Source organism: Rousettus aegyptiacus, unplaced genomic scaffold (assembly GCF_014176215.1).
Source record: "Rousettus aegyptiacus isolate mRouAeg1 unplaced genomic scaffold, mRouAeg1.p scaffold_m13_p_12, whole genome shotgun sequence".
NCBI classification, from domain to species: Eukaryota; Metazoa; Chordata; class Mammalia; order Chiroptera; family Pteropodidae; genus Rousettus; species Rousettus aegyptiacus.
In genome coordinates, this window is record NW_023416287.1 from 74231053 (window position 1) to 74459045 (window position 227993).

At 39.6% G+C, this 227993-nt stretch overlaps 4 protein-coding genes, 1 long non-coding RNA gene and 5 pseudogenes across 9 annotated transcripts; 5 read left to right on the top strand and 5 right to left on the bottom strand.

Annotated features, from left to right (window-relative positions):
* Positions 1 to 270: 270 nt before the first annotated feature.
* EPG5 (ectopic P-granules autophagy protein 5 homolog) lies at positions 271 to 89729 on the bottom strand. Of its 4 annotated transcripts, XR_004953713.1 has the most exons (45): positions 89582 to 89725; positions 79982 to 80926; positions 78447 to 78690; positions 77485 to 77621; positions 76358 to 76465; positions 75481 to 75554; positions 73479 to 73584; positions 71290 to 71404; positions 70712 to 70862; positions 67234 to 67389; positions 63860 to 64017; positions 62550 to 62704; positions 61899 to 62039; positions 60331 to 60495; positions 58590 to 58709; positions 57721 to 57980; positions 54284 to 54424; positions 51915 to 52059; positions 51486 to 51683; positions 50961 to 51071; positions 49628 to 49750; positions 48536 to 48702; positions 47526 to 47747; positions 45389 to 45512; positions 41795 to 41939; positions 38499 to 38670; positions 36117 to 36279; positions 32057 to 32199; positions 30712 to 30868; positions 28059 to 28253; positions 26828 to 27041; positions 24710 to 24858; positions 23976 to 24177; positions 23356 to 23428; positions 22040 to 22143; positions 19190 to 19365; positions 16892 to 17077; positions 16183 to 16392; positions 15401 to 15545; positions 11123 to 11365; positions 9732 to 9948; positions 8976 to 9191; positions 7239 to 7353; positions 4440 to 4762; positions 271 to 3007 (listed from the first exon to the last, which is right to left on the bottom strand). XR_004953713.1 is itself a non-coding variant. In XM_016147787.2 (44 exons), the coding sequence occupies exons 1-44, from the start codon at positions 89642 to 89644 to the stop codon at positions 4580 to 4582; spliced, it is 7737 nt and encodes a 2578-aa protein (XP_016003273.2). In that variant the 5' UTR covers positions 89645 to 89729; the 3' UTR covers positions 271 to 4579. The 4 variants fall into 4 exon arrangements, 2 of the variants coding, with proteins under 2 accessions (XP_016003273.2, XP_036085905.1); XM_016147787.2 differs by having other exon boundaries at positions 271 to 4762; positions 89582 to 89729; XM_036230012.1 differs by having other exon boundaries at positions 271 to 4762; positions 22040 to 22140.
* A 2337-nt stretch (positions 89730 to 92066) lies between these two features.
* On the top strand, positions 92067 to 92185 carry LOC118610557 (annotated as a pseudogene).
* Positions 92186 to 103727: 11542 nt separating this feature from the next.
* On the bottom strand, positions 103728 to 170735 carry PSTPIP2 (proline-serine-threonine phosphatase interacting protein 2). Its single transcript, XM_016147790.2, has 14 exons — positions 170591 to 170735; positions 136654 to 136754; positions 128514 to 128591; positions 125268 to 125302; positions 123034 to 123140; positions 118429 to 118491; positions 111301 to 111399; positions 110688 to 110733; positions 109755 to 109834; positions 108293 to 108391; positions 107433 to 107529; positions 107230 to 107311; positions 104825 to 104859; positions 103728 to 103785 (listed from the first exon to the last, which is right to left on the bottom strand). Exons 1-14 carry the CDS (start codon positions 170621 to 170623, stop codon positions 103736 to 103738), a joined length of 1005 nt encoding a protein of 334 aa, XP_016003276.1. The 5' UTR covers positions 170624 to 170735; the 3' UTR covers positions 103728 to 103735.
* On the top strand, positions 113073 to 113191 carry LOC118610395 (annotated as a pseudogene).
* On the top strand, positions 127844 to 128273 carry LOC107512337 (annotated as a pseudogene).
* On the bottom strand, positions 134777 to 134895 carry LOC118610289 (annotated as a pseudogene).
* A 4202-nt stretch (positions 170736 to 174937) lies between the features above and the next one.
* On the bottom strand, positions 174938 to 182842 carry ATP5F1A (ATP synthase F1 subunit alpha). The gene is made up of 12 exons (XM_016147789.2): positions 182675 to 182842; positions 181063 to 181141; positions 180192 to 180361; positions 178262 to 178435; positions 178010 to 178176; positions 177658 to 177806; positions 177209 to 177360; positions 176882 to 177106; positions 176285 to 176392; positions 176023 to 176167; positions 175282 to 175432; positions 174938 to 175160 (listed from the first exon to the last, which is right to left on the bottom strand). The coding sequence occupies exons 1-12, from the start codon at positions 182732 to 182734 to the stop codon at positions 175079 to 175081; spliced, it is 1662 nt and encodes a 553-aa protein (XP_016003275.1). The 5' UTR covers positions 182735 to 182842; the 3' UTR covers positions 174938 to 175078.
* Positions 182843 to 185163: 2321 nt separating this feature from the next.
* Positions 185164 to 199079, top strand: HAUS1 (HAUS augmin like complex subunit 1). Of its 2 annotated transcripts, XM_016147791.2 has the most exons (9): positions 185164 to 185272; positions 185734 to 185908; positions 193908 to 194043; positions 195157 to 195291; positions 196132 to 196255; positions 196653 to 196718; positions 197503 to 197574; positions 197809 to 197856; positions 198836 to 199079. In XM_016147791.2, the coding sequence occupies exons 1-9, from the start codon at positions 185228 to 185230 to the stop codon at positions 198884 to 198886; spliced, it is 852 nt and encodes a 283-aa protein (XP_016003277.1). In that variant the 5' UTR covers positions 185164 to 185227; the 3' UTR covers positions 198887 to 199079. The 2 variants fall into 2 exon arrangements, with proteins under 2 accessions (XP_016003277.1, XP_036085906.1); XM_036230013.1 differs by lacking the exons at positions 196653 to 196718; positions 197503 to 197574; positions 197809 to 197856; positions 198836 to 199079 and adding an exon at positions 196351 to 196641.
* A 262-nt stretch (positions 199080 to 199341) lies between these two features.
* LOC107512348 lies at positions 199342 to 200946 on the top strand (annotated as a pseudogene).
* A 951-nt stretch (positions 200947 to 201897) lies between these two features.
* On the bottom strand, positions 201898 to 213841 carry LOC118610038. The gene is made up of 3 exons (XR_004953716.1): positions 213438 to 213841; positions 212531 to 212643; positions 201898 to 202261 (listed from the first exon to the last, which is right to left on the bottom strand). It is a non-coding gene; the product is annotated as an uncharacterized LOC118610038 (long non-coding RNA).
* Between the last annotated feature and the right edge of the window lie 14152 nt (positions 213842 to 227993).

The window sequence follows — 227993 nt, forward strand, 5'->3', positions numbered from 1 at the left end:
CCCACATCCCTCCTACCAAAGGTCACGGTCACATTACTAACCCTCAGGGCTCTCCCGAGCTCTCTGGGATCACCAGGTGGCCTCCAGTCTTTGCTAACACTTAAACCCCAAGTTTTAAATTCTCTTTGAACTAGAGGCCTCACCCATTGTGGTGAAATGTCGCAGAATACATCCTACCCATTGTAAGCTTTCTAATTTCACATTTTTCTAATGCTGGATGAAAAGATCTTCCAACCAACTTGTCAAAAACGAGCCACGTCCACATGTAAATTAAATTTGAATCTAATTTATTTGCAATTTACTTAATTCTCGTTTCTTCCTTTTTCTCAAAATTATATAAAAATTTGTTTTTTGTACAAACATGTAAAATGGTGAACAGTAAATAAATGAACATTACATATTAATGACCAAAATAAGTTGTGGTTTTTAGAGGCCATACTACGCTATGTGGGAAGGAAAGAGCTGAACACACTTAAGTATTTGCGCCACATAAGTGATTTTAAGTCATGGAAAGAAAAATAAGTTCTACCCCTCAGTGCTCAATGAGATATTCTATCTGTACATTAAATAAATAACATTCCTTAGTGATTTCATTATCCCGAAAGAGGGTCAGGTTGTTTACTTTTTTTCAAGTTATTGTCATCAGAAATCGGAAACCTATTCAGACTGAAGGAAACTTCACTATAGCTTCTACAGGACATGATGCCTCTGCAATGTGTGAATTTCATCACGAACCAGAGCAAGGTCAGTAGTAGGGCCTGGCTGTAGGCCGAGAACTTCACCCAGCTTTACCTACATGAAACTGAAGCTTCCAGCAGAGTTCTTTTTTTTTAAGCAACACACTTATTTCCAACATTATACTCTCCTTTTTGCTTAGTAAGACAAAGTTAACAGAAAAAATTCAGCTACTACCTCAAAATAAGCTATAAAATTGATCCAAAATGAGGAGCAGGCAGTTTTAAAGAAGTGCAAAGCCTTACTGTCAGACCCACCACGCAGCTAGATGAGGAGACCTGTCCTCAGCAGCAACTGATGTTAAACCCAGGTCTGGAGTTTGCACACGCCGTTGAATATGCCAACCCCAGGGCACAGTGGCTGAGAGCCAGTGGCATCCGAGAGTCCAAGAAAGTGAACCTCACTGCTTAGCCTACAGTAGTGTGACCAACCCCCAGGGCAGGAACCAGGCTGGGGGCACAGAATGTAAGGAGAAGCATCTGCAGGTGAGTTACACCTTAAATTTGTGCCCTTGGTGCCTCATTTGTCCCACCTGAGTCCTGGCCTTGCTAACCCCAGGCACAGCCCTTTCAGAATAAGAGGGGCTACTTTGGGCACTTTTCCCAAAGTGCAGCCCAGTTAGACATAGTGGGGACAAAGACCAAACTAAAGGCACTGAAAAGGACTGAGGGGTGGGCGGGCAGGGTCAGCAGTGTGATGAGATCCCCAACTGAAGACAGGTCTGTCGGAAGGGTTGGAGTGCAGCCCAGTCTGGCCCACTCCAGCAGGACCAGGACCGATGTTTCCAGGAGGCCAGTTTGGGCTTAACATAAAGCAGAACTACAAACAGCCCACCGGTGGCCGCCTGGGCTGCCCACCAGGGGCAAGAGGAGGGTGGAGGGTTGGGGCTGGTGAGAGGAGGGACTAGGTGAGCTGACTTTAAAAGTCATGATTCCACAACATTTTCCTACTCCAGAAGAAACTGTTAATTTGGGGATTAAAAAAACTGTGTATCACCTTCATTCAAAAGGAAGAAAGGGCATGAACATTCCAACTTGTGCAATGTGGACAGTGATTTTGGTGACTGACTGAAACAGCATTGGCACTTGGCTAAAGGGAGGTTAGGCTGCTCTGGGGGGCATTTCATTTCTGGACTGGGCTTCCCCCACCTTAGAGAACTGAGAGTCAGGCACAACCTCAGAGAGGCAGACATGACTGGGCCAACGAACTGATCATCGGACTGTGAAATGAGCCATGCCCAGGGACTGGGGGCCACTGCATGCCCAGGAGCTTTGGGAACATGCAGGGCTGGGTCCTAGCTCCTGTCAGGCTGAGCAGATGTCCACAGCCCCTCCCTCCCTCAGCATTCTGTACCTCCCAGATCAGGGCAGTAGAGTTAGGACATTGCGGAGGATCAAGTGTGCCTCCCAGATCCTTCTTCTGGGTACTGCAAGGTAGAGAGAGATGAGTGGAGACAAAGAGGTGCTTTACGCTGAGGCTGGGAGGCTCACACACATCCCTATCTGAACCCATGCCACTGACAGATACGTGCAGGGGAGCGGTCTATGCTAGTTCACCTTCGACACTGCCTGGCACAGAGGTGGACTTGGTCTTGCTTGATCCAAGTATCCACCTGTAGCACTGGGGACCATCTCGGGAACCGGCCCTGTGCTCTCTGGAGGCTATTTTTGCCAGCAAAGGCAAGTCATTCCCGAAAGCCAATGGTCACCACTGATCTATTAATTCCCAGGAGGCTACAGCAGCATCGCCACCTTCAGAAGTATCTCCGTGTCTTTAAAGCATTTCTTAGCCCAGAGCCTCTCAGAGGAGCCTATGCAGTGAGCAAACCTACTGTTAAGCATGAAAGAGTTAAAAAGGAAGCACGCTGAACAACTATCTGTGATAATCAGGTTACATTGTCAAATAAAATAGAAGGCATCAGATATGTTTGCACTGACTTTAACTCCTGAAAAACTGTACAAGATAGTGTGTGATATCCCTAAAAATCGGAGTCTTACCAGCTACAAAGACTGATTTTATTTTTCCTAATTTTTACAGATCAAATACATTATATTATAAACTTTCAAAGATTAACAATCAATCATAATTTTCTTTAAAATGTACATACCGTCACTCAAAATTTTCACATTCTAGGATATCAATAATTACCTCTTCCTCAAAGAAAACAGCACAAAATATTTCTTGTCATAAAATCTTTGTTGCCAAACCAGCCTTTAAACTGTTCGTGGCTTCTAAAATTTTCTTATACACAGCGCAGGGAGGAAGACTGGTTCTGGAAACGGAGAGAGGCAAACACAAGGACAGCTGAGATGAGCCCGTCTGAGACGGACACTGTGTGGCCCAGGTCAGGGGCGATCTTTGTATAGATCATGTCTACGAGGCAGAACTATTCTATCCGACTAAAGTTCAAAATGAAGAACGGCTCCTACACACTTTCAAATGTTCGGGAAGCACTCTGCACGGATATCTGAAGAGCTTATCACTCTGTTAACCTGTATCTCTATCCCCTGCTAAAAGCTCTCAGTGACTGTCTAGACATTTTTAGGTAAATATCTTTGGGCTACAGATAACCCAAAAGCAAAAGACACATTACGCAAGCCAAGAGAATTATGAATATGACAACGGAAGTCAAATTGCTAATTCCTGGGGGAAATGACAAGGGCAAGAAGATGGCAACAGAATAAGGCAATGTTACCGACAGGCTTTGGTAATGAATGAACTATTAACAACAACAGAAGGCACATGGCTATTGAAAAAATGCAAATTTCAGTGAAGTCTCCTGACCTGACCTAGTTTCCAGCGACCAGTGTTTCAGCAGGTTTGCTAACTTAGTCTGAGTTTCAAAATGGAGTGAAGAAACAGCAGGGAACAGAGACCCAGGTTCTCTGTCTCTTGATCCCCACTCCCCGCCACCCCCCAACCCCCGCACGCCAGCCAGGACCTTCAGATATCTGACTGGGTGTCTATCAACAGTTGTAAACTTAGATGTCTACAGGGTCTGAGTAGTGATGTGAATAAGGGAACGGGCTGCGATAGGACAAAAGGGAATGCGCATCTACCTGACTGGAGAGAGTAAGCCCTGTTTCTACTTTCCACCCATGTGGACCAAGCAAAACACATCTGTGCACAGTATGCTCATCACAGACTGTCAGCACACCACCCCCGAGTTAGGTGGCTGGCTCCTGCGCCATGAGGACACACAGCTGCATCAAACAGACTTGTCACCATCTCTGCTGTCCACTATCTTCAGGATCAAGTGGTCACATTTTAGAAAGCGACTCACTTAATCTCAGCATTCTTACCTCTCTCCTGAGAGAAATAACACAGTACTTTTAAGCTGATGTATTTCCCCATATTTGACATACGCAGAAATTTTCAAAGCTTGTTTTTACTTTGAAGGAACACAAATGGGGTTCACATGTGAGGGTTCAACATGATTCTGAAAATAGTTAGATCTGGCAGGGGCGTTGTGACATTTAAACAAAACAGGAGAGGACAGCAGTGGAGATATACAGTGAACCCCAGCTGGGGACTTTGCGAGGTGACTGAGATATTCAGTAACTGAAAGTGGTTCTGTCTCCAAGTGGAACTTACTAAATTTCTGTTTTTGGAGTAATGTAAAAACTGAAAAGTCCCTGGAAAAGTTTTAAGAGCTAAACACACACACACACACACACACACGTGCACATGCACAACAGAATTACCTAATGTCTGCCTTGCATCTCAGTCAACTACTTCATTGGCCAAACTGAGCTCCACAGTGAAATTGAGTAAAGTTACTTGTGCAACAGCAAGGTTAATGTAAACATAAACAGCAACAGATTTTTCAAGAGTCTCATTGTTACTATCGTATGTTGTCCAAATAATGCACTTCTGGATAGAGACGGTTAACGAGAAGAGCCAGGAAGCTTTTTCCATCTTGGAGGCAATGGCCAGGATGCTGTATAAACTGAATGGCTTGTGATATCTGATCCTGGTACTCAGCATACTGCTTATTTGATGTCAAGGATTCAAGTGCATTCAGAGCCTAAAAAACAGGGAAGACAAAAGGGTTAACCACCTACCTAGATGCATATAATGTGATTCCAAGCAGGTATTGCACACCTACTGTTATTACCTGATAACAACTGTAAGCCTCTGGGGGAGCCTACGGAACTGGAATTAGAAGTCCCAAAGGCAGGCACCAATTAACCACAAGCAGAAGGAGACCAGCGACCCAGCTTCTGGGGCTTTGGCCACCTACATCCAGTCTTCCCTCTTCCTGGCCTGTGCTACTCTCCAACCCTTCCTCGCAGTGTCGCCGCTGCGGCCAGGCTGGCCTTACTGCCTTGTCCTCCTCCGCCACTGCCAGCCGTGGAGCCTTCCCCACCAGATCATCCGCTGCCTCTCTTCCTGGAGCCCCAACCGGAAATCTCAGGCACCAGCTGCCTGTGAGGCCTGTTTAATTTGTTGTTGGGTTTGTTTTTAGGTTACATAATAATGTAGTATTAAAATGTCTGAATGAATGAAATTCAAAAGAAACCAGTGGCTAAGTGCTGCTGAGGGTAAGCAATAAGATCAACCTGTCAGTCAACAAATGTAAAACAGAGATCAAGTCACTTCAGTTTCTGTCCCAGAGAAATGACAACGATGTTCCCATGCCTCTCTTCAGGAATAAACAAAGCATTTTTTAATTTCCTAATTTTAATTTTTCTCTCCGTCAAGCTAGGGGTAAAGAAAACAATCAAAAAAATCAAAAGAATGGTTGAGAGTGAGGAGTTATATTTTCCAACCATGTAAGTCCACCCACCGCCAGGTTTCTGAATGTGAACTGTGAAGTCTCTTGCTCCTTCTCCTGTCATTTATGGGGACCGCTGCACTAGAAAGTATAGATTACAAGATGGAATTTGGTTGGCTCAGTAAACAAGGAGGGAGAAGGTTTTTTTTTTAAAGATGATAAATGAAGTGGCAGCTTAGAAATAAATTACCAAGGAGTGGAAGACAGAAGTCTTAGGGTTGAAAATAAACAACTAAAGGGATTTTAGTACCGGGCTAACTGCTGTGTGAACGGAGTTCAGCCTAAGAATAGGAATCAATGGAGACAAGCACCTTTATGAACACAGTATCCATGTTCTCCCCTTTCTTATTTTTTTAATTTAACCCCCAAAATGGTCTACTGTGACAATTTGGCTAAGAGTAATAGTTTTATAAAAAGATGACTTTTTTCAAGTCTGAAAATCCTGATGACAAGTATATATAGGTACTTTATGTTTAAAGAAATACAGGCAGAGACACAAGGTGTGGGAGACCAGCAGGCCACAGCTAAAGCGAAAGCCCTGCCCCAGGGACTGGTAGTGACAGGAGAGACTTCTCAAGTCTGAAATGCTCCCTGCTGACTTTACAACCAGCCCTCGGGAGATTCGTCTGCCTACTTGCGACAGTTCATACACGACATAAGGGTTCAAAGAGCAGTTGTCTAGTTATCTGTAACAAGTATCGGCACTCTATTTATAAACAGAGATGCTGGTGAAGAACCTGCTGATTATATCACTTGATCTTCGCTCTTAATAACCAAGATACCCCCCCGTGGGTGGCTGGCAGAGACATTACAAAGCTGCAAAAGAAGAAGAGCTACGGGTCTAAGTGTTTACCATGTGCACAGGAGCAGCACTGCAGGGCGGCAAGAGCGTGACGCCCAGAGCCAGACTGGCTGAGCGAACCCCGCACCCCAGCCCCAGTGCTTACTAGCCGTATGATCTGGGACAAATCTGTCTCCATTTCCTCATCCATAAAATAAAGATAATAAAAGTTCCTATGTTTTAAGGTTGTTATAAGGATTAAATGAGTTAAAACTTTAAGCCATTAGCATCAATTGAGTTAAACTTAGAACAATGCCTGCCATGTAGTAAGCACTCAAAAATGTGGCCATCATTTTACATTTGGTACATCTTTGTCTGGCCAGTCTGATTATAAGTAAAAATAGTTAACAGGAATGGGACCACTACCATGTGGACTTCCACATTTTTAGAACAAACTATAATTTCTCACAGCTATCAGTTTGACCTCGGTAGGTTATTCCAACATCACCCAACAGTGGTCAGCCTCCAGATTCACAAAACAAGAACTATTTCCTTGGTTCTTAGTTAAAGCTCAGCTAACCTCCATCATTCTCAACCATGGCCACATCTTCCATGCCAGTCCCCCGTGGCCGGCATGTGGCAGGTCAGCGCATCGTCACGTTCATCAGAACCAAATTCTATTCCAGACTGGCTTGTCTATGGTCTTGCTTCTTCTACAGTGGTGTCATGCTGCCCTAGGCAAGCACCTTTACAAAACCTGGTTTAAAATCTGAGGCAGGCATGCACAGCACCCATTTTCCAGTGAGTAAAGCGCACCAAAGGACACACTGTACTACTGCAGATCACCAGTAGTCATGTGTGAAGACTCCAGCTGCCACCTCCCACCCCCTAGGGAGGGCCTGGTAGAAAACTTCTACCCCTTTATTGTAAAGCTTTTTTACTGACCTGCTGAGCTTTAGGGGTGAGAAATAATTCAGAGCCAGGCTTCAAACGAATCTGGTCCTCGGCAGGAACTTGAACTGAAAGGAAGGCAGCCATGCCTCGGGCAATGACTCGGAACCTTAGGTGTTAGGGAGAGATCAGAAGAAGTAAATGGCTATGATAAAGTAAGCATTTTAAAATAAATATCATATTTTCTATTAAAAAACAAAAAACTAATACATTTCCAGACCTGCTATTGTTTTTAAGCCTCTTCAGAAAAATCTTAAATATCATCAAGAAGGAGCCTTACTCTTCCCTTCCATTATTACCACCCAAACAATGTAAGTAAGCATAATTCAGACTCATGAAAGAGTGTGTTGGCAAAAATATATAATAACTCTCAGATATTGCTGGTGGGAATATAAAAAATGGTGCAGGTGCTGTGAAAAAGTCTGGCAGGTCCTGAGTAAGTTAAACATAGAGTAACGAATGATATGACCCAGCAATTCCACTTCTGGGCACATACCCTGAAGAACTGAAGGCAGGTGTTCCAACAAAAACTTGTGCACAAATTTCACAGCAGCACTATTCACGATAGCCAGAAGAGTTTAAAAACCCAAATGCTTATCAACTGATGAATGCATAAACAAAATGTGGTATATCCATACAATGGAATAATACTCAATTGTAAAAAGAAATGAAATATTGACACACACTAAAATATGGATAAGTCTTTAAATTTTATGCTAAGTGAGAGAAGCCAGACACAAGAGGCCACACATTATATGATTCCATTTCTACGAACTATTCAGAATAGGACATAAATAGTCAGAAAGTCAATTAGTGGTTGCCAGAGACCTGGGGGCGAGGAGAACAGGGAATGACCGCTTAATGGGTATAGGATTTGCTTTGAGGGGGATAAAAATCACCCTAGTGATGGTTGCAACAACATTATGAATGTACTAAATGCCACTGAATTAATTGTATGTTTTAAAATGGTTATCATGATAATATATTACATTATGTGTATTTTACCACAATTGAAGTAAATCAGAATCACATAGTCCTGATAAATTCTACCATGAACAAAGAAACATGATGTTAACTGGTTTGAATTAGGTGGCTCCCGAAGTTGCAACAAAACGAATGGGCTAGTCTACAAGAATGCTGCCATCAGAACGCTACAGAAACTCTTCAACTCTGGTAAAGGCTTCAGACAAACCCACGATGCAAATGAACATTATGAGAGAAAACAGGAGGCTAATGGCAAATTCTTTCACACCTTGGAATTTTTAGCAAGAAAACTTAGACTTGTTTCTCAGTGCTTATCCTTCTTATCAATTAACTCTAACTCATCTTGACTTCACGGTTCTAGTAGACTGAGTCCCACTCAGGACCTGACTGCCCTGACAAAGAGCATGCAATGAATAAGCTGACTGGGGTATCTCAACCTACCCTTGCAAACCATCACCGGCTCCAAGCCGAAAAGAAATAAGTAGTGTGGCCAGACTACAAATCAAAATACAACAAGAGATAATACTTTAAAAAAATTATTTGAGCATAAAAACAAAGTTGTTTTAAAATAAGAATAAAACACATTTTAAAAAAATATAAAGATGTAGTCAGGCTCTGGTTGTTTTTTCCCCTAATCTTTGGGGGAAATCCAGCCCCTAAGCCAAAAACCTACTAAAGTATCACAACCCCTAAGAAGGTGCAGACACTGAGGCCCATTTAGAAGAGCAGAGACAGATGCCTCCTTACCTGTTGGACAGGGGCGATTTCCGGCCAAACCCGATTGCCCCCAGAATCCCGGAGCTGAGCCTCTCCTCAGCCAGCAGGCTCTGCCTGCTCTGAAGCATGAGCAGAATTCGAATGACAGATTCCGTCAAGACCAAGTCATTCTGCTCCGTCTGGATCAGGGACAGCTGCAGGACTTGGTGCCACCACAAAAACAGCTTTGCCTCTTCCTGCACAGACCTGAGGGGAGGCCCCGGAGGAAAATAAAATTACAAGTGGGGTTTTTTTTATATTCCCATTTAACTGACAGTCCACACTTGAGTTGTAAGTCTAAGGGGTATTTAGTACTCTTAAAACTTAGGCTACCGGGTAATAGCTATTTATTAATAATATAAAACTTTATTATATTAATAATGTAGGGGGACTGTGACAGCTATCATTTATTGAACACTTACTACATGCCAAACGCTGTGTGCTAGCTTTACATTCTTTCACTTAATCCTCATAACAACACTATGAGGAAAATATTGTTACCGCTAATGAACTGATAAGGAACGTAAAGGCTGGTACTTCAAAATGTCCATTTTAGGAAATAAAAAATCCTGTTCAGAAAATTAGCCCATGCATGTAAACATCTTTCTAAAACAAGTGTCACTGTGCCTTACAACCTTGTCTGTTTTAACATGTCACTTGGTTCTTAAATGGGCTCTTACTTCAACCCCACATTCCAAGTTACCCAAACCCAGTGAGTCTGACACAGCAGCCAGACGGCCAGCGTACTTTGGATAGACCTGTTCCAACCACTTGCTTAAGATAAGCAGCACTTTCATTTCATTCCTTAGCGTCTGTTCGCTGTTTAAACACTGCAGCAAGTAGACATAAAGAGTCAAGTAACTGCCAAGGGACAGGCATTCCTGTAGAAATTCTTCCATGGTGAGCTCAGGAACTTGAAGGGACACCAGAATGGGGCCCCATCCTAAATGCTGATTGAGGGAGCCTAAAAAATAAAAAAATACCAAGAAGAGGCAGCAAGGTAAGGGCCAGATTCAAATTATTTAACTACTCTAATAAATGTCTTCACTTTAATAAGCTTGATGTCAAGAAAACATTGCCTGCATTAGCCCTGGAGCCACAAAAGCGGAACATGCCCCCCAGCTTAGGCTGGAAAGCCTTTATGCTAAATGCCTGTGTCCTGGCTCGCCACTATTGAGGGCTGAGAAATCAGAATTCAGTGCTGCATTTTTATAAATCACCTTTCTCATCATATTATGATCATTAAAACCACAGGTAGCACTGCCTGTAACAGTCATCTAAGAGTTTCAACTTTAATAACATTTTTAAGTATGTTATACTTATGCTGTTCCAGGGGACATTACCATTTCTCTAGCCATCATGTTTTTACTTATGCTTAGTTTGACTCATATCTCAAAAGAAATCCTTGAAAATGTTTCACAAATTGAAGATAATTTTGACTTTAGTAACACAAATGAATTTGGAGCAGGGGTGTTATCCTCATGGCTCTCAATCCTTTGGGGGCAGTGAGGGTGGGGTGACATGGTGACATGCATAGCACCTCCCATGTGGATTCGTGCGTTGTCAAGAAAGGGCAGAATCCAAGTGCCTCCTGGCATTCTCGCTAAGACCCTTTTCTCTCCTGCTGTGGGCGCTATGACGCACATCTACCTGTCGGAATTGAGAAGTGCTCTTTTGAGCAACAGTTCTCAACCAGACCAGGTTGTTTCCAGAATGTGAGAGTTTAGAGAGGGAGAACAAGAAAAATAAAAGGGAGATTGTGGGGGTATGTACGTATAGGGGGATCTCTGCGTTACAGTTTAAAAGATATGACAAAAAGTAACAAAAAGATTTCGATGAAAACCCATTTTAACAAATGAGAAACTAAAGAAAATTAATGTAGTGTATCATTATTATATAGATTCTGGCTTATAGCATTTGTTTTGAGAACTATGACGAGGCCTGTGACCTACATATGCAATTTACCTATCATAAAAGGGCATGCCTGATATTGCAAAATAAATTAGAAGTTCCCTCCCTTGAAACACGGTTGCAGCAACACACATGGGTCATAGGTTTTCATGCTGACTGCAGATCTTCACAAAATAGACAAAATACCTTCCCGAAACATGGAGAGCATGAGACGACCGTCCTCTCACCTTCTTTGAAGTAGGCAGTGATGCAGGCTTCTGTCGTCTCGGCCATGTGGCGGACGGAAGCCAGGCTCTGGCAGGCCGCTGTCAGAAGGGGCAGCACCATCAGCCCGTGCACGTTCTGCTCGATCCAGGTCCGGATGCTGCCCCGGAGGAACTCTGCCGTTGGAACTGTCGCGTTGTTCACCACCATCAGGACTTCCATAAAGAGGCTGCTGAGGGCCATGTGGCGGGTCTGGCTGTCTACGTCTGAGGGGGACACAGACACGCACTCGTGAAAGCCTCCGGAATGGCAATGCAAATGCGGTCAAGGGAGCAACAGGGCTTTAATCTTAGCTGCTCTCCAGGCAGATTTTACAATCCTGTGGCAGATCTCAAGGGACCAGGAGGAAGACTGGATGGTATTTAGCTTTTAAGGCTAGGATGTGGTACATGAGTACTTTGGTAAGAGCAAAGTAGGAATACTGCAAGCTCCCTGGCTGCAGCGGTGTGGCCAAGTGATACTTTAAAAAACAGATATATTAAGCTGGTGTAAAAGAGTGACTTATTTACCAGAACATGCTCAATTAGTTGTTATCTTCCAACCTTTGCTCATTTGGAAAGCCAAACACACAGATCTCAGCAGTCATTTGGTAAACTAGTTAGAAACAGCACCTCCACCCCATCATTGCCAAAGCCATCTATTCCAGAGGGATTTACACAGAATAGTTGTGGTTTAAAACAGAATATAAAAGTAAGGGGGAAAAAACCTTTTGAAAGGCTCCTAAGAGCAGCTCTTCTATTTTTTTGTTTTTTGTTTTTTCTAAATAAGAAAAATAGACAGACTGGTAATATAAATGGGTCTTTCTAAAAAATTAAGATGTCGAAAGAGGACAGTATACAGGAAAAAGAGTAAATTCATTTTATAAGAGAACTGCGAACGAATTGGTTACTAAAATATTGTCTTTACATTCGAAAATAGAAAACAATTTCACTGAGTGTGTGAAGAAACTATTCAACAGGTATAATTTTTACTAACTATTCCTAGCTCTCCTTGAGTTGGGTACATTTCTTTTAATGGAATAGAGTTGTGGCTTTCTCACACCGAGGCTTCTGTACAATGGGAATAGGGAGGTCTGACTCATTACACCCATCAGACCAAATTCGTCCACTTGCACAGGATTAAATAAACTCTCAATGTTACTATAAGATCTACTTATTATCAAAAAAGGACTTTAAAGATTTATCTCTGAATTTCAGCTGAATAGCAATTTTAATTTTATCTTTCAATATGACTTATAGGACCAAAACCCAACCGCAGTAAGCCTCCTAACTGATCTCAGCCTCTCCCCTTCCTAATCATCAACACGGTCAACGATGTTTTCTTAAAATTCAGACCTGATTCCATTGTTCTTCTGAATAAGATCTTTCTAGAACACTCTTCTCGCCCTTGCATCGTCAGCTATTATTCAAGCTTCATGGCCCAATCACATAATCAACTGTAAAACAGTTTCTCCAGTATTGCCTGCTAATTTCTTTTTTCTTTACACATTCAATCATTATTGTTACTTGCCTTTAGCGGATGTTAAACTTTAGGTGCGCTATCTCATTCCACACTTATATATGAAACAGGTACACCATTCTCCACATACTCATTACATCCAGCTGTGCTATTTAGACCTCCTACAGTCTTACTGATTTTCTGTCTACTCAATCTATCAATTACTGTGAGATGTGTCAAAATCTCTCACTGTGAGTGAATTTGACATTTCTCTTTCTAGTTCTGCCAATTTTCACTTTATGCATTAGCTATTGTGTTTTTAGGTACAAATAAGTTAACAATGATTATATCCTCCTTCCTGGTGAACTGAACCTTTTATCAATTTTCCAATGACTTTATTTCTATTAAGGCTTATTTCTGTTTTTTTAATTTTTCAATTACATTTGGCATACAATATTCAGTCTTGAGGTGGCCTCTTCTATATGTCCCCAGCTGGAGGATTTCTGTTCAGCTAGCCTTCAGGAAACTCACAGTGATGGTTGTAATTCTGATGTGGCTGTCAGGAGGCAAGCACAGTTCACCTACTCCACCATCCTGACCGGAAGGAAGCCTGCTTATTTCTTCTTTATTTTTTGTCATGCAACTTCAGGGCAGGGAAACACAACAGAGATCATTTGGCTCTGAAATTCTTCCTGCCTTATAATCCTATTTGTATAATATTAATATAGTTCTGCCAGCTTTCTATTTAAATATTTACCTGATATGTTTATCTTATGGAAAACTTTCTACATCCTGTATTTTAGATATACTTCTTTAAATCATTTATTAATCCAGTCTGACGATCTTTTAACCTGAACATTAGTCAATTTACAGTTACTGATATATTTGAATTTTATTATCTTATTTTGGTTATTTTTCTCACCTTCTCCATGCTTCTTTTCTTGCCATCTTTTGAACATGTTTTAGCCATTCTTTTTTATCTCCCTCTACTTGCTTAGAAATTATACATTTTATTTCTATGCTTCTGGTGAATTTTAGATTTTTTTTAACATTCACATTTCATAAAGGTGTAAACTTAATCAATTTCTTGACCCTCTCAAATAATAAAACTTTAGAATGCTTTTAACTCAACCTGTTTCCTAACATATATACTGCGGTCATATAATTTAATTTTAGCTTTTGCTTTTTAAACCCCTAAATGCATGATTATTATAGTTCTTTATAGGCAGTTTTTATTTATGTTTTATTACTTTTTCTGCTTATTATTCCTTCTTGCAATGGCTTATCCTGTGATCACTCTACTTCCACCTGAAGAACATGCTTTAGCATTTCCTCCAGGGACAACTACTGAGACAAAACACCCTCCATTTCAATAAAAATATCTTTACTTCCTCCTCATCCTTGAAAGATGGGTCTTCTTCATTTACAGCTCGAGGTCACCAGTCATTTCCTCTCAGCACTGTGATGTCACTGAGAAGCAGGCAGTCGGCATGCATGCTGTTCCCCTGTAGGCGATGTGTCTTTCCTTCATGGGTGCAGAAGTTCTTTCTTTGTCACCGGTGCTTCAGCAGCCTCACTGCAGTGTGATGGTGTGAATTTGTTTCAATTTATCCTGCCTCAGATTTGATGTGTTTACTGAATCTAAGGGTTGCTATATTCACCAGTCCTGGGAAGTTCTTGGCCTTGCTATCTCTTCAGCTAGCCTCTCCTCAAATCTGTACCTCCTCTCTTTCTGATGAGATTGATGGCTATATATATAGAAGATGGTTAAATCTTCTCAGTCTGTTCTCTGTCCCTTAACCCCACTTTTACATTCTTCCTGTCTGTTCTACATGCTGGATATTTCCTTCAAGTTTATTTTTCAGTTTACCTGTTTTCTCTTCAGGTGGGTTGAATCTGCTGTTAAACTTATCCATTAAATTTTTATTATAATTTTTATATTTTTCATTTCTAGAATATCTGATTCTCTCTCCAACTGCATATTTCTATAATAGTTTATTCCTTACTGATATTTTCAAACCTCTCTTATTTCATCAAATATATTAATTTTTGTTTACTGTGTTAATTATGCCAATATCTTAAGTCTTTATATGTCTAACTCTGCTGACTTGTTCTTTGCTGACTTGCTCATGGTTCCTTGTTTCCTTATGTATTTCAGGACTTTTTTTTTTTTTTTTTACTGTGAGTTCATATTCCTTGGAACTCTGAAGACTGAGCTGAAGATGGGTTTCTCCAAAAAGGATCTGTAGTTGTTTTCTGCCAGGCATGTGGTGGCATTGCCAACCCAGGACTAGTTTAACTAAATTCTCAGGTTGAGGGATTTTGGGGAACGATCTAGGTATTATGAATTCTTTCTTCAAACCCACACGAGGGTCGGCTTGTACTAACTAATTTCCAAAAGAGGTATCTTTTCCCCTACCACATAGACTTCGGATCCAACATCCAGGTCAAACAGATAAATGTCTTTGCTTTCCTCCCCTAGGGGCAGGTTTACTTCTAGCTCATCCTTACACAGAGGAGCCTATGGAGTTATATCCTGGAGTTATCAGTCATCTAAGCCCTTAGTCCAGTTAACCTAACACCAGCATCTGAGAACGTCAACCCTTCCTTGGTCTTAATGTTCACGCCTCCTCTCAGTGCTGAGATAACACAGTGCCCCTAGGGTCCAGTCATGCCTCTGATCACTGCTTCTCTAGAAAAAGGAATGACTGTGTCTCGACCATCTTCCTGATGTCACAGTGCCTTACAGACAGCAGAAGTTCAATGACTGCATAAAATACACAACCCCCCTGGTGGTCACTTACCGGGTGGGTTAAAGACAATGATATCATCTAAGAGCTTAGACATTTCCTGTTCTAGGACTGCTAAGGTGATTTTTCCATTTTGCTCCAGGGAGCTGAGGAATTGAACCATCTGATGAGTGAAGGCTCGGCATTTTGGAACTGCATCCTGACAATAAAAAAAAAAGATCATTCAAACAAATCCTTGCAAGCAGTGTTAACTGAGTGTTCCCTGCCAGCGAGGCACGGCCTCGCTACTTCGGCAGGGAGTGGAGAGGACAGAGCAGGAAGTTCCGGGAGAAAACTCTCCCTTTTCACTGCATTAATGACATTAACTACACACCAATTACTCAACAGAAACTTTCCCAAAAACTTTTATGTTCATTATCTAATTTAATCCTCACAGCACCACTTGAAGGCAAGGTATTATTTCCAATTCAGATGAGTAAACCAAGGTTGTAATGGCAGTGAGATGGGGAACTGAGTTTGTTAGAACTCAAACTCATGCTCATAACTTCCTAGCCATTCTGCTGCCAATGACATTCAGATCACATAGACAAACAGCCCACTGCCAGCCCATAATCCTTTTGGTCTCGTTAGCATGTGACACTGCAAGTAAATAAATGCTTGCCAGAGATAAATAAAACTAAAAGATCCGAGAGGCCAAAATATGAGTATACATGATAGATATCCTCCCACTTCCTCTGATGAGCTGTCACAGGGGTCAAGACTGTCCTCAGTGGTGCTTAAGCTATTACCAGTCCTGAAGAACACTCTCTGCCTTTGAAAGTACCCACTCAACTTACAAGATGTTTCTGGCTGTCAGTAGGAACAGAAAGGCCTGCAGTCACTTTCAGGAGCTTCACAATTAATTCAGCAGAAGATTCCTTTGCCAGGAGGATGGATGGCTGATAATGGCTGCTGAAATAACTTAGCACACTCTGATATGACACGATATCCACAAGATGCCATGAAAGTGAGCTTGCCTGTCCAAGAAGACTCAGTAGAGGCGAATCCTAAGATCGAAACACATATTCCTTTAGTTCCAGAGCTCCCATTTTTCCAGAAATACATGTCCCTAATTAGTCTAAGAAGTGACCACCAAGATGGCCTATGATAAGCATAGAACAGTTAAGATGTCAAATAAAAACCAACTCAAGTTAGGAGTACTAGTAAAAGTAATAACCAAAGTCTTGGCAAAAGCACATTAAGATTTGTAAGTATTCACAACCCCATTTTCAAAGGAACTCTCTGAGCTGGTGTTAGAACTAGCAATTAATGAGACGTAAAATAAAATTGATTTTTATATACTGACTCAGTGTAGTCCCCTTCATAATCTACAATTAAATTATGAACTATCCAAGAAAATCAGGCATCTCGTTAAGGGCACATCCTGTATACCTTGCACATGTTCACAATGATAAGATGCATCAGGGAAATAACAAAGGACAACCTCAAGGAAAGTGAGGATCTAGGGGACCTTGCCAAGTTTTATTACAGGCTCTCCAAACTTACTGTTTGGTCTACCAACTGATGTTCCTTTGCCAATAAAATCATCATGAAAAGGAGGCAGACAACCATGCTCCGGGTCTCTGGGTGGGGACTGGGACTCCAGGCATCAGAGAGCACACTGACCCAATTGATTTCGCAGAGGACAGACCCCAAAAATAAGAAGCAGCTCTTGGGGCTTCCTCGTTCCACCTAAAAGGAAACAAATTAAAACCAGTGTTTTGCTTTAAGCTACTTAGTATCTCGAAAATGTGTATAAATCAATGTTTACTAAATTATATTTTTTTAAATAACACTTTTTTCCCCAGATTACAAAAGTCACCCATAATCCTAGCCCCCAGAGATTTAGACTTAATATTCGTAATATCTTTCCTTCCACACTGAGTGTACGCGTAACATTTTCAAGCTTGTTTGGAGTTCACTGCTTATTCGATTAATTCTTAGCAGGAATGAGCTTTCTTAGCTCCAACCAGGGTGGCAAATCCCTGCCACAATCAGTCACTGGTGCTGAAGGGAGCACATTGCAGTCCTCAGACGTGCTGGGAGAGGACAAAGGTTGAGATCTGCTAGTCAGTAGTTCGCAAAGCCGAGTGTGCATCAGAACCATCAGGAGGACTTGCTAAAACACAGAGTGTGGGGCATGACCTCTAGAATTCTTCATTTTCTACAACCAGGGTGGGTGCATTTCTAACAAGCTCCCAGGTGGTATTGATGCTGCTGGTCCTGGAACCATATTTTGAGACCTACTGTATTAGTGTATAGACTTTTATACTGCCTTTTTAGTGTAATGTAACATTATGTTATGTTGTAAAAATATCTCCAGATCATTAGTCTTTATAATTTTTGTTAACTATATATTTAATTAAATCCAATTTTTAAATTATTAGGGACTGGGGATGGGGAAGCTATGGAAAATGTATTATAAAGTATGTAAGCAATGTCAGAGTAATCCCTTATAAACCTATTTCAAGTCTGTTTAAAATAAAACACGGCTAGCTATAAACTTTTCCTTTTAAAATGAAGATTAAAAGGGTCTACTCCACTTATAAAATCACCATTTAACAGCATTTAGTGATGATTCATATCCTCCTATTACTAACATATTTATACTGTGCTAACTACTTATCTTTTTCCCTTTTAGAGAATGATTCTTAATCCTCCCTTTATAATCTGTTTTCTAGCCTCACCCTCAATCCACTCAAAAAATACACCTTAGTATGCCAAGACACATAGAAGTGAAAGATGCCCAGCTTTTGGGCAGGTCAGAGTCATCCATCATTAGACTACAACTTCTAGAGACACAGAGTCTACAGCATCCCTTCATATAGCCATTCTACTATTTAATCTGTCATATAGCTAAGGCTGCTTTTTTCCTTAAATGCTATCTTACAGCACGATGGTGATGAACATCTACTTAGTGCCAGTCTCCTATGCTAAACCTAACTATGAAATCATTGTTAACCTTGTATTTCTCTAAGACAACTGTCCTCAGCCTTAGAGTCCCAGAGGTATGGTTGACAAGAGCAGCGCTGGGTGGAGTCTCCATTTAAAGCACTAAAAACTACAATGCCTTTTACTAGTTGTCATAAATAACTGTGGGTCTGTAGTAATTAAAGCACTTAAAGAGTCTCAATTTTAATGTGACATTAAAAGTAAACACAAATGAACTGATGACTATGAACAAATAAAATGAAACAATCATATAAAGCTAAGATAATAAAGGGGCTTTTTAAATAGAAACTTAAGAACAACGAAAACGCCTGACTGGTATGTGACACTTCTGTGCCTGTTTTCTGCAACTACTGCTTCTACTGCAAAGACTCTCACACACTTAGTGGTACTTTCCCAGGTCACTTTGGGTCTTTTATGATTATGATGCATCACTGGGTGTTACAATGCACTTATATCTTCTGTAACCCAATTACTCCCTTGCATAACTGCTTAAAGAAACTAATGGCTTGAGTACTAATTTACATTTTGCTTTCATAGAACATTTAACAATAAGTAGTTCTAAGGATGCTATCCAAGAAAAACATGCGTACACAGAAACACCAAGAAGCATGTGTCAAAGTCATGAAACCATGTATTCACATGACAACATTACTAAAGGGAATGACTGCTCTTATAGACAGAGTCTTTCTCTGGGTTTTCAAGTGGTCCTGCGACTTTACACAGGACCACACAGAACGTGGCACAGTTTGCTTGGGCACCCATAGCAACTGTGCCTAAAACTCACAGTGAACAGGGCACAGACTGTTCCCTAACAGCCCAATCCCTCCAGGCTGTGGGGAGTGAAAGACTTACTTTAAAGAAGGCCTCCATGAGCATCTGATCGGGGTGCAGGTCCCTCCATGGGAGTTTCTGGTAGGCACTATGAAAAGCATACAAAATGAACTCTGGCATTTTGGGTGCTGTGCATGCTTCGCAGTAATGCATCAGGTGTAAGCGAAGGGCACCTTCATCACCTGGCAACAGCTTACCTAAAATTGAAAAAGCAAATACAGCTCAAGACCTTTTAGTTAACCTTTAAAATAATAATAATAATAATAATAATAATAATAATAAAAAAATAAGGAAACACAAATTTGAACTAAAAGTCTAAAACCTAAGGTTCTCAATAATTACACGATTTCAAAGATTTTCACACGCCGGGGGTGAGGGGGTGGAGAACTGATGGCAGATTAATAATAAAGAATGGTTCTTACTTACCTGGGTAACTGGAACGAGTAGCTGGTGTATGGGAGATAGTTGGGGCAATTAGTTTTCCTTCAAAACTTCTAAATAGATGGCTTTTTAATTCAAATTGCTCTTCTACAACCCCAACCAATTCTAGGCATCCCTTTTGGCCGCAACCTGGATCACTCAGGATTATTCTCACAAGAATAAACTGCTTTAGTGCCTCAAAAACTAACGTCAACGTGAAGGGCATTTAGTCTGAAATGGTTTCAGCCTTTCGGGTTCTCTGCAAAGGACGGGAGCATAGTCAAAGAAGAGAGAACCACACACAGAAACAGAAACCTGATGGTGTTTCTCAGCATTCACTGTTCAAAAATGACCAGTGAGCATCAACACATGGTGCCAGTCGATTTACTATTTCTAACATTTCTGTGCCCTCGATTCCCAGTCCTTACTCTATGCTACAGCAGAAAACATTTAACGCGTATTTTTAATAATCTTTTGAAACAGGGGTGAAGGGCAGTATTTGTTTACATGTGGATAAAAGATAGTTTTGTTTAGGTAAGGATAGATAGGTAGAAGATGTCTAGGAGTAACCTCTTAGAATGAGACTAAGCTTCTAGTTCCAGCCAGACACAAAAAAGTTTTGTGACCTCAGATAAATTCATTTTTTCCCAGGTCCTCATTTTTTTCGTTATAAAAGGAGAGAGCTGGATCGATGATCTCACTAAAAGGCTACACTTTAATACTTCTTCATCCTGTTATGCATCGTTCTTCTGCTTCCTCTCTCTGATCTTAGCTACCAATTCCTGATGTTATCCGTGTATCCTCCGGTTCCTAAGCCACCTTCTTATTTTATATACACAGGTGAAAGCCTGTGAGAGTACTTGCCCTTTATACTTAGAAATTAAATATATACCCTATGTGACTATAATTTGATATCCCAATATTTTTCTCATTAATAAATATATTTTAGATGGTAAAAAGCAGCTAGTAGAATCTGCCTTTCAAAAAAAAAGAGAGAGTACTATTAGAATTTCATGTATTACTCATTGCACCAACATTTATCAAATAGACACTGAGACAATGGTACTGATAATGTATCAACGCGAGTTCATCGACTAACAAATATACCACTCTGCTGGGGGTGTAGATAATGGGGGGACTCTGCATGGAGAAAGGGACCGGGTATACAAACTCTGTATTTTCTGCTCAATTTTGTCTAAAATGGCTCTAAAAAAATTAATCGACTATGTGTATGCATGTGTGTATATGTATTTATATATATAAATATTGGATGGCATATTGCTAACTCTATGACTAAGTCCCACATAAACACATGGCAGCCATGGAGGTGTACCACTCAGTTCTCCCTTTTAACAGAACTTCCTGATCCAGCCATGGCACCTTCATGATCCACTGCAGCACCTAAGTCAAGGGCACACTCCTCCCAGGCAGCCTTCAGCCAATAACTGGGCATAGGCCTGTCCACTTCTGCCAAACGTGAGGCTCCTTAGTAAATCTTCACACTCGAACTCCCTACTGCGCTGGACAATACTTTCTCAGAGCTGTACGGCGGCTGAGGCTCTTCCTTCCCACTGCCCTTTCACAGGTGCCGCACCCGCACTGGGGTGTGAAGGCTTTCCTTGCCTACTGTTGTTCCTCTCCCTTTTATCGAACAGCACAGGCGACAGAAGATAAGCTCCTCTAAGGACAACACCCTCACTGAAAGGGCAGATTAGTGGGGAAAAGAAAGCTTCTCTACCTCAGCCCAGACTTGGAGTTGAGGAGGGAAAAAGTGATCATTGAGGCCTGTCTGCAAGTTGAGTATGGACTTCGATTTCATATGTGTGTGGTGTGAGAAACTCCAAACCAAGAAATTACATAGTTCCAATTGGCAACAACAAATGCAGAGTTTCTCTGGAGGCGCACACACTCATTCTAGTCTTTATGGAATTTCCCTAGATAACATTTCTCTAAATATGGGCTCAGAATACAAAATTATAAAAGACACAGGAAGCAAGCCTCTAAGTAAGAGTCTGAAGGAATCCCAAAGAGCAGCATAATAAATCACCCTCCAATGGAAACTTCAGATAATGGAATTATTACATATAGATTATAAAAAAAAGTAAGTGTGTTTAAATATTTTCAAGAAAATAAAGCACAAAAAGAGAAAATATGAAAAAGAAGTCAGTGTCACAGAAGAAAGAATGTGGTTCAACATGGGGGACAGACAATATTTAAAAGGGAAAGGCTGCATATTCTCCATAACTGATGGAACTCCGAGCTACCTCACCAACAAGATAAGAGGTTATGAGCTTTATGTTACATAATTATATGAGTGAGTTTTCTTTGGTCAAAGATGAATGCCTGCCAACTAAAATTAAACTAAATAAAATAAGAAAACAGAAGCAAAAAGAGTACCTGAATGACTTAGGGACAAAGTGAAAACCAACCAGAGACATAACATCTTCCTACCTTTAAAACTCTCGTGCAATGAGTCAATGCAATCAGTGAACAACTGCACAATGCTTGAGGCCACTACAGCGTCGCTCTCGAGCCAAGGGTAATGTCGTTGGCTGCTTTAAATAAATGAAAAAGCACTTAGAAATGAAAGGCCATGATTAAATTACTCTAGGTCTCAGAGTTTAGGGCTTGCCAGAGTCACAGAAAACCCTGTATTATATAGCTCTAAGACACGTTTAGACCACTTTGAAGCCTGGAAATTCTGGATGTGAATTACAGCTTGTAGTATCAACCATGTAGTTTTATTTACTTTCCTCCTCAACCTTTATTCCAACACAATTAAATTTCATAAGTATGTAACCTAAATGAACATCTTTTTACATTCGATTTATACCCTTGAACCCATCTCTTGGGCATCTTGGTTACATTTCAAATGCCTTAGAAATATACTGTTAGGTAGCTTCAATGGTAAGAACAGAGGGAGAGAAAGAAAGAAAAGGAAAAAGAAGAAAAGAGAAGGGAGGAAGGAAAGGAAGGAAGGAAGGAAGGAAGGCGGAAGGGAGGGAAGGAGAGGAAGGAAGGAAGAAAGGAGGAAAGGAGGAAATTTTCATGTAACAAAAAGATGCCAAAAAATAAATGGGTGAGAAATAACCAAAGAAAGAGACTCTTTATATTAAAATTTCAGTTTCTGAACCTAGTCCAGAAAGTTCAATATCAAAATAAATTCCATTAATTCTTTCTGGAAATAAACAGGCAGCTTGTATTATGGTCACCAGTCAAATTGTCATTACAAAATCCTGAAGCTTGCAGATTGTTTATGAATAGCCCTCTAGCAAAAGCAAAGATCCAGAACTTAAATGCTCATGAGATAATGCTTTCATTTAACTGTAAAGTTCATGTTAAAAGGGTAATTCCTACTCACTAATCTGGAAACCAACTTAGTTCCAAAAAATAACTGAGATACTGGACAAGATCAAGTTAAGTCTCATGTTTAGTGTTATAATATCCAGACCTAAGTAAAAAGAGCAGCTTCTGTTTCTCTGAAAATGAGTACCAAAACTCATTTGACTTTTTTATTGTAGAAAACTGGAAATGAGTGTCCAGTTTTGCTTCAAAATTAGTAACAATAGCTCTGATCAACCAGACTAACAATTCTACAAACAGAAAACATCTTCAGTTTTTTTCCACAAAGAAACATTTTCTAAATTTAAATAAGGCCCTGCACTTAAAAAAATTAAATCTGTGAATGCATCTCTTGTACCAAAATCCATCAGGATTTCTAAGTCTAAAGATTTCAAAAAATTTTGAATATCTGAAAAACGATTTACCTTTCATTGTCCTCTAAAACCAGGATCCATGGCTTAAAGAGCTGGATGATTACTGAATGCAGAGATCTCAGCACTAAAAGAAAGCAAAAATTTTAGAGACAATAAACAAGGGTATCCTTTGTAAATATCACCGGTAACATTATATAGAATATATACAGATAACACTATATACCTGTATACTCACAAATTATGTTGATATAAAAACAACATGTTTAATGTAAGTATGTCTGTGGTTTTCATTTAGTACAACGGCATTTCTTGAATTGTACATTTTTCATTATAAAATGTCATGGATAGTTTTATATGTACATTCTTTAAAGATAAATGTTTAAATATTCAAGACCCTTTCCTTAGTGGCATAAAATGAAGAAAGAGCTGGAGACTGAAACCTCTCTCTTTGTACCCCACCCTGCAAAGGAGGGGCAGAGACAAGCTGAAGCAAGAAGCATCCACTATCTAAAGGAACATAGGTATGACACATATACGGGTTCACACCTATGCCATGTAGTTCCCATTTCTTTTGCTTGACACTCAGATATATAGTTTCATCACAAAGATTTAAATCTTAATATGTCTATGCAAGTCTCTTCTAAGGGAAGGTTGGACTCAAGGCGTGTTACCTATTTTGCTGCTGGCAGATGGGTCTTGGGCCAAGCAGGCCATTTCTGAGTCGAGCAGCCTTTTGACGAGATAGCCCATGAATGTCTTCATATCATCCATGTAAGGACTCCATTTTGAGAATAAACCAAAACTTTTAAAGTCCAATGTGGATAACCGAAGCTTATTAAAAAAGGTTGAGAGCCATTGTATTGTCTCCATTACCTGGAAGAGAATGACTGGTTAACGAATGCTTCCTGAATGTCTACTTTCAGTAGGATGTCACTGTAGACCACAAGGGAGGGCTTCGGCTTTGAGTTGCAAAGGTATGCAGCACGTAAAAAGTAAGACAGCAAACTTCAAACTTTTCTTCTAATGCAGAGGAACCATTCTTTCAAATAGTTTTTCATGCGGACGTGTATCATATAAAATTGATGAAACTGAGAGCTCAGTATGACGCTGGCATGAAACTCTGCCTGAAGGAGTCAGTGGTGTGAGGTTAAGAAGCAGGTGCAGGTGGGTTAAGGTGGGGAGGGGTTACGACCGGGCTGCTCTCAAACAGATGGACTAGACTCAGACCGAGGTGGGAGATAAAGGTGATTCAAAGGGGGAAAAGCAAAAATAGGGCTCTTAAAGATAATGCACACACAAAAACCCTGCTTTTTAGATATTCACTTTAAATGTGTCCTAATTATCTAAACAGCAAAGGAAATGGAAAACAAATGCACAAAAACGTGAGACACCAAAAACTACACACCTGCTTGTCTGACAAGAGAACGTCTGGAGAGCTTTGAAGCACCGTGCTCTCTGCAGAAGCTGCTCCCTGCTGGCAGTTTGGGGCACAGCAGCCCAGGGCTCTCAGAGTGGCTTTCCAACACTCCGGGCTCAGCAGCTGCTCGGCAGAGCCTTACAGGGCAGGGACAGAGGACAGACAGCAAGTCAGCATCTTTCACAAACTAACTTCTTCAACTTGTATCAAAGAACACATGTATTTACAAAGGAATAAATATTAAATAAAAATCCAAAACAAATTTATAAAGACCTGTGGTAAAGAAGCCAAGGTAAAGAGAACCTATTCAGAGAACTATCCACCTGAGCACTTGACTTTCCTTGTCCCTGTTAACTCTGCTTGGAGTGAACACAGCTGGAGCTGTTTGAGCTAGAATCTGGAGAGACATCCCACCCCTCAAACCTTTACTGGGGAATGGTAAGGTGCCATTTTCCTGGCTGGATAATGTTAGAGAAACAATGGTGACAGGGCAAGGAAGACTAGCTGAAGATGTTACAGTAGCATGTAGGTCTCTTCAGAAGAAGTCATGCTTATCCTAAAACTGTACTCCTGCAATGGGAAAAACCTAAAGCAGCGCAGGGCAGCCCATAAAAGTAGACACTACCAGCCAGCACTCCGCTGCTTACAAACCTCACATCTCAGAGGACAGGAATTAACATCTCAGGTTCTTGCCACCCAGAAGTGGCATGAGGATCAGATACGATAACTGATGCTCACAGGAGCAGGTCTGAGGGGGAAAATGGTCAACTGCGCTATACTACATATGAGATGTCTAGGAAACAGGAAAGGGTCTGTGTCTAACTGCTACTGTGGTCTGAAGCCTAGGGCAGAGGCCTAGAATCAAGCTACAGGTGTGGGAGTCATGCACCCCTAGAAGATGGCAACAGGCTCACCTAGGGTGAATGAAGAGAGCAGACGAGTAAAGGAGAGGACCCTGGGAACTCCGACATGGTGGCCAGGGAGAGAAGGGAAACCAGGAGGCTGGAAGTCACGGGCTCTGACAGAGGTGGTGCTGTTAAATTCTTAAGCCTTTAACTGAATTACTTTTCCTGGGAAGTATAAATTTCCTGCTACATGCAAGTCAATAGTTGTCTACAGAAACAGTTAACGATATCTTTAAAAATTTTCAGGAAAAAAAATACTTGATCAAATTTAGAAAATTAGCTATGTAAATATGCATCAAAAAATGTACAAATAATTTCCTTATCACTATTCTCCGCCTACCCTGCAGCTTCTCTCTGTAGGAAACAATGAAAGTTTGAAGTGCTCTGAAAATGAGACCATACATTTTTGTATTCTTCAGGTAGTCCAATACATAACGGTTGTTAACTTATTCATTAAATAATTTCTATTAAGTAACACAAAGATTTAGCATAAAGCAAAAGTTAGTTTTCCACCACATCTATGAATAGTATGACGTTTGCATGAAAAAGAAAATATTATCTCATTTTTCAAATTTCAATAAAATCGCTGCCTCATGAAATTTCAAAAATAGAAAAGCCTACATCCTTTATTTCTCCTCTAATCTCTAACATGCCAATGGAAAATTATAGGAAGGGGACAGAAATGGTGGGCATGTGGAAAATTTAATGCTGCTCTTTCCCTTGGCAAATATAAATACAGTCTATCATCATATAGGGATAAAATCCACTTGCAAAAAATCGAAGGGAGGGACAAAAGTTAACCACTATTGGGAACTACAGAGAAACCAATTGGGACATGAAAAGCAACTTCCTTCTCTTACCAAATCCGTAGTGGGCAGAGTGAGCAGGCCCACGTCCACCCCATCACATCCCACACAGCTGCAAAACCAAGGCAGAGAGAAGGGTGCACAACTGTGGACTCCAGCACCAAAAACGAAGTGCTGCCTTGCCCAACGACGGCCCATTCTAACATTTAAGACAATAAATGACCATTTTTACAGGCAGCATCCTTTTGGGGATTGCTCATTGAGTACTTCAGGTAAAAATCTAAACTATTGCACACTTGCATTATTTGTACATTTTTGGATGACATCTGTAGAAATGATAAATGTAATATTAAAATTCATTGTGATCTAATCAGTCAAAATTAAAAGACACTTACTTTGCATCAGCAGCCTGAGAATGTCACTGTACTGGTCAGGGAACTGGTAGAGAAGAAGGTAAGTCCAGTGCTTACAGAAAATATTAAATGGCATCAAAATATCTTCCTCTGGTTCAAGGCCCCAGGCAGTAAGTGCCAAATGAATGGACTCCAGAAGCCTGGTACGGTCAGACAGAGGAGGTTTAGTGGCGTTTAACCATTGGTTAAGATCAAACTAGAAAGAAAAAGAAACAAGAAGCAGTTTTATTGACACTAGAAAATTAACTGAAGTAGAGCAAAGTCTGTGCAAATTTAGTTTAAAAGTCAACGATTACCTAGCCATTAGCTTTTCTTAGAGATTTAAACTAAAGTTTATAAACAAGTACCTAAAAGAATCTCGGCAGTTCAAGAATTGATGGGTGCCATTATGCCTCCATCTCTACTTCACTCTTAGACTGCATATGCAGGGTTTTCTCAGCTCCGTGTGCTTTTTTGTAATTTAAAAATCTTGTTGGTAAGTTTTCCCTACAAGACAAGGATCTGAACTTGGTGTGGCTTTCTTTCACTGGTCACAATGCCACAAACAAGCAGAACTGTCTCCACCTAATGGACATGTTTCTGTGTCTGCACCAGTCACCTATCTCAGGGTGCTGATATCACCTTCCAGAATCCCAAACTATGAGATGTGTTCTCCCCCATTACAGACTGAGGTCAGCCTCTAGGCCCTAAAAAAGTACCAGGTTTTATGAGTGATAGATGTCAGAGAAATACAATTGAAGGCAAAATAGCTAAGGCTCTAAAATTCTCACTTAGTGAAAAAAATCCATTGCCTTGGTCTGAGTTAACATTCTACTTGGAATGAGGACATAGGCAATTTGCTCAGATGTGGCTTTTTCCAAATATGAGAGACTTGACATAGCACAACTCATTTATCGAACACAATTTAGGCATAAATTCAGGATAAATTCAAAAGAAGAATGTACTAAATTATTACTATGAATGATTAAAAACTGTACTGAGTTTTAGAGGTTTTGGGAGCTAGGTCCTTTTTATGGTGGAATAAGACTGTCCCACACAACACAACTGACGCCCCCATTAGATAAAGCTGTGGGATCGGGCTACATAAAAGATAATGCAAAATGTGAGAAGGGCCTGTGACTTATGGTCTACGTGGAAACCAAACTCCAGAGCACCTTTCATTGCTAGAGTGGGAAGCAACAACAGTGTCTACATTTCAGTGATATCATCTCACCTTGGTTAGCAGCATGAAAATCACGTCACTGTTGTCCTCACTCAGGAACTTCACCACTTTCTCGTACAGTTGTATGAACTCTGTGGGAGCAGCGTTGGGAGTGAAGAAAGGAGACAAAAGAGAGCAGAGCCTTCTATTCTTCAGAATGGTCTCAAGCACTTTTTTGCATTCTGATTTAGTGCCACTGATGAACACCTTGAAATAACAAAAGGGGAAGATGCTACCAGATTCTCCACTCCCCGACCTGTATTTAAGCAACCAAGTTTTTAAGGTATAGTAGACAAGGCAAGTAGATTTCTTTTCTAAATGAAAATACAAAACATTCAAAAGAAATCTAAAACCAACATAGATAAACCTATTACTTCCAATGTAGGTGATATTAAGAATTATGGATAATCCATTAATTTGATTTGAACAGGCCATATAGAGCAAATTCTCAATTAACTATATTAGAAATAGTTAAAGATTAAAATATTGGAGTAATTTGAATCCAGAAATTTGCAAGTTACCTGCCATGATTATTAAGTACCCAAAGTGATTCTGCATTGTCAAGAAGACAAAACTTCTAGGTTATAAATTTTACTGAGATATGTTTTTAATACTTTTAAAAAGCTAACTTTTACAACTAATATGTAATCAGGGTAACTTCACATTGTTTTAACTTGGTTCTAATTTTTAAAAGTACTAGAATATAAGCAAATATTTAAATAATCTCAGGGTCAGGAAGCCTTTGATAAACTTGACCACAGGCAAAAATAATAAAAGAAGGGGATCAGGGGAGGGGGGAGGCAGGTGAGCCAAAGGGGGTCAAATATGTGGCGACAGAAAGAAGCCTAACTATGTGTGGTGAGCACATAGTGTAAACATATATATGCCTTACCTTTAAAGTGTACATCTGAAACTATTTCGTTAACCAGTGTCACCATAAAAATAAATTTGAAAAATAATAATAAAAGACTGACATATTTGAATTGATAAAACTTTTAACTTCCGTAAGGCAAAAAGTATCACAAATTAAAGGAAAATTACAAAGTAAAAAATTAACACATTCCAAATACCAAATTAGTAGTCTGAAGAGCTCTTTCAAAAGCAATAACACAAGAAACTCTCCAAAAAAAATTTGCAAAGGACAATAACCAGCAGATCACAAAAAAGATATAAATAGCCAAAACATGTGAAGTCATGCAACTTAACAAATATTTAAAGAAATATAATAATAAAATAAATAAAGTAATAATAATAAAGTATCACTTCCCCTATTAGATTAGCAAGACTGAAAAGGAACCAATCATCCCTACTGTAGGTTACGATACGGAGAATAATAAACTGAAACTCTGCAATGTCAAGGTAAATAGGTACAAACTTCCCAGGAGAGTGTGTGACAATATATATCAAAATGCTAGTCCCTTCGACATTGCAATCATACTTCTAAGAAATTATCCTAGAAAAAAAAGACCACCAAGTTCGCAAAGATACATAAAACTATCTCAGGCTCTGTAGCAAAACAAACTACTTACATATCCATTCAAAGGGCACTGTCCTAATACATTACAATATCTGTACCATGGAACACCACATATTAAATACCATGATATAGGTCTATAAGAATATGGAATAAAGTCTAAAAGATGTATTTGAATGAAAAAAAGCGGTACAAAATTATGTGCCCATTTGAATGTTTACCTATCTATCCATCTATTTACCTAGATGTAGGGATAATATATCATTTTCATATATACACACATTCGCTAATACACATACCTATGTGAGATAAACTATAATGAAATGTTAGCTCTGTAACCAGTATCTCCAGGTAGTTAGGATCCTGAGGAAGTTTTCTTCTTTATACTTTGAATACTCTCTGCATTGCTTATAATAAGAACACATCAGTTTTATTATCAGGAAAACACTACTTTAAAAAATCTATTTTAATATCTGGTCAGCATCAGCTCCTTAAAAATATCCAATAAATAAGTACTTAATCAATTGAATTTGGGTGAGAATACATAGTTTTTTCCAACAGGCGGCTGTCCTTTCTTTTATGACATATTTCATAAATCTGCATGGCTACATTGCCCTTGCTCTTGTTAAAAGCCATTATTTTAACAGTCGGTCAAATAAATAAATGGAGACTGAGAATAGCAACCAGGAGGCAGCAGCAGGAGGTGGAGCACTGAACATCGAGTCAGAAGACAGAGGCCCGGCCTCAGTTCCAGCGCTCACCAGCTGTATTCTTTCGGCAAGTCACTTAATCTTTTAGAGCCCAGTTTTCTCATCTTTAAGATGAGAAGGACATCAATCACAGAGAGTCACTGTGAGGACGAAATAAATAAAATAATGAATCGGAAAGCATTTCATAAACAATAAAGAGCTTCGGAGATGCTATTGGTAACACCAACAACGTATGATAGAATCTGATGTCTCCCCAGAGGCTTTGAAGCATGAATAATTTATTATGTCTTGTATGAGAAGCAAATTCTATACCAACAATCCTAATGACATCTTGAGAAGCCAACAATTCAAAGGGACTTACTTCTGACTTAGGTCAGACTCTGAACCTACAAGTCTGAAGTCCAACCCTGACTATATCTAATGAAGATACTGTAAGAACTCATTATGTTAGAAGAAGGCTAACAACACAGAATAACCTTACCTGTCCCAAAATCTCAATGCATGAAGTAAAGAACTGCCTTGTGGGAGGATGACGCTGGGTCTCATCCCTGACGTAATCCACAACAGTAAAGAAGAGGCTAATGCCAACCTTCTGAACCCCGGGGGTAGGCTGCAACTTGTAGGTATTCACTAAGGCCCTGAGGGAAAATGCAGGTTAAGACTATTGGTTTACAGTATGAGAATCCAGACCAACAAGTAGTTCTTTGATACTCTACATTTCTCAGGCAATATTTTTAAGAGTCCTCAGGGCCCCATACAAATGTCACTTTAGAAATATTTCATGGGTTATTTTCTGGCTTGACCCAACATCTTATTTTCAATATATAAAAATGACTTTGTGCCATCTGGGGTAAAAGTCAGCTGTATTTTAAGAGCTAATTAATATTCTTGCCCTTATCAAAATCTTTTACATTTCGTATGTAATTTACAATTTATTATTTAACTTCACGTCTTCCTTATATAATATATATTTTTTAAAAAGAATCTTGACTTTTCTAAAGTTTAAAATCAAAAACAGTGACTTAGGTTGAACATAAAGATTTTTGTATAGAATAAGATCATAAAGGAATCTCTTCTAATTTAGACACTTTTTTTTGAGTTCCTTTAAACGAAACATCAACCTCTTGTTCACCTTATCCTCTCCTCCTTTCCAGGCCCCCCCAGTTCAACCCATAGAAGGATTCATGTTCCCCTCCATGCCACCATCTTAATCTACCAGGGAATTAGTTGCTGGTACTAGAATGTGGAATCACCTTAACGTGAAAGGCAGAGTCAACCTCCCCTCCCACAAGTCATGCCCTGGTGGTTTTGGAAAGAAAGAGGATGGTTAGAGTAAGCTAAGAGCTCCAAGAGAAAATCACAGTGGCCAAATGCAAGTTGGCAACTATACCTGAGAGCCCTAATTATCATGAGCAAGTCCACTGCAAACTGTGCTCAATTATCTGAGTAAACAATGATGACTTCCTAAGTAAATGTGACTTTGAAATAAAACTTACGCATTAAATCTCTCCATGATTGAATTTCAATGTACTATATCATCTAGTAATTCAGGAACCTGCAAGCTTATTCTATAAAGGGCCAGATAATGAATATTTATGCTTTATGGGCCATAAATTATTACAACTACTCAATTCTGCCATTGCAGCATAAAAGCCATAGACATTAATAAATGGGCATGGCTGTGTTCCAATAAAACTTTATTTATAAAAATAGGTGGCAAGGCAGATTTGGCCCAAAGGCCAATTTTCCACTCTCTGTATTAATTTGATTAGTGGTTTTGGTATCAACAAAAGAATATTTTAAAGTATAATGTCCTCAAAACTTACGTAATCAAGTTTTCTGCGTGCACAGCGGCTTCCACAATGCTAAGCGGTGGTGGTTTAGAAGCTTCTGCTTGCAACTGCTTCACTTCTTTTCGTAAAACATGAAGCTGTTGGCTTATTGCTTCGTTCTTATGCATACCTTCAAACTAACACAAATTAAAGTGGTCAACACATTATTTTGTCCCTACATATTTCTAGAGCAGGTATTTTCTTATAATATATATATATGTATATATATATACACACTCCAGGCATATGATGAAAAGACTATTATTACATTAATATTATAATTCAAAACTCTCAGTCGAACCTGACAGAGATAGGAAAAATTGTCAAAAAGGATTCAGGAATCTCCGGTTTTTCCTAAAGAATCAAACTTGAATTAGTTTATCATTGGTTCAAAGTCTTTTGGAGGATATGCTCTGTCATTTATGTTTCAATGCCCCAGTCTTCATCAAAAATACACTCATCTTCCACCACTGAGGCCTTTTGTGAAGCACATCAAGCCCCTCTCTGTTGATCATCCTTCCTCAGAGCCTTCGCCCCTCTGTCCACCCAAACCAAAAGCACATATGATTTGACTCAAAACACTCGGGCTGTATATCTCATGTGTGCCCGGTATAAAAAAAAAAAAAAAAAAGGGTACAGATGATGTTAATAAAACATTTGAAATTTTGAAAGAAAGAAAAAGCACATACTTCTAAAGCAAACAGCAATATAAAATATGGGAAATGCCCAAGTCAGTTGCATGCCTAGGAAAAAAACCATTGATCAATTCAGTGGTGCCAGAAAGCTGGTCTTTGGAAAAAATTTTATTGGTTCTTAGTACAGATGTGAAAAATAAGGAGAATTTGCTGGGCTTTTCAAAAAACAAAAACTAAATTTATGTCAATTTAAAAGAGGCTATCCTTTATTTTTTTTTCCTACTTGAAAAGATTAATATTCCTTTCTTTAACCTATATAGCAGCTTTGTTTGTGTATTTTTAGTGTCCTTTTTTAGATGTGTTAGGAGCCAGAGAATATCCTAGTCCCAGGCTGCAACACAAAGACAGAACCTGTGTGGTGGATGTGAGAGACTGGAGGACAGAAGGCCAAGCTGTGGGGCTGAAGAGTACAGTATCTCCAGACTGGGGAGCAGGGGGCCCTGTCTTGGAGAGGACTTTAAGGCAGACTAGAGAACTCAGACCTATCCTGCAGGGATGGCAGAGAACGCTGAAAAACCAGAACATTTAGAAGGCAGGAGTTTTAAATCCCACATTTTCCTTAAATGGTTTTCCACAATCACATGGGTGAGCAGTAGAGTTTACATTTTCTTTTCTATGTACCTGCCAAACCCTAGTCTTCAGCCACCACTGCAAAGATCACAGCTAGCCTTCGTTTGTAAATAATGTAAACATTTAATTCACAAACATATTTAACAAAGGCTCTTATGTCCCTGCCAAGGTTATCATAAATTTCAAATCAAAAGCTCCTTAAGGGCAACCGTCCTATTTGTTTTGCTTTACACAGCACAGCTAACAGTACACTGAGCACCTACTTTTTACGATCATAATGATAACTTTCTTCTATAAAAGGCACCACTGTTGTGGTAAAAAAAAAAAAAAAAAACTTTAAAAAACTTATTTTAAAGAAAAAATAAGCCGTTAGTATGAATCAAAAGCCAGGAAAGTGACTCTCCGAAAATATATGTTAACAATAATTACTTTAATTTCTGCTATTGGAGATATGAAAAGTAAGAAAATTAAATTACTTCCATCAAACTACATCCTCCATCAATACAAATATTAAATCTCAAAATTTTCATGTGATGAATCAATATTTAATAGCCTAAAACGTGATTAGGAGTATGTGCAGTCAGCTATTTTGCCCAATATGTTACCAATTACAATGAGACTGGCTGGTCTGGAGAGGAACAGCCAAACAAAAGAAGAAAGAATCTGAGAAAAGGAAGTAAGACAGTGAGAATACAGGGAAGTGGAAACACAAAGGACAAGAGAGAAAGAACAGAGGTTCACTTGCCTGGAACATGTAAAGAGACAAGACTGAAACCACTTTGTAACTTGAACTTTAAAACTGTCACCCTACGTCGTAGAAACTACTAATGCTGAAGAATAAAAGAAAACCCACCAGTATAGGAAAGTTTAGATATTCTCACCAAAACAACCCCAAATTATCATTACTTCCTAGTCTACTTATTTTTGTTCTCACCACTGCTGAAAATGTTCTGTTCTTACTAGAACAGGGGGTGAGAGAGACTGAATAGACTAACAGCTCATAATTACAAGAAGTTGTAGACAATAGAACAAAGCAGCATGGGGAAGTCCCTCCACCTGAGTCACTTTAAGTAGACAAAGAAATTTTAAAAATTGGACACAGCACGTGCTTCCATGAGTTTTTTAAAATAATGTGAAGCCCTCAGTGGGTCTTTTCCATCTTTCGTTCTAGGAATGAACAAATTTTTCACATGACAATAAATCAATTCTGAGTCCAGCAAACATGCCCACAATACCAAAGTACAACACAAGGAACCCTATTATAAATCACCCCATTTCCTCAGAGATTATCACTGAATCATTAGAGGCTTCTATTAGGAGAGGCAACCACAGGAGAAGCATGTCTCAATTCTCATAAAACATGTTTGGCTTTTGTATACCCCAAACAAGCTATACATAGTTCAAACACTTGCACATGGCTGGAAATTTCCAGGGCTTTCCTGCCCAGAAAAATTCCAGTAAGCAATAAAATATTTTCATCATATAATCTGAAATTTTCATAAATGAGCCATTAAAATTATATTAAAATATACTTTTGCATTTTAATTTTAACATGTATATTTAAAATACAAAGTCATTTCCCATGAAGCTGATTTTAAAAATTTGATTCCGGATCAAATTTCCTAACTTTAGATGCAAATGAATATGTTATTTTATCAGAAATATAGTTTAAAGGTAATGAAAAATACAAATGTAAATGTTATTTTAGAGAAAGTCTCCCAAGGAGATTGATGGACAATACTTTAGAATTGTTAAAGTATAGATTGGCACAAAAAGAAGAGAAATGTTTGAAAGACAACCAAGAGTCAGTAAAATTAATTTTCCCCAACTTCTAAAAGTTAACAAAAAAGAGGATCTATTTTTGTGCAAATGTAGTGGGGAGCAGGTGGCGCCTATCTCTAAGCATTTCTCTCCCAGCTCAGGGAATCCTGAATTCACATGCAGAAAGAATGAGATGCCATGTGCTCTATAGGCAGACTGCCTGGGTCTTCCTGGTTTTGCCACTCATTGACTGTGTCACCTTGGCTATGTAACTTAACTTCTCTATGCCTCTAGTTCTTCACCTGAAAAATGCAGATAATAAAAATTCCCACCATACAGGGTTGTAGTGAGGATAAATTAAGTTCTGTAAAGTGTTCACAAGTGCCTGGCATAAAGGAAGTGCTATGGCACAGTGGCCAAGGCTAAACTTCCATTCTGAAGTCCTTACAAAGTCACGGATCCAACTTTATTTTTCCAACTCAAAAAAGTGACTCTAGAGACAGTTGAATATTTAATCCCATTGCTGCACATCTCTTCTTTTTCCTGTTGGCAGGCTCAACTCAACTGATCTGCTTTCTGCAGGTCCCTCCCACATATGTCTTCAGTGGCTCCCCACAGGCTGAGCATACGACCAAGCTTCCAAGTTATCATCCTTTCCAATGTGGATTCCTACTACCACTTCCAAAAACGACTTGAAAAAGACTGATCTAGCCACTGACCCCTAGATGAAGTCATGGTTACACCATTTCCACACTCCTTCTAACTGTATTCAAATTATCATTAATAAAATCTTTAAAGATCGGTTTAAGGCCCTCTTTCTAAGAATCTTTCTTTGAATTTCTATTCCATCAGCACTTATGGAAATATGTGATTAGCTCTGTGTGAGTCTTCACTCCCACCAAAAACTATTAAATGTTTTGGGACATGGATCATCTGCTATATACTTCTTTCAGTCTTTCTCAATGATATGCCAATTATTAGGGACTCAATTAAAATTCTGAATTATGAAGAAAGTTAAACAATCTTACCTGAACTGTTATAACTGCTGCTCCTTGGCATTTCTTACCACTACTGCCTCTACACTCCAGATGCAGTGTGGCCTGTTCTTCTCGGTTAACATACTGTTTGGGCATTGTGTCCAACAGCTCACTATCCAGGGCAACCTGCTGAGATTCCCGAAGAGCAGTGGTTCTGAAAAACATCATCAGGAGGTAAAACAGTCTTAGACAGGGTTTCATGATAAGTGAAAAAGGCTTCCAGTTAGCCCCGGCCTGCATTAGAGCACAGCAAGACAGACACAAGTATTCCACAGTAATAAGACCAAAGGTGTGTGTGCCAAGACTTACCCGAATCCTCTCCCTGGTAGTCAGGCTAACCAGAAAGTAAAGAAAAGAAAGAAAAGTGGGACTTTTTTAACAAGAAATAAAGCTCCATTTAGAATCTGAGTTATATCAACAGTGGTTTTTAAATGAATGGGACAATATCAAACTAAAAAGCTTCTTTCTGCACAGCAAAAGAAACCATCAACAAAACAAAGAGGCAACCAACCAAACAGGAGAAGATATTTGCAAACACCACTTCTGATAAGGGGCAAATATTGAAAATTATATATAAAGAATTCATACAACTCAACAACAACAAAAAACCAAATAATCCAATTAAAAAAGGACAGTGGACCTAACAGACACTTCTCCCAAGAAGACATACATATGGCCAACGGACAGATAAAAAGATGCTCAACTTCATTAGGTATTAGGGAAATGCAAATCAAAACCACAATGAGATACCACCTTACACCTGTAAGTATAGCTATGATCAACAAGACAAGTAATAACAAATGCTGGAGAGGATGCAAAGAAAAAGGGACCCTTACACACTGCTGCTGGGACTGCAAATTGGTGCAGCTACTATAGAAAACTATAGGTATATAGAAAACTGCAGCCACTATAGGTATGGAGGGTCCTACAAAAAGTAAGAATTACCACATGACTCCGCAATCCCTCTTCTGGCTATTGACCCCCCCCCCCAAATTTGAAAATATCAGTCTGTAAAGATATATGCACCCTGATGTTCACTGCAGCATTATTCACAGTGGCCAATACATGGAAACAACTGAAGTGCCCTTCGATAGCTGACTGAATAAAAAAACGTGGTTCATATATACAAGAGAATATTACTCAGCCATAAGAAGAGATGAAATACTGCCATTTGCAACAACATGGATCGATCCTGAGATAATCATGTTAAGCAAATAAGTCAGATGGGAAGGACTAAGAAGAGTAAGATTTCACTTATATGTGAAATATAAAACTAAAAGCAAACAAACAAAACCTCATAAATACAGACAACAGTTTAGTGGTTACCATAGGAAAAGGGTGTTAGCAGGGAGGTAGATAAGGGTAAAGAGGGTCAAATATATGGTGATAGAAGGAGATCTGACTTTAGGTGGTAAACACACAATGCAATATACAGATAATGTAGTACAGAATTGTACACTTGACATCTATATAATTTTATTAACCAATGTCACCCAAATAAAGTCAATAAAAAACTTTTTTATAACCTAAATAAATGGGTCCTTAAATATACAAGAACAAATGAGAATTAATTAACTATCCTAATTAAGTACCATTGATTTCTTAGGTATTAGCAACTCAAACTGAGTTGTTAAAAAATGGAGAAAGCTAATTGCTTACATGAGTATCAATACTGTTCTAATTGTAGTTATTATACTGACATATAGGTGAGCACGTGCATGTGTATGCATGTTTGTTGTGTGCATACACAACATATACATACGATAAATACCTAGACCAAAAGAGTCAAGGGAAAAAAAGCCAATAAGAAGCTGATTCCCACGAGACTTGCAAAGACAAGACTCTATTACTTTATAAAACAGACTTACTCCACACACGCTCCTTCTCACAAGACGGCGAGCTAGAATCAAAACCTTAAAACAGTTGATCATTCTGTATCTATCGCTCGTGAACTCAGAACATTAAATCACTTTCCTGCACTTGGATCAAGTGCCTGTGCCAATTTTTAAAAGAATATGGCAAGTTAGAGAACAAAGGCAGTGACAAAAGTAAGTAAACCTCATTTCACACTCTTTAAACACGACCCTCTATTTTCAGAAGTTCTCATGAGAAACACTTAGGGGGCACTCCTGACACTCACAAATGCCACCACAGGACACATGTAAAATTTATAGTCCATGAAAGTACCCCAAGATTTCGAAGTGAAACTAAAACACTTGTCACAACTTGGTTAACTAAACTGTCTGGGCCAGTCTCGTCAAATTGCTTTCCTGGTGAGAATGCTGATGCGGAAGACCTTCCAGGTACTAAATGACCCAGGCTTGTCAAGGGAGCAAGCACTGAAGCACGATCCTGGTGATCTTATGATCTTACCTGGCCTGTTGCAGCAACAGATTCAGGTCTGTGCGCACCAGCTGGGTGGTGTCCTTCTGACTCAGAAGCACAGCAGAGGAAATAATTGGCACAGGAGGCTTCACTGGGTGCAGAACGAGGGGAGGTTGGGGAGCCTCGTGCTTCCTCAAGTTACTTAAAACCCTCTCTTTAGCTGAAAGAAAATAAAGGCATATTTATTGAGTAATGGCTACCACTAGGGAGTAATGTACTACGTATGTGCAAAGCCCAGGCCTGTTACCTTCACAAAGAATGTTGCAGACCTACAGAATAGGCCTAAATGAATAAAATCATTACCCTTTATGACTTTAAGTTTTGAGGGAACACCCACAGGCCTAAAAATATTCTACCAGGAGCTGGGAGATCAGGAACATGAAGTAAGATTAAATAAAATTCCTACCCTCAAAAAGTCTTAATGGTAGTTAAAGAATTAAAGCTCACAATCTTAAATCACTACCTTAGATAGTCTTGTATGATGCACTAAGGTGTTTGGACTTATACTAGTACAAAGGGGATCTAGTGAACAGCTCTAAGCAAGCTTGAGAAAGATGGTAGCTATCTCCAGACAAGGGACTGGGGGATTATGGCAGGTAGCCCTGTTAAGGGTTTAATGCAATCACCCAGATAAACTTTATAGGAATAGGAAAACAAGGAATGAGCGTTATGGAATACAACTGAGTGAAAAATCTTAAATTAGGCCAAGGTTTAAACAGGAAGGCTGAGAGTAGTAGAGTTAAAATGAATAAAGACATGAGCACAAACTCCTATAGAACCTATGCTTATATAGTCATATAATCATTCATTCATTTATTCATTCATTTACTTATTAACTCAATAAATGATTTATGGAGTCCAAATAAAAAATCAGGTGTCATATAAGAAAAATAAAGGTAAATCTGTACCATCCAACTTTGCACTAGATTGCACATAGTCTAATACTGGTCAATCGAAGTTAAATGTTTATATTTCTATAGTTACTACAGAGCTGAACATACAACAGGTGTCCAATAAATTCCTGTCCTCCATCCCCTCTCTCTTTACTGCGCTATACACATACCACACAGCAGGGAGGGAATGAAGAACATGAAGAAAAGCTGCCACATACCTGATTCTTTTAGATAGTTAAGATAACAGGGGACAAGAGAGGTCAAGAAAATGTCAAGTCATAAGTCAAGTCAACAAGTACTTAAGGAACTATTTTGAATTTCTGCCTTCATTCCAGATGTAACATTCAATTTTCTATTCTTGTTAAGAAAAAGTAAAGAAGATTTACTAGCCATGACTTCATTTGGCATAAAAAGACTTGTATTGTTTGTACCTCAGATGGAATTTAACATTCCAGGCAAGTCAAGTACAGGATCGTCCCTTACAGCTGGGGTTTTTCCACTAGAACTACCACTCTTGGCACAGAGTGTTATAAAGTAGGGTATTTATCACTGAATAAGACTCCTGACTATGTTTGTGTTTCTTTAAAGCAACATTTTAGGTCGTGAGTCTAAAGGAAAAATGGAGGCTCTTTTTCAAACTCAATATCACTTTTCATCATGAAAGAAAAATCCAGGATAATATTTTAGATGTAAAATAAAAGACATAAAAATTTTAATTCAGAGCTTATTTAACTGTAATCACCCCTCTAGACCACAAATGACAATTATAAAGCTAACGAAACAAATTTAAGAAAAAGAAGTTGGTGTCATAAGTGTGCAATAATCTAAAATTTTCCTACAATCACAAGTTCCATCATTCGATGTCATCATCATCTAACCTGCTCATCTGAGAAAAACCTGAAACTTGATATTTAAAAACCTAGGTCTTAATTTCACTTAGAATTGCAACCTGTACTGATCGCCAGAAACAAGAGATAGGATAATAAGTGATGATGAGCAGGGTCTCTGGAGCCAAGTGGCTCTACCACTTACCGGCTATGTGACTTGGCCAAGTTACCTCACCACCTTATGCCTCAGGGGGAGGACTAAGTTAATACATACAAAGTGCTGGGACAGTGCCTGGAACAAACTAGAACCTCAAGCCTTTCTATATTGCTTAAATTTTTTTCAATGAGCACATATAACTTTTATAATTGAGGGGAAAAAAACTATATTATTTCAGAGGAAAAAGTGGAGAGCAAGATGTTGGAGGGGAAAAAAAAGCCTTGATGAGACTGTCTAGCATCTTCATTTTACAGATGAATGAACTAAAGCCGAGAAAAGCCCCTATTTTTCTCTGATCACACAGCTAACTAGTTGGTTAGTGGCAGTGCTGGAGTAAGAAGGTATTCTTGCCTTTCTCTGAATAAATTCAGTACTCTATTATACTACACATTATAAGTTCAACAATTATATTTACAATTTTATGTGTCCTATATTTTAATAATATATTCAGTAATATGAACTAGGAAGTGACCCCAAATACTGTTTTCTGTTATTTTTTTGTTGTAATATATGTCATCAACTTTCTAGGGTAAATGAATTTTTGTGGGCTGGCATAGAAAACTAACTGATAATTTATAAAACTGTTTCTCTAGAAAAATGCACTATGAGATCAACCAACCATACTTTGAGAATATGATCCATTTGTATGGCAAGAATTCCAGATACAGAGAAAAAGAGTTTATAAAAGAAACAAATGAACTTCTGAATTTTAAAACTGCAAATCCAAAATAATAAAATTTAAAGTTGCACTTTACACATTGCAAGTCAATTCAGATGTCTTTTTAAAGCCTCATGGAGAAAAAAAACTGTGAACATATTTAGTCCTTTCCACTCTCCTTTTCAGGTAGAACTGTGTGTCTCAGTTTGGGCCAGTGAGTTGTAACTTCAAAGCCTGTGAGTAGCTTCTTGAAAGAGTCCTTAAAAGAAGGAGATTCCCCTTCCCGCTGAATGAAACATAAATGTGACCACATAGGCTTAAGCAGCCATCTCGGACCAACAGTGGATGTCACATGTGAGAACAGTGGGGCAACAAGATAAAGAGGAGCAGGGGTCCTTGAAGGCTTGCAGGTAATGATGCTACTGCTCTGAAATGCCTGCCTCCAGACTCCTTTTATATGAGAAAATATAAATATCTTATGTAAGCCATTATTACTTATTATTACTTTGGAGATTTCTCTCACTCACAGCCTAACCTAACCCTAAGTGGTGGACAAGTTAACTATGAACTCCAAAAAAAGCAATTCATACTGAAAGAATACACTGTGTACAGCTTAACCCTCAATGGTTCTGATGCATTCATTCAATCAATCAATCAATCAAAGGGGCTGATGTTCATGTATGACTCACCCAATAAAGGATCAGTAAAGTCCAGATGCAATGACAAACTGCAGGGTGTGGAATGGGACTCGAGCTTGGCCTGCATCCACAGACCAATGGTCTCCTGAAACTCGTAATGTATGCGCTCCATGTTTAAATACTCCATCCACAGATCCTAGAATGAAACCACAGGACTTTTAACTTTCAGAGATGAATCATAATTCAAATATATAACTATATATTTAACTATACAGTGAACCAGTAAGTTTCAACACAAGGTGGTCCATTTCAAGTTCTCCAGCATGAATCATGTTTAAAATGCATACTCTAACAATCTTAGCAGGAGTCTCATGTGTACCATGACCAGAGAAAATAATTTTAGCAGCCCTGCTAAATGTATATTTATAAATATACACATACTACTGAGCTAAAAAATTTATAAGACATAGACAAATAACAAAAATTTTTTAGAGATAAAAAAATAACTAAAAATAACTGAAAATAATTGTATCTGGATTAGATCAAGCCCTAGGCTCCAAAACAATTTACAGAAAATAACAGGAGACAGAAAAACATATTAAACTATACCACAAAGATACAGTCAGCAAAATCTAGACTTTGGGGAAACTCTATGGACCAACTACCAGTTTCTTCAACAAATAAATTTCAAGGAAAAAAAAAGATAAGAGGAAGACCTATAGATTAAACAGATTTATAAGAGCTATCAACCAATCATGAAATGTGGATCCTGATTCAAACTGCAAAAATAAACAAAAATAAAACTTTTATGACAGTATGAGACAACTGGAAATTTGAAAAATGACCAGACGTTAGATATTAATAAACTATTGTTAAAGCTTTTCAGGTGTTAATGCTATTGGGTTATTACTTTTTTAACCCTCATCTTTTAAAAATCATATGTAGCAAATGCTTTCTAGGATTAGCTGCAAGATAACATGATGGAGGGCATGGATGGACTAGAGTTGAAACTAGACATATGATACATGCGGGGAGGGGGACAATGTCCATTATACCATTCTATTTTCTCTATGACTGAATTTTTTCATGGCAAAAGGTGAAATAAGTAAATTAAGTGAGAAAAAAACAGAATTTCCAGTATTTTCTGTCCATACTCCAGGGAGCTCTCCTGCATATTTTGACTATGTAGTTCACTTTGGTGATCTCTACATATCAGAATGGTGGACTGACTTGATTGAAAAAAATGTCAACTGTCAATGAACACTAAAAACTACTTCAAACAGTAACAGCAGAGGATCAAATATACACTATGGTTTTGTGCACCATGATTTTCTTTTTTTCTGATTTTAAGTGTTCTAAAGAATTCCTCTACACCAAAAAATGTCCCTGGCTTCTCAATTAGCACAATGCTATGAAGTCCTAAATCATTATTTCCAAACTAACCATGGCATAAGGCATTCCAAACTCAGAGGAGGGACTCCAAAGTCATCCTCACCACAAGCTTGAATCCTAGATACACCAAACTGTTCAAGGTGCTGTACCAGACACTCCTACTGTGTATTGACAGAGGCTAACAATTAGAGAAGAACAATGAGAATTAATGATGGGTAAGCAGAGATGTCTCAGAAATGACAAAAACATACCTTTGAGTTTGAATTACAGATCAAAAATAGGAGCTATAAAATCAAATGGCAAGCAAAGACTTAAAAAAAAGCAAGCGATTAATTCTATAGATGCTGAGGAGCCAAGAGAAACAACCAAGAAAGCAATGATTAATTTTTAAAACATTGACCAAGTACCTATTCTGTGCAAAACCTTGGGTAATGCTATGGTATGTGGAGTACAAAGAAGAGATGAGAATGGAAATGTATTCAAAGGATTTCAGAACACAGTGATCGCTTATTTATTTTGCCCATTTCTCTGGCCCTATACTCTCAGACTTCTCTGTGCTATTATTATTCCTCAGGTTTCCATCTTCTTAATCTAAATACTTCATTACCATTAAACCCTCACTTCCTGGACTGCCTCATTCCTGAATTCCAGACTTGTATATCCCCTTCCCACCTACTCTTTGATAGAGGGTTCTCTTTGAAGCCCCTTCACACTTCCTCTCCCAGTATTTCCTATCTCTGTAAACAGCCTCTCTAGCTGCCCGAGCTGGCAATTTGAGGATTCTTGTGTATCTAATCAATTCTATTGTGTATCTAAAAATCCTACTGATCCTGATTCTTCCTCAATATACTTTTAATTCAGCCATTTATTTACTCACACCTGCTACTTCAAAAGCTCTCCGAAAAGACTTCGAAATAAAATCCAAATTTTTTTTTAGAAACCTATATATGGCCCTTAGAGGTTTAACCTTTATCTACCTCTCTGGTTTCATGTGTCCTCCACAGCAGCTACACCCCAACACCATGCTCCCTCACCTGCCGTGTCTTGTACATACTGGTCTTCTTGCCGGTAACACCCTCTCTGCTACTTCCCATCACCATGCCTTTCCTTTCAACCTGACCAACGCCCATTTGTCCTTCATGGCTTAGCTCAAAGGTTGCCACTCCAGCCCCAGTATGAATCAAGTGTTGTTCCTCTATATTCCCACAGTCTACTCCTATAATCTATCAACAGATGTAATAATTGTGTAGCCCCCCATCTGATAGTAACCCTCTTGAAGGCAGGGACTTTGTCACATTCCTTTTGGTATTTTTGGCATATAATTAATATATGACAACTTAGAGACATTCAATAAACAGTCATGGAAGAAGAAAAGAAAAGAAGAGGACAGAGGAAGGAAAGACAGAAAGAAAACAGAAGAAAATCAAAGACACCTACTGGAGATGAAATACTACATATAATGTGGAAACGAGTAGGTTTAAAGATCCGAATTAAAGTCTCTCAAGTATGAGAGGTTCCTATGTCCCGCCTCCATGTTGGGGTCATGCCCAGTAGAGTTCAGGCCCTAGAAAAAGGAACGGGAATAGGAGAGAAGTGCATACACAACCACACACACACGCACGCACACGCACACACACACGCACACGCGCGCGCACACACACACACATACACGGCTACAGAAGCTTAGAGAAAATTTAGAAGTTTTGGTCTAAAAATGGACCACAGACATCTCTGCGTGCCAGGGAGAGAATAGCTTAGAGTACGTGAAGACTAGAATTGAATATCTCCAGAAGGGCAACTAAAACTGTGACATCTCAGTTTTTTGCAAGTAACCTCCAAAGCCAAACAAAGGTGAGCTCCTTATCTACTCCAGGCAATTAACTTTCTATACAACACACATATGCTAATAAATTCTTACACCATACTTTTTTATGGGAGTAGAGGTGACTGCTTAGAAGCGTTCAGCTTCTAACAAAATAAGAAAGAATATAAACAGAGGAAGACTGTTTAAGAGGTTGTAGAGAGCCCTAAAACTGAGTTTCAAGCCTTCGGGTGAGGCCACAGTGGTGCTGGAGATTCAAAAGGGACCATCCCTTCAATACGATCACTTATGTACTGACAAAATCCACAAAAGCAATGACCATCCGAGCGAGACCATTTCCATATTGGTAAGTGGTTTTACCATTAGATTATGAATGTGATCAATTCGAATTACGGTCAGATAAGCTAAAAGAGACATCGCCATAGTTTCACCTGCTGATTCTGCATCACTTTGGCTAGCCTGTGAATGTCATAATGCTTTGGTAGAGAAGGGATATAGGTATCTCCTTTTTGAAAATTCTCATCTTCTAGCCATAATATATATACATTGAAGAGCCTAAAAGAAAAAAGAAAAAAAAACAGAATTGTATAAAACAAAAAGATATGCAGGCAAATGAAGATTCTTATATCTCTAGGAACACTGGCGATACCACATGAAAATATAAGAGGTACATAATACAGAAAATGTTTCCAACAGCCACCACCCTCCTGAGAAGCTCATGGGCCAGCAGGAGAGAAAGACAGGTCACAAATAATTAAGATATGATTCAAATATTGCTAGAACAAAAGGTGTGAAGAAAGGGCTCTGTGAACTCTATTATTAAAGCAGGATTCAATGAAGTAAACAGAGGGGAAGGCAATTTTAACACAGACCTAGGAAATGAATTTAGAGCTGTTCTTTCCTGAGCAATCCAGTCACAGTGAGCCTTAGGGCTTTGAAAAGTTTAAGTAACATTCAAATACGCATATTTTCTATTTTTTTAAAGAAAACATTAAAAGCCATTTCAACTAATGCAGTAGAAGAACCTGCCAGCTTTAGGCTCAATGACAGATCTCCTGCCTCAAGGAGTCAGGAATAGAACTCACACAGCAGGTGTGCACCCTGTTCCCTTTAAAAAGCAACAGAACAAAACTAGGCTAAAAAAAAAAATCTCAATTTTCCAGTAAAAACTTTAAAAATTTTTGTATGATGTTTTTGTTTTTATAGAACACACAGTCCAGTAGACCAAAATCACTGGTATTTTAAGCAGCTGTTTGCAGCACTAGGTAGTAGAGGTACGAGGTACCAGCACACGAATGACTGGGTGAGGGACCGGGTGGAGGCAGTGTGGTTCGGCAGTGTGGTTTGGCAGTGTGGTTCGGCCTCCTTTACCTCTGGGGTGTAGGAAAGGAGACAGGGACAGGGCTGTGAGGCTCTAAAAGGGAAGAAGCTGGTTCCAATCTCTCTTCCAGCTTCTGATTTGGTTAGATGGCTACTTTGCCAAGATGCCAGAGGAAGGGGGATTTAAGACAGGCAGAAAGGAACCTTTCTTGGCTGATCTAAATGTTCAAAGATAAAGCCTTCCCACTGATTAAGCCTGGTTAAAAATAAGTTTTCCTTCAAACAAGCAAAGCAAGGGGAGAAATCATCCTAGCGGTTGAAAGACAGCCCTATAGGCTCGGAGGTCAAACCTGAAGCCTCAGTGCTGGCTCAAACCACCGGGTGTCATCACCAAGACATTTTGTATTCGATGTTAATTATAAAGAGCCAATTTTATTAAGTCTTAATTTACGAGCCTAATATCTGGTTTACAGCAAGCTTATAAATGAAAGGCCAAAGAATAGTGTGAAAGGGCCTCAAACTTACTTCAGAGTTCTCAGTCTTTTGGAGATGCCAATATTGTGCCTGATTTTAGAAACAGTTTTGAGAAATTACTAAATCCTACCCTACCCCAGGAGGATCCTGGAATCCCCTAGAGTCTATAAACCCCCACTTAAAGGACTGTGCCTTAGTCATTTACTCCCTGTAGAGAAATATTTTAGCAGGCTTTGCTAGTTTATAATTCAGCAGTCCCAACCTTTGTGACACCAGGGACCAGCGCTCCTATGAGAAACTGATGCCTAATGATCTGAGTTGGAGCTGAGGTGGTGATGCTAGCACTGGGGAGCAGCTGCAAATACAGATGAAGCTTCGCTCACTTGCCTGCCACTCACCTCCTGCCGTAAGGCCCGGTTCCTAATAGGCCACAGACCAGTACTGGTCCATGGTTGGGGACCCCCAGTTTACATGCTATAACCAATTGTTTGGGTTTGTTTCTGTTTTTACATAAAAGAGGGCATTAGTCCTCTGGTTTAAGATCTTTCATTCAGATTCTAGGTACTCGACAGAGGTATATCCAAACTGCTGATTCATTTCTCAAAAGGAACATAAAAGAGAAATATTATAAGATGTAAACATATAGTCAGAACTGCCTTTCATAGTCAATGTAATAAGAGAATAACACCTAGCAGTTTCTAACACAAATAATTGCTCCAGCACAGTCCCTGTGCTGCAAATAGCAACGTAAATGGGTAAATAACCATGTGTCACCTCACAAGCTCCATGTGCAGTTCTGGTGAAGTCAGATAACCAGAAGTGCCAGCCTGGCTCCCTGGTGACCCTTCACTGCCCTCTGCTGGGACACGGAGGGCCTTGCTGGCAGCGTGGTGGAAGTCAGCCACCTCAGTCAGGCGTCTCTTTAGTTCTTTCAACAAATTGATATGAGCAGGGCTTTGGAAAAACCTTCTTCCAATACAACCATCTATGGGCAACCTTTAAAAATACAAGCACAGATCACGACAAAATCAACACAAGATGTTCTTCCTACATGGCACAAAATCACAATTAACAAGTCAATTTATTATCGCTGCGTATGTACCTCATTAAATTCATATTATATCTACTTTAAAGGTTCTTATGAGGCTCCAACAAGATAGTATATATGAAAGCAGTCTTTAAAAAATGCTATGAAAATTCAAGCTATCACCAATAGATTAAAGACAGTCTCTGTTCTTCAACAATCTGCAATCTGGTAGAAAACAGAAGCGACAAAGGTTAACATCTATATGTTTTAAGGGAGTGAGGGTGAGCGGAAATTGAGCTGGAGCTAGAGATCAACAGCGGGTAACAATGGACAGTTCTAGCTGGCCAGAGTCTCTTCATATCCATGGAAAAACACTGGGTGCTTCCAGGCACAGCCCAAGGACTGCCAGACACAGCGTGGCCTTTCTCTGCACCTGCACTACCCATCACTAGGCCCCTCACACGAGTCCCATGACAGTCACACAAGCAGCCTGTTTGGGGCAGTTTCTCTCCCTTTGCACCTCCAGAGGTTCTGTGCTAAACCTTGCCAAGTTCCAGGGTGTTATCTTCACCACACTGGGTATGGGAGTAGCCACAAGATACTGTGAACTCAAAAACAGTCTAGGCTAATAAATGCGAAACAAGGAGGAAGACTCCTAGCCAGAGGATGATTCTAACTCACCCACCACAGACAAAGAACACAGAGCAGCAGAGCAGTGCAATGGAGTCACAGAAAGTTAATCCACTGGGTACCATACCCATATTGTGGTCCTGGCCGGTGCAGATACAGGAGGAAAAATTTCTGCCAAATGAGTGGCAGAAGAGGGTGATCAGAAGGTGTGACGAGAGCCTGGTGAGCCCAACGATAAATCAGCAGCCTCTGGAGAGATGGGACGATGGGGAGCTTCAGCTGGGCCTGGGCTTTCTACAAAAGAGAGGCTTGAGCAACCATGAAGTGAACACAATTACAAACAGTCTGCTCTTTCTAAATGATCCAAATGAGATGCTGAACACTTTTCAATTCAGTAAAAAAGAAAAAAAAAAAGTCCTGTAAGACTTACTTCACCAACCCGCTAGCTAACACTTTAACCTCCTTTGTAGCAAGACATATGGGGTAGCGTTTCTTCTGTTAAAACATTTCACAGTCTGCAGAATTGGAATGGGCCTTGTGTCAACTGTTCGAATCTCATGTCCATGCCTTAATATGCCTTTACATTTCTTTGTATGTAAACACTACGATGCGAGAAAGTAGGATAATATAAAAACTAGAAGTAAATTTTACTGTCAAATTTAACCAATCTTGAAAATCTAGATGTTTAAAAGGAATTTCAACAATGATAAATCCCTCAACCAGCTCTGAAACCCAAAGTAAAGTCTACACAATGAGATCCTAAAAGAGATCTTTCATTCTAAAGCTTTATTCCAGGCTTTCTCACACCTTAGTAACGTAAAGGTCAGCTAGAGAGTTTTCAAAAATAAATTTATGGTCCCACTCCAGACTCAGAAATGCAGAATCTCAGAAGCTGGGGTCCAAGTATATGATTTTTAACAAGCTCTCCAGGCGATTCTGATGCACATGAAACACACTGGAAATAGCCTTAAAACAATGGCAACCCCCCACACACATGCACATAGCCATCAATGATTAGGTTGTAACTCTCGGTGTTAAATAAACTTTGGAAAGGAAGTATATACTCCAATCACACAGTTTTCAGTGCTGGTTTGGTTACTGAGCTTTCCAAATATTCATAACAAAAGAAAACACAGGAGTTCAAAAGCTACAGGTGAACCTATCAGCATCAAAGTATAAACCACCTCTTCCCTCTCAAATGTAGAACTACTATTTGTACCTTCAGAGCTTGGTCAGGGGTAAAAGAAGAGTTTATAACCAGTTCCCCTTCAACAACTCTTCGGAGCTGAGAGTCTTCTTCAAAGATAGATTCCATGTTCAAGACTGTCCATGCAAACCAGACCTACAATGACACCAGGCAAAGGTGAGGAGAATGAGCAGTTTGCTAAAACAGACAAAATACATCCTGATAGGCCATGAACTAACATCTTTTCTATTACAGATCTCAATCAACAAATATTTATAGTTTCTAAAATTAATAGTTTTTACACCTATCTATATTCTTATCGCAGATATAAATTCAGATAAAATAGATGATTGAAAACTGTTAAATTCCTTTGGAAAGGATACTTTAGTAAGAGAGGATGTTTGTTCACTCAACAATATTTAGTGGGAAATTTCTATATGCACGAGAAACAGGAAAGAGGACCAGACATGAGCTCTGCTTTAAGTTTTTCGTCTATTAGAGGAGACAAGACTAATATATAAGTAACCAAATGTGAAGTGAGAAGTGATGACTAATGAATCAGGGGTGAAGTGCTATGGAAAGCCAGAGGAGGGAGGGCAGGATCAGAGAAGGTAGGTATATCAGAAAGCTCTACATAGAGGTTGTAGGGGAAGGTATGCCTGGTAAGAAAATCACGTAGGCAGTAGATGTGTGCAGCAACATCAAGAAGCAGGCTTCGTCTGGATGACAACACGTATAAGCATGAAATGAGACTGTGACAGGGGTTTCAAGGATGTTACTACTGGTTTAAGTAACAAAACAGGGACATAATTCAACACAACTGAAAGGTGGTAATAATGATGAAAATAATGTTGATGATAATAATGACAATAGTAACAGCCAACACCCAGTGAGCCCTGACTATGTGCTAAGCACTGTTCTAAAGCTTTACGTGTCAGTGTAATCATTATTCCCTTTTGACAGCTAAAGAAACAAAGAACAGAGAAGTAAGTAAGCTGCCCAAGGCACAGTGCTAGAAAATTGCAGAACCAAGATTGAACCCTGGTCCCTCTGGCTCCAGCATCTACTCTTAACCACTCTGCCATGGGGCTGGGCAGGCTGTGCAGTCAGGCGAACTGGGTCTGATCACATCTGATCCCGAGCCAGCCACTAACCCCATTAAACCTCAGTTAGCCCCGCTGAGAAATAGGAATAATAACAGTACAATCTCAGCAGAGGCCTACTGTGAGGATGAAATGAAAAAGTATTCCACACAGTAAGAGCTACAAAAATGCTAGTTATTTAAGGCTATTAATAATGTACTAGTAAGGATGATAATAATATTAAAGTTCATAAAATAACAAATGGCCCTAAGGGAGTGTCCTACCTGTGTGGACGTGGCCAAGCCCTCCACGAAAGAAGGCGTGATGTTGCCTGCCACGATCCAGCTCACCAGGGAAGAGAGCAGACTCCGGTCACAGTGGTAACCCAAAGCATTCTACACCAGGGGAGGGTGTGGAGCAGAGAGAAGAGGCTTTAAAAAAACTCATCAATGACCTTTTCAAGAATATCAGCAATTATCCTACTATAATAGAAGATTATGGTAAGACGCGGATTTCAATAATTAGTCCACCAGCAGTGAAGTCCAGGCAGTGTATCACAGCCAAATGTAATGAGCACCTCCTCCTGGGTGGAGGCAGAGGTGGGGGAATCCTTTCTTCTGGCTCTATGGGGATCTGCACTAGTGAACTATGGTTACTGAAATAAGACACCATTAAGGCATAGCTTAAAAAAAACAAAAACAGCATACTCAGTTGCCACAGAGTAGTACTGAGAACTGCATGTGGGGGAACCTTTTTAGGAGGCTACTATCTAGCCAATGACTACGAGAGAAATTCTCTAACACGTTTACCTTATGTTGCTGGTAGAGTAATTTCTGCACACAGTCCTCCTGCATCAGCTGAAAAGCTGTTTTACATAAGTGGTCCATGAGGTAGAGGATGGGTTGTTCTCGGTACCAAAGATGTTGGCTTATTAATGCCTGAACCCAGAACTCCAATACAGCAACAGGGCCCACTTCGTTGGGCTGAGTGCTTACAGATATGTGGGCCTATGGACAAAGGACTCAGGTGAGGTGAAAGGTAATAATCAGCCTTCCATTTTTGAAACACTAACAAAATAATACCTACCTGCACTGCAAAACCCAAATCTGCTGACTTTCTTTGTCAAAAGCACTGTGCCAAGTGCTCTGAAACGACCCACACACAGATGTGCTAGTACTGGGGATGTTTGATTGGGAAGGTGGGCGAAAGTGTATTTAGGGGCTTACTGGGGACCTGACCTGAATCATACTGTTGAGAAGCTTCACGTTGTCCCCATGGCTGGCTCCAGTCAGGTGCTGTGCCACCTTGTGGGTGACCTGCTGCGTGACACCCTGAGGGACGCCACTGTCCAAGTGCAGGAACAGGAGGAGGTGTGACAAAAACCTGCCGAGCACACAGAACGACACACTTTACCTTCTAGTCAAAGTCAGTAGAATTTCAAAAGGCTGCTTGCCAGAAAACAGAAAAATATTAAAGTGATCCCATTTTTAGACCAAAGATCTCTTTAGGGCTTCTGATAAATCTTCAAGAATTTCAGAAGAATAAAGTTTTCCACTTTTACGTGGGTTAAAAGGAATTCTAAACAGACCCAAGACACATAAACACATGTGAGTTAAAGGGCATCAGAGAAAAAACACCAAAAAGTGCCCTAGTATCCCCTCTTCGCTCCCTACTAATGTGTAGAGAAATATTTATAAAATATTCCGCAATCTTTTCTGGGGTGTGAACTCCACACACGGCGGCATGTAAGGCACCACAGGCGACAGCACCACAACGAAGTCATGGCTGTGCCTTCAGCTCCTAGGTGCGCCAGGCTCCCTCCTCTCTCAGGGCCTTTGCTTCTGCTGGCTTTTCGGTCTAAAACACTCCCACACCTAATCTGGCAAAGTCCTTCTCATCCCTCGCATCTCTTTTACAAAGTCTCTTCCTCAGGGAATACTTCCTTTCCCTTCCTGCTGTCTAAAATACAGCTGACCCATTATTAACCTCTCCCACAGCTCTCTGTTATTTTCCTTCATAGTCCTTAAAACTGGTACCTGCATCCTAAGGGTACAATAAGTTCCTATGTGTCTGAGGACAATGCCCACCCAGGCTACTTTGCTCACCGCTGTACAGACAGTGGCAGCACACAGTGGGAATCAGTAAGCAGTTGTTACTGATGAATGACGGCACTTTTCACTTCACAGGAGACACAGCACAGGCCAAAACCCACTCTGGTATAAAGGAATAGCTGACTTCAGGAAGGGTACCAGTAGAGTACCATAAGAATTCAGAGGACAGAGCCAGTGCAGGAGGTAGGGGAGAGACGGAGGAAGAAGCATTTGAAATAGAAACTAGAGAGACTCACAGTATTCAAAATTTAGCAATTAAAGTAAAAAAAGTACTTAGACAGTTCAATCTATTTTAAAATCTTTTAAAAATCATGAAAATCTAAAGAGAATTTATTTAAATTGTTCCAGGCATTATTATACTCTATATATTACTTTATCCTCTTACTCAGTATGAGAGGTACTATCTCCCTGTTTGAGAGATGGTATTATCCATTATATGAATGAAGAAACAGAGGCTCTGAAAAGTTAAAGAACTCACCTCTTTTTATACATTAGTGAAGGGATGGAGTGAGGACACAAACTCACACCTGACTGCCCTGAAAGCCATGTGCTGCCCAGAACACGAGTGTCTCCAGACCTGCTCGGACCTACTAGAGTGCTGGTCCTACGCCCTATCCCATTTCTACTGAAGCAGAATCTCTAGGCAAGGAGCCTGGGAATCCATATTTAATAAGCTCTCCAAGGAGATTCTCATCATCAGGCAAGTTGGAGAGACACGGTTTGAAATGACACACCACATATCGCACCCTCTGTCACATTCCCCTTGTCTCCCCCTGGATATACAACCTGCCCCCCACCACAAGACACAGGGCTCCTCCACATCAGGCCTCCCCTCCCCTCATCACTTCATGCGGCTCCCGTCAGATGCTCTCCCCCCTGCTCCCTGCATCGGTAGCTCTCGTCCCACCTCTATGCCTTCACTCATGCTCTTCCCCATCCTGGCCCCCTCCTCTCAACTCCCTGCTGCTGATGAAAAAGCATACACTTTTACCAAGTAATACAAATGCAATCTATATACAATAGCATGGTGTGGCCAATATTTTACTTCATAACTTTATAATTACCTCGAGTCTTACTTTCTCAATAAGATTATAAATGCCTCATGTGATAAACACCTTCCTATGTAACTTACCTGTTTGTAATACTGCAGTATGCACACTGCAGGCAATTAAAAGCAATGTGTTTTGCTATTGTTACAATGGCAAAGTCATTTGCTGCTCAATGTCAGAAGCACTATTCCCAGAGTTTCATGGAAACAACTGCTCTTTCAAATACAAATAAGCTATAAGCAATCCAAAATTAAATGGGGAAGAGAAGTATCTTCATGATAATAAAGCTGGCATCATTATTAGTATCACTTTCATTAATCTGCACTCTAAACTGGGCAGGATATTTTCTGCCTCGTAAAAAATATACTATTGAAATCTCATTTCCTAGTGTACTTATGAAACCAAAAGACGTAGTCATTTGTACTCAATGAGCTATTTTCTACTTACTGCTCATTCTTCAGTAGGTAATATTGGCAGGGATAGAACAAAGGCAGAATCTTATCTAGGACATGGACCACTGTTCTCAAATGCCTCGACTGGACCAGAACTCCCAACAGTGGGATGCCTTCTGCACAGAACTTCTCAATGCTATGGAAAAAGAAAAAGGCAATAAGTACACAAGACAGCCAATTTATAAAACAGCGTTCTTCCAATGAGCCATTGGCCTACGTGCTACCAGGCTTATCTTAGGTCTCCAACACATTTTTGTTTACCTAACCTTTACACAGAAATATTAGATCAGAACTTGGAAGTACAAAGGAACTTAAAAGTTCACTAATATTTTCATTTTATAGATGAGAAAAGTGAAGTGTTGTGCCCAAATTTACATAATTTCCTAGTGCAGGGTCAAAATGAGAATCCAAGTTTGTAAATTTCCAGTCCAGAGCATTTCCTGCTACCCCATTTTGTTTGGTGCAGCATTTTGAATGGTGCTTCTTCTAAAAGTCAAGGGGCTCTTATTGTCTGCTAATCCTACAAGGTATTACAGAAAAGAGAATATTCAATAGGGAGGTCAATCTGACAGTATAAACTGACAAAAAGTCTTTTAAAACCAATGTCGCATAAAAATTTACTTTTTTTTTTACTCAAGAGAATCTATTCTCAAGAAATAATCTCAAATATATTTAAAAATATGACAGATGACCTATGTAAAAATGCACTTTTCAGAATTATTGATAATTGCAAACTCAAAGACAGAAATGACTTATGGAAATTTTGAGAAAATCCATTCAATGGGAATATTATTGCATGATTTTAAAATGATGGCCAAGGACAACATGGAAAAATACTTTTGCTACAACAATACTGGGGGAAAAAACCATAAAAATTTATACTTCTGACTACACCTACTAGTAAAGAAGAGTTAGATAGTGAGGAAAACACACAGGGATGATGTCACACCAAAACGCTCATTGTACTGCAGCAGCATATGCGAGTGGCTTTTCCTCCATTTTCCTAATTCTATAATTTGGTGATACTGCTTTAATTCTAGGGGGAAAAAAATCATTTTAAAAAATAAAAGTAACAGTGCAAATATTATGCCATAAGGAAAATGTTTACAATATTAAAAGTAAAAAACAGAAAATATATAAAATTATATATACATTATTAACTCAAAAGATCAAAGGGAAAATATTACATAAAAATAACCAAAACAAAAAACCAAAAATAATGTTATAGAAGGGTAGAAAGATTCTAGGTAATTTTTTGACTACTGTACTCTGAACTATCTGTAATGTTATATTCTTGTACAACTTATGTCCTTATATACTCTACCCCAAACCCCAAGTCCATTCACAAAATTGCCTTAAGTTAGTTCTAGGGTATATACTCATCCCAGATGACTACAGGGGAGTTTTACACTAAAGCTCAGCCCTGAAGAGAAACCCTTATCCTCACCCTCACTCCTGTTCAGGATTCAGTAATTAGCACTAAACAAGTCTAATCTTTAGAAAGGACCTGTAGCACTATCAGTGAATAAAAAGCTAGTCTCAAAATAGATAAATTAGAGAGACCATGAAACAAGTTCAAAACAGTACATTCAAAGAATCCACATGCTAGACACTGTTCTAAGCATGTTTAATGTATTATAACTCACTAAAACTTCATAAAATCCAATACTATTATTTCCATTTTAAAGACAAGTATCCTGTGATACAGGAAACTATGAATGACACTAGAGCTACTGAAAACAAAAGACAGCACCTTCTAAGGGCCTATATATATAACATCTTTCTCCTTCCTGGTAGATCAATTCTATCCTTTCATCTGGCCTTCGAATTTGCCCAAAACTTGGCCCTACTGACCTACCTGATCACCTCTATTCATCATGAATCACAGGCTTTATTCGGTCAGGAGTGTTTCTTTATCACTTCCCCACCTCTTCTCCTACCCCCTAGACACCTGGTACTCCTTCCCACATTCATTAAATCAAATAACCACTAAGTACAAGTTCTGGAGGTACAAAGATGAATGAGACAATGTTCCTACCCTGAAGGAACACGCAGTCCACAAGAAGAAGAGATAAACTATTATACCACAGTACAGTAAGTGTGCTGCTCAGAATGGACATGTGCTGCAGGGTGGGAGGGGATGGCCCTTGGACTGAATCTGCAACACTATGAGCACTGACCACCTGGAGAAGGTGAGCGTCACTACTTTGCTGCTTTGCCTAGGACACCTTCTCTAATTAAGACTCCTCTCCAAAGCTTAGCTCCTCCATGAAGGTAATCTGCTCTAATGATTCTCCTTCCTTTAAATTCTTCCTGCTCATACTGAGTGGTTCTCAATCTAGGCGGTACATTAGAATAATCTGGAAAACTGCCCTCCAGACCAATTAGATCAGGGTTCTCACCCTATTCCCTGAAATGGCATTTTCAGAATCACTGCAAAAGTGATTAAGAACAGCAGGGTTGAGAAGCACTGCTCTATACACATCATCCACATCTTTAGTACTGCCAATTGTTTTAGTCTACCATCGCCACTAAACTTTCAATAACCTGAGGGCAGCTACCTAACAATTCTGTATCTCTCCTACTTCATAGCACAAGGCTGAACACTAAACCCTGAAAGGACAACTGGCATCCCACTGAAAATACACCTAATGTGGAACAAGATATTGAAGCCGGGATGCTAAAAATGTGTTTAAAATGTGTTACAGTGAGTCTAAAACACAAGAATCAGAAAGTATAGAGGTTTTTAGAAAATGGATAGGCTACAAAAAATTAACATATCATAGGAAAATAATCCTAAAGAAAAGGATGTTTAAGCACCTAAGAATGCATTCAGTCAGTTACTTACTGTACCAGATACAGTCTTCGCCACTAGAGATAAAATGGTAACACAAGACAAACACAGTTCCTTAGTCCTAACCTCAGAGAAGATCCCTGATAATATAAAGCAGACAACAAAAATATCCTGTGATCAATGCTCCAGTGGAAGAAGTACTGACAGCTATGGGCTTATCCCAGAGAGGCATGTGACCTCATCTGGCATTTAATTCCCCTGGTGAGGTTTAGCCCCTTACCTGAGGAACTGGAGTTGGGCTGCCATCACTTTAAAATTCATACAGGTGACCAATTATTTGATCATTACTCTGAGGAAGAGAATACATCTACTGCTGATATGCACATTCCACTCTGGGTGACACAGATAACTCGCTTCATTATGTAACAAGGGGATTTTCTAGTACAAATCTGTCTTATCTGAATTTGTGCACCATTTCCCCTTGATAAGCTACTGAATATTCAAGGCTTATGGTTTGGCCCTGATTATTCCTAAATAGGTTTGATGGAGGCCTCCGACATTGGGGTATGAAAGATGAGATTCTAGAATAACTGGCTACAAGAATCAGCAACCCTAGAGGTTCAGCTCAAACAATGTACCTGTGGCCCACAGCTGTCATAGCTAAGGCCAAATAACAGCCAATGGGCATGCCCGCCTTGACAGCTTTTAAGAGAGGATGAAACGTGGGTGACTCTGTCATGTCAGGCACAGTTCTGGAGAAGGGAACAGTTGGACAACTCTGCTGCATTCCACAATCGTTTTTGTGTAGTTTTAACCTCAAGATCAAGTTCCAGGCCCATTGGTTAAATGAGGTCTCAGGTGTCTCTCCATACCGAACAATACTGGCCAAATACGAAACCTAAAACAGTTATTTATTTTAAACCACATTAGTTGCATACACATTAAATCAGCAGACTTACCCACCCACCTTCTTTTGTGATCAACAATGCCCTCAAAAGAGAAAACATATCACTTACTGGCACTCAGTGTTCACAACATTAAATTAAAGCAACTTCTCTCACTCATAGTGACCACTTCTGCTTAGCTGCTAGCGCATCTGAGTCAGCTCAAGCAAAAAAGTAATAATATAAAAGTTGCTACACAACGGTATGCTGGTAAATAAGTTTAATAACCAGTTGGGGGCAAAAACAATCCCACCATGGTCAATTTCAACCTACTAAGAGGTAAACAACCTGGCCTGCAAAGTTCCTAAAATTTTCAGTCAGTTCGCCTGGGCCAGGATAAGCTCCAGCACATTACTCTAGCTCAACTCAAATCCCACAATATTAAAATGGCAATATGTAAGCTACTTCTTAAAGAAAAATCTTTATCCTACCATAGAACTGAATTTCAGTATCTTAAATTGCCAGAAATATTATTAAGAAACCTAACAGTAAATACTGTAACTTCATCCACCCAGGCCACTTATAATAAAGATTCATGTTCAAAATACATGAGGAGGAAATACCTGCTTCATACTTTCAGAAAGAAGCCCAGCATATGGCTTCTGTGTGAGGTATTTCTGGTATGCTTCAAGAATCATTAAAGCCACTTCAGCATGGACTGCCTGATCCAGATGAAGCGTACCCTATCAAAAAGAAAAATAATCACAAATATGACATCTTCATTTTTTTAAATATACTTCTGAACCAAAAGTCTAAAAAAAAAGGATCTTGGATACAAAAGCTAAATTTTCCAAAAATCACATCCCATAATAATGAAGTTATAAAATGACAAGAATAAAAACTGAAATCTTAAAGAACCATTACACTGCACCTAGATAGGTTTGAACCTGAGTCATCCCAGACCCCAGCCATAAAAGGTATCTTTGAATGAAAGCCCCTCCCCCATCCTAGAATCTCTATAGACTTTGGGTTATAAGTTTAAGGACAATGCCACAAGTCAAGAGAATGTTGAATAATTATTAAACAGGGAGATACTTATTAAGTCTATATTCTCTTTTCTTGTTCTATCATCAGTGAAAATATAAAAAAAAATACTCAATGACACAAGTAAAATATTCTTTCAGGACCTTGAAGGTGCCTATCAATTTTCCCATCCAGTCTTCCCCTGCAGCCTGAAGAAATACATCCCTTAACTCTCTCACAGAAGACTTTTATAACTCTAATAAAGGAGCAAGGAGACACTCGCATCCAGCTCTCTGTGAGAGAGGGGACTGGGGGTTTCATTCACAAGTCAGAATGTAGAGGTGGTCAAAAGCCCCTTGCACCATTCACCCACCAGCATGTGAGTGAGAGAAGACCCAGATGAACCCACGGACAATCCCATGTGGTTGGGGACATCCTGAGGGAAAGGCTCCCTGGCTTCAGTTTCCACAACAGTATAACAGAGGTCATGGCCATGAAACCACATTCAATGGCTGAGAGGACTTAGTGACTTGCTCAGAACAAAAACTGGCAGACACCTGGAGAAGTCTGAGTTCTCTCCCATTTTCCCTTTAAAATGTTTAAATATTTTGACCAAAGAGCTAACTACTAAAGTCTAGGGTAAAGAGGCAGGAAAGGTCTAACAGTCAAAATCACTTGACTGGGTATCTCTGGAGACATATGATAGGTAGCAAGCCCTTCATAATAATAAACTATTATTAATGAAAACTACCACCACTGAGTACTTAAGATGTGCCAAGAACTGTTTTATAAGTCCTAACCTGTTAAATCTTTACAACAACCCTGTAAAGCAAGCTCATTAATATCGATGCTTAGAGATGAGCAGCTGAGGCCCAGAGAGGTCAGGAAACTTGCTCAGGGTCACACAGCCAGGAGGTGGCAGAGATGGGATCAGAACCCAGGCAGACTGGCACAGAGCTCAGGCTCTTAACTAATGCACACTGTTTTGAAAGGCAAATCAAGTAGTGACATGCAAGACAAAAAAATGCAGTAGGAAAAAGGACCAGAAGCAGGAAAGGCAATTAGGAGGAATTGTAGTAAGTAACCAGAGAAAAATCGATATAAATAGTCCTTAAAAAGGGGGAAGAATTTTCAATGTGCATCAACAATTTACCTTCATTTAGAGGATGCTCACTTTGCAAAACAGAATTAAAGAGAAGATCCTAAACTCTGACAGAGCTAAAAAAAAATTTGCAGACCGTGCCAATGATACTCGGAAATGTTTACATTTTGAGAAAACATTTCTTTGAAACTGATGCATGTAGAACCTCCCAGTCTCCACAGAATGGTTTTAACACATACCTGTTCACCAAATCCCCAATTCAGTCCTTCTAGAATAACACAAGCCAATTTGTTCTTCACCATTGTCAGGTTATAATTCAATAACCAATCCCGAATCACAGCTATCTCAGAGGCAGAAGGTCTCCAAAGATACAAAGGCAGTTCTTTAAACAAATACAAAGAGACCTGATTAAAAAGAAAAAGATAATAATTAAAATCAAAACTTAGGGACAATTCTATATTACTACAATACTACATTATTAAACTGCCTGCAAAACTTTTTCTCCAAAAGAAAAGAGGGGTTTTATTTCATTTTTAGACAAATGAAATGCACAATCAAATCAAATGAATTTTAAACTAATGATACACCAAAAGCACATTTTTCAATACTTTATAAAAGCCAATCTTTTTTTAATATGTAAACTGGTATACTTTTCTGCTTAGGAAAACCACCATACTAAGACCCAAATTTAAAGTCATGATAAGTCATGATAAAAGAGTTATCACTTTAAATAATTATTTCTTCTCTGGCATTTAACATGATATTTATATTAGCTTCAAAACAATCCAGGGAGAGGAAAAGAGTGGGTAGATATGAAGATGAAATAAGATCAATCAAAAGCTGGTCATTGTTGAAACTGGATATTGGATACACAGCAATTCATTATATTATTTTCTACTTTCATATATCTCTGAAATATTATAATAAAAAGTTTTAAAATCTTGTTTACAAAAATTCTATAGTACCACTTTTTAAATACCATATCCATGTGTGCAAATTAAGATAAATCTGGGTTTCCTTAATACAGTTAGCTTTAAGGGAAACTGATCAGAAGAGCAATTCATTTATAATCTCCAGAAAGTGCTATCTAATAGAAATATAATGCAGGCCACAAATGTAACTTTAAATTTTCTAATAGTCACATTTTTCAAAAGTCAAAAGAAACAAGTAACATTAATAATATATTTTATTTAATCCAATATGTCCAAAATATTATTTCAACATGGCTGCATACATCAGTGAATATACTAAAAACCACTGGCTTGTACACTACAAATAGATGCATTGCATGGCATATGAATTGTATCTCAATAAAGCTGTTGGCAAAAACTACATAAAGATTACAAAAGTAATTGTGGCAAACACAGAAATAAACTATATGTGTCTTGCTCAACTTAAATTACTGCTTTTAATTTTCCTTTTGTGTGATTTAAACAGAGCCTTGCTTCAATCAGAGTTGTTTCTTCCAAGTATAAAATAATAAGAATTACAAAAGCCAAACAAAATTAGAAATAGAAACTGTTAATAAACCACAGGCTTTAATTATTTAAAGTAAAAACCTATTATTGAAGGATGTAGAAAGGTCACTTTGAGATTTAAAAAAAAACGTAACTTTTTATAAGCAGCAGCTAATCCCAAGCAGGCATGGTGAATGGCACAGAGCCTGGGAAACCAATGTTATCTTCATCTTGTTGTGCTCGTGACTAAGTCATTCCCAACAACCTTACTATTTTTCCCATTGCTCCATTACTCCAAGATTTAAAAAAAAAAAAAACTGAAAACAAATAAACGAAATCAGTGCTCTTACCATTCCAACCTGGTCGATGGTGTCCTGAACTCTATCCAAAAGGACAGAAATTATCTCAGGGTGGACAGCTGTGATGGTCCCTAAAAGCTCTCGACCAACCTTTGAAAAAGTCTCTCTGGTGGACAGAGTGACATAAGATACCTAAAAGTGGGAGGCAGTGAAAATGGCACTTTTAATATCAATTATCAGTCGAAATTCATTTCCATAACTATTTAGGACATTTTCAGGTAAAGTAGAATCTCACATTGAGTCTCAGTTTACTCCATGTTCAAAAAGATGTAAGAACTTCAGAGAACAAAGCGTCTACCCTGAAGCTGGAAGGCAGGATGGAGAGGACGGGACCTACTATGAAACAATGACTTCAAGTGCTGGATTCAGAAAGTATATTCCAAAGCCGCAATAAAATAGTCCCTTCGATGTTAAAACTTTTCTAAATCTGAGAAATAGGAGGGGAGAATGCAATGGGCATGATTCGTTTTTTCAATATTCTTTATAGCAAAATGATGTTCTTTTGATTCTCTAGCTCCTTCCATAAATGCAGAAAGTACACAGGAGTCACATTTTTTTTAAAAGCAATCCCAAAAGAATCAATGGGTGGATAATCCAAAAGAAAATATTTTTTAGCTGCCTTTTACAACTTAATGTTCTAACCTCATATATCTCCAGAACAATAATTTTTATAAAGTCTTCATCCACATTGGTTCTTCTGGCCTGAGCCATCTGAGCAAATGTAGTCAGAAGGCAAATCTCTTCCGAGCTATTCATGGAAGAAAGACACTTTGCAAAGTTCACGAAATGTTCTGGGTCTGCAAGTTCGTAACAAGAAAATTAAAATGGTGAAAGAATAAATACATATCACTTTAATTACTCTTCCAGAGAGAGAGAAGATATGAAATTAAAAGACATTTAGAAATACTTTAAAGATACAAAAGCTCTGTCTTGGAGTTACTCAGTGTTCCGGGGTCCTTCCACTGTACACAGGAGATATACATGTTATTACATTCCTTTCCTGCTTTAAATAAAAGGCAACAAGAAGGAGGCTGGGCCAGATAAAATTCCAACTATAAATAGAACGTAGCCTCAGAGGTGACATTCAACATCTCCAAGCCTGAGTTTCCTCATCTGTCTCAAAAAGTTATTTAAGAATAAATGACATGGCACTGGTGAAGTGCTCTGTCAATTGCAAAGCAGTACTACTGTCACTAGGCAAGACATCAAAGGCACACTTGAAGCTATTTGGTAATTGTCAGGCAAATGAACAACAAACCAACTAATAAAAACTGCTAAGACTGGCAAACCAGTCAGTACAAACATAGCATTCCAAACAAAAGACATTTGACAATAAATGAAAATTTGGGGCAGGAAATTAACTACAACCATGACTGAAATATTGATGAATGTGACTATATATGTTTTGCCTATTTCTGAGGATACTATGTAAGCAATATTACATATTGTCACTAGGGGGCATAACTGGCAAATGGCTTTGCAATAAGTAATAGAAAACAAAACGCTGCAAAGGCAAGTAGTATAAAGGGAGGAAAGAGTCTGTTTAGAAAATACATTTCCCTGATGTAAATGTTCACAGTAAGAAGGCAACTAACTAGCCAACAATTCTTTTCATATGTTTATGCATTTGAGAAATCGAAGGTACTACATCAGATTTTCTGTATTTTCAAATTCCACGGGGCATTTACCAAGCCAGTTTTCATTTCCCATGCCCAGATTGGGTTTGTGATAGGAATTACTACCCAGAGAACTTCTGAAATAATGAAAATTGGAATTATCATTCTAACAAGTCAAAAACCACAAAGCGGTCTCTTGAATTTCAAAATTATCACATGACTACATTGTAGCTCATTCTCTCTTAGCACTTCTAAAGGTAAAGAGAAGAAAGCAATGAAGAGAAAAGGCCCACAGGTAAGAGCAGGTGGACGTTGCACATTTCGGCAAGGCCGTACCTTGGAGCTGCTGCTTGCAGTCAGCGGGCGGGAGGGCAGCGCAGAGCGTCCCCAGGTCCCCACTCTCCGCCTGGTGCATGAGGTAGAAGAGCTTCCAGAGCATTTGCACCGACAGCGTCCCGAAGGGCATTTCCGACATAAACAGCCAAATGCCGAGTCTGCGTGTTAAAAAGAGCAGGAATGATTTTATGTATCAGTCAACTTCACCACACTGAGAAAGCAGGTGAAGCTTTCGCTCTGACAGAAAAACAACAAAATTCTGAAAGCACACAACAGCAAATTTTCTAACATGCTTCCTTCCATCATAAACACCTCGGGGATGATAACAGTAACAGGAATACTCAAAAGGCAGTCTGTGCCAAGTACTGTTCTGATCACTGCAATATATATATATTATATATATATATAAATAATTTCATTCCATCTTCACGAAAATCAAGCCAAGTGCTATTATTGATATTATCCCCAATTCACACATGAGGCTACTAAAGCACAGAGAGGGCAGTAGTAAGTAGAGCTGGGTTTTGAATCAAAAATCCTTTCAAGACCTGAGTGACAGAGAGGCTGCACAGACGCAGATGCGCGTGCCTGAGCACACATATAGGTACATGTGTAGCGGGTGAAAGAGGATTCAAAAACCCTCCAATGACTCTGCTCTTAAGCCTGTAACCGCACATAGACTTCATTTCTTAATACAGCTTTTTCTTTTATTCAAACAGGTTTTGTCTAGTATGACATTGTGACTCACTTGCTTTTTCTGCCCTTATTCTTCTACCTTTGTACGCCTACTCTCTTAATCATTACACCTTAGAACATAAGGTTCCTGCCAGTGTTAAATCTTTTAAGAATAAAGCCTCGGGTCTATGATCACAAGGATAATAAGTTTCGGTTATACTACAGATAACATCCTGGCTTCAGGTGTGTTTCAGCCCCAGGCCCATCAAGACAGAATAGCCCCATGTGACATGGGGCCAGACAGAATGACACCACAGCTGATTCTAGAACAGGAGAGACACTAGATCAAATACCCAACCCCCATCCAATCAGTTGCACCCATGACCCCCACTCCTTTAGTTTCCATGACTAAGGGTTTCCCCTATATAATCTGTCCCTTCAAGATACTCTAAGAGAGCTAGGTTTTTGAGAGCATAGCTCATCTGGTTTCCAGGACTTGTAACTCTAAAATAAATCCTTACTTTATTTGCTGCAAAATCTACACATATCTCATTGACTCAAACACGTGCAGGCAGACGGAACCCTTTGCTCTAGTAAGACGTCCTAGATTCAAAGGCTTCCACAATATAGCACAGTCCCATGTTTCCAACCAGAGCCCTCTCTGCATTCAGAATTAGACCATTCCTAGAGAAGAAGCCTGGGGAGAAACTGCTTCCTCCAAGCCACCAGCTCTTCCACTGTGAAGCCCTCCCCTCAGCACTACGACAGAATTCCATCCATACTTGACCTTGGCAGTATCATTCCCTTAATCAGTCATTATCAACATAACAGCAAGCAGCAGAAAAATCACCTGATTCCAAAAGCCTGCCTACAGAGATCCTGATTTTGTAGGTCACAGCTGGGACCCAAGAATTTGTACTTTTTACAGTCACCCCAGGTGATTCAGACTCAAGTGATCCTTAAACCACAGTAAGAAACACTTCAAGTTGCTGTAATTTATGTATACATATTGGCCACAACAATTTGAGAACAGAAACCAAGTTTTATTTATCTTTGTATAAAGCGGTATGGAAACTAAGTCTTATATTTTAATTACAGTACCTAAACCAGTATTGCAAAAACAACACTCAATAAATATTTATTAAAATGTTACGCTATGTAAATTTTATCTAAAAAAAATCTAATTAAAATAGAGAGGCATGCAATATTGTTGCTACAGTTTAGGCAAAACTATAAATTGACCAATTAAAAATAAACAAAGCTTATTAAGAGAAAAAGACAGAGGTTAAATAGTGCATGCCTAACTCACTTCTAAGGGCCACTACTAGTAGCCCAAACCACCACTAGTGGCCTAAGCCACCACTGGTCTAGCTTCTGAAAAGCAACAGCTAGACTCCTAAGCAAAAACTGAAGAAACTTCTGTAAGTTTAGGTAGGCCAGGCTTCCATCTTACTAAGTAATTATCTTAACATCTTACATGGCACCCAACACTTTGGTATAATGGATCTCAAAACAATTAGGAGACATAGTAGAAGTCTTAACATAATGTCACAACAGAGTATATATATCAGGCTACGAAATTCCCTATACGGCAGACATGCAGTAAGTCTAGTTGAGGTTTTTGCTGTCTCTCTTTCAGTGTTGGTTTGTTTTCTTTTAGGTTGGGAGATAGCTACTGTCAAAAATTTCCATTAGAGTGCCAAATAAATTTAAATTTCATGGCCTTAAATATCTGATTCTTATATAATTTGTTCCCTAAAATAAATTATATTCAAAAATAATAGTTCTCAATATTTTAAAGTTTAAAACAATTATCACCTTTGTGAACTACATATATAATATTACAAGATGGTTCATGGCTCAGAATATAAAAGCTGGTAACTGTGTGAGAGCTTTCCCTCTCAGTTAAGCAAGCACAAGAACCAGTGACAGGAGATCAGAGATGGAAGACCCTTCCCCAGCGGCAGGCCCAAAATAATAGCGAATGGCAGACTAGGACTCAAAACCACTACACAGCACACAATTAAAACATGGGATGAGGTTAAGAGGGAGTGTAGAAAGCTCAGAAGAGGGGAAAGGTGTGGAAGGGCTGGCAGTTCCTAAGTGGAGCTGAGCGGGGTTGGACACAGGCCCTTACACCCTAGCGGAGAGCACAATGCTGCGGCAGAACCCACTCCCACGCTTGGACCGAAGCTCAGAGTGCAGGGTGCACTACCGTGCCCTGGTCTCTGCCTCGAATGTAACCTAGGCTGTAAGCAGCAGCAAAGACAGTGGTCAGAAGGCAGCATTTTTACACAGCCAGGACAGGGGACCTGGACCCATGACCGTCCTGGACCATAAAACTCTCAGAGTAGGACAACTTGAGTAACCAAGTCAGCTGATCATTTGTGCCGTGCACTGAGCACTTACTTCTCTGCTTCACTGTAGGCAGCAGGGATGGGTGTGAAATATAGTCCCTCCCCTGCTCAAGGCTACCCCAAAAGTCTAGGGGTGGTAAAACTGAGAGATCAGAATCCAGTTATCTTAAGACAGAAAGAAACCTGAAAGAGTATTTCAGTCAACACTACAGATAAGGAAACTAACAAGAAATAGATAAAATACACTAAGACATTATTACAAGAAATCTACTAAAGTGAACACTTTCACGTCAGTCCTTCTCATGAGCCAGAGAGCCATGTCTCAACTATTATTATTCTTACCTTTTGGCTTTCAACACATGCAGGACAGCTCTCAAAAACAGCTCATCAAATTCAACCTGTAATTTCTCCATGGAGTAGGGCTCCAGGGCCAATCCCAAGCCTCGGTTGTGGCTCACATACTGCGCCCAATGGTCACTCACATAACCAAGTGTCATCCTGAGCACGAGGAAAGGCAATACAACACCGTTCGTTAATGTGCTCAACTGGCAGCTTTGTATTATGTTTAAGTTATATTAATTATATTATATTTATGTTAAACTATATATAATAAATTATTATAATAATAAATATTATAATGAACTTATATTATTGTAACTTATATTAATTTATTGAGTATCTACTATCTTTTAGGTTCTGAAGGGAATTCAATTGAAGGGAAATCCTAACCCCTGGAGCTAGCCTGCATTTAGTGGAAGGCTAACAGACATAAAATAGATAGTCTGTCACATGGTTATACGTGACATTGAGAAAAGTAAGTAGGAGAAGGGAATAAAGTCTCTCTGGAGGTGGTGGGAAGGGAGGTGGCTGGGAGGGGGAAAGTCCTCACTGACGAGGGACATGTGCATAAAGACCAGAAGATGTCACGGGGACATCTACGGAGAGAGCATACTGGTAGAAGAAACCACCAGTGTGAAGGCTCTGAGTGTTTGGTATGTTGGAGAAACAGCAAGGCAGCTCACATGCTAAAGCAAAATGAGTGAGAGGGATAATGACTGGAGAGGAAATCAGAAAAGTGACAGGAAACCAGACCATAAAGGGCCACTGTGAAGACTTTTGCTTTTACTCTCAATGAGACTAGGAGCAGTGGAGTGTTGAGCAGAGTGACATGAGCTGACTCACTATTTACAGGGAGTACTGGCTGTTGTTAGAATAAGCGGGGGCAGGATGAAGGGAGGAACAAGGGCAAAAGCAGGAAGAAAAATGAGGAGGTTACTGTGATACTCAGGGAGAAAAATCTAAGAATGAACTAGGATGGTAGCAGTGAAGGTGGTGAGAAACAAGATTCTGCAAAGAGGACGTTTCACTGACTCAAACAAATGCACGTCTTTCACACTTTAATCTCTGCAACTGAAATATTTGTTAAAATTTATGGCATGCCACAATTTGGCAGCATTTTATCTTCTTAGTGACACACAGAATACATCTTCAGAATTGGTGTCATTTTAAATTTGATAAAAGATGGTGTTTTAAGGTAGATATGATAAAATTGGCTGTTATGGGGCATAAAAGAGAAAAGTAAAAGATGACGCCAGGTGTTTTGACCCAAGCAACCAGTGTTGCCATTTAGTAAAATTGGGAAGACAGTGGAAGGAACAGTTTAAGAGGAGGCAAGAGTAAGTTTACTTAGAAAATATTAAATTTTGATGTTCATGAGTCATCCAAGTAGAGGTGCTGAGTTGGCATATATATATATATATATATATATATAGCGTATATACACACACACACACACACACACATACATACACACACAAGCTTATGAGAGAGGTATGGGCTGGAATTATAACAATGAGAATTATAACAGTATTTAGGTGATATTTAAAGACATGAGAATGGATGAGATCCCAAGAAGCAATTTTGTTCAGATAAAGAGAAGAGGTCCAGGCAATGAGCCCTGAGGCCCTTCAACGATAAGAAGTTTGAGGTAAACATGAAATAACCAAGAAAGCAGAAAATGAATAGCCAATGAAAGAGAGGAGAAACCAGGAGACTGTGGTATCCTGGAAACCAAACAAAGAAAATGTTTTAAGGAGAAAGTTACCAACTGTGAAAAAGGTTGCTCTGTGAACTATGTGAAAAATGAAAAGCAGGATGAAGACATAGAATTAGCCATTGGGTTAGTAACACCAAGTTCATTAGTGACTTTCATTTTTCAGAGCTGTTTGGAAAGTGTTGGGAGAAAAGCCTGATTGCAGAGAGTTCCAGTGAGAATAAAGGAAAAAAGCTGGAGCCAACAGATGACCTGAGAAGAGGAAGTTTATGGAAAATTATTCTACAACTGAAAAGTAAGAAAAGAATCTGTGATAAATACAAAGAAAAATAAGCAGATGGGAAATAAAGAATAATCATAATATGCTACAATAATCAGCTACATTTACATAGAAATAACAATGTAAAGAGTGTATATCAATCTTAAAACAATAATAATAAAAATGTCTTTCCTACAAAGTTATTGAGAGAACAAAATTAGAAGGCATAGTCCTGGCACATGGTAAGCACTCAAACCTAAATCATGTGAGCCCAAGGATGAATTTTACCTTATTTATCAAGCAGAATCAGAAAATGAACATTATGATTTCTGATAATAAGTAGACAGGCTTTTAGCTTTTAAGAAATTACTCCCTGAGTCACCCGCCCTCCCTCCTCCCACCATCTCATTTTCATTGCTCCTAATGAAGGCTTTCTCTAGACCTTGAAAGTGACCCCCAGCCTTTCAGGATATCCTATCATCATTTACTTGGCTTTGCAAAGCTGATAGATAAAAATCTAAAATAAATTAAAATTAATTTTGTCTTGGAAACAAAAATGGGGAGAAGTTTTACAGTTTTTTGGAGAATTTTTTTTTTTTTTTTTTTTTTGAGGAAAGGGAGGTTGGAAGAAATGTCAGCATATTGATATGCTGTAGAGAATGACCCAGTAAGATAGAAAACTTAATGCCTCAAAGAGGATATAAAATTAACTCAATAAAAAGCTGTACATATTCTCAAATTTATATTTAATAATAATAGCATAAATCCAATTGCACTCAAATTAAGTGCTAATGTATTCCCAGTTCCAATGTAAGGGTCACTGATGAAATCTTTGCAACTTTCTTTAAATGTAATTTAGCATAATTTAGAATAAGAATAGAGAAAAAAAAACAGGGAAAGAATGATGCAAAAGAGCTATTGCTGATTTTCCATGGCTAAGAGACAATCCCAGGCAAAAGCTAGGAGGTAGGAGAAAAGAGGAAGCAAGGGAAGGGGAAAACCTGCATGTTCCTTGACCAAGTTCAGTTTCTCTGGCCAAGTTCAACCCAGCAGCTGATCTGAGGATCTAAACTCCAAGACAAGGGCCCCCAACCCCTACGCTATGACCGGTACCAGGCTGTGGAACCAGTCCATGAAACCAGGCCACAAAGCAAAGCCAGCGAGCAAGGCTTTATCTGTTTGCAGCCGCTTGCCAGTACTAATCACCGCCTCAGCTCCACCTCAGATCATCAGACAGTACATTCTCATAGGAGCAACAGTCCCTGGTGCCAAAAAAGGTTGGGGACCACTGATCTAACAAACCAGTTAAATTTGAGATAATTAACTAAATAGTCTAACTGGAAGCATTTAGAGAAGTCACATCTGATAGATGGTGGGGGGAAAAAATTCTCATTTTTATGATAAATAAGACCTGAGGTGTACACTACAACATCGGTAACCCCAAATACATTGTATCTGTCTAACCACAGTGAAAGCACATAGAAACGATGTATCAACAGCAGTATTACCTGATCATATAACCAATCCGCTTCACGAACTGCCTATAGCGCGCTCTGTTAAAGGTTTCTAACCCCACAGCCAGAAGTTCCACTAATGAGTTAGCAAAGGCAAAAATTTTCATCATCTCTTGAGGTCTTGTTGTTTCAGGTAAATAATCACCTAGAAGTTAAAAAACAGAGAGGAGAAAAAAAAAATTATCATTCCCAAGGAAAAACAATGAAGGATATAGATAGATACCTCAATGAGGAAACAAAGCCAAGATGAAGAATTACGCATCCCCATTGCTCTGGTTCCCATGTCAGTGTGAATTGAACAACTTGAGACAAAGTACAAATTTAAGTTTATTCAAGCTGGGAAATGTGCTAGCTAATCACTTCTTTTGTACTTAAGCACTAAGTAGGAAATTACAAGCACGAGAAAGGAAGGAAGCCCCACCAGGATGTGATACAATCATCTCTGTAGAGTATGGCCAGGCACAGGGGAACCTGATTTAGGAGCCTGCATAAGATATAAGACTTGATGCTGAGTTCCTGTGTTTGAGTTGCAACCACCACAGTTTCACATATGAAAAAAGAAGTAAGTTTACCTTTTGCCTTAAACCCAAGAAGATGCTGAAAGAGTTCATGAAATGGAAACTGTGATAAAAGGATAACCAAGTCATCTTCATTAAGGAGAATCCAACTGGTTTCAGGGTCTTCATCCTAAAGGAAAAGATGTATAATCACATGAGCTGATTTGACCAGATCATACTATGGTCTACAGTTATAGGGACTAAACTGTCATAGCTTTCAATGGTCCATGTGTGGTATTCTCACAAGTCTTCATGGACTTCTCCGAGGCGAAGATTTACTGCAGTTTCATAGATAGGCTATAAATCCCCTGAAATTGTGAATACAATTTTATGTGTATCTGGGTCATATCCATTCTTCAGTGAGTGAAACTGTTCTTATTAAATTTCCATGCTGAAGATTTGTTTAAAATGCTGTAGAGTGGGGACCTTACTATAAAGCACCACGTACCAGAATCCAAACTATTTCAGCTACAAGTCTCTTGCCCCAAAATCAAGTTCTACTGTTGTACTCAACTGACTTATTAAGAAGCAATTACCATTTGCTTTGGGTGATTGAAGTTCTGTTATCAATCACTGCAGCGAAAAATAAAAGCAGGATAAAAACAGCGGTGGTCATACATAAGGATTACATTCGGGAAATCTTCGAGGGGGTTTTGTTTGATACAGAACACTGAAGGCTCCTTAGCAACCAAGCTGACTTGAATCCTAAGATACCCTGCATTCAAAAGGGATTGCAGTAAAAAGATCCAGAGATCCTGAAGAATTTATCACCTCGATTTCGACAAGGGACTGATGTAATTCATTCACAATTTCCTAAGCCATTCACTTTTACCCTCTATGTGTCCTAAATGGCTAACAAACAAAAGCCTCAGAAAGTCTTAGAGCAGTAGTTCTCAACTCTGGCAGAATATTAGTTCTCCAGAGAGGCTTTTAAACATTTGGATGTCTGGGTGTAGGCCTGGGCGAGCGTTTTAAGTTGCTCAGGATGGTTCTAATATACAGCTAGTGTCAAGAAACCCGACATGGGTAGTCCAGAGCACCTCCTTCAGTACAGCCTTTTCTGAGCCAACAGCACTCCCAATATTTTCATCTACTCGCCAAGTTCTTGAGTTCCCAGTATTCAGTGAGTGCTAACCAGAAGCTAGGCACCACTGCAGAGTCCTTCATCATTATCTGTCTCTGGGATTAAATGCAGAAAGCTTACCAGAAAAAAAAGACTTCTCTGTCAATAAAGACCACTGTTGAAAAATAAATAAGCCTGCCCCACTGCAATCTTTAATAGACAAATTTGTACCAACTCCTGAGAAGTTCTCTCCAAAATGTTCAGAATCTAAGAAAGATGTCTGCATATCAACATCATTTACCACCACCTCGCCACCTCCTGCCAAGTCCCAGAAAGAGTAAAATGGGTGTGAATGGCTCCCCACCACTCCTCAGTGACATTTCAGAAATTACACAGACATGATCCTCACGGCTGTCATGGCTATCTTTCTGTCCTTTCTGCAAACTTTAAACTCCTTTTAAAGAGGAGTTTTAGTAAGTCCAGTCCCTGGCCATCTTGAACAAGCATATCAAATCAGGAGCTGGACCATAAAAAAATAAAACAGTAGGGCTGATAACTACCTGGAGGAAAATCTTACAAATACACTAATCATGTGTGCAGTAGGAAGAACAAGTGTTAATTTGAGAACTTAGATTTTTACCATTAAATTCTCACCAAAAATAGAGATCTACCTTCTACCTTCCATATGAGAAGATCTGAATAAGAAGTTTATAAGAGTTAAGGCAGAGCCTTGGTAAGCTCCAGCTCTTTATTATACAGACTCAGATAATCTGTATATGAGGTCTCAAGCTCAGAAAACTGTAACTACAAAAAAGACAAACCTAATACAAAGTTTACATAATATGTCGATATTTCCAGGTTCCAAATTCTCTCAGCTCAACAGGGTGACAACACAGCACACTGGCTCAGAGCAAAAGCTCCAGAGGATCCACCATTTAATGACTATACGATTTGGAATGAACTCCTTCACCTCCCTGGAAACTGTTCCTTATCCGTAAAATGAGATCACAACAGTATTTGCCTCATCGGGTCATTGAGGGAATTAAATAAGATAATATGTGGAAAGTGCTTAGAACAATACTCAGCAAATAAAAAGAACTCAAAAGTGATTAATCAAAATAATGCAGACGTGACAAGTTACCTCTTCTCCTCCCTCATCCACTAGTGTCCATGACCCAGATGCAGGCCCCGAGGAGGACGACTTCCACTCACTGGGCTTCATGTGGCACAGGAACTCTGCTCGATTTCTAAAAGATAAGCGAAATCGCTCCAATCATAAACATAGAAAGCCCACACAAGTGCATTATGGATCACTCACCCACCCACCCTGAAGAGTAAGACACCAACCTCATCTTCAAATGGTTTAAATTGGTAAACAAGAAATAAGAACTGACTAAAACCCAAGGAGACCAAAATGTCACTAATTTTGTTATAGAGACCATGACCATTTTGAATTAGTAATGGTGAGGAACTGCAGAAAAGCGGTTATACAAGCGCCGCTCCTACACATAGTGGGACCTCAGCACGTATGGACTGCCATAGTACCTTAATTCTAACTAGACTTACAGAGTGCTGCCAGGTAGATGACTTTGAAAAACACGCTTTTATTGAATAAAAAAGAATAATGTGCAAGTAATGCAGAAGTTTGTTGAAGGCAAAAAAGTACATCTAACTGCAAAAACTTTTTCTTGAATCGTATCTATCCACGTAGGAGCAGCCCCCTGGAGTGAGAGAGGAATTCCCGCCAGCCAGGCTTTCTCAAGGTGTTAGCTGAACCTGACGAGTAAGTGCAACGAGAAGTTTCTTCTCTCAGGCCAAAATGCGGTTCTCAGTCCTCTGTTCCTTCTTCTTTGGCCTGACCCTGAAAAGTCATCCCTTTAACCAGGAACTTTCTTCCGTGACTTCCAGCTCTGCCACTCCAGTGCTGCTTTTCAACTAGAAGACCTCCAATCCCGAAGTTCCCAATGTATCTACTGGTATATGCCACTTCTATGTGTCCAACTGTATGGCTCAAGAACTTCAAATCTGCCTCCTTATAAAACAGTTCTTTTCTGTCTATTAAGGCTGCCAATATCTTCTCAGTTACTTGGACTCAGAAGTCTATAAAGTTAAGTCTGAACTACTACTCTCCCGCATTTTCTTTATTTAGTCAAACTACTTAATCCTTTCCTGTGAAGATAACCTTTAGGTTCCCCTCTTTCTCTTTCTCACTACCATTACCCCCACTCAGGCTTGAAGGCAGACAGGCTTTCCAGCACTTGAGAGCCAGTGGTAGTAACACTGTTCAACATCACCTAAACACAGACTCTGCCTTCTTCCCCAGTTTAGGCTGTACCCTCTTGACGACCGGCTGGGTTCCAGAGCCACGAGAGCCACATGTCTATAATTAAAATTCAATTAAGCAGAAGCATAATTCTGCCTCCAGTTGAGCCTAAACTTCCTTAAAAACAACTTTACCCTCATTCAAAAATCCTCAATTGCTACAAAGCCCAGACCATATAAGATCTAGACACCTGTATTTTAATGCCAAGGCCTTCTGTAATCAAACTCAATTACTTATTCATCAACTACTTTATTTCCATCTCCCACACACCCCTTCACTCCAGCCAAGCTGACCTACCTGTCCTCCACAGGGCAATCCTTCCCTGTACTTTGGGCCACTGCTCAGTGTTCTCTCTACCTACAGTAGCCTCTACACCTTCTTACTGAAATTCATTCCTTTCTTCTACCCCAGCTCAACCACTTGGAACCCTCTCTGACTACCCCATTCTACTCTTTTTATTCTCCTCAATACATCAAAAATAGCTTCACAATTTAGCACTTAAATCTCTGGGGTCTTTTTTCATCTGCTACTAAATCTCTTTTTTCTAAGGAACAGATAATCTTTTTCATCTCCCCACAGTAACTTTCAAAATGACATATATGAGAGGAGGCAAAACCACTAAAAGCAGGACCCAAAAAGGTTAATCGTTTATATGTAAGCAGCTAACAGGGCCACTTTGGGACAAAGGGTATCAAAGCTGAAGAAAATCTGCAATGTTCTAGAATGCTGACACTGCCATGAGCAGTTCAGGCAATTTAGGAAGCCGATCCTTTGATAGAAGCATTTCAATTTCTATTTCAAAAAGCTCTTCCACACTTACTTGACAGGAGACATTAGCAGGGCAAGGGACTGCATAAAATGAAAGACCCCTGATGGATTATTCAACACTTTGATCTGAAATCAGAAAGAGAAAATGCATACTGTAGAACAGCAACAACTCAAGTATCCGTCATCTTAGTTCACCAGCATTCTGACAAAAGGAGCTAAGAAAACAAAGATGGAGCTGGCACCTAATCCATAAGAGTACAGCGCGTGGGTTACCGAGCAGTACTGACTCAGCCTTACTCAAAGAGCTAAACAGTTTACACAACAATATGGGACAAAAGACAATAGTACTGTTTTTATGCAAAAATACTGAAGAAAACCTAATGTGGAGAAGGTGAACTTGGCATACAAATGGCTTCTACCCATCTGAGTGGTTGCAATGAATAACAAAACAACCCAGAGGCAAGCAGCAGAGAATCTATAAACCAACACAAAAGTTGACTATGAAAGTTGATCACATAGACCAGAATCTCTGCCAGCACTGAAGAACTTTGAGATGCTGGTGGTCTCTATTTTACCTGTACCAGCTGTGGTGTGAAGTGGATTAATTTAAGGAACTTGTGTTGAATATTACAGAAAAAAGTCCTAGCGAGCCTACCTGCACAAAAATTTTACAGAATACTACTGAACCTACCAAGCCAGACTCAACTGAACTTCTGCAATTCTATCTTAATTTCAGCAACTATAGGTAGCCCAGGAAATTTCAGCACAAAAATTCCTAAAAATACATACTGGATATATTTTAAGAATTGTTTTTTTTTAATATCAATATTTAAAGTAGCCTTTTTTTATTTTAAAGCAATTTCTTCAAGAAGAAAAGTGTTTAACAAAATCTCTCATCTCCCTCAGAACCAGAAGGCTCTTTGTCATACCTGGATGAAAGGAACAGCCCATTTACTAACACCAGCCGGGCATCTAAGAATATGGTTCAGAAGGAAGAGGTGATCTCCAGGACAGCCAGCTCTTTGTAACACTGATACCTGAACAACAAAGGACACATAGTTTCACTATTTAAAAAGAAGAATGTATGTCCAGGTCTAGTGGTATCACTTATCTGATATTTAAATACATGTGATCTTTCAAAAAAGTAACCAAACCAAATAGTATACAATATACTACTGACTGTTGAGTTTCTGCCAAAGAAGCACACAGAGGCCTACGAAGCTATGAGTATTAGGATAAAAATATCTTAAGTAGTTTCTCTACTAACCCAGTTTTCACATTGGGCAAATTACAGATCACTAACGTTCCTGTTTATCATATATGAATAGACAGAAGTAGTTTAATCTAATCTCAGTTTGTAATACTTTCTCAAATCCAAATAAGTGTGCTTCGAATATCACCCCCAACAACAACAAAAAAAAAAGTAGAAAAGATAGATAGATAGGTAGGTAGGTAGGTAGACAGACAGACAGACAGACAGATAGACAGACGGATGGATGGATGGATGGATGATAAAAAGAAAAAGAAAAAAAGGCATCTCATATTTAAGAACTCTAGTATGAACCTAAAATAGCACCCACAGCAGCCCCATGGAGAAACATAATAACAAATAACACACCTAATACATTTCCTATGCTTTTCTGTTATCTTTTTTTTCCCCTTAAAAAATTATTTTAATAGTATGACTAAGTGCAACATTAAACATAAGATAAAAAAAGAAATGATATTATGGAAAATGTTTAGATCGGACCTATATTTCTAAATATGCATCTAGTCTTAAATTTAGCTTGCTTCCCACATTTCCATTTCTTCCTAATTTGAAGCCAGAGATCATTTAACATAAAGTTTATCAAAGAGAAAAGCACTTTGTTTAATAATGCAGTAGTTAAGTAGAACTTATTTCCATGTGCCATGACCAAAGACAATGTAACTAATTAACACATTAAATAAATTAGATGAAGAAACTGTTGAAGAAAAATTATAATGAAAGAAGAAATTATTCTTAAATTATCAGGGAAATAAAAAAAAGACTACTATGTCTATTTCTGTTTCTTACCAATGTCTGCAGCCAGAGAAGAATATCATCATGGAACTGAGTATCTTCATTAAGTCTCCTAGTGAACATGAATAAGACACTAATACACTCCTTTAGTTGACACAGGTCAGAGGTAATGCTTTCTGCCTGTTTAGAAGCTATAAATTAAAGAGAGAATTAAATGAATCCCACATAAATGGTGCTTTGTGGGGAAAATATTTATTTTCTCCACTTTAAAAAAAACTTCAAAATATTTACTTTAGATAAAAATCCAAGAAAAGTTGCATCAAAATATTTGAACTTCTACTAAATATGTACACCAAAAAAGTATATATTTTACTTTGTGAAGTATTTCAAAGCAAAAGAAATTAACATCATCATTTTTTTATTTAAAAATCAGCAGATGTCTGGCCTAGGCCCAGCTCTTTAGTTATAAAAACAATGGGGAGAGTATTTCTTACTTTAAACAACCCTAGTATATCACCCAGAAATAATGATTCAATAAGCATAATTAATATTTTACACATGATACAATAAAACTTACTTTCTTAAAACCCAAAGTAAGATAAAAATTCAGAACATTATAGATCTTCTGATGAAAATTAAATACAATAAAAACAGCCCAACGAACTGGAAAAGCAAAAATAAAGTGCAAGAGACAGGATGAAAAAGTATTCCGATTATTAGTTTTACAGTCAAAAACTATTTGGACTTGATCTTGGAACAAGCATATAAATTAGGACAATGAGGAATGTTAATAATAAAGACCAAGATTTTTGGCTTCCTGGAGAAGCAGACATTGACAGCCGTGGGGCAGGGAGATCTGGCACTGCTCCCTTGAAATGTTGTTAAGGCATCTTAAACAGCAAGCACAAATGGCACCTGGTAATACCAATAAGTGCACAATCGCTTCAACCAGATCATACCCTCCTCCAATTATTTTTGCATTTCAGACAAGAGTGAGACTTTCATTACTTACACACCTCGGCCTTGCTGATGAATTGCTAAAGATCTCAGAACAGCCGAACTATTGAGCAATGCGTAGATGTAAGACTCCACTTGCAACCTCGAGAGCACAGAAGTGTAAGAGTGCAGGGCCAGGGTCTGGTGGAGGTGCTCGGATTTGGCATCGAACAGCTTCTTTAGCTCCCCCAGTGCATTCTCATTCATCTCTACTCTTTGGTAGCGATGATAGCCTGAAACTTTCACTTGATCTGCACAGATACCCTAGTAGCGGACAAAAGGGTAAACTATGAAACCATTACTCTTCGCACTTTAGATGACCAGGCAGCAGGTATGCGATGCATAAGCTTTAGTACCATCTTCAAAGTGCTTATGAATCACGATGAGGGGACAATACTACCACACAGAGAATAAAGCAAATACATAATTAGATGTCAAAGACTATTATGCCAATCTCTAATGCATCACAAGTTCAGAGACAAGAAACCCTAAGTAGTAGGTGGGGAAAGGTACAAGAAAATAATAAAGTTTGTCCCTACAACTCTCATGACTGATGATCATACCTTCTATTTACAAACCCACTGAGATCAATGTGATATCCCCTTAAATTTAAGGGATCCAAATTATCTCTGCACCTACCCTCATCGTTCTTTGTGATTCTGCTCAAAAAATAAGAAATCTCTCTCCAGTACTAACACTGCCAGTTGTGTTCTTGATTCTAGCCTTTTTCAGTATCTGAGTGTTTCCCTCTCCAGACTCCTTCCTATCTACAGAGATACACAGGTCTCCCAATGAACGAGGATTAGAGACAGGGGGAAATCGCATGTCTCTCCCCGATACCTTCTCCAGCTCCCCTTCAATGCCAAGCTTGTCAAGAGTGGTCTTCTCTTCCCTGCCATCCCTCAAGCCACTATGAAATGGCTTTCTTGACAGCCACCTTGGTCTCCACAGGATCGCATCTAATTGCCTTCCCTGTTTCCCCATCTCCTATTGACCTTAATCATGGATCATCTTGTCCTGCCACTCTCTACCCACTGGATGTTCCTGCCATGATGCCCATGGTCACAAACTAAAATGGCCAAGGGCTGAACCTGAACTACAGACAAGACTTGCTTGGCCTCTAGAGAGTGTGTGTGTGTGTGTGTGTGTGTGTGTGTGTGTGTGTGTGTGTGTAATTAGTTGCCAACAAATACAGACCAAGATCTTCACATTAAAATCCAATTTTCTTTCTGTCTTCTGTTGGAAAATCCTAAAATGTGGCAAAGCTGGACCAACACAACCTCACAGCAATAATCAGCTAGGACTTGAGAGCAGCTGCCCCTGCTGGCCCAGGCAAAGGCTTACCCTGTGACCACCACCCCATGCAGCCTGCTTCACCTCTCCAGTTACCTGTGTGGCCCCTGCAGGCCCTGCACTGCATGATTCCGACACCATAATATTCTGAACTATGACGGGGTCAGGATGCATATAAGGAGCAGGCTCTAGACTTAGACATCATCATAGAGCAGCAGCACCCCAGGCTCCTGAAAGCGTTACAGAACACAAGTCAAAATACCTGTACGGACAACTGTTCCTCCTTAAAGTGCCATAGTCGACTTTTGGCATTTTGGCAATCCGACGTCAGAGCAAGTAGCTCAGCTTCAGCCAGAAGAAGCTGCTTCCTACATCGTGAATAGTTCAACAGCAACTCATAAAATTCATGCCTGTCCTGATGAGCCATGTTGTCAAATTCTTCTAAATATGACTCAACATTTTCCAGCCATGAACCAGGCTCAAAGATTTTTAGCTGTTCTTTAGTAAATGGTACTAGTTCTGGTTGAGATGGGAGCTCCGGGTAGAGTCGCTCATTACGAAGGAAGGGTTTCACTGTCACCAAAGCTGGCACTTCTCCAGCAATTTCAGCTGGCAACTGGGGATACAGTTTTTTCACTCTAGGTGGCTGAAAAATGTCTGTGGCTTCACAAGAATTCTGCAAGCCAACATTTTGTAGCACCTCTGAAGAAAGACCCACGGCTTGTTTGTCTTCTTTGCTATGCTGAGTTTCTCTGACATGTAAATTTTCAATTTCCTGCTGAGTATAAGAAAAACTAGATTGCAGTGTGCTTTCAGAAGGTCCGCATTGTCTCAATTTACTTTCCTCCACTTCTGTAAAGTTCTTGGGGGTTTCTACTGTGGTTCCAACATTGTCTCCAGAGTCAACCTTCGGCTTGATTGCATCACCCCCAACACAGGCTCCAACCTCCTCCCCTTCCTTCTGGGTTTCTGTGTTACATGTCAGGGACCCTTCATTATTTATAGTTAAGGAGGTGAGTAGTACATCAAACATTTCACTCTCGTTTTGTCCACTGCCATCATTCTGCAGTTGGGAATCAGTTAACACCTTCGGATGGTCTCCTCTGAATTCACAAGCTAGAGAAGGGATTTCCAGCTCTCTGGAGGTTTCTGGAAGGGAGACTTCATCAGACTCTTCCCTCTGAAGAGTTTCATATTTCTTCTTTTCCTAAAAACAAGATTTACACTGTGAAATAACTCACAACAACCAATGCTTTCAGTATGAGAAAATTAGGAAAGGCTAATGGTTACTGCAGTGAGAGGCATGCTTTGGCTAGGATCGAATTTTAGTGAGCTGAACAATTATGAAATGAAATTAAGAAAGCAATTTCATTTAGAATAGCACAAAAATAAAAAAAGAATACTTAGAGATAAGTTTAACAAAAGAAATGTAAAACTTGTATTCTGAAGATTACAAAATATGATTAAAAGAAATTAAAGACAGTAAATGAAAAGACATCCTATGTTCACGGATCAGATCTCAATACTGTTAAGATGGCAACACTCCTCAAATTGATGTACGAATTCAACGCAATCTCTACCAAAATCCTAGGCGCCATTTTTGCAGAAACTTACAAGTTGATAAGGAAACACAAGGGATCAGAATAGATAAAATAGTCTTGAAAAAGAATAAAGTTGGAGAGCTACTACAACAGTACTACTGCAGTAATAAAGACTGTGTAGTTATAGTATATAACTAGACAAACAGATCAATGGAACACAACTGAGAATCCAGAAATAAACCTTTCAAAGTGAATTGATTTTCAACGAAGGTGCCAAACCAATTCAAAGGGAGAAAAAATAGTCTTCAAAAAATGGTGCTGAAAAACTGGATATCCAAAGAATGGAAATGATCCCCTACCTGATATCATATACTAAAATTAACTCAAAAAAAAGATCATATATCTGATGTAAGAGATAAAATATTAACTCTTAAAACAAAGAAGTCGGTCTTCCTGACCTTAGGTTAGACAAAGCCTTCTTAAGACAGGACAAAAAGCACAAGTGACAAAAGAAAAAATATACATATACATATATACATGCACTTAACATCAAAAAAACAAAGAATTTTGTGCTAAAAGTGAACCCATGAATAAACTGAAAAGACAGCTCCACAGAATGAGAGAAATTATTTGTAAGTCAAGCCTTTCGAAAAAGGAACTATTTAAAAAAGGAAACAACTATAATTGGGACACTTTTGCTAAGACACATCACAAAACCAAGACTTAAAAACTGACCTAATTGCAGTTTCAACCTCTCCAAATAGTGGAATTTTAAACCAATCAGTCTGAAATTTCTCCATCAATACCGAGATGATCTGCCTGACAGAACCCTAAGCTTCCCCTAAGGGAAGGTATCTTGGCCTAAAATAATCCACTCTTAATTTCTTAGTCGCGCCCTCTTTCTGGCTATAAAACCTTCCATTTTGTATAACTACCTAGGAGGACCCTTCTAGTTGCCAGATGAGATGCCACCAATTCATAAATTGCTTAATAAAGCATATTAGATCTTCAAATTTACAGAGTTGAATTTGGTCTTTACTAGAATTCTTCTAACTGAATAATAAAGAGGTAAGTCAATTTAAAAACAGGCAAAGAAACTGAACTGACATTTCTCCAAAGGTATAACTGTCATATAATAAGACGCTCAACATTATTAGCCATTAGAGAAGTGGTGGCAAGGATGTAGAGAAATAAGAACCCTCGTACACTGTTACTGGGAATGTAACATGATGCAGCCACCATAGAAACAGCTTGACAATTCCTAACTGGGGTGATGGCTGCACAACCCCACAACCTTACTAAAAACCATTAAATTATACACTTTAAACAAGAGAGTCGTATAGTGTGTGAATTGTATCTCAATACAGCTGTTAAAAACAAAAACAAGAGATTTTAAAAATTTAGTTGAGAATTAAAGAAAAGTAAGGAAGCAGAAACTGGAATGTGGAATAGACAGGGAATAGTTTTAGTTCTCTTTTCTTAATTCTAAGAGACTTCTGAGGGTGCTACATGTTAACTAGAAGTCAGGGAGCTGGAAGCACATGATGGGCCACATGATCCTGGCCATAGCAGTCACACCTCCAACCCACAGGCCAATCCGGGCGTCCTCCTCAGCTTGTCCCTCAGGCAGTTTTTAAACTTCCGTGACTCATCTCACCCCACCCCTCCCCCACCTCACCACTTCCACTGCCCTCACTGTAAGACTGCCCTTGCAATTTCAAATTCTCCCTCTCTGCTAAACAAAATGAAGTCACCCTCCAGCTGCTACTCCCAAACCTGCATGCCCCCTTCCAGCAGGTCTACCTTCCTTGGAATAATCATAACCATAATAAAGCAAAATAACGTGGTTAGATAATCAATTAAAGAAAATTTTAAACCTTGCTAGACCCTCCTGGGAAGAATACATAAGCCTTTGGCTTTTATTTCCCCTGGGGTCAGTACTCAGTGCTTCCCTGGGTTTCAAAAGTGGAACCAAAAGAAACTCTATGGATGCAATGAAGGAAGTTAGGTCCAAAAAGGAATTAACCTAGAGTCACCCCAGGAAGGAAGGACGGGAGCGGGGAGAAGCTGGTGACTTGATTCCCGGACTGGACTAGCCAGATCAAGGAAGGCCAGAGGGAGGGAAAGATGGAAGAATGGCAGGACTCACAACTTTTTAGGCAGGTGGCAAAGGCCTGACCCTGCCCTCTCCTCCAGATCCCTGGATAGGAGCAGGACTTCTGGGGTATACATATGGAGGAAGAGAGGGTGTGCTGTAATCATCACCAATTTCATGGTCTCATGAGCACTGGAGACTTCCTGTGGTTCACTTCACTACTCCAAAGTACAGAATAGGGGAGCATGTCCTGAATGTCTCCAAGCCTTGAGCCTCACCCTACCACCAATTCACCCCAAACACCATTTTAAGACTGGTCTCTCTAAAACACTGCTCTGAATACCACAAAAACAGTCATGGCTCTCCACAATGAAAGACTGACTCTTAACCCAGGCATCAGTGCCTCTGTTAGCTCGTCATGATCAAGCCCCAAGACAAAATCTTCAATGACCACACCAACCCTTCTTCCGCATATGCTTTACTCTGAACTCCAGCAACATATACTTGTCATCCGGCCCTAGTCACGTGCTACCACATATGGTTATTGATCTTTATGTACTGTTTCCACCAACAGACCACAAGTATCTAGAGGCCAGGTATCTTATGCCTCTTTGGATCTAATCGGCCTCAGATTTTTGACAGTGTTCAATAAATGTTTGAGACGACAGTGATGACCTATAATTCTTTCACAAGAACTGAGTACCAACTGCATGTTGAGCTCTGTCCTAGGGACTGGAATCCTAAAATGAAGAAACTATTGAATTATCCAACAAATATTTATACTTGCCATACACTCTGGCACATTTAAAAGTTTATTTTTGTGTCTCTCTGAAAGCAGAGGGAATATCCAAAGAATTCAGAGGAAACTGAACTTTGGTGCCAAAATCTAAATCTATTCTTATACTTAAAATACAAAATCTCATTCAAAAATAAAAAAGCCAACTTTCAATCATTTTGCCTACTTGAATTGGAGATAAAGATATAGAACACATTGTATAATAATCACTACAGATCGCAAAATAAAACAGAACTCCACGTGTATCTAGTCATATGTAAAAATTAGTACTTACAAATTACTTAAAGCAAAAGACATGTTTCTTACAACTAAAAATGACCAGATTAAGATGAAATCTATGTGTTTTTATTCTTGATTGCCACATAAGTTATAAACACGTTGAGAGCCAATTTTAAAATAATAATTCCAAAGGAGAAAACATCACCAAGTAATTATACAGAAATGGAAGAGTTGTTAATAAATGTAGAAAACATACTTAACTATTCATTATAATAAATATGTCCTGAGGTTTTGGGGTATGTGTGAGGGAAAAAAAAAAAAAACAAAAACGAATACACAACAGTTACCACGAGTTAGCTCCAGGAGCTGGAATTGAGAACATTTCATGTCTGGGCTGCAGATTTCTCAGTGTGTGTATACACACATACATACGCATTGTTTTTAAAGCACTGACCACTTCTGTTATCACAAAAAAAGAAAAAATTAGGTGTTTTATTTAAGTTCTGGGAAACAAATGAGAAGTTTCTATTCAACACTGTATTTCTTGACACTGTATTAAGAAAAGATTACAACTCTTCCTTCCTTAAAAATAACGACTAGCTGCTTCTTTAAGAATGATGAAGGTCTAATTTTATAAACTTCTTAGAATACTTTCACAGAATTATTTTAAGTTTCTAGAAATTTACATATCTTCTTCCAGATACAGCGAGGGAAATATCCTTACAAATGGAGATAACTCTTACAAATATAAATGCCTTTTTATAAAGAGTTCTACTTGGTTTTCCAAGCTTATCCCATGCCAGGTGTTTTTTAAAATTAACCGGCCTAAAATAATCATTCAATGGAGCATATTTTGGGGTGGCAAACTCTGCTCCCTTTCAAATGTCTAATAGACATTTATTTCAAAATTAGCATATCCAAAACTGAACTCCTGACCTGCCTCCCAAAACCCGATCCACACACTGCCTTCTCCACCTCAGAGTCACCTTTGACTGCCTTCTCTCACAGGCCACACCTAAGTCATCAGCAGTTCCTGGCTCTACCTTCAGAAACTCCCACACTTCAAATCCTTCTCATCACCTTTGCTCCTACAACTCTGGTCCAAGCCACTGTGGACCAAAAATGGAGTTCTATGGAAAGTAACCTCATAAAGTGATCTGATCATAAATGCCTATGGTGGGTAGTCACACCGCAGGCATTTAACTTTTTAGTAAAAAGTTTCTTTGCCTTAAGCAATCCTTGTCCATTGTTTCTGTCATGTAATTAACACACATTTGAAATAAGAGTAGCCACCATCAAGAGAGCACATAACCTTGTTTACTATCCTGTAATCCAATCTCCACCTTGCTTTTTTCCCCCACCTCCATGTAATCTTCCTTGCATTCCCTCCCTAATTTCAAATGCATAAAAACTGCTGCAAAAAAAAAAAAAATGTTATTCTCTAGAGCATATGTCATCATTTGGCTCAAATAAATTCATAAAAACTCTCTACAGGTCCGGACGTTTCCATATCAACATTACCATCACCTCTTGCCTAGATTACATCAATAGTCTCTTAGCCGATCTCTCTGCTTTACTCTTGCCCCCTCAGTCTATTCTCAACAAAGTATGCATGGTGATCCTTTAAAGCATAACTCAGATCCTATCATTATAGTGATCCTTGAAAGCATAACTCAGATCATATTACTCCTCTGCTCAAAACCCCGAGGTGATTCCATATTTCACTCAGATTAAAAGTCCTTACAATGGCCTACAAGGCCCTGCATGGCCTCTCCTGTGTTACCTTTCTGACTTGATCCCACCTACACCCCCCCTACTCACTCCGCCCTAAACACAATGCCCTCTGGTAGCTCCAGGGACAAGCACGCTACTGCCGTAGGGCATTTGCCCCCTGTTCCCTCAGCCTGGAACACTTCTCCCCCAATGCATGGCTAACTCTCTTACTTCTTTCATGTCTTTACATAAACTTCACCTTCACTACCTTGACCACCTACTTAAAATTGCAACCCGTCCTACTATCATTACCAGTACTCCCCAACTCCTTACCTTGTTCTTTTTCTTTTTTCCATAGCCTTATCACCTTCTGACATGATAAATTATTTTTATACGGGTTTTTGTTTGTCTTCTCACTCTAGAATGCTCCACTGAGGCCACGTTCTTTGTTTTTACCTCTATTACTATGTAAGTGCCTAGAAACACCTTATGTTCCTTCAAAAAATGAATGCATCTTAGGAGGGACAAAAGTAGCTAAATAATAATATACAGCATCCCCCAACTTCGCTCTTATAATCACTCATAGGGACTAAGGTAGAAATCACATAGGCTGAGGAACAACATGGGATGCGGGTTGAAGGACCTTTCTGTTATCGGCTTCCTGGGCCATGTGCTCTCACTGTTAATAAGTTGTTGGCATTCAGAATTTAATGTTAACTATAAAAACACTTTCCATTTTTATAAAATACACCTCCAACAGAGTAAGTCCAATCTAATATCTGTTCTTAATCCATAATCTACCAGGATCAGTCAAGTCAGGTTCTTCTGAGTTGGAGAATATTTCAGCAGAAGATGATATTAAAAGAATGAAAATGTTCTTAGGACTACCTCTTGGGTATCAAGTGATAACCACAACTTAACAATGTGAGGTCATCTACCGGATGATTAACTACAAAGAATGTAGGTCAGCTGCTGGACAAAATCCAGAAGCTGCTCAAACTATCGAAAGGCAATAGCCATGACACTACTTACTTCCTGAACTGAAACTTGGAACTAATTTATGGCTCTGTAAATAGCTGTCAAATTATATTACAGATGGTAAAGGTTTCATTGATGTGAGACTTTATAATCAATGCCAAACCATAGCCAGAACAAAGAAATGTATTTCTCTGCTCTAAAAGAATTAATTTTTCTAGATCGACAAGTATGAGGGCCTTGCTGGTATTGTGGACTTTTCCCATGCTTTCTCATACTACTCAAGAGGAAATTTACCAGATTAAATTCTTCTAAGTGACAAAGCTTGGCAATATTCTTCAATACTGATAATTATTCCTTCATTCAACAAATATCAAGTGCCTGTAAGGGCTGTGAAAGGTCCTGGGAATAAGAAAGCTCCCTCCCTAATTGTGTTCACATTTTAAGGGAGAAGAGAGATGTTCACAAAGAAACTACAAGTTAGTTGAGTGACACAAAGAAGTGCAGAGTGCTTTTGGTGGATTGGTGGGTGTGGGAGCAGGCCTGAGGCTGAGGAGAAAGAAGCCCTGGATCCATGCTAGGGACTTTTATAAATTCCAGCCTCCAGGCAATGGGAAACTTTTGAAAGGTTTTAAGGAGAGTAATCGGTTTTTTGTTTTTAAAAATATCAAACCAGCCTTATTTTAAAAATGGCAAAAAGAATGAATTTGGAGGGGCCAATATATCAAGAAATCTTCCTTGGAAGATGATGATGGTGGTAGTTAGGATGGAGACAAATGAGTAGAATCAAGAGAATATTTATGAAATACAACTGGCAAGATTTACCGATTAGATTTGGAGAGTGAGAAAAAGGAAGTCAAGGACTTATGATTTGACCAAATAACTCTAGAATAAAGACCTCTTCATAAATTTTAACAGTTAAAAAATAAATTTATATATGCTTGTATAGGAAAGTTGCCTGAAATGTGTCAATATAATGAGCAATTAATTGGTGTTTCCTGATGGATTTAAAAGTTAAAAGTTTTAAATTTGTATTTTAGAAACGCTGTTCCAAACAAAATAACTTGAGAGAATCCTCTTGACTGTTCTTAAGTATTTACAATGTTCTATCAATAGATACATATAGATATATGAAACAATTATTAGGCAATTGGATTGAGAATTCAGATTTTTTTACCTTAACTTCTCTCACTAATTGCTTAACTTTTAGGCTAATCACTTAACTTCTCTAGGCTTTAGTTCCATCATTCATTAACTAGAGATTAAGAATTAAGATTCTGCTCTCTACAGACTGATGTTTATATATTAGGCACCACTGTATTCAGGGACCTTATGCATGGCTGACTAATGGCTTTTTCCTTCCTCCTCTGTCTAGATAGTTCTTTACCAGCCCAATACAATGCAAAAGTATCTTTCTTAAAAATGTTTCTGAAATTAGGTAGCAAAATGACTTTCTCCCCAAAGAGTAACTACCCACAGACCTAGGTACACTAATGTGTATAACTCCATTAGAGTTTTTTTTAACAGGCATCATAATGAAAGGGATTCACATACGTTATTTATGGCTTATTAAATACAGTACCTTTGAAGACTAGTCTCCTGTTCCCAAGAGAAAATCAGATTTAGGTCTCATTTTAAGTTACACCTGCTCTGGAACATCATTCACTTAGAGAAATGGAAATTTCCTTACTTGTAATGCTATTCTCATAATTTCCTTAATGTAAATTCAGTTTCGGGTAAGCCAAAATTATCTAGGTCCATCCATCCAGGAGTAGCATTGAATCAGTTCATTGTAAAATAAACGTCATTTACAATGTATACAGGAAAATAAAAACCCAGACTGTACCTAAAAACAAAACAAATCAATCTAAAAACATACCAATACCACATATCAGTCAGCCTAATCCAGGAAACTCATAAAATTCAAATCCGCCCCTACTGTGAGTCTCGCCCTGGTTTAATTTTGGACGTCCGCGTCCCTATGATAAACAATCAGAATAATGAGAAATAAATAGCACCACCGCTACTATCACCTTGAATTTTAAAAGTGAAGAGACACATCCCTACTATCTACTTTCTGTCTGTCGCTATCCATAAAGTTCTGCCAAAGGATACATTCTCTGCGTGAAGGAGATGTTCCTTCCTTCCTTATGCATGAGAGGGACTTGAAAATGTTAGCGAGTTATAAAGAAGAGACCATCGAAAATGAGGCTGGGAAGAAAAAAAAAAAAAAAAGCTGCTTCACGGCAGGAATTCAGACCCAAGTGAGGAAAGTCAAGAAGGGAGAAGCCCAGCGACGTCAAAAATAAGGGGGAAAATTGGGATCCTGACAAAGTCTGGCAGGGAAATGTGAAGGAGGGAAAAGGCTAGAGTCAATAGGTGGTGGGATCAAATATGGGGAAGCAGGACAGAGGACGCGGAGGGCTCAGGGGTTGGGGCCCAAGAGAGGAAAAGGGAGACAGAGCCTCTGCATCAGCCGGGGCCTCGGAGGAAAGGAGGACAAGGGGAGCGAGGTAGCCTCACCTTGGTTTTAGTCCGGCTGGCCTTGGCCTTGGCCCGGCGTGTAGGTCTCACCGCCTCAGCCATAGACCCCACGGCGTTACGGTCGCCGTTTGTTTTTGTCAAAACCCTGCGTTTCCGACAACCTGCCCAGTTCCACCCTCTGGACTGTCACATGATCGATTCTCTACCACTCCCGGAGAAGGGGCGGCAACTCGGAGCCTCTACGGGCTGCAGCGTAGGACAAACCACGCCAAGAAACCTTTTCACTGGAGGATAGTGGCCCCGCCTCCTTCCGTTCAGGCCCCGCCCCCTGGCATGGGCAAGACGGCCTCTTGGCTCCGCAGCGTGGGGTTGGTTATATTAGGACGGGACAGCGACTCTCCGGACTGACAGGTGGTATCTATCAGTCGCCCTGGCCCTGCTGAGCCTCACTCAGTTTGGACCCGGAGTGCGTTTGTACACCTCACCCACGCTGGCATAAAAAAATCGGGTAGGAGAGGAGCTTGTCAATCTTGTTTCGACTTTTAGATTACCAGATCCAGTTAGCCTAAATCTCTGCTTCGCGCTTAAGGAAAGAACCTTGACGTTCATCGAGATGTCACTTCAGATTCCTCTTTTGTGAGAGGAGTAACGATGCTTGCTTTTTCGGTTGTAATGAAGATTAAATGGACTAATCGTTAATGGTAGCGGCAGGTATGTTAAAAATGGTAGTTATTATCATTACAGTATGAATTCTCAGGAGACATCTTTCCCAAAGAAGGCAGAGAAAAAAAGCAATAAAACAAGACCTATAAAAATATTCTTAGTACAGATTTCACACTCTTTCATTTAAAAAATTCCAGGTATGAAAAACGTAGTCCCATGTCCCTTCCCCGATTTCTTTTTTCCAAATTTCTTTTTTCCAAAATTTATTTTTTCCAAAGCCCTTAATACCTCTTAAAATACTATATAATTTGCTTTTACGTTTATGTCAATCTGGCTAGAATATAAACTCCTGAAAGGCAGAATTTGTTTTGTTCCGTAAGGCAACCTAAGGACCTGGCCAGTACATAGTATGTGCTCAATAAACATGCGATGAATCAAATGAATTATTGTGACTTGTTGTATCTGGTGGATGGGTAAGACAGTTGATGGAGTGTATGGGAGGACAAAGAAAAAAAAAAACTATGTATCCACTGGTAGCATACCCTAGTATGAAAAATCCAGGAATATGGCGTGAGAAATGAATACGACATAAGAGATGCAGCCTGCATAGTGTCTTGTTGAAGAGCTAATTAAACATATAAAATACAGTTTTATGTATTTTGATCTCAAACCCTCAACAACAACAAAATTATCAAGCTACTCACAATATACATGTTCTTTGTATACCCTGCGGGGGAGATGTATAAATGTGTATAATGTACATAAAATTATTATGGGCAGGACTTAACCAATATAAACAAAATCTTTATACCACCATTACTAGCCATAACTTTAGTATTTCTCCCCATCCGAAAAACTCTCTCTGGCCTCTACCGATTCAAATCCCTTTTGACCTTCAAAGTTCTCAAAGTGCCAGTCACTACTTAGCAGAAGAGAACACGCCCTACCTTCACTTCCCATGCTTTACAACTTAGTTGGAAAGCAAACAATGCACAGATAAATTGTAATAAGTATATCAAAGCCTATGGGGAAGAACTTTATAAACTGAGTTTATTAGACAATAGAATAGTGTAAATAGTTGGGTTTATTGGTCAGGTCAGGCAATAGAAGAAATCAAAATATAAATACTGAAGTTTTAAAATTTTAAAGGAATTTGTCATGTATGGGACCATATATGACAAAGTTTGGTCTATTGAATTTGAGTTGGCCAAATGTGAAAGTTTCCCCTTGAAAGTGTTTGATTTAAATGTATTAGATTTATAAAAAGAATGTTGAGATTTATAAAGATAAAGATAACTTGAAGACTTAAAAACTAAATTTTAAAATGTGTATGACTTGAATTAATTGAAGATTAATTTTCAATAATTGAAAGAATTTAAAAAACAAAATAATGACAAATGTCTTTTCTATACATAAATCCTTTCTGCAGTAACTCAAAAAATTCATGTCAGCAGCAAGCAGGGTTAATTACTGGCCTAATTAGCAGTGAGGGATTTGCTAGTATTGATCCCTGGGTGGTTCTAATCACCACTTTCTGAGCTCTTATTATCAATCAGAATCTGTTCTGAGTATTTTTCATATAATAATTCATTTTGATTCTCATAACAACCCTACAAAGTCAATAATTTTATTGTTCTTATTTTATAGGCAAGGACTAAAGCTCAGAAAGGTTGAATTATTTGCCTAAGGCCAAACAGCTAGTGAATGGTAGAGCTAGGGTTTGAACCAATGCAGTTATATAATATAAATGGACTTTTAAAATGGAAGTTAGGCCTAGTCTGTTCATGTTTAGCATACTCTGTACTTACACACTAGGGCCAAGTTGAACATCAGAAACATTTTATTTAAAAGATATTGGATTGTCTATTGCCATCCCACCCTGAACATGCATAATCGCCTCTGATCTCAGAAACTGAGTAGGGTTGGGCCGGGTTAGTACTTGGATGGGAGACTACCTAGGAATACCAGGTGCTGTAGGCATTAAAAAAAAAAAAAAAAGATTGAATTATTCATAATAGTCATAATGTTGGGTATTGGCTTTATTTTTCCCCTTCAAAAACTTCTATAATAGTTTTAAATTATAATATTCTTAAATGTGTGTGTAAATAACATCAAAGTGTATATAATAAAAAGTTAACACTCTTCTCCCTAGAGTTAACCATTATTAACAATGCAGTGTACGTCCTTTCAGACGTTTTCTATCCATATACAAATGTCACACTCTGAAATATTCAGTGTCCGTGTATGTATTACTTGTGATCTTTTCATAAATCTTGGAGATATTGCCTTGAAGAACAGATAGCTCTACATCATTTTTTCTTAATTAATTAAATATTTCATAACTTTATACAAACAGACTTCTAATGACCATGAAGTTGTTTCCAATTTCCCACTAATAAAAACAATGCTTTTTAAATACATATTTTATATATATTTTTGTGCATGTGTTCTTCTATACGATAGATGCCTAGATGTGAAATTGCTGATTACAGAGACATTCTCATTTTTAATTTTGGCAAATATTTACCAAATTTTCCTCCAGTGAGTTATATTAATTTTTACTGCTGCTTTTAGAATTTAAAATAATTCTTAATATCAGAAAAATCCCAATCAACTGAAAACAAGAACCAGACATTTAATAAAAGGAGTATAATTCACATATTATATTTTGGCATTCCAAAATGTAATAGGACTATGATTCCTAAGTCAACTAGCATCTGAAACCATGCTTGTCATAACAGAAGTTCAGCGAAAGCTGTTGAACTCAGGAAGGACCCCTGGGTGGACGTTTCTTAAATTTGTTCACAAAATTATATTCCAGAGTCTCTGTTGCCATCTGGTGGTAACTTCCCATTGGTGAAACCTCCTCTGATAGGAATCCAAGAAGTCATTCATTCTACAGTTTATTACTTCCTGTACATAATTCTGTGCAAGGCATTATTTCATCATTTATGATTACTAAATGCATTTTTTAAATTATAAAAGAATCATGTTACCACCAAATTACTTCATTTTCTTGAGACAATTAGCTGGCAGTGCAAGTAATTACCAAAAATATTCAGCCTACATTTTTTAAAGACTCTTGTATAGATGGGGTCTCTTCTGTTAATAGATTTTTGTCTCCACAAAAAGCAAAACATATAAAACTTGTCTTTTTTTTTTCTATTATTTCCCCTCTTATCATAATCTTCCCCACTAAAAAACAAGGTTAAATGAGTTATAGAAATAGTTATTTGCACCTTCAAAGCATCAGACACTGTTGGTATCCCACTCATATTCCATGGGCACTTATGTCTGAGTATGCAGACCCAAATTCCAACCACTGGCACCTCTTAGCCTCAGAGCTCTCCTTGGCCACATGTAAGGCAAGCTAGAAGTGCCAGGGAAATAACGTACTGCCCTGAACTGAAAGCAACCAGTGACAGATGGGAGTTGGCATATAAATAGTTATAGGTTGAATTCTATCCCCCCAAATTACATGTTGAGGTCCTAAACCCCAGTACTTCAGGATGTGACCTTATTTGGAAATAGGGTCTTTACAGAGTTAATCAAATCAAAATGAGGTCATAAAGTTGGGCCCTCACCCAGTATAACTGGTGCCCTTATAAAAAGGGCAGATTTGAACACAGAGACGCACAGAGGAACACAGCCATCAACAAGGCAAGGAAAGAGATCTAGAACAGATCCTTCCTTCACATTCCTCAGAAGGAACCAACCCTGCTGACCTTTTGATTTTGGACTGCTAGCCTCCACAACTGTAAGACAATAAATTTCTATTATTTAAGTCACCCAGTTTGTGGTACCTTGTTACAGCAGTGTTAGCAAACTGCCCAGCTCCCTCACCTGCTGGGTGGAAAAACTCTGAGGTATGTGTTCTGTGCTATTTCTCAGAATCCCTAGTAGGACTTATCGTGTTTCCTACAGTGGAAACTTGCTTGATGACGTACTCTTTATTCACTCCCTTTCCTTCCCCTTTTCACTTCCCATTTCATTACTGGAGTCCACCAGATTCACCCTCTAAAGAAATTACTTGTTCTCAAATGCTTGCCTCCTTCTAGGATAACTCACATTAAGACAGTTGGCATCGGAAATGGTACTCAGATGTCAGGATGGGATTCTGGAAATTGATCCCTTCCCAGACAGATGGCAATGAGGGTCTCACTGCTTGTAGAAGTGGAATAGTGGGAAACTCTGAGGTAAAGCATCACATTTATTGGAGGCCTCATCTGTGGCAAATTAGGGTAACATTCAGGAGGCAGGGCTTATGCAACATCACTAGCATTTGAGCAATTGGGAGTCAATGATTGGTTGTTGGTTGTTGTCACAATGAAGAAAATTACAAACTCAGGTCACTAGGGACAAACAACAAAGCCTCTGTGGCAGCATTTAAAGAATAAATTTTCTAAAATTATAAAGGTAACATGAACATGAAATAATGTTGCTTCTACACTATTTTAGCTTTCTTCAGACCCACTGAATCAGGCCTCCACATCAGCAATCTATCATACAGTGGAAGTGGTATTTTCTGGATCAGGTGGGACAAATCCTAAAAGCCAGAAAACCAAATACATCACAAAAGCAATGCAGACACCTCCATCACCTTCCTGTTACACTTATGCCTCTCCTTCAACACATATCAGTGACCTCATAGGAGGTTTCCTTCAATCCAGCTCATGGAGAAGAGCAAACCAATTCAGGCTTGGTTCAAGAATAAGTCAGCTCTATATGTTAATTGTTAGTCTGTATGTGGACTGCTGCCACACTACAACCCCACTTAGGAATGACCGTGAAAAACAGTGGTGAAGAGTATTCTCAGTGAGCAGTGTATCAATTAACACAGCTGGTCATCAACTTGGTATGAAGGAAGGAATAGCCCAAGGTAAGTATATGCATAGACTCCCAGGCAGTGGCACATGACTTGACTGGTTGGTCAGGAAACAATATTAGAAGAATGAAGAGATATGGGGTCAAAGAAAGTAGTAATTATACTGGAAGAAGTAGAGGATGATCATGAGGAATAGCAAATGAATAGGCAACAAATGTGCAAATCTTTGCATCTTACATCAGTGCACACAAAACGGTATTTATCAAAGGAGGTGCAGGACAACCAGGTGGGGGAACTCATCCAATGGAGTCCAGCAGCCTCTGTCCTGGGCCACTCCAGTGCTTCCTCAGTGGGTTCATGAACAAAATAACTATGGTGACAAGGATGAAAACTCCATAGGGGCCTCCACTTACCAGGCTTGATCTAGTGGCTACTGCTAGATATCTGACCAAATAGCCCCAGAGTCTGAAGCTGAGCCCTAAATGTTACCATCCCTCAAGGAGCCCAACCAGCCGCTTGGTGGCAAATTGATTCCATCGAAGTCCTTCCACTCTGGAAGGGGCAGGAATTCATCTCTACTGGGATCAATTCCTAGATTCTCCTTTTCGGCTAGCAGCGCCTTAGTCAACAACATTACCTAAAGGCAAATAGAGTGTCTGATGTATCTTTATGAACTTTCACATAACGTTACCTTAGACCAGTATTTAACAGTATTGCCATTCCCGTAAGGAGACTTTTTAGTCATTTTTTTTGTAATTACCACTCCCATGAAATTTTAATACCACAGATATACTTTATCTGATTATGCACTGTATATATATATCTGTGCTTTATACATAAAAAGAGTAAGATTTGTTTTTGGCAATCAAAAACCAATTTTCACCTTCTTGAGAGTAATACTGCCCCCTGTTGAGAGCTCATGACACATATCCTATGCCAAAGGCTGCTTCACTTTACAATGAAGATGGTACAACGATATGCAAATGTCCATGAGTTCCAGTGTGTACATCTAGAAGCTGCAGCCCTGATAAAATATTGGAATAGACTCTTAATGGTGCAGCAACATGAGAATATCTTACAGGGTTGGGGAATACTTAAAGATGAAGTATATGCACGTACGGCCACAATATGGTAGTATGTTCTGACTCCACTAGGTAGAAAACACGAGTCTGGAAGCCTAGAGGTAAGAGTAGCCTCTGCCACAATAGCTCACATTGACCCACTTGAGGAATTTGAGTTACCATTTCCTCAATGTTAGGCTTTGCTGAACCAGAGCACCTATCTCCAGCTGGCAAGGGATACATCAACCAGGGGACATAGAAAGGGTTCCACTAAAACTGTGGCTGATGCCTCGTCATTTGGGCAGTCCTCATACCAGTAGACCAGCAAGCAAAGGAAAGAGCAACTATCCTAGCAGGCATAGGTGATTGCCATGAGGAAAGGGGGCATGGAGGAATATCTAGAACATAAGAGTTTCACTGAGGTGCCTCTTGGTGTTACCATGCCTAGTAATAAAAATAAGTTGGCAATTTCAGCAAACAAAGTCTGACAAGAGCCTGATAACCCTTAGGGATGAGGGGCTGGGTTACTCCATCAGTCAAGCAACATAGACAAGCAAATTAACTAAGTATGAAAGGAACCTAGAGTATGTGTGTATAGCTTGCTAGGGCTGCCATAGTAAAATACCACAAAGAAATAATTGAAACTAATTTTCTTGTAGTTCTGGAGGCTGGAAGTCCAAGAGCAAGGTGCTGATAGGCTTGGTTTTTTCTGAGGCCTCTCTCCTTGGCTCGCGGATGGTTACCCTTTTGATGCCTCTTCACATGGCTGTCCCTTTGCACACACTCACTCCTGGTATCTCTTCCTATTCCTATACAGGGACCAGTCAGACTGAATTAGGATCTCACCCGAATAGCCTTATTTCAACTTAATTACCTTCTTAAAGGCCCTGTCTCCCAAAATAGTTCCATTCATTGAAGAAGTAGTCATAGATGGAGTAAAATTAATGCAGGCAGACATCCAGGTGTATCCTTGGCGAGTCAGGTGCTCCTTGCTGAGCAGAGCCAAGACTCACACTAGTGGCAGCTGGCTTCGTTTTCTGGTGTGGTTTCTTGAGACAACTATAAGCACAGCATCTGGGGATTGCATGCTGAGTCTTAACAGGTGGCCCCAAAAGGGCACAGGCTGGAGCTAAACTTGGCCTGCAACTGAACCCTGTCAGGACTATGCCCCGGGACACCAACTACACAAAGCCACACTAATGAGACTGAGAGATTTAGGAGCTTTGCTTAGTACATAGAAACAGACACAGAAAGGTAGCCAAAATGGGAAGACAAAGAAGCAGAAACTATATGAGAGAACAGAACAGAGATCCAGGAATAATGGAATCAAGCAATCTAACAGATATAGAGTTTAAAACACTGATTATAAAAATGCTCAATGAACTTAGGGGAAGTATAGATCAATTCAGTGAGTACTTTAACAAAGAGATTAGAAAAACATAAAAATGGAAATGGAAATTATAAAAGGGAATCAGTAAGAAACGAAGAACACATTATCTGAGATGAAGAGTATATTAGATGGAAAAAAAAACAGAGTAGATGAAGAAGAAGATTGAACTACTGATATACAGGATGGGGAAGCCAAGGACACTCAACTAGAATGGCAAGAAAAAAGAAACTAAGGCTATAATAATTTAAGGAGCCTATGGGACACTATTAAATGTAAACATATTCATGTCATAGGGGTACCTGAAGGAAAACAAAAAGTTGAAGAGCTATTTGAAGAAATAATGATGGAAAACTTCCCTCCTCTGGTGAAGGAAATAGACATGTAACCCCAGGAAGCTCAGAGAGTCCCAATAAATAGCAACCAAAAAAGGCCTACCCCAAGACACATAATTAAAATGCCAAAAGTTAAATACAAAGAGAGAATCTTAAAGGCAGCAAGAGAAAAGCATATAGTTACTTACAAGCGAGCTCCCATTAAGACTGGCCACTGATTTTCTCAAAAGAAATCATGCAGGACAGAAGGGCTTGGCATATAATATTCGACATGATGAAAACCCAGGATCTACAACCAAGAATACTTTATCCAGCAAAGCTATCATTTAGAGTTGAAGGACAGGTAAGAAGCTTCCCAGACAAAAATAAGCTAAGGAAAGTTATCAACATCAAACCAGTATGACAGGAAATGTTGGGGGGACTTCTTTAAGAAGAAAAAACATGTATCAAAACCAGGAATGGTGATAATTACATTCCTATCAACAAGTACCTCAAATGGAAAAGAATGAAGTGCTCTAATCAAGTTAGGGAAGCCAAATGGATAAGAAAACAAGATCCCTACATATGCTGCCTACAAGACTCACTTCAGATTAAAAGACGCACACAGACGAAAAGGAAGGGGATGGAGAGAGATATTGCCTTGATGGACCTAGAGAGTATTGTGCTGAATGAAACGGGAAGGATAGAGAATGACAAATCTCACATAATTTCACATACATGTGGAATCTAAAGAACAAAATCAACAACAAAAGCAGTAATAAACTCAGATACAGAGACTGTTTTGAGCCACTAGTTGGGAGAGGGGTTAGGAAATGAGAAAAAAGGCAAAGGGATTAAGAGGTACAAATGGATAGTTGCAGAATAGATATGGAGATGTAGAGTGTAGCATGGGGAAGATGATTAATAAAGTAATAAATATGTAAAGGGGAGGAGGGGACTAGATTTAGTGGGGTGACCACTTTGCAAATTATGTGGATCTCTGATTACTAGATTGGACAACTGAAACTGGTATATTATTTTATGCCATCTATAATTGAAAAATCTCATTGAACTGTACAATGTAAATATGAGCAAATCATTGTCTATTATATTTCAATAAAGCCAGGGAAAAGAGTTTTAAAAATTCATGTGGGCACAGGCAAATCTGAGCCATGCAGGGGTCAGTGCTCTCAGGACCTATCATTTCCTTACACACTAGCCCAACTTCCAGCTGCTGGGAACCACATCTGCCTGAGGACCCTCTGAGACTACTAGAAACCACTCTGTCAGTGTTCATAGCAGGCCGGAAATGCCAGAAAATTAATCCCTCACAAGAGCAGCCCTCGACCTGTGACTGATAGGAGCTGGTGAATGACTATCCCAGCCCCTGCCCTCAGGTGAGCTATCTCTGAGGTATGTCTCCCAGGAGTACCCAGAAGGCTTGCCCTCTGTGGTAACTAGCTTGATAATGCATGCTCTTTTACTTCCCTTCCCTTCTCTGGCTCACTTCCACCCTGGTGCTTTCCGGGATCACATCCCAGAAAATGTACCTGCACTCAAATTCTTATCTCTGGGTCTGCTTCTGGCGGAACCCAAATTAAGATCCCAACAGTCTGCAAAGTAGCTCATATTTACTAAATTTAATATGTATACTAATTTGACTAGCTTCATTCCCTTTACACTCCTTATTTTTCTCTCAACTGGTTCTTTCTCTATGTTCTCTTCTAGGCTACCAATTCTTTCATATTTACTACTATGTGTCAGGAGCTGGGGATAGAGCAGGAGAAAGGATAGAGAGCGGTCCTGCTCTCCTGGAGGTTACGGTCTAATATCAAGAGTGAATCATGTAACCAACCATGAGGAAAATGTGGGGGCGGGGAAGAATACGGCAGTGGGATCCAGCCTAGACCGGAGGCAGGGAAGGGCGTCCCTGAGGAGCCGACCTTGCAGCTGGCGCCTGGAGGAAGCGGCAAGGCACCAGTCTCCACTTGGCCTCCCTCACCAGCAGTTAGTTTGTCCTTCTGTAGTCTAACAATAGCAAATGCGACAAAAATGGGTCAAATAGCACTTGGGAGAAAGACATGGTTAACATAAAAATGCAAAAGAAATCCCAAATCACCAAGAACCTTTATTTTATTTCCTATTAAACTAAAAGAGCAATAAAAATATTTTCAGTTCATAAAACACATCAATCACACTGACTAATAGAGAGAAAAGTGACTCCCTGAGGAACTGCCAACAATAAATAAAGTACTTAAAAATAGGATGTTCTGAGTTGGAAGGAAAATTTCCTGAGCCTGTTCAATTTGGGGAAGTCAATGGCCCTTTGCAAGCTTCAGTTTCTCAAAGGGATTTCCAACTGAAGCAAGCTTCCTGTCATGACAAGAAGCGGCCACTCTCAGTAGCACCTTATATTAAAGGAGGAGAAATAATCCATCTTCTTTCAGTCAATTTGTCCATAGTTCTAAGAAAGCTACTGCATAGAGCAAGAGAGGAAAATATGTGCTCTTTGTAGTAACAGAATTGTATAGCCTAAGCCCCAATGTTATTTTATTTTTATTTTTATTTTTATTTTTTCGTTCCATGATATTTTAACTTAGTAACTAAAACGAACCGTTTTCTTACAGTGTGTAAATGTTGCAAAAAGGTACATAATCTCCTTGCTGTTTGTGGGTAACAAAAGGAAGACCCCAATTTCTGTGAAAAGGGAAGACTGACACTTTAAAATATTCCAGGATCTAGAAGGGCAGGATCTCTGTGAAGATCTAGGACTGAGGACTGGTTTTATAAGTCTAAAATTCTCTTCAGAAATAGAGTAAAAATACCAGATTTCATTGATTCTAGGATTTTTTTTTTCTGCACATGTTAGAATCTCAAATTCAAATGGGCTTGAATATTAACTATCACACATTAATTGTGAATTCTCCCCTACCTAACTTTCTTAGTGGTATATAAAATAATGGCATGTTTTACAATCAGCACTTAGATTAGATTAGATTAGATTAGATTAAACGTGGTATGCTGTGCTTCAGTACACACTGTGAGTCATATAAAAATAAATCTGACATTTAAACCCTGGTAATTTCCCAATTGAAAAGATGCTGGCAAAAACATTTGGTGTCTTACATTTCAACATAAGCATCACAGCCTCAGGAAGGGTTAGAAGAATTGTGATATGGGATGAGCTCGCACTGTAGTTCTGGGCTGTCTGTAATCAGACAACAGTGGGACAACAGTGAGGAAATTGATTTCACACTACTGGGCCTCATTTTTCTCAACTGTAAAATGAGAAAGTACGGTCAGATGGCCTCTAAATCTTCCAGCCAAAAAGGAAAATAATTTTAAATCTTGCACCACTGAGAGTGTGCGTTCCATAGCATGCTGCTCCAATGCCAAAGGACCTTCTTTGCAGGTTGATGGCTCAGACTCCTCCACAGCCACTCCTGCTCCCACCCCATAAAAGTCAAGGCTCCAAATCCAGAAACTGTCCTGGATCAAGAAGGAAACCCAATGATGTCACAACTTTAGTAACTGATTAAGAAAGGATCGTTCTTCAAACTGGGACAGTCTGTAAACTTGTTTTTTAGAAACTGCAGAACTCAACAAGCTTAAGGTAAACTAAATGCCTATGATAAACTTAAAATATCAAAAAATTAGAGCAAGGGTTCATTTCGAAGTCTTCATGATTGATGTAATTTCTACAGATTCTGCTGCTTGGAGTGCCTCCTTCCATGCCATAGAAGCACCAGCTGGAAAAAAGCTTTGTTTTCTAAAAGAAAATAAAAAAGAAATTTTATTTCAATTAACCATTCATGTCAGCAGCCCACTCCTACATTGATATTTTATTCAATGAAGACAAGTGTGTTTGCTTGGCCAAAGAAAACATATGGCGAGAAATGGGTATTCCAAGTGATGAAAAATAGAATGTGATGATAATAGCATCTTTTTATGGTAAATAATACATGTATTTGTATTTTTTGATACACATTTTTAAATTCAAAAGTTATAATCTATCTTTACCTAAACATGTTAGAATTAAAAACAGAAATAGCAGCTAAAATCAATAACTGCAGGACAAATCACAAATTCCTAAACCTTCCTATTTCCATTTCAATTTCAAAGGTTCAGTCAAGCTATTTTAGATGTTGTGATAAGTTGCTTAACTAGGTTACTAAGGCAGACTCCCTTATTTAAAATTCTCTTAAATTCAATTATATGTGTATATGTTGAATTTTTATTCACTGAGATAGTGCAGACACTAACGAACCCCAATAAAATGATCCAACTTGAATAAATGTGTTGATTTTAGCATCTTGCATTCAAACAGCAGATTCCCAGGCTCTGAGGAACTAGAGTTGTTGGGTCATATGCTATTATTAAGCCACTAAAGTATATGATTCATGCAAACTGGGGAGGGCAGGAGAGAACATGGTTAAAAATAAAAAGAAGCTCTTGGAGCTGCTCATGCCCTGCCCATAGCCATCATCCTTGTGATGTTCCAGAGAGTGATTTCACCTTTGAATCCCATGTCATTGATTCTCGTGTTGCTGCTCTACCTCTAATATGGGCCTTGCCTCTTTCCACAAGAAAGATGGAGGCTTATGAAATGAAGAAGAAATGACAACTGGTTGTAAAGACTACATTTGTTTGAAAGTAAGAAACTCATATATAGTTTGAGGATGGGGTATGTATGTTTTCAATTTCCATTATCATTTACAGCAAAATTCCTTACAAATTAAACATACTTCTTAAGCAATTTAAAGATTTGTGTTTAAATATAAGTAATTCTAGCCAATTATTTCTATTTAATCAAAGACAACACGGCTTTCGTCCTATTTAGCTAATTGGCTATAAGTCCCAAAGTAGATGTTTTTAGAGGGTTTTGATGTGCGCACTTCCAAGCGATTTCCAGTCAGATGATAAATGAAGGTTTTAAGAAGTCTCTTAAAACCTGTTTTGTTTCATAAATGACAGCAAATGTCACAAACACCTAACCGGGAAGGGTGGGAGACAGGCCATTTAAGTTCCATTATGACTTCCTGTATCCCACTCACCTCTCCTATCACTCTCTCAGGAACACATGACATTCAGTAATATGCAAGAGGATCAACTCTTTAAAACAGTTTTAATTAACGAAGTGATAAATGTTTATGCAGACAAATGAGAACACATGAACAAACAAAAATAAAGACTATTACCTGTTAGAGAATACATCCTTTCAGACCTTTCCTTTGCTCATTTATGTATATATTGTCATGCCCCAAGATATGCCCATTTGGGTTAAAAGAATTATACTTTATGAGGAATTTCATTTAGCATTGCTCTTTTGGCTTCAGAGGCATTCCTAAACATTTGTACTGACTTGGGGCATGGTGCAAGCACTCAAATGCCAAAGAGTAATAGTCTTAAGAATCATCTTTGCAGCCACGGTTGACTTAGCAGTCCTGCTCTAGGAATCCTTGTGGTTCAAGAGTCTAAGTAGTAATAATCTGGTCGAGGATGACCCCTTTGATACCTGTGTATTCGGAGAGTATAATACCATTTGCCTTATTTTTATCAACTTCTTTTACCTGACTTTTCCTTTTTTGGGAATGAAGGTGGGAGAATCAGGTGTGCTTTGTTTGTGAGCATTGCCTTAGGTGTAGGTGTGTAATAGCCACCACAGAGTCTAATGAGAGCAAGATAAAGAGTTGTAGAATAATTAATGAAAGGAAAATGCCCTCATTCAAATAGGTACAGAGTGGTCTCCAGTTCCCTTTCAGTGGTGGGATCCAGAGAAGTCATCCTGCAGGAACACCACACCTACCAGCGTGCCAACCTGTTGCAAGGCCTTGCTTGCTTATAGTGGTGTTATAAAGAAGCATCAAAGCCTTCAAAGATACAATCACCAGGCTAAATGCAACTTGATCACATGAAAATTATTAAAAGCTCTTACCATTGATGTTACTGGTAGATCAAACTGTAGTTATCAATCACAGAGTAATCTGGGTCATCTGCAAAGGGTGGGCACAAAGCAACATGAATCCAACATTTTTCCATGATAAGATCTTGCCCTTTCTAATCAAGGCATTCCACTCAAAGATTCTAGTGACTGCCCTTTAGTAAGAAAATACAGCTGGCAGCAAAAACTACAAATGGTAGTCATGACTATAAACCAGAGAATATTCTGGAATTCATTATTATGATTCCTTTGCCCTGCATGCCTAGAGAGGAGCGCCCACCGTAAAGTCATCTTCAAAAATAGACAAAAATAAGTCCCACATTATCAAGTCATCATTACAAGGCAATAAGAAAAATTTTAAATGCTTTCATTGTTCAAAGATGTCATTTCAGCCGCGAAAATTTTTTTCAGTCACTAAATTTTTGCTAAGCTGCTAAGTGCAGCATTAGTTGTCTCTTCACTCAATCCCTTGAACATAGATAGGCATATCTTTCTTTTATACAAATAATAGATATTTGTTGAGTACCTACTAAATGCTTAGTACTGTGTTATTGTGAATGATACAGGAAAAACAAATGCTTGCCTTCAAAGGTCTCATAATTATCCAAGAAATATAACTATTTTAAAAAAAATGATCAAATGTGTGGTTCTCCCAGTGGTATCATAGGATTTAGAGGAAAAAGGAGACTAGTGACTAGCAAAAGATCCAATTATGGGCAATGTAAAAAATATATAATATTAAATTATATGGCTCCAGACATCTATGCCTTCTACAAATTATATTTCTGTTTAATCTAAAGGGAACTGTACCTCAGCTCTGCTGTTCTCACAGCCAAGTTGAAATAATTTCTTAAGTAAGACTGTCATAAAAAGTTTCTTTTGGCACTCCAGGAACTAAATTCTCTAAGCTATAATATAGATCACCAATTACCAAATTCTGCTCTGTGACACACAGTATTATAATAAGATTCTAATATAGACTTATTCTCTTGGGAATTTAATTCTATTTATTCCCTTTTTTCCTTTTATTTAAACATTCTAGCTACTCAACCCGACATAAGCATTTCCAAAGGCCTTTCTCGGTGACATACTTGGTAAACTTTTGGGGACTGGGAGAGGTCCTCTCCTGTAAGAAATGAAAACAAAAATCTTTCAGATGCATACTTGTTTTTCTAATTTTCTATTTCATATAACAAGCATAATGCATTCTAATCATATCTGGTTTCTGCTTTGGAGGACAAGAAAAATGGAGATGAAGCCAAAGGTCTGAAGCACTGACCTACTAGAATCTACACTGCAGACATTCTGTTACTCTGAGGAGCAGGATGCACAGTGGTCAGGATCACAGAGCCCTGACACCACAATCCATACTGGCAGGAGGGACATCTCAGCTGTGTGGGTGAGATTTCCTGATCTCCTTGTACGTCAGCATTTCCATGTATAAAATGGGAAATACAAACAGCTCCCACTTCACTGTGAGGATTAAAGAAGCTAATTCAAATGAAATGTTTTTTTTTAAACATATTTTCCACCTCACATAGTTATTATTTTCTTTTTTATTTTATTTTATTATTAGTTTCAAGTATACAGTACATTGGTTAGACATTTATATAGTTTATAGAATGATCCCCCTAATTGCTCTTTCTTCTGGCTCTCTGCCTAGCCATTACATTACTGCTGACTGCATTCCCTATGCCGTGCTCCCCATCCCTATGACCATCTACCAACTACTAATCAACCCTTCACCCCTTTTTCCCAGTCCCCCAAATCCCCTCCCCTCTGGCCATCACAAGATTGTCCTCTATATTTGTGAGTCTGTTTTCAATTAGTTTGTTCTTTTTGTTCCCTAGATTCCACATATATGAAATCACATGGTATTTACCTTTCTCTCTCTGACTTATTTCACTCAGCAAACTAATCCAGAAATAATGGAATCAAGCAATCTTACAGATAGAGAGTTCAAAACCCTGGTTATAAAGATGCTTAATGAACTTATGAGAAGTGTTGATGAACTCAGTGAAAATTTCAACAAAGAGATTAAAAAATAAAAATAAAAATGGAAATGGAAATTATAAAAGGGAACCAGTCAGAAATGAAGACTACGTTATATGAGATGAAGAGTGTATTGGAGGGAATCAATAAAGTGGAGGAAGAGGATCAAAACACTGATACAGAGGAAGGAGAGGCCAAGGACACCCAACCAGAATGGCAAGAAAAAAGTAACCAAGAATAGAAAAATAGTGTAATTAGCTATGGGACAAAATTAAGGGTAACAACATCCATGTCATAGGGGTACCTGAAGAGGCAGAACAAGAAGTTATTTAAAGAAATAATGATAGAAAACTTCCCTCAGCTGGTGTAGGAAATAGACATGCAACCCCAGGAAGCTCAGAGAGTCTCAAAAAAAATTAACCCAAAGAGGCTCACACTAAGACACATCATAATTAAAATGCCAAGGTTACATACAAAGAGAATCTTAAAAACAGCAAGAGAAAAGCCATTAGTTACCTACAAAGAAGCTCAAAAGAAACTTTTCAGGACAGAAGGGCTTGGCACAAAATATTCAAAGTGTTGAAAACACAGGATCAATAACCAAGAATACTGTATCCAGCAAAGATATCATTTATAGTCAAAGGACATATAAAGAGCTTCCAAGACAAAAATAAGCTAAAGGAATTTATCAATACCAAGCCAGTATTATAGGAAATGTTAGAGGGACTTTTTAAGAAAAAAAAAAAAACAAAAAACCACGTATCAAAAACAGGAATAAAGAATGGTAATAACTATAATAACTACATTCCTATCAACAAGTACCTCAAATGGAAAAGAATGAAGTGCTCCAACCAAAAGATAGAGAAGCTGAATGGATAAGAAAACAAGACCCCTACCTATGCTGCCTACAAGAGACTCGCTTCAGATTAAAAGACACACACAGACTAAAAGGAAAGAGATGGGAAAAGATATTACCTTGAGGGTATTGCACTGAATGAAATAAGTCAGATATAGAAAGACAAATATTGCGGAATTTCATGTACATGTGGAATCTAAAGAACAAAATAAACGACGACAACAAAAACAGAAACAAACTCAGATACAGAGAATATTTCAAGGGCTACCAGATGGGAGGAGGCGTTGGGGGGATGGTGAAAAAAGGCAAAGGGATTAAGAAGTACAAATGAAGAGATACGAAGTAGTCTTAGAGATATAAAGTGTAACATAAGTAAAACAGTCAAAAGGGTTGCAAAAAATATCTAAGGAGGAAGAGGGGTACCTGATTTAGTGGGGTGACCAATTCATGAGTTATATGGATCTTTAATCATTATGCTATACAACTGAAACTAATATATTATTATATGCCAACTATAATTGAAAAAACTGATTGAATCGTACAATGTAAATGAGCAACTAATTGTCTATTGCATTTCAATAAAACTGGGGAAACAAAAAGACTAAAAAAATAGTATTTTTCCTCATATGAAAGGAAGCTGGTTATTACCTTGCCATGTTAGGCCCTGTAGCCTTTCCTGGTGGGGCTGCATTCTTCTGGGGACAGTAGAAATTCTCATACATGATGGGTGCTAGAGAAATCATCAGGAAACAAAATGTAAAAAGGCAGGTGTCTTCCATTCTCAATGACACGTGACAAGAAAAACTAATAGAATTGCTTAAACAAACCCCCAACCCTACTGCTCTATTCACCTGGCGGAGTCTGTCCAGTTTTTCGGTGATTCACAAAGTACTCAATGTCTTTCTTGATGCTGCACATTTCTAAACTCTTACGAACTTCTTCATACATCTAACAAAAAGAAGATACATCAGGGTAGAGGGATGTCCATCAAAACTGTGACACAGCTTACAAAAATAGGTGGCTTGATGAAGGGCTTACTCATTTCCAAATTTTGTTTTGGACTTGTTATTTTTTAATACTGATGGGATAAAGAATATAGATACCAAGTCCTATGATACAAGACCAATGCCACACGCAAACGCAAAGACAATTACTTAACTTGGAGAAAACTTCTTCCATTCAATCCTATAGGCTTTCTGTGTGTTTAATTGTTATTCTAAAGTAAATGTCCCACTGAAGTGAGGCATTTACTCACTTCTTAGCAAAGAAGGCTGTGATGACTTGATTCTGCTCCCTCTGAGACCTGGGAACCCCATGAGGATTGCTGTACACAAGTTACACCTGGATAATGGCCCAAGGAATGTCACTGAAGCAAATCCTGAGCCCTGGAGTGACCATTACCTGGGCATGGGTCAGGCTGCTGTACATTCATGTTGTGACATCTCTGTCTTCCACAAATTAAACTAGATTTGGGTCCCCCTTCTCTGATCTCCTGCCCTGACTCTGAATTTCTTAAAAAGAAAATCAAGGCAGCAAAGTGTACCCAGAGTCAGGCAGGTTAGGTGTCTATCTGGGTCCTTCTAACAACTCACTGTGTAGCCCTGGGCAAGTTGCTGTACCTCTCTGGGCCTCAAATGAGGGGTATGAGCTAATAAATGTCTACAGTTCCTCCCACTCTAATGCCTCCTCCATGGATGCCTCTGTGACTTACATCATCACTTATGACACATTGTTTTGACAGCTGATTCACGTGTAACCACAATGCATTCCGAAAGAAGTTTATTCGTTCACATTCTTGAACCTCAAACACCTATAGAAACATAACTACATGTAAATACATATGCAGAGAAAGGGGCCACTTTTCTAGACTGGCTATGACTTAAAAAACAATGTCAACCCTCAATTATCTGTAAGCTTATCGTCCTATTTAGGGTACTCCCCCCACCACTGAGAAAACTCATAAAAAAACTTTTAGAGCAAGCAAAGAATGCAAAATGGATTCTAATATGGTATTAACATAAACTGAATTGAATATAACTCTGAAAGGTAATAGGTTATGATGAACCCAGACACCCAGGTTCTAACCTGAATTCCAGCTCCCATTTCCAGATGCCTACGAGGCATCTCTGCCTAAGCAGCCAAACAGAGCCTCAGATTCATGACACACATACACCAGTGAATGACTTCAATTGGCAAGATGGTCATAATTGTTGGAGCTAGTTGAAGAATACATGGGGGTCCTTGTACTTGTCTTCTATCTTTGTGTATGTTTGAAATTTTCCTTAATAAAATGAGGATGTGGAGACGGCTCCTTCAAGAAGCCTGGCCATGAAGTGAGTAGAGAATATGAGGTGGGAAGCAACAGCTTGTTGTGGGTAAGTTTTAAAGCCAGGAATGAGCTGAGTGTGTGTAAATAATAGCCATACATGTTAAGTGGAGCTGTGCACAAGGCAGTCAGGGAAAGCCAGATGGGTGGGATCCTGAGCCCAGGTGCTGGGAGAAAATCCTGATAGGGAGAGAACAGCGCAACCTCTATTACAACAGGAGAAAAGGAGGGAGAGGGGTGGGGTGCGTAGATCAGTGGTTCCCATGCTTGAATGTGCATCAGAATCACTTGGAGGGCTTATTATCAAAGAGGTTACCGGGCTCACTCCAGAGTGAGTAGGTCTGGAATTGGTCTGATTCAGTAGGTCTGGAATTGGTCTCAGAATTTGAATCTCTAACAAGCTCCCAGGTAATGCTGATGCTACAGGTCCTGGAACCTCACTTAGACAACCACTGATAAGATGTATAGATAGGGTGACAGAAACTTGAGGAAGTTTCCAGGTTATGTCACAAGTACATGTGAGCCTCCCGAAAGGTAATTACTTAATTAACCATTAATTGATTCTCTGTCTTATGCCTGCACTAACTAAATATCAGAGGAAGACCTTGAACAGAATCGGACAACATGATCAGGAGAGGAAGGAGGCAGAAAGATGAGGTTTGGGGGAAAATATTACAGTTCCTTTCATTTTCCATTTAAATTCCTGATTTCTAATCTTCCCTCAAGTAGTCTATCAGAATTGGGGGCGGAGGGGAGGGCATAATATGGGGGTGGAATATTTCTGCAAAAGTAGATTCTACAAGTTCTAGGATGAAGACCCGCCCCCTTCTAAGCAGCTTCCGGTTACCTCACAGGCCTTGACGTGCTCGCTTTGCCACTCTTCTCGGAGCTTATCCAGCATATTGACGTGCAGCATGTACGCCTTGTCTGTAATGGAAGGAGAGGGGCCTGGGTTCAGAAACTAGACAGAAGGGCACTCGCAGACACCGCTCAGACTCATCCGAATGGCGGTGAGCTCACAAGGTTCCACGGAGCTCTGAACATTGGAAGGCCGTAATTATATCTCTCACTCTCATATCTTTGAGAAATTAGCACAGAACCAAGCAATTAGCAAGAAATGATCCAAGAGGGGAAGTGAAAGCAGCTAAGGAACCTCAACCAGAGTTTTCCTTGCCTAATGTGGCCTCAATAGCTTCCACCTCTTTTCATTTTCAGGAAATTATCGTATGAGGGATGCAGAAAAAGAGAACTACCTTAAGCCCTAAAGGGGCACCAAATTATTTTAGTTTTGGGGTTAGAGACTTCTTAAATGACTCAGGTCATGAAAGGCTTATTTCCTGCAAGATATTCTGGGAATTAGACACCTTTGCAAACACCTGATTTGGATCTTAGATTTCAATGATGACGAGTCCTCGCAACTTGGCTGTTTCTTTCATAGCAGATAAGAGGTATCAGGGCCGAAATGAGCTTTTAAGATAGAGGTTCTCAATAAATCAGAGTGAGCACGTCATCACGAAGTAGCTGCCACATGACCCCACCAGCACCACCATGCAGCTACATGTAAAGCAGTAACACTAAGCAAGCAGTGGCCAGGAACTGCTGCCTCATTGGCTCCTTCTGTCCTTCCCGCCCTTCCTCCCTGGTTCTCCTTTCTGATTAATCCTACTGTATATCTATATGTTCTTTATTGTAAGGTATATAAAACTACCTTTCTCAGATAGATTTAGGATAATACAAACGCTCCCACAATCCTCCCCCATCCCTGGGAGCAGTCCCTTACCCGAGTCCTCTGCTGCTGTCTTTGAAGTTGCCAGTTTCACAAAAAGCTGTGAGGACAAAAAAGAACAAGAGATCAGGAATGCTGGGCCAGGATTCAGTTGGCAGAACAGATCTAAAAACAATGAGTGTGAAGAGACGAGTGCTAGTCCAAGTTTTCCCTACGTTGCACTCATAAGCAAACCATTCAACTTGCCCTCTAATTTTATCGCCTTTGGAAACATCCATCAAGCATCTTGCCCTATGTCTTCCTAAAAACATACCCCTGCCCTTTGGTTGCTGACACCCTTATATCTAGATTTTATCATCCAAGCAAGAGGCAGCCTGGCTACAAAGAATATATAAGTAGAGTTTTGAAGAAAGATGAAAAATAAAATCAAAACCCTCTCCCCCACTTCTTATCACCTCCTTCCCTCCCACTTGGCCTCCTCCCTCTAACTCTTCCACAACCCCCAAAATGTGACATGGGTTTTTCTGGTTCAGAGAATCCTAACAGCCTAAAGGAAGATATTGCCAGGAGCTCAGGGGACAGGTCCATTTTAAATTAAGATTATTAATAACTGGCTTTAGCTCAATATAGAAAATCTCAGATTCTTCAGGTCAGCCCTCCCAGGTACCTTTTCTTGTTGCTTTGGGTTTACGAGGTTGGCACTTCGGTGGACAGCTTGCTCTGCATCATCTTTGTCTCGGCATTTCTGCTCATAGTTCTTCTTTGCCTGAGTTATGAGTCAAAAGCAAACCAAAATAGGTGAGCAGAACATAAACCTGAGAAACAGCTGCCCTAGCCTGCCAAGCCCAGCAAAAAACAGGCAACCCTGAACAGGGCTGTGATCATCACTAAAACATGGCCACTCAGAGGGCAGATGTTCTTTCTTCTCTATCTCTGGAAGATCTCTCTAACCCTTTTCCAGATTATGTATGTAGTGGCAAAATGATCAAGGGAATAACTCCTCTTTGGTAAACAAAGCACATGAGCTTTAAAAATTGACTAGAACAAAAGATGGAATTTCAAATGGGCAAAATCAAAATATATATGTACCTATAAAATATGTTATCCAACATTTACATGATATTCATAACCCTCAGAACTTAGATGCAATCATATGGTCATGGTAATTGTAATTATACTTCAATATTCTAATGTGCCTCATCATAGCCTGTGGACAGTGCTATCAATACCATCGTTTCTGTTGCTTAATGGTGGTCCTGTTCCTTTTTGATTTAAAGAATTCTGTTTTGGCTACTTTAAAAGTAGGTTATGATCTATTCTGCGCTACCATGACTACCAATGAGACGTAAACAGTTCACACACTGTTTCAGCTATTGAAACAAAGATTTGACTTGTTTAAACAAAGGAAAGCTATGAATCAGTTAGCTAATAAGTAAAAATGGTGACCAGAAAGAAAAGTGCTTCATTAAGAATGAAGACTCTTTTGCAGAGATGGTTTGTGCTTATCAAATATTTCATTTGCTTCCCTACATTTCTCAGCATCCCTGTAATTCGGCTGGGGTTGACCTCTCAGTAAACAGCCTTCCAATTCTCTCCCATACTACACACACGTAGAAATACAAGTTTGGAAATTTTCAGTATTACAAGCAGATAAGATATTTATGCAACAATTCTTTTGCAACAGTATGTTATAGACCTTTCTCTGTATCTAGCATGGTCTCTGTAGCTGGATGCTTTCATGGTTGTAAATGAACACACACACACATGCGCCATAATTTTCTTAACCAACTCTGTTAGTGGACATTTATCTTGCTTCCCATTTTTTTAAAACAGAAAAGTACTCTGATTTTATTTTGGGCAGTGTGAATTTATCTATACAAGTTAAATTCCTAGAAGAGTGATTGTTTGGTAAAAGAGTACATACACATTGAACTTCTCTCCAAAATGATTGTACCAATTTATACTCCTACCAAAACATACAAGAGTACCTGTTTCCTCACACTCTCACCAACACCAAGTTTGGAAAATATTTTTAACCTTTTATAATACTAATGGTAATATTAACATGTTGTTGTTTTATTTGTTTTTATTATATTACTACTAAGGTGGTATGTCCTCTCTAGTCATTTCTTCCCTACTTTTCTTCTGGAGCATTCTTTAATTGGTTTTTAAGGGTTCAATCTATATAAGAAACATTAACTGGGTGTAAGTTATATAAGTTACAAATATTTTTTCTCATTTATCATGTCTTCAAAAGACTGCTGTATAAATAATACTTTTTTCTTTTGCTCTAAATAAGCCTTAAATGTTAATGTTGTCAGTGATCAAGCTTTATCCTACATTATTTTTAAATATGACATATTAAGCATTTTTCTCTGTTGCTACATAGTCCTCATAATCATATTTTTAAAGGTTACAAAATTTAATTAATCTTCAGCCAGCTATGGCCATACCACCCTAAACATGCCCGATCCCGTCTGATCACAGGAGCTAAGCAGGGTCGGGCCTGGTTAGTACTTGGATTGGAGACCACCTTGGAATACCAGGTGCTGTAGGTGTTTAAAACAAAATCTTCAGCCAGCCTCAGTTTGCAGCTTAGCCCCTCCCAGGTACCTGCAAGCCCAATGAGAGTCGAAGACATCTGCAGATAGCTTTGTGGCTCATTCCAGGTGTCTCTGAGCAGGGCACAGGAGGCAGCTGAACTTGGCCTATGGCAGGGCCCCTCCCAGGAGTTCCCGGGACTGGAACACCTGGTGGCTGGTTCTGACCAAGGCCAAGTATTGCCTAGCCACCTCCACAAATAATGCACCCAAAGGCAGACTGGGCAGGTACCAGAGTCCTGCTAAAGCAAATCCTATTCTGTAGGGTCAGCCCCTGTACAACAACTCCTCCACTGTAGTCATAGGCAGTCCTCACAATCCATCAGTCTGAGGGTCAATCCTTCCCATTGACATGCAAACAGAAACCAAGGCTCAACTACAATAGGAGGGCACACACAACCCATAAAAGGGACAAATCTGAAGCACCCAGCACAGGTGTCCAGGGAGACTGCACTATGGGGCCCCATAGGACACCTACTACATAAGGCCACTCTATTAAGATGGGGAGACATAGGAGCTCTAACTATACATAGAAGCAAACCCAGGGAGGCAGCCAAAATGGGGAGACAAAGAAACATGTCCAAAATGAAAGAACAGAACAAAGCTCCAGAAAAAGAGCTGAACAAAGACGAGCAATCTAGCAGATGCCAAATTCAAAATACTGGTTATAAAGATGCTCGATGACGTCAGAGAACTTCAAGAAAGAGAAAGGAAACATGAAAATGGAGAGGGAAAACATAAAAAAGAACTAGTCAGAAATAAAGAATGCAATAACTGAAATAAAGAATACATTAGAGTGAATCGATAGATTAGATAAAGCAGAGAATCAAATCAGTGATTTGGAAGATAAGGTAACAAAAAACACCCACCAGGACAGCAAAAAGAAAAAAGAATCCAAAAATATGAGGATAGTTTAAGGGGCTTCTAGGACATCAAGTGTACCAACATTCGCATCATAGGGATACGAGAAAGATAAAAGAGAGAGCAAGGAATTGAAAACCTATTTGATGAAATAATGACGGAAAACATCCCTAACCTGGCAAAGGAAATGACATACAAGCCCAGGAAGTGCAGAGAGTTCCTAACAAGGGGAATCCAAAGAGGCCCACACCAAGACACATCATAATTAAAATGCCAAAGCTTAAAGACAAAGAGATATTCTTAAAAGCAGCAAGAAAAAAGCAGTTAGTTACCTATAAGGAAGCACCCATAAGACTGCGAGCTGATTTCTCAACAGAAACTTTGCAGGCCAGAAGGGATTGGCATGAAATATTTAAAATGATGAAAAGCAAGGACCTACAACCAAGATTACTCTACCCAGCAAAGCTATCATTTAGAATTGAAGAACAGATAAAAAGCTTCCCAGACAAGAAAAAGCTAAGAGTTCATCACTACCAAACCAGTATTACAAGAAATATTAAAGAGACTTCTTTAAGGAGAAGGAAAAAAAAATCAAAAATATGAATAATAAAATGGCATTAACTATATGTCTAACAACAATTACTTTAAATGTAAATGAAGTAAATGCCCTGATCGAAAGACATAGGGTGGATGAATAGATAAGAAAACAAGACCATGACATATGCTGTCTACAAAAGACTGACTTTAGATCAAAAGACACAGACCTAAAGAGATGAAAAAAGATATTTCATGAAAATGGAAACAAACGAACAAAAAAAGCTGGGGTAGCAATACTAGTAACAGACAAAACAGATTTTAAAAAGAGACAAGGACCCAGGAATCTCACTTCTGGGTATTTATCCAAAAAAACCTAACACTATTTCAAAGAGACATGTGCATCCATGTGTTCATTACAGCATTATTTACAATAGCCAAGATACAAAGTCATGCTGGGTGCCTGTCAATGGATGAATAGATAAAGAAGAGGTGAGATATATATATACATATTATATATATATAAAATAGAATATTATTCAATCATAAGAAAGAATGAAATCTTGCCATCTGCAGCACATGTATGGACCAAGAGGGTATTGTGCTGTGTGGAGTAAGTCAAAGAAGGACAAATGACATATGAATTCACTTTTATGTGGAATTCAGAGAAAAGGATAAACAAAAAAAAAAATGAAACAAACTCATAGATACAGAGAACATTTTGTAAGAGGGTGTATGAAGGGGGAAGGGATTAAGAGGTAAAAATTAGTCATGGGGATGTAGAGTCGAGCATGGGGAGTGCAGTCAGTAGTATTGTAGTAACTATGTATGGTGTCAGATGGGTACTAGACTTCTGGGTGATCACTTCATAAGTTATACAAATGTCTAATCACTGTGTTATACACCTGAAATTAATATAATGTTGTATGTAAACTATAATTGAAAATATAAAAATTTTAAAAAATTATTTAATATTCCTCCATACTTTGGTCACTAAATCATTTACAAGTTCATGACTTTTTCTTATTTTTGATGATTTCCTAAGGAGAGAATCTTAGATTCTTCATATAAGATTAATGGGGTATGATATTTATGGCTCTAAAAATGTATCACAAAAAAACTTTTTTAAAAGGTTATGTGGGGTTCTACAAAGAGGGAGCAAATGTACATTTCCCTATTTCTCCTCACAAACACAATTAAAAACCCTTGACATTAAGTATAAAACAAATATAAGACTCTGAAAGGTGAAGAGAAGAGGGCTGGCAGCCTTGGTCTCGGAAGAGTGACCTAGAATTGAATTCCCTGAGTTTTCCTTTTGCTAATATATCACAGACTGGGTACCAAAGAAGCAGGCAACCAAGAAATGTCAATGGACACAGACAAAAAAAAGTCCCAACAAAAACTTTCTCCCTCTCAGGCCAAAAGACCACAAAAGGGGCAGCCTAGCAGACCAGAAACCTTTAAAAAATATATAACCATTCTACCACAGCCATAAGCTACACGAAAACTGTGGCCCCAAGCCCACATATGTAGCAAAGGCCAAGTAGTGAGTCTAGACCTCCATCCTCACCAACTCCATGCCCAACTTCCACGCCCAGCTTAGAGAAGGGCAAATAGGGAACTGGGACTTTCATCCCCATCAGAAGCTGATAAAGCCCCACAAACAGTACCAGTAGAAACCATGTAGAAAACCTGGACTTCCACACTACCTGGCAATAATGAAGTGCACACCCTCCCTGCTGGGGTCGTGTCAGAGGAGGTCTAGTGGAGAGTCAGAACATTAACCACCTTCTAGTAGTAAGAAGGCCACACATATCTTGTGGTGTCAGTGGATGCCAAGGTTGGGGAGTTATCCCCACATAGCAATAAAGAGGCAGTGCCTCACCTATCCCTGCTGGAGTGGTATCAAAGAAAGCCAGCCAAACAGAAGGTTTCGATAAGATCCAAAGTCTTGTAACATAATACCTAAATGTCCAAAATCAATTGACTATCGCTCATCATACCAAGAACCAGAAAGATCTCAAACTGAATGAAAAATACTATTAATAGAAGCAAACATCAAGATGACACAGATATTAGAATTATCTGACAGATTTTAAAGTAGTCATCATAAAAATATTCAATGAGCAATTACAAACACACTTGAAGCAAATTTAAAAATATTGTCTTGTCAACGAAATAGAAAAGCTCAGCAAAGAAATAGAAGATACAAAGAAGAACCAGGTGGCAATTCTAGAACTGAAAAATATAACTGAAATAAAAAAACTCAGTGGATGGGCTTAAGAAGAGAATGGGAGAGATGGAAGAAAGAATTAGTGTGCTGGAAGATACAACAACATAAATTACCTAATCTGAACAACAAAGAGAAAATAGGCTGAAAAAAAAAATAAGCAGATATCTAACACTCACATCCTTGGAATCCTAGAAGAGAAGGAAAGTGAGCTGAAAAAGTTCTTGAAGAAATAATTTTCAAAATTTCTTTCCAAATTTGGCAAAGGATAGATTGGAGACGCTGATTCAAACTCTAAACAAGATAAACACAAACAAATCTATAACAGGATACATAGGTGAACTTCTGAAAATTATGAACAAAAGAGAAAAATCAATTTGAATGACATCAGATTTCTTATAGAAACTAAAGAGGTCATTAAGAGGTGGCACAGTATTTTTAAGTGCTAAACAAAAAGAACTGTCAACAACAACCCATATCCAATGAAAATATCCTTTAAGAATGAAGGAGAAATCAAGATATTCTCAGATGAAGGAAAAATAAGAGTATTTGTCACTAGCAGACCTATTCTGAAGAACAACTAAAGGAAGTTATCTAAACAAAAGTTGGAACAGCAGAAGGAAAAAAGAATACGGTAAGCAAAAAAAAAAAAAAAGGGTAAATATAATAGCCTTTCTCCTTTTGAGTTTTCTAAATTATTTTTGACACTTGAACCAAAAGTTATAACACTAATATAACTCTATAGGGAAATAGTTAAGAAAATTATGTATCAATAGGCTTTCTCTTTCATCGAGAGAAAGCTTGCCCCAGATTGTTTAAAATATAAAAGTTCTGAGAACAATCATATATCAACCAACACTATTTCTTCATTACACTGACATCATTTCCTATTTATTAATTAATTTTGAGGTCATCTGCATCAAAGAAAAAAAATGATGCAGAACAGGCCATATGCCATCAACACTGGTGACATTTTCTTTTTTTACTGGTTACTGAATATCATGTCATAGTCATAGAATATCACAATGATACTTCTATGCAAAGATGGAATCATAGGTTCCAATAATAGAGTTCATGATAGCCGGAGTTAAGAGATTCATGAAAAGCTAGAGTGAGGTCCCTAGCAAACTGTCTTAGTTCTGTCTTATTAAGAATTTTTTAATAAATTACTTAAAGGAAAGGAGTCTTTTACTATTAGCAGATATCTTAAAACAAGAAGGGATCACTCAACAAAACAGGTTAACAAATCAAGATTCAGAACAGTCACAGGGAAAAAGCTCAAACCCAACAAGATAAATGGCATCATACAGTATAAGTGCTTTTGTATCTTGGACCGAAATATTTAAATTGACTCGCTATACTTTCCCAGGTTACCAGAAAGATAACATCATTGTGCTTCCACTATTCAGTTGCATCTTTGATCTTTCCATGGCCTTAAAAAGGAAATTCAAACCACTAAAAAGAAACACTGCACTAATAAATAACATTACTGAAAGGTTATTTAAGTAGGAATATGCTCATATACAGCACAGGATTTCAGAAAAAAAAAAAACAATTAAGTGAAACTTACATCCATAGTTTTCTTGAATTGTAAGCTCTTCTGTTTATGGATAGCATCCATTATAATCTCTGTCTGTGAAGAGAGAACAGGAACTTTTAATAATAAAAACAGAAATTATTATTCATATCAGCTTATTTAGAAGGCTAAGTGTTCAAGATGGATCATCTCATTTAGTCCTCACACGACCCAAAAGGTAGATGTACTATTTATTATTCCCATTTTATAAATGAGCAAACTGCAGCAAAGGTCTTATGGCTGGTTAATGATGAGATCCACCTTTGAACTTGGACAGCCACCATTGAGAATCACTGATCACCTTAGAGCAGTCTCTCCAGAAAATCTGGAATCGGGGAACTTTGGATTCAAAAAGGAATCAAAACTTTTGTTAAAGTGCCACTTATATTTTCAAGGGGGTCTTTATTCTGTAAGCTTACGTCAGCACATTTAAATTAGGAATTTATAAACATTCACTTCTGTGACATCCATCAATGACACACCCTTAACCAGCAAGGGACCCAGGCAGTATGAAAGGAAGAAATGTTTGTAGAACAGCTAAAAGAAGCTGTTCTCTTTGCTCCATCTAATCCAACAAAGGTAAGCTACTCTGTCGAATTCACTTGGGAGCAATTTCTTTGTTGTGGCTATGAGACAGCAAAACTTTTATTAGTCGAAGTAATGAAGCCGATAATAAAAGTGTACCTCTCAGACATAAAAATAATAACTCCCATTTATTAAGCATTATTATGTGCAAAGCAATTTTCATGCATCACAACAACTGAATACTCTTATCCTCATTTTCCTGAGAGTAAATTGAGGTGGACTGATTTATCAAAGGCAACTCTCTCAGCAAAATATCCTAGTAGAGTTGGGATTTGAACCCAGGAACCTGACTCTTGTGCCCTTGTTCCTAATTGTTTCCCTAAACTACCATAATTCTCATAGTAGCTCCCTAAAAGCAAATAAGTACATAAAAGACCCAGAGATGCAACAATTCAAAATGAGCCATGGCCTTGCTCTTGTGCAAAATGATATCAGGTCAAATAATGATATTGAAAATGAAATTCAAATGTGGTTTCTCTTCTGGAAAATGTAGTTTCTGTTACTGTAACACACAAATATATCTTTTCAAGATATCTGGATGAAACATTTGGGATAGTCTCACTTCGAACACAAGCTTTGTTGAATTCATGAAATTCTCTCAGGGGAGCCTCAAGGGCTTTCAGCGAACTGAAAGCGAGGGCCCAGGAGGCGGCCATGCACCTGCTAATGGTGAAGACACTGTAGACACAGAGAACAGACAGGGCTCCAGCATGATCTCCACATGCAAGGACTCATGGGTAGATCCTTGTCATCACAGATGGAGAGCTGGGGAGTTCACATTAGCTCCTGTGTGACCATCTCTGCCAGGAGGAGGAGGTGGCTTTATTTATTTAATAATGGTTCCTGATTTTCTCAGGCTCCACGAAACAGATCAATTAGTAGTGCTGGTCTATTGCATAGTCCTTTCTAATTCAAATATACATATGGCCATTATTCCAGATTGGGAACTACAATTATTTACAGTTTATGGCCCAAGCCAGGCCTCCTTATCCCTGAGTTCTACAGAATGCCTGCTTCATGCACCTCTCAGATAGCTACAAAGTTCTACCATGAGCCATACCTTTTCACCTCATATTATTCCCCTCTCTGCCTTCAAGGATTCCTGGAATCCATACATCAGCAGGATCCTAGAGAGCAGCAGACTAACTCTCTAACCGAACAGATGTGACCCCTGGGGCCCTTGTAGTGATATCCTTTGCTCAAGGGCACTCAGTGACACCAAGTCCTGCTCTGCCTACTACACCACTTTGATTTAAGTCTCCTTATATCCATGTTCCCTTATAGGGTGACCCCACCTGGGGTGGCCCCAATAAGTCAGGGCCCTCTTTCAGGTGTCCTTGAGGAAGTCCTTCTTTTAGGATTCAGACTTTTTGCTCAGACCAAAGCCAATGGAAATTTGATTGTTTTTGTTTGATGACACAAAGTTGTGCAAAAACACAATCATCTCTGCTATAAGGTGGGGAGAAGAGGATGGGAAATAGGAAGAAGATATTTTTAAATGATCCAAATGACCCTGCAGTATATTACTAAAACAGCTGCCTAGTAGTCTGTCTACCCACACTCAGACTGTATTCTGAAAACTGCAAGCATCACTCTGTAACCAAAGATTGCCTCTCTATACAGGCTGAACATAATTCTGCTGTGATCATCTCAATCTTAGTTGAGAAGGTAAAATCATGTGGGCATCAGACGAGAGAGTGACTGACCTGTCACTCTCTGTCTCTGTCAGACTTAGGCCATACTGGGTTGAGGAAGGAAACTTGCTACCTTAAAACGTCAAGACTCCTGGGAATGGCTCCAGAGACCCCTCCATACCTAACAACCTCCATGGGTGACAGCCTCTTCTCTCACTGCCCTGACCTATACTGCCTTTCATCTGCTGATTTTTGGCTGGCAAAGTCAGCCAAAAAGAGTTTGAACAGCCCCCCACAGATTAGGTTAGGTGTCCCTGCTTTATTTTACGTCCATTTAAAGCTCATCACATTTCATATCATGATTACTATGCCATGTCAGTCTCTCTGGCCATACTCTACATGCAGTGAGGGAAGGATGGGCATATCCGTACTATTCACCATCCTCAGATAATGTTAGTTGTGTAAGTGAGTACACCATAAATTTCTGACCAGCCATTCTACCTGTACCAGTTGACCAGAAGAAATGAACTGATGACTTTCCTCGATAAGCGGAAATGGTTTCATTTCCAAGAAGTGAAAGACCAAAGTGTGCAGGGTTCGACATGTGAAAATGAGAAGTTAACAGTGACACGATTTTCCCCAAAGTTTGAATCTTTTTTTTTTAAAAAAAAAATCTATATATGAAAGTGGTATAATCCAGAGTTCATTGTAATGCAAGTCATTACAAACATATTAATAACCTTCAGACTTCTCCCAGAAGGCTAGAAAGGCATTTTCCTGCTGTAGGAAGCACACCACGTAGGCTGTATAGGGAACTTGGATGACAGCAGTGGGTTAAGCACAGGCTGTTCTATTGCCTAACAGAACTCAGAACACTTCTTCTAGCTGTGAGAATTTTCTCTTTGTAACTCATTTGGAGAGGAAGTTTCGGAAGCCTTGCAAAACGAACAAAACTCTCTGAGATGACTTGGGCTACTCACTTAAAAATGTGAGAAAACGTCACCCCTGTCTTCTTAGGGGAAGTCATGTGTGCAGAGAACTTGGTTGTCTAAAGGCATTTTGCTTCTCAAAAATTGTAATTCCTCTAGAAAGGTGGGCAGGGCTAGCAACGTTAGCCAAAAAGAGTTTGACCATCCAGTGGGTGGGTGCAATATACATATTGTTTCAGCTCTGAAAAATACTTTTGGCCAGATGGACCTTTCAGACCTGGTAAATAAAGCTTGATTTTGAGTGAAAGCACTTGATATGGTGTTCCTTAAATGTTAGTTTCCACCCTTCCTGCCTAGTAAGAGGCACAGATATTGTAAAAAAAAAAAAAAAAAATGACAATAGAGGTAAAGCAGTCAGGCTCTTAAGATGCTGCTGCCCACTCCAAATGCCAAGTGGCCACTAAGCCCTGGAATAAACTGACTTAGAACCACAGGCAAAGTTGCTGAGATTGAGGTGTGGGTAGCATCAGCCTTAATATCTGACTGTTTATTGGATACACACTGCGGACAATGACCTTGGGACAGTAAAGGGTCAGGATGAAGAAAGGTTTCCAAAAAGTCCATGTAGAGCTGTCTGTAGAGACCTGAGTGGAAATCTTTGGATCCAGATAGGGAAGGGCTTTTCCCACATATGAAGCTGAGTTCCAGCCATGAAGACCAGATATGAAAAAGAAATTCTGGAAGGGCCCTCTACTTGGCTGCCAGGCCAACCAGAATATACAAGTCTTTTAGGAATAAAATAGAAGGGAGTTAGAACAGTGGTTTGTCTAGTCTAAGTAACACTTGATCCTTGTAACTTTCCAAATGTTTTCCAGTTTTGTTAACTTGCTCACTCCCATCTCCTTCCATGTAGTTGGCCAGAATAAATCCCGTCAATGAAAAAGGGCCTATGCACATCTGCTTTGAAGATAAAAATAACTTGGGCTTCCCAGGGCCACAGTTTCCCTGTTTGTAAAATAAGGAAGTTGGACTACATTATGGTCTCCATGGAGAGTGTCTCCTCCACTCCTTACCCTTCTCTTACTGCCTCATCCAAGAAGAGACTGACCTGGAATCCCGCCAGCTTGGATGTGCTAGACTCTACTGAACAAAGAGGGGTTCCCCTTTCTAGTCAGTGTTTGAATAGCGGTAACAGATATGAAAAGAAGAGGAAAGCAGACTAGTTCCCTGAATTGTGCGAGAGTTAAAAAAAGAACTTGCCTGGGCGTAAGTGGGCACAGAGGTATAACCATCTAGATGGAATCCCCACACAGTTCCCCAATAAATAATCTTGTAGGTTAAAAGAAGAGCAAGGCTGCAACAGAGTGGGAGTTGAGCCACAAAGTTTAATGAAAAAGCAAGCCTGGAGTTTTCTGTTGGAAGAAAGGCATTAATGTATATGCAAACCCAACCTTTTTCTGTTGTAGCTTTTGCTTTTCCCTGAATTCTTCTATCTTCTTGGCCTCTTCTCTTAGAGTCTGTGCAAGCTGAATGTGGCATTGTGCCACGTTGTCTACTTCTGCAAAAAGAATTTTAAAAAAATAAATAAACAAGATCTTCATGCATCCAAATTCAAATACACAAACTGTACAACACCTTAAAATATATACAAAATATGGATCAAGTGGTTAAATTAACCAACTGCAGTTGGCCACCAACATTTATTGAGCTTGTCCATGTGCCCAGCATTGCCCTGGCCACCAAGACCAAGCCTAGCAGATCTTTAACTTAGCCTCCTACCATTAACTGTCCTTAACCCTTACCAAACTCACTATAATTGCAAATCTGATCCTTATTTCTCATTAGATGCCTTCTAAGGATCTGTAATACCTCATGTGTCTGAGCATTTTTAAGAAAATCGTACACCAAAATTTTGGTTACCAATCGTTATCTCTGGATAGAAAGATTATTATTGATTTTCCCCCGCAGTTTCTAAGCTCTTTGCAGTGAGCACTACTTATCTTTATAATAGAAATACTAAAATGTTTATCTTACTCATTCTAAGAAAACAAACTGATGCATGGCATTAAATTTGAAAAAATAACAGATCTGATCTAAAAGAAATTTTTTTAAGCTGTGTGTGTCAAAATAATATGAACAAGGTTAGAAGATACATGAAAATTGGAAAAATATTTGTAATTTGTGTAACAGAGTAAATTGCTGTATTAACAGAGTTTTCACAAATCAAAAGAAATAGATATATATATATTCCAAAATTAAAAGTTGTTTATAGAACATGAAATTTAAAAAAGATTGCTAAATAGTCAATAAAGATTGAAAATATATTCAGCATTAAAATTATTTTTAAAATGCAAAACTTTAAAACCCAGAGACAGATTATTTTTTACCTTTCAGTTTGGCAAAATTTAAAAAGCATGAAAATTCGTAGTATTGGCAAGCACAGGGAAAAACAGCACTGTTGGCGGGGAAAAAAAATCAGCACAACATTTCTGGAAGAAAATTGGCATTCTGTAGAATCAAAAATTTTACATCTAAAAGAATAAGGCAGATCCATATGAACTAAATGGAAAGATGTCTATGATATATTATTAAACAAAAACCAAATTATAGAGAAATATGTATGGTATACTCTCATTTATAAAAAATGCCTGTACATGTGTGTATGTCTACAATTAGAGACTGGGAGAGAGAGACTGAGAGTTGTAAATGCATAGAAAAAAGGTCTGGAAAGATATACCAAATTGCTAGCATGATTAAAACCTGATATTTTTCATCTTAAAAATAATTTTACAACATATACCCCACTGCACAGATTCTGAAGCACTGCCATGATATAATTGTATTGATTTATATGAATAGATACATATGTGTGTGTGTGTGTGTGTGTTGAATAAAAATATTGGAGGCATATTTACCAATAACTGCTTAGCACTAAGAAGTGAAAATTTGGGTGTTGACTATCTTCTTCATATATAGTTGTCTCATCTGAATTTTTAATATAAATATTTATTATTTTAATAAGAAAATGAAACTACTTGTTGAAAAAAAAAAGAAAACAAGTAGAGTAACGGCAAATATATATGCTTCGGAGACCCAGCCTATGCTGGGGTTCCATTGAGCCATACCACGGTTGGCATTGTGGTCCATATAAGAAATATGAAAAGATACTGTCCATACCCCAAGAAATTTATTCATTGATGAAAAAGGACAGAGGCCACCTTCTATGGAAAAGCTAAGATGAATATTTATCTAGCCAACCTTTACAAAGGTCTAAAACCACTTACCTGGCTACAGAAACACTTTAAGCACGTGTACATACTATTCCTTGGAAGAATCCTTACTTTGGGAGCACCAAGTATTCTGAAGAACAGAAAGCCTTAAAGGTGGTTTCTGAGTAATATTAGAAATGGACAGGACCCCTTGAAAAACAAAGTGCCAGGGCCTCACTCTGGGCTTCAAGTGTGAAAACCACTGCTCTAAGGAAGTCAAACACGCATTCTTATGTACAGGTGTGGTGGGTTCTTCAGCTCATTTCAACTCTGCAGAGCTATTTCTCACCTTAGGTGTTGCTTTATTTATTTATTTATTTCACCCAATGAGATTGCTGTTCAAATTAAAACCCACCTTTGATGACAGACACAGAGCTTGCCAAAGACAGAAAACACTTTTTTAAAGAATCACTTACGCTGCTTGAAGACTTCAAGGGCCCGCTTCAGGGTACTAAAAAACAAGCACATATATAATTTCAGCTCTGGAAACCGCTGTACAACCTTATTATAACACCATTGCATGCTTCTCTCTGCCCAAGTCTTAACTTAGAGCCTATAAACCCATCTTTGACCATGAACTTGAGAAAACAGCAGATCGAGACTTCCCTGGTCCAGCTTCCTCTTTCTCTCTCAATTCTAGGCATAAGCATCATAAATTCTTCTGTCTATCTAGGTTGAGCAAGATGCCAAAAATTCTTCATGCTTCAATTCCCCCAATGATAATATAGGAGTTATGGTCCCTTTGTCATAAAAATACCAGCCTAGTTCATGGATAAGTAAAGCCATGTACTCTCATCTAGGGTACTTTCCTAAAGATCATCCTGAAGGTGACAAAAACAGAAGTCACTTAAATGGCCTTTCACATCAACCTTGGCAACAGTCTTCAGGTCTCATATCCTGTTGCATCTTCTTCTTTGAGGTATGTCTTTTATCACAAAACAGAAGAGAACAGTGCTAGAATTTCTATGAATTTACTAAATTACGAATCAAATGTGTAAAAATATAAGAAATGCCATTTTGGATCAGACTCATTCTTCTAAATATCTTTCCCAAGAAGTACTATGTGAGAGAATATGGCTATCTTCCATCACATCACCTCAAAAGTTTTTGGATATTTTCCCAAATAACCTGTGCTTTTTAAATAATAATAATAATAATAATAATAATAATAATAATAATAATAATAAACAAATTGGGTTTTTATTGTTGTTGTTCTTTGTTTTTTCTTTTTTGCCTTTTGGTCACTGACCCACTAATCTTCCTTGAAATTATGTAAACCCTGCTGGAATGACAATGCAACTCATCTAAGCCTATGCAATTTTAACCAGTGAACATGTAAATGTTTTACATACTTGAAAAATAAAACTAAGTCAAACAGGGAAAAGAAAACAATCCTTAAAATGTAAAACCAACTGAAATGAAGCTAATATGAAATTAATTTGTTACATATTCGCATAGAGAAAATAAAATTTCAAATGACTTTAGAACACAGTGTTCTGAGTGAGTGTTCTAAGATCAAAAAGAATTGCAAACAAATGTTAAATTTCATTCAGAAGTTTTATTGTTAGCAGCAAAATTATTACTCTAATACATTTAAATATATGTTGTCATATAAAACAAATATGCTAATATTGTCAAGAACCAAGATTTTCAGTGCAAGAGGAAATAAGTATAAAATTAAGGAAATTAAGCAAAACTCTGTAAAGTTAAATCAGAATTGGAAATGTTAATATAAACTCTTGCTTTTAAAATCTGTCCCCTGAAAAGGTCTAGAAACAGGGACATCTCTATAACAATGACCAATGCTAAAATTCAGAGTTCCATCTCTACAATTAATCACTAAAAGGAACCAAGTAAACTTAGAGAAATTGCTAATTCTAGGTTCAAGTTTAAAGTGTTTAAATTTAAACACTTTCAAAAAAAATTATATTAAGGAAATATTAAAAAATACAAAAAAATGTGAATTGTTAAATCTAGATGGTTGGGAAATAGCCATTCATTCTGTTTATCTTTTTACTTTTCAGTGTGTTTTTAAAGTTTTTATTTAAAACATAAAAATAAAATATAAAAAAATAAAATATAATATAATATAATCAAGAGATCGATAAACAAGTTCTCCTTGTACTAATGTTCTATGTCTGAGGGTAACAAATTATTAGGCTTATGTATATTAATATTTTAAATATCTCCCAATATTTTCCTCCTTTTCAATAATCCAGTATTTTGCAGTCTGGTAGAAGTGTATTTGTGTGCATGCATGCATGTGCGCATGTGTGTGTGTGTGTGTGTGTGCGCGCGCGCGCGTGCGTGTAAGAGAAAAGGAAAGGCAATGTCTTGTCTGCTCCCATTCGGACCTCTGAGGGGACACAGACCTCAGGGCGTCTATGAAGCTGTCTCTACTAGCATAGCCAAGCAGTACCCAGGTCAGTGTGTGATATGATTAAGTCTGCAGAGGCCTGCAAAGGTCTGCCTGAATGATTTCTTCCAAGCCTCCATCAACAAGCTTGTTTTGGAGAAGGAATCTAGAAATTTTCCTATGAGTAGGACTGGCTATATAATTTTTGAAGTCCACTGCAAAATGAAAATGTAGGATCCCTTGTTTATAAATTACTAAGAATTTCAAAATGGCGATGGCAAAGAGCATGAAAACCATTACGAAGCCTTTTTAAGTGCCAGTTCCTGTAGGACTGCCTGTGAAGCCAATTCTGTCCATGAAAGAATGTGTCCCTCAGATAGGCACCATGTCTGTCCATCTCCGTGTCTTCTGAGTATCAATAGATGATGTGAGAATAAATAATTGTGGTATAGAAATCTCACACTGGTGGTGAGAATTATAAAATGGTGCAAAGCCAGTCTCTTGTAGTTATCACAAACTATGCACGTATACACGCACGTGGAAACCTCTCCATTAAATTTCTAGTGTAAAATTATGTGTAATATAATCCAACCTATGAAAAAGTATACATAGTTCTCTTGGGTCCTCACTTCCAAGATGACCAAGAAAAGAAGGAACAACGGTCATGCCAAAAAGGTCCTCGACCACTTGCTGCCTATTTGTTGCACCAACTGAGCCTGATGTGTGCCGAAGGACGAGGCCATTAAGAATTTTGTCATTCGAAACATAGAGAGACCGCAGCCGTTAGGGACATTTCCAAAGCAAATGTCTTCGACACCTATGTGCTTCCCAAGCTGTATGTGAAACTACATTTCTGTATGAGTTGTGCCATTCATGGCAAAGTAGTTAGGAATTGCTCTCGTGAAGCCCAGAAGACTGAACATCCTCACCCTGATTTAGACCCGTGGGTGCTGCCCCACAAACTCCACCAAAGCCTGTGAAAGGAGCTAAGTCCTTAAGAACTAAAGAAATATTCTCAGGGGAAAAAAAAGTGGAAATTATACTTAAAAAAAAAAAGTATACATAGAAAAGGACTTCAAGGAAATTTTAGAAAATATTAATAATGAGTTGTGGCTTCATAGCTCATGTTAACCTTCTTTCTATTTTTCCATATTTTTCACAATTGAAAATAAGGGGGAAAAAAACGATTAAAATTTGTTTTCCTGAAACACACTTTACACTGCTGGCCAGCTCTGTCTGCTGAAGTGATTAGGGACTCCTGGCAGTATAAGCCACCATGGAAATGAGAGAGAAACACAGCACCTACTTGATCTCAGACTGTCCACATGGCTTCTTCCTGGAGAGGCTGAGCAGATCTTTGCCATATTTCTCTTCAATCGATGCCCTGGGGGGATGGAAGAGAGGGTTATGAGTTCTTCTCAGGGCTGACTCTTAATTAAGACACATGGCACTAGCCTGGAAGGCAAAACTGCACCTTTAACAATAGACACCACATAACATCATTCTCCGAAATGCAAAACTCCCTCTCCATAACAGGGAACAACTGTAAAAAGACCAGTGGCCTCCATCTCTAAGGCGGTCTTCTCCAGCTGGAAGTCCCTAGCATGAACATTACAGCAAAACCGAGCATGGCCCCCTGACCAGCATAGACTAGTACATTACAGACTAAATTTTCAAAACTATGGTCTAAGGAGATATGGATATATTTTTTTTTAGTGTAATAAAAGATATTTCCGTCAACAGCACTCCTGAGACTCACCCCTCCTCCCTTCTTCTCTAAGCATACCTTTTTACCATCCTATAGAGTTCCTCATTCACAATCAATTTCAATGCATAACCAAACTACCAATGAGTCATCATGTCTCACTAAAACAACCGATCGTTATTCAGTGTGGCACGAGTCTGTCTACAGCGCTAAACGATCCCCTCGTCTACCCTTTGTTCCTCTCCCCTTAGCTCTTTCTCACCATCTCCATTTCGTGTCACAGCCCCAGCCATACTATTTTGAAACCATACTATCAAGTTATGGGGCTTTAGGCTTGTCTACCCCACATTTTTTCTTCAAATTAAAAATAAAATTACACAATAAAAAATTCTCGCTGCAAGAGATTTAAACAATACAAAGTTACGTGGACTAAAACATGAAGTCTTTCTTCATGCTCTTCCCTGACCACACTTTTGTCCCCAAGAGTAGCCACTATTAAGCTTGCTATGGATCTCTCCTGTTCTTTCTCTCTGCATTTACATACCTATATCTCACATAGACACATATACACAATTTCTTATGGTTACATAATTGAGATCATTCCATTGTTTGCTATTCTGTTCTTCACTTAATAGCACATTGTACAGAACTTTCCTTATCAGTAATACAGATCCACCATGTCCGTAACATGGACGTTTCATAGCTCAGGGTCCCTTTTTGTTTCATTTTTCACTACCACCAGAAAAGAGCTAAATGAATATTGTTAGGCACAGACATCCACAGGCATCTCTGAGAGTGTCTCTCTAGAACAGAACTTCTGAGAAAGTGGGTTTACTAGATCAAAGGGATAGGTATTTTAAATTTTGGAAAAGGGGTATCAAATTGCCCTCCAATAAAGCCCTTTCAATTTATACTTCAAACAAAAGTATATAAGAACTCCCATGCCCAGAAGCCCTCACCCACACTGGATATTAACAATATTTTTAAATTGTTACTAGTCTAAGGAAAGAAGTTCTAAAAAAAGAATCTCATTTTAATTTGCATTTCCCTGATTTCTAGTGTGGTTGTACATCATTTTGTGTTTATTGGACATCTGTAGTTCCTCGATAAGTTACCTGTTCATATTATCCCAATTTTTAAACTGTTTTGCCTTTTTCCTATTATTTAGTTGTTCTTTATATGTTATGAATATGAATACTTATCCTTACATATGTTACAAAGTTTCTCCCATTCTGTCATTTATTAATGATAATGCTCATTATTCAAAAAATAAGCCAAAAAAAAAAAATACAAAGAAGAAAGCAACAAACTGTCTCAAATTCTATCAACTAAAAAGAATTAGTATTAACTTTTGGTAATGATTGCAATGGACATTTCTTTATGCAAGTATGCAAATAAGATGGATGGACAGATAGATAAGGTGTAAACAATTTTAAAAGAATGAGACCATACTCTATATGCTCTTTATAAATAGTTTCAAGCCTGATTTTCTTTGAATTTCACAGAAAAGGAAACTAAACTAAAGCTGAATGAATTGCTGAATTTCCAGTAACTGTTTCTTCACTACAAAAAAAAATTAATTCCTAAAAGATCCTTTTGAGGTTAAAAAAGGTTATGAAAATAATTAAGGGGATTGAGACACTAAGATATTTTAACTACTTGTTTCCGTTTTGGACAGTTCTAGATGTTAGCGCACTGGGAAAGGATGAGATTATTAGCACTATTGGACTTCCACCTCCTCCTTAATATTGTTGTGTACATTATTTTTATTTTATTTGTGTTTATAACACACGCTGTTCTCTAATCACAATCCCCCCTGGTTGTTTAGTCTTAACTATTTATTAAAATAGATTTGATGTTCACCACCAGTTCTGTTACCATAGCTCATCCATCTCTAAAATTTGCGTTTTAGTTCACTTCTTGGCTGGCAGAATACCATCACTTTGTGGTCTTTTGCCAAGCAGCTTTGGGGCAGGAGGGAGGTGTCAGTATTTCCTGAATTCTTTCATATTTGAGACTATTTATCTGTTGCCTTTATATCTGAATGACAACCTTGCTGGTATAAGGAATGTTCTTAAACTCTCTCTCTCAGAACTCTGCTGAACTTTCTTCACTGGTTTCTGTCATTGTAGAGAAGCTTAGGGCCATGATGATTCTTCCCTGCCCAAATGGTTTGTTTTTCCCTTCCTGGACACTTGAAGAGGTCTTTCTTTAATTCAATAACTTAACCAGGAGGCATGTTAATGTTGATTCTTATGTAATCATACTCAATATTGATTACTGCCCATCAGGGTTTCCTGGTTTATAGTGTACCCTTCAGATCCATTTAGTTCTTCATTTCTTGAAAATTTTCCTGGATTATATCTCTGAATACTTTTATTACTGTTCCTTTTGGTAAATTTTGCATTTGGGATCAGTTACCCAGATGTTAGGCTGGCTTTGTCTCTCTGTTGAGTTATGGGCTCTGGGTTTTTTGCTCTTTTCGACCTCACAGTTCCTCCTTCCCCTTCCTCCCTCCCTCTTTACCTCCCACCCACGTTCTCTGCCGCCCTCTATCTCTCCCTCCCTGCTGTCTTTTTTTTTTTTTGGCCAAGGTACTTTCGCACAGTTGTAGTGTCATTTGAGGTCATCTTGCCCCAGGCACTGTGGGCAACTCTATCTATTTGCTCTGAGACTATGCGAGTGCATTCTTCTTCAGGTCCTTCTGACCTTATATTGTGCTTTCCTTCACAACTGTAGTTTCAGCAAGAATCCTGTTTTTTCTTGAGCCTTTACTCTTGGATTCTATTTCTAAGATTTTTGCTGGCTCCTGATAATATAAAGTGAAGCGCAACTAAAAGTGACTCTAATTTTAAGAAAGGAGACTGTTTAACTCCTTAGAAACTACTTCTATCTTTCTCCATCTCTGTTCACCATACAGTAGAGTCCCCCCTTATCCATGAGAAACATATTCTGAGACCATCAGTGATGCCTAAAATCACAGATAGTACTGAATCCAATATATATCAAGTTTTTTCCTATATATACATAACCTTTTCACTTAAAGGAAGCACTTTACAGTGTCTCTTTGGCATAGCTTAATCACCAGCATCACTACTCTTGTGCTTTGGGGCCATTATTACGTAAAACAAGGGTTACTTGAACATGAGCACCGCAATACCACAATAGTAGATAACCGAGATGGCTACTAAGCAACTAACAGGTAGGGAGTATATACAGCATGGATATACTAAACAAAGGGATAGTTCACATCCCAGGCAAGCAAAGGGGGGCAACGTGAGAGTTCCTCACTCTATTCAGAATAGCGTGCAACATAAAACTTATAAGTTGTTTATTTCTGGAATTTCCCATTTAATATTTTTGAACTGTGGTTGACCATGGGTAACTGAAATCACAGAAAGTGAAACCACAGATAAGGGGGGATTACTGTATTTACGTAAAATCTTATGACACTCTACAATGGCAATTTAATACTTTCACATGCAAAAAGATGTTAAGACCATTTTCATTAAAATGTGTGTGTGTGTGTGTATTTAAAATGTGCACGTGTTTTCTCCTTTCAGAATTATATTCATTAAGATTTCTCAATAATATTTTGTGGTTTCCAGGAAGAGAAGTTAATGAATCCCTTTCTTCTGACCTTAAGACATCATGAATCTGAACACACCATTGGCAGCATCTGATCCCCATGGAAAGTCCTAGAACCTGGTAAGTAATGAGTTCCAGCAAGCATACTGGTGTGCTCTTGGGAGAAAGAAAGAGCTTTAACGGAAGTGAACCTACAGCCTCATCCTCATGAAATCAGGGGAACCACCATGAGACTGAGAAGATGTCTCCCCAGCAAATGGGAAGAAGTGAAGTCCAGAGGCCTGTAGCCAATGAAGGAATCACTAGGACTTTGCAAAAATCACCCGGGATAGGTAAGCCTTTACCTAGATCACCCTCCTACCACCTCTCCAAAATTTCCATCTCATCTGGTCATCAATTTGTCATTTATTAATCATCTCCTATGTATAGAGGACACAGAGATGACTGAAACATGAGACCTGCCTAGACGAGCTCATAACCTGGTGGCAAGATGTAAACTAATACTCTATTTCATTAACAAGTAAGGAGGGCCGCAATGAAAATGCACAAAACAGCAGAGAAAACAGAAGAGAAACGTCTGCTTCTCTAAGCACTTTTTTCACAAAGCCCTCCTTGAAAATTCCAGCTCACTGTTATCTGTCCTCTATTCAAATTCCCAGATCAGAAATACTACTCCGTGTGCAGTTTCCCCTTCAGTGACCCCACAGCGAATATTGTCAGATTTGGCCTTTTCCACCAACCCTGAAAGCGGCCTCAGGATGATCCTCAACTCAGTGCTCCAGGTATCCCCAAAGTCAGCATGGGCAAATAAGATGAAATCCCTCCATTATAAAATCAGACACTTAGATGTTACACTCATTTTTATTGTATATGTCAATCACAGCACCTTGACTCAATTACAAATTCCTTGAGAAGAACCATGTTGTTATATCCAGGGGGATCTTACAAAACATCTGATACAATCTCTTCATTTTACAGAGGAGGAAACTGACAAGGAGAAAGGTCTAGGCCCTTGATTATATCACCATTGGCTAGTAAGGAAGCCAGGATTGGAACACCCATGTAACTGGGCTCTATTCCAGTACTCTGCATCCCTTGTAGGTCTCAGCTTCCAGCAAATTCATTTGGAGACAGCATTCCTGCCCACTCCAGAGCAGCATCTGACACTACACCTTGCATAAGGGTGACTGTTTTATCTGTCTCCAAATGAGTGTAAATGGATTGACTGCAATTCATCTGGGGACAACCAAGGAAAAGGATACTTCCTGGTTTCCATAAGAGAGGTAAAATGTGGCACGGAGGGGTATAGTCCTGAGTTCCTTCCAGGGGAGAGTGGGGGAGGGAGCTTGCCCTGGAGATATAGTATCTGCCCCTCCCCTTGCTGCTCCTGGGCAGGTTGAGCTGCCAGACATTCCAGAGAGGTCCAGGGTAGGATTTTGACACTTTGTGTGGGGACACCCCAAAACTAGGATACAGGGCACATTGAGCCTCTTATCATACAAATGTTATAAACATATGTGTATTATACTTGATAAACTCAAAATAATAAATATACGACAAACTGCTATTATCTTTGCCCCTGGGTTTATGTGTGTTTTGCCTCATATCCCATATAAATATGCCAGGGTTCCACATGAAATGTATGGCAGTTCAGTAAAATAATGCTCAAGGCCCAAGAAGAATATTTCAGCAACATTAGAGTATGGTCCAGACTCAACAGACTGAGTCCCAGGTCTCACAAGCACCCCACTCTGACCAGAGCAAGAGGAAAGCCTGGATCCCTACAACCTGAAGAGGACTGCACTTCTTTACATGGATCATCCCTGAACAGGACACGTCCTCTCCTCAGTGACAGCAGCCCTCTGCCGGCAAAGCACACCACCAGGAAAGGAAGCCCAAAGATCAGGCAGGCCACTTGCTCAGGGGCCTCAAATCTCCACACTCAGGGCCTACATACATATCTGACACTCTGACTTAATGTCAGCAGATTCATCCTCAAAATCGCAGCACATGGGGCTGGTTTCCTTTGATATGAAATTCCTACAGAACAATTATCATACAGTAGAAATACAGTCATAATATTTAATCTGCATGTATATATATATATGCATGTGTGTATATATATATATATGCATGTGTATATATATATATATATATATATATATATATATACACACACACACACACATATTTATTTTTAGGCAAGGCAAATCTTGGTTGACCTCACAGATTACAAAGACCTTGTCAGTTTATAATCCTTATTTTTTATTTTTTGATGCCTAAAGCACCTGGTCTTCCTCAGTGGTCTTCCATCCAAGTACTAACCAGGCCTGACCCTGCTTAGCTTCCGAGATCAGATGAGATTGGGCGTGTCCAGGGTAGCATAGCCGTGGACTTCTTTCCCATATATTTTTATGAAATATTTTTAAAGTGAGATCTTAGCTTATGGGTTCTATTTGGACTTGTGTTGTTCAACTTCTGGGTCATGGTGCACTTGGGAATTATAAATCAATTCAATGGGTTATGAACAGCATTTTTTAACTAAGTAGAACTGAAAAAAATTATAGGGTAGTAATGTTTTATTAAACTTCTGTTTTATGCATATGCGTCCTGGGCAGCAGTGTAAAATGTATTTCTCACTGAGGGTTACATTAAAAAGATGTGGACACCTCTGATTTATATAACCATCCCATTGTGTCAGGGGACCCTTGGGTGGTCCTGCCTGGGCAGCAGAAGCTTCAATCATTAGTCAACACCTCCTTTGTGGGTATATGGTTAGGCTATTTCATTCCCAGGAGAAAACGTATAAAAGCTCTAGCAGGAGAAGGAACATAAAAGCAAGAGATGTCCTGCAGCCTCTTCCTCCTGCAAAGTTGCACAACTCTTGCTTGCTTGCTACTTTGTCAGAGCTTTGTGGAAGAAAGAAGGAAGCCTGCTTCTAGTGCTTCTCCAGATAAAGGAAAGCTGTAATTTCGTGTCACCACCTTTATCCAGCTCAGGTAGAAAAGAGAGACCGTTCCCTCAAAGGATGAAGGGCAGTGACCGGCTCCGTGGAGCCTGGCAGTAGACAGATCTTTCTCTGCCCCGAAAATGCACAGCTGCCCTGGACTCCTGAGTCAGTTCAAGCAGAGCAGCCTCAGCATCCAAGGGTGGGTAGCACTGAGAGCTCGATGTTACCTACTTGAGCAGAAAATAAAGGGACTTGATCGAAAACACTTTGATGTCTGCATCTCTCTCGAGCTCACTGCCTGACAAATAGAACCTGATAATTAGTTCGGGTCCCAGCAATGTCCTGGATCTTTGGCAAAAAATCCCCCTAAAGCACTCCTGCATCTAGAATCACTGGGAAATGGAAGTATTCGGATGGATAAGATTTCCACAAAACTAACTCACCGCGTGAAGTATAGAATTTTAAAAAATACATCTTATGTATCAAAAAAGGAAGGAAGGAAGGAAGGAAGGAAGGAAGGAAGGAAGGAAGGAAGGAAGGAAGGAAGGAAGGAAGGAAGAGAGAAAAAAAAGAAAAAAAGAGAGAAGAAAAGAAAAGAAAGAAAACAAAAGGAAAGGGGAGGAAATACTCTAAACTGAGCCAGTTCTCCCTACCGCCAAGCTCTGCTGCCCTCTGGAGCGCCTGTGACGTGGCCTGTATCTTCGTCACTGCTCTCTTACCCGCAGTGGTCTCTGAATCAGGCTCTGCTCCCCACTCACCACATGGGTCATTTTCATTTTCATCTCCGAGCTGCCTGGATACCCCCCTACCCATCAAATCTGCCTCACCCTCCCAGGCCACTTCAAGGTTCTCCTCCCCCAGGAAGCACTCACCACCACTACCACCACCACCACCACCCCCCCCCCACCGCTTTTTTCTGGCCACTGCTCCACAATCTCCCTTTCCTGTGAGGTCTTTCAGTATTATGGGTATCACACAACTTAATGTTTCATTATACTTTGTTTGCTGTTTCATTCCTAAATCTTCTCTTTCCAATTGGTTTCTAAGAACTTTAGGACAGAGACATCATTTACTTCCTGGGAATTATTCCATAACCTACAGACGAGAGTCTTGTGAACCATTAAAACCAAATAGTAATTGTTCCTTGTTTGTGTAGGAGCATTTTGTCCTCCTTTCTGTCTCCGGAGAGGAAACAACATATACCTTTCTTTTAAAAAGTCTTCGAACTCTTTGCAATTCTTGCGGCCATTGTTCAGATGTTGGATGATGCTGTCATAGCCGATGGTGCTGAGGATGTCCAGACTCTGGCAAAAAAATAACAACAACAGCACTGTTATATCAGGAAGCCCCAAAGCCTGAAGAGACAGGGGAAGCCAACAATGAGAAGTTCCTGAAACATTACCTCCAAGACGTATGTGACCAAAACTAACGAAATAGAAGAAGTAAGAACGCAAGTAGCTGTGGAAGAGTTTCTAAAATTATGAAACCAAAGGGCCACAAAACAGGAAGGAAGTGACAGAGGATTGAGAGGTACATGGATGAGGGAGTTGGCTGGGTTCAGGCTCCTGTCAGGGCCCCCATCCATGCCCTAAATCGGGCCAAGACCAGGCACCCACTCCAGCCTTCCGAAGAGTGCTCCTTCATCCTGCTGGGCGGGAACTCACACCACAGGTCCATTTCAACCAGGGGCTATACAATGTTCATTTTGTCTTTGAACTTGTCACAGAACTGGACTGCAATGTCTCTTCCCACAATCAATAAGCCCTGTCTGAGGTGGAGAGCATGGCTGCAAAGGGCAAGCAGCGCTGAGCCAAGAGCCGGTCCTCAGAAGTGGGACAGGGAGGCCGGCTTCCCACTGAAAAGCACAGAGGGAAGCCTGGCAGCCAGCATGCTTGGCATGGTCGGTGGCCCCAGCTTGAAAAAAGAAATTTTCCTTTGAATTTTAAATTAGCAGTTTATTCCGATTCCATTCTGCTATGTGCTCTGAGGGTGGAGGAAGTTGCCTAAGTCTCTCAAAGTGTTAGCTCCAGATGCAGCATGCTTTAAAAATCAAAGTCCCCTCACCTCCCAAACCAACAACTCAGAGCTCTAAAGAATATCCCCAAAGGGTCATCTATTCTGGTTTCCTGATTCAGACTTCAGTCCCCAGAAGAGATTGGTTAGGCTGCTTCTGGGCAGTTCCTGGGAGTTTTGAAGCCCCTCACCCCCAGCCTAGCCAAGGCAGACAATGCCTTCCCCGCCCCCAGTCTGCAGAAGGGGGTGTGACTCTTGAGTGTGAGCAGAGGCACCTGAAGGTGCCTCTCTACCCAGCCCTGGACATGGAAGTAGCAAAATTCCTCTTACATTTGCTGTCTCTTGTCACCGCCTGTCTGAGCAGACAGGGTTCCCAAAGAAACCCAGCAGGACAAAGTCTGAGGCTAATTCCAACATGGCACTCGTTAACTAAACTGACCACAACTCACTGCATTATTAAAAATGGATTTTATAATAAATTTTAAACCTTGGCATATACATAAATCTAAGTAAGAAATATATTTAATTCCATGGGTACTGGCTGTTGTTTGAGCATAGATCAAAGCCCTGGCAAGCCTAAAGAAACGGCCTCCACCAAAGCTTCATTTCTCTACCTGTGCCCTCCAAACATGCTCTTCTGTCTCAGCCAGGTAGGCTACTTACTGCCCCCTGAAATGCAAGTGCTAAGTAGCAACTCTACTGACAACTCTGAATCCAAAGCCAGCCTCTCCACAGCCAGGTTTTCTGGAAGCCTTCTCTGAGGAGCTCCCGTGCCAGCTTCTGAATTTGCTGCTCCGTGTCTTCCATGTGAGTAGCCTTGCTGTCCCAGCTCTACTACAAGTGCCTGCAGCTTCTTCCACGTCTAGGACCACTCCTGAACGCACACCCAAAAAAACCCTGCTTAACTACAGTAAAATTCTGTAGTATGAAAATGTCTATTCTGTTTCCAGCCAGATGCATTAGAAAATGAAAACAAAGACTCCTGAGTGGATAAAGAGGTACAGAAGGTTAATATCCATGTTGGTTTGCAGACAGAAGTGCTTTGCTCTTCCCAGCGAAAGACATTTGGGTTCTTTGTTTTATGATACTCATTTGGAAAAGGCTAGTTCCTTTATCATAATTAAGGGTGCAGAAACTCTTTGAGCTTCACAAGAAGGGTGGAGCTAAATAAGGGTTTCCTAGAAACAAACCAAATAAATCACCAGGCTTCTTGGCTGCCAACCTTAAAAAGCCAGAATTGCTGTTTCAGAGGACGGACTGGGCTACGGAAGGCAACCAGGAATGGAATCCCCCAAGAGAAATCTAAGAGTGTCCAAGGCCAAGTTCAAAGTTGTGGAGGATTTGGCTTGGAAACTCCTTCCTATGTTTCTCAGAGCATATGAGCAGTAAACTCTGACTGGCAGAAGCCAGAACACAAGGGCCAAAGAGGAAAGAAGACTGCGCAAGCACCAAGATAGCATCATAGATCTGCCACCAGAAGTAACTGTGCCAAGCACGCAACTCCTGTATTTTCGGCTTGGTAATCAGAGCCCTCTACACATATCTTACTTCTCTTCCCCAGCTTCTCCCACACTGGTCTCTCTCATGTCCTCCAAACAGACGGTGCGCATTTCTACCCCAGGACCTTTTGCACATGCTTTACTCGCAGTGGGAATTGCGTCTCTTGCTCTTCACTTAAATCCCACCTCTGATTCAGGGCCAGTTCAAATCCCATTTCCTCCTTGAAGTCTACCTCAAATAATTTGCCCTGTAGTCTCTTCTCCTTCTTCTGAATGTGGAATGTTTAATGTCTATTCCTCTCACTTGGTTTTTATTATATGTTATTTTGTGTCACTAGTTAACATCTTTTTAAAAATTATTTAACTGCTTAAAAAGTATCTTGATTATACACAATCTTTATCGCTCATTAGAGTTTCCACCTAAATAGTGCTTGAGAAAAATCTGTTAATCGTATACCAACTACAGGCAAGGAAATAAAAAGGTTACAAAGCCAGAGCTCTTACAATGAGGGAACCAGCCTCTCATTCATTTAGGGATTCGGTAAAGGTCATGGACATGAAACAAACGTGTATGCACAAGAAAAATTAGAGACTGAAACAGTACATAAGATTATATAGAGAAAATGTATAATAAATGAGGTAGAAAAGAGAGACTCAGCTAGGGTCATTGGAAAAGAGAAGAAGTAAGTAGTATTCAAATAAGAAATTAGTGACCTAAGCTTTCACTTTATGGAGCTAGGAAAAGAAGAAAAATTAAATCTCTACTAAGTAGGAGGAGGGGAAGAAAAATAGAGGAACACAATGAAATAGAAATGAGCACACAATAAAGAAAACAAATGAAATGAAAAAGTAGTCTTTTGAAAAGTTTAATAAAATTGATAAACTCATATCTAAGTTGATAAAAAAACAAAAGAGTAAGAAAAAGAAAAGACAAAATACCAATGTCCTCAGTCTGATAAAGGGCATCTATGAAAACACCTACAGCTACCAATCTAGTTAATGGTGAAAGACTGAACACTTTCCTCCTCATAAGGAAAAAAATAAGACAAAAAAAAAGAAATAAAGTGCACATATGTTGGAAAGGAAAAAGTAAAACTGCCTTTATCTGCAGAGAGTGTAATGTGTACATAAAAAATCCTAGGGAATTTACCAAAAAATTACTAGAGCTAATAAATAAATTTTACAAGATCTATATACAAAAATCAATTGTATTTCTACACACCAGTGGAAAAATATTAATAATAATAATACATCATTTACAATGGCATAAAAGATATGAAATATTCAGGAATAAATACTTAAGAGGTTATACAAGATTTCTTAGCTGAAAATTACAAAGCATTGCTGAGAGAAATGAAGGAAGACCACATAAAGGTAAATGTATACCATGTTTGTGGTTTGAAAGAGTAAATATTATAAAATTTTCAATTTTTTACAAATTGATGTATAGACTCAACACAATACCATCAAAATCTCAAGTCTCTTCTGTCAAAATTTGCAAGTTAGCCCAAAACTTACGTAAAATTATGAAGAACCTAGAATAAGCAAAATAATTTTCCTCTTTTTAAATTAATTTTATTGGGTTGACATCAGTTAATAAAATTATATAGGTTTCAAGTGTATGATTCTATAATACATCATCTGTATATTGCATGATGCGATCACCACCCAAAGTCAAATCTTCTTTCACCATTATATATTTGACCCTTTGACCCTTTTCTACCCCTTCCTTCCATCTGGTAACCACTATATTGTTACCTGGGTCTAAGTTCTTTGCAAAACAATTTTTCAAAAAGAACAAAGCTGTAGCATTCATATCACCACCTGACTTTAAAATTTTCTATGAAGTTACAGTAATCAAAAAGTATTGTACTGAGCCGAAGATAGACAAATACATCAATGGAACAGAATAGAATCCAGAAATAGACTCCCACACCAGACTTGCTCATTCTGAACATGGGGTGAAGGAAATCTCCATTTTTCACACTTCTCTTGAGTGACTTGTAATGCCATCCGAGAATTGCTGCCACGGAAATTACAAAAGACAAAAGAATAGTCATGGTTCCTGCCTAGAGGAGCTGGCTTCAAGAAGCAGGAGACATGCACATGGAACTAGAGCACACAGAGGAATGGGGTAGTGACAGAATGACCCTTAGGAAAGGGCAAGGGAGAAGAGGACAGAGAAGACACTCCATAGTTTCCATTTCTGATTCTGATTCTGAATAAAAAATGCAAATTTGTATTGATGCCTTTTTAGAAGCTGAGAGCCCCCCTAGAATGGGGAGGAGGTGCCTGACTTTGCATTACATAAAAGGCTGCATTTATTTGACCCCTGGGCATATGATGCATTCATGTATTGTACTTTAGAACACAATATATTCTATAAACACAGGGAGACAGGAGCAATTTACATGTTTTACAGCTGGAGAAAAACACTAGGAAGAGGAGTTCTTATCACTTCCTTCAACCAAAATGAAAGAACTTCTGTCTCCACCACTGTTATCCAAATCTCTGTTATTTATTAAAAGCTGTATGACAAGAGTAGACTCAAGATAAAGATGGAGGACATCATTTTACTTCCCTATGCTCTCAACCGTGAGCTTTCTTTCTTACTTTCCTACCTCTTTCACCCAAGGAGGTAAGACCAAATGGATCAAACTTGCCTTGTCTGCAAATATGGATTAATTATTGTTAATTAACATTAACAATTAGGTCTAATACATATTGACTACTTGCCGTACTCCAAATAGCATACCAAGCATTTTACACGGACTATCTTGTTTAATTCTTATAACAATTCCATCACATAAGTATCATTATTATCTTCATTTTATGGAACAGGAAACTAAGGATCAAAGACTGTGTTTTGAGACAGACTAAAGTCTGTATTTTTAAACCACTCAACTGCATGGCTTCTCTTATTGGAAGACAAAAAGCACATCTAACTTAGTCCATTTCTCTGCAATTCAAAATGGAACACCCCCAGGCTTTACACTTGACTTGGGTTTGAATTCCAATGCTGCTATGCCCAAGGTATATGACTTTGAACTAATAATTGCTCAATCTTTCTTAGTGTTAAATTACTAGACTGTAAAATAGGGATTACTGGAAGGATCAAATGATAATGTGTTTTGAGTTGGTCAAATGCTTCGCAAACTAAAGGAATGAAGGAAGACACCATTGAAATTTTCAAGACCAAGCCACATAAGCAAAAAGGCCTATGTGTAGGGACCATGTTAATTTCTTCATTAAAAGCAGACAACAGTGAAATAAATGTAGCCTGTTAGCCGCTGAAAAATAAGTATGCTGTCATCTGAGGAAGCAGTTGAAAATGTGTCAGAGATAATTCGGCGAGAGATTTGAAAACTACAGGCAGTGTTTTCAGCCATGTTTACCTAAGCCTAAAGTCTAACTCACTACAATGGTTTTGTCCTTAAGCCCTCTCGGTGCTGTGAAAGCAAGAATTAAACCCCATCCCAGGTCTCACTCCAGCCTTGTTCTACAATCACGGTGTGCCTTCTCACCCCTACAGCCCTCAGACACTCCAACTGTGTCTAGCTTGGATCCACAATTGACATTTTCACACATCTACCTGTCCCTCCTGTCAAATCAGCAGGTCAACTAAAAAGACAGCTTCGCTCAACTGAAAATATGTTAACTGACAGTAAAACCTGAGAAAGGAACTGTGTAATGCAAAAACTCCATGTTAGAAAAAAGAAAATGGTTAAAGGATGTTGAAGTGTTGAAAATGATTCTCGTCTTAGCATGTTTCTGTATTTTCTAAATGTTCTATAATATACTTATATTCCTTTTATAATCTGAAGTCTTTTCCTTTCTCTCTCATCTGTTCCTAAGCCCCACTAAAACAACAAATGCTCCATAGCAACCATAGAAAATAGGGAAGGGCCCAATGAGGAAGCTGGAGATTTGTAGGAATTTCTGTGATAGAAGAAGCAGGTGGAATTAGATGGACAGATATCGGAAGCCAGTATTTCAACTCACACCACATAGAAGAAATTCCACAAACTTTCCCAACAAAGCCCCAGAAAACCCTAAGCTCAAATCAGTGGAGGCTGAAACTGAAGCAAGTCATGGAGAAATCAGGAGGGTGTTTGTAGGACTCCAGGAACCTGGCCAGTGCCCTGTTCCACCTCCAGTGGAAACAGAATGGCTGATTCTGACATTTGTGCCAAAGTCACAGCTGCTGAGGACTCCACCCTGTGGCAGGCTCCTAGCAAGGACAGGAAGACCAAAACTGCCCCCAGGCACTGCCAAAGCTTCCACAGTAAAAACTGAAAGAAAAACTGGTTTTGCACAATTCTAAAGTCCTGTGAATGCCCGTCAGGTCCAGGATAACACCTTTCTCATTTTCTCACTCCAGACAGAGGCAAAAATATCAGAAATCGTCATTATTTCTAGGCGATACCAGTGTCTACTTAGGAAAGTAGAGATATTAAGTGAAATGCTAGAAACTGAATTAAATATTTTTTTAAAGCAATAGCTTTCTTATATGTCAACAATAACCATCAAAAACATAATTAAAATACAAAATCCTATTCAGTATGTCAACGGAACTGATAAAGTACCTAAAAATAAACCTTTTTGAAGGAAAATTTGGAAATGTTACAAAAAATACAAAGATCTCAATATAACTAGAAATATATCCTCGTTCAAGATGGGGGAATCTAATGTTGGAAAGACTCCCTTGTCCCCAAGGAAATCTATAAAGATAAAATAGTTTCAATCAAAATCAAAATCCTAATGGGGTTTCTTTTTAAATTTAAGTTCATTCTAAAGCACATCTAGAAAAGTAAGTAAATAAAACAGGCCATAAAATGTTAAAAAGATAATTAATGAGTAAGGACCTACCCTACCATATAAAAAAGTTAAAGTAAAAAAAAAAAAACCATTTTAATGTGCTACTAATCAGGTAAATAAAATACAAACAACGGTCCAGAAATTATCTGATATCTACATGAGGATTTAATATATAATAAAGGAAGCATTTAAAACCTGAAAGCCAGGGATAGGTTACTCAATAAATGTTATGGTGACAATGATTGTCCATTTTGCCAAAAACTAAATATAGAGCCATTTCTACTATCATACTCTAAAATAAATCTGATGAATTAAAGATCTAAACATGGAAATCATAAACACATAAGAAGAAAATATAGGATATGTATACATTTTTTAATTGAAGTAAGAAATTTTTCTGACTCTAAATGTAGAAGACATAAAAGAAAAATTAACAGATTAGCCTATTCTGAAAATATAGTTTACCAAAATTAACCCCATTCAAGATAGAAGGCTTCAATTGGCTAATGTCCATAGATAAAAACAGAGAATAATCAAACAGAAAAAACAACAGGACTAGATGTTTTTATAGGAAAATGTAATTCTACCAAAACTTCTGAGGGAAAAAATCGTGTTGCTAAGGTCCATAAACTGATTGGAAAGAAAAGAAAATGTCCTAATTCATTTTATAAAGCAAATATAACTCAGTACTTAAAATTGATAGGGTATAAAATAGAAAGGTACGGACCAGTATCACTTATGAATACTAATCAAAAAGTGCTCATTAAAATATTAGCCAAAAGAATCCAGTACCACATTGAGAATACATCATGACTAAGTGAGCTTTATTCTAGAAATGCAAAGTTGGTTCAATATTAGGATATTTATTAACCTACTAAACCATTTTAATAAATCTAAGAAGAAAAACAATGATTTTCTTCATAGATGCCTATGGTAGGCTGAATAATACATCTCAAAGGTATCCAGATCGTAACCTCTGGACACCATGAATTTTATCACAAGGAAAAGTCTTTACAGGTATGATTAAATTAAAGATACTAAAATGGGGAGCTTATCCTGGATGATCTGGGTGGGCCCTAAATGTAATCATGAATGTTCTTATTAGAGAGAAGAAGAGGGAGATTTGACACAGAAGAGAAAAAGCCACGTAACCATGGGCAAGACTGCAGTGATGTGGGCACAAGCCAAGAGATGCCAACGGCCACCAGAAGCTGGAAACAACGAGGAGTAGATTCTCCCCTAGAGTCTCCAGAGGGAGCACAGTCCTGCTGACACCTTAATTTCATCCCCGTGATACTGATTTTGAACTTTTGGCCTCCAGAATTGTAACAGACTAAAAATTTCTGTTAAGCCAACAAGTTTGTGGTAATTTGTTACAGCAACCACAGGAAAGTAATGCAAGGCCAAAAAAACCCTTGGCAGTATTCCATACCCACTCTAGATTTTAAAAGAAACTCAAGAAAATAGAAATTGACAGTACTTTTTAAAGATGATTTTAAAAAAATAATCACACACACACACACACACACACACACACACAATCACTTTATGCCTAAAGTCAGTATCTTTCTTACAGGAAATCACTAGAGGCATTTTCAGTAGGATGGGAAACAAGAATGGCCTTATTTCCACTCTTTTATACCAGAGGTATTAACCAAATTTGAGATGATAAATCTATTAGAAGCATTAAGAATTGGAAAGAAAGAAAACCATTTCTACTTGCAGATGATATAATACAAATGAAAAGATATTTTTATTTCTTGGATAGGATGACTCAAAGTCATTAAAATGTCATTCTTAGTTAATTTATTATAACTGTAATATTATTCCAATAAAAGTACTAACAAGTTATCTTTTTAGTTAGCTAAACAAAGTTCTTACAGAAAATATAAGGTGTGAAAATAGGCAGGAAAATACTGAGAAAATGAAAGTTATGAGGAAAAATCAGTTCTACCAGACATTTTAACATATGATAAATCCTTCATAATTAAAACAGTACAGTACTGGTACATAATCAAACAGACCACTGGAATAGAACATAAAATCCAGGAATAGACCCAAGTAGACATGTAAATTTAATATATGCTAGAGGTAACAACTTGCATCATTGAGAAAAAATTGATTTTTTTCATAAGTGGTACTGAGACAGCCATAAAGAAAATCATAAAAATAGACCTAAACTCCACCCCACACATAAGAATAAAATCAAAATGGCTCAAACAAGTATATGTTAAAACATAAAAGCTGATTGCTTCCTAAAGTATATAATGTCTAATCACTATGTTGTATACCTGAAACTAATATAACATCGTGTGTCAACTGTAATTAAAAAATAAATTAAAAAATAATTTTAAGGTGAAAGGTAAATCTCAAACAAAACAAAAACTCTGAAACTATACAAATACTAAAAGTAAACATTTAAAAAAGCGTTCTAACTATGACTTAAAATCCAAGTACAATAAAGGAAAAGATTAATAAATATGAACATTTAAAAATAAAAATATTTCATAGCCCAAAAATAATAAACAACATAAAAAGACAACTGACAATAAGCGAAAATACTCTGGCAAAATCATAGCTGAAGGGCTAATATCCCTAATATATAAAATAATAATAATAATAATAATAATAATAATATCCCTAATATATAAATAATTTTTTTAAATTGATGGAAAAGGGCCAAAAAATGGACAAGAGATAGGAACAGATGATTTACTGTGTTTACCTGTTCCTTCAATGTACAGGAAGATGTACAACCTCATCTATAACAAGAGAAAGGTGAATGAAACTTAACTGAGATACTGTTTTTCACCCATCAGAGTGGGAAAACTTACAAGTATGACAACACATCTGTTGACAAAACTGTGGGAAGCAGCCACTCTCCTCTACTGCTGGTGAGAATAAAAACTGACTCAAACTTTAGGGGTAGGAAATTCAACAATATCTAACCAAACCGCGTATGTGTTTACCTTCTAACCCAGCTATCTCACTTCTAGGAATTTACCCTGAAGATACACTTCCAACAAAATAAAAATATATACGCCCAGTTATTTATGGTAGCAGTTTATAATTGAAGATAATGAGGGCCACATTTCTCTTAGAAAAAAGAGCAGTGATATGCTAAGCAGACTCACTCCAGTAACTGAGAAGCAGTTGTGCACATCTCTTCCTAACTTCTTGTTCAGTGATTTCATGGTGGTGGCTTAAAACTGGTCATGGAGAGAGTTTTACACCATGGAAACTGCATATGCTGCAAATCAGAGTATTAAAACCACTGGAAAGCTGTTTGTTAAGTGTGCACCAGCGCATCACTGGAAGGGACTGGAAAATATTGCAAGTGGGGGAAGGGGAGAATGACCCTGTGGTATTGGAATGGAATTGGAGGTATCACTGTGTACACACACACCTATTTCCTCACTCTGTCAGTTAAGAGGACCTAGAAACAATGACATTCAAGTGGCAATGACCACAGCTAGAGCACAAATATTGGTTTCTAAATATGATTCTATAGAAAGTAACCAGGGTTCTTTGGAGAAATGGCAGATTCCAAAAATGGGGCAAAGAAATGATCTATTAAGCCTGTAACATCTTTTGCCAAAAAACAAGGAATGCTCAAAGAATTATGAGGGTATATCAAAAGGACACAGGATCTAGGACATAGGATACAGTTAAAGGAGCTCCCCACTGTCCAAATCTAGGACAATTTGAGCATCAAGATAAAAAATGATGGCGACATGTGATAATCCATTGCATAAAACAAGAATCCATGAATCCACACTAAAGATGGGTTGGTGGGAGAGCTCTTCCTTACAGTAAAATGCCAACTTTATTATGGAGATGGAATTAGAAAATCACCAAAAAAAGAGCTGCATAAAATGTTCACAGCAGCTTTATTTGAAATAGCCAAAAAATGTTCATCAACGGGCAATTGATAAACCACGAAATGTCCATAAAGTGGAATACTATTCAGCAATAAAAAAGAACTATTAATACACAGAACAACATGGATAAAAGTCAAAATGATTATGATAAATGAAAGAATCCAGGCAAAAACGGACAAGTCCTTCCTGTGCTTCAATTACATAAATTCTAGAAAATGCAATTAATCTACAGTGACAGAGAGCACATCACTGATTGCCTAGGGAGAGACTGATGAGGTAAGATGGATTTCAAAGGGGCAGGAGAAAACTTTCAGGTTAATAGATATATTCACTATCTTAATTGTAGTGATGATTTCATGGGTGGTATATACATGTCAAAACATATTAAATTGTATACTTTAACATGGGCAGTTTATTATATGTCAATTTTTTAAAGAAAGTTGTTAAAAGTTTTTAATCATAAGGAATGTTTGAAGAAATTTAGCAACCATCCTAGTAATAATTGATTCAGGCAAGAATTATCAATGGATGTTAAAACTAATAGATGAAAGTTTGAGGAAAGTATTATGTTTACATAGTTTCAAACTATCTTCCCTTAAACTACTTATTAATTACAAAGAGGAAAGCAGTAACCTTACCATGGAGACACTTAGAAAACCACTGTGTTGTTTTCTAACACCTAACACTGTAGCCTAAGCTAAAGAATGGCCCACTAAACACACTCATGACCTACTCCCCAGAATTTGTGAATATGGTTCCCTATATGACAAAAAGAATTTTTACAGATGGGATTAAATTAAGGATCTTGAGATGGGGAGATTATCTTGGATTATCCTGGTAAAACCAATGTAATCTCAGGGTTCCTTATAAGAAGGAGGCAGGAAATGTAATGGACAGGTGCAGAGGTAAGCCAGAGAGAGACAGAGACAGAGACAGAGAGACAGAGAGACAGACTGACAGAGAGAGAAAGGCAGAGAGAGAAAAAAAGAGATTTGAAGATAATATGCTTGAGGAAGGGAACCACAAGCCGAAGAATTACAGGCAGCCTCTAGAAGCTGGAAAAGGTAAGAAAAGGGATTCTTTTCAAGAAGATCCATCCAGAAGGAGCCAAGCTTGCTAACACCTTGATTTTAGCCAAGTGAAAAACCCATTTTAGACTTTTGACCTCCAGAACTTTAAGATAATAAATGCAAATTTATTAAAACCTTAACTTGTCGTTATTTGTCACAGAAGCAATAGGAAACTAACACCACCACCTTAACCAAAGTATCAAAATTAACACCTCCAGAAACAGCACAAATAAACATAATGTTGCCCTCTGATACTGAAAAGAACACAGCGTCACTTCTGTGAAATTTCTGCCCAAAATGCACAACCCGAATCTAATCATAAGGAAACAGGCAAGCTCAAATTAAGGCATTCTACAAAACAACTGCCCTGTACTCTTCAAAAACATCACAGTCATAAATATGAAAGAAAACTAAGGAACTCTTTCAGATTAAAGGAGACTGACAAAACTTGGCAACTAAATGGAATGCAGAATCCTAGATCAAAAATGGTTTCTTCTTTTGTTATAAAGGACATTATTGAGGAAATTTGAGTCTTTATATTATCTAACAGTTTTGTAGTATGTGATTATGCAAAAAGATATTCTTATATTTAGAAAATATACAACAATGTATTTTGGATAAAGGAAAATCAAGCCTGCAACTTTTAAATGGTTTAAAAAGTGAATATGTGTAATATACATAATACATATGATACATATTATATATTCGCAGATATATAAGTATCTGCAAAGGTATTCACATCTTAATCCCTAGAACCTGTGAATGTTTCCCAACATGACAAAGAAATATTTTACAGATGTGATAGTGAAATTGTGAAGATGTGAAGTCAAGGAAATTGGGAATCTGTGTGTGTGTGTGTGTGTGTGTGTGTGTGTGTGTGTGTGTGTATAATTTAGATTATGTATGGTGAGATCATGACTTTGTGAAAGATGTATTATCCCTACATATTTAACTTAGAAGGCATAAGATTTAGACGTCAATGTTCTCATTATCCATCTAATCTTCAACATTATCCATCTAATCTTAAACGTAATCCAAACCTTGCTCTCTCTTGTGTGCGCTCTCTCTCTCTCTCTTTCTCTCTCTCACAACACACACACACACACACACACACGCACACGCACACGCACACGCACACACACACTCAGGGACATGAGAAATTTGATTCGCAAATCCACTGAGAGATAAAATCTAAGAATTGAATGTGAATTTTAATTTGTAAAGAACATTAGGCCACCCCTGAGTTCACCGCTACTGTTAGTGTTAAGACTTTTCCAGTTAATACAAACAAGTTGAAGTTCTCTGGGTCACCCCTGAGAGGGGCATGACTGTACATACACAGGGTAACATCGGTGGTGTGACAATGCCGAGAAATACAGACCCAAAAGTTCTACTCCTGGTCTATGGCATTCCATGGAGAATCCCCAGACATGCCCAAGACACTGCCCAGGCCTGGAGAGGCAAGCAAGTGCCAGGAAAAGGCTGTACCTGGAACTAGAAGTAGGTCCTCAAGTATGCAGCCAAGAGAACCACAGAATGAGATGCGAAACCCAGCAGTCCAGAAAACAAAGCCAAGAAAGCAAGCCAGATCAACCACCCAGGATAGTTACTACTGTCAAATGCAAATACGGAATTGAGAGCCAGGAATCCAAAGTAGGTCAAACCCAGGGGAATGTCCAAAGTTACTGCACTCGCGGACTTGTACTCCCTCTCCTCCGGGTGGCAGGTGTGAGCCCAATCCATAAAAACTCCAATGGCCTCTCACACCCTCCGCGTTACATTCCCACTGCAATACAATTAATCTCTATCTATCCTTCTGGTTGACCCATTAGGCACACCAGATATTCAAAGAAGAATAAATCTTAAAGTCTTAAAACAATATGTAACTGTGAAGACTCTTAAGGAGCCCCATCCCTGCAGAAGTAATGGCTAGGATACATTTCACAGCTGTTAACTAGGAAACCTCAACTTAATTCCTTCTCCTATACTCAAGTAATCCAAATATTCAATTGCCAGGACTTTTTTCCATGACAACTTATTTGAAGTAAAGAAATTGCAAGTTAATGGAAAATAATTGCTGTTAATGAAAATAACTTCTTCTATGGTAAAACCTAGCTTCATTCATTCCTATTCAATTTCTCCCATCTTACTAATCTCTGTTTCTGAAACCTCAATACATAACTGGAAGAATCCTCAAAAATTCCCTTATATTCTCAAGACGTGGATTCTCCAAGGCAAAAGTAGACTTACAATTTATAACAAACTGTGAACCAAAAATGATTCAGGGTTAATTATCAACTGATCAGAGAGCATAATCAATCAGAATATCCATTCCCTAAACATTCTAAGTAATTAAAGCGTTCATTTACTTTCCTATAGTGTTATGGCCTTGGAATGCTAGTATTTTAGAGAACATCTTAGAGCTCGAACATATAATTAATTTCTGTCCTTTTACCAATGAAGAAACTGAGGCCTAGGTTGCAATTTAACCAGTGATTATATTACTAACATGAATAAAAACACAATGCAAAAAGGGTTACTCAACTATCATTCAAAATAAACGCAATAATCTCCAAATTTGCACATCGGGCTGATTAACTCTGGTTCTGAGTAATAACACCAAGTAATCCATTTTTTATTCCAGAAATTATTCATCCTCCATGTCTCAGTGATTCAGCCTTCCCTGACCCCTGAAATATGTGACTCCTGTTTCTACTTGTTCCTACTGACTCTCTATAAAACTGACGATTTACGTTGTCCTACAGGGTTTTTCTCAAAGCTTAAATTTAGTTAAGTTTTAGATTTGGCTTCTTTCTAGTTTTACTACTGCCATTTTCCTGAGGCCAGTCCCAAGTTCAATATATTTTGGGTTTTCTGGAATTCTATCCATGACTTTTGGAAATATTTGATTTCAGATTTATGCATGTCTCAAATGTCAGGATTTTAGAAGCAAATCAGAAGTATTTCTCCAGGACATGTTACTCTGAGTCCACTGCTTTTTCTCCTTCTCTAACTCACTAATTTCTTACCCAGCTTGATCCAATCAACATCTTGCATGAATTCTGAGTAGAGAGGATATTCAGGCATCTTAGATTTGAAATACATGCTATAATGGCATTTGAGTGAGCTAGATCAATAAATTTGATAAATCAAAACTAAATCCCGATTAAATTGAATTGAAAACTTATGTCCACACAAAGCTACTCATCAATATTTACAGCAGTTTTATTCTTAATTGCCCAAAATTGGGAACAACCATGATATCTCTCAATAGGTGAATGGATAAACAAACTGTGGTATATCTGTACTATGGAATATTATTTATTCAGTGGTAAGAAGAAATGAGCTAGCCAGTCATGAAAGACATGGGAAAATCTTAAACACATATTGCTAAATGAAAGAAGTCAATCTGAAAAGGCTACATTCTGTATGATTCCAACTATATTACATTCTGGAAAAAGTAAAACTATGAAAACAATAAAAAGCCACTGGCTGCCAGGGGTCTGGGGAGAAAGAAGGAAGGATGAAGAGAGGATTTTTCAGGTCAGTGAAACTATTCTGTATGATACTGTAAAGTTGGATACACGACATTATGTACTTGTCAAAACCCATAGAAAACAAAGAATGGACCTTAATGTAAACTATGGACTTTAGCTAATAATACTGTATTCATATTGGTGCAGCAATTGTAACAAATATACCGTGCTAATGCAAGACATTAATAACGGGGAAACTGAGACAGGGAGTAATATGGGAACACTGCACTTTTGTTCAATTTTTCAGTAAACTTAAAACTGCTCTAAATAATAAAACCTTTTTTTTTTTTTTTTTTTTGTTGTTGTTGTTGAAACAACCATTGGTAACAGAGCATGCTTTGGCTCTGTAGGTAATTACTAGAAACAAGTTTTCCTGACTTGATCATTTCGACAAATTGGCTGTTCATAAACTGATTCTTCACAATTTGGCCTGCCTCCTCCCGGAGCCACATAGGATCTTTCTGTCCCTCAAACCCACCGGTCCCCTTACAGTCTTACTGCTTTCTCTCCCCTTCCCCCAGCTGCCTGCAAGCCTAGCTGGACCTCACCTTACCCTTCACATCTCAGCTCAAATGTCATCTTCTCAGAGAAGTCCCCGATCCACATACACATCCAATGACTGACCGTTCCATCTCCATGACCACCCATGTGATAGACAGAATAATAACCCCCCAATAGGTCCAAGTAATAATCCATAGAATTTGTGAATACGTTATCTTTCATGGCAAAAGGAACTCTGCAGTTGTAATTAAATTAAGGGCCTTGAGATGGAGAGATTATCCAGGTGGACCAGAGATTAATCACAAGAGTCCTTAAAAGGGAGGTAGATAAGGATAAAGGGCATTAAACATATGGTGACAGAAGGAAATTTAACTTTGGGTGATGAACGCATGATACAATATACGTATGACATATTATTGAATTGTACCTTGAAATCTATATAATTCCATTAACCAATGTCATCCCAATAAATTAATCTTTTTAAAAAGCAAATGAAAAAATCAATTAATTAATTAATTTTTAAAAAGAGAGAAGCCGAGTGATATGATTGCTGGGCTTGAAAATGAAAGAGGGCCACAAACCAAAAAATGCAGGCAGCCTCTAGAAGCCAGAAAAGGCAAGGAATGGATTTTCCCCTTGAACCCCACAGGGAATGCAGTGTGCAGACAACCTTGATTTTAGTCCAATGAGACTTCTGACATCCAGAATTATATGATGAGAAATTTGTGTTATTGCAGCAGCTATAGGAAACTCATACACTCTATTTCCTTCCAAGTTCCTGTACTTACCAAGTTCCTTTATTGTATGGTATATATCTATTTGGCCACTATGGATCTCTCATGCACTAGAATATAAGTTCCCAGAATCTGATGTCAAGCCTGGCACAGAGTAGGTACTCAATAAACACTTGATAAAGACAGGACTTCTAGCCTCAACCCTCATAGCTCTCATCATCCAGATGTTACAGATGTGGACACAGACTCAGAGAGGTTATACCACTCGACCAAAGTCACACAGCAATAATTGCTGAGCAGAGATTCAAAGCCAGGTACACCCAGTGCCAAAGCCGGTGCCACTGAGCCCTTTAAAAAGAGGATAATAATTACACGAGGATAATACCGTGTAATTAGCAGCATAGCAGAAGCACAGAGACTGCTGTGGAGCACGGAGGAGAGGCAGCACTGCCAAGGCTGGTAAGATGAGGCCTCGCAGAAGGGAACATTCTGGAAGCCTTGAGGAGAAATTTTCTAGGTGAAAAAGCAGGATAGAGGTGATTGTTTTTGTTCAGATAGTTTGAATTTTTTTTTTTTTTTTTTTGTCAGTCAGGTAAAATTTAGTGCCCATGGGGATGGGAGTTTAAGGGAACAAGAAATAAAAGAGTTTGGAAACCTTTAATGGAAGGTAGTTTGGGGTAAGCGTGCCCTACAACAAGCTCCCTCTGGGTGTAGGGCCTCCAGGCAGATGGCTCTTTGAAGCAGACTTTCCCTTTCTTCCTTTGAACCTTGATGTATCTGGATGAACTTGCACCTTCAGCTGGCAATTGTCATCAGATAAAAATGGTGCTTAACTATTCCAGACTATTCCAAACTTTTGGTTAGTATAAATAATGTTGCAGTATACACCCTTCTACATAAGCACTTTTTTCATATTTGCAATATTTCCTTGCCAGGAGAGGCATTGCTGTGCCAAAGTCTATGACTGTAAAGGCTAATACCTCATGCAGCCCAATCTTTTCCAAAATAATTCTACCAGTTTACCCTGTCGCTGGCAATGATTCAGAGTGCTCATGTCCCTGACTCTTTTCCTGAGGAAGGCACTATGCTTTATATACATATTTTAAACTAGTTAATTTGATAGGTGAAAAACGTAATCTCAGTACTGTTTTAATTTGGGGTTTTTAACTATTAGTGAGGTTGAACATTTTCGATATTTTTACAATACTTTCACTTTCAGAGCTTCATTTGTGAATTGGGGAAATCACTTTTAAAACAGACTAAGGCAAAACGTGGAGCCAGCAGGCATAAACGAGTACAAACATGAGAAAACCCGATCTTTTCTGGCTGCACCTTTTTTGCTGAATAAGTAGCTCACTGAGCTTTGGGCGGGTTTCTCACACAGCCCCAAACACACCTTTCCCCTTTCTTTTCTCTCTCTGTGGCAGAGCCCTGCTAGGCGGTCAGGACTCCCTCGGTCAACACAAAGCTCCAGGGGCCCTGGAGCAGCTGGGAGGGCGGAAAATCCCAAGACTGTGCTGAGTCCACTTTTTAAGTCCACGTGGTCCCTCGGCAATGCAGGGCTCATAGCTGGGCAGGGACTTTGCAAGGATTTCCTGTGCAAAACGGATCCCCACGTATGTTCTCCCAGCTCCCCGCTCCCATCCCGAGCCCAGGCCTTCCCTGTTCTGTGAACCACCCTTCTGCAAGGTGCTTATCATTCCCAAAGGACTCCTTCCTCCAGGGCCAGGACTAGGATGAGGCAAGGAACACAGGACCATGGAAGTGCATGCCTTCCTTTAAAATTTTTAAATTTTGTTTGCTGTGGGGGGTTTTACATTCATTCGATTTAAAAAAGCATATTGCATGAAATTATTATTTGTCTCGAGTACTGAAGGAAATGTTTTCTTTGACACACCTTTAAATTTTATCCCCAACGCCAGTGCCTGTCGCTCGTCCTGACTCTGATCCCGCTGAGCAGAGACCCCTCTCTCCACCAAGGACCTCCCTTAGTCAGTCACGTTACGGTGCAAATGACTTAACCACTACATTTCTTGGGGAGGCACTTCAAACATTTTTTCTTTTTTAATTTACAGAATACCTGATTCTTCTGCAATGAACACTTCAGCAAAAAAGAACATTAAAATTACCCATAATCTAGGAAAGCAGAGATAACTGTCATTTACATGCTTTTAAAAAAATACAAAAGTGCTCAGCTGGGGAAAATCAGCTTTCTAACCTGCTGTTCCATACTAGGATTATAAATATGCTTCTTCAACACCTTATATGGAAGAGCTATATAAGCATGTGTGTGTAAGATCAGGTACACATGGAAAATCCTCTAGAAAGTTACTCTATAATTTACCCTGGAGGCTGGGATTTGAAGAGCTGAGGCAAGGCCTTTGATGTTATATGCTTTTTGCTAAATATGCATCTGAATCATGTTGCTGTTTCAAAATGAACATGTTACATTCCTGCTTTTTAAAAGTACAATAACAATTAAAAACAAATGACCTGTTGTATTCACAGGTGGTTCTTTCTGCTTACAGGCTAGGCGATGAGAAGAGGTCATTATGACTGGGTTAGTCTTGTCACCAGAATATGTGGGAGCTGGAGGGAGGGGATCTTCCCTAGACTTGACTCTCCCCCCAGCCAGGCAGAGCACCCTAAAAATAAAGCCTTCGCCTTGGCACAGGCAGGTGGCAAGGCCCCTTTCCTACAGACTGGTCCATGTCCCTTTGGGGCTGTTACTTTTATTCTGTCTGAACAGGTGTACTTGTTCTTCTTTTAATGATTTTTTTATATTTTAATTCTTTACTTTTAAAGTTACATATATTTTATTGTAGAAAAATTGAAAAGTACAGATAAGCAAATAAGAAACTCCATTTCTCCTATTACATGAAATCTCAAAGAAAACAATAGTTGATATTTTGCTGTATAATCTCGATGTTTCCCTAATAACATGACTATGGCTTCGTATTTTTCAAATAAAAATGAAGTCTTATTTTACAAATTGGTTTGTAACTTTATTTAACTTAATGTATTATAAATTATCTTTCCTGGTGTTTGCTTTAAATCATAATTTGTAGGGACTACAAATTGCTCTAACAATTCCTTAAAGTTTTTAAAGTGATTTTCCCTCATCATTTTCATTCATTACCTCAATTAAGTTAATATAACTGCACTATAACCTACAGTTTTGACTTACCAACAATGCTACCTCCTTAACACACCTCTAATCAATTTTCTGGAACACATTATGGTCTTAGGATGGGGCACCCCAGATATGATTATCCACACTGCACAACAGGAAGCTCAAGCCTTGAGTGGTTAGCTATGTGGCTTTGGGCAAGTCACTCACTTAGTATGAATTGGAATAGGGTGTAGATCCCAAGTGATAGGTACCCAGGGCCAGGAAGACTGCAGCTGCCCTTGGTTGGTGGCTTCTCCCTCCCAACTTCCTGTTCTCTCCTGATCAATCCCAATGTGGTCTGAATAGCCGTAGGCTTGTGCACTCAGCCTCTCTGGGACCCCCTCGGTCTTTCCAGGCTTCCAGCTGCCCCATATGAAACCGCTCCCATAGGACTTTGGCCTCGGGCTTCTAGCTGGCTAAGCCCTTGGGCCCTGGGGACTTTCAGTTTAGTTTCTGCAGAAGGGACCCCGTGGCTCACAGGTAGGTGCCCTGATCTGCAACACGTGCTCCCTTTCACTAGGAGCTGAGGACACCTGAAAGGAATACCTGGGTCCCTCTCACATAGGCTACCCGCCCATATAGCCCAGGAAAGGGCAGTACCAGCCTGGGTCAGCCTGGGAGAGGCCTGCGTCAGCCTGGGAGAGGCCTGCCAGCTAAGACAGTGGCCATGGGCCAACTCTGGTCAGAATCAAGGCCAACCACTCTTACAAGCAGGAATTATATGGGAATCCTGATTAAATAGGTAGATGCTAACACAGGACAGGGAGATGAGGAAGATTGAGCTGGGCATAGATGACCCACAGGACTGGTCAGCTATCCATATCTGGCCATGAACATAGTGCTGACCAAGGTCTGAAGAAAATACTTTTCATTCCAGAGAGGGGTCCTTTTGGACCCCTAGTTCAGGGGCCTGGATCCCTAGGCATGGAGGACACTTAAGCGTCTGCATTTGATAACAAGGGATATATCCGCAAAGCGGATTCCAAGAGGCAGGGCAACCACAGCCTGGAGTAGTGAAGGGTCTTAGATGCCTGTATTTCTAAGGTTCTCAGACATTTGTGGCCACTTACAAACTTGTCACTTCAAGCAGCTATTCTTTAAATAGAAAACGTATTTCCAATAAGAGCGGAGACTCGGCACTGCAGGGCAAAAGTGAAGATGAAAGACCCTTGTGACCATTTTCTCAGCATGTCACCTTGCATCCACCACTCAGCAAAATCAAGTCCAAAAGGTAACCAGGCTCCAGGCCCTCAGAGAGCAGCCAAACTATCAACTGTTTTCACCTAAGTATGACCTTCAGGTGAGGGTAGGGTTCCAGTCCCCCTACCCTAAGCAGTTTATTCAAGTATTCCTTCCAGCCCTATGCCATGCCATATCCTCCCTTGAGGTGTTCTAGAAACACAGATTTCCCCATCTTACTGCATGCCTAGTGCAATCTTAGCACTTTCGGGGACTGGTCCCTCATAGCACCCATCTATCTGGCCCTGCCCTAGAACCTTGCTCTGCTAACCCTTGCTCTGCTTTCAGTGTGAGGAGACTAGGTCCACCTGTTTCTGATTAGTGTCATACATGTGTGTCTTCCCCTTAACAAGGGTGTGGGCCCCTTGAGGGCAGGCATCCATCTCCTGACAGTAGAGGTCCACACAGATCCCTGCAGAAGGGACCATGTGGCTCACAGGTAGGTGCCCTGATCTGCAGCACATATGCTCCCGTTCACTCAGAGCAGAGGACACCTGAGGGGAATACCTAGGTCCCTCACACACAGGCTCCCCACCCACACAGCCCAGGAAAGGGTAGTACCAGCCTGGGTCAGCCCGAGAGAGGCCTGCCAGCTAAGACAGTGGCCATGGCTAAGGCTGGTCAGAATCAAGGCCAATCACAAATGTTGGAACACTTGAGGGCTCAGACACAAAGACAAATACTGAGTACAACTTGCACCATAGAAAAGGGCAACGAAAAATAATTTGGTGTATATCAAGCTCAGTGTGGGAAGGAATTTTTAAACCTTGACATGTAACAGATGAAACCACAAAAGATGAGCTCAACAAACTTGACTGTGTTTTTAGAACGCATACACATACTTAAGAATAATTATCATTTTACGGATGAGGACACTGAGCTTAGGAAGACTGAGTAATTTGAACAAGGGCACATCCCTTGGCTTGAAAGGAGCAAAGCCAGGATTCTTGCCCAGGAATGTCCAACACGAAAGCTTGTGTGTGCCTAAGGACCGACTTTCCCTATTGCACACTGTATTTTCTGGATGCTGGGGCATGTGAATTACACTCACAACTCTACACACACATATACAAGAATACATATTCAAATATTGGTAGTCTGTGACAAAGACTATCTTTACTATTATTAAAAGCTTATGTAGATATATAAGTAAAGAATGAGGAAGGAAACAACACTATTTGTCAATGAGGAAATACAAGAAGAAAATTAAAAAACACAAATGAAAGTTTAACAGGGCACTCATTTTTGCTGATTTAATGGGAAGGGGAAAAGCCACAGTGGCCATGACTGATAAAGTGAAATTGGTATCTTCAGATATTATCGGGGACGCTGACAATACATCTCTCCCTTAGGAAATCAGCTTGGTTCTATATATCAAAAGTTTTTAAATGCCCTACTGTCAATGAATACTATTTTCAGTCATTCAACAGATATTACTGTGAACCTATTATGTGCCAAGCACTGAACCAGGTACTGCTGGAGTAACCGGACAGCAGTGTGGGTCCTGACACCATGGATGGCCATGCCAGCCCTGGAATGATCAGCTGGGGACTTCATATATATGAGACAGAAATAAATATTGTCCTTGTCTAGGCCACTGAATTTTTCTATTACTCCTGGCCAAACCTAACCTAATTCATATAGCATGTAAGTGAGCTTTCACCAGCTAGTATCTGGTGTCTTAACCAAGTAAAAGGCAATATCATCAAAATAGAACAAGAATGTGGAAGGGAAGTGGAAGGCTGATGAGAGTGGAAAATTTATGAAATTACCATTGTGAAAAGAGGGTGATCTTATTAAAGAAACGTAGTAAAACAGCTAGGCAGTGACAAGTTCTTCCATGAGTTTCCAGAAATAAATATTAAAGAATCCACTTTTAAAATACCCTAAATGAATGAAGATGTGCATGACAACATTATTTATTGTAAAAAAATTTGGAAATTTTTAAATTTCCTCTTGTTGTAAACATGCAAAAACAAGAGAAGTTACATCACATAATACTTTTTAAATGATCGTTAGGAAAATAAATAGCAAGAGATAAACTTACAATATTTCATTATCATATTTATATTTCATTTATTATATTCAAACAGTGGAATATAAAATTGTACATATACTATGGAGGAAAAATTGGGGAAAGTACCAAATTACTAATTGTATGCCTTAAATTTTCTTAATTTTGCTGTATTAAAAACTATTATTTTAAATTATCGTGTGAGATTCATCCCCTTGAGCAGATAATAATCACTAAAAGGTAAGAAGTGTGCGTCTCTCTCTCCATGACCCACAGCAGCTACCACAGGGCTAGTATTCTACTTCACAAGAGAATTGGGTTAAACTGCCTCAGATTGCCCATGAAGGGGAAGAGACTTCCTATCTTCAACCAGTTGTGTTTTCTCTGTCGGTCACAGGGTCTCTCACCAGACGGGCAGCATGAAGTACATGGGGTTTGCTCTTTACATTAGTGCTATGCCCCTCCTTGGGTATGGGGCTTCTGGTGGAGCTAGAGCCCAGCCCTGATGATATCATTTTCCCATGCACAAGACAATCAATAAGTTATAGTGGAAGATGTTCTTTAAAGGCATGAAATGACACTTCCAATTAAAGGGAATGCAAGGACAGAGTTTTTACTTGAATGAGTAACCTTCATTCACAGCCACATATGTGCCTCACTGTTCCTTCATTTGTTTATTCATTCGCTCTGACACTTGTCAGGCACCATGCTAGGTGTGGGGGACACGGTGCTAAACAAGTCAGGCAAACGTTGTGGAGCTTACAATCTGATGGGAACTACAACAGTATAGCTATAATCACGATACCATAGATTATTTGATGGGCACAGGATGCCATGGGAACAGGCAGCAGGAGCAAGTTAATTGGTTAACTGGAAACAATAATCACTATTCGGTAGACCTAGGAGTACTCCAGTTAAGTAAGTAAGCTGGAGATGGTGAGTGGCAAGTGCAGAGAGGCAGGCTAGGCTGGGTCAGGCACAGCCTGGTAGGCCATGGTCAGACTTTTAGATTCCAAGTGCCGTGGGAGGCCACTGGAGGAATAGAAGCAGGGGAACAACATTTTTATCATTGATTTGTATATTTAATAGCTTTTTAGATGATATGGGATCAGGAAAACAGTGGCTCCAATTCATGAGAGTACTAAAGCCCAGGAGGACAGCTGTGCAGCAGACCTGGAAAATAATAACCAGTCCAGACTGGAACAGGGGTCAGAGGGCTCCAAGAAGGGGTGTCCAGAGAAGGATGGGGGGGTGGAGAGGATTTTTTTTTAATATCTGCTATGCTGGAGGATTAAAAAAAAAGTCTCTGATAAAGATGAATACTTCACAGAAATAGAAAAACTCATCCTAAAATTCACATGAAATCTCAAGGAACCCTCAAGAGCCAAAAGAACCTTGAAAAAGAACAAAACCGGAGGACTCACACTACCTAATTTCAAAACTTGCTATAAAACTACAGTAATCAAAAGAGTGAGGTGCTGGCATAAAGACAGACATATAGACCAATGAAATACAATAGAAAGCCCAGAAATAAATCCTTACATGATTTTTAACAGGGGTGACTATTTATTGGAGCAGAAATTGTTCCATGATACCACCACTGTCCACATTGTAAGCTGGACTTGGGCCAGAATAAAGGTTGCTTTCTGCAAACCCCCATTAAACACTGTCTGATAGTAAATGATGTTCATTCCGACATATATCAGCACCCTTCTCTTGCCTCCTGCTGTATGCTGGTTCCTGGAGCAACATGTTGTCCTGACCTGATCAAACATGTAAAATAATTTCGCATACCTGGTAGCATTCATGTACTAGTTAGTACCCGTGACTATTCCCCCTTTACCCTATATAATTCTTTGGCGCCTGCCAAGCACCGGAAGAAATAATCCACGTCATCTTGCAGCCATCCAAGAGACACACCTTGTATGTAAGTTTCCCTTAATAAACTCTATTAGTTTACCAGACTAGAGTAGCCTTTTTCTTCAGTCTCACTCTGCCCTCAGCTTACAGAGGTAGATTTTGAGTCTTGGGGCTTCTCCCTGGGTCTCCATGTACAAACAGTGCCAAGACCATTCAATGGCAAAAAGACAATCTTTTTACCAGATGGTGCTAGGAAACCTGGATATCTACACACAAAAGAATAAAGTTGGACCCTCACCTGATACCATATACAAAAATTAAATCAAAATAGATCAAAGACCTAAATTCAAGACCTAAAACAATAAAACTCTTAGAAGAAACTATAGAACAAAAACTTCATAACATTGTTTTTGGCAATGATTTCTTGGATTTAACACCAAAAGCAAAGGTAACGACAACAACAAAAAAAACAAATTAGACTTTAGGAAAATTTTTAAATTTTTGTGTATCAAAAGACACTAACAACAGAGTAAAAAGGCACCCCAGAAAATGGGAGAAAATATTTGCAAATCATATATCTGATAAAGGATTAGTATCCAGAATATATACAGAACTCCTAAAACTCAACAAGAAAAAAACAAACAACCCCAATGGAAACAAGTGAAGGACTTGAACAGAGATTTCCCTTAAGGAAGATATATGAATGGGCAATAAACACATGAAAAAAAATGCTTAACATCACTAATCATTAAGGAAATGCAAATGTAATCCACAATGAGATACCACCTCTCACCCAGTAGAAACATATGGCAGTTCCTCAAAAAACTAAAAACAGAATTGCCATATGATCCAGGAATTATACTTCTAGGTATATACTCAGAAGAACTGAAAGCAGGGTCTTGAAGAAATATTTGTGCAGCCATATTCATAGCAGCATTATTGACAACAGCTAAAATATGGAAGCACGTCAAGTGTCCGCTGCTGGATGGATAAGCTAACTGTGGTCTATACTCACAAGGAATACTACTCAGCCTTAAAAAGTAAGGAAATTCTGACATATGCTACAACATAGATGAACCTTGAGGCATAATGTGAAATAAGCTAGTCACAAAAAGACAAACACTGTATGGTTCCACTTACATGTGGTACTTAGGGCAGTCAAAATCATAGAGACAAAAATATAATGGTGGTTGCCAGGGGCTGGGGTAAGGGAGGATGAGGAGGCATTATTTAATGAGTATAAACTTTCAGTTTTACAAGAGGAAAAGAGTTATGGGGATAGATGGTGGTGATGGTTGCACTACAGTATAAATGTATTTAACACCATTGAACTGCACACTTAAAAAAGGCAGAGATGGTACTTTTTATATTATATGTATTTTACTATGATGAAAAAAAAATATGGTACCAGACTGAAAAAAAGAAGGGAACCAGTTAAATATGTGAAATTCAGCTGCACAGCCACTGAATATTATGTATGTGTGTATATATATAAAGTGTGTGCAGAAGTGAAGGGCAGTGAATGGGACTTCAATTTATTTATTCACTTGTTAGACATTTATTGAGCACATCCTCTCTTCTCAGAACTGTGTGAAGCCTTAGGAATATGGAGGCAAATGAGATGGAAGTTGACCATAGTCCTACAAGGAAGACAGGCAAGAAAACAGATTAAATAAAGAGTGATAAGTGTACTGTTAAAAATATGCAGCAGACTTTCAGAAAAAGTCCCCTAACCAAGACCTGGAGGCAGGAGTAGAGACCAATGTAAAAAGGCTTAGGGGTGGGGGCCAAGGAAACATCTCCCCACTGCCCTCCCCAACCTCTAAGCCCCTTAGAGTACAGAGCGGCAAGTACTTTTGTGTGGCTGCACTTCACAGTGTGAACATTGAGTGTGAGAGTCAGGAATAACCCATCTTCTGTCACTACAATTTTTCTTATTCTTTATTCTCACATTCATTCTCTCTCTCTCTCTCTCTCTCTCTCTCTCTCTCTCTCTCTCTCTCTCTCTCTCTCTCTCTTTCTCTCTCTCTCCCCCCCCTCCCCCCTTGTACCATTCTTGGGGATTTATTTTTTTTACTCTTTCAAAAATTTTCAATTACAGTTGGCATTCACATTATTTTAGTTTATATCAGGTGCACAGCATAGTGGTTAGACATTTATATAACTTAAGATCTCCCACAAGTCCAGTACCCACCTACTATACATAATTATTACAATATTACTGACCATATTCTCTATGCTGTACTTTACATCCCCATCTTTGGCTTTTATAAAAGCACTTGAAACTAAAATCTACATTCATAAACAGTTTTAAAAATGAACAGCCCTTTACGAAAAAAACATTTAAGATCATTGCATTTTTTAAAAAAGATAGTAAATATAGCATTTAAATATCTAAGAATACTCTTGTTCTACTTTTACAAATATCTAGCTGTGATCATTGCTATTAAAAAAAGAAAGTCTTCAGTTGGTTTCTAATCTGCTAATGCAATACAGTATGACCTGGTCAATGTTAACACAATAGGCATATTTGAATGGTGAGCTCTGAGGCTGTATAATCATTCCCAAAGATAGATAATGAATATTATGGATTTGTGCATTGGGGTTTAAAACTGCCCTGTGCTGCTCTTACGCATATAAACAGTGCAAAGCGTTTAAGACAGGAGCATTAGGGCTGACTGAAGAAAAGCTTTCCTCGTCTTGTGAAGCAAAAGCCTCCATCAGATGTATGGAAATCTCCTCCTTGATTCTTGTCTAAACTTCAGTCCAAAATGCACAAAGAAAAATAAAGCAAATCCCCACCCCCACCCCCAAAAGAAAGGCTTGAACAAACAAGCCAGCAGTCTACTGTGTCTCTGAGAAATCTGACTTTCCTATTTTCCTCACACTCACGCTGCTGGGAAACAAGAAGCCCAGGACTCCAAGGCAGGTCACAAAGCCTTGATGGAGGCCATAAGACACACAGCGCTGTCTGAGTGCAGGTGTCTGAAATAGACACCTGGTCTCCCGCTGCCTGCCTGCTCTGAAGTGAGATTATAGGGTACTGCAGTCCTCGTGGATCTTCATCATAATGGAGAGTTTTTAAATTCCTGGCTACAATATCTTAATCGACTTATTTATTTAGTTGGAAATTTTTAATAGTTTGACATCTTAAAAAATTATGACATTCTGTGAAGCTAACCAACAGTTCTTCTTACGTATAGCCCCCTTTTTGTTAAAGCTGGAGATTTCTAGTGCAGGGAAGGAAAGAAAAATGTCAGCCATTTCCCACTCAAGATGAGCTTTTCATTAATATTGAAATTTAGATGATATTTATGATGTAACAAAATGTGTGCAAAAATGGACATTCTGGTTACATTTAGACGATAGTAAATGAAAATTATAAAAATTAATTGAAAAATTATCCATTACTTGTACAAATAGGGATACTTCAGATAGTATATATATTTGGATATAATGAATATTTTGCTTTGACTAATGAAATCAAAATATGTTTTCACCAGAAAAATCCATAAAGTTACATGCATCCATACACACTTATACCAAGTTTCATACACAAAAAATCTTTTTGACTTTAGAATGAATTTTAACTATATGTATTTATCTATGCATGTGCTGTGTGCAGTTTTAGGCCTTTTGTAATAGGTATCTGAGACACCGAACTCTGAACTCTGCATTCACTGTGTAGGTACAATCTGAAAAAACTCTCTTATTTATAGAGGGGGGGGGGGAAGAGTATCTGGTAAAGGTAAATAAAAAAAGGAAATTAGAAAGTCCAGGAAAAACAAGAATGAGGATCTAATCATAATACACAACTTAGCTTTGAAATAAACAATCTTTATATACTTTGACAACATAGTGATTACATTGTTTTTCATTATAATCCATTTGGAAATATTTGGATTTTTAAAGCATATTCTTGCATTACCTGATTTTTTAAGTTTGTTAACTCTTCTCATCCAAAAACCTTCTATGTCTCTCTACTTGTTCAGATTTTGTTTTACATATCTCAATAAGAATTTTTTTTTCCTTAAAAGATTGGTCCTATATCTCTCATTAAATTTTTAAGAAGATAAAACAATAAAAAAGGATTTTGACAATTATTTTAAAGATACATCTCACTGACTGATCTTGCAAGAACAAATTGGACAAAGGCAATCGTCAGTGACTTTGCCTTTCATTTTGCCACTAGGCCGGACAATACAACACAGTCTTCACAATGTGTTTCTAGGGACCAGTTGTTTCTAAGAAAGAGTATTAAAAAAAATTAAAGCGACAGTCTAAACATGGTATAAAATAGCACATGCAATCAGCATGATGGGTCTGTGTGATGGCTTGTTCTCTTCTTTGTTTATTTAAGAAAAAAAAAAAAATGGAGCCTCCCACATTGTATAGAGAAAAGTCACCGAGCAAAGGTAGATACAGCATCAGCTCAAGCTCTGGTAAGTCCCCAGTATGACGAGATTTCAAACCAGTCAAAGGTTTGGAGCAGAAGGACAGCCCAGGGTGCGCTAAGTTCAGACAGCCCCAAGACTTCCGCCTGGCAGAGCAGAGAGGCCCCACTCTCTGCAGGTGCAGGAGTTTAGGGAAGAGTGTTGGGATGGAGACTAGGAAGCTGGTCTGAACAAGAGCCTTGACAATCAGAAAGGCTGGGTCAAAACAGAATTTAGAGGATGTACAGGGACAGTTTGGGCTTCACACCCAAGTGAGGAACATGGGAATCCCCTGGTGAAGGACATCTACCTCTTCCGGAGCAAGTTCTACAGTCATCTGTGCACATCCACATTTGAAAAACACTTGTGTCTGATCATGCCAAAGACTGCGATTTTTTTCTCTACTGTGGCCCAGCTACCGCCCTGGAGCTCTGGAAAGCACAGCCATGGTCACCGTCTTATTCTAACAAGGTACCATCCACGTTAACCAACACAAATGACATAGCACCATTTACCCACACTGCCACAAAAAAAGGAACGCAAAGGTAAGGGCAGGAGAGAAACAATGCACAGGCGCGCTTCCCGTCAGGCAAACTCGGGACCAACCCCAATTTTAAAGAACACTGAGTATCCCCTTCTCAAACGGATCCACTGAAAGCTTCCTTTAAATAAGCATTCCCATGGAGCATTTGAATAAGATGGTTTATGAAGTATACGCTGACTCAGACCTTTTCAGGAACATCTACATAACTTGACCATGGGCCTCTCAACTTCCATGGAACATTCCTCTCTTGGGCCTGGGATAGATTTCCTGGTTGTAGCCCTATGTCTCTGCCTCTCTCTGCCTACCTCCCTCCTCCTGCCTAGACATGGGCATTCACTAAGAGTGCTTCTTTGGGGACGTCTTACCTCTTCATTCTTTCTCTTCAATTGAGTGACTGTCATCCACTTCCTTTGTCACCTCTGTGCTAATAGCTGACAGGCACGAGTGTTCACTATGTGCCAGGCACTGTACTAAACTCTGATTTCATCCTTTCAACAGTCCTATGGAGCAGACATTGTTATTATCCCCATTTTTATTCATTGGAAAACTGAGGCTTGGGAGGGGGGTTGAAATAACTGCCTAAGGTGCCCAGCGAGTAAGGGGCAGACCCAGGATTCGAACCCAGCCAGTCCACCTCATGGCCTCTGCTGGTAACTGATGACCTCCTGTACTTCACACTGTTCCATGTACTCTCTCACCTGGACATACTTTCCAAAGGGCTAGGGCCATTTCCACCAGCCTTTCAAACTGAGAATGCAGACCACCAGACATCAAAGAGTACTCAGTGACATGTTCGCACTGGTTGTTAAAACATTAAAATACTTCCAAACCCTACCACCTGGCACCCTGCCCTCCCCAGAACCCCTCTCTCCAAATCCGGCAACCCTGGCATGGTGCTGAGGGCTGGGGAGTGGGGGCTTCAGGATGCTGTTGGCCTTGGTCCTCGTAGTGCTACCCCTGTAGTTAAATATTGTTAATATCACTTCTGCTTCCTCCCCCTTCTCTTTCCACAAATCAGTTCCTCCTCCCAACTTCCTCATTCTCCAGTTTACGCTGCAAGAGCCCTCCTTTCCTCTTCCCTACTGCTCACCTTCAATTCGTGGCATTGTCCTGTCCCTCTGCTGCAGCTTCCACCTGTTTCACCCTGGAGCAGACCCTTTTTACTCCAAGCCCTGTTTCCTTGGTTCCTGCTGGACTCTCCATCCCACCTGCCCCTTCCTCCTCCATCCTTGAAGCACGTCATTCAAGGACAAAGCCTTGTTTCTTCATGAGAAATCTATTCTCTAACCAAAGTGGTGATCCTATCCTACAAATACCCTTTCCATTAGAGCTCCTTATACAGAGAAGGTATTTCATGAATACGTATTAAATTCGGTCAACTGATACTTGCTCTGTTTGTAAAGTTCCCTACCTTACCCAATCACATTGTCCTTGAAACATGAAAGTCACTGCCATCCCCTCAGTGCTCACAACAGCCCTTGCCTCCCCGCCCTGAGAGTGTGACAGTCTCGCAGGCAGCCCCTGAGCCCTCCAACAGATTCCCTGCTGCCCCTCTTCTTTCAAGTCCTGGTTGACTGTCCCTTCTGCCTGACTCCTGAGCATCCAAGGCAAGGCACTATAGCAGCTGTTCGGAGCTCAGCTGATGGTAACACCCAGTTGGAACTGAAGAAGGATATATTCATATGAAGGTCCACTGGTTAACCACAAACTTCCTCTGGCACTGCCATGGAAGACAGACATATAGACAGCTATTCTGGGACACTTGCTGAGTGCCACCCTTCTTGAGGTACTCACTGAGTATTTGGTCCACACACTCCTGCTCCACTATTAAACAGCTCTAGGACCTTGGGAATATTGCTAAACCTCTCTGCCACTCAGTTTCCTCATTTGTGAAATGGGATAATAAGTAATCTACCCCACAGGGTGGTTGTGCGGCTTAAATGAGTAGCATGTGTGAAGCATTTAGAGGAGCTTTCCAAAGATTCTGTGTAAAGTACTATTAGCTACCAATTGTTTATATTGACATAAACGTCACAGAAAAGTAGAGATGGAAGATGCTCTTTGTAAATTATCTTCTCAAGATCTCAGGTAACTTCTGAAAGTACAATCCCCAAATTTTTTGCCCCCACATCATCACACAACCTCTAAATCCCAACCCAGATCTCATTTCTGCCCCCTCCCCTTCTCACGCCTGCAAGAATGCATCGGGAGCAGCTGGGGGGCTCCCTTACTGTGGCCTGGGAGCCCTTCGAGGATTCAGTTCTCACCCTACCACATGTCCTGTCAGCCTTACAGATCTACTTTGCTTGTTCAGCAACTATTTGCTGAGCACCCATTATGTCAACCTGTGCAAGGGGCAGTGGCATTGGAAGCCAGCACAGTACTCGTCCACAAGGTGCTCACATGTTTGTAGGCCCCAAATTCAAAACTGTAAACTAACAAATACTATGAAGAAAGAGGATGTACACCAAGTGAGCAGGTGACAGGGCCTGTTGGGTGTAATCAGGAAAAGCTCTCCTGAAGAGGTGACATCTGGGTCAAGATCTGAAAATTGGGTGGCATGCCTTGTGGGCTGGGGAGACAGGTCTCTCTGCTTTGCTTTTTCCCACAATGCCTGTCATGGGACGCCGAAGGCCTATATTCTACCTGAAGAATTCCCAGGCCCCCACACAGGGCCATCTGTGAGGTTATTCAAGCTGTTTGTCAATCTCCATGATCCTGCACCCTATAGGTGGGCAGTGCCACAAGAGATTCTCAAAAATTCCAGGAAAAGGGACCTCACGAGACAAGATATTAACTGTCCCTGAGGCCGCATTCCCAGTTTTATCCAACCAGCAGCCCATGATGGGGGACAAGGACCTGCCAGGCAGCTGTGAAGCTCAATGGAAAGAAAGCAAGCAGTGTTCCAAGTAAGGAGTTGCCGCCACTTGGCAGCTGTAGGTCAACTTTGAGGTGTGCTGACTTCCTGCTCCTTTCTTAAAGGGATAATGGCAGTTCGTCCAAGTGAGAGGGTACACACCCTTGAGGGGCACCTGGGGAGTGATAAGACTGGACAGAGGAAGGGGGCAGGCAGCCTGCTGCCTCCTGCTTGGGCCGGTCCTACGCGGACTGGATGCCCCCACCAGCTCTAGGGTCTCACACACGTCAGCCTCCCTCTGTGCAGCGCCAAGGCCTGGGGAGGGGACTCAGGAAACTGGGCCAGATGGGCAGAGCAAGAGAACGCCTCTAGGTTCTGCGGGGTAAAGTCGGGCGCTAAAGGGGCTCGGACAGGATGAACGTTTCTGGGGACCTGGTAAAGACCATCCCCTGGGGGTGACTGCCACTGTCAGCCCAGCGAAGATTACCCCAGGTGCCCCCAAATCCGCCGACGGCGCAGACTCCGGGGCCACCGGCTACTCTCTACAGTCGAGCCGCTCCTCCCTTTGGGTCTCAGTTTCCTCAACTGTGAGATGAGGGTTGGATGTCCCCACTCTGTGGGGTCTCGGGCTATTCCCGTCCGCGGGAGTACGAGCTGCTGGGGGCACGGGCGGCAGAAGAGAACCCAGGGACGAGACCCGAAGACTTGCCGACGCGCGGCCGGCTGGGGGCCGCGGCAGAAGGAGAGCCGTGGCCGGGTGTCCGCGTGGGTTCTGACCCTGAGCAGCGGGACCAGGACCTCCAGCGCCAGCCGGGTCCCCGGGCGCCCCAGGCACGCGGCGCCGCGCACGGTCCCGGAGCGGGGCGGACCTGGGGGGCCCGTCCGCTTGCCCGCGGCGCGGCCCCGCGCCGGCCGCCGGCCCCGGCGGGTCCCGAGCCCGGAGATCTGCCGCCCGCCCCGCGGACTTACCCAGAAGTTCCCCTTGAACAGTGATCCCGTCATGGCCGGCGCGCGGGCTGGATCGGAGCAGAGTGGAGCAGCTGCGGCGGTGGGGAAGCCTGGCGGTCACGGCGGGTAATCCCGCAGCCCAGCCCTGGAGTCGCACGGTCGGCGGGGAGGGCCCGCCCCGGGATCCTAAACCACGCCCGATGCCAACTGCCTGGCCGGTGCGCTCCGCCTCCCGCCCCACGGGCGCCTGAAGCCGGGAGCCCGGCTCTCACGTCCCGCCCTCCGACAGGTTTAAAGACCCCAGGGTCAGCCAGCGATTAACTAGCGACACCTCTTCAGGAAGCCTCAGGGACTTGGAAGGAACTGGTCCAGTCGCCTGCTCGAATTCGGCTCCGGCCCTGCCCACAAGCCCCCTCCATTCTCGACCGAATTCCGCGCAGAGAAATCCAAATTCAGAGGAGTGATGGAGAAGCCCCCGCCTGATTAGAGGGTGGTCGCGTGGACCAGCTGTCGGCTCGTTTAAGCCTGAGGACCGACAATACTAGCAGCCACGTGAGGTGTAGACAGACACTTTGCAAGGCCCCAGGTGTGTCAGCTGCAGACCAAGCCCTTGGGGCACGTTTCAGTCAGGAAATAATGGAAAGGTCATTGATACTGGTTCCCCTAGACTCTTGGTCATCTAGGAGCTCAGCTCCTCCCTTTCCAGTTATCTGAGATCCTGAGGGATAGTTTGCAAAGGCTACCTTCCAGGGCTCTTCTTTACCAATCCCACTCCAGCAATAGGACCCCAGAGCTTCCTCTCCCTCCACTTTCATAACACTCTCATAAAACATAATCCCAGGGCAAGTTGGACCCATCCCTGCTTTGCCGCAAGAAGGTGCTCTTAGCCAAAACTGAAGCCCAGAAAGGATGAATGACTTGCCCAAGATCAGAGTATTTAAAAGAGTGCTCATGCCCAGCTCATGCCCCCAGGGCTCTTGCCTCTCCAGTAGGTTCTAGTTCTATCCAGACACAGTTAAAGAGCAATTGCTGGGGCTATCTGAAGGACAACCCAAAGGTTCTGTCCAGTATGCCACCCACAGGCCCACTACGATGAAATCCCACTAGTAGAGTCATCCACAACTACAATGATAGGGAGGCGGCCTCCAGCCTTGGGTCACTCTGAGGGCATGCATCCTTTCATCTGGTTGTTCTATCTTTGAAAACGGTGAAGTTAGAAGGAAGGGATGGATGGCAGCATCATCAGGGGGCAGCAGGACAAGTTAAACCACAGGAAGGTTAAGAAATAGTGCCAACTGGGGAAATGAAAGAAGCTGAAAAGCCAAAGACAGGACCAAGACTTTTCTTGGACGTTTTCAAGATTTTAGAACAAATATTTTACATATAATTCTAATTGTTTAAGTTTTAATTATATATAAAATATATGTATATATATTTTAGTCTCAGAAATTCTTACAAGCTCTCATTACATTGTGCTTATTTTCCAGGATCTGGCCTCAAAGATACCCAAATTTTAACTCTTCCACCACCTGGTGGCAAGATCGAAAATTGCAAATGGTTGTTCCTGCTGCTCATCCCTTTTATTAATAAGCTCATCACCTGGACAGGTGTTGTGAAGACAAGTAAAATGTGTGCTATATCCAAGGGTCTATAACAAATCTGGGGCATTTTACCAACAAAATTAAATAACACTACTATGGCAATTATGAAATAATTAAATTTAATGACCAATACATTTAAGATGACTTAATATTTTAGCATAATCTCTTCCAATATACATTGCAGGGTTAAGATTTTAATGTACATAAAATTTTTGTTGCTTTTAAAATATTTCATAAGTATTTTCTGGTCCTTAAATACATCTTTCCTAACAAGTTTGATTGCACAGTGCCCAAACTGACACACTTGCATGTAAAATCGATTATTTTTGTGAAATTCGGCCATGCATTAACATTTAAAATACACCCATCTTTTGACCCAAAATGTCCATGTCAAAGAATTTACCCTAAAACGTATTCTCCCATGTACAAAGAGAAACATTATAGTTATTCATGGCAGCATGGTTATTCTAGCAAAAGATTTGAAACAGAATAAGGATCTTTTCACTGAAATGGAATGAACAAATAGCAAATGGCAAAAAGAAATATCCACTAAAATCACATTTCCTTTCATACTTTTGAAAACCTGATATCTACATCCCTCTCCCTCCTTCCCTCTGCCAATCCAACCTCACACTGATTACCAGGTTACTCTTTAACCTTTCATCCTTAAAACACTGCTTTCTTCATCTCTCTTCACAAAGCTACCAACTTTCCCTACCGCCCACCAGAATTAAGTCCCAAACACCTCTGTCCAACCTGTCCCATCTCATTCCCCACTTCCTACCCTCCCACTTTATGCCAGCCAGGCTCTTCTCGGTCCTGCCACCCCACTTTGCTGGTGCTTTGCAGGCTACTGGGTTGCACGTCCTTCTGCTCGAGTTCTATCTCATCACTTCCCTACCTTCTCCAGCCCTGTCTTCTTACTTGAGCATCTACAAGTTGTCATCTTGTAGCCCTTGAAACATGACATATCCTTAGTTTTAATTTGTTCCTCCTAGATATCGTACCTCTTCAATTAGACCACGAAGCACCTCAAGATAAGGCTATTAGCCAATGGAGGTGGCCAGGGAATTCAATGAACTCTGATCCTGAAAATACTACTTCAGTTCCCATAGTCTAATCCCTCACTTCTAGGAAGTAGAAGCAAACCTGGTAAGGGGTACAGGCCAAGTAGCTAAAAACAAATGGGATCTCAGGACCAGCACCTGGCCAAGAAGCCATGGTCCAAAAGCGTCAGAGGGCAGGAGTAAGGTATTATTAGGTTAGCCAGGTCAATGTCAAAAGTGGAGAGGCTGGATTTGTCACTAAGGTTAGAAGCTGAGTAGCTGGAGGAATGGAGTAAGAGGCTCAGGACAGGAATAGAACACACAGGAAAAACATTCAGAAGGCGTCAGTGCCCAGAGATTAGCTGTGCAGTGGCTGAGGTCTACCCTGGATCAAAGCAATGGTTAGAGTGGATACTATCAAAATTTGAATTTTGAGTGAGTCAAGTAAGGGACACAAAGGATCCATTTCTCATCAAAGTTTAAAAATGGAAAAACTTGGGTATCCACTGTCACAAACCTACTGTATGTGGGGTGCTTTCTTTTCATCAAAAGCTACTAATGAGAGTGAAGGATGAGCCACTGGAGAATTTATGATACATTTGTTCTACAAAGTACTCATATCCATTATGTATAGAAAACTTGAAAAACAAAACAAAACCAGGATTTTCTAAGGCTGGGACAGAAAATATGTCTGGAGCATCTTGTGCTGCTAGAAAGCACACACTTATGTACATAGGCAAGCAACCCCAAGCATGCATGCACACACACGCACACACACACACTTGAGGAACAGGAGACAATTGAAAGAGCCCCCGTCCCCTCATGCTCAAGGCTGGAACAATCTGAATAACAAAATAAGTATTAGATCTGAGATCTCAATTAAAATGTAAGATGTTCTAAAGGACAACCAGCTGTCTTCTTAAAACACTCAGTCATGAAAAACAAGACTAATAAGATAGTCTAGACTTCAAGAAGTTAAAATAGACAAAGTAAAAGGTAAACTTTGAACTCTAATTTTTAAAAATTACAGAAAATGACTAGGAGATATTTGGGGAAATTTCGATGTGGACTACATTTTATTCTATGTTAACTCTCATTTCACGACTCCCCAATAAGTTATATAAAAAACACTTTTGTGACAGCCACTTGGCTGTCATACAGAAGGGCCATCAGGCACAGTATTTTTGCAGGCCTGGTGGCTGTGAGGTCTCCCATCTCACTAGTCTGTAATAAATAACATTTAAATCTCAGAATCTGTTTCTCTTGGTTCATTGTTGCAATATAGAATGGGATGAGCTGTGCCTCAGCAAAACTACCAGGGAAAGGGCCACATAGGATACAGGTACCCTGGCAAGTTAAATGGGGAAAAGCCATTAATAAAGGGAGATGAAAAAATTGGATATGCATATGGAAAAGGAAAAAAAATAGACCCGCACAAAAATATAACTCCGGATGAACTGTGATGGTCAATTTTGTGTCAATTTGGCCAGGCTGTTATCTGGCTTTTGATCAAATACCAGTTTATCAAATGTGAACTTAGCCACATATACCCAGTTTATGAATTACATTTATCACAAAACACTCTGGAATCTTGCAAAGAACTCAGCCGTAAGTTATCCAAGCCCATTGATTCTAACAGTCAAGTAAAATAAGCTAAGTATATTTTTACTAATTCTTCAAAGTAATCTCAGTTCTTTTTAAAGAGTTAAACTACAGAAAACCACCAGGCAATACGGAACCTTTATTTTTAATGTGATTTCTGTACAACTGGAGTATGAGAGTAATCCTTTTACAAATGGAACTTATTACTAGAAGAAACAATAACAAAACCAAACTAGTATTTGATGTGAATCCATTGGAGTTTAAGCTTCAAATCCAGCCAAGAAGTTTGTTACGATCTCTTTCAGCTTTGCATCTGACTGTTCTGAGATCTTTCCATCAGCCCTATTCAGAGATAAAAGCAGATCATCAGTTCTGACCTGGACAAAAATTCAATGACTTTCTTAACTACGAAATGCAAAAGAATTTTAGCAAGATTTATATAGACCATCAATTGTGTTCATACCTGATATTGCCCAGCAGGGCTTGGTGTTGGCTGATAACATGGGATAGGAAAGCATTCTCAAACTTTGTGATCTTGCTGGGCTCCAGTTTATCGAGATACCCCCTCACACCGGCATAAATAACAGCCACTTGTTCTTCAATAGCCATGGGAGCTAAACAGAAACAAGAACGCCAAGTGAGTTGTTCAAACATAAAATGCTATGTTACCAAAGTCAAAGAAACTTATTTTCCTACAATTATTAACATTTCTCTAACATATCACTTCATCTCACTTTCTCAGTGAGAAACTCCTTCCACTCCCTCGCCAGGAATTAGGTTTTCCTTATGTTTGCAAGCTCTGAAGTGTATTTGAGCATATTTCATAAGCACTGTTTATCATCTGGCAGTGTTTGTTTTCAACATAATCTGTTAAACGTTTATATAGCAAGATAAATGCTAATATTCTTCTACACCTGCCAAATTCCACACTCATAGCTGGGGGGCAGGGGGAACAGGACATCTACTAATAGGTCTTAATTCCCAAAAGCAAAATATTAAGTATACTTAGTAAGTTTCACCAGTTACTAAGTTTGTAGCACTTACATTTAAATGATAAGACTGTAAGTAATAAAATAGGCATCGACTGCATTCAAAAGGCAAAACCGTGATAAAAGATCAACAGCATGTATTACAGCTTGTAGGGGAGTTACATGATATTCCCAGGCCCTAATAGGAACTTGAGCAAATGAAAAGAACAACTCACAATACTGTCCTTGCTTCAGCAACTCAGTCAGCCGCACACCACGACTCAAGAGCTGTTGAGTGGCTGCATCAAGATCAGAACCGAACTGAGCAAAAGCAGCAACCTCACGATACTGAGCCAATTCCAGTTTCATGGTACCTGCCACCTGAAATAGAGAGATAGTTAACCCATACAATTCAAAAATACTCATAGCAATGACACAGAACTCTATACAAATACACTTTGATTTCATATCGCTCCCCAACAAAGTGATGCAAATTACCTGCTTCATGGCTCTGGTTTGGGCAGCAGATCCAACACGGGACACAGACAAACCAACATTAATAGCAGGGCGGATACCTTTGTAGAACAATTCTGTTTCCAAGAAGATCTACAATGTAAGGAGAATACACATACTATCAAACTTAAAGAAATCAACTATTTTGAAATTAAGACCCCGTACTTCAAAAACTTGAAGCCCAAAAACTCCAAAGAAGAATGCTAAGTGACTTCTATGGTAGAGCCCCTCTCATCTTTTCACAATCCAAATCAAGCTACACACTTCATTGCTAAAATGAGATGTGACATGAACAAAAAATAGGTAACATCTTTTATTAAAATATATACAGGTGAAATGATATGATCTCTGGAATTTGCTCAAAAGAATCAGGGATAGTAGTGGGTATAAATGAAGCAAGAATGAAGTACATTATATTATGAATTCACAAATGAGTAAGAGATAAATGGTTTTGCTATACTATTCTCCTTTTGTATACATCTGAAAAAGGTAAAAAGCTTTAACAAATCAGTTAGTAGCCACTAGTTTCAACCAATGCCTTGGAATCAACCTCTAGGTTTTTACACTTAATCATAAAAATACCTGTCCATCAGTGATAGAAATGACGTTTGTTGGAATGTAAGCAGACACGTCACCGGCTTGTGTTTCTATGACTGGTAAAGCAGTCAAGGAGCCACCACCAAAAGAATCGTTCATTTTGGCTGCTCTCTCTAGCAGACGGGAGTGCAGATAGAACACATCACCAGGATAGGCCTCACGACCAGGGGGTCGGCGGAGCAGCAGAGACATCTGACGATAAGCAACAGCCTACAGTACAGAAAAGGGTTGTGAAATTCACCCATTAGACAACAGCTACATTTGTCCATCATGTTACAAACACACAGATTCTAAAAATACATCTCCTTTGACCTGTTTGGATAAGTCGTCATAGATGATCAAAGCATGTTTGCCATTATCCCTAAAATATTCTCCCATAGAACAGCCAGAATAAGGAGCCAGGTACTGAAGTGGGGCAGCATCAGAAGCAGTAGCTGAAACCACAATGGTGTACTTCATGGCATCTGAGAAGAAAATAGATTAAGATTTACTAGGTTGTTATTGCGGTTTTTAAATTAAAGGCTACCATAAATAAAAACTGAGTCCTTTATTACTGATTTACTATTAAGATTTATCAGCTTCTGAAGGAACTGATAAAACCTTAAAATTCATTGTTGTTTTATGCTACTTTACATACTATTTTATTTATTGATTATATTAGAGAGTAATTAAAATCAACCTTCATTAAGTAGAAGCCATCCTAAGATTAGTAGCTACAGGACTCCAAGATTAACAGCAATGGGACTAAAGCTCTTTAATACCTGCATCTGTAAGTCTCTTTACCAACTGGGCAACTGTGGATCTCTTCTGACCAATAGCAACATAGATACAGTATAGCTTCTTCTTTTCATCAGTTCCATCATTGAAACGCTTCTGGTTAATGATTGTGTCAATAGCAATTGATGTTTTGCTTTTAAAAAGAGAGTAAACAAATCTTACCAAATAAGTACTTCAAAGGATTTCCCAATTAAAATTTCACTACCATGACTAATCTGCATATCACATTCTCCTCCCCCCATTATATCCAAACCATTTGCCATTCCAAACCTAAAGAGTAATCTTTCCATAAAGCCAAATCTAGGTAGAACTTTTAACAAGCTACTGAGTCTTTACCCAGTCTGTCGGTCTCCAATAATTAGCTCACGTTGACCACGACCAATTGGCACTAAGCTATCCACAGCCTTAATGCCAGTCTGCATTGGTTCCCGCACAGAGATTCGAGGAATGATCCCAGGGGCTTTCAGGCCAACTCGCCTACGGGTCTTGGAACCAATTGGACCCTGTTAAACATAAAAAGGAACCCAGAACAATCAGTTTCGATGTTTGTTAGAAGCTACAACCACATCTTATATGTGATAAACCTACCTTTCCATCAATGGCATTACCAAGGGCATCTACTACACGACCCAACAGCTCCTCACCAACTGGAACATCCACGATGGCTCCTGTTCGCTTCACAATATCTCCTTCCTTAATTAGTTTATCGTTTCCAAATACGACAACACCAACATTGTCAGGTTCCAAGTTCAGAGACATACCCTACACAAAAGACACAATTGAATACCAATGAAGCTGGAGTGGTTCTTCTTCCTATATACATATACCACTACTGTGTAATATGAAACTAGTTAGGGGGGAAAGCAGTATTATTCTTTAGATATGGTGTACTCTTAAGTATTTTTCCAATTAACAATCCATTTCAGTTAAGACTTTTAAAATAGCAACATGTTCCCTTCAATAATCTTGGAATAACATTATAAACCTAACAAGTTCTTGATCATATCCTCAAAGAACTCAAACAGGCAAAGAAATTGAACAGGTTAAGCTTTTCCCACTGCATTTTCTCTATGGCTTTTGAGCTGTGTGATCAGTATGAAATAAAAACATCAAGGTCAACTAGAAATTTTAAGACATATTTGATTTACATCTTTTGATTTTTGAGAAACTCCATAAAGTTTAATATGTAATCAAAACCTCTACTTGTCAGGTTAGTATAAAGTGAAATTAAAAGCTACCCAATAAAGAGCAAATTTTCACAATATAATAGTACCACGTCATCTCTAGTCATTACAACCACATTTCAAAATGGCAAGATTATAGGCCCAAAAATCACAGCTAAAACAAGGCTATTCCAGGAACTGAGTCTGGTCAGCAATGAAAGCTCCGGAGAAAGACTTAAGACTTAAGAGTAAATCTCTGATGTTCAGCAGAGTAACTAATCACAAGTGGCTTAAATTAAGTCAAATTTTAAAAATTCAGTCCGTTTGTCACACTAGCCATGTTTTACATGCTCAACAGTCGCATACTAACAGTAGTTACCAAACAGGACAGACTGTTATCAAACAGGACAGACATAGAATACTTTCATCATTGCAGAAAAGTTCTCTTGGATGGTATAGGCCAAGATTCTTAAAAAGTAAAAGGAAACTCAAGAGTTCGTCTATTTAAACCTAAACTTTCAAAGGTATAAACACTAAAAAAACAAAAAAGTTAATTAAATTTTAAGCCAACGTTCCACCAATAAAACTTTCAGCTCTGTAATTAACTCTTTCGCATGAAGTGGCTCTTTTTCCATTCCCAGACACTAGCACAAGAACCAAAACAATCTTTTCTCCTATTTGTGTGCTTAGAGGATAATCCTACCGTCCCCTTGCCCCATCTCCCCATCCCCCTACCCCTACCCCAGTCAATCCATTACCAGGTCCTGCTTTCCTGAGAGAACCCATTATACTACAACCCTTATTTCTCATCCCACTGGCCAACTAGGCTCAACCTAATCGATAAAAGTGGACTTGTATCATAAGAGCTTCTGATAGCTACGCCGCTAACTCACTTCTCAACAACTCTTACTAGAAATACAAAGTCAACGACTTTCAACTTTCCACCAGAAACAAATTTACTTGAAGTTATCAAATATGTTTATATAAAATGATCTTATTGGGGGGGCAGGCGGCGGCGGCGGGGGGGGGGGGTGACCTTAATGGTTACAAAGAATAGACCTGAACTTCTTAGAATTAGCATGGAAGTTTACGAAACTATTATTTAGGAGTCAGTGGATATAACTTTTGTGTAAATCAGTCCCTAGAGTAAAAACTTGGTAACCAAAACCTTTAAATTTATTCTGTTCACAATCTATGATGATGATCAAAAACAAACAAAAAATGCCCAAGAAACACTGAAGCAGACTGATTATATAAAGTTAAAAAAAAAAAAAATCTGACACAATTTCTGTTTTACTAAATAACTAACTAAATGAGGACGCTAATTCTACAACAAAATCTCATTTTTAATTTACCTTTAGGCCTGAAGAAAACTCTACCATTTCTTCTGCCTGAACATTCCTCAGCCCATGCACTCGGGCAATACCATCGCCAATACTTAAGACACGTCCAGTCTCTTCAAGGTCAACAGAGGTATCAGCTCCAAGAATTCGTTCTTCAAGAATAGAGGACACCTCTGCAGTGCCTATTGAGGGAGGACAATTTCATTACAAAAGTAATCTGGGCCCCAAAATCTTTTCAAAACCTATTTCCCAACAACATAAAAACTCATTTTGTGCTAATAATCAAATTACGCTCTAAAATGTAATATACATGGTATATTCAAAAAGCTTGATACCTACCCACTATGAAAATGAACCCAAGCGATTGAGAGAAAACTTCGTAAGACAAATGTAAACCAGGTAAGAAGCTAATAAAATTAAGCAATACCCCTAAAATAAATATTTTCTATCTTCTACTACTGTGGTTCTTAAGCTTACCTCCTCACTTCTCTATCATTCATAGATTACCAGCTATTACCTTTGAAAAGAGATAAAAATTATGTTTCCTAATGTTTTATAAGAGAGGAAAAAAATCTTTCACAGATCAGCAAGTATGCCCACCACTTGAAATGTACACATTGTTTCCACCCAAAAGGACATTATCAGGACAAAGCTGTATGAACATCAAAGGAGAAATATGTAACTGTAGTTCATTTCACTAGAACAAACCAACCTACCAAGACAAGGCTAAATGACACACTATGGGTTAAGAATTTGAGATTCTGTAGTAACTAAAATTGAGGAAGAAAATTAAACCAATAAGTAAGTAACTGCAACAACTATGTAACTGATTTTTCATTTAACAAGAAGGTAGTGTAGTGCAGCCTTAGAAATAATGACTTACCAGTCTTCTGAAGATGAGTGTTAGAGGCGTGGAGGTTCCTTGCAGCAATGAACGATGATCCCAAAGCATTTTTGGAGACCTCGGGAAAAGATTTTTAAAAATCTGATCTTTAAAAAAGCCTTTATAAAACCAGCAAGCTTAAAGGCAGGCTTAATTTGATCAAATTATCAGTAAAAAAATTATATTCAAAAATAGTTTGCTTAAAATTGGAAGAATATTAATTGCGTTAGAAAATACCCTTTGATATATGTGAAAACCTATTGTGCCTTCCCGGTATACTTAAGTACTGACAACAGTTTAAAAAGTATCTTTCCTTTTAAAGGCATCTGCCACTATTATTTTGACTAGAGTTGTGGCAATTGCCAATAAGATAAACTGCTACCTAAAGGAGCAAATCTCAATAGATTTCTTACTAAGAAACAGAAAAAAAAACAAGTAAATAAAAAAGCTGTGAATGTCGGAGGTTTGATTAGAAACTAAGAGGTATAACAAATGTTTTTTTTTTTTTTTTACTGCCTTCAATAAAGCATGCAGCAATCTGGACCCTTCTTCAAATGTTAATGCTGTGACTGGTCACAGATCATTCTGAAGCTTCTACAGGACCCGAATAAAAATCGTTAAATATGCTTTTTGGATTTTTTTTTTTTTTTTTTTTTTTTTTTTTGCTAACAGAAATCCAAGATACTACCAGCAGTTCTATTAGGCCAGAATGCATATTTCACCTTTCAAAATTAGACTACTTTTAAGATGGCAAAAAAAATGTAATGTAAAAGCACTACACAGCACTTAAGGGTTGTGTTCTTAATTTCAAGGGAGATAAGTAATGAAGGACATTGATCTTTACAGGTAGTTACCAACTACGTTCTATTTTCCTTGAGTTCGCAATCACTGCCTAACAATTCCTCAGGGACAAAAATCTTAAATATATCAAAGCATCACAAAGTCTTCTTTCTGCCAGACCGAGACAATGACAAGCCACCTGTCACAATATCGGCCACATGAAATGCATATTTGTACCTATTCGGTGTTTTCACAATCTTTTCACTATTCAACAGTAACAAGGTGCGTACTTAAGTATTCAAAAAACCACCTTCATTTATTGCTTTCCTTTGAACTGACCTCCGAGCAGAGGTGAAATGCCGGGGCCTGCTGACCTTCATACAATGTCAGGCTTCCCCAGCTCGCTCTGACCTTCAGCGAGGGAATCCCGAGGAAATCAGGGAGGCCGAGCCTCGCCGTTTCAGGGCAGGCCGGCGACAGCGAGCGCCCAAACCCTGACCTTCACACAAGGCCCCCCCGTGGGCCGCTCCCAGCAGAAGAAGAAATCCTACTGAGGCCATATCTCTGGGCAACATCAAGGTCACTGTCTCTTCTGCAGCACTCCGCATCATCCCACACAAAAGGAAAGCAAAAAGGCTCTTCCGCCGCCCGACCTGTCCGCTACAGCAATCAGCAGTGCAAGATGGCGGCGCCTGCTACAGCCCCTCTCCCTTCTTGCAGAAAGAGCTCCCGAATCAGCACACCACCACCGATCACCTTGCAGAAAGAGCTCCCGAATCAACACACCACCACCCACCAGGCCACCTCCAGCCCACCGGTTCCTGGCGCTCACCAGCCCGGCCCGTCGAGGGAGGGCGCGGACCACGGCCGCGGCGACGCGCACAGACAACATCTTTGCAGATAGCCTTCGGGTGGTTGCTCTGCAGCCGCAGCCTCGGGACTGACTGGAACAAAATGGCCGAGCGGCGAGGAAGGTCAAGGCATCCGGCCTACCTGACCCGGAAGTACCGCCCCTAGCTTTCACCTCCGGACGCAAATCTGCCTTTCACAGGGAGTGGGGGCGGGTACTTTTTTTTTTAAGTATCATTTTCAGATTTAAACTTCAAAATGAGTGGTTAGACCTTTGCCAGCTTCAGCCCAGGCATTCACTACAGATTTACTTTCGTCTTTCGAGTCGACTTTGTGGTTGCCCGGAGCGACCGCCTGGGTGGCGGAACCCTCTAAGTAAGCAGTTCCCAGGCCCCAACCCGGTTGCGAGGGGATATTGGCGTCACCTCTTCCCCAGACGAGACTCGCTTCATAAGGATGCGGGTCGATAGTGTCCGGTCCGAAGGTACAGCTACTAAACATTGGAACCGTAACAATAGTAAACAATCACCCGCCCCGTAGGCGTGTCTACCGCAGAGCGCTTTGTGCCTAGCGGATTGATAATCAGGTGGCGGGTTTTAAAGCCAGAATCTCTGAGTCGAAAAATTTGGGCCTGTCTGAATTTTGACAAGCACCCACATCATACGCACCTAAGTTGGAGAATTGCAATTCTTTCAGGTTCTACCTAATTGTCTGCGAATTAGGGAAAATTGTTTGAAAACTGTAACAGGACAAGGAGTTCAAGTAACAGTGGTTGGCAATCCTCCTGAGAATGGTCCAGGATCAGTACAGTAGTCTCTTTCCAGATTGGACTAGGGCTCAAGTTGTCCTCTACCAGCAACTAGTTTCATGACAGTAGGGCTTCTACTTTTCCATTTGGAGTAAAACGGAAATGATGAATATAACTTTCTGTACCGACCCGGTAAGATTGGAAAGATTGGAGAGAAACTTTTTTCTCAGAATTTTTGTGTTCCTGAGTTTTTAGTGGTATGTACAGAATGGGAGGGGAGGGGTATGTTTGGTATTTTGTGATAATGGAGACTATTAACATAACCTCGTTTGTAACTCTTCCGAGAAGCTGAAAGCTTCCGCCACCAAATTCTGACTTGCACCCAAAATCTTAATGGGGGGGGGGGGGGCGGGAAGGGCGTCTGAATATCTTGAGTTAAAAAGGTCATCTCCCAAAACAGCTTGCAACTGTATGGTCAGCAATCCCTTTCTTTAATATTCTGCCTTTCAGAGTGAGCCATAGGTAAGTAAATACGAAAGTCCTTCTGGGATTCAATCTGGTAGTAATAGTTAGGAAGAGGTAGGTAGGAATAGGAAAAATATTGGTTTATAAAGACAACAAAATTGCAAGGATAGTTTGTAAAATTAATAATGATTAATGTGAAGGGCATAAAGATAACTTTTTTCTCCCATATATAGAGCTGTACCAACTTATGTGAAATTTGATTACTAAGCAGATGTATTTGAAACAGAATCAGCAAGCAATATGGTAATGACTAGTTAATAAAATTCCTTTTAAAAGAATCATTTCAAATATGCATATGACTTAGGAGAAACGTATTTGGTGCTAAGTCTGACCCACAATTTAAACTACACATCATAGAAAGTCAACTACATGGTCTACCTTTCCTAACAACATAGTATATACTATAGGAGGTTGCTGGACAGCAGTGTGGTATATATAACCTGAAGAGACTGAAACACCCAGCTAAAGCCAGAACACTGTGGTCAGGTTCCAGCACTACCACCTAATCTTGGTCAAGTCATTTAATCTATGTGTGTGCCGTTTAATGAGAAAATAGGTAAAATAATGTGTGTCTATTTTACAGAGTTCCTGTAAAAACGAAACAAAAATAGGAAAACAGAAAACTATACATTGCTGTAGCAATATAAAAAATCTCTCAGTGTTAGAGTGATGGAGAGAGGAGAGACCTTTAGGGAAAGCAGGAAATGAATAGAAGAATGGCTGAGTGGCAGTGACAGTGCTAGCTGTTGGATGCTTTCAACCATTTTAAAAGTGTCCAGCACATTTAGTTCTTTGGTGGCGGAAACTACGGATAAGATTAAGATTTCTGTAGTTAATATGTACAAGGTTAAATAAAATTTTAAGCAAATGCACTCGGTGTGGAAGAAACACAAACATCTGTTATCCAAAAAACAAGTTTCGAGCATTTTTTTAAGGCAAGTGAGTCAAGTGAGATATAAAAATATAAGAAAGAAAACACAGCCTGGTTCTACGTGGCTTTACTTCTCATCCTGTAGATTATACCATGGAGGGCGGAGGGAGAGGCGCGGTAGTAAACGAGAAGAGATTTGGGGTGCTGGAAAGCAAGGAGAGATTTGCGGTGCTAGAGCCTCAGAACTGCTTGTCTAAGGGCTCAGCAGCCTGGAGTCCTAGTAAAAACTACAACTCCCGGAAATCCCGGGCCCGAGGGGGCGGGACCAACGGCGTGTAGGCGGGGCCTGCAAAGAGAGTCGGGCGCTTCTCCCGCGAGGCGCTTCTCGAGAAATGGCGGGAGAGGTGGCTATGGAAGCGCAGGAGAAAGAGGCGCAGGTGATGAGGGCGGGAGCGGGCCTTTGCGGTCTCCTAGAACCCGGTCTTTGACACACCCGCCTCGCTGGCGAGTCTCCTGGGTGCGCCACGATTACTACGCTGGTCCATCTTTAGTCCTGCCTTCACGATCTGCGAGCCCCCCTCTGCTTAGAACGACTTGGAAAGGGCGTTTTCCTACCTTCCCGGGCCTTCCCTTGCTTGGAGTCGGGTTGGGAGAGGTGTTGTGGAACCCCTTGGTACAAAATCCCTCCCCAAATACTGAAGTGGTACTGCTGAACCCAAACCCACCATCAGCCGAGCCTCACTCACTTTTTATTTCTTAACATCTGGTACCTGTCTCTTCAATGACAAGTTAGGATGTGCAGTCGGAAGCCAGAAAATTCACAGAAAGCTTCGTGTGCTTCTCATCACTTTGTCATATTTGCTTCGTGCCATTACAATATTTGTCTTACTTTGATTAGGTTGCTGCATGGCTGAAAAAAATATTTGGAGATCACCCCATTCCACAATACGAGGTGAATCCACGGACCACAGAGATTTTACATCACCTTTCAGAACGCAACAGAGTCCGGGACAGGGACGTCCACCTGGTAATAGAGGACTTGAAACAGAAAGCAAGTGAATATGAATCAGAAGGTGAGATTAATTCCACAGTTTTGAGTAGGATAATAACTAGTAGCCAAATTTTATAACACTAAAATGTACAAGATTAATTTCGTGTAGAGTACTTGTTGGTTTTGCTTTTTTATTTTACTCAGATTCGTCTTGATATCTTGTAGTAACTTAAAATATAAATTTCATTATAATATGTATTTTGTTGGTATTCAGGTAGCAAAACAGTAAACCTTGAAACATGAGTCTAAACTTATTAGCTTGACATACAAGATATCTGTGATGTTTCACTTCTGTATCTTTTTGGTCTGCTTCCAGTTCCCATGCTTCAGTTATAATGAGCCATCGGGACACCTAGGGTAGCAGCTATCAACTGAGAGACTTGAACAAATAGCTCTGTTGCTTTGTATTCATGGAACTGCATTAAAATTTTCTGTTTTGCATATGTAGTTTGGAAAAGTTCATTTAAGACATCCATCGTTTTTATAATACAAACCACAAAAAAAAAGATTTATAAAAATCTTTTTATGGGTGGGAATATACAAAAGAGAAAGGAAGTGAGATCTATATTTGCCCTCTATTTAACCGTATATATCACATACAACATTTTGAATGTAGTGCAATTTATATTTAATTCTCCTGCATTCATGCTTTGTTCTCATTTTCTTTAAAAATTACGATACACTAAAACTGACTTTTTGTTTTGGTGTACTGTTTTAACGCATATGGATTCTGAAATCTACTTCCACAATCAGGATGCAGAACAGTTCTGTCACTCCCTAAAACTCCTCCTGTGATGCTCCTTTCTAGTCATATTCTCCAGTGCTTTTAAAATTGTTTTACTTTTAAATGATTTTATTCTTGTAGTTATTAAAAGACAGTATAGAGGAAGAAACTTTGAGTCCAGAAAAACCTTATTTTCTAAGAGCTTTTTGTACATAATACCCTATAAGTAGGAAAAAAAATCTAAGAATTTTCAAAACAAGATTATTTATGTCTGTCCTTAGGTACCTTTTAGGGTGACATGTTAACTAGCAAATGTTTCTATTAATGTATACAAATTTTTGACACAATTTTCCATATTTAAATATCTAGAACAATCCTACCTCCATTGATATTTGTTAACGCTGCGTGTCATGGACTAACCATTAGTCTTCTTTTCTAAGATTTTCCTTCTTTTAGACAGTGAAAGTATCTAACATAAAATAGAATTTGTGAGACCCTAAAACAAATATAGATGCATGTATGCTATTAAGGAGGTTTTGCTTCCTCCTTTTGTAACTCTAAATTCTAAGTAGTGATACCATATAGCTCTTTGGACTTAAATGACTTTTGAACTCAAAATCATTTTTTAGATACAGTTTTTATTTTTGCAAAGTACAGTTCTTTTCAGTACATGAGATTGGAACATTTTCGAAATATTTTCAAGAATTGGGAAAGAATGTAAAATTTTTGTATGAAGACTGTTTAATCAGATGAAACTATTGAAACCATTCTTCATGCTGCCAGTTCTTCAGTTGAGAGGAAAATGAAAAGATATTGCCTTGGCTCGAACCTCCAATAAAAAGTTGAATAAATGTGGCAAGAAAGGGAATCTTTATCGTCTTGGTGATCTTAAAGGGAAAGCATTCGATCTTCACCATTAAGTATATTGTTAGCTGTGGGTTTTTTCTAGATGTCCTTTATCAACTTGGAAAAGTTCCCCTCTCTTCCTAACTTGTTGAGTGCCTTTATCATGAAAGCATGTTAGATTTTGTCCAATGCTTTTTCTAGTTGAGACAATTGGGCGACTTGTTTTTATTCTATTGTTATGATGTATTACATTAATTGACTTTCAGATGTTGAATCAGTGTTTTTTATTTTTTCCAGCTTTATTGAAATATAATAGACATTGTACAATTCAATGAGTTTTTATTAATTATAGTTGGCATACAATAATATACTAGTTTCAGTAGTATAGCATAGTGATTAGAGGTCCACATAACTCACAGTGTTCACCCCACTAAATCTAGTACCCCTCTTCCTTCTTACAAATTTATTACAACATTGTTAACTATTTTCCTTATGCTACACTTTATATTTCCATGTCTATTTTGTAACTATCCATTTGGACTTCATAATCCCTTTGCCCTTTTTCGCCATGTCCCCCCAAACCTCCTCACATCTAGTAGCCTTCAAATTATTTTATCTATGCGTTTTTGTCGTTGTTGTTTATTTTGTTCTTTAGATTCCACATGTATGTGAAATCATGTGATATTTGTCTTTATCTGATTTATTTCATTCATTGCAATACCATTTAGGTCCGTCAAGGCAATATCTTTTTCCAACCCTTTCCTTTTAGTCTGTGAGTGTCTTTTAATCTGAAGTTTGTCTTTTATAGGCAGCATATGTAAGGGTCTTGTTTTCTTATCCATTCAGCCACTCTATCTTTTGGTTGGAGCACTTAATTCTTTTCCATTTGAGGTACTTGTTCATAGGAATGTACTTATTACCATTCTTTATTCATGTTTTTGATACATGTTAAAGAAGTCCCTCCAACATTTCCTATAATACTGGCTTGGTGTTGATAAATTCCTTTAGCTTATTTTCGTCAGGGAAGCTCTTTATCTATCCTTCAACTCAAAAGGATGGCTTTACTAGGTAAAGTATTCTTGGTTATAGGTCCTGGGTTTTCATCACGTTGAATATTTTTTGCCAAGCCCTTCTGTCCTGCATATTTTCTTTTGAGAAATCAGCTACCAGTCTTAATGGGAGCTCCCTTGTAGGTAGCTATATGCTTTTCTCTTGCCGCTTTTAAGATTCTCTCTTTGTATTTAACCTTTGACATTTTAATTATAATATGTCCTGGTGTGGGCCTCTTTGGGGGCTCTCTGAGCTTTCTGGGGTGTGTGTCTATTTCCTTCACCAGGTTAGGGAAGTTTTCCATAATTATTTCTTCAAATAGATTTTCAACTTCTTGTTTTCCTTCAGGTACCCCTATGACACGAATATTTTTACATTTAATAGTGTCCCATAGGCTCCTTAAATTATTATTATAGCCTTAGCTGTTTTTTTCTTGCCATTTTTATTGAGTGTCCTTGGCTTCCCCATCCTCTATATCAGTGGTTTGATCCTCTTCTTTATCTACTCTGTTGATTTTCTCTAATATACTCTTCATCTCAGGTAATGTGTTCTTCATTTCTGACTGGTTCCCTTTTATAATTTCCATTTCCATTTTTATGTTTTATATCTCATTGTTAAAGTTCTCACTGAGTTCATCTATTCTTTCCCTAAGTTCATTGAGCATCTTTTTAACCAGTGTTTTGAACTCTGCATCTGTTAGATTGCTCAATTTCATTATTCCTGGATCTCTGTTCTATTCTCTCATATAGTTTCTACTTTTTTATCTTCCCATTTTAACTGCCTTTCCATGTCTGTTTTTATGTACTAACCAAAGCTCTTAATTCTCTTGGTCTTATTAGCATGGCTTTGTATAGTAGGTGTCCAGTGGCACAGTCCTTGAGAGGGATTCAGCTGCAGGCCAAGTTTAGCCCCAGGCTATGCCCCTCCGGGGCCACCTGTTAAGGTTCAGCAAGCAATCCACAGATGCTATGCTTACAGTTGCCTCAAGAGGCCACACCAGAAACCGTATTTAGCTACCACCAATGTGAGTCTTGGACTTGGGTCAGCAAGGAGCACTGGACTGTCACTAAGGCCACAACTGGATGTGGCTTGGGTAGGACCGCAATTTGGGGGAGGTAGAGTTTCAGGGAATCCTCTGGGCAAAGCAACCTCTGTTATCTAGTTCAGTGATGATGTCTCAGCTGTGGCAGTGCTGTGTCAGCACACTGGGGTAGGAGAAGGGCTCAGCAGAGGAACAATGGATACCACCAGCACTTCTGCTCCAGAGAGAGCCTCGCCTCTGCCTCTCACTCAGACAACTCAGTGTCCCACTGTAAGTCGCTGGTGCCCTTCCACCACTCCGCCCCACCCCTCCCCCCTGCCACGCCACCCCCTCACCCCCACCCCCCCAGCAGAGACACTGCCCCTTTAGGAGGCATTTGCAGCTTCTGGCTGCTGCTGCAGTAGCCTCTGTCCCACTCAGCCACAGGGGACCATGCAGCCTCATGTCTTCGCCCCCTCCTACCCTCTACCATTGTAGGGTGATTTCTTATTTTTCTCCCTAGTCGTAGTGCTTCTGTTCATCTAGATCCCAGGCGACTTTGCTTGCTGTTTGCTTCATGTTTCTGTCACAACTTCAATTTGGTCACAAGAGTGATGAACAAAGCCTCTGTCACCTATGCCATTTTTTTCCTGAATCAATGTTTCTTTTAAAAATAAATCCACATCCTCATGTTATATAATTTTTTTATAGGTCGCTGGATTCAGTTTATGAGTTTTTGTGAGTTTTTACATTCATATTTATAAGAGATATCGGTCCATAGTTTTCCTTCCTTGTTATATTTTTGTCTAGTTTAACTATCAAGATAATACTGGCCTCATCGAAAGAGTTGAGAAGTTTTCCCTGTGTTCTATATTTGGAAGAGTTGGTCAAGAATTGGTATTAATTCTTCTTTATGTGTTTGATAGAATTCGGTGGTAAAGCCATTTGGGCATGAGTTTTCTTTGAGTATTAATTCAATCTCTTTACTTGTTATAGATCTATTCAGATTACCTATTTGTTCTTGAGTTAATTTCAGTAGTTTGTGTCCTTTCTGGAATTTGTCCATTTCGTCTAAGTTGTCTAAATTGTTCTGTACAATTGTTCATAGTATTGCTTTATTATTTCGTTTCTGATTCTAATAATTTAAAACTCTCTTTTCTTCTTACTCTAGGTGAAAGTTTTTCAATTTAATTAATATCAAAGAACTAGCTTTTGGTTTCATTGCTTTTTCTCTGTTTTATTCTCTATTTCATTAATTTTCACTCTAATCTTTATTACTTCCTTCCTTTGACTTAGTTTAAGTTTAGTCTGCTCTTTTCTCAGTGTTTTAAAGTGGAATATTAGGCTATTGGTTTATGATGTTTTGTTCTTAACACAGGAATTACAACTCTAAGTTTCCCTCTTAGCACTGCTTTTGACACATCCCGTAAGTTTTGGTATGTTGTGTTTTCATTTAAATTCATCTTAAAGTATTTTCTAGTTTCCCAATTTCTTCTTGACACAGTGGTTATTAGGAATGTATTATTTAATTCCATGCATTTTTTAAGTTTTTTTTTCTAATTTCACATTTCATTCCATTGTGATAGGAAAATACTTTGTATTATTTTGATCCTTTTAAATTTATTGAGGTTTGTTTTATGGTCTAACATAAAGCTATATCTTGGAGAACGTTCCATATCCACTTGAGAAGAATGTATATTCTGATGTTGTTTTAGAGTGTTTTTAGAGTGTTTGTTAGATAGTTGGCTATACTATTATTCAGGTATTCTGTTTCCTTATCAACTTTTCTACCTCATCAATTTTTACCTGGATGTAACTCCATCATAAGCTGAGGAACATCTGTACTTGAGTATGTCCACAGCCACTCTGGGATGACAGTAGTTTTGATAAGACTGTCTTCCTCTCTTTCATTGACAACACCTAGCTGTAAAATTTTACTAATTGATAGCTAATTATTGTTTTCAACAATGCCTTGGAGACATATATTGCTCTAAAAGCTAATCCAATCTAATTCTAGCATCATTAAAGGAGTAGTTTCTGAGATTACTGTTTGATATTTGTCCTGACCCAACAATGGCTCCTCCTAGATTTCTTTTCTGGTTCTTCCATGCAAACTAGGTGGCCTACAATTTAACCTATATCTTGACTGTCCTCGCAGTTGCCTTTTACTACAACTTCCACTATTCTTGTGGTTGTCGTTAGACTTGAACTTCTTCAGACTCTGTTGCCAATTAAGTCCGTTCCTTTGGGAAGGTAGTTGGAGCTGTTTTATGGTTTGCTTCTTCCTCCAGACAAAATCTCTGAGCCAGGGTTCTGGGGCAGGGAGTAGAGACGATGGCAAGGTTTTCTCTGAGTGATACTCTCAATATAGACGCTGAGCGCTTGGCAGAGAGGGAGTACAGCAGCGTTAGGTCCTCTTGGCTTGCCTTTCCTGGTATGGAGCTACCACCTTATAAGCTGGTGCAAGGGTCATCGAGGCCCAGTATTCTCAGTGTGCCTCACCCAAGGTAGAGCTTTCATTCCAAGAGCAGTGGCTTGGTAGAAGAAGAGAGCCCACACCTCTTGACCACATTCGCTTAGGACTTCATCTTAGCAACAGATAGCTGGTGACAGGATGAGAAACATTGAGGTCCTTTTCCTCTTGTCAAGGAAGTCCTCTAACTGGGAGCTGGGGGCAGAGGGAGTCCTGTGTTCTTGACTCCAATAATTGAGTCTCTGTCTCACTGAGCTGGGAGGAAGGAGGAGAAAGTGGTCTTGGTTCAAATACCGCACTCTCGCCTTCAATGAATTTTCATAGATTTTATTGAATAGATGTTTCTTTATTTGCTGTTTGCCAGAGCTTTAAATTGTGGTGTTTTGTTTCATTTTACAATTTTCACCAGTTTTGCTGGAGAGCAAGTCAGCAGAGCTTCTCGTGCCGTTAGGCTGGAAGTCAAACTCCTGGTCATTTGATTTTTCACAAGGGTGACAAGATAATTCAATGGAGGAAAGAATAGTCTTTTCAATGAATAGTGCTGGGATAATTGGATATCCACACACAAAAGAATAAAGTTGCACCCTGCCTCACACCATATATAAGGATTAACTCAAAATGAATGAAAAAAAAAATTAATGAAAAATCTAAATCTAGGAGCTAAACCTAAAACTCAGAAGACAACACAGATGTATATCTTTGAGACCTTGAATTTGGTAATGGTTTCTTAGCTATGATACCAAAAACACAAGCAACAAAAGGAGTAGGTAAATTGGCCATCATCGAAAGTAAAAACTTTTGTTTGCAAAGAACATCATTAAATAAATGAAAAGACAATCCACAGAATGGGAGACAGTATTTGCAAATCATATATCTGATAAGAGACTTGTACTTACAACATATCTCAATAATAAAAACATAAATAACCCAATTAAAAATGGGTAGGGGATATGAATAAACATTTCTCCCAAGAAGATACACAAATGGCCAGTAAGCATGTCATCATTAGCCATCAGGGCAATACAAATCAAAACTATAACTCTATTTTACACCTACAAGAAGGGCTATAATCAAAAAGACAAATATTCAGGTCTTAAGTTATCATTTCATTGATCATTATTCAGTCCTGCACATGATCACTAAACATACACACACAAAAAAGACAAATAATAACAACAACCGTTGGTGAAGATGTGGAGAAGTTGGAACCTGTACACTTCTGGTTAAGATGTGAAATCATACAATCACTTTTGAAAACAGTCTGGCAATTCCTCAAACAGTTAAATACAGAGTTACCATAAGACCAGTAGTTCCACTCCTAGGTATATCCCCAAGAGAAATTAAAACATATGTGCATATCAAACCCTATACACAAATGTTTATAGCAACATTATTCACAATAGCCAAAATGTAGAAGCAACCCTAATGTCCATCAGTAGATGAATGGATAAATAAAATGGCGATAGATCTATCCAATGGAATATCATTCAGCCATAAAAGGTAGTGAAGTACTGATGTCTGCTACAGCATCAGTTAACCTTAAAACCATTATGCTAAATAAGAGAATCCAGTCACAAAGGACCACGTATTGTACAATACCATTTATATGAAATGTACATAACAGGCATGTGAATAGAGATAGAATATAGATTAGTGGTCGCTGGGGCTTCTTGGATTGGGGAATCAGAAAATGATGACTAAAGAATATGAAGTTTCTTTTTGGGGTGATGAAAATGTTCTAAAATCGATTGTGTTGACCAGTAAGGGCATCTCTCTGAATATACTAAAAGCCATTGAATTATATACTTAAGGGTGAGTGGATTGTATAACATGTGAAAGATTTCAATTAAGCTATTAAAAATTAAAATAAACTTCTTAGTCATTATAGAACTCTCATATCTTTTCAGCCAAGCATCTTCAAGACCTTCTCATGGAGAGTGTGAATTTTTCTCCTGCCAATCTCTCTAGCACTGGTTCTAACTATCTGAATGCTTTGGTTGACAGTGCGGTGGCCCTCGAAACAAAGGATACCTCACTAGCTAGGTAATTATTGTGACAGTTTTAATTTCTGCAATCATATGCTATAAGGTTTTGACCTCAAGACTTTTTCTCAGGGTAATTCTGTGTAGGAAATTAACAGTAAATGCCAAAGCACTGAATTTATTAACTATCATTGCTAGTGAGTATGTATAATTACTTCAGAAAAACTTAGTATTGGGTAAATTTTAGTGGGGTTTTTTTTTTTCCAGGATTAGGTTTGTGAAGCTTGGCTCTCATGTATATTTGGAAAGAGAGTATGTATCACTTACATTGTTCCCTATAAGTATACAATAAGAAAAGCAGTAGACTAAATGATCTGATTAAGCATAGTGACTTTTGGTTGTGTCCCTACAATATTGGGTAGAGTAGGTTAAGGACCTTTATTCTTTGTGACAAGCATTTCACCTGCATAATAACATTATTCTTCCAACAACCCTAGGAGGAAAGTTCTTAACCCTCTTTTTTATAATTGTAAGAGTTGAGATTCAAACCCAATCTGAATCTAAAGTTCATATGACTATCGTTGGTGGCCATATCTTAACTAGGATTACCACTGCAACTTATAATCAGAGAACTGTACAGTATTCTGCTTCATTACCAATATAAGGGCTTGGAATTTATATATATATAAATATGCATATATATGTGTATGTGTGTGCGTGTGTGTATATATATATATACACACACACGCACACACACACATACACATATATGTACTCAAGAGTAGTATTTTCTGGTATAAGAACACGTAGACTGTATAGCAGCAGACATCTAGACTTAAGTCCGTTCAGCAGACACCAAATACCAGTTATATGCTAGGCAATATATATTTATACATTTATATATTTATATATATAAGGTACTGAGGAGGTAGGGATGAATAGGATAATAACTCCAGAATGGGAGTAAATCATATTTGAGTTTTGAAGGACAAATGGAAATTTGCCAGCTGAAGAAGGGCTTTCCAGGAATGGGAACAGCATGTACAGAGTGCTTAGAGGTATGAAACAGTGTGGTTATAGAAGAATCCACATAGAGTTAAAATTAGTTAGAAGTGAAGAATCATTGTTGTTATTATCCTTAATGTCCATTTATGTGACCAGATTCTTTTTTTAGTTTTATCCCTGCAGTAAATAATTTGACCTCTGACCTTTTTCGTACCAAATCCAAAAATGAAGAAATCAAGCTTGAATTGGCAAAACTGGAAAAAAATCTAACCGCAACTTTAGTATTAGAAAAATGTCTACGAGAGTAAGTAACGGAGTTGCAAGTGGTAACAATTTTTATTGTAAAGGCAGTAATAGGACATTGTTGGATTTAGTTTCTAAATCAATAGATATAATTAAAACAACATTTAAAAATGGGTCCCTAAAATGTTTTTTAAGTAGAAAACGACGTGGGTGGAGGTAGGGATGGTTGGGTACTGACTTTCAATTTTTATACAAATTCTTACCTTTATTCCTATTTTTTACAAATAACCTGGATTTTATAATTTTCAAAATGTATGTGAATTTTCTTTTTCTTACTTATAAATTACAGTGCAACTTAAAGTACATTATATTTTGTTGCCCTTTCTCACTAGAGCTCTGGTATCTTTCCTGATCCTCTGGACCTCCTTTAGGCCCCTATTGCCCTAGAGATTAGATGCTGTGGATCAGGAGTATGTATATACACAAGTAATTTGTTGGTGTATAAATTTATTCAACAAATACTGAGTATGTATATGCAAGGCACTGTGTCACATCACATTTAAGAGAGAGGCCTTTGGGGTCTCCGTAATTCAAATTGGCTTTAGGATATATTAAATCACCTTTTTGAGCAGCAGGTTTACTTTTTCCAGGAATAATTAGCATAGGTTAATCTTAAAATTAGTCAGTATTCCTTGAGAAAAATCCCACATAGCAACATGGAAGGGAAGACCAGGAGGAGTACCTGGGATCTAGTCTGGGATATAAATTTATGGTAGAAAATATAGCAAGTGTGTTGTCTCCTCCTGGCTAATCTAGAGTCGAATCCAAAAAGTAGTAGCATTTCTTTTTGATGATAATTTCACTGAGGAGAAGAAAATGTTTTCAACTTTACTTTTTAAAGGGATCTCAAGAAGGCAGAGTTGCATCTGTCTACAGAAAGGGCCAAAGTTGACAACCGTCTTCAGAATATGGACTTCCTAAAAGCCAAGTCAGAAGAGTTCAGATGTGGGATCAGAGCTGCTGAGGTACATGTGAAGGACCAAATATAATTAGCTCTCTTCAGACTTCTTTTTGACCTTCATCTTCACAAGTAGGCAGCATTACTATTCCCTTTTTACAGATAGGGGAACTACAGAGAAGACAGATAATTTGCCCAAGGTTAAGTAGCTGCCGATACAGCCAATACAACTTTAAACGCAGACAGCCGGACCCTGAAGCCCAGGCTCTGAAGCACTGCACCCTCTTGTCACAAACCCGTGACTATGGAAACGATTCATGTGCAATGTCAAAGTGCTTAGATGCATGTGTGGCTTTTCATCTGTAATTTGTAGCATCTCTTTACTGGGTAATATGTTGAAAATATTTCATGATGGTCATTTGAAAATAATTTTCTTAACTGAACCCCCTTTTTTGTAATTGTAGGAGAAACTTTCAGCCAGAGGCATGGATACGTCTCTGTCTCATCAGTCACTAGTAGCACTTTCAGAGGTGAGCTTATTTTAACCCAATTTAACTTTCTTTAAAATCTGCTTTTTCATTGCTTTTTATAGAGCTTTATTCACTATGGACCTGATTCTTTTCTCTTTACCATTATACTGTATTTTCACCAGTATTGATGACTTTATCCCTTGTTAGCTGTATATATCCCCACATTTATTTGGTTTCTTTTATTTATTACTATATGCTAGAAACTCTTTGCTAGTCAGTTATACAATATTGATTTATTTATTAAATTTATTGAATGACTATGTGCTAACCATCTAGCTCTTTCTCTTTTGGTATACAATAATAATGCAGGCCCCCAAACTCCTGTAGAATGCAATTCTGGGTTTTTAGGTTATATAAGGGTAATATCTGTTTTGGTGAGAGAGGAAGTAATAGGGGTTTTGTTTTATTATTAAGGTGTTTTTGTTTTTTTGTACTTTGATTTTTGAAATCTAAAGTTCACAATTCACAAATATGTAATTGAGACTCTAGTTATTCCCTTACATTTCAATTCCTCTTAATCACATTATTTTGTGTTCCTAGACAACACATTTAAATCCTATCCATAATAAATGGGAATATAACTTTCCCATTTTAAGTGTCTTATAAGGGTTGATTCCATTGGAAGTGAGTTTGGCTGTTTATCTTCGAAGCTCTTTATTTGATATGTTATTTAAAATATCCTAATGTTAATGTTTTGCTGTGTTTTATTTCAGAAATGGTCAGTATTTAGTTGCATTATGAATAACTCTATTACTCTGTGACTGTTTTTTTTTTTAACTCCCAGAAATTGGCAGAACTAAAACGACAGACTATACCTTTGAAGAAAAAATTGGAGTCTTACTTAGATTTAATGCCGGTAATTATTTTTATGAATTAAAAAAATAAGTCATCTCCTCCAACTTTCCCTAAGGGCACTGAATGATCATGAAAGTAGTAAGTCCATGCTTAAAGATTTAAAGTCTAAGGTGAATTTCATGGGGGTATACTCCCTGTAAGGTTTTTTGCTTTTTGAAAAGAATTATTGCAATTTTTCACCTTGAATCCTAATTGAAACAGTATAACCTTTCTTTATTTTGTTTTTCTTTAAAAGAATCCATCTCTCGCTCAGGTGAAAATTGAAGAAGCAAAGCGAGAATTAGTAAGTTCCTTTTTTTTTTTTTTCAGGTTTTTTAAAAAAATAAAATAAATGTCGGTATAGCTCAAGCTCCCTTCATCCTTATTACCTTCCTCCTTAGAGGTAAAACCACAGTCCCACAGTCTCTGTGTATTGTTCCTGTGCATCTTTTAATAGTTTCTTGGTATGTGTATATATATATTTTCCATAAAAAAATAGATAGTTGTCTTTTATGTCTTTTAAAATTTTGCTTAGATTTTCCTGAGTGGGAAGGGAGAGGATTGTGAGACATAGAATATTCTAGGCAAAAGGAATTGGCAGATGCACAAGAGCCGAAAATAAAGGTAAGCTTCAGCAGGTAATGAGGTCCAGCTGCCTAGGAATATGCAATGGAAGATAAGACTAAAGAAGGTCCATTGGTTTTTGATGTAGATGGCCTTTAAGATAAAGAGAAGGGAGTCTGTAGGGAGCCACTGAAAGTTCCTGTGTTTCCTTGTTTTTTATGCCAAAGAGAAATGTGGTCAAAGCTATGCTTTCTGATCATGTCAGTTCTTTAGGAAGATGATTCTGTAATGAGTGTACAGGGTAGATTGGAGGAAGGATAAAGAAAATTGCAGAAACCAATTGACCTATGTAAGCCAGATGAGAAGTAATAAGAACAGTTGTTGCCATGAAAATGGAAGAGAGGTGATACGATTGTTGTTATGGAAATACATTGTTTAAGGAGTAAAGGGCAGAAAAATCTAGTCATGTACCATTACACTAATCATTTTTTTAAACGGTTTTCCCCTTTTTAGATGTTTATTACAATCAAGAGTCTGAAAACCCTTGGGGTTAGGAAAAGGGAGAGATATAACAGCAAGGGAATATTTAATATTTCTAATGTTTTTTTTAATTTCTATTTTAATGTTTTTCTTTTTTGCTTACTTTAAATAACAGTAGAAGTTAGAGCACCTGTTTTATGTCCTTTATAGTATTTCAAGTTATTTCTTTCTTCTTTTAGGATACCATTGAAGCTGAACTTACAAAAAAAGTAGACATGATGCAACTGTGACCAGAGCCAAATAAACTTTGTCTTCCCTAACAGAGTAAATTAAATAGGACTTTAAAGAATTGTTTCCTCTTGGCATTTCTTAATAATTTAATTTCTGTGTTCTTGGATGAGATAATGTCATTATTGATAGGGTAATGGTTTCTGGTTGTGTATTGCATTTTTATGCCCAAATACATAGTTTTCATATTTAAAATTGTTAGTTTTCTTTATTGCTGGTGGTTAAGCGTCCTTCAGGAGTTCTGTTATGACAGTTGTCATGCAGTCACTTGTTAATAGAAAAAGTTCTATAACTCCAGTTATGTTACATTTCTCATATGCTTCCTTGTCCAAGGGTCTGCTGTCATTTTTCTGATCAGCTCACCTGTCTGCTTCCAAATGTTAATATATGCAAGAATAGTTTATGGAAAAGATGACCTTTTAAATCATTAATAGAGAATGGTGGCGACGGCCATGACTCTGACAGCTCTAGACAGAGTTCAGGAATCGCCATGATTCTTCAGAGGCTCTTCAGATTCTCCTCTATCATTCAGTCTGCAATTTCAGTCCATTCGAGGAGGAATATTGCTGTTACAACAGTGGCATTTAATAAAGAACTTGATCCTGTACAGAAACTTTTTGTGGACAAGATTAGAGAATACAGAACTAAGCAACAGTCATCTGGAGGATCTGTTGATACTGGCCCAGAATATTAGCAAGAGTTTGGGAGGGAGTTTTTTAAGCTTAAGCAAACGTATGATAAAGCAGACATGAATGTGTTTCCTGACTTCAAATTCGAAGACCCCAAATTTGAAGTCACTGAAAAACCCCAGTCCTGAAGATGTAATGTAAAATGTATCTGGTAATTTGTTCTAGATAAGTTGTTCAACTGATCAGAAAAAAAAAAATCAGTAGTAGAGAGATAGATAATTCAACACATAGTGATAAATCCATACCTCACACCTTATGTCAGGATAGTTTCAAAGGAACAGAGATTTAAATATTTAATTAAAAAAAAAAAATACTACAAGAAATCAGGGAGGAATTTTAATGTTTTGATTTTGAAATAATTGTAGAGTCAGAAACATATGACCAAAATCCGGAAACCATAAATGAAATGATTGAAACATTTAAAAATTTCGAAATATTAAAAATTCCTGAATGGTACAACATTTCATAAGTAAAAAGGGAAATTTTTCACTGTGTATGTTTTCATACTTCAAAAATTTTATACCATGTAATTAAGAAGCAGTCATTTTTTTTTTAGAGAATATCTAAATGACCTTAAAAATTTCCCTCCTCTTGGGAGGGGGGAATAAAAAATAAAACATTAAAAAAAAAAATTTTCCTCCTCTCCATTTCCATAAATATGTGTTTAAATATAATACAAAAGACATTATTTCCTTTTTTTGAAACTGTCTATTCTTTAACCATTTAGATATTGCAGCTTGGTCTTTTTCTTAATTTATAGGAGGTCCTTATATATTAGCTAAATTAATCTTTTGTGATTTGAGTTACAAATATTTTTCCAGGTTTGTCATTTGTCTTTTGACTTAATCGCAGGGCTTTTGGTAAGGCAGCTTGGTAGATTTCTTGTGGAAATGACCACAATAATTCCTCCCATCTTTGTGCACTCACCATTTTCAGCTTGACTCTGATACTTCTCCCATCAAGGGATGGAGTCTCTACCTCCACCTCTTGTATCTGGCGTGGCCCTATGGTTTGTTGCGGCCAGTGAGACAATAGCAAATGTGACAAAAGCAGAGGATTAAAACCTTGTGCGTTGAAACTTGCCCTTTCTTACTGCTCTGGAATTCTGAGACCATCATGTGAAGAAGCCTTGGCAAGTCTACTGGAGGATGAGAAACTATATGGAGCAGAGACAAGTAATTTCAGCTGAGCCCTGCCCCCACCCCAAGACCAATCAGGCTGCCTACTGCCAGATATGTAAAGGAGGACTTCTTGGACCGTCCAACCCCAGCTGAGTCACCAGCAGACTTCAGAAATAAATCAAGCCCAGGCCAGGAGTGTATACAGTTAACCTGTAGAATTATAAGAAATAATAAACAGTTATTTGAAGCTTATTTTAAGTTTTGGGCTGGTTATTATCTGCAGTAGCTAACTGATGAAAAGTAGCTTTAGAAATTAATGTTCAAGGAAAAAAGTAAGAAATATACAAAATAAGAAAAAAGAAACATGAGACCAGCAGAATTTTATAAAACAGTAATTATATTAAATGTAAGTGAGGTGTTTTAGTTAAAAGACAAAGATTGAAAGATTATGTTTTTTAAAAACGCAAGTATATAGTGTACATGAGAGAAATATCTTAAAAGTAAGGATGGATGGACCCACAATCATGGTAGATAGATTACATATTTCTCTTAATAATTGATAGAACAGGCAGAAAAAAAATCAAGTATACAGAATATTTAAATAACACAATTAAAAAAATTGGTCTAATGGATATATAAAAAATCCTATACCAGATTGCCACAGAGTACATATTTTTTTCCCAAGGGCATTCAGAACATCTGTAAAAATTGTCCAAGTAGTGGGCAGTAAGAGAAATCCACTGCAAACATACTGAAAGCATACACAGTGTGTTCTTTTACCACAGTGCAATTAGATAAAAATAAATGAAAAAAATATATATTTGGAATTCAAGAAATACATTCTAAATAGCCTATGAATCAAAGAAATTATATGAATCAAAATATTTAGAACTGAATAATGAAAATTCTATGTATCAAACGTGGATTTCTGCTTTCAGCCATAATAAGTCAAAGTGATCAGATTGACTGTATTGCTTTAAACAGAAAAACAAAAAGTAACTATGGTCTTCAGATGCTGAATAATAAAGAAGCACAGGAAATTAATCCTTAAGAAAAGAGAAAGAAACAAAGTGAGCCCTGCGACTGCCTGCCGCGGCTTACTACATGGAGAGAGTTTCTAGTCTGCAGCTCAGGGAGGGGTAACCCAAAGAATCTGGTGGTGGCCTCTAGTTGAGAGATGAGAATTTTGGAAAACCAAAGTAAAATTAGAGAAAATGCTGAAAAGCTCTGGAGACCTTAAGAGGCGATTCCTCAAGTCTGGCTGACTATTGATTTGCACATACATATGAGAAGACCACCTGAAGCCAGTGAAAGAACCACTGTAATATTAGAACATGCGAAGGGCTGGGACTATTTCATGTTCCTGTGACCCAGAGTGGAACGAACCACTTTCTACCTCAGAGAACACTGAGTGGTGTCTTCAGAAAGATACTTGCCTTAGCTGTGGTGCCAGACTTCATGTTTTTCAGTTTCATGGCTGTGTTCCAATAAAATTTATTTACAAAAACAGATGGCAAGCTGGATTTGGCTCACAGGCAGCAGTTGGCCAATTTCTGTCCTACAATAGCTACAAAACAAAAACAGGTGTAGCTAGTAAGCTGATAGTGGAGATTAAATGGAATTACATAAAATGCTCATTTCAAAGAAGGCAAGAAATGAGGAAAAAAGGAATTAAGAAAAAGTGAGACAAATAGAAAAAGTTGCTATATTTACACACAACCATATCAAAAACATTAAATGTAAATGGTTTAAATACTAATTAAAAGTCAAAGTGAATAAAAAAATCAAGACTCAGTTAAATGCTATCTACAGGCACCTCACTTTAAAGATATAGGTAAAAGTAAAATCATGGGACAAAATATACAATGTAAACAGTAATCAAAAGTTTACATTCATATCTAGATGTCAGAACAGGAGTATTACCAGGGATAAATATAGATATAGATATTTCATAATTATAAGAGTATCAAGACCATCCAATGGGGAAAGAACAGTCTTAACGAAAGGTGCTAAGAAAACTAGATATCCACAAGCTAAAAAAGAGTAAAGTTGGACCTTTACCTCACACTACATATGAATGTTAAAATAATGAAAGTCCTCAATGTAAGAGCTAAAACTATAAAACCATTAGAAGATATTCATGATCTTAGATATGACACCAAAAGCACAGGCAGCAGAAGAAAAAACAGATAAATTGGGCTTCATGATAATTAAAAACGTTAGTGTTTTAAAGGATATCATAAGAAAGTGAATAGACAATTCACAGAATGGGAGAAAATATTTGCAAATCGTATATCAGATAAGGGACTTGTATCCAGAATCTATAAAAACACAACCCAATAAAAAATAACCAAATTTAAAAATGGATAAAGGATTTGAATAGACATTTTCCCAATGAAGATATACAGGTGCCAAATAAGTTTATGAAAAGATGCTTGACATTATTGGTTATTACAACAATAAAAATCAAAACAACATAATACTACCTCATACCCAGCAAGATAACTAGAATAAAAGAGAGAGAGAAATAAATGTTGGTGAGGTTGTGAGAAAATTGGAACCCTCATACACTAACAGGAATGTAAAATGGTAGAGTTGCTTTGGAGTATAGTTTAGTGGGATCTCAAGTGATTAAACATAAGGTTACCATATGACCCAGCAATTCAACTCCTAGGTATATACCCAAGAGAAATGAAAACATGATCCACACAAAAATGTAAACATGAATGTTCATAGCAGCATTATTCATAACAACCCAAATGTCCATCAAGTGATGGATAAATAAAATGTAGCATATCTACACAATGTAGCATATTACCCAGCTGTAAAAAGGAATGAAATACTAATACATGCTTTAACTTGGATGAATTTTGAAATCATTATGCTAAATTAAAGAAGCTAGTCACAAAAGATCATGTATTACAGGATTCCATTCATATGAAATGTCCAGAAATGCATACGGATAGAACGTAAATTAATGGTTGCTTAGGGCTGCAAGGATGAGAGATGGGCGTGACAGGTAAAAGATACAGAGTTCTTTACCAGGTAAGGTTGAACATGTCTGAATGAATCGGAAAGCACTGAATTCTACACTTCAAATGAGTGAGTTGTGTGGTATGTGAATTGCATCTCAAAAGTGTTGAAGGAAAGGTATGCAAATTAACAAGGAGGAAAAACTTTTTATTAACAGATGAAGTTAATGAAGTGAGCATTCATCCCAGGAAGTTAGAGAAAAAGGGCAAAATAAACCCAAAGAAAACAAGCAGAAAGAAATAACGAAGATAAGAGCAAAAATTAATGAAACAAAATAAATACAATGGAGAAAATCAACAAATCCAACAATTTGTTCTTTTTAAAAAACTAGAAAATTTACCATGTCATCTAAATTGTTAAATGTACGGATAGAGCATTGCTAGTAATATTCTCTAGTCTCCAGGATCCAAAGTGAATCCCTTTTGTGTTATTTCTTCAACAAAATTTGGAGTTAAAAAAAAAGGGGGAGCGGGGAGGCTGATCTAGGAAGCCAGGAAACCTAGTTCCAGAGAGCAAAGAGGAAATGGAGTAGACCATGGAGGAGTCAGAGGCAACGGCTCAGGCTGACCCTCTATTTGCCTTGACGTGCCAGGAACAGTGTGAAGCGTGGCCAAACAAACATCCAAGGCAGCCCGGGATTAAACCTTCTTGCTCTAATTCCATTTCTAGTCTCTAACCTGAATATTTTCTTGAAACATTAAATATACACACACATATTGGAGTAGAGAGGAGCCTCTTTTTTTCCCCCCCTAATTCTGACCCCTGGGTTGCATGTTTGTCTGTAGAGAACCACTGCTTTACCCCTAAATACTTCACCATTTATCTCCTAAGAACAAAGACATTCTTAGATAATCACGGTAAAATCAAATTTAAGAAATCTAACATTGATAAAACGTTATCTAATATATAGTCCATACCCAAATTTCTCCAGTTATCTCAATATTATGCTTCATAACAATTGTTTTTCCAATCCAGGATCATAACACTGTGTGTAGTTGTGTCTATCTTTTAATACTTGGTTTTCGACCATTTTGTTTCCACTACTTCATTAGACGTGCACCCCCACCCCCACTCCATTTCTGAGTCTATGAAACTTTTTTCCCCAAAATTCAGCAGTCTGAACCAGTCCAACCAGGGTGGCACAAACTTAGGGACCATGACATATTGAAGTCCAAGCCATGAAGGGTCACTGTCCTTTGATTAATGTTCTGTCCTGTCAATAGATTTTTCTATCTGTACTAAATTAAGAACTCATGACCTAAGCAGGAGCTCAGAGCTACTAGCAGAATATGATTACCTATTACAGCTTCTGCTCCTTCGGAAGAATGTAAAGTTGGATATTAGGTTAGAAATACAGCATGAACGAAAAGATGTTCCTCACCAAAAGGTGTCTGAAGCTATTTTAAGAGTAAACCGAGTATTGTGTCCTTTAAGCTTGTTTGGATGCCCTTTAAGCTTGTTTGGATGCCCTTTAAGCTTATTTGGATGCCAGCGGACCTTTTTCCTGAGTTATGACAGGAGCACATGACAGATGCCTCACCATAGTCTGTCTATGACCCTGTGCCTAAACTACCGATGTCCTGGAATTGATGAGACACCACCCAAAGAGGCCACTCTGCCAGCTTTATTTAGGACCCTGGTACACAGACCACTTCTGATATTAGCACAGCTTCCTCTCACATTGTATAGGTATATATTTTTAGGTTTATCTTTCAGTTTCCAGTTCTCATATATACAGTTGTCTTTAAACCCTGCAACAGCAGCTGCAGCTTGGGGCTGACAGCCTGCCTCCACTACTTTGGGAAAAAGACTTGCTCTCTCTGCCTCTTCAGGATCCAGATTTTCGAAAGCATGTTCAGACACTGAGTATGAAACCTAGCTCTTATGCTACCTAGCAACGTGGCTTTAAAGACATCATGTAAACTCTCAAGGGTCAAATGAGTATAATAGTTGCCCTATACCTCCCTTGTCACTCATTCATTCATCTACTTATTTATTTATTAAATACTGCTTTCCATCCTCAAGGTCACCTCATAGTCATCTTGGCCGCTGCAACACTAACTTTCATGCCCATGCCCCTTTAAGTAACTCCAGCTGCAAAGGGGACTGGAAAATGTAGTATTTTCATGGACACATCGTCGTGCAGCATAAATTCTGGGTTCTATTAGTTAAGGAAGGTTGGAAGGAAGGTTTAACAAATAAGTAACTAAAAGTCCCAACCACAGTAGAAATCCTTTTACCTTCCAGTCCTGGGTTGAATCTTGCTCCACATCTTCATAAATCCTTGGTATAGTCATTAAATATTTTTTTTAAAAAACCATTGCAGCTATTAGAAGTATCCACTGTAGTTTTAATTTGCAACTTCTTGGTGACTGATGAGATCGAGAACATTTTCACATGCCCGTTGACTACCTGGGTATCTTATTTAGTGAATTACCTGTCTAGTCTTTTGCCTATTTTCCTATTAGGCTGTTTGCCTTTTTCTTATTGATTTGTTAGAGTTCTTTATATATTCTGGGTAGGAGGTCTTCATCAGCTTTTAGTATTGCAAATATCACTCATTCTATGGCTTGCCATGTTACTCTTTTAATAGCATCTTTTGTGAACAGCATCGAGGTTAACATCCAGTTTATTAATTTTTTTCCTTTTTGGTTGTGTTTTTCAGCTTCATTCTGAAAGCTATTTTCACTGGGTTTATAGTTATAGGTTGGCAATTATTTTCTTTTAGCACTTGAAATATATCATTCAAATATTTTCTCACTTCCATCGTGTATTAGTTTTCTAGCACCGAGTAACAATATTACCATGAACTTCATATCTTAGAACAAAACACATTATCTCAACAGTTTCTGTGAGTCAGGTGTCTGGATACAGCTTAGTTGGGTCCTGGACAAGGCTGCAATTAAGGTGTTGGTCAGTACTCTCATTTGAGGCTTGACTAGAAAAGGATCTACTTCCAAGTTCATTCAGTTTGTTGGCTGAAATCAGTTCCTTGAGGTCATAGAACTAGGGGCTTTAGCTTCCTGCAAGCTATCAGCTGAGGCTGCCCTCAGTTCCTAGTAACCAACCACAGCTTCTTTCCAAATGAAATTCCCTAATACGGCCACTTCTCAAAGCCAGCAAGGGAGGTGGGACTCCAGGAAGACAGTACCATAATCCTATGTAAAATAATCATGTAATCTCATAATTCACATACTCACATTCATGTAATCATGTCCATTGCATCACATTGGCCTTATTCTATTGGTTAGAAGCCACACAGGCCCTGCCTAACACTCAAGTGTAAATCACAGAAGGGCATGAACACCAGGAGGCAAGGATCACAGGTGCCGCCCTGAGGTCTGTCCCCCCCACTCCACATCATTCTGCTGAGAACTCACCCCTCCATCCTAACATTATTTGTTTGAAAGTAATGTATATATTCTTCTGCAGCTGCTTTTAAGATTTTCTCTTTAATCTTTGGTTTTTAGTGATTTTATAATGTTCTAAGTGTATTTTTCTTTGAACTTCTCAAGTTCATAAAACTTCTTGTATTAGTGAGTTGATATTTTTCATCTACTTGGAAGAGTTTGGCCATTATATTTTCGTGTATTGCTTCTACTTCATTCTCCCCTTTCTGGTAATCCCAATTACCTAGATGTTATATTTTCTCACTTTATCCCATGTATCTCTTAGTCTCTTTTCTGTATTTTCCATCCTTTTTTCTCCTTCAATTTTTTCCCATCTTTTTTTTCTCCTTCACTCTGGAAACTTTTAATGACCTATCTTTCAGATGACTAATCTTGTTCTGGTTAATGTGCTGTTAGAACAACTATCGCGTTCTTAAATTCAGTTACTGTATTTTTCAGGTTACAGTTTCCATTTTGTGTATGTGTATTGTTTCCAATTCTCTGGTGAAACGCTCCATCTTTTTGTTTCTTGACCATATTAATTACACTTATTTTAAAGCCTATATCTGACAACTCTACTATATTTATCTCCAGTGGATCTGCTATTATTATTATTATTATTATTATTATTATTATTATTATTTTGCTTGGTCCTGTCTCCTGGCATGGTAATTTTTTGACTAGATGATAGACAGTGAGTATGAAAAATTAGAGACTTTCTCAATCAGTGGCTTTGAAAGCAGACCATCAGCAACCCCTGGGAACTTATTAAAAATGAGAATTCATAGCCCTAACCTAGACATGCTGAATCAGAAACTCTGGGACAGGTCCCAGCAATTAGTGTTTTAACGGGCCCTCCAGGTGATTCAGATGCATGTTCAAGTTTAAGACCTCTGCACCCTATGATATCATTTTCCTCCATATAGGATATTTCTTTAATTTCTAGTAGTTCGAATAGGAGTAGGAATTGAGCCAAAGCAGGGCTTGGTTTTAGTTTCCGTGAGGCCTGTTTTATTTTCCATTCCCACTTCTAGGTCGAGTCCTTCTGGCTTCCTCCACAGGACCCCTCCACCGTGGTGGCCCCTGAACTCCCAGGTTTACCTCCCCAGCACGACAAAAGTGCTGATCCCTAGACTCAGTCCTCTACCTCTTGACCTGTGTTGCTTCCGGATGGAAGACCCCCTTAAGGAGAAAAAACAATTCAGACTGTTGAGTTCACTTCCCCGAGCTTCCTTTTTTTTCAGGGATCGCGGCATCTCAAATTCTGACTGCTTTGATTGTCCAAAATTCCAGATTTTTCTTCTTCCCTGCCCTGTTGAGACGACCAAAATCTCTGCTCAGATTCCCACCTCTTGTCATCAAATTTCACTCAGCTTTTTAGCTTCTCTATCCCACACCATTTGTTATTCAGCACATTCCGCAAAGGAGAAGATACTCAGCTCCTGGAGTTTCCCTCCTCTCTGGAATCTTGGCTCCTTTTGTGCTGGGTGCCTGGGCAGCTCTCCAATGCCTTCAAACTTTCTCCCCACCCCTAGCCTTTTAGTTGTTCTCAGCAAAAGGATTAATTCACCCACACAGGTCCACGTTTATACTTTAACATAGATTTCTCTGTACCACCCTAACTGGTCTGAAGTTTACCACTTCAGTTCACATCCTTTTATAGGAAGCAAATGTCATCTCTCAACCCTGCTATCAATCAGACATATATTTAGAACTGACTTACAGACCTCAGCAGCACTGGACATATAAAGTACAAACACTGTAATTCATCTTTCATCTCCCCTTTTATTATTCGCATGGGAAGCAGGTAATAACACGTCTATTCAATTCATCACTAGGTAGATGAAAACCTGGTTGGAAAACCTCTAAACCTTCGGCTCGCCGAATAAAATCATTGTCCAAGGAAGAAATTCCAGAAGGGAGGTATCCAGGCTTGCCCTCTGAGCAGTAACCATTTGGAATAAAACACATTTCTCAAGAAAATTTATGAAGGGGCTTATGGCAGGGGAGCTGTAAGATGGTCCCCAGTGACCCCCGTCTTCGGGTGTCCTCTTCTTCGTTCAAACCCCTCACCTTGAGTGTGGGCTGAGCTTATTGACTTCTAACAAATAGAACTCATGGGATAATGTGGTACTAAAACTTTCATTGCTGTTTATCTGAAATTCAAATTCAAGTGGACATCTCGTACTTTACTTTGCTAAACTGGCAACCAGTGTGTATTCTCTGCTAATGGTATATTGAAATTAGAATTCCAATTGTGAGCAGCCAGTGTTTTAGATATGCTCACAATGAGAGTTACAACTTCAATTGGTCATTAATGCAAGTACAAAATGAAAAGAAATCAGGTGTTAAACCTAGCTGCTTATTGAACTCTCTTATTGTTCTAATATGTTATCAGTTGATTCTCAGCTTTTCCAGATATGTAATTATTTCACATGCAAAAAATCTCGGTTCTAATTTTTCTCTCCCATCATGTTATGGTACTACCAACATGGTGATGGTAGTAAACAGTAAATATTCTGGTCATTATTGCTGTGTATCAAACTATCCCCAAACTGGCATAAAACAGTCATGAATCCTATGGGTGAGGAACTTGGACAGAGCACAGAGGACATGATTTATCTTTGTTCCTTACTATCTGGTGCCTCAAGTTGGGGAGACTTAAAGGCTGGAGATGGTTCAATAGCTAAGAGGTAGAATCATCAGGAGATGTCTTCACTTACAGTCAGGCAGTTTTTCCTGGCTGTGGCTGGAGTCTCAGTTAGGCTATTGGCCTCTGGCTAAAATGCTTACACATGGCCCCTCTGAGTGGCCTCTCCATGATGTCTAGTTTGGGCTTCTCCCTAACATGGTGTCTGGCTTTAAGAGTGAACATCTCAACAGAGCAAAGTAGAGTGTATAGCATTTTTATTGAAAGTCACAAAGCATCCATCACTTCCATCATATTGTATCAATTGAAGCAGTCAGACAAGTCCACCCATAGAGTCAGGGAAAGGGACATAAGCTCCCTATCCAGTGGGTAGATTGTCAGAATTACATTCTAAGAAAAGCATGTGGAAGGGTAGATATCATTGTGGCCACTTTTGGAAAATACTATCTGCCCAAAGAAACCTCCTATTATATTCCTGAGTTGAGTGGAAATTCTTCCACTAAAGGGGTTTTACCTTTAAGCCTGGGTTCAGATAGATTTCTATCGTTCTTTCTTTCTTGTTTTCTTTCTTGTTTTTCTTTCTTTCTTTCTTTCTTTTCTTCTTCTTTAATTTTGTATTATTTCATGTATATAGCACAATAGTTAGACATTATATAATTCACAAAGTGATCCCCCAATTATTCTAGCACCCATCTGGCACTACACGTAGCCATTACAATATTATTGACTATATTCCCTATGCTGTACTCCCCAACCCCATGACTGTTTTATAGTTACTAATTTGTATTTCTTCATCCCATCACCTTTTACACCCAGCCCCCAACCCCCCTCCCCTCTGATAATCACCAGTTTGTTCTCTGTAGTACGTTCATTTCTTTGTCATGTCAAGAAAGTTCCTCTATTCTGATTTTATTGAGTTTTTTTTTAAAATAAATAAATACTAGATGGTGAATTTTTTAAAGTGCCTTTTCAGTGTCTACAAAGAAGCAGCAAAATAAGGTAAAAATGATTGAGGTTGTGGTTGCTGCCTTTGGGGCATGCATACAGCTCATCCATTCATTCAACAAATATTTCTGAGCACTTATTCTGTTCCAGTCTGCTGGGCACTAGGATAAAACATTGGGTCATAAGAAGTGGTTTGCAGCCGCATGAAGTTTATAGTCGGAATGGTCCAGATCCGATTAACTACCTTAAGTCTGTTTTTTTTTTATGCCAACACACACAGAAAAGAGGTATCACCTCCTGCTCTTCCATACTAATCCCAAACAAACTCAGTAACCCAATCTGACAACTCTCTCATTCCTGTGACATAGAATCTCTTGTCTGGATAATGTTTGAAGGACATGGAGTATTCAAATATATGATCGTAGCCACCAGAGGGCGGTCATATTTAAAAAATATTTCCAGAGAGGAAGAGAAAGGACAAACCCATTCCATGAAAGGCTGTCCCTAGGGTTCTGGGACCAGAGTCAAATCACATGGTGAGATTCACTCCAACCAGGGCAGAGACCCTCACCCAAATACTCTCCCACTTCAGGCCTGGGGATCATACTGATTTATCACAAGGCTCTGGTCCCTTGAGTGGAGGATGGTGTAATGAAACCTATCAGGCCGTACTGAAATAGATCAGAGGGTCTCCCAGACGGAACACTTCAGAAGTTAACTGCACAGGCACCCCTAGAGGTGGTGGGAAGTTTCCACTACCTTTCAGGTCCTCATTGAAGAAAATCAGTCAGCGAGCATTGATTGAGTACTTCCTCCTCTGTTCAACACCCAGCTCTGTACTGGGTGGAAGAAAAACAGGCTGCTCTGGCTAAGAAGAGACTCTTCACTTGTACAATATTATGAGAAAGCAGTAAGGACAGCCCCGAGCCAAACAGTGTTGAGTCAGGCTGCTCCTCCCCTACGTTCCAGGGGAAGCCCACTGAGAAGCCACCTAGGACTCCAGCCTCACTAGATGCAGCATGCAGCCCTTACCCGTGGGGTCCTGCCAGCATAGGGGTGCTTCCAGGAGCCCCGGTCCACCTCATTCTTCTCTCTAGGGTGAGCGATCTATTTCCAATTTTTGTTCTGCTCTGGTTTGGTTTGGTGCTTTTGCTTATCTGGAATGTTTTGTTAAAGACCCACACCTCCTCCCCAAGCTGGGGCTTGATGCTTCGGGAACACATAAGCAAGAAAGACTTTCAGGCTCTTTCATTCCACATCCTCTCACCACCCCACATCAATGAATGCAGAGCCCATTTGAATGAAAAGAAAGCAAAGAGAGGAAAATGGTTAATATCACAAAAATCTCTTCCTTCCACTGGGTTGTGAGAATACACAAGACTAGGCCCAAGTGTGGTGTCAGGCAAGAACTCAATGAGTGGCTTTAAGAAAGTTTATTACAAAAGCAGTAAATTATATTGTAAAGAGTTAAAGAATATAGATAAGAGCAAATAAGTCTGCAATCCCTTCCTCAAATTTCCAAAGCCCTCAGAGCTCCAAAAGGGCAAAGGTCTTCCATAATTTAGTTGGCAAAACCTAATCTGACCTGAATTCAACTGGTGGCAAAACCTCACTGGAACCACCATGCAGCTAACAGTGCACTTGACATGAATGCTCATACATCCCACTGCTTACAGGGTGCCGTCTGGACTCTACTGCAATTTCTTGATTCTATGGTGTGAGCACCTGATTGTCTTCTAAAATCTAGAATATTCTGAATTCTGAAACAGACTAGGCCCTGGGGCCTGTTTCTATATGGAACCTAGATTCCATGTCTTACCTCTGCTGTGCGATATTAGATGTGGTAGGAAGACCCTAGGGTGGGCCTAGGATTCACGTCTTCTGCATTATTCATGCCCAATATAATCCCCTCTTTTGGAGTGTGGGCAAGACCTGTGATAAGAGAATATGGTAAAGGTGAAGAGATTTTGAAGATCTCAAATCAGTTGATTTTTATTTAATCAAAGGGGAGATTAACTTAATCAGGGGAAAAGCTTAAAAGAGGAACTAGGTGCTCCCTGAGGTCAGAGATTTTCAGTAGTTGGCTTTGAAGAAGTTGCCATGCTGTGGAGAGAGTTATTTGACAACTAACTCTGGGCAGCCTTTAGTCACTGAGGGCACCCAGCTGACCACCAGCAAGAAAACGGGGACCTCAGTCCTGCAACTGTGAGAATATGAATTTTACCAACAGCCTGAGGAAGCTTGGAAAGAGACCTTTCGCCATCTGAACCTCTGATAAGATGGCAGCCTCAACTGATAACCTTGATTTCACCCTGGCAAAACTCTGGAGCAGGGGAACCGGCTAAGCTGAGCTCAGACTTCTGAGCCATGAAAACTGATATAGTAAGTATGTGTTGTTTTAGCCCACTGGACTATGGCCCCTGATTAAACGACACAGAGAACTAATACATTACAGACATCTCTTGCCCACCCCGGATTCCAGTGGCTCATCTTTAAATTGGAGAGTTGGTTAGAGTAGGTTGCACCTAGCAGTCTTTTCAGTTCTAAAAAATTTTCAGAGACTCTCTGGATCAAACAGATGTTGGGTACTTTGCTGTTGGGAGAAGGGAGAATTGTCCTGTGCTGGGTGAGCGGATGTGGGGCTGGGGGCTGTGAGCGCCAAGGAGGTGTGTTGTTGAGGTAGCTGGCGCACAGGCAGAGAAAAGTGCAGACAGCTGAGGACTCACCCTGAATCTCCGATGCCCCATCTGCCAGGCTGGACGCTGACCGCGACTGGCACCGCTCCTGGCTACAGAGGCTATCAGCTTTCAAAAGCAGGAAAAACAAGCATCCCCTTTTCCCTGCTCTGTAAGGGAGACTGTAAGGGAAGCTCTACCACGCCGGGCACCCACATCCATCTCTGCCAGTTTGGGAGGGGGCAAAGGGTCCCTCCTCGGCAGTCTTCGCCTCCGGACACCTAAAACTGCTGACCTCAGGAACTGACCTGGGAAACTCACAGGAAGCTGAGTCAGGGAGGGCATCAGGTTTCCTGTGAGCTCGTGGTAAACTTCTGAAGAGGGCGAGGTCGTGCTTCATGTTCTCCCACCAGGCCGACCTGCCACGTCTCCCCGCTTTCCACACCCCTGCTGCCCATGGCAGGGGCCCCAGACCACCACCACACCCCAGAGGTAGAGCACTGAATTGCTGCCTTCCTCCACAAAGTGCTCGCTCAGACACAGCTGACGCTCTCATTCGACTGGCCGGAACAATTGTCCCTTATTAAATTCCTTGGGGGATGATCTCATTAAGTCTTGTTATGGGTCACTTCTATTTCAGGGAGAATAAATTTGTTGGAATCTTTCTATGGGCAGCTAGTTAATTGAAACCTGAAGTAGGGGTTGGGGGAGGGGTAGGCTTGGGTGGGGTGGTAGAGAAAGCCTGAAGGGGTGGGGGCGGGGGCAGTGTGGCTGGCTAAGTGAGGAGCCGCAGCTGGTTGAAAGGAGGCAGGGGGTCCATATGAGGGGAGCAGATAAGGAGGAAGACACTGGCTGTGAAGGGGGAGGGAGACAAACAAGTGTCCACTGAAGCCTGATCTGCTGAGATAGCCTCCCGGTTGCCTCCCCGGCCTCTGTGTTTAACCTGGCCCAGACACATGAGTCCGGACCAGCATGACGTGATAAGGGCCTGGGCCAGGATGTGGCAACAGAGATGGAAAAGAAGAAGATAGGGAAGAACTTGGAAACAAATTTGATATAGAAATGGAGGAGAGCAAAGATCCCAAGATGACCTTAAAAAGATCCCTGGAGAATGGGGAGAGATGCCAGAATACAAGCCCAGCAGAGGCCTTAGATCGATGCCAAGTTCGCAGCTCCATTGTTGGAAGAATCCCTCTTTATCCACTCCTGAAAACGTGACATTTTCTGTCTCCAGTTTTCTGGCTCTTCAATCAATCAATCAATCAATTGATCATCTATTCACCCATTTATTCATTCACGCATGCATACAGCTAATATAAATTGAGTACCTCCTGCGGAACAGACTTCATGCTGAACACTAGGGAGTGCGAGTATAGACAAATAAATACACTAATTCTAGCAACAGAAGTCCGTTCAGAGCAGTGAGCCTCTCTCCGAATCTCTCTTCCTTCAATTCCCTTTTTTTAAAGTTGTGCTGATCTTCAGGAGAGGTGCTACAGAGAAGATATAAAGATGGAATATAGTTTTGTATTGAGGACCTTAAAGTCAAATGAACTTGTGACATTTGAGAGTACTGGAAGACACGTGACCACTAACTAATCGTGTGACCCTTGGCTGGTCTCTTAAACTTCTAGGCCTGGAGTCCTTCCTCTGCAGGAGGAGAGAGTGGAATTAGGTGATTTCCGAAAACTCTTGTATCTATCTTTCTATGCTTTGTTTCATGGATATGAAAGTACTTTGAAAGTTCGATGTCTGCATAAGTGAGGTAGTTTTTTATTTCAGGACACAAAAACAACGTGAGTACCCATAGTGTATGTGGGGTGTGCCGCAGAACCTCCCTTCGTACTCTAGTGTTTCCATTTCTGCCACACTCCTGGAGTCTCTGGCCCGTCTCCTGGGAAGAAAGACCTATCTGATTGGAAAATCTGAGGGAAGAAACTGAGCATGCTCTGCTGAGACCTGCCGGGTATTTGTAGGGGCTGAATTGTGTTGCCCCAAAATTTATATGTTGAAGCCCTAAACCCTGGTATCTCAGAATGTGACTGGATGTGGAGATGGGTCCTTTCAAGAAGTAATTAAGTTAAAATGGGGTTCTTAGGATGGGCCCTAATCCACTATGACCGGTGTCCTTACAAGAGGAGATTAGGGCACAGACAGCACAGACTGAGGGGAAAAATGTGAAGACACGGCAGGAAGGAGGCCACCTGCAAGCCAAGGAGAGAAGAAACTAACCCGCTGGCACGTCGCTCTTAAACTTCTAGACCCCAGAACTGTGAGGAAATAAATGTCTGTTGTTTAAGCGCCACAGGCAGTGGTACTTTGCTACTGCAGCCCTGGCGAACCCATCCAATACTCTCTTTGGGACTCGCCTGTCTGCAGAGGGGGTGTGCTCTGGGCTGCTCATCACACAGCAAACATGCTTTTGGGGGGAAGGGCTGAGGTGGGTCCATGTGCAGCTGGGTGAATGTCTGTCCGCAGTGGCCACGACATGTTAGAAAGGCCACAGGACTCGCGTCCGCGTCGTGTCCTCCAGTCTAGCTTTTATCTACCATAATTCGACATTTAAATGTTCACCTGTTTCCCACGTCTTATTTCTCAATTGGTTTCAAAGTTGAGAAGAAGACAGAGAGTTTTTTTTTATTGTACCCACTCCCCACACCAATGAGGAAAAAAGGGAAAACCATCACAGCCCATGTCACAGGTAAGGCTTTCTTGGAGATTTTGTTCTTTTTTCTATCACTTTTTTCTATTTCTTTCCCATCTCTCACTGTTGCTCTCATCATTCCCAAATGAACGCTCTACCTCCAGACCCACTCGTTCTCTGGAGAATGGCTTGGCTCTTTGATTCCACGGTGAGGTCTACCTAGAACGCCTTTCCTCTTCTCTCTGTTGCAGAATTCTCTTCATTCTCAGAGTCTTGGCTCAGAGGTCTCCTCCTAGGTGAGTGTTCCCTGGGGCCCAGGCGAGGCTGCAGCTTCCTCCTCTCAGTTTCTGCGACACTGGGTACATACTTCTATTATGCTGTCACGTAGTCCTAATGTTAGATGACCTCACGTCTGTCTTCCCCACTAAGACAGACGAGTCTGAGCGCTGCACCTGGAAGGATTTCCTCTGGTCACTTCTGTGTCCCCAGTGCTGGGGTGGTGCTTGGCTCTCAGGATGGTGTCTGTGAAGTACTGAAGCATGCATGAGTGGCAGGATGATGGTTTGACACGTTGATTTTTGTGTTTTTCCTAGTAGTCCACCCCCCCTTCCATTTCGAGTAGACTGCCAGGTTGGTGATTCCTTATCTCAGGGATCTGGGCTTCATGCAAAGCAGAAGGGGCCCAAGGTCAGTGACTCTTACTGTCCTTTGAAAAAATCTAAACTCACTGTGTTTCATGTGTATTTGGGGGAAGGGAAGGGGAAACGAGGGGAGATGGCCTTTGAGAGAGAAGAAATCATGAGAGCTTAGAAGGGGAGAGGTGCAGGTACCCTCACCTCTACACACACATCCTATGGAGGTGGCCAGTCCACCTCCGTGGGCTGGGAGGCCTTTGGGGATCCCATCCTTGGCAAAGATTTCTGCTCCCCTTACTTAACATGGAAACAGAGCGCAGCCCCTGTCCACTACTGGGCTTTGGAGAATGACCTATCTGCATGGACAAAGACTAGACCCCACCCTGACTTCCTGGGTACTTGGGTTCTAAGAGTCCTGGATAAAGAAAAGAATTAAGGCTTCAGCCTTGACTGAGGTGGGCTTTTCTGCCAGTTGGAGGCCTTAGGGTAGAAATTAAATTGACTTACAGGATATAAAAAAGTGATGTTTCTTGCATGCTTGATTTGGAGGACTAGATTATCATCCACTATGAATGAATTCTGAATCCTTTGTTTAGGTCCTGAAGTGTTGCTATTTCTCCCTCTCTTCCATCCCAGAAATTTTGCTGAGGCCTGAACTGACCAAGAATTTACTCCATCCTCCCCTCACCTGTTGCCTAGAATGTGGCAGCTTACTCAGTGTTTTTTCGTTCTCTAGATTGTAAGATAATGTGTTCTCCCAGTAGCCTAGGGCAACCCTGGAAAAGAAATCCTTCTGCTGATGGGTGTTGAAAGTTCTTTTGTTCAAGAGGTGCTGCTCAAGGTCAAGCTGACCCCTGGGAGGCACCCTCTGGAGACTAGAAAAAAGCCCTCGGGAAATGAGTCTAGGAGGGATGGAGCGGGCAAAGGTAGGAGCGGCTGTGTGGGATGAAAGGGGTCCCTCCAGTCAGCACCAGGCCTGCCTCCGGAGAGTAAGGTGCCCAGGAAGAACAGGATATGAATAGATCTCTCAGACATGACTAGTGTAGGGGTCCAGAAACCAGTCACCCCAATGTGTGCCAGTCTGGCCTGCAGATGATTTCAGGCTGAAAATAATGAAGGTCCAGAAGGCTCAGGAAATCTTTGTCCTCCCCTTTACTTCCTGGAAGAATTTAGACGAAGGACTGGCTCCTGGGAGGGAGCTATCATCATAGATGACTATATTTTAATATAAACTAGGTGTGATTGTCAGGGAGGAACCCATTTGACCAAAGTCCTTTCTCTGTGTCTCGTTGTTTCAATACAGCCAATATACATTGTTTACTAAGAAATAACTCTTTTCATCTCTCTGTGAGTTGCCTTACTTCTCCCTCTGTATTTCTGAATGATGTATGTACCTCATTTTGCCTGTCCTTGGAATGCCCATCCCTACATGAATTCCCCGTGCAAACAGATTTAAACTTGATTATTTTTCCTGTTAATCCACTGTACGTTATTTGAACTATTGAATTGGCGAGAAATACTAAGAGGCAAAGGGGAAAGTTCCCCCATCCCTGACTCCAATTAAAGACTTTTTAGAAACCACAAGCATCTTTCTCTTTGTCCTCTCTCTGCCCCTGCCACCCTCCTCTCCTTCAGTGATGTGATGATGCAGAGACCAAAGCTCTGAAGAACAATGTGCTGATGGTATCTCCGACTCTCTCACACTCAGCCGGGCCTGGGACACACTGTCTCCGAGGTAGACTGGGGAGGAGTAGAATATACATTGAGAAAACAGAGCAGCAACGAGAAGAGGGGACTGGGGAAGAAAAGAGAGAAAGAAAAGCTGTGGCTTTGGGTTCCTCCAAAAACAGAGTTGGAGACAAGAATTTGTATACAGGCAGTCGATTTTGGGAGGTACCCCAGGACCAGGAGGGAGGGTCCAGGAGGAGTGATGCAAGGAAGGAGGGAGAGCCATCCCCAGGGTGTCTGTGTTACCAAGTTAGTCTCCCTGGAGGCCACCTGGGGCGTGGTCCTGCTGTTTACCTCTGAGGAACCCTGCAGAACTCCAGGGAAAGAAGATGGGACATTTATCCACCAGTTCCCGCCCTGCTGGCCAAGGGTAACCCTGGAGGGTGTTCGTTCCTTCTTCCTTCCAGGTTTGTCCACAGTCAATCCTAGTGTCCCAAGGGCAAAGACCAAGGACAAGTGACATCAGCATAGAGCTGGAGTAAAAACGTGGGCCAAGGAGATGTGAGCTGGGGCACAAGAGAGGAGCATGAAGAAGAAGACAGAGCGAAAGAATGGAGAGAAGAAAGAAAGGAGGGCGGTGATGGGGAGGGGAGGACAAGACGAACTTGAACGGTCGCTGTTTCGGGGAGAGATGTGAACAAAGCAGACAGCCCTGCAGCGGGTGGGGACCCTCTTCAGAGCGGGTGGGACTGGCTGAGGGTGAGCCCTCAGTTTCACAATCTTTTCTGCCACTCAGCTCTGGCAGGCCTTGGCAGTGACTGCACAGCCCCACCCCCGTGTAACCAGAGGCATCTCTCTTGGGCCTCGCAGGAAGATAAACTGTCTCCTCAGCATTCCTGGCTCTTTGTTTCTGGCTCTTCCAGTGTAAGGACACTGACTTGGGTTTTCTGGTCACATGATCACCAAGAGGATCATGACCTGCCCAAGGGGAAGCCAGCTTCCTACAGTCCTTGCAGCAGAGGGAAATCCAGTGGGGTTATGGTTGTCCTCCCCCAGCCCTTGATGTTGGGTGAATTTGAGGAGATAGGCTTTGAAGCTTCTGAAGTTTAAGGGAAATTTTGGGAAAAGAAGGAGAAAGGGAATCTCCAGGGGAATTTTTTCAGTACCTTTTTTTAAAAGCCTGGAAAGTTCCATATTTGTCTTCTATCAACGTTTTAGACCCAGTCTCATTCCACCATAAAGTGAGACTCTTCCCACACACCATGGATCTTTTCTTTCTCTAAATTATTATAGCACTAACAGTCACACAGCACAGACTGAACTCTTGACTGTCATCTAATTGTTCTTTCCCTTGAGTTATTCTTGTCTTTTTGGATTATAAACTCTAGAGCTTTTTGGTACTTCCCAGGTTCCTGGTACACCAGGACTGCAAACACAGTTGGGGCTGGGGCTCAGTGAGAACCCATAGATGAATGTGTGTGAGACTAGCCCGCCAAGGCCGTCAGAATGTTGTGATTTGAGAATTCCGGAAAACCTGGGGAGCCAAAAATATCTTCCTCTCTCCTGCCTTGCTGGTTTGAGATCCCTACCTTTTCCGTTACTCCCTGATGGTTTCTAGAGAAGTGTTTATTTTAGAAGAACAAAATGTTCCATCACCTGGGAAGGGTGATATATTAGTCAGGTATCACTTTAGTGAGAATTAGGTTCCTTAATTACTCATTAAGGCATGGAGACTAGAAGCCTCAGATATTGATTCCTAGGCTGGGAAGGTATGGTGGTCAGAAGATGAGGGAGCTATGCAAGAAGGGCTAAAATCTTGGGCTAAAGTGAGAGGTAAAGAAACTGAATGGGCCAAAGAGGGTCCTGGACGTAGTGAGAAAAGATACACCAAAGACAAACTTTTATTATTCGGTTTTGCCTTAGGTAAGGCCACCTCTACAGTGGAGGCAACTCATTCAGGAGACAGTGTTCTATACATTCCATTAACAAGGTCTTAGTTGTCTGAGGGCAGGCAGTGGCCATTACACACCCCTAAGGCTGACCCACAGTGTATGTCTGTGTGTTCCTTGCCATCACAAGGTTCGTGTGCCTGTAGCTTTAAAAAGCCCGATATTCAATGGATTAGAGTTTGGAGTAAGGAAAGATTTACTGACTGAGAAGGCAACTACCAAGTAGATGAAACCTTTCAATTGTTTCTCAAATCCATCTTAAGAGCACCCCAAGTTCAAGCACCCTATAAGTCCAGGGAAGGGAGAAGGGAAGGGGCAAGATGTGGGATTCAGGGAAGAGTGTGAACTCTCCAAATCTCTTTGTTCTCAGTGAGTTCAAGTCTGATCCTGAGGTTCCTTTACATTTTTGAAAAACGGTCATTGTTTTCCACACATTTTCTCACCTCTTCAGGAAAGATTCCTGACAAGGGACTGTTTTTGCAAAATTCTCAAACCTCAAACTTATTCCTCTAGTCAATTAGCATATCGATATTAGAAGCTATTAGCCCAAGTCTGAGAGAGGTAGCAATTATTTCTACTTGTTACATTCTCTTGGGTGACAAGAATGGAGCCAGTCTGTACCCACCCTCCAGCTTTGCAGCCAGCCAGTTGGACTTCTGGTGGGCCTGAAATCTTGAGATGCCTCCCTGTAGAGCTGGCCTTTTCTCTTCTGATGACCTGAAGGACTCATGGTAGAAACCACAAGCAGAATTAAAAGCCAGAGAAGCTCTACTAAGCGTTAGAAGTGATACATTTCTCCAAAGAGTAAAATTAGTAAAAAGATACTATTTCTCTGCAAAATAAGAGGGTGATCTCTAAGGCCTCTTTCTTGGCCTGATGGTTACTCATGGTTACCAGTAAATGACAGTTACATTTACCAGTAAATGTTCTGCTTTCCCAAAGCCTGGTGCCTTTGCACTGACTTCTCAAGAGAGGAGTCCCGTGAGATACTCTGTTTCCTTTAATTTGACGTTATTGTTGCTGCCCTCAGTGTATTGAAGTGCCTGATGAATGCTTGTATTGTTCTCAGGCCCAGAGCCTTTTTCAAATGATCAGCACATTATAAAACACAATACTGTGTCTAATTCCCCACCCTCAACACACACATATACACACACAATGTCATTGGTAAGTCCTCCAGATATATACGTATGGTAGTGAAAAAGAGTATGGGATTGGAGACAGTAGAGCAAAGTTTGGTCCTAACTCTTATTTAATGCTTGTAACCTTGGGAAAGTTGTTTGTTCATTCATTCATTCAATGTTTATTCAAAATCTCCTTGTGTCTGTCATATAATCTCTGCAAAATGTTAACAATACCCACCTTCACTCCATTTCAGGTCTGTTCAAAGGAGCTAATGAAATCATACTGTGATGTGTTCAAGGTAAGCTTGATACAAATGTATGTTTGGTACTAATCAGCAAAAAGATAAAAGCAAAATTGAGAAGTAGGGGAATGAAGGGCCAAACCATAGCACTTGATATATCACTTGAGAAAGACACCTGCTCCAGGTCCTCCTGTTGTGCTCTGCACTCAAGTAGGTCTTTGCCAGGACATCTTTCCCTTTGTCTCTGTCCTTGGACACCTTGCTTTTTCTCCAAGTTGCTGGTCAAAAGCCTCCTCTTCCACAAAGTCCTTCTTGCTCTTTGGAATTAATTTCTCCCTCCCACATGTCCCCCCTCTGCTTCAGAGATCTCCGTGTTCTACCTGTGAACTACTGCAATTTGTTTCTAGCTGAGCCTTGTTACTAGACAGACGGGAGTATTCCTGAGGGAGGAACCCTGCCTCTGCCCCTTTAGCTTGTGTGACCTTGGTCAGGTGCATTGTCTTCTCCAAGGCTCGGTTTCCTCCTCTCTGAAGCTCGCCCACCCTTGCTGACTGTCGTGAGGGTTAATGAAACACTGCATGTCGAGGGCCTAACGCGGTGCATCTTGGGTTTGTGGACAGGCTTCCGAAAGATGTCTTCTGAATGAAATCGAACAGCACGTATACTTTGTGGGGACCTCCTAACACACTGGGAGGACCACTCAATATGTGCAAATGAGGAAAGTTATGACCATCCCCACCCAGGAATATTTCCCCACCCAGGATTTGGTACCTGAGATGCCACCAGGAAAGTCAAGTCCTTCTCAGAGGCACTCCTTTATGTTTTAACACCACCGGGAGAGGCAAAGCTTTAAACCATTCCACCTCCCAGAGTCTGGCGTGGTGGCAGCATTGACGACCAAGGGAAAGGTGGATGTGGTCACTGGGAAGGAAGAGTCTGAAGACAGATTTGGCCTCGAATTGATCTTGCTTAATATTTCATGTTTCTTTAAAATCAAATATAAGGTATTTACTTAAAGCTGAAGTTTTAGGATCCTGTTTGTTCCCCCCCCCCCCGCCCTGATACCAATTCTCAGACAACTGCCTGTCCACCAATGCAGTTCAATTCTGACACTGATTACCTAGAGTTAGCACAGACTACACAGCTTTAGGGCTCACTTCCACAATACTGTCCCACTGAAGATGCCAGCCCTGAGTGGGAGTCCCAGGCTATGCACACCTGTGCTCTGCAGACTATAAATATGGGGGTTCCCGTGACTCCTCCTCGAGTTCGATTATTTGCTAGAATGACTCGCAAAACTCAGGTAAGCACTTTACTTACTATTGCTGGTTTATTAGAAAAGGTACAACTCAGGAACAGTTAAATGGAAGAGAAATATGGGGGGGGCAGGGGGGCGCCCAGAAGCTTCTATGCCCTTTTTCCCAGCATCTCAATGTGTTCACCACCCTGACAGCTTCCTGAACCCATCACTTAGGGGATTTTATTGAGGTTTCATCATGTAGGCACAATTAATGAAATCTTTGGCCATGGTGACTGAGCTCAATATATAGCCCCTCTCCCCTTCCCAGAGGTGGGGTGGGAATGAAAGCTCCAACCTTCTCATCTTGAGGTTAGTTCCTCTGGCGATAGGCCCCATCCAGAGGTTACCTAGGGGCCACCAAGAGTCACCTCACTAGCATAAACTTAGGTAGAGTTAAAAGGGTTTTCTTAAGAATAACAAAAGGCACTCCTATCCCTCAGGAAATGCTAAGGGGTTGGGGACCTCTGTGCCAGAACTGAGGACAAAGACCGTATATATATATATTAAATTATACCACAGATCTCCTGACGTTGTTCTTACTCACTTATCAGTTTTCAGAGCTGAAGAGGGTGAGCTGGAGGATGGGGACATTCTCCATAAAGCTGGTGTTTCGGTTGCTCTGAAGCCCTGTAAGTCCTTGAGTCTTTTCTTCCAAATCACAGTGTGTCTTTGGAACGTGTCTTATCTGCCACCCCCAAGGAAGCTCTCTAGGGCTGCAGCCCCTTCTCTTTTAAAGCTTTTCTTTTCTTTTAAAGGTCAGTTTTAGCCCTTTCCCTTTCCAGGGCTCCACTTGCCTCCTGGTGTGGTCAGCCTGAGGGCAATGCTCTCCCTAAGTTGTCAGTGGGCTGGAAGGGAAGGCATTCTGCTGGTCTCAACCACAACACTCAGTAGAACTCAAAGTGAGAACGTCCCCTGCTTCCCCATTAGCACTTAAAACAGAAAGCCCAGGCTTGACGCTCACGTTCAGCCCCTCTGCTGTCCCCACTCCCTGTATGGCCACAGGCAGCCTTGACCTTGGGTAGTCAGCATCCAAACATCCCAGGGGCTTTTCTACCTCTTTCTGCTTTTCCCTTTTCTCCAGGTCAGTTCCACTGCACACTTGTTCCTTCAGTCACAAATATTATTGGGTGTGTCCTGTCTGCCAGGCCTTGTGCAGGACACCAAGGGGAGGGGGGAACGTGGAAGGATGGCATGATCTCTGTCCTCCAGGTGCTCATGCTCTTCTTCCTTTTTAACAAAGGTCAGTCGGTCTCCAGGTTCTCCCTGAGACAGTCCTCCATTGCCCTCCTCCCAGCCTCTCACCTACTTGGCACCTGGCACCACTTCCTTGTTTTGACATTCTTTCGGGTTTCTGTGTCTTCTCAGCTAGATGCTTAGATGGACTTCCTGCATTCACATCCGTGTACTGAGTGCCTGCTGAGAACAACACGGTCCAGCTCCTGTCATGTGGTCTATTGTGTCCAATGGATGAGAAAGAGCACGCACAACAGGTACATAGGAGGGTAAATGCCTTGAAGGGAACGAACAGTGCCCCGTGCAGTGACGGGCAGTGGGCGTGGTCATTTAGATGGGGTGTCAGAGGAGCCCTTGGCCCCTCCCACCCTGGAGGTTCTGCAGGGTTGGATGCTGTGTCATACAGAACTATTCTTTTTATTGAAAAATGAAAGACCAATGCATACATGTTGAAAAATTTAAAATTATCCTTTGCTTTTATTTCCGGTTTTTATTAGAAGTTACATACCTATTGAAGGAGCGTCAAAGGGATCACCTGATTTGAAAGAGGGACTTGGAGCCCAAGACTTGGAGCTCAGATTATCCATCACTGAGAATGGAGGAAGCCGAAGGAGATACCACCCCTCCCTGTCACCCTCGGCCGCCACGTGGCTCCACGTTTATGACATCCTTCTGCTCTGTTCCATTCTGGTTCCACATGAACTTGTTGCTCTGGAAAAATGAGTTTGTTGAGATGGTAATGCCACCGCACTTGCCCAGTGTGACTCCGTGCCTGTTGGAGGTGCCGACCTGGAGTGTCACCATCAGAAAATGGTCCCGTTTATAGAGCATTCTTTCTGAGCCAGGAATTGTGCTGAGAGCTTTACACACACGACTTATTTCACTCTCACCCCTCACGAGATCCTGCAAGGTAGTATCAGGGGTCGTCTGTGGTTGACAAGTGAGGACGCTGAGGCCTGGCGAGGCTGCAAAACTAAGGCAAAAACAGATCCAAGTCCAGACTTGTAGGACTCCAGAGCCTTTGCTCTTGATGACCATGTCACCTTCTGTTACTTGGAATGCTTTAGATTACTTTCCACATGGAGGATGTAATTAAGGTCTGTGGAATAATGCTTTGAGCAGAGCAGGTAATGTTAACTCTGGCAGTGGTGACTTTGTCTGTGGTTACAAGGCCACCATAGTGCAGAGGTTCGTTCCCACCCTCACCCCTTTTTCAACTGCCTTGTAGTGGGCTCTGGGAGATCTAGTGGATGCTGGTAATGCTGGGGGAAGGTAGCCCAGTTCTCAGCAATCTGAGAAGGAAAAGAAGGGGTGGCCCAGAGATGAAAGTCCTGCCCCTCATATCCCCAATTTTCTTCATCTAAAAACTGAATCTAATAATAGGTCCACCTTATAGGGGCAAATGGCAGAGGTAACTTGATCCATCAGGAGGGAACAGACTACAGAATAATCACAGCAAGGGCGGCCACGTTCTGATGCTAAGGCTCAAATCAGCTTTTCTAACATGTACCAGCCGCAGGCCCAGCCCCATTCCAGGCTGTGCATCAGGTGCGAACAATAATGCTGAGGGGCTTGGCTTAGGCCTGGACCTCTAGGGCTTATTGATGCTGGAGAAGGCAAATTCTCCTAGTTAGTGGGGCGGGGACGCTGAGAGGAAAAAAATGTTCTTTGCTGAGTGCCAGAAAGACTTCGAACTCCTGCCAAAGTTAGTCCAAAGGATTAGAGAAGGGGTAACACTCCATAGAGAGAGTGTGGCCTCCTCTCAGAGGCAGAGAGTAAGAGGGTCAGAGAGATTCAGAGGGACAGAGACAAAAGAGAAAGACAGGGACAGTGAGAGAGGAGACAGAGTAAAGGTACTGAGAGGGACCCCAAGTGTTTGGAGAATCCAGTTTATGTATCGTTCTTAGTTTCTGTGAATTTCAGTTTAAAGACTTTGTTTATCCATTTTCCTTTCATATGGGCATACAGTGTGAAAGGATAAGAGTACGTAGCATGAAAAGTTAAGAATATGTGTAGCGTGAAAGGCTTCTTGGCCATTCCCAGTCTTGGATCCATAGGTTCCCCATAATTTTAGCTATAGGGAACAAATTACTTTATTTTGTGTAGGGCATGACTTAAAGACTCTGTTTCTCTGTTTTCCCTTCACAATGTGAGGAAATGGTTTGTTAGTAATCCCAGCAGAAATCTTCCTTTGTGCTGCAGGTTTCCTCTTGGTCTGGCTGCAGAGCTGATCCACATATTGCAGTCTCTGAATATAGCTTCATTTAACAGTTTAGTTCTCTTTCTTCCTCCCTACATTATTATGACAGAAATTGAGAGGAGAATCACCGATATGATTCAGTAATAACGCTGCAGAGAGGCCAAGGGGCGGACATGTTTGTAGGACAGTGTCTGTGAGCACAGGAATCTTTTTTTTTTTTCTGAAGTTTTTTGTTATAAAACATTTCATGTTAATCTACATTACAATGTAACTTTTGTGAAAAAAAAGTACACTCGATTTCCTTAATAAATTACACATCACTATTCAGGTGCAGTCCCAGTTAGGGCACTGCATCCTTTGTGGATGGATTTCCTGTCGCTGCATTCCTGACAAGTCCCACGAAAACTGGTTGTGAAGTGAGGCTTCTCTTTCAAGCACCAGATACTCCCCTGATTTTGCATTCTAGGGGGTTATCACACCTTCATTTTCTGAAATTCTTTGCTTGACCTTGGCACCATTAGCCATTTTCATAGTAACTGCTCAGTCGAAGATTCTAAGCAAGCAGAGGAATCTTGACAGAAATTTGTGTAGAGACAACAGGATGAAGGGGAGTGACCGGGGTGGTGGTGATATGGGCGGGGTCTGGGCTGGACTGGCTTTACAGAGATGGGATTGCAGGAGCTGGGACAGCAGAGTATGTGATGCACAGGAGATTCTAGGAGACAAAACCAAGGCAGCAATAGAATCAACTCCCCGGCGCTTCATGCTCCTACAGAATGTGAAGAAAGCAATTGCCCTATTTGGCAATCTAAATATGGTAATAATAGGGATAATAGCAATTAGGATATCAAATGCCCCAGGATCCAAAAATATGTACAGTTCATTCACTGTAGGAAATTTACTTGCTGGTATAGAGAAGGAGCCAAGATGGTACCTCAGTAGTCAGGGTCCTGTTTCAGTATCTCCACAGCATTGGCCAGATAAGACTGTTGAGGATTTGTTTTAAAGTTGAATGTATTAGTCCTCATTCATTCATTCATTCATTCATTTCAAGACTGACGGCTGTGATCTCAATAGTTAGTTTATTTTCTCTTTTTCTGCTCAAAGAGTCTGGGCTTCTGTGACTACCCTGCGAGCTCTCAAATTCCCTGAGACTAAAGTAGCAGGGAAATAAATACATGAATGGATGAGTGAAATAACCTACATAGACAAAATGTTTATCTGGTAGGCAGAATGTTCTCAGTTACTTTCAAGGAGGCGGTTGGTGGTAGTAGTTGGGGCTGTCTGTGTGGGAGTCCAGTTTTGCCACTGACTGATGTGTGACCCGGGCATTCTGTGCCTCCCTTTTCACTTTTGTCACCTGGGGCTAGTAATACCACCAACCTCCTGGGTTTATTGTGGGGATTAAATGAATGAAGCCATTTAAATGCATAGTACAGTACCTGACATATGGCAGGCATTCAATGAAAGTAAGCTATTATTAGAAAATTATTTTATCTATCTATTCATTTGGTCAAGGATGGAAAACTCTCACGCTTGTAGGCAGTCAGCATAAATGAGTGAAGTGGGGGAAGCTGAAGGGCCTGATCTAAAGAGGAGACTGAAAAAAATA

Excerpts from the sequence above, each read along its gene's own strand:
- PSTPIP2 (XM_016147790.2), bottom strand. The coding sequence starts at position 170,623 with ATGACGGGATCACTGTTCAAGGGGAACTTCTGG. Across the intron at positions 136,755-170,590 it reads TGTTCAAGGGGAACTTCTGG|AGTCTGGACATCCTCAGCAC; the intron begins GTAAGTCCGCGG and ends TTTTTTTGCCAG. Across the intron at positions 111,400-118,428 it reads AATTCAAGAAAACTATGGAT|GCAAAGAAGAACTATGAGCA; the intron begins GTAAGTTTCACT and ends CTCATAACTCAG.
- EPG5 (XM_016147787.2), bottom strand. The coding sequence starts at position 89,644 with ATGGCTGAGGCGGTGAGACCTACACGCCGGGCCAAGGCCAAGGCCAGC. Across the intron at positions 62,040-62,549 it reads TTGTTCTGGAGATATATGAG|GTATCTTATGTCACTCTGTC; the intron begins GTTAGAACATTA and ends TCCCACTTTTAG. Across the intron at positions 57,981-58,589 it reads TTTCTGAAAGTATGAAGCAG|GTTTCGTATTTGGCCAGTAT; the intron begins GTATTTCCTCCT and ends TAACTGTTTTAG.
- HAUS1 (XM_016147791.2), top strand. The coding sequence starts at position 185,228 with ATGGCGGGAGAGGTGGCTATGGAAGCGCAGGAGAAAGAGGCGCAG. Across the intron at positions 197,575-197,808 it reads CTTACTTAGATTTAATGCCG|AATCCATCTCTCGCTCAGGT; the intron begins GTAATTATTTTT and ends TTTCTTTAAAAG. Across the intron at positions 197,857-198,835 it reads AAGAAGCAAAGCGAGAATTA|GATACCATTGAAGCTGAACT; the intron begins GTAAGTTCCTTT and ends TTCTTCTTTTAG.
- ATP5F1A (XM_016147789.2), bottom strand. The coding sequence starts at position 182,734 with ATGTTGTCTGTGCGCGTCGCCGCGGCCGTGGTCCGCGCCCTCCCTCGA. Across the intron at positions 180,362-181,062 it reads CACTCATCTTCAGAAGACTG|GCACTGCAGAGGTGTCCTCT; the intron begins GTAAGTCATTAT and ends CTCCCTCAATAG. Across the intron at positions 178,177-178,261 it reads GTAATGCCATTGATGGAAAG|GGTCCAATTGGTTCCAAGAC; the intron begins GTAGGTTTATCA and ends TATGTTTAACAG.